Raw genomic sequence first — 288,358 nt, forward strand, 5'->3', positions numbered from 1 at the left:
CAGTTAATCTCTTCTCTTCAATCAAGTTCAGTTGGTCATAACGACTCTGAATCCATTCAGCATCAGTCAACTAGGGACTTGAGGGTATAATTTTCTTTTTTCTGTTATTTGAAATTTTTTTCCCGATTTTTTATCTTTTCATCTTTTTCACCCTTTTTTTTTTTTTGATTGCATTTGCAATGCCCCAGTTTGACTGTTTTGCTGATTCTCATGATACAGCTGAATGAGCTCCTTTGGTGCTCAAGAAGGCGGGTAATCTCATCAGGAATCCCCTTCAACATCATCTTCCTCTGCTCCGAATACAAAGAATTCAAGATTGGGAGATGGCGTTGGATCATTATGTTCAATGGGTTTAGAAGTCCCTGCATAATGATTCTGGATAATGAAAAGCTTTTGTATTTAAACAAGCAAATCATTTATGCAGATGAAAAAGCTGTTTTCTTGTTTTTCATGGGTTTTTTGTGATCACTGATTTCATGCAAAAAGCAAAAAGTGAAAACAAATGGAAAAACAAATGTTTAACAATGCATTAATTGAATGCAATATCATTGTATTAAATGCTGCCAACAATGTCATCACTTCTCCTTTTGGCATGGGAGAAGGGTTTTAAACAAAGTGAACAATTACTCTGATCTATGGATGACTGTAGGAACATCCACAGCGACCCAATTGTGGCAGACACCACCAGGTATAACGAAATTGTTCGCATCCTCTGCATTCTCTTCAATGATAGCAGCAACTTCCTCTTCAGGCTGATCGTCATGGATGAAACCTCCACTCATGAACAGACCTTGCTCATTATATGCCCCAGAACAATAGCCAATGCCAGCCCGGGATCGGTCAACCAGGAATAAATCCATCGACAATACTTAGTCTGGCAAATATCTCTCTGAGTCCACAATTCTCTTACTCTAGATGATCCATCAATCTGGCAGAGATTGGCTCTGGTATAATACCGACGAAGTGTGTCTTCAAAATAAATGAAGATCGCAGGGTCAGACCACAGGACGGGAGACCGGAACGAAACACCCGCTTGTGCAAATGATGCATGAAGTGTTTATGCATATGCTTGTTTTTTTATTTCAAAGGAACTCGAGGGTTCTATTTGCAAACTTTGAAATATTTACATTTTGATCGTATATGAGAATATCTCATCAGATAGATCAGGTGAAAAAAATTTCCCGGTTTTTTCATGTTTGAAAATTTTTGCAAATAAACTCCTTTGAGTTCCTTGAAAATTTTCTTTTTATCTGATGATATGGATGCAGATGAATGTATGAATGCATGAATGCAACAATCACACTGAAGGATCAAGCAAAGCACACCAAACAAAGGTCATGGGAAAGCTCAACGTATCCCTAATATCAATCATCCATTTTGGTGGATTTAGGTTTTCACCTTATCGACACCCAAGTTCCATTGATATTAACGGTACATGAACCGACTCTGACATCCCTAATATCAACCATCCGTTTTGGTGGATTTAGGCTTTATACCTGATCAACACCCAGGTTCCATTGATATTAACGGTGTCTGAACGACTCAACCATGAATCACGGGTTTGCTGAGAGTCACGAGCATGGAGTCTTGGTTAAGAACCACCCAAAGGGAGTGTACTAGGGCTTAAACCTGCCAGACATGTTCTACCAGAGGTTCCCATAATCATCGTTCCATCTTTCGGATATTGTCGGAGGAACGAATACTCGTATTCCAAAAATATTCTCAAGAGAGACTCTTATGAGTGTAGTATCGCGTAACAATCGTATCAGATCTTACATCTGAACGACCTCCGCACTACGTCCTAAAAATAGGCCAAGATGAGTTTGGTAAACTAAGGTCCTTGGCTTCTAAGGCACATGATTGAACGAATAATGCCTAACCACAAATGACTTGTGTGACATTATCAATCCAACATGACCTCCACCAAGTGAATGGACTCGCAAGTCAACTGGCTAAGGAATACTCCACACCAGTCGACAAGACTACGCCATTCTCCTATCCTAGAGTGCACTCGAGTTCGGGTATAGAACTCATCTCACAGGGATCACCAAAGCAAACAACAATTGTATATCAAGCAATTCAAACATTACAATCAATACAGTTATCCCAAATTGTAGAAAAATATGTCAAATAACAAATATTAATATATCACACAACAATGGTGAAAAGTAGGCAATACCGCCAGGGAAGATTTGAATTCATCCCCAGCAGAGTCGCCACTTTTCTGTAGCGGTGTACTCGTTACTATATGATCTATCAATTAAATCATAAGCAAAGTATACAATAAACATAGAGTCGCCACCGCACTTTTATTTATCCTAAGGACTGGCTAAAAAGCGAACAAAAGCCTAAGAAGTTTTACACGTAGAAAACCAATGAAAAGATCAGAGATCGGGGTAAGGGGTAAATTACGCAAAGGGAAGGTGTTAGGCACCCAATGCGTCCTAGGTACTCCTAGGGAGCCCTTTTCACACTTTGTTGTATAAGAAAATATTTATTTGTTTTTGACATATTGTGCAAACATGAGTGGGATGGTGAGAAAAGAATGTACATGTTAATTATTTTTGTGTTCGAACGGATGAACCCGTTGCCTACGAACCTTCCATCAAAGGTAAGGATCAAAACTCCGTAGTTCGGCTAAAAACTTCCAAAAGTTAGTGGATTCAATTTTAAAACACAAGCTCAAAGGTCTTACGTTACCCACGGGAGAAAACTCAACCTTAAGAAACAACAAGTCCACCATGTGAGAAAAGCTTCCACTTGCCAGAGAGGGGTTAACCCTATAATAGGCAAGGAAGACTTACAATTCATCTACTAAGGACAAATAGGTGAGATTAATATCAACCAACTAGGGTAAATCAAACCTATAGCTAATGTATGAAAACTTAACAAACATGGACAAAGCCACAAAATCATTTGAATGGGTGAAGTTATTTGGATTATTTACAAAAAGGTCAAAGTATGATTAAAGTCAATTCAAAATGAAGTATTTACAAAAGATGAAGTTTGGAAAATCATGGACTTAAGGTCCAAGTTTCTAATTTGGAAAGAAGGTGAGAATGTTTGCACAACACTTATTTCAAGTTTTAAAACATGTGTGAAAAGTTTAGGACACAATGGGATGAATGGAATGGTGGAGTGAATGTAAAACTTCTTAGGAGGGTCCACCTCTTGAAATCATATAGAAGATGATTCAAGTGGGTCCTTAGGAATAGGCTACAAATGAGCAATAGTATGAATATGGTAACAGATGAAAGTAAATAAAAGCGGATACTGGATGCCACTCAATGGTCTTATACCTGTCTCCTAAAACAAGTAAGGATATCAGAAGCCACTCTATGGACTTACACTAATCTCCATCAGAATAAAACAAAAAAACAAAACAGGGAAGTCGACTGCCAATCTATCTGGACTTATGTTAACCTCCACAGTATGATCCTAGGAATACAAATGCCACATCACAGGGACTTACAATGGATCCTCACATACAACAACAATGCTCAAACAAAGAGCAAAGAAGATATGAGTGACCAATGAGGTCTTACACTCTATCTCTTCCATGTCATAGGAACAAAAGCCAATCAATATGGACTTACAATTGTCCTCAATGGGAAAACATCAATGTCACAAGGACAAAAGAAATGATCATGCACTAATGGCAAACAAAGATGATAAATGCACAACGGCAATCAATGATAGTAAATGCACAATGGCAATCAAGTAATTATGTATAAATGAGTCAAGTAATCAATCACATAAATTCAAGTAGCACACACTATAACCATTCAATGAGGCTCAATCAAAGGGTTTGACTATGAAAGTCCACTGTAAGAGGTAAGTGTCGCTCTTAACCTTGCCATTGAGGGGCTAAGGTGAAGCAGATGAAAGGGTATGAGGGGTATGCCTCATTGCTTCTATCTCAGGTCCGAGAGAGCATGTAAATATAAGAATGTGGGGGAGTTCAGAAAGATGGAACTCTCTCCCCAATTGAAGACTCTATAGATCTTGGGTTTGGATCTCAATGCTACAACCATGTAATGGGAGCAAGGAGAAGACTCACAAAATAGTGGGAGATAGGCTACTTATCTCTTTGATCCACCAATTGCCTCAAAATGAGGACTTTTCCTGCTTGGGACAAACATAAACACACACAAGCATTGCCTCTTAAGGAGGACTTCAGACAGTTTGCCCGGCCAAATAACAGGCCGGGTCTCCAGACTACATGAAGAAGAAGGTGCTATACCTCAATGCAAATTGCTATTTAAGCAAAGCAATGCAAGTTCTTAAGAGAACTGAGCAACTAAGGGTACCTGAAATCAGTCAAATATAATCAGCATCCCAACATAAACAAAACAACAACAATAAGAATCAATCAACAATCAAACAATGATGTGCAACATGTGCATAGCACAAAGGTCAAGTGAACCAAGCCCTGCAAAACAAACAATTGGTCAAATGATTTCAACTCAATTATGCATCAACCTCCTTAAGGCCTTAGCTTTTTCACCTGAAAAGTCAAAGTCAAGCTCAAACATAAGTAACAAGACCACTAGGCCAAGCCTAGGGTCCAAAGGAGGGAAAAATCTTAAAACAGCAAGTAAAACATGATTAATGTCAAGATAATTCAAATAAGAAGAGATCCCAAGTGGTCTCACATCCAAACTATGCGCTAATTTCAATTTATGCACAAATTAAGACAAAGTAAGCAATGTTGAATCACTTATGGACAACCAGAATGATTACATCCAAAAAAATATCAAAACAGCATAGAAAATTCCACAAAAATCATATCCTAAACAGAGGACATTCAACAAGCTACATGTCAATTTTCATGCCATTTGGACTAGTGGAGCTATGGTAATTAATTCAACATGTCAAGGCATGCAAAAACACAACCAAAATAGGTCACAACATGTACACTAACTTCAATCAAATGGTAAACAGTGACATTAAATGGGAAATGAGTAGGACCAAAGCCAAATGAAAGCTACGCATGTCAGGAACTACTTCACCAAATTTCATACTCATAGGGTTAGGGATGAGGATTTGGCAACATAGGAAAAAATGTTACACAAGCAAAGCCCAAAAAATGCTAAGCAGTAGACAAAAATTCTAATCAAATAAAAAATAGATCAATTAAATCCACAAAAATTCATGTTGAATGTTAACATGTCAAAGGTATCTCATGCAAAAAATCAGAACCATAGGCCTAATGGAAGCATGGAAAAATAATTCATAAACTCAGCATATCAAAGTGTGACACATATTGTCACACTCAAAAAGAATTAATCACATCTAGCAAACCAGAGGTCCAAAAATTACAAATCATATGTCAAAATCTCCAGGAGAGGGTCAAGAATCATCATGTGAATTTTCATCCAATTTGGAGCTAGCATGACTATTTTGTGATTAAAATGGTAAAACACATCAAAATAGCACATATGATGAACATCCCTATACCAATTAAATTTTCTACCAGGCACAACTTAAATTTCTATGCCTAAAAAAAAGTAGATTAAAAATGGAGATCATCAAAAAAAGTCCCAAATTAATTGGATGAATATTGGTTAATCTATGATTTTTTGAAGTTTGTAAGGTTTATTGAAATAATTATTTAAGATGGAATTAGGATTAATTAATTAAATAAAGTCTGAATGGCAAATCCCTAATAATGGAGCCAGGGCCCAAAACGGCACCGTGTTGTTTAATGCGTTGGCGTGTTGTGGTTCGCCCAATCCAGCGGGAAACAGCAATTTTCAAACGGAATCGCGCCCGCACGGATCAAAGCGTGACAATTCCAGAAATCTTTGAATCTTCATCGCTGTTCTTCATGAACTCCATCTGCAGAAAACGTCCAAGAACTTTTGTGCGCCAATTCGCTCGAACCGCACACCGTTGGAAAGGTTTAATCGAGTAGAACTCGAATATCCTAGTGAAATCGTCCAGAACCTCATGTATAGAGCGAATCGATGGAAAGAAGATAACGCGTACAAATTTCAATCGACGATAACTCAATCAATTTACAACGAAATTACAATCCACAAATTTCAGACTACTCTACGATGATTACTCTACCAAATCCCTAACATAATTGAGGCAATCGCGAGTTTTGATTTCCAACCTTAAGAGTGTGCAGTGCGGAATCTGGATGTATTGAGCTCCGATTCAGTGAAACAGATCAAGGATATTGATTCAGAAGGCGTATAGTGGTGTTCTTTTAGCTCAAAGATGCACGGATCATCAAGAATCACCAACTGCCATTGGAGAAGAAGACTTTGCAACAGCTTGAATCTGCCATGGTTTTGCTTCAATCTTGATCAACAGAAGTTCAATACTACCTGCAAGTTGTGAATCAACAGAGAAATTCGCACAAAATTGATGAGATCTTGATGAAATGATCAAAAAAAGTGTTGTGAAAATTGGAGAAAAATGAGAGAAAATGAGAGTTTTTGCTTTGGATTTTTCTGTTGGATTTGTGAATTATGATTAGTCCCCCAGAAAACAGTTATAATTAGGCTTATATATGGTTGCTTAATCCCACTCATAATCAAGATTAGCAAAAAATTAGTGATTAGCAAATGAAGCTTGAAAATGCATTTTGGCCTTTTTGCCCTTGGATGGTTTTGATCAATGGAACAGTGATTTATCACCTCAAGCAAACCATAAATATCATTTGGAAGCTATTGGAATTGGTCCCATGTCCATTGAAAGTGTATTTCTCAATTTCACTATGTGATGGTACTTTGTCCATTTTTCCAATTCATTTCAAAAGCCAATTTTCAAACCATGAAGCCTTGGCATGTTATGAGTATTCCAACAAGTTTCAAATGCCATTTATGAAGTGTTGCAAAAATCCCCACTCAAAAATTCCAATTATTTCACAAGTTGGACAATTTTGCCCCTGGTTCATTTAACTGTACAGTTGAAATTTGACCTTTTGCATTGACCACTTTTGAAGAAATCCAATTATGCACCATGAAAGTACATGTCAAATGGAGTTTGTGCATATAAAGATCATCCAATTCGGACACTCCATGTGGAAGTTATGCCCTCCTGATTATGGGTCATTTTTGAAATTCACTGGACCATAACTTGACAACCATACATGGGATTTTCAAGTTCTTGGACTTTTTGGAATTGTGAGAACAAGATCTTCAACTCTCATGTTGGACAAATTTTGATTTGAAGCTTGTATCATGATGTAAAGTTGAGGAGCAAAACTTTCCATTTTTGGCAGGTGAGAATTACAGGTCATTTCCATTTTGGGAAACTTCTTGCCTGCCTTCAAATCCTTCAACCTTGATCTTTGAAATGTCAAATGAGACTTGTATGGACATGAATGAGGTCTTTCTAACCATCTCACACCTTCCAAATCCTGATTAAATGCACAGTTGACCACAGTTGACTTTTGTTGACTTTTCTTGACTGGGCCATGTTCTGATGAATTCCAAGCCTTTTTCAATTGAGATCTTGATTCCAAATAATATCACAAGTTATATGAACTCTTTATGAATGATCATGGTGTCCAAATTCCTCAAGAATGGTCACCATCCAATGCTCAAAGCCTGATTTGACTGATTGCCTGATGATTGCTTCAGCTGCAAGAAACAAGGTTAGATGACAATATTTTTGTACTTTTTGGTTAGTAAACAAATGAAAAGCAATGATATACAAATGCAATACATGCTTGGTGATCAAGAACCACACTCACAAAGTATCCCACCCACTAAGAGGGAAGCTAGGGTATGCACTGATCCTTGAGGCCATGATATGATATGATATGGGCCATGAGGGATCTTAGGGCCAAAATTGGGGTCTTACAGGTGGAGACTCTTGTTATTTGATCTCTAGCTTATCTATAGCTTGATGATCATGAATTTACCATTACAGAAATTAAGTGGCGACTCTGTTGGGGAGTAGTCTTCAGTGGCTTTAGCCTACTTTTTGTGTGTATATATTTGTATATATGTTGTATATATGTATGTGTGATATAATCTACTTGTTATGCTTAGTGATCTCTGAGTGGTGAGATAAGTTCTAACCTGAACTTGAGTGCAATTAAGATAGGAGGATGGTATAGTCATGTTCGACTTGTGTGGAGTAGTCCTTAACAAGTTGGCTTGAGATCCATCTGCTCAATGGAGACTCTTTTGGATTTGGAAATGTCACACAACTATTTGTGGTTAGGCATTACTATCTCTAATTTGGGTCTGAGAAGCTGAAGACCGTAGAACATTTACCCCTTCTTGGCGTTTTTAGGTCGTAGTGCGGAGACTATTCAAGTGTAGACTTGATAACAATTTTTACGCGATACTACACTCAGACGAGTTTATTTTGAGAATATTATGGGTCGATGAGTCAGTCATCTTAACCTGTAATATCCGATAGATGGAATTAAGACTCTGGGAACTTTTTTAGAACATGATCTACAGGTTTTTATCCTTAGTTCACTCCTTTGGGATGGTTCTTACCCAGACTCCATGCTCGTGCCTTACAACAAACCCTTGATTCTTGGTTGATCCAATCAAGTCTTGTAAATATCAACGGAACTTGGGTGTTGATAAGGTGTAAACCATAATCCACCAAAATGGATGATTGATCTTGACAATAAATTGATTCATCCCTTGACCTTTTATTGTTTGCCTTGTGTGTGATCCCTTATTTGTGATTGTTGCATACATGCATTCATGAGCATCATAACATTCATCGCACGAAAATTTCAAGGAACTACGGTATCATTTGCAAATATTTTCAGACCATGGATTGTGGACGAAGGAACACTAAGAAGTACAATTTCAAATGTCCCGACTTGAAAGAGTTAAGGAAGCTAGCATCTTTTGTATTAGATCCCTTGGACTTCAAACAACGTCATGGGAAGCTTTTGTCCATCTTGTCTGCTGATGTGGTGAAGGACTCTTGAGTGAATTGGTGCAGTTCTATGATCCTCTCTATCGTTGCTTCACTTTCCCATATTTTCAGCTTGTGCCTACATTGGAGTAGTATTCTCATCTCTTGGGGATACCTGTTTTTAGTAGAGTGCCTTTTAGTGGATTGGAGGAGATTCCTAGATCTCATCTTATTTTTGAAGCTCTTCACTTGAAGAAGTCTGAGATAGAGGCTCATTGGGTGAAGAAACGAGGATTGTTTGGGTTGCCATCTGATTTCCTCATCAACGAAGCTACTACTTTTGCTCAGGCTGGTAGTGTGGATGCTTTTGAAGCTATCTTTGTGTTACTCATTTATGGATTAGATTTGTTCCCTAAAATTGATGGTTTGTTGATGTTAACGCCATTAGACTTTTCTTGATTGGGAATTATGTGCCTACGTTGTTAGGTGATATGTATTTCTCTTTGCATCTAAGGAATTCTAAGGGTGGTGGAACTATTGTCTATTATATTCCACTTCTGTACAAGTGGTTTATTTCGCACTTGCCTCAGACACCTACTTTTGTGGAGAACAAACAATGTCTAAGGTGGTCTCAGAGACTTATGTGTCTCATTAATGATGATATAGTTTGGTATGATCCGTCTTTCAGCAGATTGGAGATTATTGATAGTTGTGGTGAATTCTCTAATGTGCCTCTTATTGGTACACAAGGAGGAATTAACTATAACCCTGCTTTGGCTCGTCGTCATCTTGGGTTCCCCTTGAGAGACAAACCTAAGAACACTTTGTTAGAAGGTCTTCTCTATAAAGAGGGTAAAGATCCCGAACATTTGAAGCAGAAGATTGTGCATGATTGGCATAATGTGCATAGGAAAGGAAGATCCGAGCTTGGTCTGCCCAATTCTGTAGCTTTGGAAGCTTACACTCTTTGGGTGAAGAAGAGAGCTTTGGAGTTGAAGATGGGTTATCCATGTGAAAGACCTATGTATATGGTTGTGGTTGAGCCATTAACTCTCCCTAACCAAGATGTAGAGAAGTTGGATAACGCGCTCGCCAAGATGAAGCAAGAGAAGGATATGTGGGAGGAGCATTTTTGTGCTTTGAGCAAGAAGCATGAAGAGTTGCAGTTGGAGTCTAAGGACAAAGATGCACTTATTGAGCTACTTAAAGACCGAGTGACGAAGAGACAAAGAGAGCCAGAGGTTTCATCTTCTAGCATGCCTTAGCCTTCCGTTTCTTGGAAGAAGATTGTTGATCAACTTGTTCTTGAGAAGACTCAGATGAAGGCTTCTTTTGAGACCGAGATTCGACGCATTCGAAGAAAGTACACGCCTTCAGCCAGATCTTCTGAGATTGTTAGGGATCCTTAGGATGACTAGTCTCCTTTTCTCTTGTATTTTTCATTTGGTTTCTGAAGTTGTACTCAGTGTAATCCTTCCAATTATATAAATGAAAAGAGATTTTTGGTCATATAAAAATTATTGCAATTGTTGATATATATGTTTGCAAATGATATAGTAAGTTCCTTGAAAACTAAAAATAAATAAACAAGCATTGCATTTCATGCATCATTTGCATAAGCAGGTTTCTCTTTCGCCAGATATCTCATTGGTGTTTCTTCTGTGCTTTAGCCAAGCTGAATCACCGATACAACACCCGCGCCAAACATCTCAGAATTATAGAGCATCTAGAGCAAGAGAGCAAAGAGTTGAAGGACGAGATCGCCCTCCTGACTGCCATGATGGATCAGTTCTTGATGCTCAGAGTTAATCTTCTCCAATGCCTGCAACTCCTCCTGCTAGGACAATTATTTCAGAGGTGGCTACCTCTACCATGCCTGCTGCCACCGCTCATTTTGTGCCTACTATGCCTGCCCGATTCCTCTGGGAATTCCGTCCAACTTTATGCCTGAAGGATTTGCGCCTACTTTTGCTTCAATGTCGACATCTAGCCCGGTCATCTCCATGCCATCTCCCGTTGTGCACACCTTACCTAGTGTACAGGACACCATTTATTACCCCGAGCCATCTGAGGGTCCGGATGTCTACGAGAAAATGGATGAAATGAAAGATTAGTTTCTTGAGCTGCGCAAGGAATTGAAGACACTAAGAGGTAAGGACTTGTTTGGAAAGAGTGTTGCTGAGTTGTGTTTAGTGCCCAACGTCAAGATCCCGGTGAAGTTCAAAGTACCTGATTTTGAAAAGTATAAGGGGAATACTTATCCGCTCAGTCATCTAGTGATGTATGCTCGCAAGATGTCTACTCAGGCCGATAATGATCAACTGTTGATTCATTATTTCCTTGGACAGTTTGACCGATGATATGCTTCGTTGGTATATGGGGCTGGATAGTGCAAGCATTCACACTTTTAATGACCTGGGAGAGGCTTTTGTCAAGCAGTATAAGTACAACGTGGACATCGCGCCTGATAGACCCCAGCTGAGGTCTATGTCTCAAAAAGATAAAGAGATATTTAAAGAGTACGCGCAAAGATGGAGGGAATTGGCTGCCCATTTCACTCCTCCTTTTAAGGAAAAAGAGATGACAAAGATCTTTCTATTATCCCGGTATTTTCTAATCAACAATCAACACCAGTTCAACAACCACAACGTCAACAACAAGAACAACCGCAACAACGAGCAAACACCCACAACAACAAAAATGCCAACAACAATCATCATCAACAAAACTTTGAGAGGAAGAAGGTCTCTTTCGACCCAATTCCTATGTCTTACGCAGAACTTTACCCGTCTTTGGTTCTCAAGAACCTGATTCAACCAAGAAACCCGCCACATATTCCAGAACCACTTCCATGGTGGTATAAACCTGAGCTCCGTTGTGCTTTTCATCAAGGAGCACCCGGACATGATATCAAGAACTGTTATCCGCTCAAGTATGAGGTTCAAAAGCCGATGAACAGTGGAATGGTGTCCTTCGAGGACCGTGCATCGATTGTGAAAGCGAATCCATTGCCCTCCCATGGGAACTCTTCTGTGAATATGGTGGATGGTTGTTCTAGTGAGTTTAAAGTTTTTGATGTGCGTTTTATCAGGAGGTCCTTGGTGTAGATGCATAAGGATATCTGTTTGGTGAGTGATTGTGAACATGACCATGATGGTTGTGTTATTTGTAGTGTTAACCCGAGGGGTTGTGAAGTTGTGAAAAGGGACATCCAACGACTGATGGATGAAGGCATGGTTCAAGTTGTTCAATCCCGTCATGTAGATGACGATGTCAATGTCATAGTTCCCATTTTCAAGCAGTCAGAGAGATTGGTAATCCAGTACGACAGCAACAACAGTAACAATGTCAGCAATAGATCAGTATCGTCGTTGGTAATATAGTTAGTGGGCCCAGTCTCGTATTCATCTGATAAAGCTATACCGTATCATTATAATGCTACAATGATAGAAAGTGGTCAAGAGATCCCGTTGCCTACGACTAGCTCAGTGGTGAGCATTGTTGATGTTACCAAGGTGACCCGCAGTGGTCGTGCGTTTGGGCCGGTGTTCCTAAAGGATAAGGAAGAATCAGTTGTTGGAAAGAAGGTAGAAGTGCCTATTTTAGATCCAGTTGGTGTTTCAAAGGGTAAGTCTGGTGAATCCAGTAATTTGAAGGCCAACGATGATGATGAGGTACTTCGATTGATCAAAAGAAGCAAGTTCAATATGGTGGGGCAGCTGCTCCAAACCCCCTCAACAATCTCAGTGTTGTCTCTGCTCATGAATTCTGAAGCGCACAGAGAAGCACTTCAAAGAGTTCTAGAACAAGCTTTTGTAGAACATGATGTTACAGTGGATCAATTCGATCATATCGTGGCTAACATCATTTCTTGCAATAATCTTAGTTTCTGTGATGAGGAACTCCCTGAGGAGGGAAGAAATCATAACTTGGCTTTGCAAATTTCTATGAATTGCAAAGAGGATGCTTTGTCAAATGTGCTTGTTGACACCGAGTCGTCATTGAATGTACTTCCGAAGTCAACTCTGTCAAAGTTTTCATACCAAGGAGCGCCTATGAGGTATAGCGGTGTAATCGTCAAAGCTTTTGACGATTCGCGCAAAACAGTTATTGGTGAAGTGGACCTTCCAGTTAAGATAGGTCCGAGTGATTTTCAGATTACTTTTCAAGTAATGGATATCCGCCCGACCTACAGTTGCTTGTTGGGAAGGCCATGGATCCATGAGGCAGGAGCTATTACCTCCACTTTGCACCAGAAACTCAAATTTGTGAAGAATGGAAAGCTAGTGATTGTTGGAGGAGAGAAGGCGCTATTGGTTAGACATTTGTCATCTTTCTCTTACGTTGAAGCTGAGGAAGAGGTTGGAACTCCGTTCCAGGCCTTATCTATTGCTGTTGAAAAGAGAGTGGGGGTACCTATGTCCTCATTGAAAAATGCTAAGAAGATTATGGAAGAAGGTGATGTTGATCAGTGGGGGCGCATGGTAGAGGTCTCCGACAACAAAGGCAGAACCGGTTTGGGGTTCTAGAAAGGTTCACCAATTGCAGGCTTTTAAGAGGTGCAACTTAGCTTCCGTAGAGGAGGGTTCATTCATGGCAATGAACAACACTTAGTTGTTGTGCTAGAAGATGACGAAGAGGAAGACTGCACCAATTTTGTGACGCATGGAAAGGCTTGCAACAATTGGACTGCTGTTGATATTCTTGTTATTTTGCATCGATCTAAGTAATTGCTTTTATATGTTTTAAAATCCTTCTCATATGCCTAAGGGAGAAGTGAACATTGTTTGGGCATCTCCAAATTGATCATTAATAAAATTAATTCTATTCATCCACATCTATGATGTCTTGTTTTTACTTTTTGTTTTATTCTGAAAATTGTAATCACAAAAAACATAAATAAACAATATAATTGTCCATCTGCATAATATTTGGCCACAAATTCACTTCTCTAAAATCAAAATTTCAAATCATTATGCAGGTTGGTTTCTAACCGCATTGAATACAATGATCCTTCTCCTTTTCCAAATTTTGAATTCCCTGTGTTTGAGGTCGGGGAGGAAAGTGATGTAGAAGTGAGTGATGAATTATCTCGTCTTCTTGAGCAAGACGAAAAGACCATTCAGCCGTTCGAAGAGCAGATTGAGCTAGTCAACTTGGGTTCCGAGGATGATGTGAAGGAAGTTAAGATTGGGTCTCTCCTGTGTTCAAATGTCAAGAAGGGGTTGATTGATCTTCTTCGAGAGTATTCAGACGTGTTTGCTTGGTCCTACCAAGACATGTCTGGTTTGGTTTCTGAGATTGTGGAGCATAGATTGTCGTTGAAGCCAGAATACCCGCCAGTCAAGCAGAAGTTGAGAAGAACGCATCCTGATATGACTATCAAGATCAAAAAGGAAGTTCAAAAGCAAATTGATGTTGGTTTCCTTATGACCACTGAGTATCCACATTGGGTGGCCAATATTGTGCCTGTGCCGAAGAAAGATGGAAAAGTCTGCATGTGTGTTGACTATAGAGATTTGAATAAAGCCAGTCCGAAAGATTATTTCTCTCTGCCACACAATGATATGTTGGTAGACAATACTGCTAAATTCAAAGTCTTTTCGTTTATGGATGGATTTTCCGGATATAATCAGATCAAAATGGCACCCGAAGATATGGAGAAGACCATATTCATTACACCCTGGGGAATATTCTGTTATAGAGTGATGCCTTTCGGTTTAAAGAATGCTAGTGTAACTTACCAAAGAGAAATGACTACTCTTTTTCATGATATGATGCATAAAGAGATTGAAATTTACGTCGATGACATGATTGCTAAATCAATTGATGAAGAAGAACATGTTGAGCATTTCTTGAAGTTATTCCAGCGTTTGAGGAAGTATAAACTCTGCTTGAATCCCAATAAGTGTACTTTTGGTGTTCGTTCTGGTAAGTTGTTGGGCTTTATTGTAAGCGAGAAAGGTATTGAAGTTGATCCTGCTAAGGTCGAAGCAATACAAGAGATGCCTGCGCCCAAAACTGAGAAGCAAGTCAAAGGTTTTCTCGGCCGCTTGAATTATATTTCCAGATTCGTTTCCCACATGACTGCCACATGTGCACCTATATTCGAGCTTCTTCGGAAAGATCAGTCTTGTGATTGGACCAAAGACTTCCAGAAAGCTTTCGATAGTATCAAAGAATATCTGCTTGAGCCTCCGATTTTGTCTCCGCCTGTTGAAGTAAGACCATTGATCATTTATTTGACTGTGCTCGAAGATAGTATGGGTTGTGTCCTTGGTCGGCAAGATGAGACTAGAAAGAAAGAATTTGCGATTCACTACCTTAGTAAGAAGTTCACCGACTGTGAGACTTGGTATTCTATGCTTGAGAAAACTTGTTGTGTATTGGCTTGGGCTGCTAAGCGTCTGCGTCAATATATGTTGAATCATACCACTTGGTTGATATCCAAAATGGATCCGATCAAGTATATATCTAAGAAGCCTGCTTTAACTGGGAGGATTGCCCGTTGGCAGATGTTGTGATCAGAGTATGACATTGAATACCGATCTCAGAAAGCGATCAAAGGTAGTATCTTGGGTGACCATTTGGCTCACCAACCAATTGAAGATTACCAGTCAGTGCAGTATGATTTTCCTGATGAAGAGATTTTGTACTTGAAAATGAAAGATTGTGATGAATCATTGCTTGAAGAAGGGCCAGAACCTGGTTCCCGTTGGGGCATGGTATTTGATGGAGCTGTTAATCAATATGGAAATGGCATTGGGGCAGTATTCATTACTCCTCAAGGCACACATCTACCATTTACAACTAGATTGACTTTCAAGTGTACAAACAACATGGCAGAATCTGAAGCTTGCATTATGGGACTTGAAGAGGCCATGAATCTCAAAATCAAGTATTTAGATGTCTTTGGAGATTCGACTTTGGTTATGAATCTGGTCAAAGGTGAATGGGAGACAAATCAACCCAGTTTAATACCATATAGAGATTATGCGAGGAGGATTTCAACTTTCTTTACAAAGGTTTAGTTTCATCATATCCCTCGAGATGAAAATCGGATGGCAGATGCTCTTGCAACGTTGGCATCAATGATTGTAGTGAAGTATTGGAATGAAGTTCCTAATTTGTCTGTAATGCGTCTTGATAGGCTAGCTCATGTGTTTGCTGTTGAAGAGATCAAAGACAAGAAGCTGTGGTATTATGACATCAAATGTTTCCTCCAAAGTCAGATTTATCCATCTGGGGCATCTTTGAAAGATAAGAAGACTTTGAGAAGATTAGCCGGTAATTTCTACTTGAATGGTGATGTACTGTACAAGATAAACTTCGATATGGTTCTGCTCAGATGCATGGATAGACACGAAGCAAACCTATTGATGACTGAAGTCCATGAAGGTTCCTTTGGTACTTATTCCAATGGACATGCAATGGCGAAGAAGTTGTTGCGAGCATGTTACTATTGGTTGACAATGGAATCTGACTATTGCAAATTTGTGAAGAAGTGCCACAAGTGACAAATTTATGCTGATAAGATTCATGTTCCTCCGACACTTTTGAATGTTATCTCTTCCCCATGGCTCTTCTCCATGTGGGGAATTGATATGATTGGGATGATTGAGCCCAAAGCTTCGAATGGACATCGTTTCATTTTGGTGGCAATTGACTACTTCACAAAATGGGTTGAAGCAGCATCGTACACAAATGTAACCAAGCAAGTTGTTGTATGGTTTATCAAGAATCAGATCATATGCCGTTATGTTGTGCCAAGTAAGATCATTACTAACAATGGATCAAACTTGAACAACAATATGGTGGAAGCTCTTTGCAAAGACTTCAAGATTGCACATCATAATTCTTCTCCCTACAGACCTAAGATGAATGGGGTTGTTGAAGCTGCGAATAAAAACATTAAGAAGATTATTCAGAAGATAGTTGTCACATACAAGGATTGGCATGAGATGCTCCCATTTGCTTTGCATGGGTATCATACATCCGTCCGCACTTCAACAGGAGCAACCCCTTTCTCTCTTGTGTATGGTATGGAAGCAGTGCTTCCCGTAGAGGTTGAGATTTCTTCATTGCGTGTGCTCATGGAAGCCAAGTTGACTGAAGCTGAACGGTGTTAGACCAGGTTTGATAAGTTGAGTTTGATTGAAGAGAAGAGATTGAGTGCCATGTGTCATGGTCAGTTATATCAGTAGAGGATGAAGAAAGCTTTTGATAAGAAGGTCAAACTTCGTGTGTTTAGAGAAGGTGACCTTGTGCTCAAGAAGATCCTGTCTTTCAAACCTGATTCAAGGGGAAAATGGACTCCTAATTATGAAGGCCTATATGTTGCTAAGAGAGCCTTTTCAGGTGGTGCTCTGATTCTTACGACCATGGATGGTGAAGAGTTTACTCGTCATGTGAACGCAAATGCAGTCAAGAAATACTTTGCCTAAAAAAAAGAAAAGAACAACTCGCTAAGTTGAAAACCCGAAAGGGCGACTTAGGCAAAAAAGAGCGTCTCGGTGGATTGAAAACCCAAAAGGGCGGTTCAGGCAAAAGTTAGAGACATAAAAAAACAAAACAAAAATCCCGATAAGTTGAGTACCCCACCTTGCGGCAACTAATGCAAAAATTAGGGATTATGGCAAGTAACTGCAGTCTACTTATCGTCTAATTTTGGAAAGACTTTGTTGAGCACAAGGCTTGACGTCGATTCATCATCTAGGTAGCGGTCAAGAGCACAATGGATATCAAGAGTTGGTAGAAGGATTAAGGATCATTTGTATTCAATGTAGCCCTTTTCCATGTAAATTACCATTTTCACCTTTGTAAAAATCTATGGAGTCTTGTCATTTATAGACTACCATCCCATTAATTAAAGTTGAGCTTTTATCCAATTGTTTCTACTCTTATTTAATTCAGCTAATAGTTTAAATTCTATTAAGATCATTTTGAAAATTAAATTTTTTTAATCAAAATCTTTTTCTTAAAACATATATAAATAAGAAATTTTCAAAGCAAATTAAAAAGGAAGTATCAACAACACTTCAAAGAGCAACAAGTCCTTAAGTGCTAAGCATCAGAGGTTCCCTAAGCAGTTGACCCTTCGGGTATCCCTAGTCATTTGTGTTGACCCGGTTCCCCTGCGAAGTGTTTGTTCCCTAGCGGAATTTTGATTCCTTTTTCCCAGCTAAGTTGATTGATTCAGTACCTTGCAGCGTGTTATTTCTCGGTAGTGTTTATGTATTCCCCAACAAGGTTGATCTTAAGCAGAGTAAGATGTTTCCCCAGTAGATCGCATTGGTTTCCCCACCAGTCGCCATCTGACTCGCTCCCAGTCAAAGTTTCCTCCTGGTTTCGGAGCAGCTATTTTGTGTCTATCTTCTGCATGGTTGTCTCCCATTTGATATGGTGTTGACCTAAAATCCCCTGCAGGCTCGATAATTTATCCTCTCCTCAGTTTATCTCCTCCCTCGGCTAGGTTTGAAGCCTTTGGTTTATTGATCTCTCTGTTCTCCAGCAGTTGTCTCCCTCTTTTTATGGATTGACCGAGGATTGTACCGATGATTCAAATTTTTTACGACACCTTTGTATCCTTTGTGATCATTTTGTCAGCGTAATCATCATATATACATATACATATACATATACATTCATATAATTTCATAATTTGCATACTTGCATCGTCATATTTGATTGATCTTGTTGATTTGAAATTCTCATTCTCTGTATGGCGGTACTTTATCCCCATACAAATTTCGGTGTCTGTCCTCCCTCAATTGTAGAGCGTCAGCCCCTTAGGCAGAAAGACTTTAACCTTTCTCCCCCTCCCCACTAAGTTTGTTTCCTCGTGGATGATTATTACTTCAGTTTCCTCCCTAGGTGTTTATCTGGATGGAATCACTCCCCTTGAGTTATATCCTCATTGGGTTGAGTCTTGATTGACTGTTTTTGTCTAGCTCCTACTTAGATAGATGCTTCGAGTCTCCTGAGAGTTTATTGCCTAGTAATTGGTAATATTCTTCTTAGTTTGTTACTTCTCTCCCAATACCCGACAAAGGTACCCTTGTTTTTCTCCTCAGTAGAGTCCCTAGTGGATCTATTCCTTAGAAAGTATATCCTTGATATGTTCATCCTAACCGATGACGGATATCTTTCTTTCCCCTGCCTGAGTTTATCCTTGATATGTTTATCCTAACCGATGACGGATATTCTCACCTTTGGTATTCTACCCAGTAAAAAGGTAGATGTAATCCCTATTCTTGTTTCCCAGTGAGTTAATCCTTGATATGTTCATCCTAACCGATGACGGGTTTCCTTCTCTTTGCGGTCTTCTACCTAGTAAGCGGTAGTTGTAAATCCTACTTTTTGTCCCCTTCGCAGAGTTAATCCTTGATATGTTCATCCTAATCGGTGATGGATTTTCTATTTGATGGTATTCTATCCAGTAATTGATAGATGTAATTCCTATTTTCTCTCCTCTTAGAGTCTATCCTGGATATGTTCATCTTAGCCGGTGACGGATTTTCTCTTTGATGGTCTTCTATCCAGCATTCGATAGATGTAATTCCTACTTTTTGTTCAGTTGGTTTATCCTTGATATGTTCATCTTAATAGATGACGGATATCCTCTTTGACATTCCCAGGAAAGTCTATCCTTGATATGTTCATCTTAACCAATGACAAATTTTCTTCCCTATTGAGTTTATCCTTGATATGTTCATCCTAATCGATGAAGGAAACTCTCATCCTTTGGTCTTCTCCCCAGTAACTGGTAGTTGTAAATCCTATTTTTCTGCAGTCTTCCCGAGCAAGGCTATTCTTACCCAGTAACCGGTAATGAATACTCCCTCCTGTGGGTTCTCAGCGAGTCATCCTTGATATGTTCATCTTAACCGATGAAGCATGTTCTCTCTGTCAGATCTTTATTATCTCCTCACCCAGTAACAGGTAGTAGATAATAGATTTCTGCTCCTCCTATGTTGAAGTTTATTTCTTCCCCAATCGAGTTGAGTGCGCATTTCCTTAGTGGAATCGCTTTTCTTGCATGATTCAAGTACTTCAGTTTTATCCTGACTTACTCGTATCCTTGCAGATGTTGTTATTTCCCCGGCTGAGTCTTTCCATGTTTGTATGGAATTCCTCGAGTCCCCCAGTAGTTTTAGTCATTACATGGCCTACGCATAACTCCTTTTCCCCAGAGTCTCTATCTCCCCAGTGAGTTTTCCTTACGGAATGCATTATACTCCTGTGGACTTTCGGTTTCTATGATTTCTTTTCCTTTGTGGCGATATTTCCCCATAGAGCATTAACTTTTACATTCATATCATATGCATCATGAGGTCTCTTAGGGACCAAAATTTGTTTCTATATGTTTTTATTTAAGCCCATTCTACTGAGTCAATTTTAACCTTCTCCTCCTTAGTTAGAATGTCATTAAATAGGGGCAGTTGTAAGACCCCAATTATGACCCTAAAATCCCCCATGCAACTTCATCATAAGCATTAACATTGGGATCATACCTTGGCATCCTCCTTACCCCCCCCCCCCCCTTCATGGGGTTTGTTTTGGGAGAGATCACCAAGCACTTTTTGATTGTATCATACTTGTATATTATCATTTTTTTACTAACCAAAATACCAAAAATATGTCTTTGCATTTTTCCTAACTCCTTTGCAGGTAGGGCATGATCTCCATTGATTCATCAAGTTCATATCTAGGGTGTGAGACCCTCATGACAAAGAGCACAACCATGAATTGATCCAATAACGGTTATGAGCATCATATATGAGTTCCATGGATTCCTATATGTTATATTGATCAAGTTTTCTTCAAGAGTTTGAGGGTGATTTGCCTTGGAAACCCTAGTTTGACTGGGTATCTTGAGTAACTTCTCCAACAAGCTATCTCATCAATTGATAAAATTTATCAAGGGACAGTTAAAAATTCATCATATTATGCATATATGATCTACAATCAACCAATAAAGTCAAAAGAATTAAAGGTTAGCAAGTAGGTTAATGGTGGTTGGCCAGATAAATTCATCAGATCAAAACCGGGTCTCCCTACACCCTATCTCCTCCAATTTTAACCATATGCAAATGATTCCAAGAGAAATGTCATTCTACATGAGATTCCAAACAACTTTCACGTTGAGACCTAGAGCTAGCTTTGCTTGGAAAATCATTTTCTATGTTGAAACATTATAGGTCATTTTCTCTAAACCCTAATTTGAAAGTCAACTTCCCAAGGCCATAACTTGCTCAATTTTTATGAGATGAAATATTTCAAAGTTGAAAAATCAAATTCAAGATGTCTACTTAAACTTTTATGTTTGGAGTGAGAGCTAATTCAACTTTTTTGAGCATGTGATATGAGGTTACATTATAGGTCACTTTTGACCTATACCATTGACCAAGTGATTTTTCCAAACTTCAAAAATACATAACTCTATCATTCCAAATCCAAATGACATGAAGTTGGTGACCATTTTGAAGACATTTGAAAGAGATACAACTTTGATGAAGACACGTTTCTCATTTGAAGCTCACATAAAAAGTAAGCAAGGTGGAATATTGAGATATATGGCTTGACACTTAGAATATTTTTTGATATGTTGAAATTTCCAAATATCCACCTTAAAATTCACCATTATACAAGCTTCAAATGGAAAAGTGTTGAACATGAAAGTTGTTCCTCTTGACCTAACCTTTCCAAAAAGTCCAATTTCATTCGTTTTGGACATGATTTGCTAGGGTTGCGCATGGCTGGAACATGGCATCATCATTTGGCAAAGATAAGACTTCAAGTCTTCATATACATTTGCCTTGCATCTCAAGTTGATTTCAGACTTACTCACACTCAATCATGGATCAAATGGAATGATTTCATGGGCCTGTACACGCCCATGCACACATGCATCACTCATTTCCAATTTTGGAAAGTCATTTGGAAGGGGCAAATATCATATGATCCAAATATAAATAGAGCTCCATATGCTCAGAATTTGAGACCCCTTCGTGCCAACTTTGATCTCAAACACCTAACCCTTCCATTTGAGAGAATAATCTTGAGAATTTCCTTTGGAAATTGAGTTGAATTCTCACTGTTTTGAGATTAAAAACTCCAGGGATCCAAGACCTTTTGTGCATTCTAATCTACTTATGCAAGCATACTGAGCAAGATCAAGCACGAGCCAAAGCAAGAACAAGTGAATCCAGACCTACATTGAAGGTATTTTCCAGAAAATTTCATCTCTTCGATTCTCTCTCAATTCCATTCAATTCTCTTGGATCTTTGGTTGTCTGAAGTACTACCAATATAGGCAAGAAAATCAAGTTGCTTAGAGGTCAAATCGAAGCAACTCAGTTGACACACCTCAAAATTCAACTTCTCATATCTTTCTACATATGTGGAGTTAGTTGAAATTGAGGTCAGATTCGTGTTCTACGCCATATTTTCTTTCAGATCATGTCCTCCTTTTTTATTTTGGTGATGGTTGAAGGTGGACCAGTCCGGTGAGGTCAACCGGGGAAGAAGACCGGAGCTACAGCTCCGACCGTGTGTTGGCACGTCTCCAACCATAGGATCCATTTAAAATGATCTAATCTCACACATTGGTTCTGATTACCATTCCTGTGGCGCATTGACTCAAGTCCATGATGGAGAGCGCGCTGAGGACCACTTGATATGCCACCTCAATTAATGTGGGAGATCAAGTGGTCCATGTTTTTTTGTGATTTTGTGATTTTCTTTTATCCCTTTTATTTTCATTAACTCATATTAATTTTAATATTGATCCAAAAAATATGAGAGTTTCACTAAAAAATTTCAAAAAATTTCCCCTTTCGTATTCTGAATTAAAATTATTTTTTGGATCATTATTAATATTTTTCATGATTTATTTGATTTTACATTTGTTTTTAATTATTTAAAAATACTTTTAAGTCTTTAAAAATTCTGAAATTTTTTCTCCAAGGTCCTTTAACCTTGTTTGACCTATGATAAATCTCATGGCCATTTATATGGTATTTTGATGACGTTTTAGGAATTTGACAAACCATATTTAATTTAAATGCCTTATTTTAGTATTTTTAATTTGAATAAATTCCAAACGATTTTGTTGATCAATTATGATGACTTGTTTGTGTTTGACTCTTGTTGTTGGGTCTTGGTTAAGGTTGATTTGACTTTGTCAAGTTAATATCATTGGATTTAGGGGATTGATGGAATGTACATTCCATATCCCAAAATGAATGGATGATATTAATTTGGTAAAAATCCTCCTTTGACCAATTTGAGTTTTGATCCATTCCCCCCCCCCCCCCCCCCCATTTCATCTCATTCCCCTTCTTTATGCATTCATCTCATTTGGCCTATGATATCTCAAAGTCCTAAAGCTAGTTGATTGAAAAATTAACATGAGTATGGATGAGATTAGGCCACCTCTTTTGCTTATTCTTTTTGTGTGTGGTATGTTTCATGAGCATAGTCCATTATACTATGTCTTTAACATGCATTAACACCAAAATTCTATTGTCCGACCTCAAATAGTTGTGACTTCTACATAAGTCCAACTATGATTGCTTAACATAGCGCTAAATTTGTGACATAAGAGGCATAACATTCTAGTTAGTGAGATTGTAAGTCTCCCCTCTCTCATGGTATTGTATGGAAAATTGGCCTTTTTTCCTTCCTTTGGCTGATGTCTTAGCTCAAGGATCCATGCTTGTGATAAGTGAGTTGAGTGTTCCCCAAAGAATGTCTTAAAATGAAAAGAAAAATAAAAACAATACTAACTTTTAACTCATTAACAACTAACTTTTAATTTCCAACCATTTGCTTTAATGTCATTTAATTTTAGACTTTATTCATTTTCCATTGTTCATATCATTCTAATTGTTTATGTTAATGCAATTTTCACTTTGTCCACTTGGACCATATTGTGTGATATTTCTTGTTTGTATGTACCTTGCTTGTTTGAGTGGTCTTTGACCATTAATGTACATAATAACAACAACAAAAAACCTAAAAAACTTTTATGTGGATTGTTGGCTTGATCTTGGACAAATGGACTTAGAACTTAGGCAACATTCGTATGCTAAAGGACTTGGCGAATGCCAACTTAATGAGAAAACAAGTTCTTGCAATTTGAAACTTCATCTGATATCATTCAAGATCCCTTTGAGTTCATCTGCAACATGATCATTGTGTAGCTGTTATTCTGAACCTGTGACTTGTGGAATTCATCTGTTACATGGGCTAATTTGAAGAAGATCATGGAGTGGCTAAAGCTTGGATGTGGCTATCTTTATTTGATGCCTTTGCTCTTCAAGATAATATCATTGTGCATTTTGTGTGTTGCTTGATTCTAAGTGTCCAAGAGAATTCTGGATTTCTATTGACATTCTTGTCTATTGGATTGCTACCCATTCGGTCAAATCTTTTCAACTCTTAAATTTTAATTTTGTGCATATGATTAGTCTCTTCATCTTCTCCCCCATTTCTTTAATTTCAAAATCTCTCCCTCCCTTTTCGAAATCTTCTTTGATTGAACTTATTTTGTTCTAAAACTTTGACCACTTTATAAATAGATAGAAACTTTGGCCTTATGCCATTGCATTTTCAAACTTCTTTTCTTAAATTAAACTTGTAAATAAACTTAACTATACCTGACTTAAACTTTCAAAAAAAAGCCAAAAAGAACTAACTCATTCAAACCATTTTTAGGCCTTTGTGCCTTTCAAACTTAATTTTTGTTAAAAGCAATGTATCCACTTTGGAATTTGTATCACGAACTACGAGGTTTTGATCCCTCATTTTTATGTTGGTATGTAGGCACAAGACCAAAGGTCTTGTCAAATACAAAAATATAATTAATGAATTCTTTTCTCATCCCCCCATTCTATTTGTTTGTAAACATCATTTTGTACCAAATACATATGCACACAAAAAGGGCTCCCTAGGAGTACCTATGACACTTTGGGTGCTAACACCTTACCTCTGTGTAACCAACCCCCTTACCTGTCATCTCTGACATTTTATTAGTTTTGATTTAAAAACTTCTTACTTTTGGGTTTTGTTCGTACTTTTTTCCCTTTTCCATTGGATACCATAAAAGTGCGGTGGCGACTCTTGTTATTTGATCTCTAGCTTATCTATAGCATGATGATCATGAATTTACCGCTACAGGAAGGTGGGAGATGCCTTGAAGGGATCTTTTGAGACCATTGAAAACAAGAAAAAGGAATTAGCTGAATCCCAATATCGAGCATGCAAACTGGAGTTTGACTACCAAGACCAGATCAAGACTCTGCAAGACCAATTGAAGAAACGTCAGAAAGAGTTGAAGGACGAGCAAGCATGTGCCAAGAAGCTGGAAGTAACTCTCGCACAACTCCAAAGTGACATTGACAAAAGGTTTGAAGAGATACGAGCTTTGAATAACCAGGCCCATCGGAATTTGGAAGAAAGGAACCTGCTGCAAGAAGAAGCTACTCAGTGGGAGATCCAGAGTCGTGACTTGCAAGTTCTCTCTGACCAGAAAGAGGAATTTGTACATGATATTTTAAGTGGACCTAATCACTCTTTACTGCACAACTTCATCAAGGATGCTTAGTATTGGACTGATAGACATGCCCGCCTAGCCAAATTTGCTAATTAGTCACTCGAAGACCTTCCTGGATTACTGAAGAAGGCTTATGCTAACATGTTCCGTCACAACACTCCATGGGCCGTTTTCCATTTTGTATCTGTATGTAGGGTTGTCATGGAAAGGATCAAGTCTGACCTTCATGCTAGTTCATCAAAATGATCTCGAGTTGTAATAATTCGTACTATTTGACTTTCAAATGAATAAAAGAGATTTTGTTGAAATACATCTGTTGTCTTATTCCTGCTCACTGTGTGACTATATATGCACACTGGCACGCTGGAACCCTAGAAATATTTATCTTATTTGCTAACAATGCTTTTATTACACTCATTCATTGCACATGGCTGACCAGAAAACAAAATGCTTACCGTCGCCATTTTTCCACAGCAAAAACAACGACTCGTCATCATTATTTCACCAGAGCAAACAAATACAGGATAATGGCCGATTTTGAATCTAACAACGCTGCCGTCCGTGAATCTCTCGCCCATGTCCAGGTCAGAATGGACCTTTTTCAAGGGGACATGGAGGCCATCTTGGAACTCCTCCGAACTTAGAGGACTCCTTCCTCTGCTAACCCTACTGATGACAATGTCACCCGTGTTATTGGGGTGACCAATCCTGCTGCTGCTGTTGCTGGTGCTACCGTCGAAACTCCGGTGGAGACTGTAGTACCAACTAATGGGAACCGCCAACTAGTCCCTGCTGATGTGAGTAAGCTACCGCTGCCTACCCTTGGGGAATGCCCCAAAACTTTGCTGCTCATTTTTCCAACGGGGGTGCTTTCTTCCCTGATCCGACTCTCACTGCCCCTGCTGCTGCTGGAAACACTATTTTCCCTTGGGGTGTGGCCATTGTTCAGACTCCTCTGGTTGATGATGCCAACCCTGAGGACAACCTAGGCCAGGTTCCCAATAAAACTCCTGACGCTAAAGGCGAATACCGAGGTTTGCGCCTCCACTTTCAGGTTCCTGCTCAACCTGCGAGCGCAAATCAAGCCGCTCCATTCAGTTACCCTAGGGCAACTTTTGTGCCCATGTTGACTTATGCACCCACCAATCCTACACTCTAGTATGTGCAGACAGGGGAACCTTAGGCCCCTAATGCTCAGGCTAGAGGACAGTATCCTCACGTGGTGCATACTGCTCAGATAGTTCCTCCTGGTTTCTCCTACCCACCGCAAATGTTGTTTTCTCCATAGAATGTTCATGTTCAGGCGATAGCTCCAAAAACCTCTCAACTAGCCACTCAGGTCGCTCTCTCCGTTGTTGATCCGACCAGACCTGCGAATTATCAGTTGTTAGACGACATAATAAGGGCTATTGAGGGTTTATCAGCTATTGGTATTGATGCTCGAGATCTTTGCTTAGTTTCGAATGTGGTGCTTCCACAAAAGTTCAAAGTGTCAGACCTCCCGAAGTACAAGGGTCTAAGCTGTCCTCGTAGTCATATCACAATGTATTGCAGAAAGATGGTTTCGTACATCGACAATGATGACTTACTGATCCATTACTTCCAAGAAAGTTTGTCTGGAGCTTCTCTAGACTGGTATATGGGTTTGGAACACACTAAGATCCATTCCTGGAGAGACCTATCTGAGGCATTTCTAAAATAGTATAAGTATAATCTTGATATGGCTCTGACAAGGCTGCAACTACAAAATCAAGCGCAGAGATCCAATGAAACCTTTACAGAGTATGCTCAACGTTGGCGCGAGATGACGTCCAGGGTCAGACCAGCATTATCAGATAATGAACTTGTGGATATCTTCATGGGTACGCTCCAAGAGCTGTATTATGAGAAGATGATTGGGAGTTCATCTATAAACTTTACAAATATGGTAACTATCGGTGAGCATGTAGAAAATGGGCTAAAATCAGGGAAGAGGTCACATGAGGGCTTCGCAAAGAAAAAAGAGGGGGAGGAAAATGCTGTAACGGCAGATGCTCACCCCCAATATCAGTTTCCAATGGCTCTTATGTCGTACTATCCATATCCGTATGTCGCTGCAACTCAGTATCAACAACCTCCATGTCAGTATCAACCGCAGAAAATTAATCAACAATCAAAACCTTCTTCGAGAAATCAGAACCAACAGTACAATCGTGACAACAAAGCACAAGGTCGAGGTCAGAATAACAAGAACAATTTTGGTAATCGCCCCTAGATTGATAAAATTCCGGTACCGTATGCTGAACTGGTGCCATACTTCATTCACGTAGGGGCTATTATACTAAAGGAAATACATGCAACCTCTCCTCTGTTCCGCCCTAAGCATGATCCTAATGCCTCGTGCGCTTACCACGCCGAATTTATAGGGCACTCCATAGAGGACTGCTAGGCCCTTTAATACAAGGTCCAAGATTTGATTAATCAGGAGGTCTTGTCCTTCTCTAAGGAAAAATCCAATGTGAAGACAAATCCCCTGCCAAATCATGGTTATTCAGCAATCAATGTCGTAGTCGAAGAGGAAACAACTAAATCCGTGTTGAGGGCCGACGATGTAAAGACTCCGTTGTCAGCTGTATTAAAGAGACTTGAACTATTTGGGTTTCTAATAGGTATACATGATGATTTCATAATATATGAGTGTGATCCATACAATTGCGACGAGTTTAGGGGTTGTGTACAAAAGCTAATGGATCAGAGTTTGATACAACTCTCCAAGTCCAAGACAGTAAAAGAAGTTGCAATAATTGAACCAATAACTATTGTGTATATGAAGAAAAAGGTTGAACCTCCTCCCAAGAGGATTCAACCAATTCATTTTCGTGTTCCCAGTCCGTTTCTGATCAGAACACCAAGGCAGTTCCTTGGAATTATGAGACAACAATGTATTTGGGTGGAAAAGGAATTCGTATTCCTGACACAGAAATCGTCAATATCGATGCAGCGGGAGGCATGACTCGCAGTGGCCGTGTACTCACCCTAAAGTACACTCCTAGGGTGTCTCCATCACCCATAATTATCCCACCTAAAGAGAAGGTGATTCCTACTCCGACTCCGCAGGCAAGGGAAACTGTACCCGCCACTCCGAACATGACAACTGTTACAGTGCTGACGAATGTTATTGCCAGAAAAACTACAGAAGCTGAAGTGTATAAAGGTAAAGGTCCAATGGTTGAGAATGAGCAAGTTGAAGATCACAAGAAGAGCATCACTTTTGAGGAAAGTCAGGAATTCCTCAAATTGATCAAGAAGAGTGACTTCAAGATCATCGACCAGTTGAACCAGACTCCGTCCAAAAAATCCATTTTGTCTTTGCTATTGAGTTTTGATGCTCACCATAAAGCATTGCTAAAAGTTCTGAATACCGCTCATGTGATGCAAGATATTACGGTCGATTAATTTGATGATGTGGTTGCGAATATCTCAACCAACAGGTATTTAGGATTTAATGAAGTAGAATTACCTCCTGAGGGAAATGCCCATAATAAAGCACTATTTAGATCAGTATGTAGTGAAGTCTGATTTTAAAAAGCATATCAGACCTGGCCAAAAGAGCAGTGTGAAATTGTCAAACTGGATGTCTTGACAGTTCTTCCAGTAAGCTGATACTGAAGTAGAGACTGGTTGGTCTTTTACAGCACAGCAAATTTAGCAGTCTGTGTTCAGGAACTAAACAGACTGAGCATATGGTTCTGGGCTTGGATGTCAGACGGAATGTAGTGACATTCATTCCTGACAGCATATGCTATATTGTTGGATGGTTAGTTTTTCTGTTTCAGGATTTTTCTCAGGCTATTCTTCAGGAATCCACCAGCTGATCTAAAATCTAGGAAACTAACAACTAAGCTACAATTAATGAACCTAACAAATAATCTATTTGTTAGCTCCTTAAGAAGTGGAGATTAGTTTAACTTGTTACAACCTTTAATCTAGGAAATACAAGTACATGACCAACAAACTGGAACAATGTAACAGATGATGTCCAAAACAGGATCGAGACATCGTGCTGATAACTGTGTAGGAAAACAACAGTAGTGAATGTTATGGTGCACATAACTAAGTGTTCCTCCATTCTAGGATGACATAGAAGGAGAGGATGTGACACTGTGAAAGGGTGCACATTAGTACTAAGTGTAATAACTGTCTTGCTGTATCAGGTACAATGTTAGATCAGATGCCATGACTTGGAGTAGAACATCTGAATACTGACTACACCAGAATTTCAAAAATAATCTCTGTGGGGAAAATATTGCCATAAAGGAAAAGAATCCGGAGAGACTGAAATTCCATGGGAGTATTACACATTCCATAAGGAAAACTCATTGGGGAGACAGAGACTCTAGGGAAAAAGTTGTGTGTAGGCCAGGCTACGAATAAAAAAACTGTTGGGGACACGAGGGTAATTCCATGAAAACAAATCAATGGAAAGACTCAGTCAGGGTTAGAGGGGAAATTCGCAGGGGAAGCGGGGAAATCAGAAATAAGATGAAATACTCGGACTAAATAGGGGATTGGCGACTTCACTGAGGACATGTGCACTCAAACTCAATTGGGGGAAGAATGAACTTCAACATAGGAGTACCAGAAGTATATTATCCATTACCAGTTTCATAATCTGACAGAGAGTCATCAGTTATCGGTTAGGGTAAACATATCAAGGATGACTCGATGAGGAAATAAGGGATGTTGGTCACCGGTTATTGAGTAAGAACAACCTGCTAGGGAAAACATCAAATAGGATTTACAACTATCGGTTACTGGGCAAAAGACTAAAGAAAGAGTATTTGTCACCAGTTAAAGTGAATATATCAAGGATGGACTCAAAGGGAAGAATATTCGTCATCGGTTAGGATGAACATATCAAAGATATACTGCCAGGGAAAAGTAAGAATTATATATATAATTTACTGGATAGAATACCGAAAAGAGAACATTTGTCATCGGTTAAGATGAACATATCAAGGATAGCCTCATAGGGGAAAGCAGGATTTACAGCTACCGGTTACTGGGCAGAAGACTGTAAAGAGGAGGAAACCTGTCATCGGTCAGGATGAACATATCAAGGATTAACTCTCTGGGGAGAGAAATAGGGATTACGACTACCTTTTTGCTGGGTAGAATACCAAAGAAGAGAATATCTGTCACCGGTTAAGATGAACATATCAAGGATAGACTCAAAGGGAAGGATATCCGTCATCGATTAAGATGAACATATCAAGGATAAACTACCTGGCGAAACGTAAAACGAATCCGCTGGGAAAAAAGGGAAAGTAAATTACTTTTAGCGGTTATTAGGTAAGAGTAAGGTACTCGTAAATAGAGAAGAATATTACCAATTACTGGGTAATAGGCTCTCGAGGGACCAAAGCATCTATCTAGGTAAGAGCTAGAATCAAACGGTCAAACAAAGACTTGACCCGGTGAGGATATAACTCAGGGGGAGTGGCTACATCGAGATAATCAACTGGGGAGGAAGCTGAAATAATAATCATCCACGAGGAAATAACTCAGTGGGGAATGAGAAAGGTTAAATTCTTTTTACTTAAGGGGATGTCACTCTATAATTGAGGGAGGACAGACACACCAAATCTGCATGGGGAAAAGATATCACCATAGCAGAGGATCGGAAAAATAATGAATCAAAAAGTGTAATAATAATGCATAATGAAATATGTGATGTATGAATATATATGTATATGTATATATGATGATTATGCTGACAAAGCAATCACAAAGGATACAAATGTCACTGATCTGAATCATCACTACAACACTCGACTGATCTTGACAGGATGGAGGCATTAACTAGAGAGAAAGGTTTGGGATGAATCATACATCATTCCCCTTAAAATAGCTTGACCCTGACTGGGGAAAAAGAAAAGATCTACTGAGGATCTGCATTATCACCTCTGTAGAGAATTTTTAGGTCAACACCATACCAAAATGGGAGACAACCTTGCAGTGGGACAAAAATAATGCTCAAGAAACAGTGGGCGAGGTTCAGGAGTGGACTTCGTTGGCGACTTGAGGGGAATACGAATATGTACTAAATCTATGCAAACCGTTGAGTATACGCGCCTATGACTCGGCCGGGGAGGCGATCACAAAACTCGGTTGGAGAAACTCAATTGTTGTTGGGAATGAAAAAGTGAGTCAACCAACTGCTTGGGGAGGACAAACAATGCTTCCCATCTACTTAATGAAAAAGTGACTCAATTGTCCTTAGGGTGCTGTTGATATTTCTTAATGAAGTCAATTGCTCTTTAAAAGTAATTGATTTTATTATATTTTTAAGAAAAATGATTTTGATTTTTATTGATTTTAAAATTATCATCATAAAAATTTAATTCTATTTTAGCTGAAAGATAAATAAGAGTAGAAACAATTGGATAACAAACTCAACTTTATTTAATAGAATGGTAGTCTATAAATGATAAGACTCCATAGATTACAAAAGTAAAAAAATGGTAATTTACATGGAAAAGGGTTACATTGAATAGAATGATCACTAATCCTTCTACTAACTTCAATGTCCATTGTGCTCTTGGCTTTGGTTGAAAATGGTGAATCCGAGCTGACTAACTTGCACAAGAATGCTTCAACGACTGGAGATCAACCGAATGCAGTTACTTGCCATGATCCCTATTTTTTTTTGCATAAATTTCCCCAAGGTGGGGTACTCAATTTATCGGGATACATTTTCTGTTTTATGTCTCTAAGTTTTTCCTGGATCTCCCTTTCGAGTTTTCAATCCATCGAGACGCTCATTCTTGCCTAAGCCGCCCTTTCGGGTTTTCAACTAAGCAAGTTGTTCTTTTACTTTTAGGCGAAGTATTTCTTGACTGCATCGACATTCACAGGACGAGTGAACTCTTCACCATCCATAGTTGTAAGAATCATAGCACCGCCTGAAAAGGCTCTGTTGACAACATATGGGCCTTCATAATTAGGAGTCCATTTGTCCCCAGCATATGGTTTAAAATATAAAATCTTCTTGACCACAAGGCCACCTTCTCTAAACACACAAGGACTGACCTTCTTATCAAAAGCTATCTTCATTCTCTGCTGATATAACTGGTTTGGCACCATTCAGCTTCAGTCAACTTGGCTTCCATCAAAACACATAATGATAGGATCTCAACCTCTACTGGGAGCACATCTTCCATGCCATAAACAAGTGAGAGAGGGGTTGCCCCGGTTGAAATGCGGATGGATGTATGGTACCTATGCAAAGCAAATGGGAGCATCTCATGCTAGTTTTTATACGTCACAACCATTTTCTGGATGATCTTCTTAATTTTCTTGTTTACAGCTCCAACAACCCCATTCATCCTAGGTCTGTAAGGAGAAGAATTGTGATGTGCAATCTTGAAGTCTTTGAAAAGAGCTTCAACCATATTGTTGTTCAAGTTTGATCCATTATCAGTAATGATCATACTTGGCACACCATACCGACATATAATATGATTCTTAATAAACCTTACAACAACTTGCTTGGTTACATTTGCATATGATGTCGCTTTAACCCACTTTGTGAAGTAGTCAATTGCCACCATAATGAAACAATGTTCGTTCGAAGCTTTAGGCTCGATCATGCCAATCATATCAATTCCCCATATGGAGGAGGGCCATAGAGAGGAAATGACATTTAATAGTGTCAGAGGAACATGAATCTTATTTGCATAAATTTTACACTTACGGCATTTCTTCACAAACTTGCAACAATCACATTCCATTGTCAGCCAATAGTAACCTGCTCTCAACATCTTCTTAGTCATAGCATGTCCATTGGAATGAGTACCAAAGGAACCTTCATGGACTTCAGTCATCAATAAGTCTACTTCGTGTCTATTGATGCATCTGAGTAGAACCATATAGAAATTTCTCTTATAAAGTACATCACCATTCAGGTAGAAGTTGCCAACTAATCTCTTCAAAGTCTTCTTATCTTTCAAAGATGCCCCAGGCGGGTAAATCTGACTTTGGAGGAAACATTTGATATCCAAATACCACGGCTTTTCATCTCTAATTTCTTCAACAGTACACACATGAGTCGGACTATCAAGACGCACCACAGTCAAATTAGGAACCTCATTCAAAAATTTCACCATAATCCTTAAAGCCAACATTGCAAATGCCATCTGGTTTTCATCTCGAGGGATATGATGAAATTCCACCTTTGTAAAGAATGTTGAAATCCTCCTCGCGTAATCTCTATATGGTATTAAACCGGGTTGATTTTTCTCCCATTCACGTTTGATCTTATTCACAACCATAGCTGAATCTCCATAGACGTCCATATACTTGATTCTGAGATCAATGGCCTCTTCAACCCTCATAATGCAAGCTTCATACTCAGCCATGTTGTTCGTACACTTGAAATTTAATCTAGATATAAATGGAAAATGAGTGCCTTGGGGAGTAATAATCATTGCCCCAATGCCGTTACCATAATGAATAACTACTCCGTCAAATACCATGCCCCAACGGGAACCGGGTTCTGACCCTTCTTCAAGCAATGGTTCATCACAATATTTCATTTTCAAGTACAAAATCTCTTCATCAGGAAAATCATAATGTACTGACTGATAATCTTCAATTGGATGGTGAGCCAAATGGTCAACCAAGACACTACCTTTAATTGCTTTTTGAGATCGGTATTCAATATCATACTCGGATAACAACATCTGCCAACGGGAAATCCTCCTATTTAAAGCAGGTTTCTCAAAAATATACTTGATTGGATCCATTTTGGATATCAACCAAGTGGTATGATTCAACATATACTGACGCAGACGCTTAGCAGCCTAAGCTAATGCACAATAAGTCTTTTCTAGCATAGAATACCGAGTCTCACAGTCGGTGAACTTCTTACTGAGGTAGTAAATAGCATACTCTTTCTTTCCAGTTTTGTCTTGCTGACCCAGAACACAACCCATACTCTCTTCAAGCACAGTCAAATACATGATCAAAGGTCTTCCTTCAACAGGCGGAGACAGGATCAGAGGCTCAAGCAAATACTCTTTGACACTGTCGAAAGCTTTTTGGAAATCTTCGGTCCAATCAGAAGACTGATCTTTCCGAAGAAGCTTGAATATAGGCGCACACGTGGTAGTAATATGCGATATAAATCTCTAGATGTAATTCAAGCGGCCGAGAAAACCTCTAACTTGCTTTTCAGTTTTGGGTGCAGACATTTCTTGTATTGCTTTGACCGTTTCAGAATCGACTTCAATACCCTTCTCACTAACAATAAAGCCCAACAACTTACCATAGCGAACACCAAAAGTACACTTATTGGGATTCAAGCGAAGTTTGTACTTCCTCAAACGCTAGAATAACTTCAAGAAATTCTCAACATGCTCTTCTTCATCACTGGATTTAGAAATCATATCATCAATATAAACCTTAATCTCTTTGTGCATCATATCATGAAAAAGAGTGGTCATAGCTCTTTGGTATGTTGCACTAGCATTCTTTAAACCGAAAGGCATCACTCTATAACAGAATGTTCCCCCAAGGTGTAATGAATATGGTTTTCTCCATTTCTTTGGGTGCCATCTTGATCTGATTATAACCGGAAAATCCGTCCATAAACGAAAAGAATTTGAATTTAGATGTATTGTCTACAAACATATCAATGTGTGATAGAGGGAAATCATCTTTCGGACTGGCTTTGTTCAAATCTCTATAATCAACGCACATGTGGATTTTTCCATCCTTTTTTGGAACAGTCACAATATTGGCCACCCATTACGGATATTCAGCGGCAACAAGAAAACTGGCATCAATCTGCTTCTGCACTTCTTCTTTGATCTTCACTGCCATATCAGGATGAGTTCTCCTCAATTTCTGCTTGACTAGCGGACATTCTGGTTTCAACGACAATATATGCTCCACAATCTCAGAATCCAAACTAGGCATGTCTTGATAGGACCAAGCAAACACATTTGAATACTCTCGAAGAAGATCAATCAACCCCTTCTTAGCCTCTGGACACAATTGAGATCCAATCTTGACTACCTTCACCTCATCTTCGGAACCCAAGTTGACTAACTCAATTTGCTCTTCGAACGACTGAATGGCTTTTTCCTCGTGCTAAAGTAGACGAGATAATTCATCAGATACTATTTATTTATTTATTTATGTTTTTGTGAGAACCATATTCAGAAAGGCAAAAAGTAAAAATAAAGCATTATAGATGTGGATGAATAGAATTGCATTTTATTGATGATAATTTAGAAATGCCTAACAATGTTCACTTCTCCCTTAGGCATAGGAGACCGATTTTTCTTAAAACAATGAAAAAACAAATTACTTAGAGCGATGGACAATAACAGGAACATCAATAGCAACCCAATTGTTGCAAGTCTTGCCATGCGTCACAAAATTGGCACAGTCTTCATCTTCATCACCCTCTATCACAACAACTGAGTGTTGTTCATTACCACGGATGAACCCTCCGCTACGGAAACTCGGTTGCACTTCTTTAGCCTTGACTTTAAAAGACCCTTGCTAAAATCCCAATTCGGCCCTATTCTTATTTTTGCAGACTTCTACCATATGGCCCCACTGATTTGTACTGCCTAACTCAATAGCCTTTTGAGCATCTTTAAAAGAAGACATGGGTGCCCCAGTTTTCTTTACTTCAGCAATAGACAGGGCTTAGAACGGAGTTCCAACCTCCTCCTCATCTTCCACATATGTAAAAGATGACAGATGGCTCACCAAAAGCGCTTTCTCTCCACCAATGATGACAAGCTTTCCGTTCTTCACAAATTTCAATTTCTGGTGCAGAGTCGACGTTACAACTCCAGCATCATGAATCCATGGCCTTCCCAACAAGTAGCTATAGGTAAGGTGGATATCCATTACTTGAAAAGTAATTTGAAAATCACTCTGACCTATTTTCACTGGAAGGTCCACTTCTCCAATGACGGTTTTGCGAGAACCATCAAATGCTTTTATAATTACGCCACCATACCTTATCGGGGCGCCTTGGTAGGATAATATAGATAGAGTTGACTTTGGGAGTACATTCAAAGAAGAACCGGTATCAACTAGCACATTTGACAGTGCGTCCCCCTTGCAATTAATTGAAATGTGTAATGCCAGATTGTGATTTCTACCTTCCTCAGGAAGTTCGTCATCACAAAAGCTCAGATTGTTGTAGGAAGTAATGTTAGCCACAATATGGTCAAATTGATCCACAGTCACGTCATGCTCAACATAAGATTGCTCGAACACTCTTTGATATGCTTCTCTGTACGCTTCAGAATTCATCAACAGAGATAACAATCAAATCTTCGAAGGAGTTTGGAGCAGCTGCTCCACCATATTAAATTCACTCTTGATCAAACGTAGCACTTCATCATCATCGTTAGGCTTTAGCTTGCTGGATTCACCAGACTGATACGCAGAAGCACTAACTGGGTTCACTGCAGGCACATCAACCTTCTTACCGACTGAAACATCTTTTACCACCTATTTTGGAAAAACGGGACCAAAAACACGACCGCTACGGGTCACTTTCGCAATATCAGCTATATTTACCAAATAATTTGTCGTAGGTAACAAAACCTCTTGACCATTCTCCATCATTGTAAGGGACATGGCCCGCTAACCTTATCACTAACGGCGATACCAATCTATTGACGTTGTTACTGCTGCTGCTATCAAATTGGATGACTACCCGCTCAGGGGTCTTAAACACTCGTACTATTACATTGACATCATCTATATCCCTTGACTGTTGAATTTGGATTACATTCTCATCCATCAACTTCTGGATATCCCTCTTGACAATCAAACACCCACGGGGGATCATGCTACATATTGCACAACCATCATGGTCGTGCTCACAGTCACTCATTGTACACAAGGTCTTATGTATCTCCACCAAGGACATACGGATACATCATACATCGAAGACTCGTAAATTTCCTGGGCAACCTTCCACCATAATAACTGAAGCATTACCATGAGCGGGAAATGAATTGGCTTTCACATTCGGCGCATGGTCCTCAAAGGACACCATCCCACTCTTCACAAGTTTTTGGACCTCATACTTCAATGGGTATCAATTCTCGATATCATGGCCAAGAGCTCCTTGATGAAAGGCACAGCGGAGTTCAGGCTTATACCACCATGGAAGTGGTTTAGCAATTTGAGGTGGATGAAGTAGGTTCTTGAGAACCAAAGATGGGTAGAGTTCGGCGTATGATATATGAATAGGGTCAAAAGAGACCTTCTTCCTCTCGAAGTTTTGATTTTGATTATTGTTGTTGTTGTTGTAGTTGCTCCTTTGTTGCGGTTGTTGATGACGTTGTTATGGAACTGGCATCGATTGATTGTTTGAATTGTTTGATAAAACTAGAATTACTGATGAAACTTGATGTTGATGCTGACGTTGTTGCAGATTTCTTCTGACATGAGGCCTCCTCTGCCTCCCTACAGATACTAAATTGGTTTCCCCTTCCTTCTTTTTGACAAAACCACTCCCATATTTCTTACTAGTTGACACCTCTTCTTTAGAAAAACTTTCCTCACAGACTCCTTCTTGTAACCTCATCCCCATATTTACCATTTCGGTAAAGTCACTGGGGGCGCTGCCAATCATGTGCTCGTAATAAAACGAACACAGGGTCTTCAGGAAAATCTTCATCATCTCCTTATCTTCCAACGGGGGATTAATTTGAGCGGTAAGCTCTCTCCACCTTTGGGCATACTCTTTAAACGTCTCTTTCTCCTTTTGAGACATAGACCTCAGCTGGTCTCTATCAGGCGCCATATCCGTATTATAATTGTACCGTTTCACAAAAGCTTCTCCCAAATCATTGGACGTGTGAACACTTGCACTGTCTAGCCCCATATACCATCTTAGAGCAACACCAGTCAAAATGTCTTGAAAGTAGTGAATCAGTAACTGATCATTATCAGTTTGAGTTGACATCTTTCTAGCGTACATAACAAGGTGGCTAAGCGGATAAGTATTTCCCTTATACTTTTCAAAGTCAGGGACTTTGAACTTCATCAGGATTTTCACATTTGGCACTAAGCAGAGTTCAACAACAATCTTCCCAAATAGGTCTTTTTCTCTCAGAGTCTTCAATTCCTTTCGCAACTCAAGGAACTGATCCTTCATCTCATCCATCTTCTGTTAAACATTTGGGCCCTCCGACGGCTCAAAATGATAGATGGTATCCTCAACACGAGGAAAGATATGAACAATTAGAGGTGGCACAGACATGACCGAGCTAGATGCCGACATGGAAGCAAATGTAGGCGCAAACCCTTCAGGCATAAAATTTGGTGGCATCCTGTAAGACCCCAATTTTGACCGTAAGATCCCTCATGTTATCTCATCATATGCATTGGCATTGGGATAATACCTTGGCATCCTCCTTACCCCTCATTCCTTGGGTTTGCATTGAGAGAGATCACCAAGCATCATTTGATTGTATCATGCTTTGTATTTTTTCATTTTTACTAACCATAATACCAAAAATGTGCCTTTGTACTTGTGTAACTCTTTGTAGGTAATGCACATGCTCACCTTTGATCTATCAGGCTCATATCTAGGGTTTAAGACCCTCATTGCAAAGAGCTCAACAAATATTGGTCTACTAGGGCTCTAGGCATCATATTTGGATCCCCATGAGCTCCGCATGTTATTTTGATCAAGAAATCATCAAGAGTTTGGAGTTGGTTTGCCTTGGAAACCATAGTTCATCTGGGTATCTTGTGTAACTTCTTCAACAAGCTTCTTCACCAATTGATCAAATAATTCAAGGGATACTTAAAATTTCATCATCTTATGCATATATTATCTCCCATGAGTCTGAAAAGTCAAGAGAATTGCAAGCTATCAAGTTGGTTCATGGTGGTTGACCAGAGGAATTCATCTGATCAAAATCGGGTTCCCTAGACCCTATATCCTACAATGTTTGTCATATGAAAATGATTCCAAGAGCAAAGTTACTCTAAATTACATTCCAAACAACTTTCACGTTGAGGTCTAGAGCTAGTTTTGCTTGGACGGTTAATTTTTATGGTGAAAGATTATAGGTCATTTTGTCTAAACCCTCAAGGCCATAACTTGCTCAATTTTTATGAGATGAAAGATTTCCAAGTTGCACAATCAAATTCAACATGCCTACTTCAACTTTGATGTTTAGAGGAAGAGCCAATGCAAGTTTTATGTGCATGTGATATGAGGATACATTAAAGGTCATTTTGGACCAATGCCATTGAACAAGTGATTTCCCTCAACTTCAAAAATGCATAACTCTTTCTTATTAAATCCAAATGAGGTCAAATTTGTGAACATTTTGAAAGACTTAGAGATATATATAACTTTGATGAAGACACTTTTCTCATTTGAAGCTCACATAAAAAGTTAGCCAAGGTGGAATAAGTGAACATATGGCTTGACACTTCCACCTCAAAGTTCATCATGATCCAAGCTTCAAATGAAAAAGTGTCAAACAAGAAAGTTGTTACTCTTGATCTAACCTTTCCAAAAGGTCCAATTTCATCCATTTTGGACAAGATTTGAATGGGATGCGCATGGCTTGATAATGAAGGATCCTTTGGCACAAATTGAACTTGAAACTTCCATCCACCATTGCCTAGCATTCCAGTATGATCTCAGCATTGCTTGTACTCAATTATGGATCAGAAGAAGTGATTTCATGGGCCTGTACATGCCCATGCACCCATGCAAATACACATTGCTATTTTTGGATTCCATTTCAAGTGTGCAAATATTAATCCATTTGGCTATAAATAAAGCCCTCTATGCTCAGAAATAAGACGCCTGCGCGCCAGCTTTGCTTCCAAACCGTCAAACCCTATCATTTCAGAGCACAATCTTGATAATTTCCATTGGAAATTGAGTTTGAATATCATTATTTTGAGATTCAAATCTCCAAGGATCCTGAACCTTTTGATCAGTCAATTCTGCTCCTCCAAGTGTCCTGAGCAAGATCAAGCACAAGCAAGAGCAAGATCAATCGAATTCAGACCTGCATTGAAGGTATTTTCCAAAAAAAATCATCTCTTCGATTCTCACTAAATTCTCCATAATTCTCTTGGATCTTAGGTTGTCTGAAGTCCTACCAATGTAGGCAACAAGATTGAGTTGCTTTGAGGTCAAATCGAAGCAACTCAGATTGTGCACCTCAAATTTCAACTCCTTGTATCTCTCAATATACTTGGAGTTAGGATAAATTGAGGCCAGATTTGAGCTCAGTGGCATTTTAACTTTAAATACATGTCCTTAATTTTAATTTTGGTGATGATTGTGACTGAACCAGTCCGGTGAAGCTCACCGGAGAAGGAGACCAGAGCTTTGGCTACGATGTTGAGTTGGCAGTCATCAAAGCCACATGAACCATTTGAATTAATCCAATCTTACGCGTTAGTTTGGATTACCACTTGTGTTATGCATTGACTCGTGACAATGGTGGAAAGCGCGTTGGCAGCCACTTGATCTGCCACCTCAATTAATGAGGGAGATCAAGTGGTCCACGTTTTTCTCATTTTCTGATTTTCATTTTATTTGTTTTATTTTCATTAATTCATATTAATTTTAATATTGATCAAAAAAAATATGAGAGTTTCACCAAAAAATTTAACATAAACTCCTCTTCCATTTTCTGAATTAAAATTATTTTTTGGATCATTATTAATATTTTTCATGATTTAATTGATTTTGTGAATATTTTTAATTGTTTAAAAATTGTTTTAAGTTTCCAAAAATGATGAAATGTTTTCTCCAAGGTCCTTTGACCTTGTTTGACCTATGATAAATCTCATGGCTATTTCTTTGGTGTTTTGATGAGGTTTTAGGAATTTGATAAACCATAATTTAATTTAATGCATATTTTAGTTTATTTTAATTATTTAAATGCAAAATAAATTGTGTTGAGCTTCTAATATCGACTTGTTGAGTTTGACTTGTGTTGTTGGGCCTTGGTCAAGGTTGATTTGATTTTGTTGAGTTAAAATCATTGGATTTAGGGGATTGATGAAATGAACATTTCATCTCCCAAAATGAATGAATGATTTTAATTTGGTAAAAGTCCTCCTTTGACCAATTTGTATTGATTCCATTTCCCCCTCCCTCTTCATCTCAATCACATTCTTTTCTCATTCATTTCATGGACCTATGATATCTCTATATCCTAAGGCTAGTTGATTGCAAAATCAACATAAGTATGGATGAGATTAGTTCCACTTTTTTGCATATTCTTTTTGTGTGTGGTATGTTTTAGGAGCATAGTTCATTATACTATGTCTCTAACATGCATTAACACCAAAATCTCTATTGCCCGACCTCAAATAGTTGTGACTTCTACATAAGAACAATTACGATTGCTTAACATAACGCTAAATTTGTGATACAAAAAGGCATAACATTCTAGTAAGTGAGATTGTAAGTCTCCCTTCTTTCATGGTATTGTGTGGCAACTTGGCCTTTTTTCCTTCCTTTGGAAGATGTCTTGGTTCAAGGATCCATGCTAGTGACAAGTGGGTTGAGTGTTCTCCCAAGAATGACTTAAACAAAACAAAATCAAAAGCAATACTAACTTCTAATAAACTAACAACTAACATTTAATTTCAAGCCATTTACTTTTATGCACTTTAATTTGAAGTCTTATTTCATTTTCCATTATTCATACCATTCAATTTGTTTACTTTAATGTCATTTTCACTTTGCTCATTTGAGCCATATCTTGTGATTATTTTTTTATTGTATATACTTGTTTGTTTATGGTGGTCTTTTGACCTTAATGTACATAATAACAACAAAAACCTTAAAAGACATTTGTGTGCACTGTTGGATTTGATCTGAGACATTGGACTTAGAATTAGGCAACACTCCCTATGCAACGGACTTGGCCAATGCCAACTTTCATGAAAACCAAGTGCTTGTGAAGTGAACTTTCATCTGATACAAATATTGAAGATCCATTTGAGTTCATCTGCAACATGATCATATTGAAGCTGTTATTTTGAACCTGTGTCTAATGCCTATCTTTGAAGTCATCTGATACATTGGGAATTATGAAGAAGATCATGGAGTTGCTAAGCTCGGATGTGGCTATCTTTATTTGATGCCTTGCTACTTGTGTATTGATGTTGCTTGATTCTAAAGTCCAAGGGAAATTTGGGTTTTTATATGACATTCTTATCTATTGGATTGCAACCCATTGGTCAGATCTTTTCAACTCTTGTTTTTTTAAGTTTTTGCTTAAGAATAGTCTCTTCATCTCTTCCCCACTTCTTTAATTTCAAAATCTCTCCCTCCTTTTAAAATCTTCTTTGCTTGTATTTTCTAAACATAGGCTTTATTGCAAATTAGAAACTTTGGCCTTATGCCATTGCATTTTCAAACTTATTTTCTTAATCAAACTTGTAAATGAACTTAACTATACTTGACTTAAAATTTCAAAAAGACAAAAAAAACTAACACTCATTCAAACTTTTTTAGGCCTTTGGTGCCTTTGTTAAACTTAAAATTTTGTTAAAAGCAACTCATTCACTTTGAAAGCTATACCACGAACTACGAGGTTTTGATCCCTCATTTTATGATGGTGCGTAGGCACAAGTCCGAAGGTCTTGTCTAACACAAAAATATAATTAATGAATTATTTTCTCATCCCTCCACTCTATTTATTGCAAACATCATTTGGTATAAAAATACATATGCACACAGAAAGGGCTCCCTAGGAGTACCTATGACACTTTGGGTGCTAATACCTTCCCTCTGTGTAACCAACCCCCTTACCTATAATCTCTGGAATTTTATTAGTTTTGATTTGAAAACTTCTTATCTTTGGGTTTTGTTCGTACTTTTCCCTTTTCCCTTGGAAACAATAAAAGCGCGGTGGCGACTCTGGTTTTATTGAAGTCTAGCTTATCCATAGCTTGATGGTCACAAAAATTAAGTGGTGACTCTGCTGGGGAGGAGTCTCTAGTTGGTTTAGCCTACTTTTTGTGTGTACATAATTGTATATTTGATGTATGTATATTTTCTTTTATGATATAATCTACTTGTTGTGCTTGGTGATCTCTGAGTGGTGAAATAAGTTCTAACCCGAACTTGAGTGCAATTAAGATAGGAGGATGGTATAGTCATGTTTGACTTGTATGGAGTAGTCCTTAACAAGTTGGCTTGAGACCCATCTACTTAATGGAGACCCTTTTGGAGCTATTGATGTCACACAAGTTATTTGAGGTTATGCATTACTTTCTCTGATTTCGGGTCCGAGAAGCTAAGGACCGTAGAACATTTAACCCCACTTGGCCTATTTAGGACGTACTGCGGAGACTATTCAAGTGTAGAATGATAACAGTTGTTATGCGATACTACACTCAAACGAGTTTCTCTTGAGAATATTATGGGTTGATGAGTCAGTTATCCTAACCTGTAATATCCGATAGATGAAATTAAGACTCTGGGAACTTTTTAGAACATGATCTACAGGTTTTTATCCTTAGTTCACTCCTTTGGGATGGTTCTTACCCAGACTCCATGCTCGTGACTCACAACAAACCCTTGATTCTTGGTTGATCCAATCAAGTCTTGCCAATATCAATGGAACTTGGGTGTTGATAAGGCATAAACCATAATCCACCAAAATGGATGATTGATCTTGACAACAAGTTAATTCATCCCTTGACCTTTGTTTGTTTTCCTTGTGTGTGATCCCTTATTTGTGATTGCTGTATTCATGCATTCATGCGCGTCATAACATTCATCACACAAAAAATTTCAAGGAACTGAAGTCTTATTTGCAAATATTTTCAGACCATGGATTATGGACGAAGGAACACTAAGAAGTACAGTTTCAGATGTCCCGATTTGAAAAAATAATGGAAGCTATCATATTTTGTATTAGATTCCTTGGATTTCAAGAAACGTCATGGGAAGCTTCTGTCTATCTTGTCTACTGATGTGGTTGAAGGACTCTTGAGTGTGTTAGTTCAGTTTTATGACCCTCTCTACCGTTGCTTCACTTTTCCGGATTATCAGCTTGTGCCTACGTTGGAGGATTATGCCCATCTCTTGGGAATACTTGTTTCTAGCAAAGGTCCCTTTAGTGGATTGGAAGAGATTCCTAAATCTCATATCATAGCTGAAGCTCTTCATTAAAGAAGTCTGAGATAGAGGCTCATTGGGTGAAGAAACGAAGATTGTTTGGATTGACTTCTGAGTCCCTCATCAAGGAGGCTACTTCCTTTGATCAAGCCGGTAATATGGATGCTTTTGAAGCCATCTTTGTGTTTCTCATATATGGATTAGCTTTGTTCCCTAACATTGACGATTTTGTTGATGTTAACGCCATTAGAATTTTCTTGATTTGGAATCTTGTGCCTACTATATTAGGAGATATGTACTTCTCTTTGCATTTAAGGAACCCTAAAGGTGGTGGAACTATTATTTGTTGCATTCCTCTTCTGAACAAGTGGTTTATTTCACACTTGCCTCAGACGTCTGCGTTTTTGGAGAACAAACAATGTCTAAGGTGGTCTCAGAGACTTATGTCTCTCATTAATGATGAGATAGTTTGGTATGATTATTCATTGAGTAGCTTGGAGATTATTGATTGTTATGGTGAATTCTCTAATGTGCCTCTCATTTGTATACAAGGAGGCATCAACTACAACCCTGCTTTGGCTCGTCGTCAACTTGGGTTCCCCTTGAGATGCAAACCTAAAAACAGTCTGTTAGAAGGTATTTTCTATCAAGAGGGTAAATATCCCCAACATTTGAAACAAAAGATTATGCATTATTGTCATAATGTGCATAGGAAGGGAAGATCCGAGCTTGGTGCGTGCAACCGTGTAGCTTTGGAAGCTTACACTCTTTGGGTGAAGAAGAGAGCTTTTGAAGATGCCTTATGCTTGTGAGAGACCTATGTCTATGGTTGTGGTTGAGCCATTAACTCTCCCTAACCAAGATGTAGAGGAGTTAGAAGACGCACTCACCAAGATGAAGCAAGAGAAGGATATGTGGGAAGAGCATTTCCATGCTTTGAGCAGAAAGCATGAGGAGTTGCAGTTTGAGTCTAAGGACAAAGATGCACTTATTGAGCTTCTTGAAGACCGAGTAGTGAAGAGAGAGGGAGAACCAGAGGTTTCATCTTCCTCTAGTACACCTCAACCTTCCGTTGCTTGGAAGAAGTTTGTTGATCAGCATGTCCTCGAGAAGACTCAGCTGAAGACTTCTTTTGAGTCCGAGATTTGACGCATCCGAAGGAAGTACACGCATGCGGCCCGATCATCTGATAGTGTTGTTAGGGATCCTTAGGATGACTAGTCTCCTTTTCTCTTGTATTTTAGTTTCTGAAATTGTACTCAGTGTAATCCTTCTAATTATATAAATAAAAGAGATTTTGTGGTTAATCAAATTGTTGCAATTGTTGTTATAAATATATATATATATATATATATATATATATATATATATATAAATATATATATATAAATATATATATATATATATATATATATATATATATATATATATATGTCATTTCAGAGGTTGCTACCTCTACCATTCCTGCTACTGCTGCTCACTTTGCGCTTGCTATGTCTGCCGGATTCCCGTGGGGAATTCCGCCTAATTTCATGCCTGAAGGTTTCGCGCCTACATTTGCTTCCATGCCGGCATCTAGCCAGGTCATGTCCGTGCCACCGTCGATTGTTCATACTTTACCCCGTGTTGAAGACACCATCTATCATTCTGAGTCGTCTGAGGGGCCGAATGTTTATGAGAAGATGGACGAAATGAAGGACCAGTTCCTTGAGCTGCGAAAGGAGTTGAAGACCTTGAGGGGAAAATATTTATTCAATAAGAGTGTTGCGGAACTTTGCTTGGTTCCTAATGTTAAGATCCCCATGAAGTTCAAAGTCCTTGACTTTGAAAAGTATATCGGGAATACTTGTCTGCTGAGTTTTCTCGTCATGTATGCTAGAAAGTGTCGACGCAAACCGATAATGATCAGTTACTGATTCATTATTTCCAAGACAGCCTGACTGGTGCCGCTCTAATGTGGTACATGGGTTTGGATAGTGCGAGTATCCGCACGTTCAACGATTTGGGTGAAGCATTTGTGAAATAGTACAAATATAATGTGGATATGGCGCCGGATAGGGACCAGTTAAGATCATTGTCTCAGAAGGATAAGGAGACATTTAAAGAGTATGACCAATGATGGAGAGAACTTGCCGCTCAGATTAACCCTCCTTTGGAAGAAAAGGAGATGACCAAGAATTTCCTCAAGACCCTGAGCTCATTTTATTATGAGCGCATGATTGCCAGTGCCCTTAGTGATTTTATTATGGTAGTGGGTGTGCCAGGAAGAAGGAAGCTGAAGCCAACGCAATATCTGTTGGGGGAAGAGGAGGCCTCATGTGAGAAGAATTCAACAATCCCGTCAACACCATCATCAAGTATCATCTGTCATTCTGGTATTTTGAACAATCAATCAACATCAATTCAACAAGAACGTCAACAGCCACCACTGCAATGAACAAACACCTAGAACAACAACAATACCAACAATCATCAACAAAATTTTGAGAGGAAGAATGTCTCTTTTGACCCAATTCCTATGACATATGTTGAGTTGTATCCATCATTGGTTCTCAAAAACCTTTTGCAACCAAGAAATCCGGCTCAGATTCCTGAACCACTTTCCTGGCGGTATAAACCAGAACTTCACTGTGCCTTTCACCAAGGAGCTCCCGGTCATGATATTGAGAACTGTTACCCCCTGAAGTATGAAGTCCAAAAGCTGGTAAAAAGTGGGATGGTGTCCTTTGAGGACTGTGCGCCTAATGTCAAAGCTAATCCATTACCTGCTCATGGTAACCCTTCTGTCAATATGGTGGCTGGTTGTCTTGGGGAGTTCATTGTATTTGATGTCCGCTTCATTAGAAGGTCCTTAGTGACAATTCACAACGATATCTGTATGGTAAGCGATTGTGAGCATGACCATGATGGATGTGTAATTTGCAGTATCAATTCTCGAGGTTGTATGGTTGTGAAGAGAGACATCTAGAGGTTGATGGATGAAGGTATGATCTAGATTTTCCAATCCCGTCACTTAGGTGACGATATGAATGTTATAGTTCCAGCATTTAAGACACCAGAGAGAATGGTGATTCAATTTGACAGTAGTAGCAGTAACAATGTCAGCAATAGATTGGTATCGCTGTTGGTTATACGGTTAGCGGCTCCAGTCCCGTATGCATCCGATAAAGCTGTGTCGTATCAGTATAATGCTACCATGTTAGAGAATGGTCAAGAGGTTCCTTTTCCTATGACTAGTTCTTTTGTAAGCATAACTGATGTTACGAAGGTGACCCGTAACGGTCATGTTTTTGGGCCGGTGTTCCCAAAGAATGTAGAAGATTGTTCAGTCGGTAAGAAGGTGGAAGTGCCTGCAGTAGATCCAACTAGTGCTCTAAAACGTCAGTTTGGTGAATCCAGCGGTTTGAATCCTAGTGATGATGATGAGGTATTCCGGTTAATCAAGAAAAGTGAATTCAATATGGTGGAGCAGTTGCTCCAAACTCCTTCCAAGATTTCAGTGATGTCTCTGCTTATGAACTCTGAGGCGCACAGAGAAGCATTGAAGAAGGTGTTAGAACAAGCATATGTGGAACATGATGTTATGGTGGATCAGTTCGATCATATTGTGGCTAACATCACTTCCTGCAACAATCTTAACTTCTGTGATGAAGAACTCCCCGAGGAGGGTAGAAATCACAACTTGACTCTACACATTTCAATGAACTGTAAGGAGGATGCTTTGTCGAATGTGTTGGTCGGCACTAGATCTTCATTGAATGTACCTCCAAAATCAACTTTGTCAAGGCTGTCGTATCAAGGAGCTCTAATGAGATATATTGATGTGATCATCAAAGCATTTGAAGGTTCTCGCAAGACTGTGATTGGTGAAGTGGACCTTCCTGTGAAGATAGGTCTGAGTGATTTCCAAATTAATTTCTAGGTAATGGATATCCACCTGGCCTATAGCTTCTTGTTAGGAAGGCAATGGATACATGAGGCAGGAGCCGTTATGCCAACTTTGCATCAGAAATTGAAGTTTGTCAAGAATGGTAAGTTGGTTATTATCGGTGGGGAGAAGGCTTTAATGGTAAGCCACTTGTCGTCTTTCTCTTATGTAGAAGCCGAGGATGAGATTGGAACTCCGTTCCAAGCCTTATCTATTGTTGAGGAAAAGAGAGTTGGGGCACCTATGTCCTCATTCAAATATGCGTAAAATATTGTTGAAGACGGTATTTCTGGTCAGTGGGGCCAGATGGTAGAGGTCATTGACAACAAGAGCAGAGATGGTTTAGGATTCCAACAAGGTTCATCTGTATATAGAGCTGAAGATATGCAACCCAGGTAGCGGAAGGTTCATTCATTGTAATGAACAACACTTAGTTGTTGTGATCGAGGGTGATGAAGATGAAGACTGCACCAATTTTGTGACACATGGAAAAGTTTACAACAATTGGACTGCTGTTGATGTTCCTATTATTGTGCATTGATCTAAGTAATTACTTTTATTTGTTTTTGAAAATCCTTCTCCTATGCCTAAGGGAGAAGTGAACATTGTTTGGGCATTTTCAAATTTGATCATCAATAAAATATAATTCTATTCATCCACATCTATGATGTTTTATTTTTACTTTTTGCTTTATTCTAAAAATGGTAATCAGAAAAAACATAAATAAATAATAATTTGCCCATCTGCATAATATTTAGTCACAATTCACTTCTCTAAAATCAAAATATCAAATCATTATGCAGGTTGGTTTCTAAACCCATTGAATACAATGATCCTACTCCTTCGCCAAACATTGAATTCCCTGTGTTTGAGACCGAGGAAGAAAGTGATGAAGAAGTGTCTAATGAATTGTCTCGTCTTCTTGAGCATGGGGAAAAATCCATTCAGCCATTCGAAAAGAAGATTGAGTTAGTCAACTTGGGTTCCGAGGATGATGTGAAGGAAGTCAAGGTTGGGTCTCGACTGTGTCCTGAATTTAAGAAGGGGTTGATTGATCTTCTCCGAGAATATTCAGATGTGTTTGCTTGGTCCTATCAAGACATGCTAGGGTTGGATTCTGAGATTGTGGAGCATAGATTGCCGTTGAAGCCAGAATGCCCGCCAGTCAAGCAGAAGTTGAGGAGGACTCATCCTGATATGGCAGTGAAGATCAAAGAAGAGGTGCAGAAGCAGATTGACATCGGTTTCCTTGTTACTGCTGAGTATCCGTAGTGGGTGGCCAATATCGTGCATGTTCCTAAGAAGGATGGAAAAGTCTGCATGTGTTTTGATTATAGAGATTTTAATAAAGCCAGTCCGAAAGATGATTTCCCTCTGCCACACATTGATATGTTGGTAGACAATATAACTAAGTTCAAAGTCTTTTCGTTTATGGACAGATTTTCTGGATATAATCAAATCAAGATGGCACCCGAAGATATGGAGAAGACCACATTCATTACATCCTGGGGAACATTCTGTTATAGGGTGATGCCTTTCGGTTTAAACAATGCTGGTGCAACTTACCAAAGAGCAATGACTACTCTTTTTCATGATATGATGCATAAAGAGATTGAAGTCTATGTTGATGATATGATTGCTAAATACATTGATGAAGAGGAACACGTTAAGCATTTGTTGAAGCTATTCCAGCGTTTGAGGAAGTATAAACTCCGGTTGAATCCCAATAAGTGTACTTTTGGTGTTCGTTCTGGTAAGTTGTAGGGCTTTATTATCAGCGAGAAGGGTATTGAAGTTGATCCTGCCAAGGTCAAAGTAATACAAGAGATGCCTGCGCCCTAAACTGAGAAGCAAGTCAGAGGTTTTCTCGGCCGCTTGAATTATATATCAAGATTCATTTCACACATGATTGCCCCATGTGCGCCTATATTAAAGCATTTTCAGAAAGATCAGTCTTGTGATTGGATCGAAGATTGCCAGAAAGCTTTTGAGAATATCAAGGAATATCTACTTGAGCCCCCGATTCTGTCTCCGCCTGTTGAAGGAAGACCATTGATCATGTATTTGACTGTGTTTGAAGAGAGTATGGGTTGTGTGCTTGGTCAGCAAGATGAGACCGGAAAGAAAGAATATGTTGTTTACTACCTCAATAAGAAATTCATTGATTGTGAGACTCGGTATTCTATGCTTGAGATTACAAGTAAGGGGGTTGGTTACACAGAGGGAAGGTGTTAGCACACAAAGTGTCCTAGGTACTCTTAGGGAGCCCTTTTTGTGTGCATATGTATTTGGTACAAAGTGATGTTTACTAACAAATAGAATGGCATAAGGCATAAGGCCAAAGTTTCTATCCTTTTTTGCAAAAGTGGTCAAAGTTTAGAACAAAATAAGTTCAATCAAAGAAAGTTTTTTAAAAAAGGGAGGGAGATATTTTGAAATTAAAGAAATGGGAAGAATATGAAGAGACTAATCCTATATACAAAATTAAAAGTTTAGAGTTGAAAAGATCTGACCAAATGGGTAGCAATCAAATAGACAAGAATGTCAATAGAAACCCAGAATTCCCTTGGACTTTTTAGAATCAAGCAACACACAAATGCACAAATTTATTATCTTGAAGAGCAAGGCATCAAATAAAGATGTCCACATTCAAGCTTATCCATTCAATGATCTTCTTCAAGGTAGCCCATATATCAGATGAATTTCATAAGTCACGGGTTCAAAATAACAGCTTCAGAATGATCATGTTACAAATGAACTCAGAGAGATCTTGAATGATGTATCAGATGAAGTTTCAAATTGCAAGCACTTGGTTTCTCAACAAGTTGGCATTGGCCAAGTCCTTTAGCATAAGAATGTTGCCTAAGTTCTAAGTCCATTTGTTCAGGATCAAGCCAACAGTCCACACAAAAGTTTTTTAGTGTTTTTGTAGTTATTATGTACATTAATGGTCAAAGACCACACAAACACACAAAGTATACACAAACAAAATATATCACACAATATGTTCCAAGTGGACAAAGTGAAAATTGCATTAACATAAACAATTAGAATGATATGAACAATGGCAAATGTATAAAAGCTAGAATTAAATGGCATTAAAGTAAAGGGCTTGAAATTAAAAGTTAATAGTTAATAGGTTAGAAGTTAGTATTTTTTTGTTTTTGCTTTTAATTTTTTAGACATTCTTTGGAGAACACTCAACCCACTTATCACAAGCATGGATCCTTGAGCCATGACATCTTCCAAAGGAAGGAAAAAAGGCCAAGTTTCCACACAATACCATGAAAGATGGGAGACTTACAATGTCACTAACTAGAATGCTATTCCTTTTATGTCACAAATTTAGCGCTATGTTAAGCAATCATAATTGGACTTATGTAGAAGTCACAACTATTTGAGGTCGGAAAATAGAATTTTGGTGTTAATGCATGTTAGAGACATAGTATCATGAACTATGCCCATGAAACATACCCCACATAAAAAGAATATGCAAAAGGTGTGGCCTAATCTCATCCATACTCATGTTAATTTTTCAATCAACTAGCTTTAGGACTTTGAGATATCATAGGTCAAATGAGATGAATGCATAAAGAAGGGGAATGAGATGAAATGGGAGGGGAATAGATCATAACTCAAATTTGTCAAAGGAGGACTTTTACCAAATTAATATCATTCATTCATTTTGGGAGATGGAATGTACATTCCATCAATCCCCTAAATCCAATGATATTAATTTGACAAAATCAAATCAACCTTGAACAAGGCCCAACAACAAGAGTCAAACACAAACAAGTCATCACAATTGGTAAAAAAAATTATTTAGCATTTATTCCAATTAAAAATACTAAAATAATGCATTTAAATTAATATATGGGTTGTCAAATTCCTAAAACCTCATTAAAACACCAAATAAATGGCAATGAGATTTATCATAGGTCAAACAAGATCAAAGGACCTTGGAGAATTGTTTTTATATTTTTTTAAAGACTTAAAAGTATTTTTAAACAATTAAAAACAAATTAAAGATCAATTAAATCATGAAAAATATTAATAATGATCCCAAAAATAATTTTAATTCAGAATATGAAAGAGGAAAATATTTGAAATTTTTTGGTGAAACTCTCATATTTCTTGGATCAATATTAAAATTAATATGAATTAATGAAAATAAAGCAATTAAAATGAAATTCAAATAATAAAAAAAAACGCGGACCACTTGATCTCCCTCATTAATTGAGGTGGCAGATCAAGTGGCCACCAGCGCGTGTTCCATTGTGCGCCTGAGCCAAACGTCCACACGCTTGGTAATTAAAACGTACACTCATGATTAAAACAAATTGAACTCATATAATGGCTCAGGACCACGCCACATCATTGCCGGAGCAAAGCGCTGGTCGTCTTTTCAGGCGACCGTAGCCGGACTGGTCCATTCATCACCACATCACAAATGAAAAAGAAGGACATGATATGAAAGGAAAAATGGTGTAGATCACGAATATCACCTCAGTTTTAACTAACTCCTCACATATAGAAAGATATGAGGAGTTGAAATCTGAGGTATGTCAACTGAGTTGCTTCGATTTGACCTCTAAGCAACTCAATCTTCTTGCCTATATTGGTAGGACTTAAGACAACCAAAGAATAAAGAGAATTGAGCAAGATTGAGAGAGAATCGAAGAGATGAAATTTTATGGAAAATACCTTCAATGCAGATCTGGATTCAAATGTTCTTGCCTTGGCTCGTGCTTGATCTCACTCAGAATGCTTGTAGGAGTAAAATGAAATACACAAAAGGTCTTGGATCCCTGGAGTTTTGAATCTCAAAACAGTGAGATTCAAACTCAATTTCAAGATGAAATTCTCAGGTTTATCCTCTCAAATGGAAGGGTTAGGGGTTTAGAATAAAAGCTGGCGTGAATGTCCCTTTAATTCTGATGCTAGAGGGCTCTATTTATAGGTGCAACTCATGATATTTGCACCTTCAAATTCACTTTCCAAAATTGGCAAATGATGATGCATGGGTGCATGGGCGTGTACAGGCCCATGAGATCATTGGTTAAGGTCCACAAATGAGTGTGAGAGAGTCTGAAATCAACTTGGATTGCAAGGCATGTGTATGTGAAGATTTGAAGTTTGATCTTTGCCAAATGTTGATACCACGTTCATGCCATGCGCAACCCTAACAATTCTTGTCCAAAATGGATGAACTTGGACTTTTTCAAAAGGTTAGATCAAGGGAAACAACTTTCATGTTCAACACTTTTCCATTTGAAGCCTGTATCATTATAAATTTTGAGGTGGAAGTTTGAAAATTTCAACATGTTGAAATTTTTTCTAAGTGTCAAGCCATATATCTCAATATTCCACCTTGCTTAATGTTTTATGTGAGCTTCAAATGAGAAAAGTGTCTTCACCAAAGTTGTAGCTATTTCAAACACCTTCAAAATGGTCACCAATTTCATGTCATTTGTATTTGAAGTGATAGAGTTATGCATTTTTGAAGTTTGGAAAAATCACTTGTTCAATGGTATAGGTCAAAAGTGACCTATACTGTAGCCTCATATCACATGCTCATAAAAGTTGAATTAGCTCTCACTCAAAAAATCAAAGTTGAAGTAGACATATTTAATTTGATTTTGTAACTTGGAAATATTTCATCTCATAAAAATTGAGCAAGTTATGGCCTTGGGAAGTTGACTTTCAAATTAGGGTTTAGACAAAATGACTTATAATGTTTCAACATAGGAAATGATTTTCCAAGAAAAACTAGCTCTAGGTATCAACATGAAAGTTGTTTGGAATGTCATTTATAGTAAAGTTTATCTTGGAATCATTTTCATATGTTGAAAATTGTAGGATATAGGGTCTAGGGAGACCCAGTTTTGATCAGATGAATTCATCTAGCCAACCACCATCAACCAACATCCTAACCTTCAATTCTTTGGACTTTCTTGGATCATGGTAGATCATATATGCATAAGATGATGAATTTTGAAGTGTCCCTTGAGAAATTTGATCAATTGATGAGATAGCTTGTTGGAGAAGTTACTCAAGATACCTAGTCAAACTAGGGTTTTCAAGGCCAATCACCCTCAAACTATTGAAGAAAACTTGATCAATATAACATGTAGAAATCCTTGGGACTCATACATGGTGCTCATAACCATTCTTATATCAATTCATGGTTGTGCTCTTTGTCATGAGGGTCTCAAGCCCTGTATATGAACTTGATAGATCAATGGAGATCATGCCCTACCTACAAAAGAGTTAGGCAAATGCAAAGACATATTTTTGGTATTTTGGTTAGTAAAATGATAATATACAAGTATGACACAAACACAAAGTACTTGGTGATCTCTCCCAAAACAAACCCAATAAAGGATGGGTAAGGAGGATGCCAAGGTATGATCCCAATGTTAATGCTTATGATGAAATTGCATGAGGGATCTTAGGGTCAAAATTGGGGTCTTACAGCTGCCCCTATTTAAGGACATTCTAACTGACGAGGCGAAGGTTAAAATCTTCATGTCGACTCAGTAGAATGGGCTTAAATAACAACATATAGAAACAAATTTTGGTCCGTAAGAGACCTCATGATGCCAAAGTTAATTCTTTGTGGGGAAATATTGCCACAAAGGAAAAGAAATCAGAGAGACCGAAAGTCCGCCGGAGTATAATGTATTCCGTAAGGAAAACTCACTGGGGAGACAAATACTCTGAGGGGAAAAAGGGTTATGCGCAGGCCAGGCTACGACTTAAAACTACTGGGGGACTCGAGGGATTCCATACAAACATGGAAAAGACTCAGCCGGGAAACTGATAACATCTGTAGGGGATACAAGTAAGTCAGGATAAAAATGAAATACTTGAATCATGCAGGGAAAAGCGATTTCACTAAGGAAATGCGCACTCAACTCAACTGAGGAGAAATAAACTTCAACACAGGAGGAGCAGAAATCTATTATCTACTACCTGTTACTGGGTAAGGAGACAATAAAAAGTATGACAGAGAGGACATCCGTCACCAATTAAGATGAACATATCAAGGATGACTCGCTGGGAAACAACAGAAGGGAATATTCATTATCGGTTACTGGGTAAGAATAGCCTTGCTGGGGAGCACTGCAGAAAATAGGATCTACAACTACCAGTTACTAGGCAGAAGACCAAGGGTGAGAGTATCTGTCATCGGTTAGGATGAACATATCAAGGATAAACACAACAGGGAAGAAAATCCGTCATCGGTAGGATGAACATATCAAGGATAGAATTGCCTGGGATTGTCAAGGAGGATACCCGTCATCGGCTAAGATGAACATATCAAGGATAAACCAACTGAACAAAAAGTAGGAATTACATCTATCGAATGCTAGATAGAATACCGTCAAAGAGAAAATCTGTCACCGATTAAGATGAACATATCAAGGATAGACTCTGAGGAGATAAAATAGGAATTACATCTATCAGTTACTGGATAGAATACCAAGAGAGAGAATATGTCACTGGTTAAAGTGAACATATCAAGGATCAACTCTGCGGGGGGAACAAAGGCAGGGTTTATAACTACCAATTACTTGGTAGAAGACCGCAAAGAGAAGGAAACCCGTCATCGGTTAGGATGAACATATCAAGGATTAACTCTCTGGGAAACGAGAATATGGATTACAACTACCTTTTTTCTGGGTAGAATACCAAAAAGAGAATATTCGTCATCAGTTACGATGAACATATCAAGGATAGACTCAAGCAGGGGAGAGAAAGATACATGTCACCGGTTAGGGTGAACATATCAAGGATATACTTCCTAGGGAATCAGATCCACTGGGGACTCTACTGCTCGGACACTTTTGTCGGGTATTGGGCAAGAAGTAACAAACTGCAAACTAAGAAGAATATTACCAGTTACTGGGCAATAGACTCTTAGGGGACTCAAAGTATCTATCTAGGTAGGAGCTAGAAAGAAATAGTCAATCAAGACTCAACCCAATGAGGACATAACTCAAGGGGAGTGGTCCCATCCAGATAAACAAATGGGGAGGAAACTGAAGTAATAATCATCCACGAGGAAATAACTCAGTAGGGAAAAGGAGAAAGGTTAAAGTCTTTCTTCTTAAGGGGCTGACAATCTACAATTGAGGGAGGACAAACACCGAAATTTGTATGGGGATGAAGTACCGCCATACAGGGAACGAGAATCTCAAACCAACAATTTAATCAGATATATGAATATGCAAATATGAAATTATATGAATATATATGTATATGATGATTATGCTGACAAGGACAATCACAAAGGATACAAAGGTGTCGCAAAGAAATTGAATCATCGGTACAATCCCTGGTCAGTCCACAAAATATGGAGACAACTACTGGAAAACAGAGAGATCTACACTCCAAAAAGGCTCAAGCCTAACTGGGAAGGATGAGATCTGCTGAGGTAAGAGAAATATCACCGAACATATAGGGAATTTTAGGTCAACACCATAAAAATGGGAGACAACCCTACAAGGAAAACAAACTGCTCAGGAACCAGGAGGAAACTCTGACTGGGGAGCAAGTTGACTGGCAATTGGCGGGGAAACCAATGCGATCTATTAGGGAGATCAACCATTTTGCTGAAGGAAACCAAACTCCACTAGGGAAGGCAGAAACGCTGTCGAGGGAGACAAGTTGCAGGGTACCTGAATCAACCTGTAGCGGGGTATTCATTACCTTTAGATTTATTGACTAAATCAATAGTAAGCATACAATTCGAGTCGCCACCGCACTTCTATTTATCCAAAGGAAAGGTTAGAAAGCAAACAAAAACCAAGTAGTTTTATCAAATCAAAAACTAATAAAAATGTCAAAGATCTGGGTAAGGGGGCTGGTTATGAAATGGGAAGGTTTTAAGCACCCAAAACATCCTTAGTACTCTAAGGGAGCCCTTTTTGCAAATGTGTATTGTAGGTTGGTATTTGTGAAAAAAGATTTGTGCAAACAAGATTGGGGAGATGAGAAAAGAATATACATATTATTTACAATTTTGTTGTTTGAATGGATGAACCCATTGCCTACATACCATCACAAAGGTAGGATCAAAACCTTGTAGTTCGAGGTAAAAATCACAAAGATTAGTGAATTGATTTGATCAGAAGCCTTAAGGTCTTTTGTTATCAAAGGGAGAAAACTCAACCTAAACCAACAATCCACAATGTGAGTAAGGCTTCAACATACTAGTAAGGGGTTAACCCTATAATAAGTATGGAAGACTTATAGTCCAATCACTAAGGATAAGGTGAGGTTTACATCAACCACTATGATAACTCAATCCTATGGCTAATGTTTATGAAACGTTTTAACAAAGGTGGCCATTGGAACCACAAAAATCACTTGAAGTGAGTTATATTTACAAATTAGAAGTATTCACAAAATGAAGTCAAAGTTGACTTATGGTTCATTCAAAATAAGTATTAATGAAAAGATGTTTGAAAAATCAAAGGCATATGGCCTAGGTTTCTAATTTGAAAACAATGTCAATGTTTGCACAAAATGAGTTTGGCTTGGGTTAGAATGGAGAGAAGAAGAGAAGGGATAGTCCTAAACATGCAAAGATGAGAGAAGAGATAAAACCCTTGGTGTTTCTTTCTTGAGATCATAGAGATGATTCAAGATGCTCCTTTCCTTTGGACTTAGCAAGCAACAAGCAATCAATACAATTAAACATTGAAGCTCCTTGGATCTCCATTTGGCTTGTCTTTCTTAACTTGGCTACTCGTGACAATGGTCCTCCTTAATATCTCAAGTTTAGAATCCTTATCACACAAGAACAAACAACCAAAAAGTTCACAATGCAATAAGAGGAATGTACAAAGAGAGAGTTTAGATTAGGGGTCCTTTCAAGTCAACTTTCAAGGTTTAGCATTCTAAAGGCATGAGGCCTAGTTGCTCTTTAACAAATTTAGAATTCGAAAGGCATGAGGCCTAGTTGCTCTTGAACTCCATTAAGCATAGGTAAGGTCCTAATTCTAAGTCTTTTCTCCTTTTTGCATTGGATTTACACAAACAGAGACAAGTCAATCACAAAGCAACAATATATTTATTCACAATAATGAGCTCAAGTGAGCAAAAGAAAAATTGCATAAGCATAAAATATGAGCTCAAGTGAGCAAAGGGAAAAGGAAATATGAATAAATGAGCAAGAAATTAAATTGTATTAAAGTAAATTGCAAGAATTAAATGCTTGAATTAAAAGTTAGTAATTAGTAGTTAGTGTTAATGTACCATAAGGCAATTTAGCGTTATGTTAAACAATCGTAAGTGGACTAATGTAGTAGTCACACCTATCTGAGGCCGGTCAATAAAACTATAGGCAAATAAGCACAAGTTAGAGATCATGACTAGTAAGCCAAGCTCCTACAACTTTCCATGCTAAAAGAAAAGAAGGAATGGCCTTGTATGGATTTTAGGTTTTTTGCTTGACCAAGAAGCAACCTATCTTGGACACAAAGCAATTCACTTGATCTTTGATCAAGTTGAATATGATTTGGATTAAAGAAGGTTAAGCCTCTCATATGTCAAGACTTACCACAAATCATTAACTCATGGGCCAAAATAAAAAGAAGATGAAGATGGAATGAAATGAATAGAAAACGAGAATTCAAATGTCATAACCAAAACACAATGGTCAAATGTGAATGGGATCATCATCAACCAATGGTAAACAGAAGTGAAATGAAGATTAGAAGTCAAGAAAGGTCAAACATATTTTTGGTATTTTTTGGAATTAAAATAATTCATAAAAGAAAATGAACAAAATATGGTCAAACTTAAAATTCAATTCAAATCAACTTGGATAAGTCCAATTGAATCATCATAAGTCTAACATGGCCAAAATAGATTTGACAAATTTTCTCAACATTTTTTGAAAACAGAAACTATTTTAAAACAATTAAAAATCAAGAAAAATAATACAAATGAACTAAAATCTCAAATAAATCTCAAATCCATCAAGAAATTGATGAGAATATTTTTCATAGACTTATCATCATCCATATGTGTTAAGAAAATATTTTTGGAATTTTTGAATATAAAAAAGTATTTAAAATGAATTAAAAACTAACAAAAACAAAATAATTCACAAAAAACATTAAATGGAATCACAAAAATAATTAAAAAACAGATAATGAAACTAGATTTTAAAAGAAATTTTTTGCAATTGGTCCCATATTTTTGTGATTCCAAATAAAAGAGTTATGAATTTTTTAAAATAAATGGAATAAAAGAAAATAAAACAGAAATTAAAAGAAGAGAAAAAATCAGGAGCGCATGATTTGCTTCATTAAATGACGTGGACACATCAAGTGGTCCAGAAGCGCGCGCGCATGGTAGGCATTAGTCAAATGCATCACACGCTGGATTAAAAATAGTAAACACATTGCATGGCCACAATTAGAACGGAGGAGTAGGATCCAAAGGCCTGGAATCATCCACGTGGGGATGGTGGTGGAAACCACCTTCTTCTCCGGTGAGCCAACAAAAATCGGCCACCAGTTGCAGGTTTTGCAACCTCAACCAAATTGCATGATCCTTATACCAAATTAAAGTTGGGGTGATGTACATCACCCATGTACATCAAAGCCACCATTGGCTTGCCTCTCACACGAGGACTTCAGAGAATCAAATGAACACAAGCAAATCACAATATATGATGAGATATGAATCAAAACAGTGGAGCAATGAACCTTTGAAGTGCATCTTTAAACAACACGATCTGCTCCAATTCTTACTTGCAGTTTGATCTTGAGGTATGATGTGAATGTAAGGCTAAGGAATTAGTATTGAAGATCAACTGATTTTGTTGAAATTCAAACTTGAAATGAGAAATTAAAAATGAGAATTCCTTTGGTATGGTTGGGTTTCCAATTCTGCAGAGTTTCAGGTTGATTCAAGGATGCAATTTGAATGAGGCAAGGCTCTTATTTATAGCTGAGATCCAAGCAATGATGTGCCAAACTCGTGTGCATGAAGCTTTGGGTCCTACATGCATGGGCCTGTACAGGTGCACGTGAGGCCCAAAAGCTGATGGAAATGAAAGATGAGTTCATTTGGAGAAGGTTTGGACGTGCAATTTCAACTGTAATAGCTTGTGCATGGAAATTCAATGTGAAATGCATAATTGGGCATAAATTCAATGTGAGTAATGGTTGAAAAGGTCTTGATATAGGTAAAAACAGCTATGTTGGACAAAAATCCATTTGGAGTTTGGAAATTTATGAAAACTGGTCATGAAGTTTGAGGTACAAAACATGCCTTTGAAAAATTTGTCAAAAGTGACCAACTTCAAGCCCTTCTGTTTCAATGATGAAAGCCTCAAATGGGGATACCTCCAACATAAAAGTTGTAGATATTTTCAAGATGATAAATTTGGACTTAAATTTTGCATCATTTGGATTTTTAATGAGAGCGTTATGGGCACTTGAAGTTTTACTTTTTCAAGATTTAATGGCTTTGGTCCAAAGTGACCTATAATGTTTTGTATTATCACATGTGTTTATTTTAGGATTATGAACTTTTGTCCAACATAACATTTTAATTTGACATCTTAATCTTTCCAATGCAGTTGGTCTCACCTCAAAATCATAAAAAATGAAGGAGTTAGGTCCTTGGAAAGTTGACCCAAATTTAGGGTTTCAATCAAAATGACCTATAATGTTTTGAAATGAATGATGGCATTACAAGTTTCAAATGGATTTTTGATGAAAATGAAAGTTTTTGATATGGTTATTAAGAACATGTTTTCTCTTGGGTTCATATTCATTTGACAAACACATCAAAAGTTAGGTCTCAATGGATTTCAATTTGGTTAGATGAATTGACTAGTCAACTTCTCAAGGCCAAACTCCAAATCTTGATGAATGAATGATTGAGGATACTCACACGAGCTCATATATGCATAAAATGATGAATGAAAGAACTTAACTTGATTGAATTTGATCATAAGTTGAGGTTGCTTCATGAGCAATGCACAGTCAATGCACATTTGAATTAGGGTTTCCTTGGGAAACAAGCCTCAAACCCTTTGGTTTATCTTGATAAAAATGACAAATTGAGATAATTGGGAGGCATATATTATGATTAGGAACCTTTTGAAACATTTTCATGCTTGCTTTCATCTTCATCTAGCCACTTCAATGAGCATAGGAGCCTCCTAGGAGCAAGGGATCTTATGATTGCTTGAGCTTCAAAACAAAACAAGTTAGTGACATATTTTTATGCTTTTGGTTAGTAAACAAAATAAGAAAAGCAATAATATATAATACAATCATGCTTGGTGGTCTCAAACCAACTCACACAAGTCCCACCTAAGGGTTAAGGAGCCATTCATGCTATGATCCTTGAGGCAAATGCAATGAGCAATGGTATGATGCCATGAGGGATCTTAGGGTCAAAATTAGGGTCTTACAGATGCCCCTATTTAAGGTCATTCTAGTCGAAGACATGAAGGTTAAAAATCTTTGTCTCGACGTGGTAGAATAGGCTTAAATAATAACAAAGAGACAAATTTTGGTCCCTAAGAGACCTCATGATGCAAAGGTATGCATGCAAAAGTTAATACTCTGTGGGGATATATGGCCACAAAGAAAAAGAAATCAGGAGAAACTGGAAATCCATAGGAGTAATATGCTCACTAGGGAAACAAAGACTTTGGGGAGAAATGAGGGTAAAACACGTGAGCAGGTCATGACTTAAACTTGTTGGGAGACACGAAGGGATTCCATGAAAATAAATCAATGGAAAGACTCGAACTGACGCAAAGATGCATGTATTGGGGAATATACTAATACAGCAAAATTATCCACAAAGGATACCTCGGATAAAAATCTGGACATGGGTGGGGAATATCTGCTAAGGGATTCAGCCGAGGAAGAGAAACGAGATATTACCGGGTACTGGGTAATAAACTCAAAGAGACATGTGATCAAAACACCGGTATAAGGGTGAGAGAACAACATGCTCAGGGAGAAAGAATATCTACGACCGGTATAAGGGTGAGAGATATCAATCATCCGAAACATTTGAGGAAAACCTAAAAAGGCATATCTCAACTCAAGAAAATCTGACTCCATGAAAAGAAGAACATCCAGTTATGTCCATCTAGTTCAAACACACAGTAGAGATCAAACATAGCCCTTATGTTTATTTATCCTGACCAGTTATCAGCATGATGTCTCAACATTGGTTTGAACATCACATATCCCAACATTACAGATGAGAGAGTTGTAACATACCAACCAGTCCATCAATATCAGCAGTCAATGATGAATGTCATAACATTCTGTTTTACATTCAGATTGCAGGCTATGTGTCATATCTGTTATTCCCTTCATAAACAGACTAAAACCAGACTGAGTTATAACAGACAAAATATAGTGTGCAGAAGGTAAAAACACAAGCAATTGTTAACCCAGTTCGGTGCAACTCACCTACGTTTGGGGGCATACCAAGCCAGGAAGAAGATCCACTATCAGCAGTATTAATTCAGAGTTAAACTCCCCCGTTTACAACTCTTCACTTAATCCCTACCCAATGCAATCTATACCTAGGAACTCCTAGATAGAAACCTCCAGTTTCCATTCCTATCACTACAATTACACTGTAATGTTTAAACAACTTGAACTTGCTTCACAGCTTCGTTCAAGAACATAATAACTCTTGCCTACAGGCTTTGAGTCACAAATACTCTCAGTTTTGGAACACTGAGAAACACATGGTAACCTTCCCATAGGTTGGGAGGTTTACCTTACACATACCCCTAATTTTTCATTCTAAGAGGCTTTTTACAATTTTCTATTTATAACCTAATCACCCAACTGGATTTGGGCCTTCAGAAATCGCAGCAAACTTCTTCTTTGCTGTTACAAAGCCAACAGAAAGTTTCTGCTACAATCAAGGTCTTCAATCTTTTAGTTCCTAAAATATCTCCATATTTAGTTCCTAAAATATCTCCATATTTAGTTCCTAAAATATCTCCATATTTAGTTCCTAAAATATCTCCATCTTTAGTTCCTAAAATATCTCCATATTTAGTTCCTAAAATATCTCCATATTTAGAAACTGTTTATTCTGATTGAGTCTTCAAGACCTCCATAAATAGCATATGTTGTCAGGAATGAATGTCACAACATTCAGTTTGACGTCCAGAACATAGACCATATGCTAAGTCTGTTATTTTCCTGAAAACAGACTGTGCTAAATGTTGTACTGTAGCAGACCAATCTGTCTATACTTCAATATCAGCTTACAATAATAAATGTCAAAACATCCAGTTTGACATTTACACAACGGCCTAATGCCAGGTCTATTATTCTCTTGATAAACAGACTGAGATACATACTGAACTGAAGCAGAAAACCAACCTGCCTATAATTCAGTATATGCTGTCGCTGATGAATGTCATAACATCCAGTTTGACATTCAGACAGTAGGCCTTATGCCAGGTCATTTAATTTCTTGATAAACAGACTGAAAATAAATACTGAGTTATAGCAGAACACCAACTGTTCTATTCCTCAGTATCTGCTGAAAGGGATGAATGTCATAACATCCAGTTTGACATTCAATAAATCATGTATTAGCTAAACCTGCAGTATACTACTCAGAATGTCATGACATCAGCCAAGACATCAGAGTACAGTTAGATGATCTAACACATAATGCAGTCAATCAAACATCTCCACAGCATGTCACGACATCAGTCGAGACATTAAGTCCATTGCTTGGCAGTTGTTTCCTATGATATGGTAGGAGATTGGTATAAGTCCATTGATTGGCATCCGGTATCCATTTTTGTTTTGGGAGACTAGTATAAGTCCGTTGATTGGCCTCTGGTATCCATGTTTTGTTTTAGGAGACTAGTATAAGTCCATTGATTGGCATCCGGTATCCATTTTGTTTTAGGAGATTGGAATAAGTCCATTGATTGGCATCCGATATCCATTTTGTTTTAGGAGATTGGAATAAGTCCATTGATTGGCATCCGGTATCCATTTGCTCTGTTCATCTGTTATTTGCATTGTTGCCTATTCCAAAGGAATCACTTGGATCATCAACATATGATCTCAAGAGGTGAACATCTAAGAAGTTTTACTTCCTCACCCTCCCACCTTTTGTTTCTTTAAACCTCCATGTGCATGTTAATCCAAAACCTGAAAACTATTGTGCAAACATTTTCACTTCTTTTCAAATTAGAAACCTAGGCCTTAGGCCTTTGATTTTTCAAACTTCATTTTCATGATACTTCTTTTGAATTGAATTCTAATCATACTTTGACCACTTTTTTGTGAATAATCCTAATTGGCTAATTTCACTCACTCAATTGTTTTGTGGCTTTGTCCACTTTCTTGATAAGTTTTCATACATTAGCCATAGGTTTGATTTATCCTAGTTGGTTGATGTTAATCTCACCTTTTGTCCTTAGTGATTGAATTGTAAGACTTCCTTGCTTATTATAGGGTTAACCCCTCACTAGCAAGTTGAAGCTTTTCTCACATGGTGGACTTGTTGTTTGTATAAGGTTGAGTTTTCTCCCGTGGATAACGAAAGACCTTAGGGCTTTTGTTTTAAAATCAATCCACTCATATTTTGGAAATCTTTTAGCCAAACTACGGCGTTTTGATCCTTACCTTCCATGGAAAGGTACGTAGGCAACGGGTTCATCCGTTCAAACACAAAAAATAATAACTTGTATATTCTTTTTCTCATCCCTCCAATCCATGTTTGCACAATAAATATTTCATAAACAAATAACATTTCGTACAACAAGTTGTGAAAAGGGCTCCCTAGGAGTACCTAGGACGTTTTGGGTTCCTAACACCTTCCCATTGCGTAATTAACCCCTTACCCAGATCTCTGATCTTTTCATTAGTTTTCTATGTGTAAAACTTCTTAGGCTTTTGTTCGCTTTTTAGCCATTCCTTTGGATAAATAAAGGTGCGGTGGCGACTCGATTCTTTGTATGCTTTGCATTTGATTTAATCAATAAATCATAAAATGACGAATACACCGCTACAGAAAAGTGGCGACTCTGCTGGGGAGACTAACTCCGTGGTGGTTTTGCCTACTTTTCACCCTTGTTGTATGATATTGTTTATTTGTTATATGACATATTTTTGTACAATTTAGGATTACTGTATTGATTGTAATGTTTGAATTGCTTGATATACAATTGCTGTTTGCTTGGTGATCTCTGTGAGATGAGTTCTATACCCGAACTCGAGTGCACCTTAGGATAGGAGAATGGCATAGTCTCGTCGACTTGTGTGGAGTATTCCTTAGCAAGTTGACTTGCGAGTCCATTCACTTGGTGGAGGTCATGTTGGATTAATAATGTCACACAAGTTATTTGTGGTTAGGCATTATTCTTTTAACATGTGCCTTAGAAGCCAAGGACCTTAGTTTACCAAGCCCACCTTGGCCTATTTTTAGGACGTAGTGCGGAGGTCGTTCAGATGTAAGATCTGATGCGATTGTTACGCGATACTACACTCATAAGAGTCTCTCTTGAGAATATTCTTGGAATACGAGTATTCGTTCCTCCGATAATATTTGAAAGATGGGATGATGACTATGGGAACCTTTTGTAGAACATGTTCGGCAAGTTTAAACCCTAGTACACTCCCTTTGGGTGGTTCTTAACCGAGACTCCATGCTCGTGACTCTCAACAAACCCGTGATTCATGGTTGAGTCGTTCAGACATCCTTAATATCAATGGAACTTGGGTGTTGATAAGGTGAAAACCATAATCCACCAAAATGGATGATTGATATTAAGGATGATTGAGCCGGTTCATGTATCGTTAATATCAATGGAACTTGGGTGTTGATAAGGTGAAAAACCATAATCCACCAAAATGGATGATTGATATTAAGGATACTACGAGCTTTCCCATGACCTTTGTTTGGTGTGCCTTGCTTGATCCTTGAGTGTGATTGTTGCATTCGTACATTCATGCATTCATCTGCATTCATGTCATCAGAAAATCTGAAAATTTTCAAGGAACTTAAAGGGTTTATTTGCAAAATTTTCAGACTTGGAAAGACCAAAAAGGAATACAAAGAAGTACAGCTTTCGACAGCCTGATCTAAAAGAGTTAAGGAATCTGACATCTTATGTATTAGATCCCTTGGGTTTCAAAGCTCATTATGGGAAGCTTCTGCCTCTGTTGACTACTCAGGTTGACGAAGGGTTGATGAGTACTTTGGCGCAGTTCTATGATCCTCTATATCATTGCTTCTCTTTTCCGGACTTTCAGCTGTTGCCTACGCTTGAGGAGTATGCTCATCTTGTGGGTATTCCTATTCTGGATCACGTGTCGTTCAGTGGCTTGGAGAGTATTCCGACTTCTCGAGAGATCGCAGACTTGTTGCACATAGATGAATCCCTGATTGAAGCGCATATGACCACCAATGGTGGAATTCAGGGTCTTCCTTCTGATCTCCTCATCGCTCAAGCTACCGTTTATGGGAAGGCCATGGGTGAGGATTCCTTTGAGGCCATATTCGTGCTGCTCATCTATGGGTTGGTATTGTTCCCCAACATCGACAAGTTTGTGGATGTGAACGCCATTAGGATCTTTTCTGTTCTTAATCTCGTTCCTACTATGTTGGGTGATACCTATTTCTCTTTGCATCTGAGGAATGCAAAGGGTGGAGGAGTTATTGTGTGTTGTTTTCCTCTGTTGTATAAGTGGTTTATTTCTCACTTACCGCAGACGGTTGCTTTCAGGGAGAACAAGGGATGTCTACGGTGGTCCACGAGACTTATGTCTCTCACTAATGATGATATCTCTTAGTATGATCGCGTGTATGATACAGTTCAGATTATTGATTATTGTGGTGAATTCCCTAATGTGCCTCTTCTTGGTACATGTGGTGGGATCAACTACAACCCTATCTTAGCACGTCGTCAGCTTGGGTTCCCCCTAAAGGATAAACCTCATAACATTCTGTTAGAAGGTGTGTTCTTTCAGGAGGGTAAAGATCCCCAAGGTCTGAAAGCCAGGATGGTCCGCGCTTGGCGCAAGATTCACAAGAAGGGTAGAAGTGAGTTGGGTCTGAAGAACTGCATTGCTTTGGAGCCGTATACTTCGTGGGTCAGACAGAGAGCATCAGAGTATCTTATGCCATATGATTATCCGAGACCTACACCGTTGGTTGTGGCTGGGCCTTCAACCCTCCCTAACTAAGGCGTAGAGGAGTTGAGAGAAGAAGACCTTTCACGTGCCTGGATCCGTGAAAGAGAAGAGTTGCTTCAACAGCTTAAGGAAAAGGACGCTCTGATCGAATTCCTCGAGCATCAGGTGATAGATGATCCGAATGATACCTGGACTTCTCTGCTTCCTCAGTCTTCCAAGTTCTGGAAGAGGAAGTATGATCGACTTGCTAAGGAGAAAGCGGATATGGAAGCAACATATGAGAGAGAGATCAAGAGGCTTTGCGTATCTCGTCTTCCAGCATCTCGAGCTTCTAGGGATCCATAGGATGTTTATTTTCCTTTTCCCTTGTAATATGATCAACAATGCTATACTTCTTTGTCTCGAATATATTTGATGAGATATTTTTTCCATATGCGATTAAATGTTTTAAATTTCAAAATTTGCAAATAGAACCCAAAAGTTCCTTGAAATAAAAAACAAAGCATGTGCACAAGCATTGCATGCATCATTTTGCATAAGCAGGTGTTGTTCTGGTCTTCTTGTCTGTGGCCTAACTCTGTGCTCTTCATTTATTTTGAAGACAAGCTGACTCATCGGTACTACACCCGAGTTAATTCTGCAAGAGTGATGGATCAACTTGAGCAAGAGAACCGTGAGCTGAAAGAAGAGGTCGCTAGACTGAGTGCTCTGATGGAGCAATTCTTGGCTGCCCAGAATCAACCATCTCCACCTCCTGCAACTCCTCCCCAGAGGACTGTGATTTCAGAGATTGTCTCCTCGACTGTGCCAGCTGCTAGTGCCCATTTCATGCCGAATGCCATGCCAGTCGGGTTTCCGTGGGGTATGCCTCCAGGTTTTATGCCTGATATTCCACCTCCTACATTTGCTTCCATGCCGGCATCTAGCCCGGTCCTCGCAATGCCTCCTCCTGTCGTGCATACCATTCCCAGGGTAGACGACACCATCTATCATTCTGAGCCGTCTGAGGGCCCAGATGTTAATGAAAAGATGGATGCGATGAATAACCAATTCCTTGAGCTTCGCAAGGAATTGAAGACCCTCCGAGGGAAAGATTTGTTCGGCAAGTCTGCTGCTGAACTGTGCTTGGTTCTCGGTGTTAAGATACCCGTCAAATTCAAAGTCCCAGACTTTGAGGAATATAAGGGGAACACCTGCCCGCTCAGTCACCTGGTCATGTATGCCAGGAAAATGTCTACTCAAACGGATAATGATCAACTGCTGATTCATTATTTTCAGGATAGTTTGTCTGGTGCAGCTCTTCGTTGGTATATGAGCCTTGATAGTGCAAACATTCGTTCCTTCAACGATCTTGGCGAAGCCTTCGTCAAGCAATACAAATATAATGTGGATATGGCTCCTGACCGTGATCAACTCAGAGCTATGTCCCAGAAGGACAAAGAGACATTTAAGGAGTATGCCCAGAGGTGGCGAGGGCTGGCAGCTCAGATTACTCCTCCGCTGGAAGAGAAGGAGATGACTAAGATCTTTCTGAAAACTCTTAGTTCATTTTATTTTGAGGGGATGGTCGCTAGTGCTCCCTTTGATTTCACCGAGATGGTGAACATGGGGATGTGATTGGAGGAAGGAGTCCGGGAAGGACGGCTGACTAAGGATGAAGGCTCTTCTAAACGATATGGGGCGGGGAGGCACATGCTGTGAAATCCCATGCTAAACCTAGAAGACCCTCTGTCAAGAGGAAGCCTGGGCATCATGCCAGCAATCAGCATCAGGTGGCTCACATAGCACCTGTCTTCAGAGACAACAATCAGCATAATCAACAACAATCTCAGTATCAACAGCAACATCGCCCACAGCAACAGGCTTACCAGCCTCGTGGCAACAGTAATCAGGATAATTTGAGTTATGATAGGAAGAAGATCACTTTCGATCCCATTCCTATGTCATACGCTGAGCTATATCCCTCTTTAATAGAGCAGAAACTGATTACCCCGAGAGATCCTCCGGCTGTGCCTGCCAACCCGTAGTGGTGGTACAAGCCCGACCAGCATTGTGTTTATCATTCTGGTGCTCCCGGTCACAATATAGAAAACTGCTATCCGTTGAAGACTAAGGTGCAAGACCTTATGAGATGCGGCATTCTGAGCTTTGAGGACTCAGGCCCCAATGTTACGAAGAACCCATTGCCCGAGCATGGGAAGTCGGTTAACATGGTCCAGGGTTGCCCTGGCAAATATAAGTTCAAATATGTAAGCCATATTCGACAGTCATTGGTTGAGTTGCATCGTCTGCTGTGTGATTACAGTCATATGGAGCACGACCATGACAAATGTCGTATCTGCTCTGTCAATCGTCTGGGTTGTCGCCAAGTGCACAGAGAGCTTCAAGAGCTGTTGGATGATGATACTATTGAGATTCTGCAGAATAGAAATGTTGATGAGGATGAACCAGAGGTGAATGTGATTTCTCCTGTGTTCAAGATTCCTGAGCCTGTTGTCATCCGTTATGATGGTAGCAAGTCAAAGGTCTGTCCTTCCTTGGTGATCAAACCTGCAGGCCCTGTGCCTTATGCTTCAGATAGAGCGATTCCCTTCCGATATAATCCAGTTGCTGTTGAAGATGGGAAAGAAGTGCCTTTGCCTTCATCTTCCGTTATTAATATTGCTGATGTGAGCGGGTTGACCCGTAGTGGTCGTGTGTTTTCTGCACCCCCGAAGCCTCATGTTGTTTCTGATTCTGCTGAGCGTCCGGTTGGGACTGCAGTGAATGTTCCGAATCCGGCACCTGTTGCCAAACCCTCCTCTGTACAAAAGGCTCCTACTTCTTCTGTTGGCCCGAGTGGCATTGTGAATGAATACCGTGATGAAATGCTGAGGCTCATCAAGAAGAGTGAGTACAACGTTGTAGACCAGCTTCTACAAACACCGTCCAAGATCTTCGTGCTATCTTTGCTTCTGAATTCAGAACCCCATAGGGAGGCTCTGCAGAAAGTATTGGACGTGGCTTATGTCGATCATGATGTCACTATTGAACAGTTTGACAGTATAGTTGCAAACATTACCGCTTGCAACACTTTGAGTTTCTGTGACGCTGATCTCCCTGAGGAGGGAAGAGACCACAACATGGCTTTACATATTTCTATGAATTGCAAGAACGACGCCATGTCCAACGTGCTGGTGGACACTGGGTCATCTTTGAATGTATTGCCGAAGACCACTCTTTCGAGATTGTCATATCAGGGGCCACCCATAAGGCAGAATGGTGTTGTTGTGAAAGCTTTCGATGGGTCGCGTAAGACCGTGATTGGGGAAGTTGATCTCCCAATCAAGATTGGACCAAGTGATTTCCAAGTTACCTTTCAGGTTATGGATATCCACCCATCTTATAGTTGTCTCCTTGGTAGACCATGGATTCACGAGACTGGCGCCGTGACATCCACCCTACACCAGAAACTGAAATTCGTCAAGAATAAGAAATTGGTTGTGGTAGGGGGAGAAAAGGCTCTCCTGGTTAGCCATTTGTCTTCTTTCTCATATATTGATGCTGAAGATGAAGTTGGAACGCCTTTCCAAGCTTTGTCTGTTGCTGAGCCAATTGAGAAGGAGTCTCCTTCATTTGCTTCCTATCGTGATGCGAAATTGGCCATTGAATATGGTGCAGTTGCTGGTTTAGGGAAGATGATTGAACTTGAAGATAATAAATCCCGGGCTGGCATTGGCTATTCTTCTGGGGCCTTCAATGAGAAAGGACTGTTCAAGATTGGAGGTTTCATCCATGCTGATCAAGCTGAGGAAGCTGCTGCTATTCTAGAAGAGGATGAAGAGGATTTGAACAACTTCGTTATCCCTGGTGGTGTCTGCCATAATTGGGTCGCTGTGGATGTTCCTACAGTCATTCATAAGTCAGCGTAATTTGTTCACTTTGTTCAAAACCCTTCTCCCATGCCAAAAGGAGAAGTGATGACATCGTTGGCGTCATATATACAATGATATTTCATTCAATAAATTCATGTTAAACATTTGTTTTTCCATTTGTTTTCACTTTTTTGCTTTTGCATGAAATCGGTGATCACGAAAAACCCTAAAAACAAGAATAAAAGCAATCTTTTCATCTACATAATGGTTTGCTTGTTTAATTTCTAAAGTTTTTATTATCCGAAATCATTATGCAGGTTGATTCTAAAACCCATTGAACATAATGATCCAACGCCATCTCTCAATTTTGAATTCACTGTATTCGAGGCAGAGGAAGATGATGTTGAAGGGATTCCTGACGAGATTACCCGTCTCCTTGAGCACGAGAAGAAGATCATTCAGCCGCACCTTGAAGATCTGGAAACAGTCAACTTGGGGTCTTAAGATTGTGTTCGTATGGTGAAGATTGGGGCACTCCTTGAAGAGTCTGTCAAGAAGGGGTTGGTCAGTCTGCTATGAGAATATTCTGATATCTTTGCTTGGTCGTATGAAGACATGCCAGGTCTAGATACAGATATTGTGCAACATTTCCTGCCTTTGAAGCCTGAGTGCATGCCTGTGAAGCAGAAGCTCAGAAGAACTCATCTAGATATGGCAGTAAAGATCAAAGAGGAAGTTCAGAAGCAAATTGATGCGGGGTTTCTGGTGACTTCTACATATCCTCTATGGGTGGCCAACATCGTGCCTGTGCCTAAGAAAGACGGAAAAGTCCGTATGTGTGTTGATTACAGAGATTTGAATAAAGCTAGTCCGAAAGATGATTTCCCTCTACCACACATTGATATGTTAGTAGACAATACAACTAAATTCAAAGTCTTTTCCTTTATGGACGGATTTTCCGGTTATAACCAAATCAAGATGGCACCCGAGGATATGGAGAAGACAACATTCATCACACCTTGGGGAACATTCTGTTATCGAGTGATGCCCTTCGGTTTGAAGAACGCCGGAGCCACGTATCAACGAGCCATGACTACCTTGTTTCACGATATGATGCACAAGGAAATAGAGGTCTATGTTGATGATATGATTGCTAAGTCCCGAACGGAAGTTTAACATGTTGAGCATTTGTTGAAGCTTCTTCAGCGTTTGAGGAAGTACAAGCTTCGTCTGAATCCGAACAAATGTACATTTGGAGTCCGTTCAGGCAAGTTGTTGGGTTTCGTTGTCAGCGAGAGAGGTATTGAGGTTGATCCTGCAAAGGTCAAAGCAATACAAGAGATGCCTGCGCCCAAAACTGAGAAGCAAGCCCGAGGTTTTCTTGGCCACTTGAACTATATTTCCAGATTTATATCCCACATGACGGCCACATGTGCGCCGATATTCAAGCTCCTCCGGAAAGATCAGTCTCATGATTGGACTGAGGGTTGCCAAAAAGCTTTTGACAATATCAAAAAGTATCTGTCTGAACCTCCGATCTTGTCTCCGCCTGTAGAAGGAAGACCTCTGATCATGTATCTGACTGTGCTTGAAGACTCCATAGGTTGTGTACTCGGTCAGCAAGATGAATCAAGGAAGAAAGAATCTGCTATCTACTACCTCAGTAAGAAGTTTACTGATTGTGAGTCTCGATACTCTATGCTTGAGAAAACGTGTTGTGCTTTGGCTTGGGCTGCTAAACGTCTACGCCAGTACATGATAAATCATACGACCTGGTTGATATCCCGAATGGATCCAATCAAGTATATTTTCGAGAAGCCTGCTTTAACCGGGAGGATTGCCCGTTGGCAGATGTTGTTGTCTGAGTATGATATCGAGTATCGAGCTCAGAAAGCTATCAAAGGTAGTATCTTGGCTGACCATTTAGCACATCTGCCGATTGAAGATCATCAGTCTGTTCAGTACGACTTCCCAGATGAGGAGATTTTGTATTTGAAAATGAAAGATTGTGATGAGCCTACACTTGATGAAGGTCCAGAACCTGGTTCCAGATGGACGATGGTATTTGATGGCGCTGTAAATCAGTATGGAAATGGAATTGGGGCAGTAATCATTACTCCTCATGGCACGCATATTCCGTTTACAGAAAGGCTAACTTTCAAATGCACGAATAATATGGCTGAGTATGAAGCTTGTATTATGGGACTGGAAGAATGTATTGATTTGAGAATCAAACATCTTGATGTGTATGGTGATTCGGCCTTGGTTGTCAATCAGATCAAGGGAGAATGGGAGACGAATCAGCCTGGTCTCATTCCGTATAGGGATTATACGAGAAGGATTTCAACGTTCTTTACAGAAGTTAACTTTCATCATATTCCTCGAGAGGATAATCGGATGGCAGATGCGCTTGCCACGCTTGCTTCAATGATTGTAGTCAAGTATTGGAATGAAGTTCCCAATATCACCGTGATACGCTTGGATAGACCAGCTCACGTGTTTGCAGTTGAAGAAGTGAATGATGACAAGCCTTGGTATTTTGATATCAAGAATTTCCTCCAGAACCAGGTCTACCCGCCTGGGGCAACTGTGAAAGACAGGAAAACTTTAAGAAGGTTGTCAGGCAGTTTCTACCTCAGTGGTGAAGTGTTGTACAAAAGAAATTTTGATATGGTTCTGCTCAGATGCGTGGATAGACACGAAGCAAACCTATTGATGACTGAGGTCCATGAGGGTTTATTTGGTACTCATTCCAATGGACATGCCATGGCTAGAAAGATGCTGAGAGCAGGCTACTATTGGCTGACAATGGAGTCTAACTGTTACAAATATGTGAAGAAATGCCACAAGTGTCAAATTTATGCGGATAAGATTCATATTCCTCCGACACTTCTGAATGTGATTTCATCACCATGGCCTTTCTCTATGTGGGGAATCGACATGATTGGCATGATTGAATCGAAAGCGTCCAACGGACACAGGTTTATTCTCGTAGCAATTGATTACTTCACCAAATGGGTTGAAGCCGCTTCGTATGCGAATGTGACCAGGCAGGTGGTCGTGAAGTTTATCAAAAATCAGCTGATTTGCCGTTATGGTGTGCCAGATAAGATCATTACTGATAATGGATCTAATTTGAATAATAAGATGATGGAAGAGTTGTGCGCTGAGTTCAAGATTGCACACCATAACTCCTCTCCTTACACACCAAAGATGAATGGGGCTGTTGAAGCTGCTAATAAGAATATCAAGAAGATTATCCAGAAGATGACAGTTACGTACAAAGATTGGCATGAGATGCTGCCATTTGCTTTGCACGGTTATCGTAGATCTGTCCGCACTTCGACAGGGGCAACCCCTTTTTCTCTTGTTTACGGCATGGAGGTTGTTCTCTCAGTAGAGGTGGAGATCCCATGAATGAGAGTCTTGATGGAAGCCAATTTGACTGATGCTGAATGGATTCAGAGTCGTTACGACCAGTTGAATTTGATTGAAGAGAAGCGATTGCCTGCCATGTGCCATGGTCAGTTATATCAGCAGAGAATGAAGAAAGCATTCGATAAGAAGGTCAAGCCTCGTGTGTTCCGAGAAGGCGATCTCGTGCTTAAGAAAGTCTTGTCTTTCACGCCCGATTCCAGGGGCAAGTGGACTCCAAACTATGAAGGTCCATATGTTGTTAAGAGAGCCTTTTCAGGCGGAGCTTTGATGCTTACAACAATGGATGGGGAGGAGTTCACTCGTCCTGTGAATTCAGATGCAGTCAAGAAATACTTTGCCTATAAAAAAAAGAGTAAAAGAAAAACAGAATAGCTCGCTAAGTTGAAAACCCGAAAGGGCGACTCAGGAAAAAATGAGGGTCTCGGTGGAAAACCCGAAACCCGAAAGTTAGAGACATAAAAGAGAATATTTGCATCCCACTAGATTGAGTACCTCACTTTGGGGCAATCTAGGCAAAAATTAGGGATTCGGCAAGTAACTGCATCCTGACAAGACTTTCAGCTCCACAGTTGTTTTTTTTTCGTCAGAGATTCTCGATTCGTCGTCAACTGAAGCTTCGAATACATCGGATTCAAATTGGTAGAGAAAGGATCATTATGTTCAATATAGCCCTCTTCCAATATATATCACTGATTTCAAACTTGTACAGATCTATGGAGTCTTGCCATTTGCAGACTACCATTCCATCAAATCAATTTGAGCTTTTATCCAATTATTTGCACTCTTATTTGTTTCAATTCAACAAATGTTTTGCATGTTTTAATTGATAAAATGTCATTGTTTTAAACAAATAATTTTTTTTCAAATTATTGTTTTAAACAAAGTGAATATTCACAATGATAAAAGGATACCTAAGAATTTCTCAGTGCTCTCCCAAGGGTGGCATGATTTCCAACATGGTAAGACATTTGTTCATATTCCTGGCATTTGGTTGTATCCTCTTTCTCCAGATTTGTTGTTAGGGTTGTTCCCTAAGTAGAGTGTTTGTTGAGAACTTCACAATCCTCTCCAACAATATTCTCTCCTCAGCATGGGTGTTTCCCTTTTGGAAGATTCGGTAGTTGGCGGGTTGACATCCCGGTACTTCGGCTGTTTCCTCAGTAAAGTCGCCAGTGGAGTTGTTGGCATGATGTACTTTATCTATGCTGTATCTCCCCATCAGAGTGCTTGTTGAGGTTTTCACCTCTTATCCCTTCAGCAGAGCAGTGATATTTCCTCCTCAGCAGTGGGTGGTTTCCTCTTGGAATGGTTCAGCATTTGGTGGTTGATCCCCAGCTCTCCTTCTCTTCCTCAGATAATTCGCTAGTAGATTTATGGTACGGTGGATTGTGATTGTTTCCCTGCAGAAGTTTCGTGATCTCCCTGCAGTATCCCTAACGGAGTTGGTATCATCAACAGAGTTGCTTTTGTGGCAGTTTCTGCCTGTTGTAAACTTCTGTTCCCCAGCCGGGTTGGTTGGTGATCTATCATTCGTAGATTTGGTTGATTCCTGATGCTTTTGATCCCCAGTAGAGTGGCTTGTGGCAGAATCTACTTGTGTGATTATTTTCCCTCAGTGGGTTTATCCCCAATGGAGTGGCTGACAGTATCCCCAGTAGAGTTGCTTGTGCGGCTATATTCTACTTGTGTGTTCTGTTCTCTTCAGCAGTGAACTCTTGTTTCCCAGTTGATACTGAGGATCCCCTTGCATAAATCTCAGGATTTCTCCATTTCCCCCAACAAATTTGTTTTTGTGGCAGTTTCTGCCTGTTGTAAACTTCTGTTCCCTAGTTGGGTTGATTGATGATCCATCACTCAGAGATTTTGTGATTGCTTTGATATCTTTGATCTGTTGCCTCCCCGCAGATCTTTACTTTTTAGCATTTAGATCTCCGACAGATTGGCTTTCCTTGGATTTTCCTTTGGAAGTGTAGTACCGGGCGTTTGATTCCTGGGCCAGTTTGTGTTAGATATGTCTGTTTTGTCAGCATTCATTAAACACAAATTATGCATATTCATGCATACTTTCAACATTCAGATATTCATGATTGCATTTTTTGCCATATATCTTTCGTTTGTTGTCTCCTGCTAAGGGTGATATAGATCTCTCCAGTAGATCTTCCCAAGCAGATGTCGGGTGTCTAATCTCTCAGTATTGAGTCAGCCCCATAAGCAGAAGTATCTGTCTTTCCTTCTGCTATTCCCCACCGAGATATATCCTTGTGAATGACGGTTGTTTCTGTTTCCTCCCAACACATATATTGGGATGGATCTTCCTATTGAGTTATATCCTCATTAGGACAAGTCTTGATTCAGTTTGCCTTTTTGGTTTGATCCTGAACTGGCATTTTTCAATTGTCTCTTGTGCTTCCCTGTGGAATAAATGAACAAATTGCCTAGTAACCGGCAATAATTCATCTTATCCCCAGCGGAATTCGTTTTGGGCCTCTACCCAGTAACCGATAGTTGTAAGTCCTATGTTCCCTTTCCCTCTTGGCGGAATTTGTGGTTGTATACCTTTTATTCCTCAGGAAAGTTGTTGGTTTTCTACCTAGTACCCGGTAGTCGTAAATCCTGTATACCTTTTTTCCCTTTTGCGGAATAGGTGTTTGTGAACATTTTTGTTCCTCAACAAGAGTCGATGGTTTTCTACCCAGTTTTCGGTAGTCGTAAATCTTTTTTTCTTGCTCTCCAGCAGTTGGTGGTTTGTTATAAACCCTGCTTTGTTTCCCCGTGCAAAGATGTGATTCTTTCATTCCCCACGCAGAGAGTTGTTGGTTTTCTACCATGTATTCGGTAGTTATAAACCCTAATTCTTTTATCCTCATCAGAGTTGTGGCCCTCTACCCGGTAGCTGGTAGTTGTAAGTCCTATCTCTTTTATCCCCTAGCAGAGGTAACCTTTGTGGTTCATTCTGGTTGATGGTGGATTTTCTGATCTTCTACCCAGTATTCGGTAGTTGTAAATCCTATGTTGTTGTTGTCTCCCTAGCGGAGTCTGTGCTTTCTTGTGGATAATTGTTGTATACTAGCAATTTTATCCTCAGCCAGAGTTTTTGGTCTTCTACCCCGTATTCGGTAGTTGTAAATCCTAATTTCTCCCTTTTGCAGAGTTAACCTTGTTGTTCATCCTAACCGATGATGGTTACTCTTTGTGGTTATCTTCATCCAGTATTCGATGTTGATATTCCCTCTTTCTTCTGGGTAATTGCCGTATGCTAGCAATTGTATCCCCAGCAGATCTTTCCTTGTGGATAATTGCCGAATGCTAGCAATTTTATCCTCAGCAGGTCCTTTCACCGTATGCCAGTGATTCGTTCCCTGGATCATTGATGTTTATCAATGCATCCCCAGTGAGTTTCTCTTTCATTTACCCTTTTTGTCGGTAATGATTGTTGCTTCCTTTGATCGGTCATCTTTATATACCTAGTTTTGGTATCCCGATGCCTTTCTTTTCGGTTGATTTATCCTTTATTAACCCAGTAACCGGTTGTGGATAATTTTCCATGCGAGTATGTTATCCACGTTCTGACGGTAATGGATAATATATCTCATGCACTCTTCAGTCGAAGCCTGTTGTGTTTCCCCAGTCGAGTAAGATTCGTATTCCTTTGTGGAATCGAATATTTGTTGTTCTCTTGGATAATTGCCGGATGCTTGCAATTTATCCCTTGTGAGTTATCTTTCGCTTACTCTGTTGGTGTTGGTATCGATTGTCTCTCTTTTTGGTCGGTCACCTATTATATACCCAGTAGTCGGTATCCCTGGTGTTCCTTCCGTGCGAGTATATTATCTACGTTCTGACGGTAATAGATAATATATCTCATGCGAGTATACTATCCACGTTCTGACGGTAATGGATATTATATCTCATGCGCTCTTTGGGTTTTTTTCCCAGCTGAGTAAGATTCGTTTTCCCGTTGCGGAGTCGAATGTCCATCCTGTAAGTCGATTTGCTTTTTCAAGCCCTCCTTTTGGATGATGAGTGTTTTGGCATATATACCAATTCACGCTTTGGTTGGTCACCTATTATATACCCAGTAACCGGTATCCCTGGTGTTCCTTCCTTTCTGCTCCCTATCATGACTTTGGTCCCCTGTGGAGTCAGATTTTCCTGAGTTGATGTACCTTTTTCAGGTCTTTCTCAGATGTTTGGTTGATTGATATCTCTCACCCTTATACCGGTCTTAGATATTCATTCTTCCTGAGCTTGTTGTTCTTTCACCCAGTAACCGGTGTTTAGATCACATGTCTCTTTGAGCTTGTTACCCAGCAACCGGTAACACCTCATCTTGCAGATTTTCTCCAGGAGAGTCTCTTTGTTAGAAATTCCCCAGTGCAGTTTCCGTTGTGATTTTACCCTTTTGCTGTATTGGCGTTTTCCCCAATATATGCAGTTTTCCCCGGCAGGGAGATTCTGTGTGGATTTTTCCCCGGTCCGAGTCCGGATTTTCATCCGAAGTATCCTTCGTGGATAGATTGAGTCACCTTGAGTCTTTCCAATGGGTTTATTCCCTTTGGAATTTTTTTTTCTTTCCCCCAGTTTGAGTCCTTTACTCCCCAGTGAGGTCTCCAGTCCAGTCGTGTCCTGCTCACGTAGCGTCAGTTTCCCCTAATTCAGAATCGTGTCCTGCTCACGCATTTCTTTTTTTTTCTTATCCCCATGAGAGTCCTGTTAGAGTCTCTGGTTCCTGGTGAGTGTATTACTCTGATGGATCGTCTTTTCTTTGTGGACCGGTATTCTCCATAGAGGTTGTTTCTTTTGCATGCATACATTTGCATCATGAGGTCTCTTAGGGACCAAAATTTGTCTCATTACTGTTATTTAAGCCCATTCTACCGCGCCGAGATGAAGACTTTAACCTTCACTTCTCCGGCTAGAATGACCTTAAATAGGGGCATCTGTAAGACCCCAATTTTGTCCCTAAGATCCCTCATGTCATCATATCATAACATTGCATTGCCTCAAGGATCATTGGACACCTTGCTTCCTTCCCTGTGGGTGGGTCATCCTTTTGAAAGTGGTTCTTGATCACCAAGCATTGTTTGCATTTGTATATCATAGTTTTTTCTTTTTTATCACTAACCAAAAGTACAAAAATATGTCATCTAACCTTTGTCCTGCGGATGAAGCATTAACAGGTCAAGGCATCAAAGGCATTCATTGAGCAATAGATGCTGGTCATTCTTGAGATTTGGACCCCACAATCATTATTAAGAGTTCATATGAGCTATGATGTTATTTTGAAGAAAAATCCCAAGTGGTAGAGGCTTGAATTTCATCAGAACACTTCCCAGTCATCTGAAGACCTAGAAAGTCAACTAAAAAGTCAACTGTGGATTTGGAGGTGGGAAGTGATTAGAAATACTTCATTCATGTTCAAACAAGTCTCATTTGACATTTCAAACACTCGCATTGAAGAATTTGAAGTCAGGTCAAGACTTTCCAAAAATAGCAAGTGACCTATAATTTGAACTTTCCAAAAATGGAAAGATTTTAGACCAACTTCAACCCAATATTACATCATCAAGAAATATTCAAATGAAATATTGTTGAACATTAAAGTTGAATATCTTTCTCTCCCATTTCCAAAATGTCCAAGATCATGAATTTCTAATGTGTGGTTGAAGAGATATGATCAAATCATGGTAAAGTGTGCTTGAAGATTCAAATGGGCATAACTTTTCAACCAAAGCTCCAAAATGAGTGGTTCTTTTTGCAATATTCTCCTCATAACATGTACTTTCCAAGCATACCATTACATGACATGACTTTCATTTGCATGGTCTTTGGCTTATTCATGAAGATTTGTGAAGAAAGTTGCATAACATCATTTTGGATGATCATGGGCATAAAAAACCATTTCAAAAGTGTGCATGGATTGATTTTAAGAGGACTTGGGCCAGAATTTGGCATTGTTCACGTACTTCTCATGCATGGGAGGTGAAAATGTCATTTTTGCACTTACACCTTAGAAGTTGCTAATCACATTTGCATTAGGCTTAAACATGATTTAAACATCATTAGCATAGCATATATATAGATAATCATAATTGCATTTGCCATTAACTACCATTTTTTTCAGATCTAGATCCAAATTCTCCAAAACTTTTCTCTCAAATTTTTTCCAATTTCTTCACACAAGAACACTTTCTCTTGGTTGATTCATGATCATGAAGCATTGTTGAGCAAGATTGGACGTGGAATTGAAGCAAACCGTGCCATATTGAAGCATACTCGAAGCTTGAAGCATCCATGGTGACTTCAAAATCTGCTGGATTCGTGCGCAATTGAACTTCATTCTCTCCATTAATCATCTCACTAAGCATCATAGAGGAACATTGGAGCTATCACAAGTCTTGAAACAAGCCAAATCCGAATCTACACTTCAAGAGGTCATAATTCTTATCTCTTAATTTTGAAATCCATGGCCATATTATTGTAGATCTAAGCATGCTGATGAATTTGAGCTTTGAATCGTGTGATTTGGTGCTGTTTTGAGTTAGTTATGATGATTGAAAGTTTGATGATGAATTTTATTCTCTTCGATCCGTGCTTGTTTTGATGTTTTTGCATGAATGGTTTATGGATCTTGCATGTACATGACATGATGATTCGAATGTTGTGCTTGATTGTGATTTCTGGACATATTTTGAAAAATCTGGAAAATCCAGATGAAGATCATCATGATCTTCATCTTTAACCTATGAACTTCTTCATTTCCAGAATCTGCTAGGACTTTGCTTCAAATTAGCTACGAAACTTTGAATTAGCTACAAATTTTTTGGCGCGCTAGGGTTTAGTCCAATACGGTACCGTTTCATGTTGAGCGCGCACTTTTGAATATCCACATGGATCGATTCTTGGCTGAGGCGTTTTTTCAAATGCTTCATCATTTTCTCCTTTTCCCTCCTATTTTCACATATCATGTCCATTTTGATTTTTAATATTTTTCTCAACTTAGAAAAATCATAACAATTTGAAATTTGATCCAAAAAATACCTGGTTTTTTGCATAGTGATCCTTGAGATGTCTATTTTCTAATGATCATAATTTCCAAAGTTGTGCTTGGCTGGATATTATTTTTTGCTAGAGTGATTGATCATATGTCTTATGGTTTGTTGCTTATGTTTGAGCTTTGATTTCAGGTTAAGCAATCAAGTTCCATAATTGGTGATGCTTCATGATGTGAATATTGATATTGATACTTGCCTTTTGGCTTACACATTTTTGTACATTGGGATCATCTGTTGCTTATTGACTTTTGTTTGATTGTCTGAGTATTGTACTGATTTGTTTAGTTGTTTCCATAGGTACCTAAGTTGCTTTAAGTTCATTTGAACTTTGCTTTTGCTTGGTTGCTTAACCACTTAGGTATAATCTCTAATCTTCATGTAGTCTGGAAGACCTACTGTTATTGGTAGGCACCTGTCTGAAGTCCTCCTTAAGAGGCAATGCTTGTGATTGTTTAATTTTTGTGCCAAGCAGGAAAAGCCCTCCTATGAGGCAATTGGCAGATAAAAGAGATGTGTAATCCATCTCCTGCTACTCAGTGTGTCATTCACCTTGCTCACACCATGTGTTGATGCATGGTGAATAATAACCCAAGATCTTATAGAGTCCATTTGTGGAGAAGAGTTCCAACTTTCTGAACTCCCACCCTTTCCATTGATCAAAGCTCTCCCTGACCAGGGATAAGAGCTATGAGGCACACCCCTCATCTCCATTTCATCTGCTTCACCCTAACTCTCAATGTTAGGGTTAAGAGCTCAAAACACCCCATTCGAGTTGGCTGTAAAGCCTAACCTTGCTTGAGCCTAATTGATTGTATATAGTGTGTGCTAATTGACTTGTTTGTTGCTTACTTGATTCATCTGTGCATATTTGCTTGAGTATGCCTTTGTGCATTTATCATCATCACTTGTATATCATTTCATAAACTTTGATTTGTAGCATTTTGTTTTGTCCATGGAGGAAGCAAGCATAAGTCCATTGCTTGGCCGTTGTTTCCTATGATATGGTAGGAGATTGGTATAAGTCCATTGATTGGCATCCGGTATCCACTTTTGTTTTGGGAGACTAGTATAAGTCCATTGATTGGCCTCTGGTATCCATGTTTTGTTTTAGGAGACTAGTATAAGTCCATTGATTGGCATCCGGTATCCATTTTGTTTTAGGAGATTGGAATAAGTCCATTGATTGGCATCCGGTATCCATTTTGTTTTAGGAGATTGGAATAAGTCCATTGATTGGCATCCGATATCCATTTGCTCTGTTCATCTGTTATTTGCATTGTTGCCTATTCCAAAGGAATCACTTGGATCATCTACATATGATCTCAAGAGGTGAACATCTAAGAAGTTTTACTTCCTCACCCTCCCACCTTTTGTTTCTTTAAACCTCCATGTGCATGTTAATCCAAAACCTGAAAAACTATTGTGCAAACATTTTCACTTCTTTTCAAATTAGAAACCTAGGCCTTAGGCCTTTGATTTTTCAAACTTCATTTTCATGATACTTCTTTTGAATTGAATTCTAATCATACTTTGACCACTTTTTTGTGAATAATCCTAATTGGCTAATTTCACTCACTCAATTGTTTTGTGGCTTTGTCCACTTTCTTGATAAGTTTTCATACATTAGCGATAGGTTTGATTTATCCTAGTTGGTTGATGTTAATCTCACCTTTTGTCCTTAGTGATTGAATTGTAAGACTTCCTTGCTTATTATAGGGTTAACCCCTCACTAGCAAGTCGAAGCTTTTCTCACATGGTGGACTTGTTGTTTGTATAAGGTTGAGTTTTCTCCCGTGGATAACGAAAGACCTTAGGGCTTTTGTTTTAAAATCAATCCACTCATATTTTGGAAATCTTTTAGCCGAACTACGGCGTTTTGATCCTTACCTTCCATGGAAAGGTACGTAGGCAACGGGTTCATCCGTTCAAACACAAAAAATAATAACTTGTATATTCTTTTTCTCATCCCTCCAATCCATGTTTGCACAATAAATATTTCATAAACAAATAACATTTCGTACAACAAGTTGTGAAAAGGGCTCCCTAGGAGTACCTAGGACGTTTTGGGTGCCTAACACCTTCCCATTGCGTAATTAACCCCTTACCCAGATCTCTGATCTTTTCATTAGTTTTCTATGTGTAAAACTTCTTAGGCTTTTGTTCGCTTTTTAGCCATTCCTTTGGATAAATAAAAGTGCGGTGGCGACTCGATTCTTTGTATGCTTTGCTTTTGATTTAATCAATAAATCATAAAGTGACGAATACACCGCTACACTCACCATCCATAGTTGTAAGTATCAAAGCACCGCCTGAAAAGGCTCTCTTAATAACATATGGACCTTCATAGTTTGGAGTCCACTTGCCCCTGGAATCGGGTGCGACAGACGAAAATTTCTTGAGCACGAGGTCACCTTCTCGAAACACACGAGGCTTGAGCTTCTTATCAAAGGCTTTCTTCATCCTCTACTGATACAACTCACCATGGCACATGGCAGTTAATCTCTTCTCTTCAATCAAATTCAGTTGGTCATAACGACTCTAAACCCATTCAGCCTCAGTGAACTTGGCTTCCATCAAGACTCTCATTGATGAGATATCAACCTCCACGGGGAGCACATCCTCCATGCCATATACAAGGGAGAAAGGGGTTGCCCCTGTTGAAGTGCGGACAGATGTACGATAGCCATGTAAGGCAAATGGCAGCATCTCGTGCCAATCTTTATACATACAACCATCTTTTAAATAATCTTCTTGATGTTCTTATTGGCAGCTTCAACAGCCCCATTCATCTTGGGTCTATAAGGAGAAGAATTATGATGTGCAATCTTGAACTCGCTACACAGCTCTTCCATCATCTTATTGTTCAAGTTAGATCCATTATCAGTAATGATCTTGTCTGGCACACCATATCGGCATATGAGTCAATTCTTGATAAACTTCACGACAACCTGCCTGGTCATATTCGCATATGATGCCGCTTCAACCCAATTGGTGAAGTAATCAATTGCTACGAGAATAAAACGGTGATCGTTCGATGCTTTTGGCTCTACCATGCCAATCATGTCAATTCCCCACATGGAGAAAGGCCATGGTGAGGAAATAACATTCAGAAGTGTTGGGGGAATATGAATCTTATCTGCATAGATCTGACACTTATGGCATTTCTTCACATTGCAGCAGTCAGACTCCATTGTCAGCTAATAGTAGCTTGCTCTCAACATCTTCTTTGCCATGGCATGTCCATTGGAATGAGTACCAAATGAACCCTCATGGACTTCAGTCATTAACAGGTCTGCTTCGTGTCTATCCACGCATATGAGCAAAACCATGTCAAAATTCCTCTTGTAAAGCACATCGCCATTGAGGTAGAAACTGCCAAATAGTCTCCTCAGAGTCTTCTTATCTTTAACAGATGCCCCAGGAGGGTAAATCTGACTTTGTAGAAAGCATTTGATATCATAATACCATGGCTTATCATCCTTCACTTCTTCAACTACAAATACATGAGCTGGTCTATCCAAGCGCATCACGATAATATTGGGAACTTCATTCCAATATTTCACCACAATCATTGAAGCAAGCGTAGCAAGAGCATCTACCATCCGATTCTCATCTCGAGGAATATGATGGAAGTCAATCTCAGTAAAGAAAGTTGAAATCCTCCTCGCATAATCTCTGTATGGGATGAGGCCTGGCTGATTCGTCTCCCATTCACCCTTATTCTGATTAACAATAAGGCCCGAATCACCATAAACATCAAAATGCTTGATCCTAAGATCAATACACTCTTCCAAACCCATAATACAGGCCTCATACTCCGCCATATTATTCGTGCATTTGAAAGTTAGCCTTGCTGTAAAAGGAAAATGTATGCCCTGAGGAGTAATAATCACTGCCCCAATACCATTTACATACTGATTAACAGCGCCATTGAACACCATACCCTATCGGGAACCAGGCTCTTGCCCTTCATCGAGCGTAGGCTCATCGCAATCTTTCATCTTCAAATACAGAATCTCCTCATCGGGGAAGTCATACTGAACAGACTGATAATCCTCAATTGGTTGATGTGCCAAGTGGTTAGCCAAGATACTACCTTTAATAGCTTTCTGAGCTAGATACTCAATATCATACTCAGACAACAACATCTGCCAACGGGCAATCCTCCTAGTTAAAGTAGGCTTCTCAATGATATACTTGATTAGATCCATTTTGGATATCAACCAAGTCATATGATTAACATATACTGGCGTGAGGGCTTAGCAGCCCAAGCCAAAGCATAACATGTCTTCTCAAGCATTGAGTACTGAGACTCACAATCAGTGAACTTCTAACTCAGATAGTATATAGAATACTCTTTCTTCCCTGATTCATCTTGCTGACCCAATACACAACCCATGGAATCATCAAGCACAATCAAATACATAATCAAGGGTCTCCCTTCAACAGGCGGATATAGAATCGGAGGCTTAGACAGATACTCTTTGATACTGTCAAAGGCCTTCTGGCAATCCTCGGTCCAATCATGACGCTGATCTTTCCGGAGGAGCTTAAATATAGGTGCACATGTGGCAGTCATGTGGGATATAAATCTCGAAATGTAATTAAAGCAGCCAAGAAAACCTCGGACTTGCTTCTCAGTTTTGGGTGCAGGCATCTCTTGTATTGCTTTGACCTTGGCAGGATCAACTTCAATACCTCTTTCGCTGACAATAAAGCCCAATAACTTGCCGGAACGGACTCCAAATGTACACTTATTCGGATTCAGGTGGAGTTTGTACTTACTCAAGCGCTGGAAAATCTTCAACAAGTGTTCTACATGTTCAACTTCCGTTTTCGACTTCGCAATCATATCATCAACATACACCTCAATCTCCTTGTGCATCATATCATGAAACAAGGTAGTCATAGCACGTTGATACGTGGCTCCGGCGTTCTTCAGACCGAAGGGCATCACTCGATGACAGAATGTTCCCCAAGGTGTGATGAATGTTGTCTTCTCCATATCCTCGGGTTCCATTTTAATCTGGTTATAACCGGAAAATCCTTCCATAAATGAGAAGACATTCAATTTAGTTGTATTGTCTACCAACATATCAATGTGTGGTAGAGGAAAATCATCTTTCGAACTAGCCTTATTCAAGTCTCTATAGTCCACACATATTCGGACTTTTCCATCTTTCTTAGGCACAGGCACAATATTGGCCACCCATTGAGGATATGTAGAAGTCACCAGAAACCCCACATCAATTTGCTTCTGAACTTCTTTTTTAATCTTCACTGCCATATCAGGATGAGTTCTTATGAGCTTCTGCTTCACAGGCACACACTCAGGCTTCAAAGGCAGGAAATGTTGCACGATATCAGTATCTAGACCAGGCATGTCTTCATACGACCAGGAAAAGACGTCGACATATTCTCGTAGCAACTCAGTCAACCCCTTTTTACAGACTCTTCAAGGAGTGCCCCAATCTTCACTTCACGAACACAATCTTCAGACCCAAGTTGATTATTTCCTGATTCTCAAGATGCAGCTGAATGATCTTCTCCTCATGCTCAAGCAGGCGGGTAATCTCATCAGGAATCTCTTCAACATCATCTTCTTCGGCCTTAAATACAGGGAACTCAAAGTTGGGAGATGGTGTTGGATCATTATGTTCAATGGGTTTGATCAACCTGCATAATGATTTTGGATATAAAAGAGATTTCAGATTTCAAACAAGGCAAATCATTATGCATATGAAAAGATTGATTTTATTCTATTTATTTATTTTTGGGTTTTATGGTGATCACCAATTTCATGCAAAAAGCAAAAAGGAAAAATAATTTGGAAAAACAAACATTTAACATGTAATTTTTGAATGAATATCATTGTATTAATGTGCCAACAATGTCATCACTTCTCCTATTGGCATGGGAGAAGGGTTTTTAAACAAAAGTGAACACATTACGTGGACTTGTGGACAACTGTTGGAACATCAACAGCGACCCAATTATTGCAGACTCCTCCAGGGATGACAAAGTTTCCAGAATCTTCCTCTTCATCATCTTCCACTATAACAGCAGCCTCTTGGTCTTCGACAATGTGGATGAAACCTCTACTCTGGAACAACCCACGCTCGTTGGAAATGCCTGAAGAATACCTTATGCCAGCCTGGGATTTATTATCTTCCAGCGTAGTCATTTGTCCTAAACCAGTAGTTGCACCATGCTCAATGGCCAGCTTAACATCATTGTAGGAAGCAAATGAAGAAAGTCCTTTCCTTAAAGGCTCAGCAATAGATAAGGCTTGGAACAGAGTCCCAATCAAATCCTCATCATCTATATAGGAAAAGGAAGACAAATGGCTAACCAAGAGAGCCTTCTCTCCCCCTATCACCACCAACTTCTTATTCTTGACGAATTTTAACTTCTGTTGTAGGGTGGATGTCACGGCGGCTGCCTCGTGAATCCACGGTCTACCAAGCAAGCAGCTATATGATGGGTGGATATCCATGACCTGGAAAGTGATCTGGAAATCACTAGGTCCAATCTTGATCGGGAGTTCAACTTCATCGATCACAATTTTCCTCGATCCATCAAAAGCCTTTACAACCACTCCACTCTGCCTCATGGGAGGCCCCTGGTAAGAAAGTTTCTCCAGAGTGGATTTTGGCAACACATTGAGTGATGATCATATGTCTACCAACACATTAGACAAGGCATCATCCTTGCAGTTCATGGAAATGTGTAGAGCCAAATTGTGGTCTTTTCCCTCCTCGGGAAGATCAGCATCGCAAAAGCTTAAATTGTTACAAGCAGTTATGTTTGCAACAATGCTATCAAACTGTTCAATTGTGACATCTTGATCCACGTATGCAACATCCAACACCCTCTGCAAAGCTTCGCGGTGTGGCTCGAAATTCATTAACAAAGATAGGACAAATATCTTTGATGGAGTTTGAAGCAGCTGATCAACAACATTATACTCGCTCCTCTTGATGAGCCTAAGTATCTCATCACAATCCTCTTTCAATATGCCATGCTGGCCAATAGGGACAGGAGCTTTAACAACAACATTAGGGTCGACGCCATTCACAGCAAGTGCCGGATTCAAAGAAAAAGAAGTCCCCACAGGACCGGCAAGATTGATAACAGCAGTTCTCTTCAATACGTCTTCATGGGGTTTCGGCGGCGCCGAGAAAACATGACCACTACGGGTCATACCACTGACGTCTGATATACTCACAACAGAGGTGGAGAGAAACGGCACCTCCTTCCTATCTTCGAGCATAACCATATTGTACCTGTATGGAACAGCTTTATCTGAAGAGTACGGGACAGGACCCGCTGGCTTGATCATAAAAGATGGAGAAACCTTCTTCTTTCTGCCATCATATTTGACGTCAACAGGCTCTAGTATTCTAAACACAGGAGATATAACATCAACTTCATCCTTATTTCGATTCTGATGTATTTCGATCATACCCTGATCCAACATCTCTTGGATGTCTTTCCTGACTTGGCGGCATCCTCTCTCATTGACAGTGCACACCTGGCACCTGTCATGGTCATGCTCATAATGACTGTATCCGTATAATAGTTTGTGCATCTCGACCAAAGATTGCCTAATATGACCGACATACAGGACTTTATATTTGCCAGGACAACCCTGGACATTGTTCACAGCAGCTTTCCCATGCTCGGGCAATGGGTTCTTTTTGACATTAGGACCTACGTCCTCGAAAAACAAAATCTCACTTCTAACAAGGTCTTAAACCTTGGTCTTCAGGGGATAGCAGTTCTCCATATCATATCCGGGAGCACCAGAATGATACACACAATGTAGCTCAGGCTTGTACTACCAGTGAGGGTTGGTTGGTACAACAGGTGGGTCACGCGGAGTAATTAGCTTTCTATCTATCAGAGACGGATAGAGTTCAGCATAGGTCATTGGAATTGGATCAAAAGTGACCCTCTTCCTATCGTAGCTGGTGCTGGTATTGCTGTTGTTTCGAGGCTGGTAGGCCTGCTGTTATGGACGATGACGTTGTTGATATTGTTGATATTGTTCGCGCTGTCCAGACCCATGTACCATCTGCGAGCGGCACCGGACAGGTTATCCTGGAAGTAGTGGATAAGGAGTTGATCGTTGTCTGTTTGCGTCGACATCTTGCGAGCATACATCACAAGATTGTTGAGAGGGCAAGTGTTTCCCTTATATTTTTCAAAGTCGGGCACTTTCAACTTGATAGGGATTTTGACGTTGGGCACAAGGCACAACTCAGCAGCTGATTTACCGAAGAGGTCTTTCCCTCTTAGAGTCTTCAGTTCCTTGCACAGCTCAAGGAATTGGTCATTCATGACGTCCATATTCTCATAAACATCTGGGCCCTCAGATGGCTCAGAGTGATAAATGGTGTCTTCGACTCTCGGTAACGTGTGCACAACGGCAGATGGCACAGCAAGGACCGGGCTAGATGCCGGCAGAGAGGCGAAGGTCGGAGCAATACCCTCAGGCACAAAGTTTGCGGGCATCCCCCAGGGAAACCCGGCTAGCATAGTAGGCACAAAGTGAGCAGTGGCGGCAGGCAAAGTTGAGGAAGAAAGCTCTAAGATGACTGTCTTTTGGGGAGGAGTTGCAGGTGTTGGAGAAGACTGGCTCTAAGCAGCCAGTACTGACTCCATCATGGCAGTCTGCGTAGCTACTTCCTCCTTTAATTCGCGGTTCTCTTGTTCAAGATGATCTATCAGCTTTGGAAGATTTGCCCTGGTGTTATACCGGTGCGTCAGCTTGTGTTTTCAAAATAAATGAAGGACAAAGAGTTAGACCATTGATCAAGAAGCTCTGAACAAAACCTGCTTATGCATATGATGCATGCAATGTTTGTGCATATGATTTATTTTTAATCAGAGGAACTTTATAGATATCTATTTGAAAATATTTGAAAATATTAATCTTTTAGACATATAATGGAATATTCATATCAATAATATTTGGAAAAATAATTTTACACCAAAGAAGAAGTACAATCTTGGTAACCAAATACAATACAAGAGAGAAGGAAAATGAACATCCTATGGAACCCTAGAAACAATCGTCCAAAGCTCTCGAGACCGGAAGATAAGCTGCACGAAGCCTCTTGACCTCTCTCTCATAGGCTGCCTCCATATCTGCCTTCTCCTTGGCGAGTCGGTCATACTTCCTCTTCCAAAACCTGGATGACTGAGGAAGAAGAGAAGTCACCACATCATCAGGCTCATCGATAACCTGATGCTCTAGAAACTCTATCACTGCATCTTTATCTCTAAGCTGCTGAAGTAGTTCCTCTCGCTCACGGAACCAAGCACGCGAACCGTCTTCATCTCTCAACTCTTCTACTCCTTGGTGAGGGAGGGTTGAAGGCCCAACCATAACCATAGGGGTAGGTCTTGGATAGTCGTAGGGCATGCGGTACTCAGAAGCTCTCTTCCTCACCCAAGAGGTGTAGGATTCCAAAGCAATACAATTCTTCGGACCGAGCTCTTTCCTTCCCTTCCTATGAATCTTGCGCCAAGCACGGACCATTCTGCCCTTCAAGTTCTGGGGATTTTTACCCTCTTGAAAGAACACACCTTCCAACAGAATGTTGATAGGTTTATCCTTTAAGGGGAACCCAAGCTGACGGCGAGCCAAAATAGGGTTGTAGTTAATTCCACCACATGTACCAAGAAGAGGCACATTGGAGAATTCACCACAAGAATCAATAATCTGGACACCATCATACACACGGTTATACCAAAAGATATCATCATTAGTGATAGACATAAGTCTCGTAGACCACCGTAGACATCCTTTGTTCTCCTTGAAGGCGAGCGTCTGAGGCATATGCAAAATAAACCACTTGTACAGCAGAGGCAAACAACACACAATGGTACCACCACCCTTTGCATTCCTCATATGCAAAGAGAAATAAGTGTCACCCAACAGAGTCGGAACGAGATTAAGAGTAGAGAAAATCCTAATGGCGTTCACATCCACAAAATTGTCGATGTTGGGGAATAACACTAGCCCATAGATGAGAAGTACAAATATAGCCTCAAAGGCGTCCTCACTCATGGCCTTACCAATCAAAGTATCTTGGGAAATGAGAAAATCATATGGGAAACCTTGAATTCCACCTTTGGTAGTCATATGAGCACGAATATCAGATACATCTATGTGAAGCAGATCAGCAATCTCTTGGGAAGAAGGAACTCTCTCCAAGCCACTGAACGACAACTGATCTAGGATAGGTATACCCACAAGATAGGCATACTCCTCAAGCGTAGGCAAAAGCTGGAAATCCGGAAAAGTGAAGCAACGGTACAGAGGATCATAGAACTGCACCAACACACTCATCAGACCTTCATCCACCTGAGTAGCAAGAATAGACAGAAGCTTCCCATGGCGAGCTTTGAACTCTAAGGGATCTAATACATAGGATGTCAAACTCCTTAACTCTTTCAAGTCGGGTTGTCTGAAACTGTACTTCTTCGTATTCCTTATTTGCTTATCCATGTCTGAAAATTTGCAAATAAACCTCTTAAGTTCCTTGAAAATTTTCTTGTTGATGATATGGATGCAAATGGATGCAAGAATGCATGGATGCATGGATGCAACAATCACACTCAAGTATCAAGCAAGTCACGCCACACAAAGGTCACGGGATGGATCAAGTCATCCTCAATATCAATCATCCATTTTGGTGGATTATGGTTTACACCTTATCAACACCCAAGTTCCATTGATATTGAGGATATACGAGAACGGATCAACCGTGAATCAAGGGTTTGTTGTAAGTCACGAGCATGGGGTCTCGGTTAAGAACCACCCAATGGGAGTGTACTATGGTTAAACCTTCCTGTAAGACCCAAATTTTGACCCTAAGATCCCTCATGGCATCATATCATTGCTCATTGCATTTGCCTCAAGGATCATAGCATGAGTGGCCCATTAACCCTTGGGTGGGACTTCTGTGAGTTGGTTTGAGATCACCAAGCATGCTTGTATTATATATTATTGCTTTTCTTATTTTTTTTACTAACCAAAAGCACAAAAATATGTCACTAACTTGTTTTGTTTTGAAGCTCAAGCAATCATAAGATCCCTTGCTCCTAGGAGGCTCCTATGCTCATTGAACTGGCTAGATGAAGATGAAAGCAAGCATGACAATGTTTCACAAGGTTCCTAATCATCATATATGCCTCCCAAGTATCTCAATTTGTCTTTTTGATCAAGATAAACCAAAGGGTTTGAGGCTTGTTTCCCAAGGAAACCCTAATTCAACTATGCATTAAGTGTGCCTTGCTCATGAAGCAAACTCAACCTATGATCAAATTCAATCAAGATAAGTTCTTTAATTCATAATTTTATGCATATATGAGCTCATGTGAGTATCCTTAATCATTCATTCATCAAGATTTGGAGTTTGGCCTTGAGAAGTTGACCAGTCAATTCATTTGACCAAATTGAAATCCACTAAGACCTAACTTTTGATGTGTTTCTCAAATGAATGTGACCCCAATAGAAACTATGTTCTTAAGAACCATATGAACAACTTTCATGTTCATCATAAATCCATTTGAAACATGGAAGATCATCATTCATTTCAAAACATTATAGGTCATTTTGACTGAAACCCTAATTTTGGGTCAACTTCCCAAGGACCTAACTCCTTCATTTTTTATTATTTTGAGGTGAGACCAATTTCATTGGAAAGCTTATAATGTCAAATTAAAATTTTATGTTGGACAAAATTTCATAGTCCTAAAATAAACACAGGTGATAATACAAAACATTATAGGTCACTTTGGACCAAAGCCATTGAATCTTGAAAAAGTCTAACTTCAAGTGCCCATAACTCTCTCATTAAAAATCCAAATGATGCAAAACTTAAGTCCATATTGATCACTTTGAAAATATCTACAACTTTGATGTTGGTGGTTTTCCTATTTGAGGCTTGCATCATTGAAACAGAAGGGCTTGAAGTTGGTCACTTTTGACAAAATTTTCAAAGGCATGTTTTGTACCTCAAACTTCATGACCAGTTTTCATAAATTTCCAAACTCCAAATGGATTTTTGTCCAACATAGCTTTTGTTCCCTATGTCAAGACCTTTCCAACCATTACTCACATGCCTATGTTTGGATTTTCCATGAGTGACTCTCGAAGAGGGGAACATTTATGCCGAATTATGCATTTCACATTGAATTTCCATGCACAAGCTATTACAGTTGAAATTGCACGTCTAAACCTTGTCCAAATGAACTCAGTTTTCATTTCCATCAGCTTTTGGGCCTCACATCCGCCTGTACAAGCCCATGTATGGAGGACCCAAAGCTTCATGCACACGAGTTAGGCACATCATTGCTTGGTTCTCGACTATAAATAAGAGCCTTGCTTCATTCAAATTGCATCCTTGAATCAACCTGAAACTCTGCAGAATTGGAAACCTAACCATACCAAAGGAATTCTCATTTTTAATTTCTCATTTCAAGTTTGAATTTCAACAAAATCAGTTGATCTTCAATACTAATTCCTTAGCCTTGCATTCACATCATACCTCAAGATCAAACTGCAAGCAAGAATTGGAGCAGATCGTGTTGTTTAAAGCTGCACTTCAAAGGTTCACTGCTCAACTGTTTTGATCCATATCTCATCATATATTGTGATTTTTTTTGTGTTCATTTGGTTCTCTGAAGTCCTCGTGTGAGAGGCAAGCCAATGGTGGCTTTGATTTTGTGAATTGATGCATTTCAGATTGAACACTTGGATTTTCCATCTCAGATTTCTCATTCCATAGAGATCTTGAGATAAATCCAAGGTTACAAGGGTGATGTACATCACCCCAGCTTTAATTTGGTATAAGGATCATGCAATTTGGTTGAGGTTGCAAAACCGGCAACTGGTGCCCGGTTTCTGTTGGTTCACCAGAGAAGACGATGGTTTCCACCACTGTCCCCACGTGGATGATTCCAGCCCTTTGGATCCCCACTCCTCCGTTCTAATCGTGGCCATGCATTGTGTTTACTATTTTTAATCCAGCATGTGATGCGTTTGACCGATGCCTACCATCCGCGCGCGCTTCTGGACTACTTGATGTGTCCACGTCATTTAATGAAGCAAATCATGAGCTCCTGATTTTTTCTCTTTTTTTAATTTCTGTTTTATTTTCTTTTATTCCATTTATTTTCAAAAATTCATAACTCTTTTATTTGGAATCACAAAAATATGGGACCAATTGCAAAAAAATTCTTTTAAAATCTAGTTATATAATCTGATTTTTAATTATTTTTGTGATTCCATTTAATATATTTTGTGAATTATTTTGTTTTTGATAGTTTTTAATTCATTTTAAATACTTTTTTATATTCAAAAATTCCAAAAATATTTTCTTAACACATATGGATGATGATAAGTCTATGAAAAATATTCTCATCAATTTCTTAATGGATTTGAAATTTATTTGAGATTTAAGTTCATTTGTGTTATTTTTCTTGATTTTGAATTGTTTTAAAATAGTTTCTATTTTCAAAAAATGTTGAGAAAATTTGTCAAACCTAGTTTGAGCATGTTAGACTTATGATGATTCAATTAGACTTATCCAAGTTGATTTGAATTGAATTTGAAGTTTGACCATATTTTGTTCATTTTATTTTATGTATCATTTGAATTCCAAAAAATACAAAAAAAATGTTTGACCTTTCTTGACTTCTAATCTTCATTTCACTTCTGTTTACCATTGGTTGATGATGATCCCATTCACATTCGACCATTGTCTTTTGGTTATGACATTTGAATTCTCATTTTCTATTCATTTCATTTCATCTTCATCTTCTTTTTATTTTGGTCCGTGAGTTAATGATTTATGGTTAGTCTTGACATATGAGAGGCTTAACCTTCTTTGATCCAAATCAAATTCAACTTGATCAAAGATCAAGTGAATTGCTTTGTGTCCAAGATAGGTTGCTTCTTGGTCAAGCAAAAAACCTAAAATCCATACAAGGCCTTTCCTTCTTTTCTTTTGGCATGGCAAGTTGTAGGAGCTTGGCTTATTGGTCATGATCTCTAACTTGTGTTTATTTGCCTATAGTTTTATTGACCGGCCTCAGATAGGTGTGACTACTACATTAGTCCACTTACGATTGCTTAACATAGCGCTAAATTGCCTTATGGCACATTAACACTAACTACTAATTACTAACTTTTAATTCAAGCATTTAATTCTTGCAATTTACTTTAATACAATTTAATGTCTTGCTCATTTATTCATATTTCCTTTTCCCTTTGCTTACTTGAACTCATATTTTATGCTTATGCAATTTTTCTTTTGCTCACTTGAGCTCATTATTGTGAATAAATATATTGTTGCTTTGTGATTGTTTTGTCTTTGTTTGTTTAAATCCAATGCAAAAAGGAGAAAGGACTTAGAATTAGGACCTTGCCTATGCTTAATGGAGTTCAAGAGCAACTAGGCCTCATGCCTTTAGAATGCTAAATTTGTTGAAAAGCAACTAGGCCTCATGCCTTTAGAATGCTAAACCTTGAAAGTTAACTTGAAAGGACCCCTAATCTAAACTCTCTCTTTGTCCATTCCTCTTATTGCACTGTGAACTTTTTTATTGATTGTTCTTGTGTGATAGGGATTCTAAACTTGAGATAGTAAGGAGGACCATTGTCATGAGTAGCCAAGTTAAGAAAGACAAGCCAAATGGAGATCCTAGGAGATGGAATGTTCAATTGTTTTGATTGCTTGTTGCTTGCTAAGTCCAAAGGAAAGGAGTATCTTGAATCATCTTTATGATCTCAAGAAAGAAACTTCAAGGGTTTTATCTCTTCTCTCATCTTTGCATGTTTAGGACTAGCCCTTCTCTTCTTCTCTCCACTCTAACCCAGGCCAAACTCATTTTGTGCAAACATTGACATTGTTTTCAAATTAGAAACCTAGGCCATATGCCTTTGATTTTTCAAACATCTTTTCATTAATACTTATTTTGAATGAACCATAAGTCAACTTTGACTTAATTTTATGAATACTTCTAATTTCTAAATATAACTCACTTCAAGTGATTTTTGTGGTTCCAATGGCCACCTTTGTTAAAACTTTTCATAAACATTAGCCATAGGTTTGAGTTATCATAGTGGTTGATGTAAACCTCACCTTATCCTTAGTGATTGGACTATAAGTCTTCCCTACTTATTATAGGGTTAACCCCTCACTAGTATGTTGAAGCCTTCCTCACATGGTGGATTGTTGGTTTAGGTTGAGTTTTCTCCCTTTGATAACAAAAGACCTTAAGGCTTCTGATCAAATCAATTCACTAATCTTTGTGATTTTTACCCCGAACTACGAGGTTTTGATCCTACCTTTGTGATGGTACGTAGGCAATGGGTTCATCCATTCAAACAAAAAAATTATAAATAATATGTATATTCTTTTCTCATCTCCCCAATCTTGTTTGCACAAATCGTTTTTCACAAATACCAACCTACAATACACATTTGCAAAAAGAGCTCCCTTAGAGTACTAAGGATGTTTTGGGTGCTTAAAACCTTCCCATTTCATAACCAACCCCCTTACCCAGATCTTTGACATTTTTATTAGTTTTTGATTTGATAAAACTACTTGGTTTTTGTTTGCTTTCTAACCTTTCCTTTGGATAAATAGAAGTGCGGTGGCGACTCGAATTGTATGCTTACTTTTGATTTAGTCAATAAATCTAAAGGTAACGAATACCCCGCTACAGGTTGATTCAGGTACCCTGCAACTTGTCTCCCTCGACAGAGTTTCTGCCTTCCCTAGTGGAGTTTGGTTTCCTTCAGCAGAATGGTTGATCTCCCTAATAGATCGCATTGGTTTCCCCGCCAATCGCCAGTCAACTTGCTCCCCAGTCAGAATTTCCTCCTGGTTCCTGAGCAGTTTGTTTTCCCTGTAGGGTTGTCTCCCATTTTTATGGTGTTGACCTAAAATTCCCCATATGTTCGGTGATATTTCTCTTTCCTCAGCAGATCTCCTCCTTCCCCAGTTAGGGTTAAGCCTTTTTGGATTGTATATCTCTCTGTTCTCCAGCAGTTGTCTCCATATTTTGTGGATTGACCAGGGATTGTACCGATGATTCAATTTCTTTGTGACACTTTTGTATCCTTTGTGATTGTCCTTGTCAGCATAATCATCATATGCATATACATTCATATAATTTCATATTTGCATATTCGTATATCTGATTAAATTGTTGGTTTGAGATTCTCGTTCCCTGTATGGCGGTACTTGATCCCCATACAAATTTCGGTGTCTGTCCTCCCTCAATTGTAGATTGTCAGCCCCTTAAGAAGAAAGACTTTAACCTTTCTCCTTTTCCCTACTGAGTTATTTCCTCGTGGATGATTATTACTTCAGTTTCCTCCCCAGTTGTTTATCTGGATGGAACCATTCCCCTTGAGTTATGTCCTCATTGGGTTGAGTCTTCATTGACTGTTTCTTTCTAGCTCCTACCTAGATAGATACTTTGAGTCCCCTAAGAGTCTATTTCCTAGTAATTGGTAATATTCTTCTTAGTTTACAGTTTGTTACTTCTTGCCCAATACCCGACAAAAGGGTCCCAGGAGTAGAGTCCCCAGTGGAACTGATTCAATAGGAAGTATATCCTTGATATGTTCACCCTAACTGGTGACATGTATCTTTCTCTCCTCTGCTTGTTGCTTGTTAAGTCCAAAGGAAAGGAGCATCTTGAATCATCTCTATGATCTCAAGAAAGGAACTCCAAGGGTTTTATCTCTTCTCTCATCTTTGCATGTTTAGGACTAGCCCTTCTCTTCCTCTCTCCACTCTAACCCATGCAAAACTCATTTTGTGCAAACATTGACATTGTTTTCAAATTAGAAACCTAGGCCATATGCCTTTGATTTTTCAAACATCTTTTCATTAATACTTATTTTGAATGAACCATAAGTCAGCTTTGACTTCATTTTGTGAATACTTCTAATTTGTAAATATAACTCACTTCAAGTGATTTTTGTGGTTCCAATAGCCATCTTTGTTAAACCTTTTCATAAACATTAGCCATAGGTTTGAGTTATCATAGTGGTTGATGTAAACCTCACCTTATCCTTAAAGATTGAAGTATAAGTCTTCCATACTTATTATAGGGTTAACCCCTCACTAGTATGTTGAAGCTTTCCTCACATGGTGGATTGTTGGTTTAGGTTGAGTTTTCTCCCTTTGATAATAAAAGACCTTAAGGCTTCTGATAAAAGGGAGAAAACTCAACCTAAGCCAATAATCCACCATGTGAGGAAGGCTTCAACAAACTAGTGAGGGGTTAACCCTATAATAAGTATGGAAGACTTATAGTTCAATCACTAAGGATAAGGTGAGGTTTACATCAACCACTATGATAACTCAAACCTATGGCTAATGTTTATAAATTTTTTTAACAAAGGTGGCCATTGGAACCACAAAAATCACTTGAAGTTAGTTATATTTACAAGTTAGAAGTATTCACAAAATGAAGTCAAAGTTGACTTATGGTTCATTCAAAATAAGTATTAATGAAAAGATGTTTGAAAAATCAAAGGCATATGGCCTAGGTTTCTAATTTGAAAACAATGTCAATGTTTGCACAAAATGAGTTTGGCTTGGGTTAGAGTGGAGAGAAGAAGAGAAGGGCTAGTCCTAAACATGCAAAGATGAGAGAAGAGATAAAACCCTTGGAGTTCCTTTCTTGAGATCATAAAGATGATTCAAGATGCTCCTTTCCTTTGGACTTAGCAAGCAACAAGCAATCAAAACAATTAAACATGCAAGCTCCTAGGATCTGCATTTGGCTTGTCTTTCTTAACTTGGCTACTCATGACAATGGTCCTCCTTACTATCTCAAGTTTAGAATCCCTATCACACAAGAACAAACAATCAAAAAGTTCACAATGCAATAAGAGGAATGGACAAAGAGAGAGTTTAGATTAGGGGTCCTTTCAAGTCAACTTTCAAGGTTTAGCATTCTAAAGGCATGAGGCCTAGTTGCTCTTCAACAAATTTAGCATTCTAAAGGCATGAGGCCTAGTTGCACTTGAACTCCATTAAGCATAGGTAAGGTCCTAATTCTAAGTCCTTTCTCCTTTTTGCATTGGATTTACACAAACAAAGACAAGACAATTACAAAGCAACAATATATTGATTCACAATAATGAGCTCAAGTGAGCAAAAGAAAAATTGCATAAGCATAAAATATGAGCTCAAGTGAGCAAAGGGAAAAGACAATATGAATAAATGAGCAAGAAATTAAACTGTATTAAAGTAAATTGCAAGAATTAAATGCTTGAATTAAAAGTTAGTAATTAGTAGTTAGTGTTTGTAAGACCCCAATTTTGTCCCTAAGATCCCTCATGGCTTCATAACATGGCATTTGCATTGCCTCAAGGATCATAAGCACCTTGGTTGCCTTTGCCTTTGGGTGGGATCCCTTATGAATGGTTTGAGATCACCAAGCATGCTTGAATTATATATTATTGCTTTTCTCATTTTGTTTATTAACTAAAAGCACAAAAATATGTCACTAACATTTTTTGTTTGTAGCTTGAGCAATCACAAGGTCTTAAGCATCTAGGAGATCTTTTGTGCAATGATAAGGTCAAGAGAAGATGATAGCAAGCATGGTAATGGTTCCCAAAGCTATCCTCCATCAAATATGCCTCTCTAGTATCTCAATTCATCATTTTGAAATGCACTGAGACCTAACTTTTTATGTGTTGGTCAATTGGAGATTATTCCAAAATAAAAAATGTTCTTAAGGACAATATGAACAACTTTCATGTTCATCAAAAATTTATTTGAAGCTTGGAAGGTCATCTCCCATTCCAATACATTATAGGTCATTTTGACTGAAACCCTAATTTTGGGTCAACTTCCCAAGGACATAACTCATTCATTTGTTATGATTTTGAGGTGGGATCAAATGCATTGGAAAGATTAAGATGTCTACTTCAAATGATATGTTGAACAAAATTTCAAAATCTCAAAGGAAATACATGTGATAATGCAAGACATTATAGGACCTTTTGGGCCAAATGCATTAAAAGGCAAAAAAGTCCAACTTCAAGTGCCCATAACTCTTTAACCAAAAATCCAAATGATGAAAACTGTAAGTCCTTTTTTATTGTCTGGAGAAGATCTATAACTTTGATGTTGAAGTTTTTTTCATTTGAGGCTTGCATCATCAAAACAGAAGGGCTTGAACATTGGCCAAATTTAGAAACTTTGCCTTTACATGTTTTGCACCTTGCACTTTAAACTCAAATTTCACCAATTTCCACACTTCAAATGGATTTTTGCCCAACATAACAATTGTTCCTTACATCAAAACCTTTCCAACCATTACTCACATGATCATGTTTGGATTTGGTAAATGGTATTTTCGAAGAGGAGAAGCTTTTGGTTCAATTATGCATAACATGGTGAAACTTCATATGCAAGCAATTGGAGTGCAAACCACACGTCCAAACATTCTCCAAATCATTTCAGCATCCATTTGCATTGGCTTTTGGGCCCTCCATGCGCCTGTACAGGCCCATGCATGGAGGCCTTCAACTTTCATGTACACGAAATTCACCTTGCTTGCATCAGGTTTTGCTATAAATAGAGGTGCATACCTCCATCATAAACCAACCTAAAGGCGCCTGAAACCCTGCTGAAGTGATTCCCCAACCTCACCAAAGAAGCCATTTCACTTTTCTTCATTTATTTTCAGATCCAAAATACAACTACATCTGGTTGAATCCTTGGATCTAAAGCTTCTAGACCTTCATCCTTTACTCCATTGATCTTCTGTTTTGATAAAGAAAGCAAGGAATCAAGCTCAAATCTCCAGAATTCAAGTTTATTCTTCAACTGGTATTTTCTTCGAAACTCATCATATGTTGACCTATTTGCTTGGATCTTGTGTTGGCTGAAGTCCGTTCAATAGAGGCATCATGATTGTGCATTTAATTTTTGAAATCCATTAAGTTCATGATGAACACCACATAACTTCCATCTCTGATTTCTCTCAATATAGGGATCTAGAGTGGAATTGAGTGGCACAGGGATGATGTACATCATCCCAGCTTTCCAAAGATGTATGGATCGTGCGTTTTGGTTTCCATTTGAAGCTCTGCAAATTTTGGACATGGCCGGAGGTTGGCCGGAGAAGACGGTGGCGCTGGCCACCGTCTGGTCTCCAGATTCAATCAGGAGCGTCCATTCCTGTTTCCAGATTGAATCTCATGCATCCAATGTTATGACTTTTTTAAAGGCTATGTGTGATGTTGTTGACTCAAGCACACCATGCGCGCGCGTCTCCCTGCCTTCAGATATGCCACGTCAATTAATGAATCCAGATCTGACGCCTCTGGATTTTTGGCATTTTTTATTTTCTGATTTAATTTCTTTTATTTCCATTATTTTCAAAAATTCGTATCTTCTTCATTTTTAATCCAAAAAATATGGGACCAATTGCATTCTTCTCCAAATAATTTCTAGTTTCTAATTTTGATTTTTAATATTTTTTATTTCATCATTTGATATTTTTTGTGAATTTCCTCTTTTCTGGTTGTTTTTAATTCATTTTAAATAGTTTTTCATATTCAAAAAATACAAAAATATTTTCCTAACCTATTTGAATGATGATGGATCTATGAAAAATATTCTCATTAATTTTTTAATTGATTTGAGATTTATTTGAGATTTTAGTTCAATTAGGTTATTTTTATTCATTTTTAATTGATTAAAAATAGTTTCTGAATTTTAAAAATGCTGAAATTTTTTGTCAAACTTAGTTTGACCTTGTTGAACTTGGGATAAATCACTTGGACCTTTAAAGGTTGATTTGAAGTGATTTTGAGGTTTGACCTTTTTTTTATTTTTAATTCAAGTTTATTTTAATATTGAAAATGCCAAAAATATTTTGCTTATTGTTTAATCTCCAATCTTTATCTCATTTATGATTTTCTATTGTTTGACTTTGACTTTCAATGTCATTTGGTCAATACATATGGATTGGTACATCTTATTCCATCTTATGCATTTTTTATCTTTCCATTTTTCCTTATCCATTCTTCATCTCCTTCTTCTTCTTCTTCTTTCTCTTTGATCAATGAGTTGAAGGTTGATAAGTTAGCATTGATTAGGGAGACTTAATCTTCCTTGATTCAAATCTAATTCATCTTGATCAATTGATCAAGTGAATGGCTTTGCATTAAGGATAGGTTGTTTTCTAAATCATGCAAGAGGCTTAAACCAATACAAGATCAATTCTCTTTTTCTTTTTGGCATGGCAAGTTGTTGGAACTTGGTTCACTAATCAAGACCTATAACTTGTGTTGTTGCCTACATTGTTATTGACCGGCCTCAGATAGTTGTGACTTCTACATAAGTCCAATTACGATTACTTAACATAGCGCTAAATTTGCCTTATGGCACACTAACTACTAACACTAACCATTAACAATTAACATTTACTTTTTGCTCTTTACTATTCTTGTACATATTATCCATTTGCTTTTCCCTTTTGCTCACTTGAGCACATGTTTATTTTAATTCCATTTGCCTTTTGCTCACTTGAGCACATATTTGTATATATATTATTGTGCTTGTGTTATGTTTTGATTGATGTGGACCAGATGCAAAAATGGACAAAATAGACTTAGACTTTAGGACTTTCCCTATGCAAACTTGGAGTCAAAGAGCAACTAGGCATTGGGCCTTTAGAGTGCTATAAAAAGTCAAAGAGCAACTAGGCATTGAGCCTTTAGAATGCTTAAGCTTGAAGATGAACATTGAAAGGACCATATTCTAAACTCACTCTTGTCCATTCTTTGATTGTATTATAGAACCTTTTGATGTGTGTTTTCTTGTGCTAGGAGTTCTAACTTGAACTTATTTGGGGAACCATTACCATGAGCTTCTAAGAGAGAGAGATCCAAGATGCATTGAGGAGTCTTTCCAAGAATACACTTTGGTTGATGATTGCTTGAATTTATGCTTTGTGTGATTGCTTATTCCAAAGGATGGGAGCTACTTGGATCATCAATATGATCTCAAGAGAGGAACTCCATTGTGGTTTTGTTTCTTTATCCCTCACCTCTTGCATGCTTAGGACTTTAGCCCTTCTTCTTCTTCTCTCCACTCTAACCCAAGCAAAAACTTTTTGTGCAAACATTAAACACTTCCTTTTAAACATTAGAAACCTAAGCCTTATGCTTTTGATTTTCAAACTTGTTTTTCATAATACTTATTTTGAATTAAATCCTTAAATCAACTTTGACCATATTTTGTACATACTTTTCATTGGTAAATATAACCCATTCAAATGTCTTTTGTGGTTTCAATGGCCATTTTCTTAATCAAAATTTTGTCATAACCTTTAGCTGTTAGGTTTGAATTATCCTTGAGGTAGATATAATGCTCACCTATATCCTTAGTGATGGACAATGAGTCTTCCATGCTTATTATAGGGTTAACCCCTCACTAGCATGTTGAAGCTATCCTCACATGGTGGATTTTTGGCTTTAGGTTGAGTTTTCTCCCTTTGATAACAAAAGACCTTAAGGCTTTTGGATCAATCAATTCACCAACTCATTTTGAGATTTTTACCCCGAACTACGAGGTTTTGATCCTAATCTTTTTTAAGATGGTACGTAGGCAATGGGTTTATCCATCCAAACACAAAATGTAAATAAACTTGTATATTCTTTTCTCATCTCTTCAATCATGTTTGCACAAACAAATTTTTCACAAAAACAACAACCTTTACAACAAATATGAAAAGGGCTCCCTAGGAGTACCTAGGATGTTTTGGGTGCCTAACACCTTCTCATTACATAACCAACCCCCTTACCCAGATCTCTGTTTCTCTTTTACTAGTTTTTGTTAAAACTTTTAGGTTTTTGTTCGCTTTCTAACCATTTCTTTGGATAAATAGAAGTGCGGTGGCGACTCGACTTGTATGATTTACTTTTGATTTAGTCAATATCTCTAATGGTAACGAATACCCCGCTACAATGTTAATGTGCCATAAGGCAACTTAGTCCTATGTTTAGCAATGGTAAGTGGACTAATGTAGTAGTCACACCTATCTGAGGCCAGTCAATAAAACTATAGGCAAATAAACACAAGTTAGAGATCATGACTAGTAATCCAAGCTCCTACAACTTGCCATGCCAAAAGAAAAGAAGGAAAGGCCTTGTATGGATTTTTGGGTTTTTTGCTTGACCAAGAAGCAACCTATCTTGGACACAAAGCAATTCACTTGATCTTTGATCAAGTTGAATTTGAGTTGGATCAAAGAAGGTTAAGCCTTTCATATGTCAAGACTAACCACAAATCATTAACTCATGGGCCAAAATAAAAAGAAGATGAAATGAAATGAAATGAATAGAAAATGAGAATTCAAATGTCATAACCAAAACACAATGGTCAAATGTGAATGGGATCATCATCAACCAATGGTAAACAGAAGTGAAATAAAGATTAGAAGTCAAGAAAGGTCAAACATATTTTTGGTATTTTTGTGAATTAAAATAATACATAAAATAAAATGAACAAAATAAGGTCAAACTTCAAATTCAATTCAAATCAACTTAGATAAGTCCAATTGAATTATCATAAGTCTAACATGGTCAAACTAGGTTTGACAAATTTTCTCAACATTTTTTGAAAACAAAAACTATTTTAAAATAATTAAAAATCAAGAAAAATAACACAAATGAACTAAAATCTTAAATAAATATCAAATCCATGAAGAAATTGATGAGAATGTTTTTCATAGACTTATCATCATCCATATGTGTTAAGAAAATATTTTTGGAATTTTTAAATATCAAAAAGTATTTAAAATGAATTAAAAACTATCAAAAACAAAATAATTCACAAAAACTATTAAATGGAATCACAAAAATAATTAAAAATCAGATTATGAAACTAGATTTTAAAAGAAATTTTTTGCAATTGGTACCATATTTTTGTGATTCCAAATAAAAGAGTTATGAATTTTTGAAAATAAATGGAATAAAAGAAAATAAAATAGAAATTAAAAGAAGAGAAAAAATCAGGAGCGCATGATCTGCTTCATTAAATGATATGGACACATCAAGTGGTCCAGAAGCGCGCGCGCATGGTAGGCATCAGTCAAACGCATCACACGCTGGATTAAAAATAGTAAACACATTGCATGGCCACGATTTGAACGGTGGAGTGGGATCCAAAGGCCTGGAATCATCTACGTGGGGACCGTGGTGGTAATCACCGTCTTCTCCGGTGAGCCAATAGAAACCGGCCACTAGTTACAGGTTTTGCAACCTTAACCAAATTGCATGATCCTTATACCAAATTAAAGCTGGGGTGATGTACATCACCCCTGTAACCTTTGATTTCTCTCAAGATCTCTATGGAATGAGAAATCTGAGATGGAAAATTCAGGTGTTCAATCTGAAATGCATCAATTCAAAAAATCAAAGCCACCATTGGTTTGCCTCTCACACGAGGACTCCAGAGAACCAAATGAACACAAGCAAATCACAATATATGATGAGATATGGATCAACACAGTTGAGCAATGAACCTTTGAAGTGCATTTTTAAACAACACGATCTACTCCAATTCTTGCTTGCAGTTTGATCTTGAGGTATGATGTGAATGCAAGGCTAAGGAATTAGTACTGAAGATCAACTCATTTTGTTGAAATTCAAACTTGAAATGAGAAATTAAAAATGAGAATTCCTTTGGTATGGTTGGGTTTCCAATTCTGCAGAGTTTCAGGTTGATTCAAGGATGCAATATGAATGAGGCAAGACTCTTATTTATAGCTGAGATCCAAGCAATGATGTGCCAAACTCGTGTGCATGAAGCTTTGGGTCCTCCATGCATGGGCCTGTACAGGCGCATGTGACGCCCAAAAGCTGATGGAAATGAAAGTTGAGTTCATTTGGAGAAGGTTTGGACATGCAATTTCAACTGTAATAGCTTGTGCATGGAAATTCAATGTGAAATGCATAATTGGGCATAAATGTTCCCCTCTTCGAAAGTCACTCATGGAAAATCCAAACATAGGCATGTGAGTAATGGTTGGAAAGGACTTGACATAGGGAGAAAAATCTATGTTGGACAAAAATCCATTTGGAGTTTGGAAATTTATGAAAACTGGTCATGAAGTTTGAGGTACAAAACATGCCTTTGAAAAAATTTCAAAAGTGACCAACTTCAAGCCCTTTTGTTTCAATGATGCAAGCCTCAAATGGGAAAACCTCCAACATAAAAGTTGTATATATTTTCAAGATGATCAATTTGGACTTACATTTTGTATCATTTGGATTTTTAATGAGAGAGTTATGGGCACTTGAAGTTAGACTTTTTCAAGATTCAATGGCTTTAGTCCAAAGTGACCTATAATGTTTTGTATTATCAGATGTGTTTCTTTTAGTATTATAAAATTTTGTACAACATAACATTTGAAGTTGACATCTTAATATTTCCAATGAAATTTGTCTCACCTCAAAATCATAAAAAATGAAGGAGTTAGGTTCTTGGGAAGTTGACCCAAAATTAGGGTTTCAGTCAAAATGACCTATAATGTTTTGAAATGAATGATGACCTTCCATGTTTCAAATGGATTTTTGATGAACATTAAAGTTGTTCATATGGTTCTTAAGAACATTGTTTATCTTGGGGTCATATTCATTTGACAAACACATCAAAAGTTAGGTCTCAGTGGATTTCAATTTGGTCAGATGAATTGACATGTCAACTTCTCAAGGACAAACTCCAAATCTTGATGAATGAATGATTTAGGATACTCACATGAGCTCATATATGCATAAAATGATGAATTAAATAACTTCCCTTGATTGAATCTGATCATAGGTTGAGGTTGCTTCATGAGCAAGGCACAGTCAATGCACAATTGAATTAGGGTTTCCTTGGGAAACAAGCCTCAAACCCTTTGGTTTATCTTGATCAAAATGACAAATTGAGATAATTGGGAGGCATATATGATGATTAGGAACCTTTTGAAACATTGTCATGCTTGCTTTCATCTTCATCTAGCCACTTCAATGAGCATAGGAGCCTCCTAGGAGCAAGGGATCTTATGATTGCTTGAGCTTCATAACAAAACAAGTTAGTGACATATTTTTGTGCTTTTGGTTAGTAAACAAAATAAGAAAAGCAATAATATATAATACAAGCATGCTTGGTGGTCTCAAACCAACTCACACAAGTCCCACCCAAGGGTTAAGGAGCCATTCATGCTATGATCCTTAAGGCAAATGCAATGAGCAATGATATGATGCCATGAGGGATCTTAGGGTCAAAATTAGGGTCTTAAACAACCAACTCAGCTAAGAAAAAGGAACAAAGCTCTACTGGGGAATCAAAAATTCCACTGAGGAACTGAATCAACACAATCGTCTAGGGATATCTGAAGGGTTAACTGCTTGGGGAACCTCTGATGTCTCGCACTCAGGGACTTGTTATCCATCGGAATGTTGTTGATATTTCTTTCAATTGCTTTGGAAAATTCTTGCTTTATATATTTTTTAAGAAAAATAGATTTTAATTTTAAAAAATTTAAATTTTCAAAAAACGATCATAATAAATTTTAAACTATTGGCTGAAATAAATAAGAGTAGAAACAATTGGATAAAAGCTCAACTTTATTTGATAGAATGATAGTCTATAAATGAAAAGACTCCATAGATTTTACAAAGTTGAAAATGGTAATTTACATGGAAAAGGGTTACATTGAATACAAATGATCCTTAATCCTTCTACCAACTCTTGATATCGACTGTGCTCTCGACCGTTGTCGGGGTGATGAATTGACGTCAACCCTTGTGCTCAAACAACTTTTCAAAACACTGAAGATCAACAGAAAGCAGTTACTTTCCATAATCCCTAATTTTTGCATAAGTTCCACCATATTATTATTCAAGTTCGATCCGTTGTCAATAATAATCTTACTTGGCACACCATAACGGCATATAATTCGATTCTTGATAAACCTTACAATAACTTGCTTGGTTACATTTGCATACGATGCCACTTCAACCCATTTTATGAAGTAGTCAATTGCCACCAAAATGAAACGATGTCCATTCGAAGCTTTGGGCTCAATCATCCCAATCATATCAATTCCCCACATGGAGAAAGGCCACAGGGAAGAGATAACATTCAATAGTGTCGGAGGAACATGAATCTTATCAGAACAAATTTGACACTTGTGGAACTTCTTCACAAATTTGCAACAGTTAGATTCCATTGTCAGCCAATAGTAACCTGCTCACAACATCTTCTTCGCCATTGCATGTCCATTGGAATGAGTACCAAAGGAACCTTCATGCATTTCAGCCATCAACAAGTCTACTTCGTGTCTATCCACGCATCTGAGCAAAATCATGTTGAAGTTTCTCTTGTATAGTATATCACTATTCAAGTAGAAATTACCAGCTAATCTTCTCAAAGTTTTCTTATCTTTCAAAGATGCCTCAGGCGGGTAAATCAGACTTTGGAAGAAATATTTGATGTCATAATACCACGGTTTCTCGTCTTTAATCTCTTCAACAGCAAACACATGAGCTGACCTATCAAGACGCATCATAGACAAATTAGGAACTTCATTCCAATATTTCACTACAATCATTGGTGCCAACGTTGCAAGAGCATCTACCATCTGGTTTTCATCTTGAGGGATATGATGAAACTCAACCTTTGTAAAGAAAGTTGAAATCCTCCTCGCATAATCTCTATATGGTATTAAACCGGGTTGATTTGTCTCCCATTCTCCTTTGATTTGATTCACAACCAAAGCCGAATCACCAAAGACATCCAAATACTTGATTCTGAGATTCATGGCCTCTTCAAGCCCCGTGATGCAAGCTTCATATTCTTCCATGTTGTTTGTACACTTGAAAGTCAATCTAGCTGTAAATGGTAGATGTGTGCCTTGAGGAGTAATGATCACTTCCCCAATGCCATTTCCATATTGATTAACAGCTCCATCAAATACCATGCCCCAACGGGAACCAGGTTCTGGCCCTTCTTCAACCAATGGTTCATCACAATCTTTCATTTTCAAGTACAAAACCTCTTCATCAGGAAAATCATACCGCACTGACTGATAATCTTCAATTGGTTGGTGAGCCAAATGGTAAGCTAAGATGCTACCCTTGATTGCTTTCTGAGATCGGTATTTGATATCATACTTTGATAACAACATCTGCCAACGGGCAATCCTCCAGTTAAAGCAGGCTTCTCAAATATATACTTGATTGGATCCATTTTGGATATCAACCAAGTGGTATGATTCAACATATACTTGCGCAGACGCTTAGCAACCCAAGCCAATGCGCAACAAGTTTTCTCAAGTATAGAATACCGAGTCTCACAGTTGGTGAACTTCTTACTGAGGTAGTAAATTGCAAATTCTTTCTTTCCAGTCTCATCTTGCTGACCAAGAACACAACCCATACTATCTTCGAGCACAGCCAAATACACGATCAACGGTCTTTCTTCAATAGGTGGAGACAAAATCGGAGGCTCAAGCAAATATTCCTTGATACTATCAAAAGCTTTCTGGCAGTCTTCGGTCCAATCACAAGACTGATCTTTCCAAAGAAGCTTGAATATAGGCGCACATGTGACAGTCATGTGGGAAATGAATCTAGAAATATAATTCAAGCAGCCGAGAAAATCTCTGACTTGCTTCTCAGTTTTGGGTGCAGGCATCTCTTGTATTGCTTTGACCTTGGCAGGACCAACCTCAATACCCTTATCGCTGACAATAAAGCCCAACAACTTACCAGACCAAACACCAAAAGTACATTTATTGGGATTCAAGCCGAGTTTATACTTCCTCAAACGTTGGAATAGCTTCAACAAATGCTCAACATGTTCCTCTTTATTAATTGACTTAGCAATCATATCATCGACATAAACTTCAATCCCCTTATGCATCATATCATGAAAAAGAGTAGTCATTGCTCTTTGGTAAGTTGCACCAACATTCTTTAAACCGAAAGGCATCACTCTATAACAGAATGTTCCCCAAGGTGTAATGAATATGGTCTTCTCCATATCTTCGGGTGCCATCTTTATCTGATTATATCCGGAAAATCCATCCATAAACGAAAAGACTTTGAATTTAGCAGTATTGTCTACCAACATATCAATGTGTGGCAGAGGGAAATCATCTTTTGGACTGGCTTTATTCAAATCTCTATAGTCAACACACATGCGTACTTTTCCATCTTTCTTCGGCAATGGCACAATATTGGCCACCCATTATGGATACTCAGCAGTTACAAGGAAACCGGCATCAATCTGCTTCTGCACTTCCTCTTTGATCTTCACAGCCATATCAGGATGTGTTCTTCTCAACTTCTGCTTGACTAGCGGGCATTCTGGCTTCAACGGCAATCTATGCTCCACAATCTCAGAATCGAACCCAGGAATGTCTTGATAGGACCAAGCAAACACATCTAAATACTCTCGAAGAAGATCAATCAACCCCTTCTTGACATCTGGACACAGTCGAGACCCAATCTTGACTTCCTTCACATCATCCTCGGAGCCCAAATTGACTAAGTCGACCTGCTCTTTGAACGGATGAATGGTTTTTTCATATTGCTCAAGAAGACGAGATAATTCATCAGTCACTTCTACATCACTCTCCTTCTCGGCCTCAAACACAGGGAAGTCAAAATTTGGAGAAGGAGAAGGATCATTGTATTGAATGGGGTTAGGAACCAACCTGCATAATGATTTGATATTTCGATTTTAGAGAAGTGAATTTGGGACCAAATATTATGCAGATGGATAACTATATTGTTTATTTATGTTTTTTCAGAATAAAGCAAAAAGCAAAAACAAACATCATAGATGTGGATGAATAGAATTAATTTTATTGATGATCAATTTGAAAATGCCCAAACAATGTTCACTTCTCCCTTAGGGATAGGAGAAGGATTTTAAAACATATAAAAGCAATTCCTTAGATCGATGCAAAATAACAGGAATATCAACAGCAGTCCAATTGTTGCAAGCCTTTCTATGCGTCACAAAATTGGTGCAGTCTTCCTCTTCGTCATTCTCTAGCACAACAACTAAGTGTTGTTCATTGCCATGAATGAACCCTCCGATACGGAAGCTAAGTTGCATATCTTTAGACCTTGCAGTTGATGAACCTTTCTGGAATCCCAAACCGGTTCTGCCTCTGTTGTTGGAGACCTCTACCATGCGCCCCCACTGATCAACATTGCCTTCTTCCACAATCTTTTGAGCATCTTTCAATAAGGACATAGGTGCCCCAACTCTCTTTTCAGCAGTAATAGATAAGGCTTGGAATGGAGTTCCAACCTCATCCTCAGCTTCCACATAAGAGAAAGATGACAAATGGCTAACCAACATCGCTTTCTCTCCACCAACAATCACTAGCTTTCCATTCTTCACAAATTTGAGCTTCTGGTGTAAAGTTGAAGTAACAACTCCTTCCTCATGGATCCATGGTCTTCCCAACAAGTAACTGTAGGCTGAGTGGATATCCATTACTTGAAAAGTAATTTGAAAATCACTCGGACCTATCTTAACTGAAAGGTTCACTTCACCAATAACCGTTTTGCACGAACCATCAAAAGCTTTGACAATTACGCTGCTATACCTCATGGGCGCTCCTTGGTAAGATAGCTTTGACAAAGTTGACTTTGGAAGCACATTCAATGACGAACCGGTGTCAACAAGCACATTTGAAAAAGAATCCTCTTTGTAATTCATCGAGATATGCAAAGCCAAATTATGATTTCTTCCCTCCTCAGGGAGTTCTTCATCACAGAAGCTAAGATTATTGCAAGAAGTGATGTTAGCCACAATATGATTGAATTGATCCACTGTAACATCATGTTCTACAAAAGCTTGCTCTAGAACTCTCTGCAGTGCCTCTCTCTGTGCTTCGGAATTCATGAGCAGAGACAACACTGAGATCTTTGAGGGGGTTTGGAGCAGCTACTCCTCCATATTAAACTCGCTTCTTTTAATTAACCGGAGTACCTTATCATCATCATTGGGTTTCAAGTTGCTGGATTCACCAGACTTATCTTTTGAACAGCCAGCTGGGTTTTCAATAGGAACCTTCACTTTCTTACTCAACTGCTTCTTCTTTATCCTTTGGGAACACCTACGCAAAGAATCGACCACTACGGGTCACCTTAGTAACATCAGCAATGCTCACTACTGAACTAGTCGTAGTTAACGGGACTTCTTGACCATCCTTCATCATTGTAGCATTATACTAATATGGCACACCTTTATCAGATGAATATGGGACTAGGCCCGCTAACCGTATTACCAACGGCAATACTGAACTTTGACTGTTGTTGTTTCTGGAGTCATACTGGATCACCAACTTCTCAGGCTGCTTGAAAATAGGCACTATGACATTAACATCGTCATCTACATGAAGAGATTGAACAATTTGAATCATGCCTTCATCCATTAGTCGCTGGATGTCCTTTTTCACAACTTCGCAACCCCTCAGGTTAACACTACATACAACACAACCGTCATGGTCGTGCTCACACTCACTTACCAAACAAACATCCTTATGCATCTGCACTAAGGAGCTCCTGATAAAACTCACATCAAAAACTTTAAATTCCCCAGGACAACCATCCACCATATTCACAGAAGAGTTCCCATGAGCGGGCAATGAGTTTGCTTTCACATTCGACGCACGGTCCTCAAAGGACACCATACCACTCTTCATCAATTTTTGAACCTCGTACTTGAGCGGATAACAATTTTCAATATCATGTCCGGGTGCTCCTTGATGAAAAGCACAACGGAGCTCAAATTTATATCACCAAGGAAGTGGTTTTGGAATCTGTGGCGGGTTTCTTGGTTGGATCAGGTTCTTGAGAACCAAGGATAGATAAAGCTCTGCGTAGGACATGGGAATCGGGTCAAAAGAGACCTTCTTTCTTTCAAAGTTTTGTTGCTGATGATTGTTGTTGGTATTGTTGTTGTTGTAGGTGTTCATTCGTTGTTGCGGTTGTTGTTGTTGACGTTGTTGTTGTTGTTGAACTGGTGTTATTTGTTGATTAGAAAATACCAGGATAACGGAAGATACTTGATGATGATGATGTTGACGGGATGTTGGATTCCTTCTGATCTGAGGCCTCCTCTGCCTCCCACTTCTTATTGCATTCATTTCATTGTATTTCTTCTTACTGAAATTACTGGCATACCTCTTGCTTGTTGATGCCTCATCTCTTGACAAACGTCCCTCTCGGACTCCTTCCTCAAGCCTCATCCCCATGTTTACCATTTCGGTAAAGTCACTGAGGGCACTAGCAATCATTCGTTCATAGTAAAATGAACTTAGAGTTTTCAAGAAGATCTTTGTCATTTCTTTTTCTTCCAAAGGAGGAGTGATCTGGGCAGCCAACTCCCTCCATCGTTGCACATACTCTTTGAATGTCTCTTTATCCTTCTGAGACATAGACCTCATTTGGTCTCTATCTGGCACCATGTCCACATCATATTTATATTGCTTGACAAAAGCCTCCCCCAAATCATTTAAAGTGCGAATGTTGGCACTGTCCAATCCCATGTACCAACGAAGCGCAGCGCCGGTCAGACTATCTTGGAAGTAGTGAATAAGCAATTGATCATTGTTGGTCTGAGTAGACATCTTACGAGCATACATCATGAGATGACTGAGCCGAAAAGAATTCCCCTTATACTTTTCAAAGTCAGGCACTTTGAACTTCACTGGGATCTTGACGTTGGGCACCAAACACAACTCGGCAACACTCTTCCCAAACAAATCCTTGTCTCTCAGTGTCTTCAATTCCTTGCGCAACTCAAGAAACTGATCCTTCATTTCATCCATTTTCTCATAGACATCCGGACCCTCAGACGGCTCGGAGTGATAGATGGTGTCCTCTATGCGAGGTAAGATGTGCACAACGGGAGGTGGCACGGACATGACCGAGCTAGATGCCAGCATGGAAGCAAAGGTAGGCGCAAATCCTTCGGGCACAAAGTTGGACGACATTCCTCATGAGAATCTGGCATGCATAGTTGGCGCGAAATGGGCGGCAGCAGCAGGCACGATAGAGGTAACCACCTCTGAAATAACAGTCCTCGCAGGAGGAGTTGCAGGCGTGGGAGAAGATTGACTTTGAGCAGCAAGAACTGACTCCATCATGGCAGTCAGGCGGGCGATCTCGTCCTTCAGCTCTCTGTTCTCTTGCTCTAGGTGCTCCATAATTCTCAGATGATTGGCTTGGGTATTGTACCGGTGAGTCAGCTTGGTTACAGAAGAAACACCAATCAGACATCTGGCGAAAACCTGCTTATGCAAATGATGCATGAAATGCAATTCTTGATTATTTTTATTTTTCAAGGAACTTACTATATCATTTGAAAAAATATATATTTAAATGGCAATTGCAACAATTTGATATGACCAAAAATCTCTTTTTATTTATATAAATTGGAAGGATTACACTAAGTACAATTTTAGAAACCAAATGAAAAATACAAGAGAAAAGGAGACTAGTCATCCTAAGGATCCCTAACAACAATATCAGAAGGCACGTACTTCCTTCGAATGCGACGAATCTCGGTCTCAAAAGAAGCCTTCATCTGAGTCTTCTCGAGGACAAGCTGATCAACAATCTTCTTCCAAGCAATGGAAGGCCGAGGCATGCTCGAAGATGAAACCTCTGGCTCGCTCTGTCTCTTCGTGACTCGGTCTTCAAGTAGCTCAATAAGTGCATCTTTGTCCTTAGACTCCAACTTCAACTCTTCATGCTTCTTGCTTAAAGCACGGAAACGCTCTTCCTAAATATCCTTCTCTTGCTTCATCTCGATGAGCGCGTCTTCCAACTCCTCTACATCTTGGTTAGGGAGTGTTAATGGCTCAACCACAACCATAGACATAGGTCTTTCACAAGGATAAGGCATCTTCAACTCCAAAGTTCTCTTCTTCACCCAAAGAGTGTAAGCTTCCAAAGCTACACAATTGTACGGACCAAGCTCGGATCTTCCTTTCCTATGCATATTATGCCAAGCATGCACAATCTTCTGCTTCAAATGTTGGGAATCTTTACCCTCTTGATAGAAAAGACCTTCTAACAAAGTGTTATTAAGCTTGTCTCTCAAGGGGAACCCAAGTTGACGACGAGCAAAAGCAGGGTTGTAGTTAATTCCTCCTTGTGTACCAATGAGAGGCGCATTAGTGAATTCACCATAACTATCAATAATCTCGAAACTGCTCAAAGACGGATCATACCAAACTATATCATCATTAGTGAGAGACATAAGTCTTCTAACCACCTTAGACATTGTTTGTTCTCCACAAAAGTAGGTGTTTGAGGCATGTGCGAAATAAACAACTTGTACATAAGAGGAATGCAACAGACAATCGTTCCACCACCTTTAGAATTCCTTAGATGCAAAGAGAAATACATATCACCCAACAAAGTAGGCACAGGATTCCCAATCAAGAAAAGTCTAATGGCATTGACATTAACAAAAGCATCATCGTTAGGGAACAAAGGTAATACATAAATGAGCAACACAAAGATAGCTTCAAAAACATCCATACTACCGGCTTGAGCAAAAGCAGTAGCTTCCTTGATGAGGAAATCAGATGGCAACCCAAATAACCCTCCTTTCTTCACCCAATGAGCCTCTATCTCAGACTTCTTCAAGTGAAGAGCTTCAGCAATAAGATTAGATTGGGGAATCTCCTCCAATCCACTAAAAGGCACTCTACTAGAAACAGGTATCCCCAAAAGATGAGAATACTCCTCCAAGGTAGGCACAAGCTGAAAATCAAGGATAGTGAAACAGCGGTAGAGAGGATCATAGAACTGCACTAGCACACTCAAAAGTCCTTCAACCACATCAGCAAACAAGATAGACAAAAGCTTCCCATGATATTGATTGAAGTCCAAGGGATCTAATACAAAAGATGCTAGCTTCCTTAACTCTTTCAAGTCGGGACATCTGAAAGTGTACTTCTTAGTGTTCCTTCGTCCACAGTCCATGGTCTGAAAATATTTGCAAATAATACCTCAGTTCCTTGAAATTTTTGTGTGATGAATGTTATGATACGCATGAATGCATGAATGCAACAATCACAAATAAAGGTCAAGGGATGAATCAAGTCATTGTCAAGATCAATCATCCATTTTGGTGGATTATGGTTTACACCTTATCGACACCCAAGTTCCATTGATATTGACAAGACTTGATTGGATCAACCAAGAATCAAGGGTTTGTTGCAAGTCACGAGCATGGATTATGGGTAAGAACCATCCCAAAGGAGTGAACTAAGGATAAAAACCTTTAGATCATGTTCTAAAAAGTTCCCAGAGTATTAATTCCATCTATCAGATATTACAGGTTAAGATGACTAACTCATCGACCCATAATATTCTCAAGAGAAACTCGTCTGAGTGTAGTATCGTGTAACAACTGTTATCAAGTCTACACTTGAACAGTCTCCGCACTACGTCCTAAATAGGCCAAGAGGGGGTAAATGTTCTTCGATCCTCAGCTTCTCTGACCCAAATTAGAGATAGTAATGCCTAACCACAAATACTTGTGTGACATTTCTTAACCCAAAAGAGTCTCCACTGAGCAGATGTGTCTCAAGTCAACTTGTTAAGGACTACTCCATACAAGTCGAACATGACTATACATCCTCCTATCTTAATTTCACTCAAGTTCGGGTTAGAACTTATCTCACCACTCAGAGATCACCAAGCACAACAAGCAGATTATATCACACATACATATATACAAACATCACATATATACAAACATATACATACAAAAAGTAGGCTAAACCCACTGGAGACTACTCCCCAGCAGATTCGCCACTTAATTTCTGTAGCGGTAAATTCGAGATCATCAAGCTATGGATAAGCTAGAGATCAAATAATAAGAGTCGCCACCGCGCTTTTATTGTTTCCAAGGGAAAAGGGAAAAAGTACGAACAAAACCCAAAAGTAAGAAGTTTTCAAATCAAAACTAATAAAATGTCAGAGATTACAGGTAAGGGGGTTGGTTACACAGAGGGAAGGTGTTAGCACCCAAAGTGTCCTAGGTACTCCTAGGGAGCCCTTTTTGTGTGCATATGTATTTGGTACAAAGTGATGTTTACAAACAAATAGAATGGGGGGATGAGAAAAGAATTAATTAATTATATTTTTGTGTTTGGCAAGACCTTCGGTCTTGTGCCTACGTACCAACATAAAAATGAGGGATCAAAACCTCGTAGTTCGTGATACAGATTTCAAAGTGGATGCATTGCTTTTAACAAAAATTAAGTTTGAAAGGCACAAAGGCCTCAAAATGGTTTGAATGAGTTAGTTCTTTTTGGCTTTTTTGAAAGTTTAAGTCTAGTATAGTTAAGTTTATTCACAAGTTTGATTTGAGAAAAGAAGTTTGAAAATGCAATGGCATAAGACCAAAGTTTCTATCCTTTTTTGCAAAAATGGTCAAAGTTTAGAACAAAATAAGTTCAATCAAATAAAGTTTTTTAAAAAAGGAAGGGAGATATTTTGAAATTAAAGAAATGAGGAGAAGATGAAGAGACTAATCCTATGTACAAAATTAAAAGTTTAGAGTTGAAAAGATCTAACCAAATGGGTAGCAATCCAATAGACAAGAATGTCAATAGAAACCCAGAAGTCCCTTGGACTTTTTAGAATCAAGCAACACACAAATGCATAATTATATTATCTTAAAGATCAAGGCATCAAATAAATATAGCCACATCCAAGCCTATCCATTCCATGATCTTCTTCAAGGTAGCCCATGTATCAGATGAATTTTACAAGCCACATGTTCAAAATAATAGCTTCACAATGATCATGTTGTAGATGAACTCAGAGAGATCTTGAATGATGTATCAGATGAAGTTTCAAATTGCAAGCACTTGGTTTCTCAACAAGTTGGCATTGGATAAGTCCTTTAGCATAGGAGTGTTGCCTAAGTTCTAGGTCCATTTGTTTAGGATCAAGCCAACAGTCCACACAAAAGTTTTGTAGGGCTTTTGTTGTTATTATGTACATTAATGGTCAAATACCACACAAACACACAAAGTATACACAAACAAAATATATCAAACAATATGGTCCAAGTGGACAAAGTGAAAATTGCATTAACATAAACAATTAGAATGATATGAACAATGGCAAATGTATAAAAGCTAGAATTAAATGACATTAAAGTAAAGGGCTTGAAATTAAAAGTTAGTAGTTAATAGGTTAGAAGTTAGTATTGTTTTGTTTTTGCTTTTCATCTTTTAGAAATTCTTTAGAGAACACTCAACCCACTTATCACAAGCATGGATCCTTGAGCCAGGACATCTTCCAAAGGTAGGAAAAAAGGCCAAGTTTCCACACAATACCATGAAAGAGGGGAGACTTACAATCTCACTAACTAGAATGTTATATCTTTTATGTTACAAATTTAGCGTTATGTTAAGCAATCGTAATTGAACTTATGTAGAAGTCATAACTATTTGAGGCCGAGCAATAGAATTTTGGTATTAATGCATGTTAGAGACATAGTATTATGAACTATGCCCATGAAACATACCCCACACAAAAAGAATATGCAAAAGGTGTGGCCTAATCTCATCCATACTATAACACCCCAAAATTTGCCTTCCTCATTCATGCATTCATTTTTAGGTCATTTAACATTACATACATTGCATTTTATCATGTCAATCGGGATTAGCTCCAAGAAGCTTGAACATCATCCAAGACACTTTGTGGGTTCTATTTAGATGATCAGTCAACACAAGGGAAAGACTTGAGTTACTTCCAACAGGGGTCTATTCATCAATCAAAACGTTAATCTTGAAGGAGAAAAGGTTTGTTCATGAGCTGTCATGCTCGCTAGGCGAAGCCCACGTGTTATGCAAAAAAAAACGAAAAAAAAACCGAAAATCCAGCCGTGCCATTTGATTTCAACCGATCTCTCCAATCAGGTTTGCCCTATATCCATCATCTTTATGCCTTTAATTTGAATGCTCTAAATGTATGAGGTATTATGGGTGAATTTGAGACCCTTTTGATGCATGTGTTTGACAAGAGGTTTAGGCCTCCTACCCTTGGTTGCTTTTTGTGAGCTTTTTGTGAATTTTAATGGCATGATTCATGTGGTTACATTTTGATTTGGGGGCAACTCTTGGTTACCCTATTTTGTTTCTCTAACCTGTTAGTTGAGTTTTGTTTTGTGATGGCTCATATGACTCTTGCAGAGATGGTTTGCCTGGTGTTCCACTTTATTTGTGGGATACCACCTGGAGGTTTCATTCCGATTACCTGTACTGACTCACTTTCTTTGATGGTGTTAGCTTGGAAGGATCTCAGGGTTTCCTTGTTCCGTTAATTACTGTTACTTCGGATCTTTATCTGTGTGGTACTTTTACATTTTCCCGTATTTTTACCGCTTTCTTAGCTGGAAGACCTCGATAAGAGGCAATGTTTTGTGTGTTTACTTTATGCAGGTTCCTTCGTCTAGGATTTCCCTTTTTCCTGAGCGTTCCTAAAACGCAAACAAATTCATTGTTTTTTCTTCTCCTAAGAACACGTTAACTCCTTCTACTACAGGCGAGTAAGTCTCCAAAGGTCGAGCATCCGGTAGATTGCGTAGTAACGTCGTTCGTCCAAAACCCAATCCATAACCCCGTAGTTAGCCGAACTACGGTTTGCTCTGATTCTTATTCCATATGAGATACGTAGGCATAAGACGCGATGTCTTACCGAGCACACTTCCCTTTAACCCCTAGGTAGCCGAGCTACAAAGACTCTGATTCTCATATTCAGATGAGATACGTATGCAGTGGATGCGACATCCGTGCAAGTCATTTTCTTTTGACCCCCTTTTTTTCAGTAAATAACACATTAGATAAACCCACACCCTTTAGACAAGAACTACAAAAGTGGATCCCGTAGAGTACTACGGATGCGTGGTGTAACACCCCGATAAAATATGATAATTATTTAATTTAAGTTTAATAGTATATTTATTAATTTAATTAAATAATTGGAATATTATTGGATTATTATTATTGGAATAATAAAGTTGGAAATTTTATGAATAATCGAGGGTAGAAGAGAGAAATCCAATTTAAGAATTTTGTTATTATAAGAAGGAAGTGGAAAGGTTAGAGAGAGTTTTTCTATCGGTACGTGAAAACAGAGAACACGTAAGAATTGGGAGAAAAGAGAAGAAACTGAGAAAGGGGGGAGAAGAGGCCAGGGCTCAAGAGGAGAATTCACGTTTGTGAAGGTCAAAGAAAGATTTGCCGGATTAACTCAGGTAAGGGGGGTTTATCGTCGTTTAATGGGTATATGGATTAACATGTGATGGGTAGTAATAAGCCATTGATTGAATCTAATTAGGTTTTGAGAAATACCTTTGAATTGGGATGAATAAGTTAAGTTAAAACTGTGAATGAACCTATATTTGGATGAGTTGTGATTTTCTGGACGTGTAGCTTTTTACGGAATCGAAATTGGAGGTCCGGAAGGCCTCCAATGGCGAAAAATGCGGGTAATCCTGCATTCTGTTCGTGTTAGCGCAGGAACAACTTCTGTCTTGCGTTAACCGGTTAACCCAGGGTGTTAACCGGTTAACACTGTTATGATAAATAAAATAATTAATTTCTGTCTTGCGTTAACCGGTTAACCCAGGGTGTTAACCGGTTAACACTGTTAAAAATTGCCAGGAGCGCATTCTGTTTTGCGTTAACCGATTAACCCAGGGCGTTAACCGGTTAACACTGTTTGAAAAGTGAAAAATTGATATTTAAATATTGTGTACGTTCTGGGATGGAATTATGTGTACACATTTGATGATTGGCCTATATTGGTGAATGATATACTGATGTATGGTATAGTAGGGGTCTTTTCCCGTTGTTTTGAACAGTATAGGTATTAGTAGAGTGTGCTAATACGGTGATTTATTATTTGACATGACATGATATGATTCTGTGATAAATATGCTGATGATGTATGATGGTATGCATAATGTTGTGAATATATCCATTGTGGATTGGAGTGTGATGTATGTATGATGTATGATGGACTGTTTATGGCTTAGAGTGTGAGCATATGTCCATTTTGGATTGTCATTGATGGTTGCATGCTAGGTGATTTAGCGTGCATAGCGTAGCCTTTATGGTGGTAGCTAATTCCCATGGTGAGGAATTAGTGAGTGAGTTATTGTGGATTGTTGTTGATGTTTGCATGCTAGGTGATTTAGCGTGCATAGCATGGCCTTTATGGTGGTAGCTAATTCCCATGGTGAGGAATTAGTGAGTGAGTCACTAGGTCTCAAATGAGTGGGACTAGTGAGCTTGGTAGCCGTATCTGGGTTTGATCGGTGAGGTTGAACTATGTGTTCACGAATAGTCGGTACCGCATGCATGGAGTCTCATTGCATAATGTATGTATGGCGTATAAAATGAATGGGTGTATTCCAATATTATACGTGTGCTTTGTGTTTGTGTTGAGTATGATTTTGAGTTGATGTTGCCGTTGCTGAATGTGTGATCTGATTAGGGTGATGAATGTGTTAATTTACTTAGCATTACATGATATTTTATAATGCTTATTATATCGATTGAGGAACTCACCCTTACAACTATGTTTCAGGTAACGAGCAGTGATTGAGTAGAAGCTAGTGCTTGGAGTCTAGTGTAGTTCCTTAGTGGGTCATGCTCTGGTCTATGTAACATCGGGACGGGATGTTTTACTTTGTTTTCATTTTGGTTGTTGAACAGTTTTACATGTAATGTGATTACATGGTTTGCATGTTGTTAGATTTCTATCCGCTGCGGATTGTGCAATGCCTTGTTTTGATTAATAAATGAGCATGACCAGTTATTTTGGTGAATGGTGTGAAGTGTCAAGTGTGACACCCTGAAATTGCATATCTACTCTGATTTATATTTTGTTGTTTTAATTAATTATTGGGGTATTTTAGAAGGGTGTTACATTAGTGGTATCAGAGCATAGTCGGTCGAGTCGAGTCGTAATTATTCTGTTTCCCTGTATGTGATAGGTGTTGTGTAACCCTATCAATACTTATTGTTTTAGCTTGTTGGGTTCTCAGAATAGAGATGGCTGGAAGAGGTAGAGACGATGCTGCGATTGTTGAGGCTCTGGGTATGCTAGCTGGAGTACTTGGAGGGAATCCGAATGTTGTGGGATTGGGAACTCCTCGTCAACTGAGTGAGTTCCAGAAGAACAATCCTCCAATGTTCAAGGGAGCATACGATCCAGATGGTGCTCAGAAGTGGTTGAAGGAGATCGAGAGGATCTTCCGAGTGACTGAGTGTGCCGAGAACCAGAAGGTCAGGTTCAGTACGCATATGCTGTCAGAGGAAGCAGATGATTGGTGGGTTGCTGCCCGCACTGAGTTGGAAGCTGCTGGGAGTGCTGAGATCACTTGGGCGGTGTTCAGAGAGAGATTCCTGAGGAAGTACCTTCCAGAGGATGTCAGAGGAAAGAAAGAGATAGAGTTCTTAGAATTGAAGCAGGGCAACCGGTCTGTTACTGAGTATGCTGCTAAGTTCATAGAGCTGTCGAAGTATTACACTCCCTATGATGAGGCAGTAGCAGATGGGGCAGAGTTGTTTATGCTGTTAGCGACTTTGGAGGCTAAAGATAAACTGGTGATTTGCGATCTAGCCGTGGTGTGTGATTTTCCTGATGTGTTTCCTGAAGAAGTGAATGAATTACCGCCAGAGCGTGAAGTTGAGTTCTCGATTGATTTGGTACCTGGTACTAGGCCGATATCAATGGCTCCGTACCGTATGTCTGCTGTTGAGTTAACTGAATTTAAGAGTCAGTTGGAAGATCTGTTGGATAAGAAATTTATTCGTCCGAGTGTGTCACCGTGGGGCGCACCAGTGTTATTGGTTAAGAAGAAAGAAGGTACTATGAGGTTGTGTGTGGACTACAGGCAACTGAATAAAGTGACGATCAAGAATCGGTATCCTTTGCCGAGGATTGATGATTTGATGGATCAGTTGGTTGGTGCGAGTGTGTTCAGCAAAATAGATTTGAGATCGGGGTATCATCAGATACGTGTGAAAACTGAGGATATTCAGAAGACTGCTTTCAGAACAAGGTATGGACATTATGAGCATTCTGTAATGCCTTTTGGTGTGACTAATGCGCCTGGGGTATTTATGGAGTATATGAATAGGATTTTCCATCCGTACCTAGACAAGTTTGTTGTGGTGTTTATTGACGATATTTTGGTGTATTCGAAATTTGAAGAAGAGCATGTTGAACATTTGAGAGTGGTTTTAGGAGTTCTACGAGAAAAGAAGTTATTTGCTAAACTGTCCAAGTGTGAATTTTGGTTAGAAGAGGTTAGTTTTCTTGGTCATGTGGTTTCAAGAGGTGGTGTTGCTGTTGATCCTTCTAAGATAGAAGCGGTATCTAAGTGGGAAGCTCCGAAGTCAGTTTCTGAGATAAGGAGTTTTCTTGGACTTGTAGGTTATTATAGGAAATTCATTGAGGGATTTTCTAAGTTGGCGTTACCGTTGACGATGTTGACTAGAAAAGGGCAAGCGTTTGTTTGGGACTCAAAGTGTGAAGAAGGTTTCCAAGAGTTAAAGAGAAGGTTAACTACTGCTCCTATTCTGATATTACCAAGTCCGTCGGAACTATTTGAGGTTTACTGTGATGCTTCATTGTTGGGTTTGGGTGGTGTTTTGATGCAAAATAAGCAGTTTGTAGCTTATGCTTCGAGACAACTGAAGGTTCATGAGAGGAACTATCCGACACACGATTTAGAGTTGGCAGCTGTGGTATTTGTTCTGAAGTTATGGAGGCATTACTTGTACGGGTCAAGATATGAGGTTTTCAGTGACCATAAAAGTTTAAAGTATTTGTTTGATCAGAAAGAGCTGAATATGAGACAGAGGAGATGGTTAGAGTTTCTGAAGGATTATGACTTTGGTTTGAATTACCATCCGGGTAAAGCAAACGTAGTGGCTGATGCATTGAGTCGGAAATCATTGCATATGTCTATGTTAATGGTTAAGGAATTGGATTTAATTGAGCAGTTTAGAGACTTGAGTTTGGTGTGTGAGAGTACTCACAATAGTGTTAAATTGGGAATGTTGAAGTTAACGAGTGGTATTCTGGATGAGATTAGAGAGGGTCAGAAATCCGATGTGCTTTTGGTTGATAAGTTGACTCTAGTGAATCAAGGTCAAGGTGGTGAATTCAGAGTTGATGAGAATGGTGTTTTGAAATTTGGTAATCGGGTGTGTATTCCGGATGTTACCGAACTTAAGAAGAGTATTCTTGAGGAAGGACATCGTAGTGGCCTGAGTATTCATCCTGGGGCTACGAAGATGTATCATGATTTGAAAAAGTTATTTTGGTGGCCGGGAATGAAAAGAGAAATTGCGAGTTTTGTTTATTCTTGTTTGACTTGTCAGAAGTCAAAGATTGAGCATCAGAAGCCGTCTGGGCTAATGCAACCGTTGGCTATTCCAGAGTGGAAGTGGGATAGTATCAGTATGGATTTTGTTTCTGGTTTACCGAGGACAATTAAGAATTTTGAAGCTATTTGGGTGATTGTTGACAGATTGACAAAATCGGCTCATTTCATTCCGATCAGAATGGATTATCCGTTAGAGAGATTAGCTGAGTTGTATATTGAGAAAATTGTAAGTTTGCATGGTATTCCGTCGAGTATTGTTTCGGACAGAGATCCTAGATTTACATCGAAGTTCTGGGAAGGTTTGCAGAGGGCTTTGGGAACTAAGCTGAGATTGAGTTCTGCATATCACCCGCAGACTGATGGTCAGACTGAGAGGACGATTCAGTCACTGGAGGATCTTTTGAGGGCTTGTGTTTTGGAAAAGGGAGGTGCTTGGGATTGTTATTTACCTTTGATTGAGTTTACCTACAACAATAGTTTTCATTCGAGCATTGGTATGGCACCGTTTGAAGCTTTGTATGGTAGGAGATGTCGGACACCTTTATGTTGGTATGAGTCCGGTGAGAGTGTTGTGGTTGGACCGGAGATTGTTCAACAAACTACGGAAAAGATTAAGATGATTCAGGAGAAGATGAGGAGTGCTCAGAGTCGTCAGAAGAGTTATCACGACAAGAGGAGGAAGTCACTTGAGTTTCAAGAGGGAGATCATGTGTTTCTTCGTGTTACTCCGATAACTGGGGTTGGTCGAGCTTTGAAGTCGAAGAAATTGACACCTCGATTTATTGGTCCTTATCAGATTTTGGAGAGGATAGGGGAGGTAGCCTATCGTATCGCTTTACCGCCGTCACTTGCGAATTTGCATGAGGTTTTTCATGTGTCTCAGTTGAGGAGGTACATTCCTGATCCGTCGCATGTGGTCCAAGTAGATGATGTACAGGTGAGAGATAACTTGACTGTTGAAACATCACCTATGAGGATCGAGGATCGAGAGTTGAAGCAGTTGCGGGGTAAAGAGATTGTTTTGGTAAAGGTAGCTTGGGGAGGACCAGCAGGTGGCAATGTGACTTGGGAACTTGAGAGTCAGATGAAGGAGTCTTATCCCGAGTTATTCGCTTGAGGTATGTTTTCGAGGACGAAAACTCTTTTAGTGGGGGAGAGTTGTAACACCCCGATAAAATATGATAATTATTTAATTTAAGTTTAATAGTATATTTATTAATTTAATTAAATAATTGGAATATTATTGGATTATTATTATTGGAATAATAAAGTTGGAAATTTTATGAATAATCGAGGGTAGAAGAGAGAAATCCAATTTAAGAATTTTGTTATTATAAGAAGGAAGTGGAAAGGTTAGAGAGAGTTTTTCTATCGGTACGTGAAAACAGAGAACACGTAAGAATTGGGAGAAAAGAGAAGAAACTGAGAAAGGGGGGAGAAGAGGCCAGGGCTCAAGAGGAGAATTCACGTTTGTGAAGGTCAAAGAAAGATTTTCCGGATTAACTCAGGTAAGGGGGGTTTATCGTCGTTTAATGGGTATTATGGATTAACATGTGATGGGTAGTAATAATTCATTGATTGACTCTAATTAGGTTTTGAGAAATACCTTTGAATTGGGATGAATAAGTTAAGTTAAAACTGTGAATGAACCTATATTTGGATGAGTTGTGATTTTCTGGACGTGTAGCTTTTTACGGAATCGAAATCGGAGGTCCGGAAGGCCTCCAATGGCGAAAAATGCGGGTAATCCTGCATTCTGTTCGTGTTAGCGCAGGAACAGCTTCTGTCTTGCGTTAACCGGTTAACCCAGGGTGTTAACCGGTTAACACTGTTATGATAAATAAAATAATTAATTTCTGTCTTGCGTTAACCGGTTAACCCAGGGTGTTAACCGGTTAACACTGTTAAAAATTGCCAGGAGCGCATTCTGTTTTGCGTTAACCGATTAACCCAGGGCGTTAACCGGTTAACACTGTTTGAAAAGTGAAAAATTGATATTTAAATATTGTGTACGTTCTGGGATGGAATTATGTGTACACATTTGATGATTGGCCTATATTGGTGAATGATATACTGATGTATGGTATAGTAGGGGTCTTTTCCCGTTGTTTTGAACAGTATAGGTATTAGTAGAGTGTGCTAATACGGTGATTTATTATTTGACATGACATGATATGATTCTGTGATAAATATGCTGATGATGTATGATGGTATGCATAATGCTGTGAATATATCCATTGTGGATTGGAGTGTGATGTATGTATGATGTATGATGGACTGTTTATGGCTTAGAGTGTGAGCATATGTCCATTTTGGATTGTTGTTGATGGTTGCATGCTAGGTGATTTAGCGTGCATAGTGTAGCCTTGATGGTGGTAGCTAACTCCCATGGTGAGGAATTAGTGAGTGAGTTATTGTGGATTGTTGTTGATGTTTGCATGCTAGGTGATTTAGCGTGCATAGCATGGCCTTTATGGTGGTAGCTAATTCCCATGGTGAGGAATTAGTGAGTGAGTCACTAGGTCTCAAATGAGTGGGACTAGTGAGCTTGGTAGCCGTATCTGGGTTTGATCGGTGAGGTTGAACTATGTGTTCACGAATAGTCGGTACCGCATGCATGGAGTCTCATTGCATAATGTATGTATGGCGTATAAAATGAATGGATGTATTCCAATATTATACGTGTGCTTTGTGTTTGTGTTGAGTATGATTTTGAGTTGATGTTGCCGTTGCTGAATGTGTGATCTGATTAGGGTGATGAATGTGTTAATTTACTTAGCATTACATGATATTTTATAATGCTTATTATATCGATTGAGGAACTCACCCTTACAACTATGTTTCAGGTAACGAGCAGTGATTGAGTAGAAGCTAGTGCTTGGAGTCTAGTGTAGTTCCTTAGTGGGTCATGCTCTGGTCTATGTAACATCGGGACGGGATGTTTTACTTTGTTTTCATTTTGGTTGTTGAACAGTTTTACATGTAATGTGATTACATGGTTTGCATGTTGTTAGATTTCTATCCGCTGCGGATTGTGCAATGCCTTGTTTTGATTAATAAATGAGCATGACCAGTTATTTTGGTGAATGGTGTGAAGTGTCAAGTGTGACACCCTGAAATTGCATATCTACTCTGATTTATATTTTGTTGTTTTAATTAATTATTGGGGTATTTTAGAAGGGTGTTACACGTGGGGTGCTAATACCTTCCCTTCGCATAATCGACTCCCGAACCCAAGATTTGGTTGCGAGACCCTGTCTTATCCTTTCCTTTTTGCAGGTTTACTTCGAGCGTTTCCTTTCCCTCCTTTGGGATAAATAACGCACGGTGGCGACTCTCCTGTCTTTCTTTGCCGGTTGTTTTTTTCGTATTCCATTTTTCAGGTTGCGATAGCTGGCGACTCTGCTGGGGACCCGGTTTCCCTAAGCGAGTCCCTCCTAGCTTTTGTAGGTTGTTTGTTTATTGGGTGTTTATTCTTTTGTACAGTTATTTATCTTTCAGCATTTACCTGCTTTATTGCATTGTGTACATATGATTGCCGTATCTGCTGGTTCTGTTTGTGAGATGAGTTCTATACCCGAACTCGAGTGCATTTAGGATAGGAGAATGGCATAGTCTTGTCGACTTGTGTGGAGTTATTCCTTAGCAAGTTGACTTGCAAGCCCATTCACTTGGTGGAGGTCATGTTGAGATCAATAATGTCACACAAGTAAGTTGTGGTTAGACATTACTTTTTCCAATATAGACCTTAGAAGCCAAGGACCTTAGTTTACCAAACCCATCTTGGCCTATTCGTAGGATGTAGTGCGAAAGTCGTTCTAGTGTAAGATTTGATACGATTGTTACGCGATACTACACTCATAAGAGTCTCTCTTGAGAATATTTTTGGAATACGAGTAGTCGTTCCTCCGATAATATCCGAAAGATGGGATTATGACTATGGGAACCTTTTTGTAGAACATGTTTGGCAGGTTTAAACCTTAGTACACTCCCTTTGGGTGGTTCTTAACCTAAACTTCATGCTCGTGACTTGCAATAAACCCTTGATTCATGGTTGATCCGTTCAGGTATCCTTAATATCAATGAAACTTGGGTGTTGATAAGGTGTAAACCATAATCCACCAAAAATGGATGGTTGATATTAAGGATAACATGATCCATCCCATGACCTTTGTTTGGTGTGCTTTGCTTGATCCTCTTAATTTCTCTCCAGGCAGTGCAACCTGACAGATGTTCAAGCGGATCCAGCCATCCTGATTGACATGCCATTGCATTGCATAACATCATTCACATATTTGCATCCAACATCTCATGCTTATTCATTTGTCGGGTATTCCCTTTTTAAGGGGGGGCCTTAAAATTGAATAAGCAATTCATCGCATACCATGCATACTAACCCTTGTTTGTTTTGCAGGTGTCACCGCAGTGTTTAATGTTTGTTCCCTGTATCAGGCAGTTATTGGTCCCAAGCGAGTTCACAGGTACCCAACAAAGGAAAACCGTCCACGACTAGCAATGGACCAGATACAGAAAGAACTGGCTGATATGCGTGAAAGGATGGATCAGTTTATGACATTGATGACTGGTATGGCAGAAAGCCAAGAAAAGCTGAGGGAATTGGTTCAGCAACCGAGGCCCGATCCAGAGGTGGAAATACCAAGTGCTGAGGGGAACCCTGGTAACCCTGGGAACGCTGATAACCCTGTGAACACTAGAAACGCGGGTAACGCAAATGTTGATGGAAACCCGGCTAATGTTGGCAACACGGAAAATATTGGGAATGGTATTAGCGAAAGGTACAATGTGAATCAAGGGATTCGGATTAACGGGCGCCCCGTTACTGAAGATTGTCAGTATGATCAATTCTCTGTGCACGACGAAGCCCACGAGACCACTCGCCGTATGGATGAGCTTGTTGAAAAGCTCAAATATTTGGAGTCTCAAAATTCCTTAGGTTTTGATGTCATAAATCTTGGTCTGGTTCAGGGAGTAAGGATTCCTCACAAGTTCAAACCCCCTACTTTTGAGAAATACAATGGTACTTCTTGCCCACGCACTCATCTCCAATCTTATCTGGGAAGGTTAGGAGCTCACACGGAAGATGAAAAGCTGTGGATGTACTATTTTGAAGACAGTCTAACTGGAGCTTCTCGTGAATGGTATTCTCATTTGTCTCGCACTACCATCAAGAGCTGGAAAGACTTGGTAGAGGCTTTTGTCAAGCAATATCAATACAATTTGGACATGGCTCCAAATCGGACCTTGTTGCAAGGAATGTCTCAGACTGCCAAGGAAACCTTTAGAGAATATGCTCAGCATTGGAGACAGATTGTTGCATCCGTCCAACCCCCTATGTCTGAAAGGGAGATGGCGGACATGTTCATGAACACTCTTCAAGGCAATTATATCGAGAGATTGGCTGCTTGCCCTTCAATCAGCTTTGTAGATATAGTGATTGCTGGAGAAAGGATCGAGAGTCTGTTGAAGATGGGCCGAATTCAAGACAACAATGCTTCCAACTCATCAGTTCCCAAGAAACCGTTTGCTGGTAACGGTCAGCGAAGAAGAGAAGGTGAGACGAGCGTTGTATATACCGGCAGAGGCAGGAGCAGAGAACACCCTAATTATTATCAAGATCAAGTGGCCGCAGTCACTATTCCAACACTTGTTCCTCAACCGCAGTATCATCCGCAACAGCAACCCAGGTACAACAATCAATAACAAGGAGGTAATCCGGGGCAGCAGAGACCCTATCAACAACGTCCAAGGCAGGCGGACGAGGTCATTGAGCCAATCCCAATGCCTTATTCTGTATTACTTCCCAAGCTGATTGACATGAATCTAGTTACGTTGAGAACTCTGGCCCCACCGGTCGATCCCAACAATCTGCCTAGAGGTTATGATGTCAACGCCAGATGTGCTTTTCACTCCAACTCACCTGGCCATACTATAGATAATTACAAGGCTCTCCAGCTAAAGGTACAAGATTTGAGAGATGCCCAGGCCATCAATTTTTCTCCGGTGCCTAATGTTATCCAAAACCCGATGTCAGCTCACGGCGGGCAGAGGATTAATGCTGTTGATAGTGGGGAAACTTTGAATTTGGTTTCTGATGTGACTAAAGTGAAGAATTCGCTATCGGTGGTCAAAGACCGACTCTTGAAAGGACAGATTTTACCGGGTTGTGGGGAAGAGTGCAGAAATTGTCAAGACGCCGAGAACGGATGTGATAGTTTGAGAAGGGGTATTTAGCAACTGATAGATGAAGGTTGTCTTCAGTTCGATCAGACTCTTCCAATGAAGAATGATCTGTCAACAGTAACGTTTTATTTCACTCCTGAAGAAATATATGTTCCCGAGAGACCTGCTCCGACAACAATATATTTCCCAGAAAGTACAGCACCAATTTACTCTAACAACCCTCAACCGAATTTGATTGGTCCGGTCACCATCACGGTACCAGGACCTGTTCTGTATGAGAAAGACAGTGCTATCCTGTGGCACTATGGGGCTGATATCTACTACCAGGGGCAGAAAGTTAACGAAGAAGACATTGACATTGGTAGCTCCGCTGTAGACAATGTTGGAGGAATTGGTGGCTTCACTCGCTGTGGACGCCTATTTGCACCATCAATATTGCGCACGAATGTTGAAGCTGAGGCAGCTGCCAAGGCTAAAGGAAAACAGGTATCCACCGAAGAGGTTACTACCGAGGAAGCTCCTCCTAAGACCGCATTCGAGAAGGAAGTGGATGAGTTTATGAGGATTATCAAGAAAAGTGACTACAAGGTAGTCGACCAGCTAAATCAGACACCCTTAAAGTTCTCCATTCTCTCACTATTGATGTGCTCTGAGGCACACAGAGCAGCCTTGTTGAAAGTACTGAATATGGCTTATGTTCCCCCAGAGATAACTGTTGACTAGCTGGAGTCGGTAGTTTCGAATGTACACACTAGCCATGCGCTAGGCTTCACCGATTATGACCTGACGTCTGAGGGAAGGAATCACAACAAAGCCTTGCATATCACAATGGAATGCAAAGGGACGGTGCTTTCCCATGTTTTGGTTGATACAGGTTCTTCTCTGAATGTTCTACCAAAGAAAGCCTTAACAAAGTTGGATTGCGATGACGCCACCCTGAGGCCGAGTAATTTAGTTGTAAGGGCTTTTGATGGCTCTGAGCGAGTTGTTTGTGGCGAAGTTGAGTTGCCAGTTAAGATTGGACTGCAGGTATTCAAGAGTACCTTTTATGTGATGGATATCCAACCTGCCTATAGTTGTTTGCTAGGTCGTCCCTGGATTCATGTTGCCGGTGTTGTTACTTCTACTCTCCACCAGAAGCTCAAATATGGACTAGAAGGTCAGATCGTCACCGTCTGTGGTGAAGAGGATATTTTTGTTAGCCACCTGTCTACATTTAAGTATGTGGAGATGGATGGCGAGATGCATGAGATGCTGTGTCAGGGCTTCGAAGCCATAAACCTCAGTGAGGTCGCGCCCGAAACTGTCTTTTCACCTGAGTCTGAGAAGGTCGGGACTTCTATCTCTTCATACAAGCAAGTTGTTGAAGTGGTTAAGGCTGGTAATGCCCAAGACTGGGGCAAATTTGTGGAGCCAATCATAAAAGAAGACAAGTTTGGATTGGGGTATACTCTGGGGTCTCAGAAGAATGAAGTCGGTACTTTCTCCAGCGGGGGTTTGGTTTCTCCCCACACCGTCAATGCTCCAGATGAAGACAAGGCTGACAGCGACTGTGACTTAGATAGCTGGATTCGCCCGTGTGTCCCAGGAGAAAAGCTCGACAATTGGTCGTCTGAAAAAGTCGTCCGGTTTACTCTACTGAAGGATATTGTTTTCCTTTTATCACATGCATAACAAAGTCTTACACTTTGACCAAGGTGTAATGACTCATCTGTAGGGCCATCCATTTAGTTACATTTCGCAATTATTTTCATCATCGATAAAGGACAGCTTTTGCAAACAATTTTGTGTTCTCTTTCTTTCAATTATTTTTACTTTTACAAAAACGGAAATGTTTATTTTTCATGTTTCTTTTTCGTTTTTCTTTCCAAAAAACACCTCGTAAAACTGATCACCCGGATCTCACTGCTAACGACACTGCTATGGCCAAGTATGACTTCTACAATCGTATCTATCAAGCCGAAGAAGGGGTTGAGGAAGATTGTGAATTGCCTAAGGAGTTAGCCAGGTTGTTGAAACAGGAGGATCGAGTTATCACACCTTATCAGGAGGTGGTTGAGACCATCAACATTGGTACCGAAGACAACAAGAAAGAGATCAAGATCGGGGCCAGTCTACAGGCCGAGAGGAAAAGACTGTTGATCATGTACTTGACTGTGTTAGAAAGGTCAATGGGTTGTGTACTCAGTCAGCATGACGAGTCAGGTCGAAAAGAGCATGCAATATACTACCTTAGCAAAAAGTTTACCAACTGTGAACAAAGATACTCACTGCTCGAGAAAACTTATCGTGCTTTGGCATGGGCTGCTCGCCGACTAAGACAGTATATGTTGACTCACACGACTCTATTGATATCAAAGATGGATCAAGTCAAGTATATTTTTGAAAAGCCAGCAGGGTTGCTAGGTGGCAAATGATGCTGACAGAGTATGACATCCAATACACTTCACAAAAAGCCATCAAAGGAAGTGTCTTGTCAGACCAGCTTGCCACGCAACCGATTGAGGATTACCAACCTATGAGGTTCGACTTTCCTGATGAGGACATCATGTTTCACAAATCGAAAGATTGCGAGGAACCACTCCTGGAGGAGGGGCCTGACCCTGAATCCAACTGGATTATGATGTTTGATGGGGCGATCAACGTCAATGGTCGCGGAGTTGGTGCAGTGTTGATCACATCGGAGGGGGTTCATATGCCATTTTGTGCCAGAATAACTTTTCCCTGCACCAACAATGAAGCCGGACGAAGCAGAATGGGTCCGTTCTCGATACAATCAGCTAAGCCTAGTTGAGGAAAACAGACTAGCAGCTATATGCCATGGCCAGCTATATCAGAGACGGACGAAGAGAGCGTTTGATCAGAAAGTGCGCCCTCGGGAGTATCGAGTCGGTGAATTGGTACTCAAAAGAATTCTTCCTCCCAACACAGATCACAGGGGCAAATGGACACCGAACAACGAGGGTCCATACGTGGTTAAAAGAGTTTTCTCTGGCGGAGCTCTGATGCTAACAACCGTGAATGGCAAAGACTTCCCGTCCCCTATCAACTCAGACGCAGTTAAAAAATACTTCGCATAAAATAGACCCGCTGGACAGTAAAAAGAATAGTCCAGGCAAAAAAGGGGCATCCCGACGAACCAAAAAAAGAATGAAGAGGTTCGGGAAAAAATTAGGGATATAAAAATTAAAAAAAATGTACACCCGGTGAGTCGAAAACCCGAAAGGGCGGCTCAGACAAAAAAGGGTATCCTGGTGGATTGAAAACCCAAAAGGGCGGTCCACGCAAAAGTTAGGGAATAAGCGAATAACTGCGATCTGAGTTCATCCGTGTTATATCACCGTTTCATTCAATCCGGCAATCTTCGAAGGTAAAAGATCGACTAATCATCCACTTCAGAAAGAAAGATGAGTAGAGCGTCTTGAGGACATACGAGCCATAGCAGAGTCGAAACTCGGTGGGACCCCGTTTCCACATTGCCATTAGGATAGTTTCTCTTGTTCAATTTATAGCGATCGCCTCTTTCCAAGGATCAGCTTCCTGATGTACTCGCCTATTCCTGGCACAAATTTTTCAACCAACAAAAGTCGAATAATTCAGTTAAAAAGCCTCTTTACTTTTCATTTATCAGTTTGTTTGCAAAAGATGTCTGAATTCTTGAGGAAACATATTGCATCTGAATGTAATGGTGGCTTTTGCAGATGACTTGCGTAGGAAAACAGTCAAAATTTCTTTGAATGTGCTTAATCCCGGACGATGAATTCAAACCGAGTAATTCCCCGGGGCATACGTGTATTTTTTGGTTACAGGTCACAGGAACCAGATGCCAAGTCATGAATCCTCACCCCCAAGCGGTTGACAAAGCCTCTCCTCTGCAGAGCAGGTTCCCCAGTAGAGTTGACAATATCCAGACTGTATATCCCCAGTAGAGTTGACAGTATCCAGACTGTATATCCCCAGCGGAGTCGACAGTGCCAGACTGTATCTTCCCAGCAACAGCGGAGTAGTCGCATACCCAACAGACAAGATGGTGGTGTTCCCAGTGTTCATCTCGTCCCCAGCAGATTATTTTTTAGCAGATTTGTTTTAATCCCTAGCCTGAGGACGATTAGCAAGTTCATATCCCAAGCAAAGGTCGATTCCTACGACATTTCCCCAGGAAGTGCTTTCCTCACAGACTCTCCTCGCAGAGCCTCGCCAAGCAAAGTTTCCATAGTTGATACTTCCCCAGCAAGGTCAATTTTTCAAAAAAGGCCGATTTATTTTCGGTGGCTCCCCGGTCCCGGCAGACGGATCGTTCCCCACAGAGCATTCAAGGATTGATACAGCGATCCGCTCCCTACCAGAGTTGCTTCCCCAAGCAGATTTATTTTTTTCTTTTGCACCATGCATAACATTTGCATTTGCATTTGCATGCATATCAAACATACACATAAGCTGATAAACAGGTTCTTCAAAGCAGACTGAAAAATTACTTTACAACCAAAGTCATGAGATTCGGCCAAAGGATCAAGTGTGTGTGTGACCCAGCATGAGAGTCATTTCGAAGATTCAACCTGAGAATCGTTTTCCAGAGATCCAGCCTGAGGGTCATTTCGAAGATTCAGCCAGAGAGTCGACTACGAGCGTTATTTCCCCAACAATCCAGCTGGAGGAATAGATTGACAGCTCAACAGAAAATCAACCTACAAGAGGATCCAGCCCGCGGGTCACATTAAAAAAATAAAGTCTAATCGAAGAGTCATTATAACATGTTCTAGCCTGAAGAATATGTACGAAGCCCAAAAGTGGGATATTCTCGAAGCTGCATATCTAACATGAAGACTGTAGATTTCGAAAGAGGGTCAATCAGCGCATGCCCCAGATGCGAGATCCTGATGATGGGAATTTATCATCAAAACAATCCAGATCTAGCCAGAAGATCGAAGTCAGGTCTAGCCCGAAGACCGAAAATAGATTCAGCCAGAGAATCAAAGAAAATAGATTCAGCCAGAGAATCGAAACAAAAGAGATCTAGCCAGAAGATCGAAGAAGATCTAGCCAGAAGATCGAAGTCAGGTCTAGCCCGAAGACCGGAAATAGATTCAGCCAGAGAATCGAAACAATTCAGATCTAGCCAGAAGATCGAAGTAGATTCAGCTAGAGAATCAAAGGAAATAGATTCAGCCAGAGAATCGAAACAAAGGAGATCTAGCCAGAAGATCGAAGAAGATCTAGCCAGAAGATCGAAGTCAGGTCTAGCCCGAAGACCGGAAATAGATTCAGCCAGAGAATCGAAACAATTCAGATCTAGCTAGACGATCGAAGTAGATTCAGCTAGAGAATCAAAGAAAATAGATTCAGCCAGAGAATCGAAACGAAGAAGATCTAGCCAGAAGATCGAAGAAGATCTAGGCAGAAGATTGAAACCGTATCCAGCCCGAGGATCAAAATTAACATCCAATCAGAGGACTAAATTGAGTATAGATTCAGCCAGAGGATCGAAACTCCAGATTAAGTCAGAAGACTGATTCAGATTCAGCCAGAGGATCGGAAGAGAAATAAACAGCGCGGTGTATTTCAGCATTTTTGTGGTGTTCTCGGAGCGCAAATTTTCGGTCTATCTTTGGTATTCAATCACAGCTCACCCTGTTTGTCTGATAAGCTGTTCGCTTTCATCCTGCTCGGGTTAGCTGATGACTGGATAGGGGCAGCTGTAACACCCCAAAATTTGCCCTCCTCATTCATGCATTCATTTTTAGGTCATTTAACATTAGATACATTGCATTTCATCATGTCAATCGGGATTAGCTCCAAGAAGCTTGAACATCATCCAAGACACTTTGTGGGTTCTATTTAGATGATCAGTCAACACAAGGGAAAGACTTGAGTTACTTCCAACAGGGGTCTATTCGTCAGTCAAAATGTTAATCTTGAAGGAGCAAAGGTTTGTTCATGAGCTGTCATACTCGCTACGCGAAGCCCACGTGTTATGCAAAAAAAAAAAAGAAAAAAAAAGAAAAAAAAAACGAAAACAAAAAACGAAAAAAAAAACGAAAGACGAAAAAAAAATTAAATAAATAAAAAATATCTCAAACTTGGACCTCTCTCATTTGAGCCCACAAAGCCATGAAAATCAGGTTATAAAAGAGGGAGAATAGACAGAAAAAGGAAGAGAAGCAAAAACACTCTGAGGTTTCCCTGGACAAAACCTGAAGAGAAACCTAGACAGAGAGAGTGAGAATTAATCTGCAGCAACCTCCAGGCAACTCTGAAAGGTTCATTCTGACTCACACACTCTCAGCTCAAGCAAACCCTAACATTGGTTTGCAAATCCAGTCGTGCCATTTGATTTCAACCGATCTCTCCAATCAGGTTTGCCTTATATCCATCATCTTTATGCCTTTAATTTGAATGCTCTAAATGTATGAGGTATTATGGGTGAATTTGATACCCTTTTGATGCATGTGTTTGACAAGAGGTTTAGGCCTCCTACCCTTGGTTGCTTTTTGTGAGCTTTTGTGAATTTTAATGGCATGATTCATGTGGTTACATTTTAATATGGGGGCAACTCTTGGTTACCCTATTTTGTTTCTCTAACCTGTTTGTTGAGTTTTGTTTTGTGAGGGCTCATATGACTCTTGCAGAGATGGTTTGCCTGGTGTTCCACTTTATTTGTGGGATACCACCTGGAGGTTTCATTCCGATTACCTGTACTGACTCACTTTCTTTGATGGTGTTAGCTTGGAAGGATCTCAGGGTTTCCTTGTTCCGTTAATTACTGTTACTTCGGATCTTTATCCGTGTGGTACTTTTACATTTTCCCGTATTTTTACCGCTTTCTTAGCTGGAAGACCTCGATAGGAGGCAATGTTTTGTGTGTTTACTTTATGCAGGTTCCTTCGTCTAGGATTTCCCTTTTGCCTGAGCGTTCCTAAAACGCAACAAATTCATTGATTTTTCTTCTCCTAAGAACACGTTAACTCCTTCTACTACAGGCGAGTAAGTCTCCAAAGGTCGAGCATCCGGTAGATTGCGTAGTAACGTCGTTCGTCCAAAACCTAATCCATAACCCCGTAGTTAGCCGAACTACGGTTTGCTCTGATTCTCATTCCAGATGAGATACGTAGGCATAACACGTGATGTCTTACCGAGCACACTTCCCTTTAACCCCTAGGTAGCCGAGCTACGAAGACTCTGATTCTCATATTCAGATGAGATACGTATGCAGTGGATGCGACATCCGTGCGAGTCATTTTCTTTTGACCCCCTTTTTTTCAGTAAATAACACATTAGGTAAACCCACACACTTTAGACAAGAACTACAAAAGTGGATCCCGTAGAGTACTACGGATGCGTGGGGTGCTAATACCTTCCCTTCGCATAATCGACTCCCGAACCCAAGATTTGGTTGCGAGACCCTGTCTTGTCCTTTCCTTTTTCCAAGTTTACTTCGAGCGTTTCCTTTCCCTCCTTTAGGATAAATAACGCACGGTGGCGACTCTCATGTCTTTCTTCGTCGGTTGTTTTTTTCGCATTCCATTTTTCAGGTTGCGACACATACACATGTTAATTTTTCAATCAACTAGCTTTATGACTTTGAGATATCATAGGTCAAATGAGATGAATGCATAAAGAAGGGGAACGATATGAAGTGGGAGGGGAACGATATGAAGTGGGAGGGGAATAAATCATAACTCAAATTGTTCAAAGGAGGACGTTTACCAAATTAATATCATTCATTCATTTTGGGAGATAGAATGTACATTACATCAATCCCCTAAATCCAATGATATTAATTTGACAAAGTCAAATCAACCTTGACCAAGGCCCAACAACAAGAGTCAAACACAAACAAGTCATCACAATTGGTCAACAAAATTATTTGGAATTTATTCCAATTAAAAATACTAAAATAATGCATTTAAATTAAATATGGTTTCTCAAATTCCTAAAACCTCATCAAAACACCAAATAAATGGCCATGAGATTTATCATAGGTCAAACAAGATCAAAGGACCTTGGAGAATTTTTTTTAGATTTTTTTAAAGACTTAACAGTATTTTTAAACAATTAAAAACAAATGAAAAATCAATTAAATCATGAAAAATATTAATAATGATCCAAAAAATAATTTTAATTCAGAATATGAAAGAGGAAAATATTTGAATTTTTTGGTGAAACTCTCATATTTTTTGGATCAATATTAAAATTAATATGAATTAATGAAAATAAAGCAATTAAAATGAAATTCAAATAATCAGAAAAAACGTGGACCACTTGATCTCCCTCATTAATTGAGGTGGCAGATCAAGTGGCCACCAGCGCGCGTTCCATGGTGCGCCTGAGTCAAACGTCCACACGCTTGGTAATTAAAATGTACGCTCATGATTAAAACAAATTGAACTCATCTAATGGCTCAGGACCACGCCACATCATTGCCGGAGCAAAGCGACAGTCGTCTTCTCAGGCGACCTTGGCCGGACTGGTCCATTCATCACCACATCATAAATGAAAAAGGAGGACATGATTTGAAAGGAAAAATGGTGTAGATCACGAATATCACCTCAATTTTAACTAACTCCTCACATATAGAAAGATATGAGGAGTTGAAATCTAAGGTATGTCAACTGAGTTGCTTCGATTTGACCTCTAAGCAACTCAATCTTCTTGCCTACATTGGTAGGACTTCAGACAACCAAAGAATCAAGAGAGTTGAGCAAGATTGAGAGAGAATCGAAGAGATGGATTTTTTTGGAAAATACCTTCAATGCAGATCTGGATTCAACTGTTCTTGCCTTGGCTTGTGCTTGATCTCACTTAGAATGCTTGTAGGAGTAGAATGAAATGCACAAAAGGTATTGGATCCCTGGAGTTTTGAATCTCAAAACAGTGAGATTCAAACTCAATTTCAAGATGAAATTCTCAGGTTTATCCTCTCAAATGAAAGGGTTAGGGGTTTAGGATCAAAGCTAGCGCGAATGTCCCTTTAATTCTGATGCTAGAGGGCTCTATTTATAGTTGCAGCTCATGATATTTGCACCTTCAAATTCACTTTCCAAAATTGGAAAATGATGATGCATGGGTGCATGGGCGTGTACAGGCCCATGAGATCATTGCTTAAGGTCCACAAATGAGTGTGAGAGAGTCTGAAATCAACTTGGAAAGCAAGGCAAGTGTGTGTGAAGATTTGAAGTTTGATCTTTGCCAAATGATGATACCATGTTCATGCCATGTGCAGCCCTAGCAATTCTTGTCCAAAATGGATGAACTTGGACTTTTTGGAAAGGTCAGATCAAGAGGAAGAACTTTCATGTTCAACACTTTTCCATTTGAAGCTTGTATAATGATGAATTTTGAGGTGGAAGTTTGAAATTTTCAACATGTTGAAATTTTTTCTAAGTGTCAAGCCATATATCTCAATAGTCCACCTTGCTTAATTTTTTATGTGAGCTTCAAATGAGAAAGGTGTCTTCATAAAAGTTATAGCTCTTTCAAATACCTTCAAAATGGTCACCAATTTCATGTCATTTGGATTTGAAGTGATAGAGTTATGCATTTTTTAAGTTTCGAAAAATCACTTGTTCAATGGTATAGGTCAAAAGTGACCTATAATGTAGCCTCATATCACATGCTCATAAAAGTTGAATTAGCTATCACTCCAAAGATAAAGGTTGAAGTAGACATCTTGAATTTGATTGTTCAACTTGTAAATCTTTCATCTCATAAAAATTGAGCAAGTTACGGCCTTGGGAAGTTGACTTTCAAATTAGGGTTTAGACAAAATGACCTATAATGTTTCAACATAGAAAATGATTTTACAAGAAAAACTAGCTCTAGGTCTCAACATGAAAGTTGTTTTTAATGTCATTTAGAGTAACGTGTCTCTTGGAATCATTTTCATATGGTGAAAATTGTAGGAGATAGGGTCTAGGGAGACCTAGTTTTGATCAGATGAATTCACCTGGCCAACCACCATCAAGCAACTTGCTAACCTTCAATTATTTGGACTTTCTTGGCTCATGGTAGATAATATATGCATAAGATGATGAATTTTGAAGTTTCCCTTGAGAAATTTGATCAATTTGTGAGATAGCTTATTGGAGAAGTTACTCAAGATACCCAGTCAAACTAGGGTTTTCAAGGCAAATCACTCTCAAACTCTTGAAGAAAACTTGATCAATATAACATGTAGAAATCCTTAGGACTCATATATGATGCTCATAACCATTCTTATATCAGTTCATGGTTGTGCTCTTTGTCATGAGGGTCTCAATCCCTAGATATGAACTTGATAGATCAATGGAGATCATGCCCTACCTACAAAAGAGTTAGGCAAATGCAAAGACATATTTTTGGTATTTTGGTTAGTAAAATGATAATATACAAGTATGATACAATCACAAAGTACTTGGTAATCTCTCCCAAAACAAACCCAATAAATGAGGGGTAAGGAGGATGCCAAGGTATGATCCTAATGCAAATGTTTATGATGAAATTGCATGAGGGATCTTAGGGTCAAAATTGGGGTCTTACAACTACCAAGCACAACAAGCAGATTATATCACACAAACAAGTATACAAATGTCAAATATTCAATTATATACATATAAAAAAGTAGCCTAAACCCATTGAGGACTACTCCCTAGCAGAGTCGCCACTTAATTTCTATAGCGGTAAATTCATGACCATTAAGCTATGCACAAACTTAACGTCAATAAAACCATAGTCGCCACCGCGCTTTTATTGTTTCCAAAGGAAAAGGGAAAAGTACGAACAAAATCCAAAGATAAGAAGTTTTCAAATCAAAACTAAAAAAATGCCAGAGATTACAGGTAAGGGGGTTGGTTACACAAAGGGATGGTGTTAGCATCCAAAGTGTCCTATGTACTCCTAGGGAGCCCTTTTTTATGTGTGTATGTGTTTTGGTATAGGAGATGTTTGCAATAAATAGAGTATGGGGATGAGAAAAGAATTCATTAACTATTTTTTGTGTTTGACAAGACCTTCGGACTTGTGCCTACGTTCCAACATAAAAATGAGGGATCAAAACCTCGTAGTTTGTGGTATCAATTTCAAAATGAGTGGATTTCTTTTAATAAAAAAATTAAATTTAAAAGAGGCCCAAAGGCCCAAAAGATAATGAGTGTTAGTTCTTTTGTCTTTTGAAATTTTAGGTCAAATATGGTTAAGTTCATTTACAAGTTTGATTTAAGAAAAGAGTTTAAAAATTCAATGGCATAAGGCCAAAGTTTTTAATTTGCAAAATAGTCTAAGTTTGAAATCAAAAGTAAAGAAAGTTTTTTTGAAAAGGGGGAGAGATTTTGAAATTTAAGAAATGGGAGGAGATGAAAAGACCAATCCTAAGCATAAAATTAAAAGTTTAAGAGTTGGAAAGATCTGACAAATGGGATGCAATCCAACAGATAATAATGTCATATAGAAAACCCATTTTCCCTTTGGACTTTGAATCAAGCAATATCAATAAGAAATTAGCAATATGAAGAGCAAGGCATCAAATAAAGATAGCCACATCCAAGCAAGAAACTTCACACCTAACAGTCTTTGTATTCTCATGTATCAGATGACATACTCCTTGATTAGCTCAGAATAAGGCACTAGACACAGGTTTAAAGTAACAGTTACATCAAGACCATGTAGCATATGAATTCATGTAGATCCAGTTATTGCATCAGATGAAAGCTCAAATCACAATAACTTGGTCTCAGAAAAATTGGCACTGGCCAAGTCCTTTTGCATAGGGAATCTTGCCTAATTCTAAATCCAAAAGTTCAGATCAAATCCAACAGTCCACACAAACATTTTTAGGGTTTTTCTTGTTGTTAAGTATTTTAGGTCTTAAGACCACAAACACAAACAAAATACACGAACAAATATATACAATCACAATATATGGCTCAAATGAGCAAAGTGAAAATGACATAAACATAAACAAGTTAAACGATATGTAAATGACAAATGAAATGGTAAATGACTTGAATTTAAATTGCATAAAGTAAATGACTTGGAAATAAAAGCAAGATTAATAGAAGTTAGTCAAATGTTAGTTGATTAGATGTTAGTGGTGTTTTGCTTTTCAATTGATTAAGTCATTCTTTGGAGAACACTCAACCCTCTATTCACAAGCATGGATCCTTGAACCAATACATCTTCCAAAGAAAGGAAAAAAGGTCAAGTTTCTATACAATACCATGAAAGGGGGGAGCCTTACAATCTCACTTACTAGAATGATATGCCTTTAGGGTCAAGATTTAGCTCCATGTTAAGCAATCGTAATTGGACTTATGTAGAAGTCACAACTATCTGAGACCGGGCAATAGAAATTTTGGTGTTAATGCATGTTAGAGATATGGTATGATGAACCATACTCCTAAAACATACCACACATAAAAAGAAAAAGATCAAAGGATGGACCTATCTCATCCATACTTGTATTAGTTCATCTAACACAAAGTTATTGATGAACCAATTAGCCTTAGGATATTGAGACTTCATTAGTCAATTGGAAATGATGGGAGAGAATGGGATTGAAGATGAAGAGGTATGGGGTATAATAGAAACATAAATTGGTCATGGGAGGAATTTTATCAAATTAAAATCATTCGTTCATTTTGGGAGATGAATTGTACATTTCACCAATCCCCTAAATCCAATTATTTTAATCCAACAAAATTCAAATCAACCTTGACCAAGGCCCAAATACATAGTCAAACTTCACAAGTCAATAAAAATGCCTCAACATAATTTCTACACAATTAATCAATTAAAAATCAAATTAAAAATGCATTTAAATTAAATTTGGTTTGGTCAAAACCTAAAACCTCTTCAAAACTCCAAATAAATGGCCAAGAGATTTATCCTAAGTCCAACAAGGTCAAAGGACCTTAGACAAAAAATTTCATAATTTTTGAAAAGTCAGAGGTATTTTTAAACAATTAAAAATATGCACAAAAACAATTAATTCATGAAAAATATCAAAATTAATCCAATAAATAATTTTAATTCAGAAAATGAAAGAGGAAAATATTTAAATATTTTTGGTGAAAGTCCCATATTTTTTGGATAAAAAATAAAATTAATATGAATTAATCAAAATAAATGGATTAAACACAAAAATCAAAAAAACAAGGGCCATCAGATCTCCCTCAATAATTGAGGTGGCAGATCTGATGGCCAAGCGCGCGCGTTCCATAAACACCTTAGTCAACTGTGCCACACGCTTGGTAATCAAATTGGACGCGTGAAATTAGAACATGAGAACCAGATCAGATGGTCTAGATTGATCCAGCGCACCACCGGAGCCCTAGCTCCGGTCATCTTCTCCGGTGAGGACCACCGGACTGGTCCAACCAAAACCTTATGAAAAATGAAAAGTGAATACACTAATTTGAAGGAAAAATGCTCAGGAGCACGAATCTAGCCTCAATTTTCTCCAATTCCAAGTATATAAAAAGATACAGGGATTTGAATTTTGAGGATCATGAATTGAGTTGCTTCGATTTAACCTCAAAGCAACTCAATCTTCTTGCCTACATTGATAGGACTTCAGACAACCAAAAACCACAAAGAATGGTGAAGAATAGAGGGAGATCGAAGAGAAGAAAATTCTAAAAATTCACCTTCAATGGAGCTTCAGAATGGCGAGATCTTGATTCCAATTATGCTTAGCCTTGCTTCAGATGCTTGTTGGAAGTGATTAAGATCAAGGAAATGTCTGGACTCTTGGAGTTTCAATCTCAAAATAGATGGAGATTTGAAACTCAGTTTTCAAAGAAAACTATCAAGATTATCCTTCAACGGTGAGGGTTTGGGATTGCAGGTTCAAAGCTTGAGCATGAGGTCCTTAATTCTGAGCAATGAGGGTCTTATTTATAGCCAAGGAGATTCATTTCCACACACTTCCAAAATTGGCAAATTTTGAGAAATTCCCTCGAATGCTTTCATGGGCGTGTGATAGGCCCATCAAGTTATGCAATCAGGTCCAAAAAATGAGTGAGGATCATGCTGAAATCATGTTACAAAGCCATGCAATCGTGTATGAAAAATGGAAGTGGAAATCATCCAAATGGTTCATCATATTGCACCCATGCACAAGTCCTTCATCTTTTGACCAAATGATATCATCTTTGACTTTTTGGAAATGTGAGATCAAGGGGAACAACTTTCATGTTGAACACGTTTTCATTTGAAGCTTGGATCATGATGAATTTTGAGGTGGAAGTTTGGGAAATCAAACATATTTGAAAATTTTCAAAGTCCCAAGTCAAATGTTCACTTATTCCACCTTGAATAACTTTTGCCATGGACTTCAAATGGAAAACGTTCCTTCACCAAAGTTGTATCTCTTTCAAACCTCTTAAATTTGGTCACCAGTTTGACCTCATTTGTATTTGGCATGAAGGATTTATGCATTTTAGAAGTTGAGGAAAATCACTTGTTCAATAGTATTAGCCCAAAATGACCTATACTGTTTCCTCTTGGCACATGAATTTGAAAGTTAAATTTCAACTTCCTCCTAACATAAAATTTTAAGTATAAATCTTGAATGTGATCATGGAATTTGAATGGATTTCATCTCCTAAATATTGAGCAAGTTATGGTCTTGGGAAGTAGACCTCCAAATTAGGGTTCAGACAAAATGACCTATAATATTTCACCATAAAAATGACTTTCCAAGCAAAACTATCTCTTGACTTCAACATGAAAGTTGTTTGGAATGTAATATTGAGTAGATTTTATGTTGGAATTATTTTCATATGACAAAAATTGTAGGAGATAGGGTCTAGGGAACCCCAGTTTTGAACCGTTGACTTTCTCAAGTCAACCACCATGAACCATCTTGCTAGCTTGACATTCTCTTGACTTTTGGGACTCATGGAGGATCATATATGTGTAGGATGGTGAAATATGAAGTATCCCTTGAAATATTTTATCAATTGTTGAAGAAGTCACACAAGATACCCAGATGAATTAGGGTTTCCAAGTCAAACAATCTCCAAACTCTTGATGATTTCTTGATCAAAATAACATGTGAAGATAATGGGGATCAATATATGATGCTTAGAGTAAATGTGAACCAATTCTTGATTGTTCTCCTTGCATTGAGGGTCTTAAACCCTAGGTATGAGCTTGATGGAGCATAGGTGAGCATGCACACTACCTACAAAAGCAACAAACTATACATTGACATATTTTTGGTATTTTGGTTAGTAAATAATAAAATAAAATCATGACACAATCAAATATGCTTGGTGATCTCTCCCAATGCAAACCTAATAAATGAGGGGTAAGGAGGATGTCAAGGTGTGATCCCAATGCTAATGCATGTGATGAGATAGCATGAGGGATCTTAGGGTCAAAATTGGGGTCTTACACTTATAAAGAGCATATCAGAAAACTGGTACCCTACTTTGATGAAATCTCCTTTCATCATATTCCTAGGGAAGAAAATCAGTTGGCAGATGCTCTAGCAATGTTAGCATTTATGTTCAAAGTCAAATGGAAGAATGACGCACCAACTATCCACATTGACCACTTAGATGAACCAGCGCATTATCTAGAAATCGAGGCCGATCCCGATGATAAGCGCTGGTTCTATGACATAAGTACATTTCTGGAGAAACAACAATATCCTGAACGTATATCCATTGCCGATAAGAAGGCTCTAAGAAGACGCTATTCCAAGTTCTTCCTAAACGGTGATGTGTGATACAAGCGAAAATATGATCCCGTACTGCTCATATGCGTGGATAGACACTAAGCTAGGACGATCATCAAATCCATACATGAAGGTTGCGAGGGTGTACATGCAAAAGGTCCTGCTATGGCCAAGAAGATTCTTCGGGCTGGGTATTACTGGACAATAATGGAGGTTGATTGTTACAACTTCGTTAGGAGATGTCACAAATTCCAGATCTATGGTGATAAGATCTTTGTGCCATCGACTCTGTTGAATGTTTTGACTTCTCCATGGCCTTTTTTTATGTTGAGTATTGATATGATTGGGATGATAGAGCCTAAAGCTTCTAATGGTCATCGATTCATCCTGGTCTCCATTGATTACTTCACGAAATGGGTCGAAGTTGCTTCATATGCCAATGTCACTCGACAGGTGGTTATACGGTTTATCAAGAAAGAGATAATCTGCCGCTATGAGATACCTAAAAAAATCATCACTGACAATGCCAGTAATCTCAACAAAAACATGATGAAGGATTTGTGTGAAGAATTTAAGATCGAGCACCACAACTCTTCACCATACTGACCCAATATGAACGGCGCCGTAGAAGCAGCTAATAAGAACATCAAGAGAATAGTCCAGAAAATGGTCAAGATATACAAGGATTGGCATGAGATGTTTCCCTTTGCTCTACACGGTTATAGAACCTTGGTTCACACATCCACTAGGGCAACTCCATACTCGTTGGTGTATGGGATTGAAGTTGTCCTACCGATTGAAGTCGAGATCCCTTCACTCAGAGTCATTATGGAGGCTAACCTTGATGAAGCTGAATGGGTTCAATCACAGTATGACCAGCTGAACCTGATCAAAGAAAAGCGTTTGACGCCTGTTTATCATGGTCAGTTATACCAAAGGCGCCTCAAACGAGCTTTCGATAAGAAAGTTCTTCCTCGTGAGTACCGCGTAGGAGAACTCGTGCTTAAAAGGTATTCTTCTATTCACTCAAGTCCTCGAGGCAAATGGACTCCCAATCATGAGGGACCTTTCATCATCAAGAAGGCCTTCTCAGGTGGGGCTCTAATCCTCACAACAATGGATGGGGAAGACTTGCCATCGCCGGTGAATGCAGACATAGTCAAAAATATTATGCCTAGAAAAAATGACAAAAGCCCGCTAGTTTAACCTTCACAAAATTAATCTAGGAAAAAATGGCTATCCCGATGGACCCAAAAATGAATTGTCCATGCAAAAGTTAGGGAACAAATATAAAGCTCGCTAAGCCGAAAACTCGAAAGGGCGACTTAGGAAAAAAGGAGCATCCCGGTGGACGAAAAGAATGAAAAATGTCCAGCCAAAAGTTAGGGATAAAGGAATTGACTATGATCTTTGAGCCCATTATGCTACAAGCTAGATATCAGATGGTCAAAGAACAATCCAATCACCGTCAGTCAAAGAAAGGCCTCAAAACTCAAATTCTACAGTAGATGATGGCCAATATTGTGATCAATGGAAAAATATAAAAATGTTTCCCATTGCCATTTCATTTATCTTTTTCAATTTTGGCAACACTCTCATCAAGGGTGTTTGCATCTTTGTACACACCATATGTATAGTCTCATATCAATAAAATTCAATTCATTTCTTCAAGTACTTTTCTTCTTCTGTATTTTGTATGCAAAATAACTTATTTATCTTATTCATATAATGCCCTTAAATTTCGGAGAATAATAAAAGCTACACTAAAGGAAAACATTATGCATTACTGTAAAATCTCGACGAACTTAAAAGATGATCGGTAGTCCTAAGGTTTTGCTTAAACGCTGATAACATCCAAAATGACCGCCTTGTTTTGTACTGTAGCCCGGCATTCTCCAGCAGGAAAATGAATCCTTGACAGCAGTGTTAACACCTGGACTGCGCAATATCATTAACCTTTTGACAATCAACGACGAGTCAGAGTTCCCTCCATAATAAAGAACCATATCCCCCACAAATGACGTACGTCTGTAGCACCTCAAATTTGCACCTATCATTGTACATACATTTTCATGTTAGGTCATAGCATATCATGGTCCATTGCATAGCATTGCATTGCCTCTTTTGCCTCAAGTGCAAGTCAATCAAGGAATTAGGTCAAACTGATCAGGAGATCAGTCAATCAAGCAAGCAAGCACAATTTTCATTGAGCCAAGGCCTTGGGGTTGGTCCAACAAGTTCACATGACTTGGAGGTCCATTTGAAGTATTTTGGTCAAGGGTTGAAGGCTCAGAGGTCATCAGTTCATACACAGACAGTCAAAAACCCTAGAAAGTCAACAGTCAGTCAAAGTAGTGGATGGTGGTCATTCTTGTGGAATTTGGGCATCATGATCAATAATCAAGAGTCCATACAAATTGGGACATCATTTGAAGTCAAGGTCTCAAGGAATTAGGGTTTGGAAGTCATCAGTCAATGCACAGTCAGGCAGAAACCCTAAAAGTCAACTGTTGGTCAACTGTCCGTTTAATCAGTGATTTGATGAATGGAAATGGTTTGTGAGAGTTCATTCATGTCCAAATAGCCATCATATATCATGCCAAACACCATCATGGAGGAATTTGAAGCCAGATCAAAAATTTCCCAAAATGGAAACTGGGCCTGTAACTAAAACCTGCCATAAATGGAAAGTCTTGATCCTCAAACTTACCTTTTGATACAAGCCTCAAATGAATTTTTGCCCAACATGAAAGTTGAAGATATTGTTCTCCCATTTCCAAAAAGTCCTAGAACTCTTAATTCCCATGTGTGGTTGGCAAGTTATGATCGAATCGATTTCAGAAAATCTTGAACTTCAAAGGGCCATATCTCTCAAACCGTTTGGCCAATTTTGGTGGGGTTTTTTCCTACAAGTCACATTTGATCCCCTCTTTCCAAAAATATAAATTTCATGAGCCAAAACTTCACCAATCAAAATGGCATATTTTGACCTTTTTCATTTAAATGTAAGTTTGACCAAGAGTTGACTTTTTGATTTAAACATTTTTTCAACATTTGGCCAATTGGAACAGCTCAGAAATGTCATTTAGAAGGTGTTTGCAAAGTCAAAATATGCAGCACATGTGAATCATACTTGGTTGCTTGAATTGTAAGAAAAGTACAAATTTCACTATGCTACTACCATACTCCCATGGACCTTGCCATGCTTGGTACTTCTAGCAGCATTCTTGATCATTCTTCTGTCACTTTTGAAGCCTTATTGTGCAGCCATACTCCAATAGTACATATGGCCATATTTACTTGCTTGGAATTAGGGGAGAAAGGACATGTTTGCAACAAATTCAATTCATGAACCATACCTTGTACTTACACATAGCAGACCTAGCAGCATTGTGCAACATGTTTTTCTGTCATTTTGGGATGCACAAGGCTACACAATACCACAAAATTGGATGCTGCAAAAAATCACACCTTGGCACTGTTGGAGGGAACTGTCAAACTGCCACAGTTGAAGGACATTACCTTGCCACCAGAAGCAGCACTCCACAGCAGGTTTTAGGATGGATTTTCTGTCAACATAGGACAGTGGCAGCTACTAGCAGCCAACCTCCAAACCAGCAAGAAAACTACCCTCACTCAATTTTGATTTTGGCTTTGGCATTTTTAAAAAGCTGTCACAACTCAAAAGGACAAGAAACCATGCCTAGGGCCATCAAACATGAGATAACCTAACCAACAAACCTCATTCATGAAAAAGGACCTCACTTGCATTTTCCAAAAAAAAAGCCTTGCCATTTGGATTTTTCCTGTCAAAAAACAAAGAGTACCAAAACCATGCCACAAGACAGGTCACAAACCACCTTGCTGCTTTGGCATTTCTATTTTTTCTGTCAACAAACATAACAAGCCACACTGCAGCAGAAAATCATGGAACCAACCTTGCCCTCACCTTGCCATTTCCTGTCCAAACAAAAGAACAAAATCTTCTAACCACACTGCATACAGCATTATCTCAAAACTCACCTGCTATTGGCATTTCATCTTGGCTGTCAAAAGCACAAGAGTATCAAACTTTGCAACACTGATTTAACTCACTCACCAAAAAACCTCCTTCAAACTGGGCCTTGTCTTGTGTTTTAAAACCTTGCCTTGCCAACAAACAGCAGTCCACCATCCTTTTTTTTCTGTCATGAAACAGCAATGGATCCATCCTGCCCTGCTCAACCCAACATTTCCTCACCATTTTCCTGTCCAACTCCAAACATTGCCTTGCCAACCATGGCAGTTTTGCTCATCTCTATTTTTCATCACTTCCAAACTTTGCCAACATAACCTACAAACCACAAACCATTTGGCCAAACAGTAAAAAGGAGCCACACACAAATCCTGCCACACCATGAAGCCACCACCTAGCAACCTTCATTTTCCACACTGTCAAATCCTGCAGCATCACAAAACCAACAAAAACATCCTGAAGGCCATACCTTGCACTGTCACATGAAGCAGCCATACAAGCCAAGCCATGGAAACCAATAGAAAATTGATTCATGCTCACTCATCCAAAAGAACTGCAGTGACCTTGCTTGCTTGGTATTCATCAATTTGCTGTCAAACACCAAAACCTAGCCTGGCCCTGCGTTGACACAACTTCCACCCTCATTTTCCTGTCATAAACAGCAGACTAAACATTTGTCCTATCCTTTCTCTCAAGCCTCATTCCTTGCCTTTTTCAAGAAACAGTCAGCACACCTTTAAAAAGGATGAAACCTGGCCTGGCTTGACAACATTCACATCATCTTGAATGAACATTACATAGGCCACTTGACAGCAAGAAAACAACCTCCTTCATTCATTTGTCCAAAACTCACCTTTGGCCATTTCCAACAAACAGTCAAACTTCCAAAACTTACAATGAACCACACTTGAGCTTGGCATTGTATTGTCACCCTCCATTTACCACTTTGGAACCACATTTCTCCACCTGCAAGCACATTTCCAGCACTGTCTTCCACCTTGCATCATCCATGGCAAGATTATGTAAACTCACTCCAAGCCATTGCAAGCAAAGCTAACTACACCATTCATCATCAGGAGGGCTCTAGGGCAAAAGTTTCACTTCAAAACATCAAACAACATCAAGAACACAACTGCCCTTCAAAAATAGGTATGAATTCGACCTCTCTCTTTTGGCAAATTGACATATACTTTGGAAAGGTCTTTCAAGGCTGAGTATCATGATGCTTTCCTTTTTGAAAATGATTGCTTATCCATGAAGATATATGGTTTTGAAGTTTGATGTTAGAATATGTTTTTGCTCGATTCTTGACTTTTGTGTGGTTTTAATGAAAATCAATGGTAGATTCTTGTTTGCCATGGCTTGCTGATCATTTCCACGTATTCAATTCTGATTTTTGGGCAAGATTGTGAAATCATGATTTTTGAACAGTAAACCCTAATCCCAATTTGCCCAGATTTTCCCCATTTTCGTGTGCATGGCCTCTTTCAGTATTAGCCAATGAAAACATTTCCTCACAATGGCCAAAACGACCGTGTTTTGATTAGTGGGTCAAAATATTACTAAAATGCCATTTTCTCAAATATTAATTCAATTAATTTCACATTCAAATCACCAATCTTGCAAAAATCATAAAAGCTTCAATTTTCATCCAATTTGAATGGGATTTTTTGTGTTGTGTTCATCATGATCTCTACTTTTTTATCATTATTTTTCCAGAATTTTTGGATGAATGGTTTTTAAATGGCCTTAGGGTTTGTGACATGTGACCAAATTTTGTGCACTTTGCCAAATCAATTGTGAAATGATGAGAATGTATCCAATGGCTCTCAAATTTTTTGTGCTTAAACTAGACACATTCATGGTGATTTTGGTATAAAGTTTGTGAATTTATCATTTGTGGTTTGAGAGTTATGATTTTTTGAATTAGGGTGTGACAATTTGTGTTACACCATTGATGACCAACTTCATGATTTTTATTGCCATGCTTCTTGACCTCCAAATGACTTGATTTTTTGCATGAGCTTACTCTTGTATGTCTAGTTGACTTGTGAATTTTCTTGGATTTAATTGAACTATTTTCCATTTGTTTGAGATTTTTTCTTCCCTGCCTAGTCAAATGTTGACTTTGTGTGACACATGCTCCCATTTCATTTGTGAAATTCTCATACTTTATTAGATGGACATGAAATTTTGCATGAGATAACTAGACATCCTCATCTTTGCCATGGTTTTAGTCCCATTCATTTATCATACACCATTCTTGACTTATGATTTTTCTAAGTTGATGCATGTTTGGTTGACTTCATTGAGCATGTTCAAATTGGCTTTGACTTTCTGATTTTCATTGACTGCCTTCTACTTGTCCAAATGGGATGAAATTTTACATGCTTACCATGCTATGTGTTAGGTTTGATCATGATTTATTTGGTGATTTTTGGAAAATGTTTGGATTGCTTTTGAGTTAAGTCTTGCTGTTGACTTCTATGAGCCTCTGTTTGCCATGTTTTGACCTAAATGGTTCATGAAATGATGATGATGATTGATATGAGTGTGAATCCAATTGGTTGTGTTTCTTGAATGTTTAAACTTGATTTTGATTGGATATCCTTTGCTGTTTTGGCTTTCTCATTCACTTTTGACCATAGGCTTGCCCTAGTGGTCCTGCTACTCACCTTTGAGTTTGTGATTTCAGGTTGACCATCAAATGGCCATTAAGACCAATTCTTTTGATTGAGCTTACTCGAGTATCATTGTCTAACCTATTTGTTTTGTAGGTGGCTTGGCTCACATGCCCTAAGCCTTGTGCCTTGCACATCCATGTGCCTCTAATGGACTGTGGTTGTCTGTTTCTGTTTGTTTTGTTTGAAGTTGCATACTAACATCTGCTTGACTGTTTCAGGTGCTTTAGTTGCTTAGTTCTTTGTGAACTTTTTGCTTTGCTTTGCTTGTATAAGCAATTTGCATTGAGGTATGTCTCTTTTACTTCATGTAGTCTGGAAGACCTGGCCTGTTACTTGGCCAGGCAACTGTCTGAAGTCCTCCTTAAGAGGCAATGTTTGTGACTGTTTATTTTTGTCCTTGCATAGAGTCAAAGACCTCCTAAGTGAAGAGGCAATTGGTGGAAGGTAGGGATATGCAATCTATCCCCCACTATTCAGTGTGTCATCTGCTTTGCTCACACTACTGTGTTGATGCATTGCAGATACAAACCCAAGATCTTGTGCAATTGCACAGTTGAGTCAGTATCAAATGTGTAGAAGGGTTCCCACTTTCTGAACCCACACATTCTTGTCTTGAGCTCTCCCAGGCCAGGGATAAGAGCTGTGAGGTCTCATCCTCACTTCATCCTTTCATCTGCTTCACCTTAGCCCCTCAATGGCAAGGTTAAGAGCACATTCACCCCATTCCAGAGGTTTGTTTGTTGAGGTTGATATGACCCCTTGACTAAAACCTATCCCTTGTTTGAGCCACTTGTTTGTGTATAGCGTGTGCTATCTGTGCTTGTAGGATTGTTTGACTCGCTTCCTGTGCAAGATAGGATTGTTTGACTTGCTTCCTGTGCAAGATAGGATGGTTTGACTTGCTTCCTGTGCAAGTTAGGATTAGTTTAGACTTGCTTCCTGTGCAAGTTAGGTTTTGCTTGGCTTGCTTCCTGTGCAAGTTAAGTGTGTGTGGCTTACTTCCTGTGTGAGCCATGCTTAGGATAGGTTGGCCCTTGTGCCATTTAGCTAGAAACCATAACTTAGGGTTGATTTTGCATGACAACATCTAGGCTCGAGTCGTAGTCTCTCTAGAGTTGTGTCTCCCTCTGTTATCTGGTTAGGCTAGGTCCTTTGTCCCTCCGTAGGGGAACTACATCGCCCTGATCTTCATACCAGATGAAGTATGTAGGCAGGAGATTGAGCTGATCTCTCCGGGCGCCTTTTCTTTCTTTTGTGTGTGTTGTCTGACCTTTGCTAGGCTCGAGTCTGTGACTCCTTAGCGTTTGTTGTGTGTTTGTTTGAGTGTGTGCTTGACAGTTATAGGCTCGAGTCCCCGACTCCCTATTAATCTGTTGTGTTGTTGTGTGCTTGGAAGCCGATGTAAGTCCATCGAGTGGTATTTGGGTTCCAGTGTGGGTTTGTAGGTTCGGATGCTGACATAAGTCCAGTGATTGGCAGTCGGGCTCCACGTTTGCCTATTTGTGTTTGTTTGTGCGCGTGTCAGCCGAGCTACGAGTGCTCTGATTCTTCTCTCGTCCGAGAAGATACGTATGCATAGGATGCGATATCCTAGCGAGCATGTGTCGTTTCCCCAGTCCGAACTACTTCGACTCTGATGTCTATGCCTGATAGACTAAGTAGGCCCAGGATGCGATATCCTGCCGAGTCAGTCTCAGTCAGTCTCTCTTGTCTCTTTCAGCCAGTGTGTGTGTGTGTTTGAGCAGTGTTTAGCAACCAATATTCCTTCCTTTTGTGCGTGGATCCCGTCGAGTACGACGGATGCGTAGGGGTGCTAATACCTTCCCTTCGCATAACCGACTCCCGAACCCATTCTCTTTGGTCGCGAGACCATGTTCTTTCCAGGTTTACTCTGAGCGTTTCCTTTCCCTCTTTTGGGATAAATAACGCACGGTGGCGGCTCTGTTGTATCTTTCTTTTCCCGCCGGTTTTTCGCGTGATGCGACAGCTGGCGACTCTGCTGGGGACTATAGAGAAGTTGACCTGTGCTGGTCCATCTTCCCTAAGCGAGTCTCTCCTAGCGCTCTCTAGGTTAGGGTTTGGTTGCTTTGTGCTGTGTTTATTTATTGCATTCATTATTTACTGTTTGCATTCATTGTCTATTGTTTGCATTTATGTTTGTAATTATGTTTGCATTCACATTCATTGTTCACCTGGCTGGTTGTCTGTTTCTCTGTTTGGGGGTGGGAGTTACTCGAGGTAAAAGGCCCAATACCCAGGCTATGAGTGAAATCTAGGAAACCTAGGAATAGAGTGATTCATGGGAAGCGGGTGGTGTACGCCACTTAGCGGAACATTGATATCACGAGCAGTTCAGACCCTGGTGGGATATTATCGGTGCATACATCGGGTGTGCACAGGATGATATTCTGCGAAAGGTTATTTATGCTGCGTTTCTTTTCGACCTTACCCTGGCCTAGACTACGCCCGTGAGTGGGAAGGGTTATTCATTACAGGTACCGGTGGTGACTTTGGTTCTGTTGGTGACTCTAGTTCAGACAACAGTGTGATCAGTTTGACCATAAGTTGGATTTATGTTCTGATCTTGACTGAAGCTTCGACCTAGTCAGAGTTTGCACAACCAGCCAGTCCAGTCTGCATCATGTGCATCATAGCATATTTATTTTTCAAAAGAAACGCAATGAAAAAAATCAGAAAAAAAAACCAAAAAAAGAAAATTTTCAAGGAACTCAAAGGAGTTTATTTGCAAAAAATTTCAAAACATGAAAAAACCGGGAAATTTTTTTCACCTGATATATCTGAGGAGATATTCTCATATATGATCAAAATGCTAAATATTTCAAAGTTTGCAAATAAAACCCTCGAATTCCTTTGAAATAAAAACAAGCATATGCATAAACACTTCATGCATCATTTGCATCAGCAGGTTCTGTTCCGGTCTCCTGTCCTGTGGTCTGACCCTGCGATCTTCATTTATTTTGAAGACGCACTTTGCCGGTATTATACCAGAGCCATCTCTGCCAGATTGATGGATCATCCTGAGCAAGAGAATTGTGAACTCAGAGAGATATTTGCCAGACTTTGTACTGTTGATGAATTTATTCCTGGTTAACCGATCCCGGGCTGGCATTGGCTACTATTCTGGGGCATGCAATGAGCAAGGTCTGTTCAAGAGTGGAGGATTCATCCATGACGATCAACTTGAAGAAAAGGATGCTGCTATCTTGGAAGAGGACGCAGGGGATTTGAACAATTTCATCATTCCTGGAGGTGTCTGCCACAATTGGGTCACTGTGGGCTTTTCTACAGTTGTTCATAAGTCAGAGTAATAATCACTTTGTTTAAAAACCCTTCTCCCATGCCAAAAGGAGAAGTGATGACATTGTTGACAACATTTTGTGCAATGATATTTTCATTCAAATAATTCATGTTAAACATTTGTTTTTCCATTTGTTTTCCCTTTTTGCTTTTTGCATGAAATTGGTGATCACAAAAAACCTTAAAAACAAGAATAAAAGCAATCTTTTCATCTGCATAACGATTGTCTTGTTTGATTTTCAAAGAGCTTTTCATATCAAAATCTTTATGCAGGTTGTTTCTCAAACCCATTGAACATAATGATCGGACGTCATCTCCCAATTTTGAATTCCCTGTATTCGAAGCGGAAGAAGACGATGCTTGAAGAGATTCCTGACAAGATTTCCCGACTTCTTGAGCAAGAAAAGAAGATCACTCAGCTGCATCTCGAGAATCAGCAGAACAGCCGACTGGGGCATCGAAAAAAAAGAGAGAAAAAGAAAAAAGAAAAAGAAAGAGGAGGGTGCAAATCAAAAAAAAGAAATCAATCAAAATCAAAAAAAATCAAAAGAAAGAAAAAAAAAACAAAAGAGAAATAGCACCCTCAAAGTCCCAAGTTGGCTGATGCTGAATTCGATCGAAAAGAAGAGATCAACTGCCATGTGTCATGGTCAGTCATATCAGCAGAGAGTGAGAAAACATTCGACAAGAAGATCAAGCCTCGTGTGATCCGAGGGACCTTATGCTCAAGAAAGTCTTATCTTTCACACCCGATTCCAGGGGCAAATGAACCCCAAATTATGGATGTCCATATGTTGTCAAGAGAGCCTTTTCAGGCAGTGCTTTAACACTTACTACAATGGATGAAGAAGTTCACTCGTCCTGTGAATTCCAGATGCAGTCAAGAAATACTTCGCCTAAAACAAAACAAAAAAAGCAAAAGCTCGCTAAGTCGAACACCCCAAAGGGCGACTTAGGCAAAAAGGAGCGTCTCGGTGGATTGAAAACCCGAAAGGGCGATCCAGGCAAAAGTTAGAGACATTGAAAAAAAGAGAGAGAATTTGCATCCCGCTAGATTGAACACCTCACACTGGGGCAATCTAGGCAAAAATTAGGGATTTGGCAAGTAACTGCATCTTGACAAAACTGTGCTCTATATCTGTCATCCGTCAGGGATTCTCAATTCGTCGTCGACCGAAGCTTTGAATACATCGAAAATTCAGAATGGTAGAGGAAAGGTCATTATGTTCGATGTAGCCCTCTCCAATATATATCACCGATTTCAAACTTGTACAGATCTATGGAGTCTCGCCCTTTGCAGACTACCATCCCATCACATCAATTTGAGCTTTTATCCAATTATTTGCACTCTTATTTGTTTCAACTCAACAAATGTTTTGCATGTTTTAATTGATAAAGTATCATTGTTTTCAAAATAAACAGATTTTTCAAAAAAAATTGTTCTTAAACGAAGTGAACATTCACAATGATGGAAGGATACTTAGGAGACCCACGGTGCTCTCCCGGGGGTGGTATGATTACCAGCAGGCAAGACAATTGTTCGTATCTCGAGCATGACTGTATCTTTGTCCTGCAGAACCTCGTATGGTCTCTCCTCAGTGAATTTGCTCAGTGCAGTGTTGGTTGAAGTTGTTTATCTTCATGTTCCCGGCAGTACAACATTCTTCCTCCAGGTCCCTGTTAGCCCTATTGTGGGGCATCTCCAATATAGGTTTGTTTGAGCCCTACCGTGGGGCATTCCCAGCAAGGTTGCTGTTGAAATATTTTTGTGGGGCAGTTCCCCAAGCAGAGTGTTTGCTGAAGACGTTAGCGTTCCTCTCTCCAGCAGAGCAGTCTTCTCCTCTCCCCGGCAGGCCTATGCTTGTAGATTTCCCCAGTTGAGAATCCCCGCTGAGCGCCTGGCAGTTATTTTCCCCGGGAGTCCCCTAGTGGAGTTTATCAGTAGACTGTTGGTGTGTTCCCCAACAATTGGTTTCGTGATGCTATTATCTCCAGTATGGCCGTGAGTGCCTATCCCAAGCAGGTTTGGGGAATTCATCTCCAGTATGATACGACGTGCTATCATCCTCGACAGAGTTGTTACTCTCACTGCTACGGTTGTTGTTCTCTCCACTAGGATCGTTCTCCTCAGCAGAATGGTGTGGTTTTTCCTCAGCAAGTTCCCCGAGTGGAGCGGGTCTCATGAAATACATCTCCAGCAGTGATTCTCCTACATATGGATTGGTTGGGTCGTCCCTAATGGAGTAGCATTTATTCCTCCAGCAGGGTTCATCCTACCAGTGGATTGGACGGGTTTCTGTAGTAGACTGATATCTGCATCCCCAGCTGAGTTGATTCTACCCATGGATCGCGTGGGTTATCCCTAGCAGAGTAACAGACATTCTCCAAAGCAGGGTTTATCCTATCTGAAGATTGGTTGAGTCTTCCTCCCAGTGAAGTCGCTTTACCATTCCCCAGCACAGTTCCTGGAATTCCCCGGTGTTGTCTCAGAAGGAGACGTGTGTTTAAGCATTCATCATTTAGATAAGCATAGCATATTGCATCATTAGTGCATAGCATTTCCCTGATCATGGGGCATTGTGTAAAACAAGAAAAAACTCATGCATCAACATAGCAAGCATATTCATTAGCCCTAGGCCGTGGCGACCAGCCGAGGTTGGGTTGTTGGAAAGAGTTTAGCATTGCGCCATTGGATCGGCTTCAGGATTGGGTTCATCAGCATGGTTGAGAGGTTGGTGTTTTCCCAACAAGTGATTCCTCAGTCAAGTGGGTATCCCCAGCAGTGTTACTCCCCAATTATTAGTGTCTTGCCAGCTTGGGTCTTTCTCCTTAAGCAAATATGGGTGTGTCTGATCTCTCCATGTAGAGTCTACCCCTTAAGCAGAAAGTGTCAATCTTTTCCTGCCATTTCCCCACTGAGATACATCCTCGTGGATGACGGTTGCTTCCGTTCCCTCCCTAATGGGATGGGTTTTCCCTATTGAGTTCTTTCCTCATTAGGATGAGTCTTGATTCAGTCTGCCTTTTTGGATCGATCCTAAATTGGCTTCTTGTTGACTATCTCTTGTGCTGCCCTGGGGCATAAATGAATAGTCGCTCACTAACCGGCGCTCATTCATTTCATCCTCAGCGGAATTTGTTGGCTTCTACCCACTACCCGGTAGCTGTAAGTCCTATCTTTGTGGTTTTCTACCCACTAGCTGGTAGTTGTAAAATCCCACTTTCCTCCCCTTGTTGGAATTAACCCTTTGTGCTCATCCCGATGATGACTGGTTACTTTTCCGTGGTTTTCTGCCTACAAACCGGTAGATGTAATCCCCTCTTTGTGGTATTAATGGTCTTGTCCCCTTTGGATACTTGCTTTGATCAAGCAGTACTGTCCCCATTGGGTCTTCACTTTCTTTTTGGATACTTGCTCCAAGTTAGCAACTTTATCCTCTTCTGATTGGTCATCTTTTGCATACCTAGTCTGGTACCCAGATGCCTTTCTTTTCGGTCGATTATTCATTTAGCAACCTACAACCCGGTTATGGATAATCTTCCATGCGAGTGTATTATCTACGTTTTGACGGCTATAGATAATATGTACTTATAATTTTCCGGTATTCAGACCGAAGGAGTTTCCGACGATCAGGTCGATGTACTCATGGCACAAGGCCAATTTTCCGGTATTCAGACCGAAGGAGTTTCCGACGATCAGGTCGATGTACTCATGGCACAAGGCCAATTTTCCGGTATTCAGACCGAAGGAGTTTCCGACGATCAGGTCGATGTACTCATGGCACAAGGCCAATTTTCCGGTATTCAGACCGAAGGAGTTTCCGACGATCAGGTCGATGTACTCATGGCACAAGGCCAATTTTCCGGTATTCAGACCGAAGGAGTTTCCGACGATCAGGTCGATGTACTCATGGCACAAGGCCAATTTTCCGGTATTCAGACCGAAGGAGTTTCCGACGATCAGGTCGATGTACTCATGGCACAAGGCCAATTTTCCGGTATTCAGACCGAAGGAGTTTCCGACGATCAGGTCGATGTACTCATGGCACAAGGCCAATTTTCCGGTATTCAGACCGAAGGAGTTTCCGACGATCAGGTCGATGTACTCATGGCACAAGGCCAATTTTCCGGTATTTAGGCCGAAGAAGTATTCTCCTCTCCGTTGGTGTCGATAAACGTCGAGTTTTTCCCGATCATCCGTTGATGATTTGGTTGTGTCCTCCTTCCCAAGTGAAGTATTCTCCTCTCCGTTGGTGTCGATAAACGTCGAGTTTTTCCCGATCATCCGTTGATGATTTGGTTGTGTCCTCCTTCCCAAGTGAAGTATTCTCCTCTCCGTTGGTGTCGATAAACGTCGAGTTTTTCCCGATCATCCGTTGATGATTTGGTTGTGTCCTCCTTCCCAAGTGAAGTATTCTCCTCTCCGTTGGTGTCGATAAACGTCGAGTTTTTCCCGATCATCCGTTGATGATTTGGTTGTGTCCTCCTTCCCAAGTGAAGTATTCTCCTCTCCGTTGGTGTCGATAAACGTGAGTCTCCCTTTCGTCCTATGACGTCTGGCTGAGTTTTTCCTCCTCTCCGTTGGTGTCGATAAACGTGAGTCTCCCTTTCGTCCTATGACGTCTGGATAAGTTTTCCTCCTCTCCGTTGGTGTCGATAAACGTCGAGTTTTTCCCTAGTCATCCGATGATGTCTAGGTGTACCCCTCTCCATGCAGAGTTACCTCTCCGTTGGTGTCGATAAACGTCGAGTTTTTCCTATTCGTCCTATGACGTCTAGTTGTACCTGTCCCCATGTGGATTTACCTCTCCGTTGGTCTTGGTAAACGTTGAGTTTTTCCTATTCGTCCTATGACGTCTAGTTGTACCTGTCCCCACGTGGATTTACCTCTCCGTTGGTCTTGGTAAACGTTGAGTTTTTCCCATTTCGTCCGCTGACGTATGGTTGTATCCCTTCCGGTCATTCATTAATGTTTGGCTACCTCTCCGTTGGTCTTGGTAAACGTTGAGTTTTTCCCATTTCGTCCGTTGACGTATGGTTGTATCCCTTCCGGTCATTCATTAATGTCTGGTTACCTCTCCGTTGGTCTTGGTAAACGTCGAGTTTTTCCTAGTTGTCCGTTGGCATCTAGTTGTGATTTCTTTCCCCCATTCATCGTCGTTGCGATGTCTGGATGTGGCTGTACCCTTTGAAAACCAAAACAAATATACCCAGCAATAAATATCAAATCCCAGTGGACGTTTCCATTGGTGGATCAATGTATTGTGCAAATTCTACGGTTCTTGGTATTCAATCCCTGTTTACCCTGAAAGTCTGACAGTCGTTGCTCTCATCCATTCGGGTTCCCAGCTGATTGAATAGGGGCAGCTGTAGCACCTCAAATTTGCACCTATCATTGTACATACATTTTCATGTTAGGTCATAGCATATCATGGTCCATTGCATAGCATTGCATTGCCTCTTTTGCCTCAAGTGCAAGTCAATCAAGGAATTAGGTCAAACTGATCAGGAGATCAGTCAATCAAGCAAGCAAGCACAATTTTCATTGAGCCAAGGCCTTGGGGTTGGTCCAACAAGTTCACATGACTTGGAGGTCCATTTGAAGTATTTTGGTCAAGGGTTGAAGGCTCAGAGGTCATCAGTTCATACACAGACAGTCAAAAACCCTAGAAAGTCAACAGTCAGTCAAAGCAGTGGATGGTGGTCATTCTTGTGGAATTTGGGCATCATGATCAATAATCAAGAGTCCATACAACTTGGGACATCATTTGAAGTCAAGGTCTCAAGGAATTAGGGTTTGGAAGTCATCAGTCAATGCACAGTCAGGCAGAAACCCTAAAAGTCAACTGTTGGTCAACTGTCCGTTTAATCAGTGATTTGATGAATGGAAATGGTTTGTGAGAGTTCATTCATGTCCAAATAGCCATCATATATCATGCCAAACACCATCATGGAGGAATTTGAAGCCAGATCAAAAATTTCCCAAAATGGAAACTGGGCCTGTAACTAAAACCTGCCATAAATGGAAAGTCTTGATCCTCAAACTTACCTTTTGATACAAGCCTCAAATGAATTTTTGCCCAACATGAAAGTTGAAGATCTTGTTCTCCCATTTCCAAAAAGTCCTAGAACTCTTAATTCCCATGTGTGGTTGGCAAGTTATGATCGAATCGATTTCAGAAAATCTTGAACTTCAAAGGGCCATATCTCTCAAACCGTTTGGCCAATTTTGGTGGGGTTTTTTCCTACAAGTCACATTTGATCCCCTCTTTCCAAAAATATAAATTTCATGAGCCAAAACTTCACCAATCAAAATGGCATATTTTGACCTTTTTCATTTAAATGTAAGTTTGACCAAGAGTTGACTTTTTGATTTAAACATTTTTTTAACATTTGGCCAATTGGAACAGCTCAGAAATGTCATTTAGAAGGTGTTTGCAAAGTCAAAATATGCAGCACATGTGAATCATACTTGGTTGCTTGAATTGTAAGAAAAGTACAAATTTCACTATGCTACTACCATACTCCCATGGACCTTGCCATGCTTGGTACTTCTAGCAGCATTCTTGATCATTCTTCTGTCACTTTTGAAGCCTTATTGTGCAGCCATACTCCAATAGTACATATGGCCATATTTACTTGCTTGGAATTAGGGGAGAAAGGACATGTTTGCAACAAATTCAATTCATGAACCATACCTTGTACTTACACATAGCAGACCTAGCAGCATTGTGCAACATGTTTTTCTGTCATTTTGGGATGCACAAGGCTACACAATACCACAAAATTGGATGCTGCAAAAAATCACACCTTGGCACTGTTGGAGGGAACTGTCAAACTGCCACAGTTGAAGGACATTACCTTGCCACCAGAAGCAGCACTCCACAGCAGGTTTTAGGATGGATTTTCTGTCAACATAGGACAGTGGCAGCTACTAGCAGCCAACCTCCAAACCAGCAAGAAAACTACCCTCACTCAATTTTGATTTTGGCTTTGGCATTTTTAAAAAGCTGTCACAACTCAAAAGGACAAGAAACCATGCCTAGGGCCATCAAACATGAGATAACCTAACCAACAAACCTCATTCATGAAAAAGGACCTCACTTGCATTTTCCAAAAAAAAAGCCTTGCCATTTGGATTTTTCCTGTCAAAAAACAAAGAGTACCAAAACCATGCCACAAGACAGGTCACAAACCACCTTGCTGCTTTGGCATTTCTATTTTTTCTGTCAACAAACATAACAAGCCACACTGCAGCAGAAAATCATGGAACCAACCTTGCCCTCACCTTGCCATTTCCTGTCCAAACAAAAGAACAAAATCTTCTAACCACACTGCATACAGCATTATCTCAAAACTCACCTGCTATTGGCATTTCATCTTGGCTGTCAAAAGCACAAGAGTATCAAACTTTGCAACACTGATTTAACTCACTCACCAAAAAACCTCCTTCAAACTGGGCCTTGTCTTGTGTTTTAAAACCTTGCCTTGCCAACAAACAGCAGTCCACCATCCTTTTTTTTCTGTCATGAAACAGCAATGGATCCATCCTGCCCTGCTCAACCCAACATTTCCTCACCATTTTCCTGTCCAACTCCAAACATTGCCTTGCCAACCATGGCAGTTTTGCTCATCTCTATTTTTCATCACTTCCAAACTTTGCCAACATAACCTACAAACCACAAACCATTTGGCCAAACAGTAAAAAGGAGCCACACACAAATCCTGCCACACCATGAAGCCACCACCTAGCAACCTTCATTTTCCACACTGTCAAATCCTGCAGCATCACAAAACCAACAAAAACATCCTGAAGGCCATACCTTGCACTGTCACATGAAGCAGTCATACAAGCCAAGCCATGGAAACCAATAGAAAATTGATTCATGCTCACTCATCCAAAAGAACTGCAGTGACCTTGCTTGCTTGGTATTCATCAATTTGCTGTCAAACACCAAAACCTAGCCTGGCCCTGCGTTGACACAACTTCCACCCTCATTTTCCTGTCATAAACAGCAGACTAAACATTTGTCCTATCCTTTCTCTCAAGCCTCATTCCTTGCCTTTTTCAAGAAACAGTCAGCACACCTTTAAAAAGGATGAAACCTAGCCTGGCTTGACAACATTCACATCATCTTGAATGAACATTACATAGGCCACTTGACAGCAAGAAAACAACCTCCTTCATTCATTTGTCCAAAACTCACCTTTGGCCATTTCCAACAAACAGTCAAACTTCCAAAACTTACAATGAACCACACTTGAGCTTGGCATTGTATTGTCACCCTCCATTTACCACTTTGGAACCACATTTCTCCACCTGCAAGCACATTTCCAGCACTGTCTTCCACCTTGCATCATCCATGGCAAGATTATGTAAACTCACTCCAAGCCATTGCAAGCAAAGCTAACTACACCATTCATCATCAGGAGGGCTCTAGGGCAAAAGTTTCACTTCAAAACATCAAACAACATCAAGAACACAACTGCCCTTCAAAAATAGGTATGAATTCGACCTCTCTCTTTTGGCAAATTGACATATACTTTGGAAAGGTCTTTCAAGGCTGAGTATCATGATGCTTTCCTTTTTGAAAATGATTGCTTATCCATGAAGATATATGGTTTTGAAGTTTGATGTTAGAATATGTTTTTGCTCGATTCTTGACTTTTGTGTGGTTTTAATGAAAATCAATGGTAGATTCTTGTTTGCCATGGCTTGCTGATCATTTCCACGTATTCAATTCTGATTTTTGGGCAAGATTGTGAAATCATGATTTTTGAACAGTAAACCCTAATCCCAATTTGCCCAGATTTTCCCCATTTTCGTGTGCATGGCCTCTTTCAGTATTAGCCAATGAAAACATTTCCTCACAATGGCCAAAACGACCGTGTTTTGATTAGTGGGTCAAAATATTACTAAAATGCCATTTTCTCAAATATTAATTCAATTAATTTCACATTCAAATCACCAATCTTGCAAAAATCATAAAAGCTTCAATTTTCATCCAATTTGAATGGGATTTTTTGTGTTGTGTTCATCATGATCTCTACTTTTTTATCATTATTTTTCCAGAATTTTTGGATGAATGGTTTTTAAATGGCCTTAGGGTTTGTGACATGTGACCAAATTTTGTGCACTTTGCCAAATCAATTGTGAAATGATGAGAATGTATCCAATGGCTCTCAAATTTTTTGTGCTTAAACTAGACACATTCATGGTGATTTTGGTATAAAGTTTGTGAATTTATCATTTGTGGTTTGAGAGTTATGATTTTTTGAATTAGGGTGTGACAATTTGTGTTACACCATTGATGACCAACTTCATGATTTTTATTGCCATGCTTCTTGACCTCCAAATGACTTGATTTTTTGCATGAGCTTACTCTTGTATGTCTAGTTGACTTGTGAATTTTCTTGGATTTAATTGAACTATTTTCCATTTGTTTGAGATTTTTTCTTCCCTGCCTAGTCAAATGTTGACTTTGTGTGACACATGCTCCCATTTCATTTGTGAAATTCTCATACTTTATTAGATGGACATGAAATTTTGCATGAGATAACTAGACATCCTCATCTTTGCCATGGTTTTAGTCCCATTCATTATCATACACCATTCTTGACTTATGATTTTTCTAAGTTGATGCATGTTTGGTTGACTTCATTGAGCATGTTCAAATTGGCTTTGACTTTCTGATTTTCATTGACTGCCTTCTACTTGTCCAAATGGGATGAAATTTTACATGCTTACCATGCTATGTGTTAGGTTTGATCATGATTTATTTGGTGATTTTTGGAAAATGTTTGGATTGCTTTTGAGTTAAGTCTTGCTGTTGACTTCTATGAGCCTCTGTTTGCCATGTTTTGACCTAAATGGTTCATGAAATGATGATGATGATTGATATGAGTGTGAATCCAATTGGTTGTGTTTCTTGAATGTTTAAACTTGATTTTGATTGGATATCCTTTGCTGTTTTGGCTTTCTCATTCACTTTTGACCATAGGCTTGCCCTAGTGGTCCTGCTACTCACCTTTGAGTTTGTGATTTCAGGTTGACCATCAAATGGCCATTAAGACCAATTCTTTTGATTGAGCTTACTCGAGTATCATTGTCTAACCTATTTGTTTTGTAGGTGGCTTGGCTCACATGCCCTAAGCCTTGTGCCTTGCACATCCATGTGCCTCTAATGGACTGTGGTTGTCTGTTTCTGTTTGTTTTGTTTGAAGTTGCATACTAACATCTGCTTGACTGTTTCAGGTGCTTTAGTTGCTTAGTTCTTTGTGAACTTTTTGCTTTGCTTTGCTTGTATAAGCAATTTGCATTGAGGTATGTCTCTTTTACTTCATGTAGTCTGGAAGACCTGGCCTGTTACTTGGCCAGGCAACTGTCTGAAGTCCTCCTTAAGAGGCAATGTTTGTGACTGTTTATTTTTGTCCTTGCATAGAGTCAAAGACCTCCTAAGTGAAGAGGCAATTGGTGGAAGGTAGGGATATGCAATCTATCCCCCACTATTCAGTGTGTCATCTGCTTTGCTCACACTACTGTGTTGATGCATTGCAGATACAAACCCAAGATCTTGTGCAATTGCACAGTTGAGTCAGTATCAAATGTGTAGAAGGGTTCCCACTTTCTGAACCCACACATTCTTGTCTTGAGCTCTCCCAGGCCAGGGATAAGAGCTGTGAGGTCTCATCCTCACTTCATCCTTTCATCTGCTTCACCTTAGCCCCTCAATGGCAAGGTTAAGAGCACATTCACCCCATTCCAGAGGTTTGTTTGTTGAGGTTGATATGACCCCTTGACTAAAACCTATCCCTTGTTTGAGCCACTTGTTTGTGTATAGCGTGTGCTATCTGTGCTTGTAGGATTGTTTGACTCGCTTCCTGTGCAAGATAGGATTGTTTGACTTGCTTCCTGTGCAAGATAGGATGGTTTGACTTGCTTTCTGTGCAAGTTAGGATTAGTTTAGACTTGCTTCCTGTGCAAGTTAGGTTTTGCTTGGCTTGCTTCCTGTGCAAGTTAAGTGTGTGTGGCTTACTTCCTGTGTGAGCCATGCTTAGGATAGGTTGGCCCTTGTGCCATTTAGCTAGAAACCATAACTTAGGGTTGATTTTGCATGACAACATCTAGGCTCGAGTCGTAGTCTCCCTAGAGTTGTGTCTCCCTCTGTTATCTGGTTAGGCTAGGTCCTTTGTCCCTCCGTAGGGGAACTACATCGCCCTGATCTTCATACCAGATGAAGTATGTAGGCAGGAGATTGAGCTGATCTCTCCGGGCGCCTTTTCTTTCTTTTGTGTGTGTTGTCTGACCTTTGCTAGGCTCGAGTCTGTGACTCCTTAGCGTTTGTTGTCTGTTTGTTTGAGTGTGTGCTTGACAGTTATAGGCTCGAGTCCCCGACTCCCTATTAATCTGTTGTGTTGTTGTGTGCTTGGAAGCCGATGTAAGTCCATCGAGTGGTATTTGGGTTCCAGTGTGGGTTTGTAGGTTCGGATGCTGACATAAGTCCAGTGATTGGCAGTCGGGCTCCACGTTTGCCTATTTGTGTTTGTTTGTGCGCGTGTCAGCCGAGCTACGAGTGCTCTGATTCTTCTCTCGTCCGAGAAGATACGTATGCATAGGATGCGATATCCTAGCGAGCATGTGTCGTTTCCCCAGTCCGAACTACTTCGACTCTGATGTCTATGCCTGATAGACTAAGTAGGCCCAGGATGCGATATCCTGCCGAGTCAGTCTCAGTCAGTCTCTCTTGTCTCTTTCAGCCAGTGTGTGTGTGTGTTTGAGCAGTGTTTAGCAACCAATATTCCTTCCTTTTGTGCGTGGATCCCGTCGAGTACGACGGATGCGTAGGGGTGCTAATACCTTCCCTTCGCATAACCGACTCCCGAACCCATTCTCTTTGGTCGCGAGACCATGTTCTTTCCAGGTTTACTCTGAGCGTTTCCTTTCCCTCTTTTGGGATAAATAACGCACGGTGGCGGCTCTGTTGTATCTTTCTTTTCCCGCCGGTTTTTCGCGTGATGCGACAACGTCTAACCAACAAATATGCACGTATCATGAAAATAAAGCATACATCACGCACCACACATATCATACTCTCTGCCATGATGCCCCACATAAGTATCAAAGACTTCTGTCAACAGTGTGACCACCCGTTTAAGCAAATTTTTTGGATATGTCGGTATTTAATCCTCTTCCACCTCGAATACTAGAAAAGCTTCCGTAATTCCTGTATTCGGGTTCAAGAAGATTAAAAAGGGGAAACTATTGTACCCCAAAATTTGCCCTCCATTTTTCATATCTGCATCCAACCACTTGACTTGGGTTCAGTTGCATACATTAATAACTCATGCATAAGCATCATTCTTTCCCTTAAGGGATCACCATAAATTCCAAATTCATGGCTTGTGGAGCTAAAGTTTACATTTTTGATAACATGAAAGGTGTGGCTTGGGCTTTCATCAAAGCTAAGGGCCCTCCAAAACCCTAATTTCTTAATGATGGAGGTACGGATTCAACAAGGGGTTATCCAAGCAATCATCAAGGCTTTCTAACCCTAATGCTTGATGATATGGTCATGAAACTTTGTAAAGCTCCTTTGGGATTTATCTTGGCTATTAAAACCCTAATTGGGAAGGTTTATACTTTGAGGATTTATTTGTGAAGCATCTTGGTTGATTCAAAGACCTTGGTTGAAGGGTATGCCTCAGGTAACCCTAATAAAGGAGTATTTGGTCTAAAGGTATCTTATAACTTGACTCTTCATCTAGATGATATTCAAACCCTAGTTTCACCCAATTCATCACCCATTGTTTGTTTGACATTCTTGCTTGGTTATTTCCCCTCATAACCCCTTGTATTTGGGTCATTGATGTTGATTTTGGTTTGGTTCTATCCATCTGTGCTTAAGGCCATTGGTCCTACCGAAGTCTTTAGTCCTATGAACTTTCATGCTCTGCTTATATCCCATGGTATTTCATTTGTACATTTCAAGTGCCTTGCCTTTGATTTGTTTAGTTTCATCTGGTTGAGTCCATCCAAGTCAAATTTCATGACATTTTCAATACTTAGTGTTTGGTTTATGTATCTTTGGTTCATGTTTATCATTGTCTATGCAAGTCAAGGTGATTCATGGTATTGGTTTATTGAAGTCATTCATGTGCATCTAAAGTCATATTCATGGTTCATTTCAATCATATTCATTCAAGATTAAATCACATTCATTCAAAACCATTTCCTAACCATTTTCAATCCATTTAAACCATTACAATCCACTACATTAATCATTACATGGAAAAATACAAATTTTGATAACTTTGACCAAGTGTTGACTTTGGTCAACAATTGACTTTTTGGTCAACTTTGACCAAAGTCAACTCATCCATTTTTAGCCACCTAAGACCTAATCTAACCCACTTGGCCTTGATTCATCATCAAAAAGTCATGTTTGACATGCTTTTTCCTTGTTTCTTCATTTTCAAGTAACTTGGCTTATTTACAACTTCATGCTCACCATGCCATTACTTGAACCTTTTGCCTTGCCAACCATTTCTCACCTTGCCAAATAGGTCCTGCATCCACCACAACCAAGCATCATAGTCACATGATCAAATACTACACTTACATTGTCCATTTGGATAAGAGAATACACATGGGTTTGGTCTTGGACTCGCTATGACAGATATCCTGCCATCATGATCCTGCAGTAGCCATGATCCTATCATGGAATATGCCTACAAACTGTCAAGCATACCAATCATTAGCCATGTAAAAGAACCAAAAAGAAATTTTGCAAACCAACATCATCATGACAATCATACATCCAAACATGGTTTATACAAACCTTCATGACTACTAGCAACCAAGAAAACCTAGAAGAACTAGTGCAATAAGTACCTCATGACATTCATGCAATCCATCATGATCCATAAGTTGGCAGAACAAGGGTATTGATCCTGCATCAAGAAAGCACCAAGAACACCAAGGCAATTTCATTTCAGCAACTTGAAACATCAGGACATGCTGCAATAAACCAAACCAGAATTTGCAACACACAACAAGCATTTGCAGCAAGCAGTTGTTCAGTGGACAGTAATACAGAGATGCAAGATAGAAGCTCACCACTTGCAACATACAAACCAGGTCAGGATCAACTTATGTATTATATATCCAAGCTGCACTCAAAATGCAACAATGCTCATCCATCCTGGCACCTAGTTCCAAGCCCAATTGGATTAGCAAAGTCACCATCATCCAACACAAGCAAACATGACCAACATTGCCAAATTGAAGGACTATCCTGTAATGCAGACCATGTTAGCCATGCTACAACAAACCAAATCTTGCCATACATCAATGCAACATGCACCAATCCTGTAATGCAAGACTACAAGCAGTAACATGAAACCACAGGTTATAAGCAAGGCAATCAATTCTGCAAACCATCACTCATTTATCAACAAACATCAATTCAAAGCAAACAAAAATCTACAGTCATTCTACGAACAATTCTGCAATGTATATTATGGTTTAAAACAGGGCCAACATGAATGCAATAATCACATAAACCAATTGCAAGAACCCTTCTGCAGCATTGGGAAAGTCACATAAAGGCATCACAATGGACCTACAATGGTTGGGACTTACATGGTAATGGTTGCATTGCATTTTATTGCATTTGTGGGTCATGTTATGGTTGGTGTTTTTTCATTAAATAATATCAAAACTATAACCTACAATAGCCAGTAAAATTGGAAATTAGAACTAGATGCACTAATATTGAGAAACAACTAACTAACCAACTTGACCTGCACTAACTAACTCCTAACTCAGTGAGTTAATAGAATACGCACTGAGTTCATCCTAAATAACTCCCACGCAATCTCCAAGCCTAACCATAACTAATTCCAAACCATATCTCCTCCAAACCTATCATCTATAAATGGACATCTCCATCAACATTTCATTGGCTAGGAAATCATTACACTCTCATTCTAATCATTTGTGAATCCTCTCCCTCACCCTCACTACACTCACTCTCTAGAAATAGTTGAAGCTCACCATTAGAGCTTCAAATCTGTTGTGCTTAAACCCCCTCAAGATCTCACTCAATCCAGAAGAAGAAGAAGAATAAGAAGTATCAAGAGAAGAAGAATAAGTGATAGGTGAACCCGAGGCAAGGACATAAAAGCATTTACCTGACTCCGGAGAAATCTCTGTCACAGTGAGTTCTTGATCCCTTGCTTTCTTCCATTTCTCGTGCGTAGACGATAGAATATGAGGAGAAGAACCAAAGCACGAATCCCATGGGCTTTGAATCATTATGTCCAGGGTGAAATTTAAGATTAAACGGCAAGGGTTCATGGTTTGTTTTGCTTCGGTTAGGATCTTAGGAGGATCTTTGTGCAAATTTAATGATGGATTAGGTTAGAGCGCGAGAGGAGGAGCATTTTGACAGCTCCATTTTTTATTTCGATGGCCACCGCTGCCGGGAGCGACGGCCGGCACGGTGGCCCACGGTGGAGCGGCGTGAGATTGGCCATGAATGTGAATGCGCGCTTTAGCAGTTCAAATCTGTTGACTTTGGACAAGTTAATGGACTCCATTGGAGTGACTTGCTTTTGGGCTTGGATCACTCAAGCCCATTGGTTTTGCTCCCTCACTCTGCAAATTTCATACACACCCCTTGGCCATAACAGCTTGAGACTTGGGCTTGGCTTAAGGCCCAAGTGTCTGGATCTGTCTCCATACCCCAAACCTGTATTCTGCACCCCTATCCTGAAGCCTTTTCTAGTTGGGCTTTTCAGCCAAAGCCCACTGCGCCAGAATTCCATTTCTCACACCCTTTTCAGGGCCTGCACCCCCTTGGCCCATTTTGTTCTAATTGCATTTTAATTTCTAATTTTTAATATTGTTTTGTCCTTTTATTATTTTCTTTTTATCATTTATAATTAGCTATTAACAAGGGATTAAATAGATTAGGTTTTATTAGATTTTAGAATTTAATTAGATTTTTTAGATTAATGTAGTTTAGTTAACAATTAGGAAATAATTGGATTTTGAACAATAGTGTAATTTTTAAATATAGATTAGTTTTAGAATTTTTGGAATTGATCCACCTTGTGGTTTTATAATTAGGGATTAACTAAAGATTTAATTTGTATTCATAATTGAACATTTTTGTGAAAAGACCATTTTACCCTTTAGGAGTAATTTTGGGCATTTTATCCATATAATCACATGCTCCCTTTTGGACTAGAATTTGACATTGGAAGTTTAATCAACTCTTAACAATAGCATGCTCCCTTAGGACTTTTAGCACATAATTTTTGATCAACTTGGATTAACCAACGCATGATCCCATAGACTTTTAGCAAACTTACTCAAATCAAGATCAAGATGCAACATGATGCATGATATGCAAATGCAAATGCAAAGTTTTCAAAGAACTTCAAGATATAAAGCAAATTGCAAACACCATAAAGGAAATAATGCATTTTAAAATACTAAAAATCGCATTTTATTAATAATGTGAAGGATTACAATTTGAAATACAATCTCAACAATCCTGAAACACAAAAGGAAAGAAAGTTAGTTCTATGGAATCATATCTGATGATGACTTAACTCCAAGCTGGTACTTCTTGCGAAGTCTTTTGATATATCCTTCATAGTTGCTCTTCATGGCATCCTTCTCCATCACGAGCTAATCTACAATGCTTTTCCAAACACCAGAAGTAGGAAGGTGAGTAGATGATGAAATGTTAGAGGAAAATCAATCCTTTTGGTTCCTTAACCTTTTCATAGCATGTTGCTCAAGCAACTCTATCAAGTCATCCTTTTCCTTCAATTTCTTCTGCAATTCTATCTTCTCGAGGTTTGAAGCGTGAAATTTGTCTTCCCAAGAATCCTTCTCTTGCTTCATCCTATCCAAAGCTTCTTTCAACTCCTCTATGCAGTTAATATGAATAATGGGTGATTTGACCACTACTAAAGACATAAGCCTCTCATAAGCGTAAGGATCTTGAAGTCTTTTACTCTCCTCTTCACCCAACTATTGTAAGGCTCCAAAGTTACATAGTTCTTCAACCCAAGCTCACTTTTTCCTTTCCTATGAATATTGTGTCAAGCATGCACCATCCTAGCCTTCAATCCTTGAATGTCTCCCCCTTCTTGGAAACATAAACCTTCTAACAGAGTATTATTAGATTTGTCCTTTATGGCGAACCCAAGTTGACGTATTGCCAAAGTCGGATTGTAGTTGATTCCTCCTTGTGTACCAAGAAGAGGCACATGAGAGAACTCCCTACAACTATCAATAATCTTGATGTCGTCATAAATAAAATAATACCAAGTGATTCCATCATTGGTGAGAGACATAAGTCTTTGAGACCACCTTAAACAACCCTTGTTTTCTTTGAACGTAGGAGATGATAGTTTCGTTTCCCTTAGAAGTCCTATGATGAATGGATAAATAGGTGTCACCAAGCAAAGTTGAAAGACGATTCCCAACCAAAAAGATACTAATAGCATTAACATCAACAAAATTTTCAATGTTGGGAAACAAGACCAAACCATAGATGAGTAAGGAAAGAATAGCTTCAAAGGCCATCATGTTGCCTGCATTAACAAAAGAAAAGGCTTTCTCAATCAGAAATTTTGAAGTCAACCCTCTTATACCTCCTTTGACAATGATATTAGCATCAACATCAGATTTCCTTAGGTGAATAACTTCAGCAATAACTTGAAACTCCAGAATCCCTTCCAGACAACAAAAAGGAACCCAATCAGAAACTGATATACCCAAAAGATAAGCATACTCCTCCATGGTAGGCAATAACTGATAATCAGGAAAAGTGAGGCACCATTAGACGGGATCGTAGAACTGAACTAGAGTACAAAGAAGACCAACTTCAACATCAGTGGATAGAACATACAAAAGTTTCCCAAAACGGTCTATGAAATACTTAGGATCATTCACAAAAGATATTAACTTTCTCAATTCCTTAAGATCAGGACATCTGAAACAGTATTTCTGAGTATTCCTTCTTCCAATATCCATGGTCAAAATATGTGTGATGTTTGCAAAGAGAATCTCTAAGTTCCTTGAAAACTGAGAAAAATTCTCTTCAATGCAATGAGTGCATGATGCATCAACCATAAACAAGATCACACAAGGCACACAAGAAAGGTCCAAAGGTTCGGAGTCACGAGCATGGAGCCAAGGGTAAGAACCAAACCACGCGGTATGTACTAAGGGTATAATCCCCTGTATAACAAGGTTCTAAAAATTTCCCAGAGTCATAATTCCATCTTTTGGATATTACCGGCTTAAACGACTACTCATAAACCAATAATATTCTCAAGAGAAACTCGTTCGAGTGTAGTATCGTGTAACAACTAATTCAAGTCTACATCTGAATAGCCACTGCACTACATCCTAAAAGGCCAAGATGGGTTAAGGGTTCTAAGGTCGTCAACTTCTCGGGCTCCCAGGTCGAAAAAAGTAATGCCAATCACTACTACTCATAAGACATCAGTAATCCCCAAAGGTGTACAATAGACGATAGTTTCGTTTCCCTTAGAAGTCCTATGATGAATGGATAAATAGGTGTCACCAAGCAAAGTTGAAAGGCGATTCCCAACCAAAAAGATACTAATAGCATTAACATCAACAAAATTTTCAAAGTTGGGAAACTAAACTATCGTCTATTGTACACCTTTTTTGTACAAGTGGTTACTGGGCAGAAGACCACAAAGGGAGAGAATATTCGTCACTGATTAAAGTGAACATATCAAGGATAGACTCAAAGGAACGAAAATTTGTTATCGGTTAATATGAACATATCAAGGATAGACTTGCCTGGGGATGCTAAGGAGGATATCCGTCATCGGTTGGGATGAACATATCAAGGATAAACCACCCGAACAAAATAATAGGAATTACATATAACGAATGCTAGATAGAATACCACCAAAGAGAATATCCTTCATCGGTTAGGATGAACATATCAAGGATAGACTCCGAGGAGAGAAATAATAGGGATTACATCTATCAGTTACTGGATAGAATACCCCAAAGAGGATATTTGTCACCGATTAAAGTGAACATATCAAGGATAAGCTCTGTAAAGGGGAGAAAAGAAGGATTTACAACTACCAGTTACTGGGCAGGAGACCACGAAGAGAAGAAAATCCGTCATCGGTTAAGATGAACATATCAAGGATTAACTCTCTGGGGAATAAATGTAGGGATTACAACTACCTTTTTACTGGGTAGAATACCAACGAGAGAATATCTGTCACCGGTTAAGATGAACATATCAAGGATAAACTCAAAACACAGGAAGAAAATATCTGTCACCAGTTAGGATGAACATATCAAGGATATACTTCATGGGGAAACATGAAAAATGAAACCGCTGGGGAGAAAGAGAGGTTACTTTTGCCGGGTATTGGGCAAGAAGTAAAAAACTGCAAACTAAGAAGAATATTACCAGTTATTGGGTAATAAACTCTTAGGGGACCCAAAGCATCTATCTAGGCAAGATCTAGAAAGAAACAGTTAATCAAGACTCAACCCAATGAGGATATAACTCAAGGGGAGTGGTTTCATCCAGATAATCAACTAGGGAGGAAACTGAAATGATAATCATCCATGAGGAAATAACTCAGTGGAGAAAGGAGAAAGGTTAAAGTCTTTCTTCTTATGAGGCTGACACTCTACAATTGAAGGAGGACAGACAACAAACTTGTATGGGGATGAAGTACCACCATAACAGAGAATCAAAATCACAAGAATGAATCAACAAGTGTGGTGATGCAAATGATGAAATTATATGTATATGTATATGTATATGTATATGTATATGCATATATGATGATTATGCTGACAAAACGATCGCAAAGGATACAAAGGTGTAGCAGATTTGAATCATCAATACAATTCTCGGTTAATCCACAAAAGAGGGAGACAATTGCTGGAGAGAAGAGAGATCAACATCCCAAAAACTCAATCATAGATGGGGAAGGAGGAGATCTGCTGAGGAAAACCGTTATCAAGTATGCGGGGAATTCTAGGTGAACACCATATCAAATGGGAGACAACCATGCAGAGGATAAACACAAATAATTGCTCAGAAACTAGGAGGAAACTCTGACTGGGAGCGAATCTGATGGCGATTGGCAAGGAAAACCAAAAATTTTGTTGCAACCACGCGAATTGCTGAGGAAACCTGCTCTTAATCCACTGGAGACCAAAATCGGCTGGGGAATAAACACTTCGCAGGGGACAAATCAACCAGCTCAGCTGGCTACTTCACCAGGGAATGGCGAACAAAAGTCGTCTGGAGAAATAAACAAACACTGAGTGCTGAATAATGCTGTCGGGGATGAAAGAGAAATGTGCCTACTGCTTTGGGGAGAACCAAATAATGCTCCACAATTAGAGCTTACTGCTTTCGAACCACTGTTGATTTTCCTTTAAAATGAAACCGATTGCTTATAATTCATGCTTTTATATGTTTAATAAAAAATGATTTTAAATTTTTTTAAAATTTTAATTTCAAAAATGATCATAATAAAATTTAAATTTATTTGGCTGAAATAAATAAGAGTAGAAACAATTGGATAAAAGTTCAACTTTATTTAATAGAATGGTAGTCTGTAAATGACAAGACTCCATAGATCTTTACAAAGTTGAAAATGGTAATTTACATGGAAGAGGGGTACATCGAGTACAATGATCACTAATCCTTCCACCAACTCTTGATATCCACAGGGCTCTTGATGGCTGTTGGGGACAATGAATCAACATCGACCGTTATGCTCAAGAACGTCTTCGAAACTGAAGATCGGCAGGATGCAGTTACTTGCCATAATCCCTAATTTTTGCATAAATTTCCCCAAGGTGGGGTACTCGAGTTATCGGGATAATTATTTTATGTTTTATGTCTCTAACTTCTGTCTGGATCGCCCTTTCGGGTTTTTAATCCACCAACACGCTCTTTTTTGCCTAAGCCGCCCTTTTAGGTTTTCAACTTAGCGAGTTGTTCTTTTCTTTTTAGGAAAAGTATTTATTGACTGCATCCGCGTTCACAGGACGAGTGAAATCTTCACCATCCGTAGTTGTAAGAATCAAAATACCTCCTGAAAAGGCTATCTTAACAACGTATGGGCCTTCATAATTAGGAGTCCATTTGCCCATAGAATTTGGTTTGAAAGATAGAATCTTCTTGAGCACAAGGTCACCTTCTCTAAACACGCGAGGTTTGACCTTCTTATCAAAAGCTTTCTTCATTCTCTGTTGATACAACTGACCATGACACATGGCAGTCAACCTCTTCTCTTCAATCAAATTCAGCTGATACAACTGGAGCTTTAGGGACATACGAATGGGTGGTGATGTCGTTGATTTGAAAAACGCAAGAGCGACCTATCAAAGGGCTATGAATGTCATATTTCATGACTTCATTGAAAATTTTATGCAGGTATATATTGACGATATCATGATAAAATCGTCATCACAAGGAGATCACCTGGATCACCTTCGAAGCTCGTTTGATAGAATGAGGAAATATGGATTGAAAATGAATCACTTAAAATGTGCTTTCAGTGTACACGGAGGAGACTTCCTGGGGTTTATGGTACACAAAACGAGGCATCAAGATCAATCAAAATAAGACAAAAGCGATCTTAGACCTCAAAAGTTCGTCGACAAAGAAGCAACTCCAATCTTTGTTGGGGAAGATAAATTTCTTGAGACGGTTCATATCGAATCTAAGTGGTAAGACGAAGGTGTTTTCTCCACTGCTCAAAATTAAGAAGGAAAGTGATTTTCATTGGGGACCAGAGCAACAAGAGGCTTTCGACGCCATTAAGGGTTACCTTATAAAGCCTCCCATTTTGTTACCTCCTAGTAGGAGGAAAAATATGAGTTTATATATTGTTGCTTCAGATACAACTATAGAGAGTATGTTGGTCCAAGAGGATATTAATGGTGTCAAGAGACCCATATATTACCTTAGTAGAATGTTAATAGATGTTGAAACTAGGTACAGTCTCATCGAGAAACTGTGCCTATGCTTCTACTTTGCCTATATGAAATTAAAGCAATATATAAAATCAGTTGATGTTTATGTTTCGTCTCATTACGATATTATTAAATATATGTTATCTAAACCTATTCTGCATAGTCGAATTGAAAAATGGGCATTAGCATTAACAGAGGTTTCTCTGACATATAAACCTTTAAAGACCATGAAGGGCCGAATTGCGGCCGTATTATTCAATTTTTTAAACAATATTTATTAATACTATTTGCATCTATTTCAATTTAATATATTTTTCTCATATAAAAAGTGAGTAAATCAAATCATGATGAAAGTAAATTAATAAAAATACTTTGTGCAATTAATAAATTATTTTGAAAGGAAGGAAAAAAATAATTTACTACATTTCTAAAGGATGTAAAGTATGAAACCGGAAGGAGTATAGAACTAACCTTGTAGTCCAAAAATATTGTCAGAAAGGTAAACTAAAAAGTTATAACATTAAATACTTTCACAAAGAGCAGGCCATTACTTACACCATAAGACAAGTGAAGTTACGAAGATACCCTTGACAAACTTCGAGGAAACAGGGAAGCAGGTGTGGTTTCTTGTCCACAATCAAAGCTGATGAACGAATATTTCTCTGTTTCTTGGCTGTCATCCTCACAGGGATCATTAATTACTTTCTCTCTTTCCTTCCTTCAACCCCCATCCAGTTTCCACGATCCTTTCCATTTTCTTTTTCTTATTCTTCTTTTTTCCACATATAAATACAACTAGTATTCACCAAACATCACATATTCACATTCTCTTTCAACAATGGCTACCAACAACAACAACAACAACAGATCAAATGTCTTCGAAGACTTGTTACCAATGATGGCCACCAAGCTAGGTGGTGAAGGTCTAATAAAAGAGCTATGCAACGGGTTCGACTTGTTGATGGACAAAGAAAAAGGCGTGATCACGTTAGATAGCTTGAGGAAAAACGCTGCTGTTTTGGGTCTTCAGGATTTGAAAGAAGATGAGCTTGTTAGCATGATGAAGGAAGGTGATTTGGATAGAGATGGAGCACTGACACAGATGGAGTTTTGTGTTTTGATGTTTAGGTTGAGCCCTGAATTGATGGAAGAGTCTTGGTTTTGGCTTGAGGAAGCACTGCGACATGAACTTGACAACAATAATAGTTCTTTTTTCTAGTTTTTAGTAACAAACAATAATTGATGATGTTTTTTCTTCTTACTTTGTGTTGTTGCAATTCATCGTGTTGAATATATTGGAATTGATTGCAATTTTTTGGAAATACTTTGTTTTTTTAATATTGCTTTACTGGATCAGATGCATATCATAAAAGCGATTAATTAAGCACTTTCAAATGTTCGTTAGTATGTTGTTAATCCCTTAATCTGTCATAAATAGTGAAATTAAGTGCTCAAGCTTCGATTATATGATTCTTTAGGATGCAATCTAGGGACAGAGCAGAGAGAACTGTGCCCCTTCCCATTTCACTATCATCTTATAAGCATTTCATATTAGTTTAAAGAAAAATAATAGCATTTCTTGTATCACCACTGTATTCAACATTTTCTCTTTTAACAATTGAAATTTAATTTATGCACATCTCAGTATCCCACCATTTTTTGTTTGAATGAGTTCCATATTAAAGGGTGCGACTAAATTTTTCTCAATCTAAAAAAACACCATTGCTATTCTTACCCTCAAATTTACGCCCATACCGCATATGCTCTTTATGAATAATAAATTTCGTATATGAACAATGATGTAAAGAGTGCCGGAATAAGTGTCTATGCGCACAATATATCAACATTGAATTTTAATAAAACAAATTGAATTTTTATAATAAAACAAAGTTGATTAATAAAAGATAAATAATTGATTAATAAAATGATAAATTAATTAATAAACGTTTGGATATTAAAAATAGTTTTTAATGATAAAATAAAATTGATTAAAAAAATATAAAAAATGTTTAACAAAATTATGAAATTGGTTAATAAACATTCAAATATAAAAATAATTTTTAATAATAAAATAAAATTAGTTAATAAATGTTAAATATTGATTAATAAAATTATAAAGTCTTAATCATAAAAAAATTAAATATTGATTAATACTTAATTTTTAATAATGATTTTTTTTCTCTAGAAATTAGATATTGGAAGCAAACCGTATAATTTTAAACTTCTTTAAAGAGTAGTAAGTAGGTAAAAAAAAACACAAAATAAAGATAAATAGAGTGATAAATGAACAAAAATATGTGAAAAAACTTGTTTGATTGATTTTCTTTAAAAAACATTATTTATGATTGAATTTAAAATGTATCATATTAGATGGAAGATAAAATGATAAATTCTTAGGAATTTGAATTGGAATATCTTTCTTGTTTATCTAAAGGTTTAGAAACACTTTAAACATTTTGACTTTAAACATTTTGAGATATCAATTCATGTATTGAGAGGAGGAGATATTAAATTATAAATGGATAAAAATTATAAAAAGTTCTTATAAATTTGTTGACTTAATTTTTTGTAATTGATTTGTTGAGAATCTTGATAGACAGTGGACTAGAGAGTTGATCTCTCTCTCTCTTGAGAATCTTGATAGATAGGGGATTAGAGAGTTGATATCTCTTTCTCCCCCTCTCTCTGAATAGATCAATTTGGATCTAACTAGAAAATCATTTTTTTTTGTGTTAACTTTATTTTCTTTTCTTTATTTTTGTTAGCGGTGGATTGTATTGTTTCAGCCTGTAAGTTAATATTGCTTAAAAGTGTTTAGTGTGGTTGACTTTGTTCTTTGTCACATACATCTTTGTTCTTGGTTAATGTGAACCTTTTATTTCATAACATTGTGAATCTTTGTAATTGAACTGTTATGTTTTAGCTTTATTATATAGTTTTCCTATGCCTCACATTTGAGAAACTGTGAACTGGAAAAACCTTGTTTGAGCCTTGAAGAGGCTGACCCGTAGCATACTCATCCCATAAATAACACGAGAAGAAGTTGAGTGTGAAAGGAGGCATAATACAGGGAACAAATGAGGTCGTCTGGTCCAACCCAATTCGCCTATGACATTCACCTAGTTTATCCTAGTGTGTTTTAGCCCCAAGCACAAGAAGACATGTCAAGACACATACAAGATAAATAAATGCAATACTCATTTGTCCAATATGGTAAAAGTATTTCATATTAAGGGGGATGATTGATTCCTTTTACCCTCACGATTTAGCTAAGTGGTTAGGTTTGGGGATCAGTTCTTTAGGAACAATTTGGCTTAAGGGTCAAGTATATAAATGTTTTAACCCAATGTTTCAGAAGAAGAATTATGTTTTTTTTACATAATTTGAACTTGTTTTGGGCTAGCCAAAGGTCCAACAAAAAACTCCAAAGAAAATGTCCAACTAGGTGCAAGCCCAATCAAAAGTATCCAATATATAACGTCGGGACATGTGATATTCAATGTACATTTTTTCTGGTCACCATTTTCACTATACTCATCTTGAATTATGAACTAACTTGGGCGTTGGACTGCTAATCTTGCAGGTCCACCCTATACCACCGCACCAGAGACCAGCATCACCAATTCAAAAGTCCTACATCATCAATCAACACTAATTATGGTTCCATAATGGAACATTGGCGCTGTCTGTGAGAATTGACTCATAATTTATGCGAAATTCCACGGGTAGATCACCCTTGATCCAAATTCAGATCTCTATAAGAACCACCAAGAAATGGATACAAATACCTCCCTCATCATACCGAAGAGCTTTGCTAAATCTTCTGATCCTGTTCCACCTCAACTATCGGTCATCGATGAGGTCCGCACCTTGGAAACCTCTAGAGTAGATCCGTCACCAGAGCACCTCTTATAAAAAATGACCTATACCAGGCCGTGGAGCAAAGATCGATTGGAACTAAGATTTTGAGATCACGAGAAGATAAATAGAACCCCGAATGAAGTTTCCATAAGTTATAACAATCGTTGTTGTAACAACCCAATTTTAGTATTTATTTATTATACTATTATTATTATATTTTATTTTAATTATGTGGAGTGTTAATTAATTAATTGGTTGGTAGGTAGTATATTAATTGATGATATTAATTAATTTGGTGTGTTAATTAATTATTTAGTTGATATGAGATATAATTAAATAATTGTATTAATCAATTTAGTGTGTATGTGGTGTTAGTTTAATTTAATTGAACTAATTAGAGATATTTAAATATTAGGTTTTATTGGGCCTATTAATTAAATTAGAAGTATCATGATTTAAGCCCAAATAGAATACTAGTATATAAAAGGGAGGAGAGTGAGAATTAGGATTCACTTGATCATTTGACAACAATAGAGAAAGAGAAGAGGAAAAGTGAGGAGAAGAGGGGAAGAACAAGAGAGGAGCTAGGGTTTCCAGAAAATTGAAGAGGTAAGGGGGGAATCCTTATTGTTATGGGTTAGTATGATCGGGTCAACGGGTAGATGTATGTTAGGTTAAAATCCCTAATTTTGTATGGTTGTTTGGAATTGTTAGGTTTTGATGAGTATGCTTGATTGTGGTGATTTGATTGTTTTAAAACTGAAAATTAACGTTATATGATTAGAGTATTGTATGAGTTATAATTTTTTGAACGTGTAGCTTTTTACGGAATCGAAATCGGAGGTCCGAAAGTCCTCCAACGATGAAAAACACATAAAATTCTGCATTCTATTTTGTGTTAACGCAGGAATAGCATTCTGTTTTGCGTTAACCGGTTAACCCAAGGCGTTAACCGGTTAACACTGTTGAAAATGGTTAGAAAGTGTATTCTGTTATGCGTTAACCGGTTAACCAAATGCGTTAACTGGTTAACACTGTTGAAAATTGCCAGGAAGTGCATTCTGTTACGTGTTAACCGATTAACCATATGCGTTAACCGGTTAACACTGTTTGAGAAGTGAAAAATTGAGATTTAAATGCTGTATTCGTTTTGGAATGAAATCTAAGTGTGCGTATTTGATAATTGGCCTATATTTGTGAATGATATATTGTTATGAATGTGTATATTTACCATTGGTGGATTGTGAATGATATATTGTTATGAATGTGTATATGTACCATTGGTGGATTGTGAATGATATATTGTTATGAATGTGTATATGTGTCATTGGTGGATTTATGAATGGTGTCTTTGTTATGAATGTGTATATGTACCATTGGTGGATAATTCATAGAATTGAATTATGGTGATATATGAATGTTAAGATGGTATAGATGATCTTAATTGCATATGTATTGGTATTTGTACATTCATTCATGGCATTGTCGACTTCATAGTGGAAGCGGTGAAACTGTGGGTTCACATGGTATTAGACGTTGACCCTTGAATGGAAATAGGCGTAGCAGACATTGATCCTTAATTGGAAATAGACGTGGTGGCTTGGATTCTAGATATGGAATCGGAAAGCGGTGGAACGTTGGGTCCATATAGACGTTGATCCTTAATTGGAAATAGGCGTAGCAGACGTTGATCCTTAATTGGAAATAGACGTGGTGGCTTGGATTCTAGATATTGAATCGGAAAGTGGTGGAACGTTGGGTCCATATAGACGTTGATCCTTAATTGGAAATAGGCGTAGCAGACGTTGATCCTTAATTGGAAATAGGCGTGGTAGCTTTGATCTTCTCTAGATCGGAAGCGTGGCTTGGATTCTAGATATTGAATCGGAAAGCGGTGAAACGTTGGGTTCACATTGAGGTACCACATGCATCGAGTCACATGTCTTGCATTGAGTCACATTAGAGTTATGTGCTAATTGAGTGTATGCACTATTGTGATTGTGATGTGTGTATGAGATATGGTAATTGAATTTGGTGATGTTTAGATACATAACTTGACAACATATGTGATTATGTGATAATTGTAGTTATGTGTATATTTGAGAATATAATATTGGATTTTAATATTGTACTCCTTGAGTTTGATGGATGTTTGAAACATGTGAAATAGATGTTGATGGATATTATTTACATGGTTATATGAAGTGTGATGAATTCCTTTAATTGTTGATTTAATCATTGTGCTTGATTGTACTTCTTCATAAAGATTTGAATTCTCACCCTTTCTGTTTGAATGTTACCTTTACATGGGTATCGCGCAGATACTCAGGAGTAGTAGCGCTGAAGTAGGTGGACGGTAGCTCGCTCAAGAGTAGCTGAAGTGTTCCCGTATTTTAGTTTGAAGACTAGGTAATGAGTCAATGCTCTGGTCATGTAACACTGGGTAGATTAGATGTATTGAACTCGTATCCTATTTGGATAAGTATTATATTATTACTTGCGAACATGCTTATTTGCAATTGCTGTTGAGAGACCATAGTGCCAAATATTCTGATTATGGTTTCAGTTTATTTTGAAGAGATTATTGAGAGATGATCATGGTATGGGACATGGATCATTTGATGAAATGCCTGAGTATTCATTATTTTCCGCTGCGAACGCATATTCTCGAATATTCATGATAAGTGAAATGTGTTATTTGAAATGACCAGGTGTATTGTATAATGATGATGAATGAGGTTTGGTTTTTGAAAGCTTTTAGTTTTTTAAAATGTCGATGTGACGCCCTTTTGTTATATGCGTGCTTATTTACTCTGATTATATGTTAAGTATTTTGGGGTAGAAAAAGGGGTGTTACATTAGTGGTATCAGAGCATGGTCGAGCAGTTGGTCAATAGTCATTAGGGGGTTCCATCCCGTTGTATTTGATTCGTGTATCTAACACGATCGATACTGTTTTTCTGATACATTTGTAGTATCAGAGCAGGTCGGTCCGTCCGGCCAGGTTGTTTAATTATGTTTGTTCCCTAGTATGCGACATGTGTGTGAGAAAACTGTCGATGCTTGTTTTATTCTACATTGCAGGTTGGGAATGAAATAAGTGGGGGAGAAGCGTCTGATTATCTTGGATGTTCCAATTGTATCGAGCTTGGACATTATGTTGTTGCATGCGAGAGTGCAGTGTTGGCTAGTTAACCTGGTTTGAGAAGACGGTTATTTTTCCTGAGGTTGGTGCGAAGGAAGATTGGTTTGTGTCTGCTAAGCAAGTGGAGGAATCGGTGCAAGGTGGTGCCGAGTTGTTTATGTTGTTGGCAACTTTGGATATTCGTGAGAAGAGGACGATTGAAGAATTGCCAATAGTTTGTGAGTTTGCGGAGGTATTTCCAGAAGATATAAGTGATTTACCGCCGGAACGTGAGGTTGAGTTTTCGATTGATTTGGTTCCTGGAACTAGTCCTGTATCGATGGCCTATAGGATGCCTGCTTGTGAGTTGAAGGAGTTGAAGAGTCAACTTGATGAGTTGCTTGAGAAGAAGTTTATTCGTCCTAGTGTGTCGCTGTGGGGTGCACATAGTGTATTTATGGAGTATATGAATAGAATTTTTCATGATTATATGGATAAGTTTGTTGTTGTGTTCATCGACGATATATTGATTTATTCTAAGAGCGAAGAGGATCATGCCGAGCATTTGAAGGTTGTGTTATCGGTGTTGAAAGAGAGGAAGTTGTTTGGTAAACTCTCTAAATGTGGGTTTTGGTTGAGTGAAGTAAGTTTTCTTGGACATGTGATTTCGAGTGGTGGTATTTTTGTGGATCCTACGAAGATTGAAGCTGTATCTCAGTGGGAAGCTTCTAAGTCTGTTGTTGAGATTAGAAGTTTTCTTGGTTTGGCTGGTTATTATAGGAAGTTCATTGAAGGATTTTCTAAGTTGTCGTTACCATTGACGCAGTTGACTAGGAAAGGTCAAGCTTTCATTTGGACTTCGCAGTGTGAAGCGAATTTTCAAGAGCTCAAGAGAAGATTGACTACAACTCCTATTTTGATTTTACCGGATCCGTTAGAAACTTTCGTTGTGTATTGTGATGCTTCTTTGTTGGGTTTATGATGTGTTTTGATGCAAAAAGGGCAAGTGGTAACTTATGCTTCAAGTCAACTTAAATTTCATGAGAGGAATTATCCGACGCATGATTTAGAGTTGGCCGCCGTTGTGTCTGTGTTGAAGCTTTGGAGACATTATTTGTTTGGATCGAGGTTTGATGTGTTTAGCGATCACAAGAGTTTGAAGTACTTGTTTTCGATCAGAAAGAATTGAATATGAGGCGAAGGAGATGGTTGGAATTCTTGAAGGATTATGGTTTTGATTTGAATTATCATCCTGGAAAGGCAAATGGTGTAGCTGATGCATTGAGTAGGAAGTCATTGCACATGTCTATGTTGATGATTCGAGAGTTTGGATTGTTGGAGCAATTTAGAGATTTGAGTTTGGTTTGGGAAGCGATGTCTTCGTGTGTTAAGCTTGGTATGTTGAAGCTTACGTGTGGCTTCTCGACGAGATTAGAGAAGGTCAGAAGTCAGATTTGAAATTAGTCGATGTTATAGCATTGATTAATTAAGGCAAAGGTGGTGACTTTCGGATTGATGAGAATGGTATCATGAGGTGTCGTGATCGAGTTTGTGTTCCGGATGTTGCGGATTTGAGAAAGAGGATTCTTGAGGAAGGGCATAGAAGTGGTCTGAGTATTCATCCTGGTGCTACTAAAATGTATCAAGACTTGAGAAAGATGTTTTGGTGGCAAGGTATGAAGAAGGATGTAGCGAAATTTGTGTATTCATGTTTGACTTGTCAAAAGTCAAAGATTGAACATCAAAAGCCGCCTGGTTTGATGCAACCGTTATCTATTCCCGAGTGGAAGTGGGATAGTATCTCTATGGATTTTGTTTCGGGGTTGCCGAGAACATTGAGTAATTGTGAGGCGATTTGGGTCGTTGTGGATAGGTTGACGAAATGTACTCATTTTATTCCGATGAGGATGGATTATTCGATGGAGAGACTTGCTAAGTTGTACATCGAAAGGATTATGTGTTTGCATGGTATTCCGTCGAGCATTGTTTCGGATAGAGATCCGAGGTTCACTTCGAGATTTGGGGAAGGTTTGTAAAGTGCTTTGGATACGAAGTTGCGTTTGAGTTCGGCATATCATCCGCAAACTGATGGTCAAACGGAGATGAATATTCAGTCACTTGAAGATCTTTTGAGGTCTTGTGTTTTGGAACAAGGAGGAAATTGGGATAGTTTCTTGCCTTTGATCGAGTTTACGTATAACAACAGTTTCCATTCGAGTATTGGAATGGCACCTTTTGAGGCTCTTTATGGTAGAAGGTGTAGAACTCCTTTGTGTTGGTACGAATCGGGAGAGAGTGCTGTGATTGGACCCGAGTCTCAATTGAGGAGGTACATTGCGGATCCATCGCATGTTGTTCCATTAGATGATGTTCAAGTGCGGGATAATTTGACGGTTGACACATCACCTATGCGAATTGAAGATCGAGAAGTGAAGAAGCTTCGTGGTAAGTAGATTGCTTTGGTGAAAGAGATATGGGGCGGAGTCGCCAATGGCAATATTACTTGGGAACTCGATGATAAGATGAAGGAATCGTATCCGGATATGTTCGTTTGAGGTAAATTTTCGAGGACGAAAATCTTTTAAGTGGGGGAGAGTTGTAACAACCCAATTTTAGTATTTATTTATTATACTATTATTATTATATTTTATTTTAATTATGTGGAGTGTTAATTAATTAATTGGTTGTTAGGTAGTATAATAATTGATGATATTAATTAATTTGGTGTGTTAACTAATTATTTAGTTGATATGAGATATAATTAAATAATTGTATTAATCAATTTAGTGTGTATGTGGTGTTAGTTTAATTTAATTGAACTAATTAGAGATATTTAAATATTAGGTCTTATTGAGCCTATTAATTAAATTAGAAGTATCATGATTTAAGTCCAAATAGAATACTAGTATATAAAAGGGAGGAGAGTGAGAATTAGGATTCACTTGATCATTTGACAACAATAGAGAAAGAGAAGAGGAAAAGTGAGGAGAAGAGGGGAAGAACAAGAGACGAGCTAGGGTTTCCAGAAAATTGAAGAGGTAAGGGGGGAATCCTTATTGTTATGGGTTAGTATGATCGGGTTAATGGGTAGATGTATGTTAGGTTAAAATCCCTAATTTTGTATGGTTGTTTGGAATTGTTAGATTTTGATGAGTATGCTTGATTGTGGTGATTTGATTGTGTTAAAACTGAAAATTAACGTTATATGATTAGAGTATTGTATGAGTTATAATTTTTTGAACGTGTTGCTTTTTACGGAATCGAAATCGGAGGTCCAAAAGTCCTCCAACGATGAAAAATGCTCAAAATTCTGCATTCTGTTTTGTGTTAACGCAGGAATAGCATTCTGTTTTGCGTTAACCAGTTAACCCAAGGCATTAACCGGTTAACACTATTGAAAATCTTTAGAAAGTGTATTTTGTTCTACGTTAACCGGTTAACCAAATGCGTTAACCGGTTAACACTGTTGAAAATCGTCAAGAAGTGCATTCTGTTACGTGTTAACCGATTAACCATATGCGTTAACCGGTTAACACTGTTTGAGAAGTGAAAAATTGAGATTTAAATGATGTATTCGTTTTGGAATGAAATCTAAGTGTGCGTATTTGATAATTAGCCTATATTTGTGAATGATATATTGTTATGAATGTGTATATGTACCATTGGTGGATTGTGAATGATATATTGTTATGAATGTGTATATATACCATTGGTGGATTGTGAATGATATATTGTTATGAATGTGTATATGTGCCATTGGTGGATTTGTGAATGGTGTCTTTGTTATGAATGTGTATATGTACCATTGGTGGATAATTCATAGAGTTGAATTATGGTGATATGTGGAATGTTAAGATGGTAGAGATGATCTTAATTGCATATGTATTGGTATTTGTACATTCATTCATGGCATGGTCGGCTTCATAGTGGAAGCGGTGAAACTGTGGGTCCACATGGTATTAGACGTTGATCCTTGAATGGAAATAGGCGTAGCAGACGCTGATCCTTAATTGGAAATAGACGTGGTGGCTTGGATTCTAGATATTGAATCGGAAAGCGGTGGAACGTTGGGTCCATATAGACGTTGATCCTTAATTGGAAATAGGCGTAGCAGACGTTGATCCTTAATTGGAAATAGACGTGGTGGCTTGGATTCTAGATATTGAATCGGAAAGCGGTGGAACATTGGGTCCATATAGACGTTGATCCTTAATTGGAAATAGGCGTAGCAGACGTTGATCCTTAATTGGAAATAGGCGTGGTAGCGTTGAAATTGTCCGGATCGGAAGCGTGGCTTGGATTCTAGATATTGAATCGGAAAGCGGTGAAACGTTGGGTTCACATTGAGGTACCACATGCATAGAGTCACATGTCTTGCATTGAGTCACATTAGAGTTATGTGATAATTGTGTGTATGCAGTATTGTGATTGTGATGTGTGTATGAGATATGGTAATTGAATTTGATGATGTTTGGATACATAACTTGACAAGATATGTGATTATTTGATAATTGTAGTTATGTGTATATTTGAGAATATAATATTGGATTTTAATATTGTACTCCTTGAGTTTGATGGATGTTTGAAACATGTGAAATAGATGTTGATGGATATTATTTATATGGTTATATGAAGTGTGATGAATTCCTTTAATTGTTGATTTAATCATTGTGCTTGATTATACTTCTTCATAATGATTTGAATTCTCACCCTTTCTGTTTGAATGTTACCTTTACATGGGTATCGCGCAGATACTCAGGAGTAGTAGCGTTGAAGTAGGTGGACGGTAGCTCGCTCGAGAGTAGCTAGAGAGTTCCCGTATTTTAGTTTGAAGACTAGGTAATAAGTCAATGCTCTGGTCATGTAACACTGGGTAGATTAGATGTATTGAACTCGTATCCTATTTGGATAAGTATTATGTTATTACTTGCGAACATGCTTATTTGCAATTGCTGTTGAGAGGCCATAATGCCAAATATTCTGATTATGGTTTTAGTTTATTTTGAAGAGTTTATTGAGAGATGATCATGGTATGGGACATGGATCATTTGATGAAATGCCTGAGTATTCATTATTTTCCACTGCGAACGCATATTCTCGAATATTCATGATAAGTGAAATGTGTTATTTGAAATGACCAGGTGTATTGTATATTGATGATGAATGAGGTTTGGGTTTTGAAAGCTTTTAGTTTTTGAAAACGTCAATGTGACGCCCTTTTGTTACATGCGTGCTTATTTACTCTGATTATATGTTAAGTATTTTAGGGTAGAAAAAGGGGTGTTACAATTGCCGCAGATCGAACGCTCACAAGATTCCTTATAGACAACAAAAATTAATGTATTATCCTTTAAGGCGCCACGCTCGAGAAATTAAATCTTCATCCATTAGATCTCCATCCAAACAATGGAAGAGATCCATTGGTATTAAATGATTCAATGACTCGCCCTTGTGGAATGACAAATCGGAAACTATTGATCGCGACTTTATTAGTCTATCGGATTATCTAACTATAAGTATATATTATATCGTGTAGTTTTAAAAGATATTGAACCCACAAGGACTAATAATGAATCTAGTGTTATCAATTTACGCAATGTAAAGCTAAAGCTATTGATTACTTAATTCAGACGTAATTAAAAACTAGAATTGGAATAGGATTTAGGAAAATATAAAGAAAGGGAGGCCAAAGTGTGGATTCCGTACACCTCAGAGACTCTATAATTCATTGGCGTTTGTTTTATGTTAAGCTGCTTTCAGTAGGAAATACTAGTTTAAAAACTCTATCTCACACTCTCGTGCTATTGATTAAAGCTACACCCCTAACCGTGAGATTTTGCTCTCGCTCGCCCATTTAATTTAAGAAGCATTTTTTGAAAACTAAATAAGTCTTAATTGATGCCTAAAGCGCTCTCACTGTATTTAGGATCAATTCCCAGTTTCCACTATCTGGTTCAACTCCCACACTCTCGCGCTATCGACTTGAACCTTAATTGTTTTTCACTCTCGTGCAAAAACGTTTAAATTAGACTTCAAAACTAAAGCTAGAAAAATAGTTTAAGAAAAGTTTACGCCAAATTCATTATCGAGTCCCGTCGGAACAAAGGTCCTCACATACCGTACTCAAAGACGTTTAGCTAGACATGGAATTAAACTTAAACAAACTAAATATGGTAATTGAATTTAAATACATCATGGTAATCAAATTAAAGTGCGGTACACGGAAATATAAAGCAATAACGTAAAAACCTAAAAACTTGAATTAAATTGCGAGAAACTTTTTAAATAACACAAATGGATATAAATGACTTCAATTATACTGGCATGCTTGTGATCCAAGAGTACAAAAATTTAAACTAAAGCTGCGATAACCTCTCGATGTGAGTGGTTATCACTTTGAATGTAAGATCCGCCTAAAACTAAAAACAACAGAGCTTTCACGTAACACTTGGATGTCTAAAACTCCTGAAAACAATGTCTTATATAGAATCCTAATGTTGCAGAACCCTTTCCAAACATGTAGAATTCTATTGAGAGAATGTAGGAAGGTGGGAAAGAATGAGTCAAGTTGGTTTTTCCACTTTCTGTTATTGTGCACGTATGGCGACCGCCATTAGGCTCATGGCAAACACCATGAGCTTAAGTTGGATGATGACGTGGTTGGGTGCATGGCGAACGCCATGCACCAGAAACTTTCTTTTTTTTGTTGCATTTTTCTCCCTTTTCTTACTCCTTTTCCGATTTCTATGCATGGACATTCTATAGTCGACAAATACCTGTAATGAAAAAAAACTCAACATAAAGGTAATAAAACATGATAAAACGACACTAAATAGCATGTGAATTGGGTCAAAATATACGATACATTTTCGCATTATCAAATTCCCCCACACTTAGACCATTGCTTGTCCTCAAGCAATCAACCAACATAGTAAAACAAAATAAGCTCGGCTCAAAACAAAGGCACAACAAAACTTTAATCATACGTGGTTGCTAGGCTATGGTTAGATCGATAGATACTAGATATATATACAAAGGATACCATAATGACACATATATGCATCTCACGACTGTTGGTGATCAATGATCTCATTGTTATTTCATTTTTATCTTTTCTCTTTTGTTTTTCATTGTTTGACAAAGAGTTTGCACCATTGGGCTAAATGATCGGGTGAGGATCACCTAACTTATAGGTTATTCGAGACCAGAGGTCATACACTTATTTGCATCGGTTTCTTACTTAGTGTGTGTTTTATGATGGTGATGACTATTAAAATAAACTACTAAGGAGTTACTTAAAAATTGAGCTTAAGGTCTCGGCATAGTGGGTACTCAAATTGATTATGCAAAATTAGGGAGTTCAGGGTGTCGGGACAATATCGATGTTAACAAAACCTTCCCATGTCGGGATAATATCGACAGCACATGCAATGACTCAACAAAATTCCAAAAACATACAAGATTCTAAAAACAAGAAATAAACTAGATAGCAGTAATGTAGAAAGCGATAAAATTCCTCCCCCACACTTAAACCAAACATTGTCCCCAATGTTTTGATAAAAGGTGGAAAAGGAATGAAAAACCTGTATGATGGCTACTGGAAGCCTCAACCTCGTACTCGTCCCTGTCCACCTCTACCAAACTGTGGAGGCGACACTCCCACATGGTGCATATACTCAAACCAACCCTCCACACCTATTCGCAATCCTGCCATCTCATCAGTCAGGCCCAACATGTTGTGCTAAGTCCTTCCTACATAGTCATGTTGGTGCTCTTATAGATGTTGGATGTGTGCCATCATATCAACCTTCTGACTATGCATATCTCTTATTAGCTGATCATGTTCGTCATCTAAGGTGTTACAGTGCCGCATCTCACTAAGGACATCATCTAGCACGTGCTTGATGGAGGCATATGCATTCCCATAGCGAGATTGGTGTTCGGAGGACGTACCTGCAAAAGTATCAATGTTTCCTTGTATGGTGTGTGGGAGGCTCTAGAGCATCATGCTCCATATCATCAATGTCATCATCAGTGGAATTACCATCATTACCTTGGATGTTAATGTTATGTCCAGGCTCTAGGGAATTCAAATTATAGGACCAATTATCCCTATCTTACACGTTAGTGCATGCAAAATTGGGTAAAATAATACTATTAACAATGTGATTCCTAACCATCAAATGGTACCTACCATATTGTTTTAATCTTAATCAAGCGTACGCTACGGCTGGCGTCCATGTCTAGGAAAGGTGTATCAAGGGGTGCTAGTGTAGCTAATTCATCATTCAGGTTCAGTGCATGGGATATGGATGTAATCGTACCTCCAATGCAAATGGGACCAGATCCCCTAACGCTAATAGGTTTTAAGTGCGTAAGCATCAATGAAGTCGGATTGACTCGTGTCTGCTTGAGTGCACAATGCAAAAAATATAGCTCCTTTGAATTTACCTTTTCGTTGTTCACCCATCCGGAGAGGGTGTAAGCTAGAATATGGTGCATGTAATAAATGGTCGGGTTATGGATGGAGGTGGATTTTAGGCCTTTCCAATCAGCGGTGGCCTCACTAGTGAGACTTCGCGAAAAGAGGAAAGCATCTACCGCCTAGTCCCCTTATAAGGGTTCTTCACATCCCAAACCATCCCCATGCAGGAATTATAGCAAGTCCGCAAGATGGTTCTGGCTAAACTCATAATTTTTATTGAACATCGTAAACTTAACAGTCCCTGTGGTGCATTGACAACCTACTAGCGTTTGGTAACTGAATGAACTCAAAAAATCATAAGTGAGCCTAACGTAGGTAGGACTAGTTAAAGTGCAGAAATGTGATATTCGTAGGTTCCCTAGCATTCAGTTAACACTACCTGTCAAGCCTAAGTTACACATAATGGATTCATCGACGTACCTTGTCGGTGTAACTTCACGGATGAACAACTTGACATATTTTGTTCTTTGTGTCTCACCTTCAATACATTCTCCAAAAACAATTCCCATGTAGTCTATTGCTCTTGGTTTCACTGCTCTTGGAGGCATGATAGAGAGAAAATGGAAGGAAATCAGATACATTGATGAGAGGGATGGAAAAGGAGTGAGAGAGAAATTTAGTTGAGAATGAGGGTTTTTTAAGAGGAATAATGTAGTAGATGGAGGGATTTGAAAGTTATGGGGTAGTGGAAAGAATAAGTTAAGAGAGTAATGGGGAATAATAGATTTTGGAAGGTGAAAGGATTGAAAAATCATGCCAAAGGTTGTTAAATCATGCTACTGCCAATTACTGTAGATGGAGAACGCCATTAGGCAATGGCGAACGCCATTAGGTAATGGAAAACGCCATTAGCTTTAAATGCGCTTTTTTTCAAGTATTGATTCTCATAGAGAACGCCATGGGCCTTTTGGCGAACGCCATTGGCCTTGGACATGCAAAAATTAAGTTTAAGGCATTTAAAAATGATGTTGTAAGTAAAATGAATAGAGGAATTCGGTCGAGCTATAAATCAAAAGCAAAAAGCAAAACAAAAAAAAACAAAAAAAAATGAATAGAAAAAATGAGAAGTTTGTATTACAAGGAAAATGTATAAAAATAACTGTAAAAATAACAAGAAATCAAGGAAAAATACTTCCTCCACCATACTTTAAACGGTGCAATGACCTCAATGTCTAAGCGTAAGGTAGGAAATGCGGTAATATCAAATAGAATCAATCATTACGGTGTTGGATAAGCTAGAAATGTGATTGATTTCTTCATTAGTTACCATAAAGCCGTGGAAATCCACGAGTAAGGTGGTGAACTCTCCTCTAAGAGAAACAACTTATTTCCTTAGGGTGTCAATTACACCAGTGTAATTTGCGTGAGGTACGACGTGAATAACATAGGCGAGTGGAGCAACATTAGAGAGGAGAGCAGGGAGGTTCTCATAGGCCTAAGGTGTATCAGGTGGAGTTGGTGACTCATTTTTCCCTTCCAAGTCATAAAGCCAACTATTTCTATTGTGAATATTGGTTTGTTCATTGTTAGGTAATGTAAAATGATGTACCACCTCATTATCAATCAGTAAATCAAACTCGTGTGGTCCTAGGTTCCTTATAAGGCCTCGGTTAAAACATAAAGTAAGGTTCATGGGTCGGATACCTCCTAAAGGGGTTAAACAGTTAAGTGGGTATCTATGTCCAATTTCCAAAGCATTCATGGTAACTAGGCCTCCTATCAGGATAGGTCAATTGATATCTCATGCAATTCGATCTAGATTAGCTAGCATGAAGGTGGGATAATTAATAGGTCTAGACTGGAAAGCACATAATATAATAAATAGTTCATCTCTGGACAAAAAGGTGATGTTATCCTCTTTTCCAAAAAGGGTAGGGGCTAGGATTTTATAGAAATAACAAATGGCAGGGTTATGGATGCTGGTGGAGTACATGGAATTTGGTTCAGGATGATGGTTTCCAGTAATACTACCCCAAAAGAAATCTAATTCAAGCTCCATAAACACATCTCTTGGGCTTCAATGAATACATTCGGGCAACTGGGGAATCGTAAAAGGTTAGCCATCTCAAGGTGGGTAAAATGATAGTTAGTCTCAAACAATCTAAAGGTAGATAGGCATCTATTAAACCCCAACCCCCTATTAGTCTCATAGAAGAAAGAACTTAGAAATTTGAGGGTTAGCCTACGATAAGTGTTATATATTCTCCTCACAGCAAAATTTTCCCAACCGATCAGATTAAGCATATACATCGCACTATCTCTAATTCCTAAAGTGGCCATGCTAGGTTCATCAGGGTATATGGATAATGCCATCTCTCTCTGAGAAATAACCTCAAAACGCCGCCTTTGGGCTTCATTTTTGAAAGTATTCTCCATGTTATCTTTTGGTTGCATCTCTAAAGTTAGTATGAAATGTTAATCTATGTGAAGTATCATGAATGAAGTTAGTAGTGATCAAAATAATTGAATATACCGTAAATAATATTTGGTGGGAAAAAAATAAAAACTAAAACCTAAAAAACCGTGGGTTGCCTCCCACACAACGTTTCGTTTAATGTCGGTAGCTCGACACTTTGCAATGAAACTATGCCTGTGAAAGAGAAGAAAGCTCTTCTAATTTGTAATTGGTTTATTAATATCTATTTTCTACACAATGATAATGCTTAAGTCTCTGCCTGTTCACAATGAATGTCTCCTTCGATTTACTTTTTATTTCAACATCTCCGCTTTGGAATACTTTTGTAATTGCAAAAGGTCCAGACCATCTAGAACGAAGTTTTCCTGGAAATATTTTTAGTCGAGAGTTGAAGAGAAGTACTACATCACCTACATTAAACTCTCTTCTTGCTATGCGTTTATCGTTCCACGGTTTAGTCCTTTCCTTATAAATATGGGCATTTTCATAGGCATATAACCTAAGTTCTTCTAATTTATGGATGTCAAAAATTCGTTTTTCTCCTGTGGCCGTATAATTCATATTTAGGGTCTTAATGGACCAATATACTTTATATTCTAATTCAGCAGGCAGGTGACAAGATTTACCACAAAGCCTCATGAAGTTTTGAAGACCAATCCTTCCTAAAGATTGCAACAATTTTCTCTAATATTTTCTTAATTTCCCTATTGGAAATTTCAACCTGTCCACTCGTTTGAGGGTGGTGTAAGACCCCAATTTTGGCCCTAAGATCCCTCATGGCATCATAATATTGCATTTGCAAAGCCTCAAGGATCATGAGCATCTTGGTTCCCTTCCCTTTGGGTGGGATCTCTTGTGAGTGGTTTGAGATCACCAAGCATACTTGAATTGTATATCATTTCTTTTCTCATTTTATTTACTAACCAAAAGCACAAAAATATGTCACTAACATTTCTTGCTTGTAGCTTGAGCAGTCACAAGGTCAAGAGCTTCTAGAAGATCCTTTGTACAATGATATGGTCATGAAAAGATGAAAGCAAGCATGGTAATGGTTCCCAAAGCTCTCATCCATCAAATATTCCTCCCAAATATCTCAATTCATCATTTTTGATCAAAACAAGTCAAGGGATTTGAGGTTTGTTCCCAAGGAAACCCTAATTCATCTGATCATCAACAATGCCTTGCTCATGAAGCAACCTCAGCCCATGGTCAAATACAATCAAGGGAAGTTCTTTAATTCATCATTCCATGCATATTTTAACTTATTTGAGTGTCCTCAATCATCAATTCATCAAGATATAAGTTGTGGACTTGAGAAGTTGATCAGTCAATTCATCTGACTATTTTGAAATACATTGAGACCTAACTTTTTATGTGTTGGTCAAATGGAGATGACCCCAAGCACAAAAATGTTCTTAAGGACAATATGAACAACTTTCATGTTCATCAAATTTTGATTTGAAGCTTGGAAGGTCATCATCCATTCCAAGACATTATAGGTCATTTTGACTGAAACCCTAATTTTGGGTCAACTTCCCAAGAACATAACTCATTCATTTTTTATGATTTTGAGGTGGGACCAAATTAATTGGAAAGATTAAGATGTCTAATCCAAATGTTATGTTGGAAAAAATTTCAAAATCTCAAAAGAAATACATGTGATAATGCAAAACATTATAGGTTACTTTGGGCCAAATGCATTGAAATGTGAAAAAGTCCAACTTCAAGTGCTCATACATTCTTCATCAAAAATACAAATGATGCAAAATTTAAGTCCAAATTGATTGTCTTGAAAATATCTAAAACTTTCATGTTGAAGATTTTATCATTTGGAGCTTGCATCATTGACACAGAAGGGCTTGAACATTGGCCAAATTTGGAAACTTCACATATGCATGTTTTGCACCCTACACTTCAAGCTCAAATTTCAATAATTTCCAAGGCCCAATTGGAATTTTATTCAACATATCATTGGTTCCTTATGCAACAAACTTTCTAACCATTACTCATAAGGTAGAATTTGGAGTTTGGAAGCACCATTTTCGAAGACATGAAGAATTAAGTGCATTTTGTGAAAGCTACCTCAATTGCCATGCATGAGCTGATTACACTTAATGTACACGTCCATTCGCCTTTCACATGAACTCAGCAAGTTATTTCAGCCTTCATTGGGCCTTCCACATGCTCACACAGGCCCATGCAATGCAAAATCCATTTGCCATGCACACGAGTTAGCTCATGCATTCAGCTCTCTCCATCTATAAATACCATGCCTTACCTTCACAATTCTCCAACCTGAAGGCGCCTGAAATGCTGCAAGATTGAATCCCAAGCCATACCTAAAGGAACAACTCCATTTTTCTCCAAAAATTCAGATCTGAAATTCAATTACATTTGGTTGAATTTTAAGATCTAAAGTTCCTAGACCTTCATCATTTGATCCATTGAAGCTTCTGTTTGCAAAAGGAACCAAAGAGAGTGACTCAATTCTTCACAATCCAAAGGTTTTGCTCCACTGAAACTTGCTTCGAATCTCATCATACATTGCTCCATTTGCCTTGATCTTGTGTTGTCTGAAGTCCTCTCTATAGAGGCATCATTATTGTGTGTTTAATTGTTGGAATCGAGCAAGTTCAGTTGAACACCACCAAACTTCCATCTCTGATTTCTCTCTTAATAGGAATCTAGAGTGGAATTGAGTGGCATAGGAGTGATGTACATCACTTCACCTTTAGAATGGTGCTTGGATCGTTCATTTTAGTTAACATTTGAAACTCTGCATTTTTTGGTCTCCACCGGAGCTCACCGGAGAAGACGGTGGCGCTGGCCACCGTCTATTTGCCAGATCCAATCTGAGCCACACAATGCATTTTCCAGATTTAATGTCCACGCTCCATTGTTATGACTTTTGATAATGCGCCATGTGATTCATTTGACTAAGGACCTTGGTGGAAGCACGCTCAGAGGCCGTGTGATGTGCCAACTCAATTAATGAGCCATCATCCTACGCCTCTCCTTTTTTCATATTTTTTTATTTCTGATTTTATTTTCTTTTATTTCTTTTAATTCCATTTTATTTCTAAAATCCATATCTCTTTTATTATTGGTCCAAAAAATATGGGACCAATTGCATTATTTCTCTTTTAATTTCTAGTTTCTAAAAATGATTTTTAATATTTTTTATTTTATAATTTGCTATTTTTTAATAATTTTCTCTTTTATGGTTATTTTAAATTCATTTTAAATAGTTTTTGATATTCAAAAAATACAAAAATATTTTCTCAACCTCTTTGAATGATGATAAATCTATGAAAAATATTCTCATCAATTTATTAATTGATTTGAGATTTATTTAAGTTTTTAGTTCAATTAAGTTATTTTTATCCATTTTTAATTGATTAAAAATAGTTTCTGACTTTTAAAAATGCTGAACTTTTTTATCAAACTTTGTTTGACCTTGTTGAACTTGGGATAATTCATTTGGACTTTTTAAAGTTGATTTGAAGTGAATTTGAAGTTTGACCTCTCTTTAATATTTTAATTCAAGTTTATTTTCAAATATTAAAAATGCCAAAAATATTTTGTTTATTTCTTGACTTCCAATCTTCATCTCACTTCTGTTTTTTATGGTTTGACCTTGATCTTCCTTACCTTTGGTCAACATTTGTGGATTGATACATTCCATATCACTTAATGCACTTTATTTTCTTCATTTCCATTATCCATTTTCTTCTTCTTCTTCTTCTTTTTTGATCAATGAGTTAAAGGTTGATAAGTTAGCATTGATTAGGGAGGTTTAATCTTCCTTGATTCAAATCTAATTTATATTGATCAAATGATCAAGTGAATGGATTTGCATTAAGGATAGATTGCTTCTTAAATCACGCAAAGGACTTAAACCAATACAAGATCATTTCTCATCTTCTTTTTGGCATGGCAAGTTGTTGGAACTTGGTTCACTAATCAAGACTTCTAACTTATGTTATTGCCTACATTATTATTGACCGGCCTCAGATAGTTGTAACTTCTACATAAGTCCAATTACGATTGCTTCACATAGCGCTAAATTTCCCTTATGGCACACTAACCACTAACACTAATCGTTAACTATTAACATTTACTTTTTGCTCTTTACATTTATGCAATTTATTATTCTTGTACATATTATTCATTTGCTTTTTCCTTTGCTCACTTGAGCACATGTTTATGTTAATGCAATTTGTCTTTTGCTCACTTGAGCACATAATTGTGTATATATTATTGTGCTTGTGTTCTGTTTTGATTGTTGTGGACTAAATGCAAAGAAATGAACAATTGGACTTAGACTTTAGGACTTTCCCTATGCAAATTTGGAGTCAAAGAGCAACTAGGCATTGAGCCTTTAGAGTGCTATAAAATTCAAAGAGCAACTAGGCATTGGACCTTTAGAATGCTATAAATGTTAAAGAGGACTTTAAAAGGACCAATTTCTAAACTCCTTTTGTTCATTCTTTTGTTTGTTGATAGAACTTTTTGATGTGTGTGTTCTTATGCTAGGGATTCCAACATTGAGCCTAAGTGAGGAACCATTTCCATGAGCTTCTAAGAGAGAGAGATCTAAGAGTCATTGAGGAACTTTCCAAGAGCTTAATTGATGGTTGATTGCTTGAGCTTACTGTTATCTTGCTTGCATATTCCAAAGGATGGGAGCTACTTGGATCATCAATATGATCTCAAGAGAGGAACTCCCTTTGTGGTCTTGTTTCTTACCCCTTATCTCTTGTATCATTAGGACTTTAGCCATTCTTCTTCTCCCTTCCACTCTAACCCAAGCCAAAACTTTTGTGCAAACATTTAACATTCTTTTCAAACATTAGAAACCTAAGCCTTATGCTTTTGATTTTCAAACTTTCTTTTCATAACACTTATTTTGAATTGAACTTCTAAGTCAACTTTGACCATATTTTGTAAATACTTTTCATTGGTAAATATCACTCATTCAAATACATTTTTGTGGTTTCAATGGCCATTTTCTTAATCAAATTTTTCATAACCTTTAGCTATTAGGTTTGAGTTATCCTTGCGGTAGATGTAATACTCACCTATATCCTTAGTGATGGACAATGAGTCTTCCATGCTTATTATAGGGTTAACCCCTCACTAGCATGTTGAACTTATCCTCACATGGTGGATTTGTGGTTTTAGGTTGAGTTTTCTCCCTTGGATAATAAAAGACCTTAAGGCTTTTGGACCAATCAATTCACCAACTCATTTTTGAGATTTTTACCCCGAACTACGAGGTTTTGATCCTAATCTTTTTTAAGATGGTACGTAGGTGATGGGTTTATCCATTCAAACACAAAATGTAAATAAACTGGTATATTCTCTTCTCATCTCTTCAATCATGTGTGCACAAACTAAACTTTCACAAAATACCAACCTTACAACAAGTATGAAAAGGGCTCCCTAGGAGTACCTAGGATGTTTTGGGTGCTTAAAACCTTCCCATTGCATAACCAACCCCCTTACCCAGATCTCTGACATTTTTACTAGTTTTTGATTTGATAAAACTTTTAGGTTTTTGTTCGGTTTCTAACCACTCCTTTGGATAAATAGAAGTGCGGTGGCGACTCGACTTGTATGGTTTACCTTAGATTTAGTCAATATCTCTAATGGTAACGAATACCCCGCTACAGAAAAGTGACGACTCTGCTGGGGAGATTTGCCTAGTGGGTTTTGCCTACTTTTCATATTTGTTGTATTGTTGTGTATTTTTTTTGTGACATATTTTTGTGCAATTTGGGATTACTGTATTGTATGTAATGATTGAATTGCTTGAATATCAATGCTTTGTTTGCTTGGTGATCTTTGTGAGATGAGTTCTATACCCGAACTCGAGTGCACTTAAGATAGGAGAATGGCATAGTCTTGTTGACTTGTGTGGAGTTATTCCTTAGCAAGTTGACTTGCAAGTCCATTCACTTGGTGGAGGTCATGTTAGGATCAATAATGTCACACAAGTAGTTGTGGTTAGACATTACTCTTTCCAATATAGACCTTAGAAGCCAAGGGCCTTAGTTTACCAAGCCCATCTTGGCCTATTCTTAGGAAGTAGTGCGAAAGTCGTTCAAGTGTAAGATTTGATACGATTGTTACGCGATGCTACACTCAGAAGAGTCTCTCTTGAGAATATTTTTGGAATACGAGTAGTCGTTTATCCGATAATATCTGAAAGATGGAATGATGACTATGGGAACCTCTTGTAGAACATGTTTGGCAGGTTTAAACCCTAGTACACTCCCTTTGGGTGGTTCTTAACCGAGACTCCATGCTCGTGACTTGCAACAAACCCTTGATTCATGGTTGATCTATTCTTGTATATCCTTAATATCAATGGAACTTGGGTGTTGATAAGGTGTAAACCTTAATCCACCAAAATGGATGATTGATATTAAGGATGACATGATCCATCCTATGACCTTTGTTTGGTGTGCTTTGCTTGATCCTTGAGTGTGATTGTTGCATTCATGCACCCATTTGCATCCATATCATCAATAATGAGAAATTTTTCTAGGAACTTAAGAGGTCTATTTGCAAATTTTCAGACATGGAAAGACAAAGAAGGAATACGAAGAAGTACAGTTTTAGACAACCAGACCTGAAAGAGCTAAGGAATTTGACATCCTATGTATTAGATCCTTTGGGTTTTAAAGCTCGTTTTGGGAAGCTTCTTTCTCTTCTGACTACTCAGGTGGACGAAGGATTGATGAGTGTATTGGTGTAGTTTTATGATCCCTTGTACCGTTGCTTCACATTTCCGGATTTTCAGCTTTTGCCCACGCTTGAGGAGTATGCCTACCTTGTGGGTATACCTATTCTAGACCAGATGCCGTTCAGTGTCTTAGAGAGTATTCCTACTTCTCAAGAGATAACTGACATGTTGCACATAGATGAATCTCTGGTTGGTGCTCATATGACTACCAAAGGTGGATTTCAAGGTCTCCCTTCTGAGTTCCTCATTGCTCAAGCTACTATGTATGGGAAGGCCATGAGTGAGGACGCCTTTGAGGCCATATTTGTACTTCTCATCTATGGGCTAGTGTTATTCCCCAACATCGACAAGTTTGTGGATATGAACACTATTAGGATGTTCTCTACTCTTAATCTCGTTCTGACTCTGTTGGGTGACACTTACTTTTCTTTGCATATGAGGAATGCAAAGGGTGGTGGTACCATTGTGTGTTGTTTGCCTCTGTTGTACAAGTGGTTTATTTCGCACTTGCCGCAGACGGTCGCCTTCAAGGAGAATAAAGGATGTCTATGGTGGTCCACGAGACTCATGTCTCTCACCAATGATGATATCTTTTGGTACAACCGTGTGTATGATGGTGTGCAAATTATCGACTCTTGTGGTGAATTCTCCAATGTGCCTCTTCTTGGTACATGTGGTGGGATTAACTACAACCCTATTTTAGCACGTCGTCAGTTTGGGTTCCCCCTAAAGGATAAACCCAATAACATTCTGTTAGAGGGTCTATTCTTTCAGGAAGGTAAAGATCCCCAAGGCTTGAAGGGCAAGATGGTCCGCTCTTGGCGCAAGATCCATAGGAAAGGAAGGAAGGAGCTGGGACCGAAGAACTGTATAACTTTGGAGCCTTATACTTCTTGGGTTAGGAGGAGAGCTTCCGAGTACCTCATGCCTTATGAGTACCCAAGACCTACACCTTTGGTTGTGGCTGGGCCTTCAACCCTCCCTAACCAAGGAGTAGAGGAGTTGAGAGACGAAGACCGTTCACGTGCTTAAATCCGTGAACGAGATGAGTTGCTTCAGCAGATCAAGGAAAAGGATGCTTTGATAGAGTTCCTTGAGCATCAGGTTATTGATGATCCTGATGATGCATGGACTTCTCTACTTCCCCAGTCTTCCAAATTTTGGAAGAGGAAGTACGATCGGCTCGCCAAGGAGAAGGCAGATCTGGAGGCAGCCAATGAGGAGGAGGTGAAGAGGCTTCGTGCATCTTATTTTCCAGTCTCCCGAGCTTTAGATGATTGCTTCTAGGGATCCATAGGATGATCATTTTCCTTCTCTCTTGTATTGTATTCGGTTACCAAGACTGTACTTCTTTAGTGTAAAAATATTTCCAGATATTATTGATGAGATATTTCCATATGTGATAAATGTTTAATATTTCCAATGTTTGCAAATAGAACTCTAAAAGTTCCTTTGATAAATAAAAACAAATCATACGCACAAGAATTGCATGCATCATGTGCATAAGCAGGTTTTGCTCCAGGCTTCTTGTTCTATGGTCTAACTCTGTGTTCTTCATTTATTTTAAAGACAAGCTGACTCACCGGTACTACACCAGAGCCAACTCATCGAAACTAATGGATCATTTGGAATAAGAGAACCGCGAGCTGAAGGAGGAAGTAGCCAGATTGACTGCCCTGATGGAGTCATTCATGGCTGCCTAGAGCCAGTCTTCTCCGACACCCTCAACTCCTCCCCAGAGGACGGTCATTTCTGAGATCGTGACTTCTACTATGCCTGCTGCAACAGCCCACTTTGCACCGTCTGTTCCGGCCGGGTTCCCATGGGGAATGCCCTCCAATTTTGTGCCAGAGGGCTTTGCTCCTACTCTTGCTTCTTTGCCGGCATCTAGCCCGGTCCTTTCAGTGCCACCTCCCGTTGTGCACACGTTACCAAGAGTTGAAGATACCATATACCATTCTGAACCATCTAAAGGTCCAGATGTTTATGAGAAGATGGATGACATGAAAGACCAATTCCTTGAGCTTCGCAAGGAACTGAAGACTCTGAGGGGGAAGGACCTTTTTGGTAAAAGTGCCGCTGAGTTGTGCCTTGTGCCCAATGTCAAGATCCCTATTAAATTCAAAGTACCTGACTTTGAAAAGTATAAGGGAAACACATGCCCTCTCATCCATCTTGTGATGTATGCTCGCAAGATGTCGACACAAACTGATAATGACCAATTGCTCATCCACTATTTCCAGGACAGTCTGTCCGGTGCCGCTCTCCGGTGGTACATGGGCCTGGAAAGTTCGAACATCCTCTCTTTCAACGATCTTGGCGAGGCCTTCGTCAAGCAATATAAATATAATGTGGATATGGCTCCTGATAGGGACCAGTTGAGGGCAATGTCCCAGAAGGAGAAAGAGACCTTCAAAGAATACGCCCAGAGATGGCGCGAGTTAGCAGCTCAGATAGTGCTACCCCTTGAAGAGAAGGAGATGACCAAGATCTTTTTGAAGACCTTGAGTTCATTCTACTATGAGAAAATGATAGCCAGTTCTCCCTCAGACTTCACCGAGATGGTGAATATGGGAATGAGACTGGAAGAGGGAGTCCGTGAAGGACGTTTGACTCGAGATGAAGGCTCTTCAGCAAAGAGATATGGAAGCTTTGCAAAGAAGAAGGAGGAGGCACATGTTGTGTCTTCCCATGTCAAGAGAAGACCCTCTGTGAAGAGGAAGATTGCCCGCCCCATTAACAACCAGCATCAGGTGGCTCATATAGCACCTGTTTTCAGAGAAGCCCAACATTATCAACAACAACAATCTCAACAATATCAGCAACAACAGCATCGTCCACAACAACAGGCCTACCAGCCTCGAAACAACAACAACAATACCAGCACTAGCTACGAAAGGAAGAGGGTCACCTTTGATCCAATTCCGATGACTTATGCTGAACTCTATCCATCTTTGATTGATAGAAAGTTAATTACTCCATGAGACCCTCCCGCTGTACCTACCAACCCCCCAGTGGTGGTACAAACCTGAACTTCATTGCGTATATCATTCCGGTGCTCCCGGACATGACGTGGAGAATTGTTATCCCTTGAAGACCAAGGTGCAAGACGTAGGTCCGAATGTGAAGAAGAACCCATTGCCCAAGCATGGGAAATCTGTCAATATGGTCCAGGGATGTCCTGGCAAGTACAAGGTCAAATACGTCAGTCATATTTGACAATCGCTGGTCGAGATGCATCGTTTGCTGTGTGATTATAGCCATTATGAACATGACCACGATAGATGTCGAGTCTGTTCTGTTAATCAGAGAGGTTGTCGCCAGGTGCGCAAGGATGTTCAGGAAATGCTGGATGAGGGAGTCATTGAGATCCTTCAAAACAGAAAAGTTAACGAAGATGCTGTTGAAGTCAACGAAATTTCTCCGGTATTCCGGATACTAGAGCCTATTGTCATCAAGTATGATGGTAGCAAGCAGAAGGTCTCTCCTGCTCTGACTATTAAGCCAGCCGGACCTATACCGTACTCTTCTGAGAAGGCGGTCCCCTATCGTTACAATGCTGTAGCATTAGAGAATGGGAAAGAAGTGCCCCTGCCCTCTTCTTTTGTCGTTAATATTACCGACGTCAGCGGCCTAACCCACAACGGTCGTGTTTTCTTGGCTCCACCAAAGCCGCAAGCTGACGCTCGAAGGAACGACAATGCTGATTTTGCTGAAAGCCCGATTGGGAACACTGCGAATGCTTCGAATCCGGCACCTGTTGCTAAACCCGCCTCTATGTTGAGAACTCCTGCTTCTGCTGGCCCGAGTGGCAATGCGAAAGAAGATTGTGATGAGATGCTGAGGCTCATCAAGAGAAGTGAGTACAAAGTTGTAGATCAGCTTCTACAAACGCCATCCAAAATCTCTGTATTATCCTTGCTGATGAATTCAGAACCACACCGAGAAGCTCTGCAGAAGGTGTTGGACGTGGCGTATGTGGATCACGACGTCACGATAGAGCAATTTGACAGTCTTGTTGCCAACATTACCGCTTGTAACAATTAGAGTTTTTGTGACGCTGATCTCCCCGAGGAGGGAAGAGACCACAACCGTTCATTACACATATCTATGAGCTACAAAGATGACGCCATGTCCAATGTGCTGGTGGACACTGGTTCGTCATTGAATGTATTGCCAAAGACCACTCTTGCGAAGTTATCATATCAGGGGCCTCCCATGAGGCAGTGTGGAGTGGTTGTGAAGGCTTTCGATGGGTCTCGCAAAACTGTAATTGGTGAGGTTGATCTCCCAGTCAAAATCGGATTAAGTGATTTCCAGATTACGTTCCAAGTTATGGATATTCACCCATTGTATAGCTGTCTCTTAGGAAGACCATGGATTCACGAGGCAGGCGCTGTGACATCCACCCTACACCAGAAATTGAAGTTTGTAAAGAATAAGAAGCTGGTGGTGGTAGGGGGAGAGAAGGCTCTCCTGGTTAGCCATTTATCTTCCTTCTCATATATAGATGCTGAGGATGAAGTTGGAACTCCATTCCAAGCTTTATCTATTACTGAACCTATTAAGAAGGGAACTCCTTCATTTTCTTCCTATAAAGATGCAAAGTTGGCCATTGAGCATGGTGCATCTGCTGGATTGGGGAAAATGATTGAGTTAGAAGACAATAAATCCCGGGCTGGCATATGCTATTCTTCTGGTGTCTTCAACAAGCAAGGGCTGTTCAAGAGTGGAGGTTTCATCCACACCGGTCAAGATGAAGAGGCTGCTGCCATTCTGGAAAAGGATGAAGAGGATTCTGGAAATTTCGTCATCCCTGGAGGGATCTGCAATAATTGGGTCGCTGTTGATATTCCGACAGTTATCCATAAGTCAAAGTAATGTTCATTGTGTTCGAAAACCCTTCTCCCATGCCAAAAGGAGAAGTGATGACATTGTTGGCGCATAAATACAATGATGTTTTCATTCAATAAACTCATGTTAATTGTTTGTTTTTCCAATTATTTTCCCTTTTCGCTTTTGCATGAAATTGGTGATGACATAAAACCCTAAAAATAAGAATAAAATCAATCTTTTCATCTGCATAATGATTTGCCTTGCTTGAATTCTAAAATCTTTTATATCCAAAATCATTATGCAGGTTAATCAAACCCATTGAACATAATGATCCAACACCATCTCCTAACTTTGAATTTCCTGTATTTGAGGCGGAAGAAGATGATGTTGAAGAGATTCCTGACGAGATTACCCGTCTACTTGAGCATGAAGAGAAGATCATACAGCCGCATCTTGAGAATCTGGAAACAGTCAACTTGGGGTCTGGGGATTGTGTGCGAGAAGTGAAGATTGGGGCACTCCTGGAAGAATCTGTTAAGAAGGGGTTGATCGAGTTGCTACGAGAATACGTCGACGTCTTTTCCTGGTCGTATGAAGACATGCCTGGTATGGATCCAAATCTCGTGCAACATTTCCTGCCTTTGAAGCCTGAGTGCGTGCCTGTAAAACAGAAGCTCAGAAGAACTCATCCTGATATGGCGGTAAAGATCAAAGAGGAAGTTCAGAAGCAAATTGATGCGGGGTTTCTGGTGACTTCTACATATCCTCAATGGGTGGCCAATATTATGCCCGTGCCTAAGAAAGATAGAAAAGTCCGAATCTGTGTGGACTATAGAGACTTGAATAAAGCCAATCCGAAAGATGATTTCCCTCTACCACATATTGATATGTTGGTAGATAATACAGCTAATTTCAATGTCTTCTCATTTATGGACGAATTTTCCGGATATAATCAGATCAAGATGGCACCCGAGGATATGGAGAAGACAACATTCATCACACCTTGGGGAACATTCTGTTATCGAGTGATGCCCTTCGGTTTGAAGAATGCCGAAGCCACGTATCAACGAGCTATGACTACCTTGTTTCATGATATGATGCACAAGGAGATCGAGGTATATGTTGATGATATGTTTGCAAAGTCAAGAACGAAAGTTGAACATGTAGATCACTTGTTGAAACTTTTTCAGCGTCTAAGGAAGTATAAGCTTCGTCTGAATCCCAACAAGTGTACATTTGGAGTCCGTTCCGGCAAGTTATTGGGCTTTATCGTTAGTGAAAGAGGTATTGAGGTTGATCCTGCAAAGGTCAAGGCAATACAAGAGATGCCTGCGCCCAAAACTGAGAAGCAAGTCCGAGGGTTTCTTGGCCGCTTGAATTATATTTCCAGATTCATATCCCACATGACTGCCACGTGTGCGCCCATATTCAAGCTCCTCTGGAAAGATCAATCTCATGATTGGACCGAGCATTGCCAAAAAGCCTTTGATAGCATTAAAGAGTATTTGTTTGAGCCTCGGATTCTGTCTCCGCCTGTGGAAGGGAGACCATTGATTATGTATCTGACAGTTCTTGAAGACTCAATGGGTTGTGTCCTTGGTCAGCAAGATGAATCAGGAAAGAAAGAATATGCTATATACTACCTGAGTAAGAAGTTCACTGATTGTGAGTCTCGATACTCAATGCTTGAGAAAACATGCTGTGTTTTGGCTTGGGCTACTAAGCGCTTACGCCAGTATATGTTGAATCATACGACTTGGTTGATATCCAAAATGGATCCAATCAAGTATATCTTTGAGAAGCCTGCTTTAACTGGGAGGATTGCCCATTGGCAGATGTTGTTATCTGAGTATGATATTGAGTATCGAGCTCAGAAGGCCATAAAAGGTAGTATTTTGGCTGACCACTTGGCACATCAACCGATCGAGGATTATCAGTCAGTTCAGTATGACTTCCCAGATGAGGAGATTCTGTATTTGAAAATGAAAGATTGCGATGAGCCTACGCTCGATGAAGGGCCAGAGTCTGTTTCCAAGGGGTGTATGGTGTTTGATGGCGCTGTAAATCAATATGGAAATGGTATTGGGGCAGTGATTATTACTTCTCAGGGCACATATTTTCTTTTTACAGCAAGGCTAACTTTCAAATGCACGAATAATATGGCTGAGTATGAGGCTTGTATTATGGGACTGGAAGAATTTATTGATCTTAGGATCAAGCATCTTGATGTTTATGGCGATTCGGCCCTTGTTGTTAATCAGATTAAGGGTGAATGGGAGACGAATCAGCCTGGCCTCATCTCATATAGAGATTATGCGAGGAGGATTTCAACATTCTTTACTGAGGTTGACTTCCATCATATTCCTCGAGATGAGAATCGGATGGCAGATGCTCTTGCTACACTTGCTTCGATGATTGTGGTTAGACTTTGGAATGAAGTTCCCAATATCACCGTGATACGCTTGGACAGACCAGCTCATGTATTTGCTGTAGAGGAGGTACAAGATGATAAGCCATGGTATTATGATATCAAGTGCTTTCTTCAGAGCTAGATTTACCCACCTGGGGCATCTGTGAAGGATAGGAAGACTTTGAGAAGATTATCTGGAAGTTTCTACCTCAATGGTAATGTGCTTTATAAAAGAAATTTTGACATGGTTCTGCTCAGATGCGTGGATAGACACGAAGCAAACCTGTTAATAACTGAAGTCCATGAGGGTTCATTTGGTATTCATTCCAATGGACATGCCATGGCTAGAAAGATGTTGAGAGAAGGCTACTATTGGTTGACAATGGAGTATGATTGCTGCAAATATGTTAAGAATTGCCATAAGTGTCAAATTTATGCGGATAAGATTCATATTCCCCCGACACTTCTGAATGTGATTTCATCACCATGGCCTTTCTCCATGTAGGGAATCGACATGATTGGCATGATAGAGCCAAAAGCGTCCAACGGTCACAGATTTATTCTCGTAGAAATTGATTACTTCACCAAATGGGTCGAAGCGGCATCATATGCAAATGTGACCAGGCAGGTGGTTGTGAAGTTTATCAAAAATCAGCTCATATGCCGTTATGGCGTGCCAGATAAGATCATTACTGATAATGGATCTAACTTGAACAACAAGATGATGAAGGAGCTGTGTAGCGAGTTCAAGATTGCACATCATAATTCTTCTCCCTACAGACCCAAGATGAACGGAGTTGTTGAAGCTGCTAATAAGAATATCAAGAAGATCATTCAGAAGATGGTTGTCACGTACAAAGATTGGCATGAGATGCTGCCATTTGCTCTGCATGGATATCGTACGTCTGTCCGCACTTCAACAGGGGCAACCCCTTTCTCCCTTGTTTATGGCATGGAGGTTGTACTCATAGTAGAGGTGGAGATCCCATCAATGAGAGTCTTGATCGAAGCCAAGTTGACTGATGCTGAATGGGTTCAGAGTTGTTATGACCAACTGAGTTTGATTGAAGAGAAGAGATGGACTGGCATGTGCCATGGTCAATTATATCAACAAAGGATGAAGAAAGCCTTTGATAAGGTCAAGCCTCGTATGTTTCGAGAGGGTGACCTTGTGCTCAAGAAAGTCTTGTCTTTCACGCCCGATTCCAGGGGCAAGTGGACTCCAAACTATGAAGGTCCATACGTTGTTAAGAGAGCCTTTTCAGGCGGTGCTTTGATACTTACAACCATGGATGGGGAGGATTTCACTCGTCCTGTGAATTCAGATACAGTCAAGAAGTACTTCACCTAAAGATAAAAACAGAATAGCTCGCTAAGTTGAAAACCCGAAAGGGTGACTTAGGCAAAAATGAGCGTCTCGGTGGATTGAAAACCCGAAAGGGAGATCCAGGAAAAAGTTAGAGACATAAAAAATGAATATGTATCCCGCTAGATTGAGTACCTCATCCTGAGGCAATCTAGGCAAAAATTAGGGATTTGGCAAGTAACTGCATCCTGACAAAACTTTGTTCTACAAACTGTCATCCGTCAGGGATTCTCGCTCAGTCATTGTCAACCAAAGCTTCAAATACATCGGATTCAGAATTGGTGGAGAAATGGTCATTATGTTCAATGTAGCCCCTTTTCCAATATATGTCACCAATTTCAAATTTGTAAAGATCTATGGAGTCTTGCCATTTGCAGACTACCATTCCATCAAATAAATTTGAGCCGTTATCCAATTATTTACACTCTTATTTGTTTCTATTCAACAAATGTTTTGCATGTTTTAATTGAGGAATATCATTGTTTTTAAATAATTAAACTTTTCATAACTTGTTTTTAAACAAAGTGAACATTCACAATGATAAAAGGATACTGGGGATGTCTTTAGTGCTCTCCCAAAGATGGTAGGATTCTCGACAGGGTAAGACATTTGTTCATATTCCTGGCATGTTTGTATCCTCTTCCTCCGGAGCCTTTTGTGATTTTGCCTCCCGAGCAGAGTGTGTGGTAAAGGTATTCATCCCTCCCTCCTCCTCAGCAGATGTGAGCTCTTGGTTAGGTGACCTTGGAAGTTTCTGACTGGTGGTTGTTCCCCACGAAGATCCATCATCTCCTTTGATAATTTCCCCGGTGGAGTGGCTTCTATAGCGGAGTTTATCTATGACGTAATCCTGTTCCCAGTTGGAATGACTGATATGCATTCCCCTGCAGAGATCTTTGTTTCCTGGTACCCTTGATCCCCAGCAGATGGGATGTTCTCCCCTGAGCCTGGCTTTCTCTCTTGAGATGTAGTACCAGATGTTTATTCGATCAATCAGTGGACCTGTTTGTGTTAGAAATGTCTGTTTGTCAGCATTCATCATACATAAACCATGCATATATGCATAGTTTTAACATTCAGATATTCGTGTTGCATCCTTTGCCATATATCTTTGTTGGTTATCTCCTGCTGGTTGGAAATATGCTTCCCCAAGCAGATGTTTGTGTTTGATCTCTCCATGAAAAGTCAGCCCCATAAGCAGAATGTTTATCCTTTCTTCCATATTCCCCACCGAGTTATGTCCTCGTGGATGATGGTTGTTTCTGTTTCCTCCCAACACATATATTGGGATGGAACCCCCCATTCAGCTATATCCTCATAGGAATGAGTCTTGTTTCATTGCGCATCTCTAGTTTGTTCCTAGATTTGGCTTCTGGAGATTATCCTTGCATTTCCCCGTAGTTCGAATGAATGATTGCTCAGTAACCAGTAATTATCCATCTTTTCCACGGCGGCTTCTGTGGTTTTCTACCTTTATACCGGTAGTTGTAAACCCTATTTTTATCCCCTTGCAGAGTTAACCGATGACGGTTACTTTTCCGTGGTTTTCTATCCATTTATCTGGTAGATGTAATCCCCTCCTTGACGGTTATCAATATCCAATATTCGGTATTGATAATCCTTCACCCTTTTGAGTATATCTCCCGGATCATTGCCTTTGTCAATGTATCCTCAGCGAGTCATCTTTCATTTGCAGTTTGTCGGTAATGATCACTTCTCCCTTTGATTTGGTCATCTTTATATACCTGGTTTTCGGTATCCCGATGTCCTTTCCTTTTGGTCGATTTATCCTTTATTAACCCAGTAACCGGTTGTGGATAATCTTCCATGCGAGTATGTTATCTATGTTCTGACGGTAATAGATAATATATCTCATGCACTCTTTGGTCGAAGTCTTTATCCTTCCCCAGTCGAGTAAGATTCGTATTCCCTTTGTGGAAACGAATGTCCATCCTGTGATCGAGTTTGCTTTTAGCCCTCTTTTGGATGATGAGTGTCTTGGGAATATTCCCCAATTCACGCCTTGGTCGGTCACCTATTATATGCCCAGTAACCGGTATCCCTGGTGTTCCTTCCTCTCTGCTCCCTATTATGACCTTTGTCCCCTGTGGAGTCAGATTTTCCTGAGTTGAAATATACCTTTTTAGGTTTTCCTTAGATGATTTCGGATGTTTGATATCTCTCACCCGTATACCGGTCTTAGATATTCATTCTCCCCGAGCATGTTGTTCCCTAACCCTTATGCCGGTGTTCGGATCACATGTCTCATTGAGCTTATTACCCAGTAACTGGTAATACCTCGCCCTGGTGTTTCCCCAGAGGAGTCCTGTTTGGATGTTCCCCAGCGAGGTCTCTTAGTGGATTCTCCCCATCTGAGTCCGGATTTTCATCCAAAGTATCCTTGGTGGGTAATTCCGCTGTATTGGCATATTCCCTAATACATGCGCCTTTGAGTCAGCTCGGGTCCTTCCATCAAATTATTCTTTTGGAATTTTACTCCCCAAGCTTTGAGTCGTGCCCTGCTCATGCAATTTATCCCCTTTTCTATCCCCATAAGAGTCCCAGAGTCTCTGTCCCATTGAGTGTGTTACTCATATGGATTGTCAGTTTCTCCTTATTTCTTTTCTCTTTGTGGATACATATCCCCACGAAGTATTTCCCTTTTTGCGTACATACATCTGCATCATGAGGTCTCTTAGGGACCAAAATTCGTCTATTTGTTATTATTTAATCCCATTCTACCTCGTCGAGACGAAGATTTTAACCTTCATATCTCCAGCTAGAATGACCTTAAATAGGGGCATCTGTAAGACCCCAATTTTGGCCCTAAGATCCCTCATGACATCATAATATTGCATTTGCAAAGCCTCAAGGATCATGAGCATCTTGGTTCCCTTCCCTTTGGATGGGATCTCTTGTGAGTGGTTTGAGATCACCAAGCATGCTTGAATTGTATATCATTGCTTTTCTCATTTTATTTACCAACCAAAAGCACAAAAATATGTCAGTAACATTTCTTGCTTGTAGCTTGAGCAGTCACAAGGTCAAGAGCTTCTAGGAGATCCTTTGTACAATGATATGGTCAAGAAAAGATGAAAGCAAGCATGGTAATGGTTCCCAAAGCTCTCATCCATCAAAATGCCTCCCAAGTATCTCAATTCATCATTTTTGATCAAAACAAGTCAAGGGATTTGAGGTTTGTTTCCCAAGGAAACCCTAATTCATCTGATCATCAATAATGCCTTGCTCATGAAGCAACCTCAGCCCATGGTAAAATACAATCAAGGGAAGTTCTTTAATTCATCATTCCATGCATATTTTAACTTATTTGAGTGTCCTCAATCATCAATTCATCAAGATATGAGTTGTGGACTTGAGAAGTTGATCAGTCAATTCATCTGACTATGTTGAAATACATTGAGACCTAACTTTTCATGTGTTGGTCAAATGGAGATGACCCTAAGATAAAAATTTGCTTAAGGACAATATGAACAACTTTCATGTTCATCCAAATTTGATTTGAAGCTTGGAAGGTCATCATCCATTCCAAGACATTATAGGTCATTTTGACTGAAACCCTAATTTTGGGTCAACTTCCCAAGAACATAACTCATTCATTTTTTATGATTTTGAGGTGGGACAAAATTTATTGGAAAAATTAAGATGTCTACTACAAATGTTATGTTGGACAAAGTTTCAAAATCTCAAAATAAATACATGTAATAATGCAAAACAGTATAGGTCACTTTGGGCCAAATGCATTGAAATGTGAAAAAGTCCAACTTCAAGTGCTCATAACGTCTTCATCCAAATTCCAAATGATGCAAAATTTAAGTCCAAATTGATTGTCTTGAAAATATCTACAATTTTCGTGTTGAAGATTTTATCATTTGGAGCTTGCATCATTGACACAGAAGGGCTTGAACATTGGCCAAATTTGGAAACTTCACATATGCATGTTTTGCACCCTACACTTCAAGCTCAAATTTCAATAATTTCCAAGGCCCAATTGGAATTTTGATCAACATATCATTTGTTCCTTATGCAATAAACTTTCTAACCATTACTCATAAGGTAGCATTTGGAGTTTGGAAGCACCATTTTCGAAGACATGAAGAATTAAGTGCATTTTGTGAAAGCTACCTCAAGTGCCATGCATAAGCTGATTACACTTAATGTACACGTTCATTCGCCTTTCACATGAACTCAACAAGTTATTTCAGCCTTCATTGGGCCTTCCGCATGCTCACACAGGCCCATGCAATGCAAAATTCATTTGCCATGCACACGAGTTAGCTCATGTATTCAACTCTCTCCATCTATAAATACCATGCCTTACCTTCACAATTCTCCAACCTGAAGGCGCCTGAAATGCTGCAAGATTGAATCCCTAGCCATACCTAAAGGAACAACTCCATTTTTCTCCAAAAATTCAGATCTGAAATTCAATTTCATTTGGTTGAATTTTAAGATCTAAAGTTCCTAGACCTTCATCATTTGATCCATTGAAGCTTCTGTTTGCAAAAGGAACCAAAGAGTGTGACTCAATTCTTCACAACCCAAAGGTTTTGCTCCACTGTAAGTTGCTTCGAATCTTATCATACATTGCTCCATTTGCCTTGATCTTGTATTGTCTGAAGTCCTCTCTATAGAGGCATCATTATTGTGTGTTTAATTGTTGGAATCGAGCAAGTTCAGTTGAACACCACCAAACTCCCATCTCTGATTTCCCTCTTAATAGGAATCTAGAGTGGAATTGAGTGGCATAGGAGTGATGTATATCACTTCACCTTTCGAATGATGCCTGGATCGTTCATTTTAGTTAACATTTGAAACTCTGCATTTTTTGGTCTCCACCGGAGCTCACCGGAGAAGACGGTGACGCTGGCCACCGTCTGTTTGCCAGATCCAATCTGAGCCACACGATGCATTTTCCAGATTTAATCTCCACGCTTCATTGTTATGACTTTTGATAATGCGTCATGTGATTCATTTGACTAAGGACCTTGGTGGAAGTGCGCTCAGAGGCCGTGTGATGTGCCAACTTAATTAATGAGCCATCATCCAACGCCTCTCCTTTTTTCATATTTTCTTATTTCTGATTTTATTTTCTTTTATTTCTTTTAATTCCATTTTGATTCTAAAATCCATATCTCTTTTATTATTGGTCCAAAAAATATGGGACCAATTGCATTATTTCTCTTTTAATTTCTAGTTTCTAAAAACGATTTTTAATAGTTTTTTATTTTATCATTTGCTATTTTTTAATAATTTTCTCTTTTCTGGTTATTTTTAATTCATTTTAAATAGTTTTTGATATTCAAAAAATACAAAAATATTTTCTCAACCTCTTTGAATGATGATAAATCTATGAAAAATATTTTCACCAATTTATTAATTGATTTGAGATTTATTTGCAATTTTAGTTCAATTAGGTTATTTTTATTCATTTTTAATTGATTAAAAATAGTTTCTGACTTTTAAAAATGCTGAAATTTTTTGTCAAACTTTGTTTGACCTTGTTGAACTTGGGATAATTCATTTGGACTTTTAAAAGTTGATTTGAAATGAATTTGAAGTTTGACCTCTCTTTAATATTTTAATTCAAGTTTATTTTTAAATATTAAAAATGCCAAAAATATTTTGTTTATTTCTTGACTTCCAATCTTCATCTCACTTTTGTTTTTTATGGTTTGACCTTGATCTTCCTTATCTTTGGTCAACATTTTTGGATTGGTACATTCCATTTCACTTAATGCACTTTATTTTCTTCATTTCCATTATCCATCTTCTTCTTCTTCTTCTTTTCTTTTTTGATCAATGAGTTAAAGATTGATAAGTTAGCATTGATTAGAGAGATTTAATCTTCCTTGATTCAAATCTAATTCATCTTGATCAAATGATCAAGTGAATGGCTTTGCATTAAGGATAAATTGCTTCTTATATCATGCAAAGGACTTAAACCAATACAAGATCATTTCTCATCTTCTTTTTGGCATGGCAAGTTGTTGGAACTTGGTTCACTAATCAAGACTTCTAACTTGTGTTATTGCCTACATTGTTATTGACCGGCCTCAGATAGTTGTGACTTCTACATAAGTCCAATTACGATTGCTTAACATAACGCTAAATTTGCCTTATGGCACACTAACCACTAACACTAATTGTTAACTATTCACATTTACTTTTTGCTCTTTACATTTATGCAATTTATTATTCTTGTACATATTATTCATTTGCTTTTTCCTTTGCTCACTTGAGCACATGTTTATGTTAATGCAATTTGCCTTTTGCTCACTTGAGCACATAATTGTGTATATATTATTGTGCTTGTGTTCTGTTTTGATTGTTGTGGACTAAATGCAAAGAAATGAATAATTGGACTTAAACTTTAGGACTTTACCTATGCAAATTTGGAGTCAAAGAGCAACTAGGCATTGAGCCTTTAGAGTGCTATAAAAGTCAAAGAGCGACTAGGCATTGGGCCTTTAGAATGCTATAAATGTTGAAGAGGACTTTAAAAGGACCAATTTCTAAACTCCTTCTTGTTCATTCTTTTGTTTGTTGATAGAACTTTTTGATGTGTGTGTTCTTGTGCTAGGGATTCCAACATTGAGCATAAGTGAGGAACCATTGCCATGAGCTTCTAAGAGAGAGAGATCTAAGAGCCATTGAGGAACTTTCCAAGAGCTTAATTGATGGTTGATTGCTTGAGCTTACTATTTTATTGCTTGCATATTCCAAAGGATGGGAGCTACTTGGATCATCAATATGATCTCAAGAGAGGAACTCCCTTTGTGGTCTTGTTTCTTATCCCTTATCTCTTGTATGATTAGGACTTTAGTCATTCTTCTTCTTCCCTCCACTCTAACCCAAGCCAAAACTTTTGTGCAAACATTTAACATTCTTTTCAAACATTAGAAACCTAAGCCTTATGCTTTTGATTTTCAAACTTTCTTTTCATAACACTTATTTTGAATTGAACTTCTAAGTCAAATTTGACCATATTTTGTAAATACTTTTCATTGGTAAATATCACTCATTCAAATACATTTTTGTGGTTTCAATGGCCACTTTCTTAATCAAAATTTTCATAACCTTTAGCTATTAGGTTTGAGTTATCCTTGCGGTAGATGTAATACTCACCTATATCCTTAGTGATGGACAATGAGTCTTCCATGCTTATTATAGGGTTAACCCATCACTAGCATTTTGAAGCTATCCTCACATGGTGGATTTGTGGTTTTAGGTTGAGTTTTCTCCCTTGGATAACAAAAGACCTTAAGGATTTTGGATTAATCAATTCACCAACTCATTTTTGAGATTTTTACCCCGAACTACGAGGTTTTGATCCTAATCTTTTTTAAGATGGTACGTAGGCAATGGGTTTATCCATTCAAACACAAAATGTAAATAAACTGGTATATTCTCTTCTCATCTCTTCAATCATGTTTGCATAAAACAAACTTTCACAAAATACCAACCTTACAACAAGTATGAAAAGGGCTCCCTAGGAGTACCTAGGATGTTTTGGGTGCTTAAAACCTTCCCATTGCATAACCAACCCCCTTACCCAGATCTCTGAAATTTTTACTAGTTTTTTATTTGATAAAACATTTAGGTTTTTGTTCGCTTTCTAACCATTCCTTTGAATAAATAGAAGTGCGGTGGCACTCGACTTGTATGGTTTACCTTAGATTTAGTTAATATCTCTAATGGTAACGAATACCCCGCTACAGGTGGTAGGGTGTTTCTACTCGGCGTCGGACTCCGTACTTGAGCAACAGTCTTTCAAAGATATTTGAAATAAAGTGAGATCCACCGTCACTAATGATGAGTCTCGGCACGCCGAATCTAGGAAAAACGTATTCTTAAAGAGTTTAACCACGACTTGGGCATCGTTTGTAGGAGAGGCTACAAACTCATTCCATTTTGATACATAATCAACCATAACGAGTATGTATTAGTTACCAGATGAAGATGGAAAAGGGCCCATAAAGTCAATACCCTATACGTCAAAAACTTCTACTTCTAAGATGCCTTTCAATGGCATCTCGTCGCGTCTAGAGAAATTTCCAGTGCGTTGGCACCGGTCGCAATTTATAACTGCGGTGTGAACATCTTTCCATAAGTTAGGCTAAAAGAGGTTGTATTGTAAGATCTTTGTGCAAGTTCTTGACATGCCTGCATGCCCTCCATAGGGTGCAGCATGGTAATGAGATATGATATTGCTTACCTCCTCTTTAGGGACACAACAACGAAAAATACCATCGACACCTCTCTTGAAAAGAAGGGCTCATCCCGGTAGTAATGTTTCAAATCATGGAAAAACTTCTTTTTCTGTTGGTAAGTTAACTCTATTGGAAGCACTATGGCAACTAGGTAGTTAACAATGTCAGCATACCATGGCACAGTGGGTTTAGCAAAGACTGCCTCCATGACTTCTTTATTTTTAATTTTGGGATTATTTTTAGAGCATTCGATTGTTTCATTTGGGTTACTTCCTAACTGGGCCACAAGTCGGTCATATGGGAAATCATCGTTGGTGGGCACTTGTTTGTTTTTTATATTCTCAAGTCTAGAGAGATGATCAACTACGACATTTTCAGTGCCCTTTTTATCTTTTATCTCTAGATCTAATTCTTGTAATAGTAATATCCATATCAAAAGTCTTGGCTTGGCGTCCTTTTTACTTAAAAGGTATCTAATAGCAGTGTGGTCAGTGTAGACAATTATCTTAGCTCCTACCAAGTAAGAACGAAATTTATATAGCGTGAACACGACAACTAGGAGTTCATTTTCTGTCATGGCGTAGTTAATTTATGCTTCATCTAAGGTTCTACTTGCATAGTAAATCACATGAACCTTCTTATCTTTTCGTTGATCTAAAACTTCTCCCACGACATAGTTGCTAGTGTCGCACATTATTTCAAAGGATCTAGTCCAATCAGGAGATTGCATAATAGGTGCGTAATTAGGGATTCTTTTAGTAACTGGAACGCCTCTAAGCATTTTTTGTCAAAGATGAATTCAATGTCTTTCATCAGTAGGCTAGTTAGTGGTTTGGTTATCTTAGATAAATCTTTAATGAATCGTCGGTAAAAATCGGCGTGTCCTAAGAAACTACGTATTTTTCTAACGGTCTTCGGAGGTTGAAGGTTTTCTATAACTTTTATCTTAGCTTTATCGACTTCAATCCCTTTATCATACACTATGTGTCCAAGCACGATTCCTTGTCGAATCATGAAATGACATTTTTTCCAATTTAGTACAGGATTGACCTTTACACATCTCTCAAGTACCATTTCTAGGTCCGATAGACATCCTTCAAAACTCTTCCCACAGACGAAAACATAGTCCATAAATACTTCCATGATGTTGTCTAGAATGTCTATAAAGATTTCCATCATGCATCTTTTAAATCTTGCGGGAGCATTACATAATCCAAATGATATTCGTCGATATGCGTATGTACCATAAGGACATATGAAGGTGGTATTTTCTTGGTCATCAGGATGAATTGGAATTTGGAAAAATATTGAATATTCATCTAAGTAACAAAAATAAGAGTGTTTGACCAATCGTTTGAGCATCTGATCGATAAAAGGTAGAGGAAAGTGATCTTTACGAGTGACTTTATTTAATTTTCTATAGTCAATTCACATTCTCCATCCATTTTCAACATGTTTTGTTACAACTTACCCTTTCTCATTTTCGACAACTGTAACCCCTCCTTTCTTGGGTACGACATGTACTGGGCTGACCCATTTACTGTCGGATATCGAGTATTTGACTACATCACTCATAATTGGGTTAACTCTCCTCTCGTGTTCTCTAGAGGTTCGACAATCCTCCTCTAGCATAATATGATGCATGCATACAGATCGACTAATTACTTTTAGGTCTAAGATGTTATAGCCTAAAGTGGCAGGATATTTTCTTAAGACATGTAATAATTTCTCAGTTTTTATCTGTCCTAAGTCTACATTGACTATTATTGGGCGTCCGAGTTATGTGTCTAGGAATTTATACCTCATATTTTTGGGTAATATCTTAAGTTCTATATAAGGTTTCTTTGGGCAAGGCATGTGATTTGGAGTAAGTGCAAGACATTCAGTTAGACTCCCATCTACATACGACTTTCACCATTCATCATCTTCAAATATAGGAGGCGTTGGAATCTTTAGTATTTCAATATACTTAGGTGGTTTCATCTCCATTTCTCTTACACATTCGTCGATGATGTCTACGAAACAACAAGAGTCATATATAGCTGGTGCCTTCTGGAATTGTGAAAGGATAAATTCAACTTTCTCTTCACCAACCTCAAAGGTTAGTTTTCCTTTCTTCACGTCTATAATGGCGACAACTATAGCCAAAATGGGTCTTCCTAAAATGATTGGAATGTTGCAATCCTCCTTTATGTCCATAATTATAAAGTCGGTAGGGATGTAAAATTGACCTATTCGAATAGGAACATTCTCTAACATGCCAACGAGGACTTAACAGTTTGGTCAGCTAGTTGGAGAGACATTCTCATGGGTCTTACTTCTCCTAATTTGAGTTTTTCACAGATGGAAAGGGGAATTAAACTAACATTGGCTCCTAAATTGCAAAGTGCTCTGTCTATGAATTTTTTTCTATTATGCAAGGTATGTAAAAACTTCCTATATCTTTTAACTTTGGAGGCATGTTGTTTTGAATTATAGCGCTACACTCAGCGGTGAGTGTCACAGTTTCATTATCCTCGAGCTTTTTCTTGTTGGAAAGAATTTCTTTAAGTAACTTAGCATACAAAGGCATTTGTGTGATGACTTATGTGGAAGGGATTATGATATTCAATTGTTTTAGAAGATCTACAAATTTCTTAAATTGCCCTTCGTTTTTAGACTTAGCAAGTCTTTGAGGATAAGGGATAGGTGGTTTAGATGGTGGTGGAGGAACATATGGTTTATCTTCATCTAAGACCTCTTTGTTTTTGTCTTTCTTCCAATTGTTAATTGACTCATTTTATTGATCATTTTTTGTTACTTTTTCCACTTATTTTTTAGAATCATGATACATGGGTGGATTTTGAAGTCTCAGATCCACTGGCCCATCTAATTATGTCCTACTTCGTAGTGTGATAGCATTAGCATGATCTTTCGGGTTACGTTGTGGTTGGCCAAGAAATACTCCAGTTGGGGCTACTGTTGCTGCTTGTTATTGGGCTACCTGTGAATTTTGGGTTTCTAACATTTTGTTATGGGTAGCCATAGCATTAAGCTTACTCGATATTTGTTTCATCAACTCATTCGTGTGAACATGTTGGTTAGCAAACTCTTTATTTTATTGGGTTTGGGTTGCGATAAAGTTCTCCAACAGTAGTTCAACATTTGACTTTCTAGGTTCTTGGGGAGAAGCAGGGGGTTCCTTTTTGATAACTTGGAGGAACTACAGGTGTTGGATTTGGAGAAAACAAAGCATTGTCGCTCTTGTAGGAAAAACTAGGATGGTTTCTCCAGGCAGGGTTATAGGTGTTTGAGTATGGGTTCCCTTGGGCGTAATTTACTTGGTCGGTTGGAATACCAGCCAATAAATGACATTCAACGGTGTTTTACCCAGGTGTTCCACATAATTCGCATTTGGGTGTCACAACAGCTACGATAACTGCTGGATTTACGGTCAAACTTTCAATCTTTCGGGTAAGTGTGTCCACTTTAGCATTGATACGGTCTATGCCATTAACTTCATACATTCTGCTCTTTAGTGGTGGTTTATTTGTAGGTGTTTGCTCACCTGCCCATTGGAAATGATTTTGTGCCATGTTTTCAATGAGTTGATAGGCTTTTTTATAAGGTTTATCCATTAGAGTACCGCCAGCGGCAACGTTTAAATTCAGCTTAGTGTTGTACAGGATACCATTGTAGAAATTATGGATAATCAGCCAATGCTCAAGTCCACGATGGGAAAAAAGTCTCAACATATCCTTGTATCTCTCCCATGCTTTGAAAAGAGATGTATTGTCTTTCTACCTAAATCCATTGATTTAGGCTCTTAGCATAACCGTTTTGCTAGGTGGAAAATATCGTGCTAAGAAGACTTTCTTCAACTCGTATCACGTAGTAATAGAGTTGGATGGTAGAGACTGGAGCTAAGCTCTCGCTCTATCTCCTATAGAAAAAGGAAAGATATCTAGTCTTATGGCTTTGGGATTAACACCATTTGCTTTCATTGTGTCTGTATATTGTACAAACACTGATAAATGAAGGTTCACATCGTTCGTAGGGCTACTAGAAAATTGGTTTCACTGTACGACTTATAACATCAAAGGTTTCAACTTGAAGTCATTTCGTTCGATGGAAGGGGAAGCAATATTGTTGTGTGGCTCTTCTTGCGATTGAGCAGCATAGTCCTGAAGTGGACGGTTCGGATTTTCGGCCATAACCGATTCTGGAATATCCGGGTCAGGGATGTTGTATTTCAAATGAAACTCTTTGATTTGGCGTCTTAGTATTATATAATGCTCTACTTCATCAATCGGTTATTCCAAATATTCGCCTAGTGAGTGAGTCTTTGACATACAACCAAAAAATAAACGATTGCCTTAGTCTATACGGTGCAACTAAGGAATCACACTATTGACTAAATTAGTCCCCGACAATGACACCAAAAACTTGATCGTGACTTTATGAGTCTGTCAGATTATCTAACTGCAAGTATACAGTCTATCGCGTAGTTTTAAAAGATATCAAAACCACAAGGACTAATAATCAATCTAGTGTTATTAATTGATGCAATGTAAAGCTAAAGCTATTGATTAGTTAATTCAGACGTAATTAAAAACTAGAATTGGAATAGGATTTAGGAAAATATCAAGAAAGGGAGGCCGAAATATAGATTTCGTGTACCTCAGAGACTGTGTAATTCATTGGCGTTTGTTTTATGTTAAGATGCTTTCAGTAGGAAATACTATTTTAAAAACTCTATCTCACACTCTCGCGCTATTGATTAAAGCTACACCCCTAACCATGAGATTTTTCTCTCGCTCGCCCATTTCAATTGAGAAGCATTTTTTGAAAACTAAATAAGTCCTAATTGATGCCTAAAACGCTCTCGTTGTATTTAGGATCAATGTCCAGTTTCCACTTTCCGGTTCAACTCTCACACATCCACGCTATCCACTCGAACCTTAATTATTTTTGACTCGTGCAAAAATGTTTGAATTAGACTTGAAAAATAAATTCAGAAAAATAGTTTAAGAAAACTTTACGCTAAATTCATTACCGAGTCCCATCAGAATGACGGTCCTCACATACCAGACTCAAAGATGTTTAGCTAGACATGGAATTAAACTTAAACAAACTAAACATGGTAATTGAAATTAAAGACAACATGGTAATCGAATTAAAGTGCGATAAACGGAAATATAAAACAATAACGTAAAAACCTGAAAACGTGAATTCAATTACGAGAAACTTCAAATAACACGAATGTGAATAAATGACTTCAATTATGCTGGCAAGTTGTGATCCAAGAGTACAGAGAATTAAACTAAAGTTTCGATAACCTCTTGATGTAAGTGGTTATCACTTTGAATGTAATATCTGCCTAAAAATAAAAATAACAGAGCTTTCGCGCAATACTTTGATGTCTAACACTCCTAAAAACAATGTCTTATATAGAGTCATAATGTTGCAGAGCCATTTCCAAACGTGTAGAATTTAGTTGAGAGAATGTAGGAAGGTGGGAAAGAATGAGTCAAGTTGGTTTTTCCGCTTTCTGTTACTGCGCACGTATGACGGCCGCCATTAGACTCATGGAGAATGCCATGAGCTTAAGTTGGATGATGACGTGGCTGGGTGCATGGCGAACACCATAAGGTGATGGCGAACTCCATGAACCAGAAACTTTTTTTTTGTTGCACTTTTCTCCCTTTTCTGGCTCCTTTTCTTGTTTCTACGCGTGGACACTCTATAATTGACAAGTACCTGAAATGCAAACAAAACACAACATAAAGGTAATAAAACATGATAAAACGACAATAAATAGCATGTGAATTAGGTCAAAATATACGATACGTTTTTGCGTTATCAACTATCGATGGAAAAAGAGTGGACGAGAGAAAGTTGACCCTCATCTCATCTTCCGTGTAAACTAGTGTCAGAGCATCTTTAGTGGTATCCTTGGTATATCCTTATTGCCAAAGCTAGATGCTCCTTCGTCGGTCCATTTAAAGGTATCGTATCATAGCGAGGAAGATAAACCATTTGTGACCAATGTCGACCGAAAAGAGGCAGGGCGCACTACAAAAGTCGCATTCAAAAAATTCATCACTTCTTCAGTGGAGATTTCCATTTAAAGCAATTTGCGGCTAATTCATCCAGATCCATGAAGGTAGATTTCAACCTCCCCTCCGAACACAACGTCAGGGGGTTTCTAAATACCAACGTCAAATCTGAGGTAAAGACATGAAAGGGTACTTCCACGTCAACTACACACATACACACACTATGTTAACCTCAAAATAATATATTGGAAAAAAGTCTAACTCATAGCCAGACGCGTGTAAAGTGATAAACCAATCAGTTGATCGCACATAAGTTCTAACCAATAGGTCTCACAAAAGTGAACTAGCGTCTATGTTTATGAGGAAGTAATCCAACCATAAAGACATTGGTCGTCCAACAGCACCACTCAAGAAAAGGTATGCAGAAGAGGCATCCTAAAGACAAGCAAATATGTCGGTCATCCAAAGAGGAGGACCACACATGCATCCTACCAAGATGCATATCCATACAAAGGGAAATTGACTGATAGGTGCTTCCATATCAATGATCCTCAATTATATAGTCACTCAAGGAGAGGATTAGGGAGGAGCTGCATATGCTTCCTTCATAGTTCTCTCGACAAGATAAGTATTATACAAGGTTTTGTAAAACTTTAATAAATAATTTGCTCACTATGAGTAATATTGTAGATGCAAAGGTTATTATAACCCTCAGCAGGACGGTGTAAAACACCCTTTTGATGCAGATTCCTCACTCGGTGAACACTCTTAAAGTTTAACTGGAGAACACCTTCCTAGGAACTAGCCACTCCAAGAGTGTGGGCAGTGGAGCCCTGAAGATGTTCACCCCTATCCAAGACAAACCTTAGGGCAAGAACATGAACCATACCTTTGACCGAGGACGGTTCCTAGTGAAGAAGAATGACACCAACCCTTCATTATCAAAGCTAGTAACGACAAGTTTCGTTGCAGGTATATGTCGCCCCGATCGGGACTACAGAGTTTGGAGGACACCCTAAGCACTATCAACAAAAAAGCGACAAAATTATTCAAAGATCTAGATATGATAATCAAAACCGAGTATGGTAAAGGCATAAGTCATCAATTGGTTTGAAGCCTAAAATCCAACGACTCATATGATGAATTAGAAGACCATTAAAAAGTTAAGTAGAGCACATCATAATTAAAAATAAAAATAAAAGCACAAGCATAAATGTAAATATATAAATAATACTATTTTTGCAAAGGCATAACACCATGTTAACATTACAGATAAGAAAACAAAAAAGAAGAAAGTTAATCCTATTTGCTCTAAGACGTTGTACCATAATTATCCATCAAAGCCCCGTCCAATAAATGTTTGTCCACTTGGTTAACATCCCGGTCGAAAGTGTTATACACTCTCGTCAGAGTTGGAGAGACTAATTGACTTGCTTCCTTAGCTCAGCCACTCAGTCATCGTAAGAATTATAATATCTAGACTAGAATTCCTTCTCCTCTTGAAGAGATTTCAAAGCCTCATCAGCATGGGACTTTTCCTTCATGGAAGAGGCGATTGTTTATGTACAATGCTTCTTCTCAAACTCTAAGGAAGACTCAAGCTCAGAAATTCTGATAGCTAAAGATGAAGGAGAGCCATTAATCTTCTCCCTCTTTTAAAGAAATTTTGTGTGACTGGCCTTTTCCCAAAGAGAATACATCTCCTCCTGAAGGTTGGACCATCTCTACATCATAGCCTCAAACTTTCCCTTCTAGGTACCCCTCTCCTTATAAGGATTACCCATGGCCAGGACATCCCCTCGACTAGTAGCAACGAGGGAGAATAAAGGAGTCTTCTAGTATTTGTATAAGGTATCTTTAGAAAAAAGTTTCATTCTCTTTGTCTCAGGAATATTCTTAATGTAGGCCAGACCCTCTTCAGTCCAATAGCATCATCATCTTGGGGAGTATGAGGAATCTGGGTAGTTAAGATAGTGGGCAACTTCAGAAGGATGAAGAGTAACGACCTGAGTTGGGGAAGAAATTTAAACCCCTGGAGCAGCTTGTGCTACAAAAGTATTGTATACTTTATGGAAAGATTCCATTCCATTTGCAAGTACAAACATGCACATAAAAAAAACAAAGAGGAATCCATCCTCACAAAAAATCTCTTTCCTTACCAAATGATCAACCGTACACATTATAACAGGTATCAATGGACCTCTTCCTCTGATAGGAATAAGACAGTTTATTGGGGATAAACCCTACCTCATAGCCAAGTCCTCAGTAGTGAGTCTCTAAATCCTTCTTCATTAAACTACTAAACATATAGAAATTTGGAACAATTTTCTTAGGGATCATGTTGTAAAAGATAATATTATTTTTTAATATGTGGATACGAAAAAATCAGTTAGCTGACATTTTTTCAAAATTGTTATCCTCAAAACCTTTTCACAAGATATGTAGGGGATTGGGAATCTTGAATTCTTCATTTCTTAGATAGATTTGGATTCCTATTTTATTTTGTTTTCTATTTGTATTATGTTGTACACTAACATTTTCTTCTAGCAAGTTATACTTTAACCAATCCTATTGGTATGTTTTTATAACTCTTATATTTTGTAATATCATTATCTGTGTGTGTGTGTGTGTGTGTGTATATATATATATATATATATATATATATATATATATATATATATATATATATATATATATATATATATATATATATATATATATATATATATATTTGTTTGTTTGTTTGTTTGCTTCTTACATTCTTCATTTCATTCGTTCATTCATTTCTAAAGTTGTTGTATGATTATTAAATATTACATTTAAAACCCTTTTTATTGCATCATGGTAATTATGTGCATTTGAGCATTATTGTGTTTGTTCATACATTATTTAATCTTCCATGTATAGAAGTTTTGATCACGTAGTTGTGTTACTGTGTAGTTATATATTTATTTATGTTTTTTTGTTGCATTTAGCATATCTATCTTCGTGTTCGATATTCGGTCTTTGATGTTATATATTATGATTATCTATGTATAACTCATTTGTTTCTCTAGAATACCATTTGTGTTGCTGGTTATTTTTCGTTTAGGCTCATTGGCATCTATCTCTTTTTGATATTGTCAAAGGGGGAGAAGTTGCAATATGAGTCTAGATTTGATTTATGCGTTTTATGTTGTTCGTGAGTGCAATGTTTTAGAAAGGGGACATAAGAAAATGGGGGAAAGCATTGATCACGCTTTTCTTCTGCTTATAGTCGACATAATTCCATTTGCAAGTTTACCAAGCATAAAAAAAAGGGAGACTGAAGTTGCATGTCTTCGTTACCTAAATGGTTATGGTTTTGTTGCTTGTCTCTTAAGCTTTTGGTTTTTAGTTTTATGTCATTGAATCTCCTAATCAATTGTGCATTTATGGATTGAGTTTAAATCCATGTTTTAGCATGCATAAATGAAAGTTTTTCATTATAGTGTAAGCAATATGCTTTAAGTTAATTTGTTGAGTTTTTTAATCCATAACCATATTTGAGAGTAGTTAATGTCATGACATTGGTAGAATCTCAAAACATCTTTAAAATTTCAAAAAAACTATGAGAATTTAGGTATGTGATTTGAATCACATCACATGACTTGAATAAAATGAAACAAAGACTGCATGAAGTGTTTTGAATCTTTAGTGAACACTGGAAAACAATTTCTTTCATCTTCTGCCTCATTCTTTCTCCATTGTCGTATGGATTTGAATCTAATTTTTGGAGAATAGTGATTGTTGAGCATATTTGTTTTTGAATGTAACATTTCTTTGAAGATTTGGTTAAGATTTCAGAGATTCACAAGGTATGTGGTGTTGTGTCTGGTTTTAAAAAATCCAGTGGAAAAGAAGGAGGTATTTCTCTCTGGGTTGACCTTGGTAGTTCTGTTTAGAAGCCTACAGACAAAGTATGAGCTTTTCTCAATCTTCATATAAATCAACGCTCATGATACCAATGAGATCTAGTAAAGATTATTGCAGAATAGAGACTTAGGAGTATGTTGTTTAGGATGGAAGACTCAAGAAGAGATTTTGCATGAGGATTTCACAAAGAGTTCAAATCATAGACTATGTACAATTCAAATATCCAGAAAGAAGATTTTTATATTTTCAATGTTTAATTTGGATTTGTATGAAACTCTTGTAATTTTTTCACCAATATTATTGGAAGGCTGGAAAATTTTCAATGTGCAACCATTGGACACTAGAGTAGGTGCAAACAAAGGACAAACACACCGAACTAGTATAAATATGTTGTACTCTTCTCTCTCTCTCTCTCTCTCTCCCTATCTCTCTCTCTCTCCCTCTCCTTTTTTTTGTAGTTAATTGTATGATTAGGTTGTTGTTTGTTGATTTATATAAATTCCATGCCATTAGGATTTGTTTTGGTAGTGATATATTGTAAAGGTATATGTTTTGTTCGAATCGGAAATTCAATTTCGTCTTGTTGTAGATTAATCTGAAAATCGTGGTTGTAGAATTTGTATAGTATGGGTGTTATAAAATCACAGTTCTCGTGTAATTTTGATAATAATTCAATATAATCATTTGTTTGTATATTTAGTTGAATTTGAGATTTCAATCTCGATTGTGCTGTGAACTGCTTAAATCATTACATGCCAATTCCAATCTATAATTATAATCTATTTTAGCTAAAGTTTGCTTGCGCCACCCAAAATCAATTTTGTTTTGAAACTCTGACAAAACATTTTTCAAACTATTTTTGAATGAAAGAATTTTTTCGAGGAGGTTTATTCACTCCCTTATAGAATATTTCTTATCCATATTCTCACCCAACCGTTGGCCTCTGATGAAAACCATCAGTGCATGAATTCGGTCGAAGAAACAAATCAAAACAAGTTAAAAAGGAGCAAAAATGAAGGAGAAAGACCAAAGAATGAGGAAAAATAACTAAGTGTGAAGAAATAGGACTTGGTGAAAAATTAGGTGAAAAAGGAAGCAAAAACATGCAACTACTAGAATAATCACGTGTAACATCATGCACATGATATGGATGTATCAACTGCATCACGCGTGCGATGCAGGTCATCATGCACGCGATGACCCTTTTTATGGGATTTTCTGACGTGTTCAAGTCAATTTTTAAGGCTTTTTAAAGGGGATTTTGTCACTTTTTCAAGGGTTAAAAAATTTGGCATAACAAGTACGAGTTTTACAACATCAAAGGTTATTTTGAGAGCATTTGAAGCCATTAGGGGTCAATCCTTCAAGGAATATCATATGAAATTCTTCTTAATTATTTCTTGTATTGTATTTTAAATTATGAGTATATAAACCTCTCTAGGTTAGGTTATGTTTGATGAACCAATTTCAATATTGTTGGTATACATGTTAATTTGAATTTGCATGAATACTTTGATCTATAATTCTATTCAATTTCTTCTTGTTCGTAATGCTTTTCATGTGAGATACTCTTTTAATCTGATTATGGGAACATAAGGAATAATGACCATTAGTCTATGTGTTGGTCCTAGGGCATTTGTCATGCTTATACTAGTTGACTAGGGATATAAAACCCTGAGTAGTGGCTAGTGTAATACCCCAAAATTTACCCTTCATTTTTTCCAAAAAAAAATAAAAATAAAAATAAAAAAAAATTAAAATAAATGATTAAAATATAACAAATTATTTTGGACTTGGGTCTCCCTCATTCCAAGCCCACAAGTCCACGAAAATCAGCTATAAATATAAGAGTTTCAGTAGGGTTTCAGACACTTGGAAATTCCCTGAGAAATAGACTTGGAGTTCACGTGGAGTTTCAAACCTAGGAACTACTCTGCAGCAACCTTCAGGCAGCCCTGAGAAGTTCATTCCGCCTCACGCAAACCCTAAACGTTGCTTCGCCAATCCGGCCTTGTCTTCCAATTTTAACAGGTCTCTCATCAGGTATGCCTCTAATCCTATTACTCTATGCCTCGGATTGAATACTGAATATATGAGGTAACCTCAGGTTTGGCCCACAGGGTTATATTTGTGTATGAATATGTGATTTATGCCTTGACTGTTTAACAATTTCGTTTATGAGGTGAATGCCATAGGATCTGGAATCTTTAACATCGTGCAGGTACCAATGGGAAATCCAAATCCCGCAGGTGCTCGCTAGCCGCTTCGCTAGGCGAGCACGCAGCGAAGCTTCGCTAGGCTTTCGCTAGGCGAAGTAGTCGCGAATGTGACAGTATCTGCTCTTATTCCGTTTTGTTCTAACCTGTTCTTTGTGTTGCCATGGCCTTGTTATCTTTTGATTTCATCCTGTTTGCCTAACCCCTTTTGTTGAGTTTTTGTGAGGGCTCACATATTCTCGCAGGGATACCCTCCGGAGGTTTATTCCGATTTCCCGTACTGATTGGTTTTCTTTGATGACATCAGCTTGGGAGAATCTCAGGGTCGCTTATCCTTTAATTGCTGTAACTTCGGATCTTGATCCGTGTGGTATTTTACTTCTTCCCTTTTATTTCTACTGTTTCTTAGCTGGAAGACCTCGATAGGAGGCAATGTTTGAGCCCCTTGGTGGCATTTTTTTTATTTCAAGATATATGTTTTGTGTGATGTGATTGTTTCCCCATAGGATGCGAGGCTTCGCATAGCCTCCCGTTTGCATGCCAATTTAGGTAGCACTGTTCCTCCGCCTAGGACTTCCTCTTTGCATGCGCGTTCCTACAACGCAAACAAAACCTAAAACCCAAAGCAACACGTTTACTCCTTCTACTACAGGCGAGTAAGTCTCCAAAGGTCGAGCATCCGGTAGATTGCGTAGTAACGTTGTTCACCCCGTAACATAATCCATAACCCCGTAGTTAGTCGAACTACGGTTTGCTCTGATTCTCATTCCAGATGAGATACGTAGGCATAAGACGCGATGTCTTAGCGAGCACAATTACCCCCAACCCGTAGGTCAGCCGAGCTACGAAGACTCTGATTCTCATATTCAGATGAGATACGTATGCAGTGGATGCGACATCCGCGCGAGTCATTTCTCTTAACCTTTTTAGTAAATAGCACATTAGGCAAAACCACACCCTTTAAACAGAAAACCGCATAAGTGGATCCCGTAGAGTACTACGGATGCGTAGGGGTGCTAATACCTTCCCTTCGCATAACCGACTCCCGAACCCAAGATTTGGTTGCGAGACCTTGTCTTTTTCTTTCCTATTTTCAGGTTTACTTCGAGCGTTTCCTTTCCCTCCTTTGGGATAAATAACGCACGGTGGCGACTCTCCTGTCTTTTTTCTTCGCCGGTTGTTTTTTTTTTCGCACTGTATTTTTTCAGGTTGCGACAGCTGGCGACTCTGCTGGGGACTTTAGAAGTTGACCTCTTGCTGGTCCATCTTCCCTAAGCGAGTCCCTCCTAGCTTGTGTGTTTTCTTGTTTATTGAGTGTTCATTCTTTTGTGCAGTTACTTATTTGCCTAATTGCATTCATGTACATATGTTTGCTGTATCTGCTGCTGTTTGTTTGTTTGTTGGGATGGGGTGTTCTACGAGAGATAAGCCCATTACCCAGGCTTGAGTGTACACACAGGTTTTAGAGTGGATGTTCATGAGGCTTGCGTGGCATGTTGCTGCGTTAAGTCGTTCGTGAAGAACCACACCCAGACGAGGTTTCTCTTGGATATACTATGTCCTACGGATGTTCCGTAACGACATAATATTCCCCTAGAAATTGTCGACTCTGGTGACCATTTCCCGAGAACTCAGTCGAGGCCTCTCCTCCGAGACGTGATTATGTTAGCTCTGGTGGGCGCATTCTCGCTGATCAATCCGAGGACCCCGAGACTGGGAACTTGCTTTAGGATGTCCTGTTGAGGGGAGTCAGTGGAGGTCTTTTATTCCGTAATAATGCCAAACCTTCAATGGTAAACGTATTATTCGCGACTGAAGGGCTGAAGTTGACGAACTTCTGTTCTTAGAACCTACCAGTGAGGGGCGGGCTAAATTCAGGAAACCTTAACCTCCAACCAACCCGGTTTTCTGGAGCAGTGCTTTGATCTCGTATTATATTCCTCAGTGGTTTTCTCTTCAGACAGTGCAACCTGACAAATGCTCAAGCAGATACAGCAATCCTGATTGACACGCCGCTGCATTGCATTCACATCATCACATCATTTGCACTCATATCATTTAACACATGTTTATCCATTTCTAGGGGGTTTACATCTTCTTCTTGATTCCGGTCGGGGTTTTTCCTGGTTCTCTTAAGATGGATATTGGCAGAAAGAGACTCGTCGCCTACAAGTTTCCGGTGGTCTGTTTGGAGCCCATCCAACAACTGATGAAGTTAATGGATCCTGGTTCTCTAGAAGGATTCCGAGAGGATTACGGTTTAATTCTAAGTTTCGTCGCGGTTCTTTCCAAAGATCAACATGATGCTCTCTTCACACTACTGCAGTTCTATGACCCTCCATTGAGGTGCTTCACATTCCCGGATTATGTTTTGGTCCCTACTTTGGAGGAGATTGCCAGTTTTCTCAGAATTCCCATCAAGTCACAGTTGCTATTCTACAGCTCGGAGTGTCTGCCCGATCTCAGCATGGTTGCTTCAACCACATATTTGAGGGAATCAGTTTTGAAGGCTAATATGTGTCAGAAGGGAGAAGTTAACGGTTTCCATCTGAGTTTCTTATTGGGAGAAGCAAAGAAGAAGCTTGAAGATGGTGACCAGAGGGGTTTCAATGCTGTGTTGGCTCTTTGTGTGTATGGGATTGTCTTGTTCCCTAATGTCGCCAAATTTATAGACGTAGATGCCATACGCCTCTTCGTGTTGGGAAATCCAGTGCCGACCTTGCTGGGAGATTTCTTTCATTCAGTGCACCACAGGAATAAGAATAGAAAAGGAGGATTGTTGAATTGTTGTGCGCCTTTGTTCTATAAGTGGTTCAGTTCTCACCTACCCAAGTCAGGAGCATTCATTGATGTCAAGGACTCGTTGAGTTGGTCAAAGAGATTGATGGGGTTGAGAGCTGAAGATATTTCTTGGTGGTCTGACCGGAATTTGCTTCGGGCAGATATCATTCACAGTTGTGGGAACTTCCCGAATGTTCCGTTGGTAGGAAGAAAAGGAGGAATCAACTATAATCCTTCTCTTGCAGTTAGACAGTTTGGATATGCCTTAAGAACTCCGCCGGTGGAAAAGGATGTGGAAGAGTCTCTGTTTTTCCATTCTTCGCCTGATTTGACGGTATCCCGTAAGGCAGCTGAGGCCTGGCTCAAGGTGATCAAGAAAGGAAGAATTGTTCTTGGGAAAGGAGATTGTAGAGCTTACCCTCAGTATGGAGAATGGCTTCAAGGAAGAATCGAAGAGTTTGGTCTACCGTTTCCTATTGAAGAACCCTTGTATTCACCTACTCTCGAGCAGTCAGCAACGGTGAGCCGAGAGGAGTATGACAAGTTGAAGAACACCACAGAAGGACTTCAAATTGAGAACTCGGAGTTAAGGGAGAAATTGCAAGACTGTATGCATCGATTCCATGAGTCAGAATATCAGAAGGAGGAAGCCGTCAAATTGCAAGAGGAAGCCGAAAGGAAATTTGCTGTGGAGGTGAATTTCTTCAGGAAGACAGACGAAGCCTTGAGATCATCCAGTTCTGAGTTGAGGCGAGTCAAGCAGCAGTTAATGGATGCTCATGGTAAATTAGCTGGGTGGCAAGAGCGATGGGATGCATTTTCAACTTCTCGGAAGACAAAGGAGGAAGAGACGGTGGCTGAACTGACTGGTCAGATAGAGAAATTGAAGACTTTGCTGAAGGGGAAGAACCATGAGCTGCTGTGTACCCGATCAACTAATGGTTATATCACAGATCAACTCAATGAGGCTCAAGGATATATCGAAGAACTCAAGACGCTGGCAAGTTTGAAGAAATCCAGACTTGAAGAGGTATTTGGAGAAGATGATGGGAATTACTACAGAGAACACATCAACGAACTGGATAGGATCATTCGCAAGAGGAATCTGCTTATCCGGCATTTGACAGAATCTCCAGAGCATCCTGACACGGTGGCGCTACTGGATGAAGTGAGGAACGGTCCTTATGGGTTGCATACAGGAGGCTGATTTCTGATTTGCTTGTTCCTCTCTTTACTTACTGCTTTGGTGTTATGTAGTGATGATCCACAGGCTTGTTGTGGAGATCCTCCTTTGATGTATTTTTGGCTAAAGCCCTTTCCTTGAACTCATTTGTATGATGGTTTCCCTTTATTACATCTTGATCTCAGAAGTTTATCCATGACTCGGCCTTCTTGCACTACCCACCTGATGTGAGACTGGAATCAAGGAGGTAGAATACCTTTTGGAATTGATAAACATGTCATTACATTTACATATTCATTGTCATATCTTGCATAACAGGTACCGCTGCGGTGTTCTCATATTGTTTGGTGTTCCACTAGCAGGATAGCTGACTCAGGCATTCACCGATACGGTACCCGGAGGAATCAACAGAGAGCAATGGAAGGTGTACGAGCAGAGCTCGCTGAGATGAGGGCCCGCATGACCCAATTCATGGATGTGGTTCAAGGGGTGGCTCAGGGACAACAAGAGCTCAGGCAGATAATACAAGGGAATCCCCCTGCTCAACCAGAGACAGTGACTGATCCTCCAGCTGGAGAGGTTAACGGACCCAGTGGACCAGGGCCTATCCCGATCCCGCACGCCAACCCCGGTCAACAGCCCGTTCATGATGATCAGGACGATCAGTTTCCCCCACTTCAGGAAGACTTTGGCATGGGTCATGGCGTAGACCCCATGTTCAGGAGATTGGAAGAGAGGTTGAAGGCAGTGGAAGGACAGAATCCTTTGGGAGTAGACGTTGCTGACTTAGGGCTGGTCCCAGGTGTGAGAGTGCCACCGAAATTCAAAGTCCCGGTCTTTGACAAGTACAAGGGCAACTCTTGCCCCAAGACTCACGTGCAAGCCTATTTCCGTAAAATGGTTGCATACTCTGATGACGAGAAGCTACTTATGTACTTCTTCCAGGACAGCCTAGCTGGGGCATCCTTGGAATGGTATATGAGGCTGGACAGAGCCCACATCCGTTGCTGGAGGGATTTGGCGGAGGCCTTCGTGAAGCAGTATCAGTATAATGCAGACATGGCTCCGGACAGAACTCAACTTCAGAATCTGTCTCTTAAAAGCAACGAGTGCTTCAGGGAATACGCTCAACGCTGGAGGGAGACAGCTTCCCGTGTTCAGCCCCCTATGCTGGAGAAAGAAATGGCCAACATGTTCATGAATACGTTGCCTGGACCTTATCTGGAGCGTCTGGTGGGGTGTAATGCTTCCAACTTTGCTGATGTGGTCTCTACCGGAGAGAGGGTGGAGAATTACCTGAAGACCTGCAAGATCCAAAGTGGAGGAGGATCTTCGTCAGGGGTAAAAAAGTCGTTCGTTGAAGGGCATAAGCAAAGAGAGGGGGGAGTGAATTCCTTGGCTTCCTATCAGAACAGAGGTGTTAGAAGGAATAATTTTCAGAATTATCATCAACAACCGTATGTTGCGGCGGTGACCATTCCAGCTGCAGCGCCACTACAACAACAACCACCGCAGCGTCAACCAGCTCAGTATCAACAGCAGCAACAACCGGGTAACAGACCCGCTTATCAATAGAGACAAAGGATGATGGACCGGCGTTTCGACACTATTCCAATGTCGTACGCCCAGTTGCTTTCTAGTCTTCAACAACTACAGCTTGTGCAATTACGCACTCTGGCTCCTCCTGTTGGTAGACTTCCGGTGGGTTACGACACCAACGCTAGGTGTAGCTTCCACTCTGGGGCACCTGGCCATGATATTGAGAACTGCAAAGCTTTTAAGCACGTAGTTCAAGACCTCATAGATTCAAAGGCCATCGACCTTGCACCGGCTCCGAATGTCGTCAACAATCCCATGCCCCAGCATGGTGGTGCGAACGTTAATTTGGTAGAGGGAAAAGCCAAGCCCATTAAGGATGTGTTGAAGTTGAAGACTCCATTGTTGGATATCAAAGGATGCTTGCTGAAGGCCGATGTCTTCCCCGGTTGTGGGAAGGGTTGTTTGGATTGTGCTACTCAGGGCGGAGGTTGTTTGAAGCTACAGCAGGGTATCCAGGCCTTGCTCGACAAAGGTATCCTCCAGGTTGAAGATTTGTCTGTCCAAGAGTCTGTGGAAGAGGTTAAAGCGGGTGCCTCTATCTCATCCTTTAAGCAGGCACAGGCCGTGGTGGATTCAGGTGTTGCTCCCGGTTGGGGACGTCTGTTGGAATTACCAGTTAAGGAAAATAAGTTCGGGATTGGGTACCAGCCAGCTCTGACTTCTACAACTTCAACACTTCAGGGGCCGATCACTTTCTCCAGTGCTGGCATCATTCAGTATGGTCAAGTCTCTGCTGTCAACGAAGAAGATGGGGATAGTGACTGCGACATCGACAACTGGGTGCGTCCGAGGATCCCGGGGTGAAGTCATCAACAATTGGTCTTCTGAAGAGATTATTCAAGTCACTCTTCTTGAAGAGTAATTTTCTTTGTTTATTCATGCATATCCAAGTCTTACGTTCCACCCAGGGCGTAACGACTCATTGTAGGGCCCGTCTATGTGACACTTGCATTTTTTTTTATCATAAATAAAGGACGTCTTGTCGCATTCAAATATTTCGTTCCTTGTCTTTCTATTTTTTGCAGTTTTTCAAAAAAAAAAAAAATAAATAAAAAAAAAATGGCAATGTTTTGTTTAGTTTCCACATTTTTTTTTCACGCTCATAAGCACATACCATCACTCATGCAGATGCACACCACCAGATCCTATTGATAACGGTTCTGCTATGGCTCGCTTCGACTTTGAAAATCCAATCTTTCAAGCTGAAGAAGAGGATGATGAAGATTGTGAACTCCCTGAAGAACTTGCCAGGTTGTTGAAACAAGAGGAAAGGGTTATTCAACCGCATCAAGAGTTTGTTGAATTGATTAATCTCGGCACCGAAGACGCCAAGAGAGAAATCAAAATAGGGGCTGCTTTGGAAGATAATGTGAAGAAAGGGCTGATTAAATTACTGCAAGAATACATTGACATCTTCGCCTGGTCTTATCAGGACATGCCTGGGCTGGACACAGACATCGTGGTACACCGCTTGCCTCTCAAAGAAGGTTGTCCTCCGGTCAAGCAGAAGCTCAGAAGAACAAGACCAGAGATGGCTGTCAAGATAAAGGAAGAAGTGCAAAAGCAGTTGGATGCAGGGTTTCTAGCAGTCACCAATTATCCGCCATGGGTTGCAAACATCGTCCCAGTACCTAAGAAGGATGGAAAGGTACGGATGTGTGTCGACTATCGGGATCTGAACAGAGCTAGCCCTAAAGATGATTTCCCATTACCTCACATCGACGTTTTGGTGGATAATACAGCTCAGTTCTCGGTATTCTCCTTCATGGATGGCTTTTCTGGCTATAACCAAATCAAGATGGCACCAGAAGACATGGAAAAGACAACTTTCATAACCCCGTGGGGCACCTTCTGCTACAAGGTGATGCCGTTTGGTCTGAAAAATGCCGGAGCAACATATCAACGAGCTATGGTAACTCTGTTCCATGATATGATTCATCATGAAATCGAGGTTTATGTGGATGATATGATTGCCAAATCTCAGACAGAAGAAGAACATTTGGTGAATTTGCAGAAACTGTTTGAGCGTTTGAGGAAATTCAAACTGAGACTTAATCCGAACAAGTGCACTTTCGGGGTGAGATCGGGAAAATTGCTGGGTTTTATTGAGCGGAAAAGGGATTGAGGTGGATCCCGACAAAGTAAAAGCGATACAGGAAATGCCTGAGCCAAGAACAGAGAAGCAAGTCCGTAGTTTCTTAGGGAGGTTGAACTACATTGCAAGGTTCATCTCTCACCTAACAACCACGTGTGAGCCAATTTTCAAATTGCTGAGGAAGGATCAGGCTATCAGGTGGAATGAAGATTGTCAAAGGGCTTTCGAGAAGATAAAAGAGTATCTACAGAAACCTCCGATCCTTATACCTCCAGTTCCTGGGAGACCTCTGATAATGTACCTATCAGTGACTGAGAACTCGATGGGGTGTGTATTGGGACAACATGACGAGTCTGGTCGAAAAGAGCATGCCATATACTACCTTAGCAAAAAGTTTACCGACTGTGAAGTCAAATATTCGCAGCTTGAGAAAACTTGTTGTGCTTTGGCCTGGGCTGCTCGCCGACTAAGGCAGTATATGCTGAACCATACTACCTTGTTGATTTCTAAGATGGATCCAGTGAAATACATATTCGAGAAGCCAGCTCTCACCGGAAGGGTCGCTCGTTGGCAAATGATTTTAACAGAGTATGATATTCAATACACGTCGCAAAAGGCCATCAAAGGTAGTATTCTGTCAGACTACCTTGCCGAGCAACCGATTGATGATTATGAGCCGATGAAGTTTGAATTCCCTGATGAAGACATCATGTTCCTCAAGATGAAAGACTATGAAGAGCCAGTTGTTGGGGAGGGACCTGATCCGAACGAAAAGTGGACTTTGTTGTTTGATGGGGCTGTCAATGCTAGAGGAAGTGGAGTTGGTGCTGTCATTACAACTCCGAAAGGTGCCCACATACCTTTCACCGCTCGTTTGACTTTCGAGTGCACCAATAATGAAGTTGAGTACGAGGCCTGTATCTTGGGCATTGAGCAAGCCATTGATCTGAGAATCAAGACTCTGGACATCTTCGGAGATTCAGCTCTGGTGATTAATCAAGTGAATGGTGATTGGAATACTCTCCAGCCCACTCTGGTCCCCTACAGAGATTACACGAGAAGACTTTTGACTTTCTTCACAACGGTAAAATTGTATCATATACCTCGTGATGAAAACCAGATGGCAGACGCACTTGCTACTCTATCCTCCATGATCAAGGTAATTCGTTGGAACCATGCTCCCAGGATCGATGTGATGCGCCTTGACAGGGCCGCGTATGTGTTTGCTGCTGAACTGGTAGTCGATGACAAGCCCTGGTATCATGATATCAAGTGCTTTCTAAAGAATCAAGAGTACCCTGCAGGGGCATCCAACAATGACAGAAAGACTTTGAGAAGATTGGCAGGCAGTTTCTTCTTGAACAAAGACGATGTGTTGTATAAGAGGAACTTCGACATGGTTTTGCTTAGATGTGTGGACAGACACGAGGCGGACATGTTAATGCAGGAAGTTCATGAAGGTTCCTTCGGTACTCATGCCGGCGGACATGCAATGGCTAAGAAATTGTTGAGAGCGGGTTATTATTGGATGACCATGGAATCAGATTGTTTCAAGTATGCTCGGAAGTGTCATAAATGCCAGATTTATGCTGATAAGGTGCATGTACCGCCGAATCCTCTGAATGTGATGTCTTCGCCGTGGCCGTTTGCCATGTGGGGTATTGACATGATTGGAAAGATTGAGCCGACTGCTTCCAATGGGCATCGCTTCATCCTTGTTGCCATCGACTATTTCACCAAATGGGTCGAAGCAGCGTCATTTGCGAATGTCACCAGACATGTGGTTGCCCGTTTCATCAAGAAAGAAATTATTTGTCGCTATGGGATTCCCGAAAGAATCATTACTGATAATGGTTCTAATCTCAACAACAAAATGATGAAGGAGTTGTGTCAGAACTTCAACATTCAGCATCACAATTCTTCCCCTTACCGCCCTAAGATGAACGGCGCTGTTGAGGCGGCAAATAAGAACATAAAGAAGATTGTGCAGAAGATGGTCGTTACGTACAGAGATTGGCATGAGATGCTACCCTTCGCCTTGCATGGGTACCGCACTTCAGTACGTACATCGACAGGGGCAACCCCTTACTCCCTTGTGTATGGTATGGAAGCGGTCCTACCTGTTGAAGTGGAGATTCCTTCTCTAAGAGTCCTGTTGGATGTCAAGTTAGATGAAGCTGAATGGATTCGGACAAGGTTCAATGAGTTGAGTCTTATCGAAGAGAAGCGAATGGCAGCCATTTGTCATGGGCAGTTGTATCAGAGTCGGATGAAGAGAGCTTTTGATCAGAAGGTGCGTCCTCGTTGTTTCCAAGTCGGAGATTTAGTGTTGAAAAGGATCCTTCCTCCTCAGACAGATCACAGGGGCAAGTGGACTCCTAACTATGATGGACCGTATATTGTCACCAAGGTTTTTGGTGGTGGGGCCTTAATGCTTGCAACTATGGAGGGTGAAGACTTCGCTTCCCCTGTGAACTCAGACGCAGTTAAAAAATGCTTCGCATAAAATAGACCCGCTGGACAGTAAAAAGAATAGTCCAGGCAAAAATGGGCATCCCGGCGAACCAAGAAAATGGAAAGGTTCGGGCAAAAATTAGGGATCAAAAAAATAAAAAAAAGATTGTACACCCGGTAAGTTGAAAACCTGAAAAGGCAACTTAGGCAAAAATGGGTATCCCGGTGGATCGAAAATCCGAAAAGGGCGATCCAGGCAAAAGTTAGGGATTAAGCGAATGATTGCGTTCTGAGTAGCTCTGAATCTCATCTCGTGCCAATGACTGGAAATTTTTGAAGGATAGGAAACAGTCCAATCACTCTTTCAGAAAGCTGATCATCTGGAGGATCTTGAACACGGGCAAGTCATAGCAGAATTGGAGCCCAATAGAAATCCACTTCACATTGCCATTAGATTAATTTTTGTTTTATCTATTGTGCGATTACCTCTTTCCAAGGATTGCTTCTTAATGTAAATGCCTATTCAGAGGCCATTCAATCAATAAAATCATGTTATTCAGTATATCTCTGTTTTCGTTTTCATTTTACTGTTTTGTTTGCGAAAATGACGTCCGAATTTTTGATAAACATTGCATCATGACACATAAGGGCTTTACAGGTACATGCTCAGTAAACATTTAAAATTGCTGTAAATTTTGAGTGCCTTGGATCGTCTATTTAGAACAGATACCCTCGGGGCATTTCTTTAAAATCCCTTTGCAGATGATCGTGAATATCTTCCCCAGAAGTCACCAACAGACTTCGGTGTCTTATCCCTGTAGAGCTAATTAGAGCGTTGGATTCTTCAATCCCCAGCAGGTTTTCACCACTGTACTTCCCCAAGCGTTTGTTTCAGGACATACACTCCCCAGTAGAGTTGACAGTGCCAGACTATATATCCCCAGCGGAGTTGACAGCGCCAAACTGTATCTTTCCAGCAGAATTGGCTGCTCCTTAGAGTTCGATGCCAGATCGATAGTCCCAATGCCAGATCCATGGGTTCTTTCCTTGAAGCAGAACCTCGGTACCGTATCAGTGTTTGCTCCCCCTGCTGAGTCATCTCTCGCAAATCGTGGTTGCCAGAACCATTGTAGCTTTCCTCAGCAGCAGGCTTCCAATGCCATTCCTTCCCCGATCAGAGTCTCGGTATGGCCAGAACACCGCATGGCTAGTCGTCTCCCCACAGAATTCTTTGCGCTGTGTATCTCCAGCAGCCTGGCCAGAGCCCAGAGGATGGTAATCATTTCCCCAGCAGATCCCCTTGCCTCGACTTGGCATTCTACCCAGCATTTCGCATCCCTGCATGTAGAATCATATTGCATTGCATCATTCCAAATCGCGTAGCATTTCCATTTTCATGGAGCATTACGCCATTGAAAAATTCAAACATACGCATGTAAGCATAAAACATTCTCGGTATCCCAAGTGATAAGCTAGAAGTTGTTTCCAGTACTCAGACTGAAGATTGTTCATGACTTACCTTTGTTATCCCCAGCAAGTGTCATTGGCCCATGCGCCGCCTCTATTATCATTCCCTATTTCTGCCAATACTGACAGGCATGAAGTTTTCCGGTATCCAGACCGAAGTGGCATTCAGGCCAGTTTTCCGGTATTCAGACCAAAGTGGCATTCAGGCCAGTTTGTCCGGTATTCAGACCGAAGTGGCATTCAGGCCAGTTTTCCGGTATCCAGACCGGAGTGGCATTCAGGCCAGTTTTTCCGGTATTCAGACCGAAGTGGCATTCAGGCCAGTTTGTCCGGTATTCAAACCGAAGTGGCATTCAGGCCAGTTTTCCGGTATCCAGACCGGAGTGGCATTCAGGCCAGTTTCCCGGTATTCAGATCGAAGTGGCATTCAGGCCAAGTCTTTCCGATGTTCAGATCGAAGAAGTTTCCGACGTTCAGGTCGATGCAACTTGTGGCATTCAGGCCAGTTTTCCGGTATTCAGATCGAAGTGGCATTCAGGCCAATTTTCCGATATTCAGATCGAAGTGGCATTCAGGCCAATTTTCCGATGTTCAGATCGAAGAAGGTTCCGACGTTCAGGTCGATGCAACTTGTGGCATTCAGGCCAGTTTTCCGGTATTCAGACCGAAGTGGCATTCAGGCCAGTTCTCCGATATTCAGATCGAAGTGGCGTCCAGGCCAGTGTTCCGATGTTCAGATCGAAGTCCTTTCCAGTATTCAGACTGATGAGCGGCATTCCGGCCATGGTTATTTCTGTGTTACCATTTATTTTGGTATGCAAGTTAACATTCTTTATTCAGACTGACTCTCACCGTACCAGACGGATTCTTCTTTCAAGACCACCTCTTTGCCGATTCTGACAGACATTGTTACTTCATTTCACTTCAGTGCAAATTTTTGGGCTTTTATTGTATTCAATCCCTTGATACCTCGAAAGCACGAAAGCAGCTGTCATCTTCCTTCCGGGTCTCCAGTTGATTGAATAGGGGCAGCTGTAATACCCCAAAATTTACCCTTCATTTTTTCCAAAAAAAAAAAAAAAAAAAAAAAAAAAAAATTAAAATAAATGATTAAAATATAACAAATTATTTTGGACTTGGGTCTCCCTCATTCCAAGCCCACAAGTCCACGAAAATCAGCTATAAATATAAGAGTTTCAGTAGGGTTTCAGACACTTGGAAATTCCCTGAGAAATAGACTTGGAGTTCACGTGGAGTTTCAAACCTAGGAACTACTCTGCAGCAACCTTCAGGCAGCCCTGAGAAGTTCATTCCGCCTCACGCAAACCCTAAACGTTGCTTCGCCAATCCGGCCTTGTCTTCCAATTTTAACAGGTCTCTCATCAGGTATGCCTCTGTTCCTATTACTCTATGCCTCGGATTGAATACTGAATATATGAGGTAACCTCAGGTTTGGCCCACAGGGTTATATTTGTGTATGAATATGTGATTTATGCCTTGACTGTTTAACAATTTCGTTTATGAGGTGAATGCCATAGGATCTGGAATCTTTAACATCGTGCAGGTACCAATGGGAAATCCAAATCCCGCAGGTGCTCGCTAGCCGCTTCGCTAGGCGAGCACGCAGCGAAGCTTCGCTAGGCTTTCGCTAGGCGAAGTAGTCGCGAATGTGACAATATCTGCTCTTATTCCGTTTTGTTCTAACCTGTTCTTTGTGTTGCCATGGCCTTGTTATCTTTTGATTTCATCCTGTTTGCCTAACCCCTTTTGTTGAGTTTTTGTGAGGGCTCACATATTCTCGCAGGGATACCCTCCGGAGGTTTATTCCGATTTCCCGTACTGATTGGTTTTCTTTGATGACATCAGCTCGGGAGAATCTCAGGGTCGCTTATCCTTTAATTGCTGTAACTTCGGATCTTGATCCGTGTGGTATTTTACTTCTTCCCTTTTATTTCTACTGTTTCTTAGCTGGAAGACCTCGATAGGAGGCAATGTTTGAGCCCCTTGGTGGCATTTTTTTTATTTCAAGATATATGTTTTGTGTGATGTGATTGTTTCCCCATAGGATGCGAGGCTTCGCATAGCCTCCCGTTTGCATGCCAATTTAGGTAGCACTGTTCCTCCGCCTAGGACTTCCTCTTTGCATGCGCGTTCCTACAACGCAAACAAAACCTAAAACCCAAAGCAACACGTTTACTCCTTCTACTACAGGCGAGTAAGTCTCCAAAGGTCGAGCATCCGGTAGATTGCGTAGTAACGTTGTTCACCCCGTAACATAATCCATAACCCCGTAGTTAGTCGAACTACGGTTTGCTCTGATTCTCATTCCAGATGAGATACGTAGGCATAAGACGCGATGTCTTAGCGAGCACAATTACCCCCAACCCGTAGGTCAGCCGAGCTACGAAGACTCTGATTCTCATATTCAGATGAGATACGTATGCAGTGGATGCGACATCCGCGCGAGTCATTTCTCTTAACCTTTTTAGTAAATAGCACATTAGGCAAAACCACACCCTTTAAACAGAAACCGCATAAGTGGATCCCGTAGAGTACTACGGATGCGTAGGGGTGCTAATACCTTCCCTTCGCATAACCGACTCCTGAACCCAAGATTTGGTTGTGAGACCTTGTCTTTTTCTTTCCTATTTTCAGGTTTACTTCGAGCGTTTCCTTTCCCTCCTTTGGGATAAATAACGCACGGTGGCGACTCTCCTGTCTTTTTTCTTCGCCGGTTGTTTTTTTTTTCGCACTGTATTTTTTCAGGTTGCGACAGCTAGTGAGCTAACATTATGTTGCATTGTCCAATCCTGCTTACGCTATTGGACTAGGGATAGTAAAATCCGAGTAGTGATTAGTGATCTATATCTCAAGGGATTGGTTATGGCGGTTTTGTTAATTTGTTGTGAGATTATAGTGATAAGATTATTCATGTAAGGCATCGAACCTCAACAATAGAGAAATAGAGGATTATATACACAACCTGGCCATTTCCGTAATTTTGTCTGAACACTTTATCTTATTTTCGCTTTCAAACATGAAAACCCCCTATTTACTATTTTCTATGCATTGCATATTTTTTGGCTTGTTAAAAAGCATTCCATATGGATTCAATATTTTATTACTACGACACTATCAGTACACTCGCCGAGAAGTCTCAAGTTTTTGGTGCCGTTGTCGGGGACTGTTGATATTTCAATAAGCCAACACTTGCACAACATTTTGTTTTTAGTTTTTGATTTTTGTTTTAATTTATTGTTAATCATAGTGCTAGTGAGGAATTTCCTATTTGTGTATGCGCATGAAAGCAGTTAGAAAGGGAACTCTAGCTCAAATGATCTTAGTAGAAGATCAACCATTGATTTATTCCGAAACTGAAGAAGAGATCAAAATGGCAGTCATACCACCACCCACTATGTGAGACTATTGCAAAAGGACCTAAGAAGGACAAGTTTCTATGGGGTTTTGTCACACCCCAACTTTGCATTTTTAGCCATATGCATTCTTATCATAAAAAAAAGTCACTATAATCATACATATATTTATATATAGTAAAAAAGTCAACATAAACTTAATATTTTACATGTTGATGAAATTGACTAAAATTGTATTTTTAATTATGCATTTTGAAAAATAAATTTATGATCATTTGATTTATAATCAAAATATCGATTTGAATTTTATTAGTCATTTTCATACACCATAAAACAAAAACCAATATTTGTAGAAAGTCCAAAATATCTCTCATTTATTACATCATTATTCCATACATATATTACATCATTGTTACATGCATATATTGCCTCATTATTCACTATTTAATTAAGGGATTAATTACTATGCACTGTCAGTGTAAAAAGATTTACATTGTCGATTCATCACCATAACCCGTTTACATTACTTTATAGATTTTTAAAATAAAAGTCCAACTTATTTTAATATCCAACGTCTAGGATTAACTGACAGTGTAAAATTCCTTTACACTGTCAGTGTATTTTAATTAAATCCTTTAATTAAATAAGTTTCTAGAAGACACTCACACTATTTTCAAAATTCCTAAACCACCCCTTAACTTCTAGAGCCTATAAATCAACCTCATTTCATTCACAAATGACACTATCAATCATTCACAAAAACTAAGCTAAAACTCTCTTCATATTTCTTCAAGTAATTTTTTTCTTTCTTTATTGAATTTTATTTTAGACAGACTCTTATACTTGTCATTTATTTAATTTTCTTTGCATTATTATTCTTTCTGCACTTAATTAGTATCTCAATAATTACAATTTTTCATGGAAACTCCATTGATTCAAAATTAAGAGTTTAAAATGTTCTTGAACATTTGTGAGCAAAAGTGATTAAATGAGATTCAATTTGTGTGGCTTACTTTTTAATTATGAGCACTCCATGTTGTTTGTGAGATCGAGTAGATGAATTTTCATTATTAATTTTCTTAATTTCATGAAACATAGAGCAAGTTATGGCCAAAATATGGATGAATGTTGTTGTTGTTCTTGAAGAAACCCATAATTAATCACAACCATTTTTGAGTATTTAACTTGCCACCCCCATATTATACTTGACCCCCCCCCCCCTTAATTTCAATATTCCTAAAATACCCTTACTAATATTTGCCCTTCAAATTTTACTTTTCTTCCATAATTTTCACTTTTTTAAACATACAAAAATGAAATTTCCGGTAGTTATGTTGAAATTTTTGGTACGCAATTTCTCGCATTTTCTAAAATTCACGCATTTATACTGGAAATCTAGGAAAATCCAGGAAAAAATATCGGAAATTTCAAAAAATCTGATATCCAATATCTGAAATTCTCAAAATATCGGGGAAAAAACAAAAACTACGTGAAATTTTTAAATTTTCTGGTATACCGGAAATTTTAAATATATTTAAAATTTCCGACAACATAACAAAAAATTTAAAAAATGCTTTATTTGTACAGATTCTTGTAGCGATTATACGCAATTCTTCACCACAGAGAAAATATGTTTTCTATGTAACAAGTTTAAATTAAATACTTTCTTGCCATTATATGATATTGATAATATATTTTTTGTGTGATGTAAATGACATATATTTGAATCCCGATCTAAACTATTAGTCTGAGCATAAAATATTGGCAAACAACATAGTATTATAGTTGTGATTGTTCGTTCTAATACTGTAAATGTCCAGCGATGTAGGAAATATAAATTGATTATGAATTGTGAGAGAGGAGGAAATTATAAATGGAAGAATACATCTGAAAGCAGTAAATCCTCAAAGGGTACTTATAGTATGAAAGTGAATGCCCTTTTAGACTAAGATCTACGTCGAATGGTAGTGGTTGGAAGGTGATGGTTAGGTGCGGGTTTCACAATCATAAACTATCTGAAGATTTAGATGGTCATGACATATTGGTTAGTCTAAAATTTCATGAGAGACAATTTGTGAATAACAGGACGAAGTACACATGACTCCATGGTACATAGTTTCTGCCTTGAAAGACAAAGATCCAGAAAACCTCACAAGTGTTACTTAAGTGTATAAAGCTAGAGCTACATACAATGCGAGCAAGAGAGGTTCATTGACAGAAATAAATTTTTTATTGAATCTCATTCATAGAGAAAAATATATGTGTTGGACAAGAAATAAGGAGGACTCAAATGTTGTTACTGATATCTTCTGGACACATACTGATTCAGTGAAGTTGTTGAATATGTTTCACTTGGTGTTGATTTTTGATTATACATACAATAAAAATAGGTAATGTAAATCGTGATCATACCTTGATATCATTTCGACATACTTTGATTTATCAGATTTTTTATTATTTGCATCGTGATCATACAGGTATCGGTTACCACTACTTGAGATTGTTGGTGTTACGTCAACAAAATTGACGTTTTCTGAAATTCTGGTATCAGATATGACATGTCGAAGGTAATGTCATGACACTAATATCTGAGTAATGCAAATAGGATAAAGATAAAGAATGGTAATGCAAAAGACACAAGCAATTGTTAACCCAGTTCGGTGCAACTCACCTACGTCTAGGGGCTACCAAGCCAGGAAGGAAATCCATTAAATAGAATAAGTTCAAAGACTCTCCGTACACTTCAACAAGTTACAGTCTTTCTCACCTAATCTCTACCCGTGCAATTTCTACCTAAGCACTCTTAGATATGAGAACCCACTCACTTCCCTACAATCACACCTGTGATTTTAAACAACAATCCCTTGAGAAAAGAAAACACTTTTCAATAACACACACTTGATTTTACTTCACAGTTTCAATCAAGTAGACACACACTTGATCTTGCATAACAACTTTGATCAAGTAGACACACACTTGATCTTGCTTCACAGCTTTGATCAAGTAGACACACACTCTAGCTTACAAGCTTTGAGTGACAAATTACAACCACAAAATCAGACCAATTCAATCATCAAAGGATGACCTGAATGCCTTACAAGTCTCACGACTAAACAAGACACAAACCCTAGCTCTGTCTCTATATTTCGCTCAGTATTGGTTGTGTTGTTAAAATAGGTTTTCCAAGTCCCTTTTTATAGAAGCTTTCAGCTGGGCTTGGACATCTTGAAAACCCTAAAACTATTTTCCAATTAAATCTTTTCATAATAGCTGGTTAGATCTCCTTGGAAAATAAGTAAATCAGGTTGTAATCAATGATTGAATGCGCCTACAAATCCGATATTCAATCAAACATAGATTGCCATTAAATGCGCATTCACATAACACCAGACATTCATACCTAATGTTATGTGTACAGGATGTCATGACATCGGGTCTGACATCCTGGAACAATCCTGTATAATTCCATAATTCCTTTTATAATTTCCAGCAGGTACATAACATATCAGATGTCATGACATCATGTATGACATTCTGAAACAATCCTGCATGATTATATTTTCCATTTAAACTCCAGCATGTACACAATATCAGATGCCATGACATTGTGTATGACATTCTGAAACAATCCTGCATGATTATGTTCTTGAACTCCAGCAGGTACACAGGATATCTTATGTTGAGATATCACACACAACATCTTGTGAACACTCTTTGTTTTACCAAAATTGCTGCCAACACTTAGAACCAACAAACTCCCCCTTTGGCAAATTTTGGCTAAAACATATATCTGTCCTTTTTGTTCACAAGAAAACTATCAACAGTTAAAAAACAGTTTAAACAGCAGCAGGAGCTAACACAATTACTAGCTATAGCTACTAGTAATACACACATGCACAAGGGTACTTCTTCTCCCCCTAAATTTGTGCAACACAAACAGAATTACTAGTTATAGAGGCAACTAGTAAGATACACAAATGTACAAGGGTACTTCTTCTCCCCCTAAATCTGTGCACCACATACATCTCCCATGATAATAACAACACCTGTAACCACATCGCCTGTAACAGTCAGAATCACCCTCTGACATCTGCTTCAACATCACCTGTGCTCCACACCAGACATCCCCTTTTCATCTGTAAACAGAACAGCATCCTGTCTTACAACAAATACACACCTTCAATAATAGTTGTAGTTCATCTGTTCAGCTACACCAACACATACATCTCCTCACAGCACATACATCTCCTCACAACTCCACATCTCCAACACCATTTCTCCCCCTTTTTAGTCAAAATTTTGACCAAAGGTGACCAATTAGACAAAATAAATGTCAATTAGCCTAGCAGATGATGTCGCCACAGATGTCATAACATATAACATGTTAAAACATAATTGTTAGGAGATACAAACCACCATTATACACAACTGTGACAGCTGAGATAATGGCAAATCCATGGAACTCATTAAGAGCCCAAAATATTACATAAAGGCATCAGTAAGGACTACCACAAATTACACATTTAAACAAAAAGAAACAAATTCTTCAGCATCAAAACATTAGGGGGAACAACTTCCAAAACAACACACACACCAGCCAAACCAACCACATCAGCCAAACACAACAGTCTTCATTACTGCACACAGTCTTCAACATCAGGGGGAACCATTAATCAGAGGAAGAAGTATCATCTTCACCTTTAGAATTAGAGTTGCCACTAGATTGAGCATTAGACCTCTCACTTGAGGTATTGGCATCTGAATCCTTGGTCTCACCAGCCTTCTCTATCTCTTCCTTCTCTAGGATACTTATAAGAACCTCCAAAGCCTCTTTTCTTGCCTTCGTAACCCTTATACCATTATCCAGTTCCTTGCAGGTTTCCTTTAATTGATCAATCAAGCTCCCCTGAGATGCAGGCTCCTTTCTGGCAGATATCATGACAACATCATTGACATGACTTCCCTCAAACAACTTGTAGTGAATGGATAGTGGGGGATTTCTTCTGCTAGGAATGTCACTTGTATTAAGAATGCCTGGTTGTTGGCTCAAGATAATACCATAAAAGATGGATGGGAAGGCAATGGGCAGCTTCACTGCATTTGTGGAGGCATGTCTGACAATTTGATCAAACATAAACCTTCCAAAGTCAAAGTTTATCATGGTTCCAATTGCATGAATGATTCTTCCAAGACCAATGGAGATGGTTGAGATATGATTAGTAGGCACCCAGTTGGCTGAACCAATCTTGTGCAAGATGGCATATTTGACAGTTAGCTTGCCAGCTGATAGGTGATGCCTACTAGGCCATTCCTTAACTTGGCCAGCTGTAATAGTCCTACAAACCTCATTGTCTATAGTCTCTAATTCCACTCCTCCACCAGTTCCTCTCCCTAGGAACTTGTTGATTATGGTTGGTGAGAATCTCACACATCTACCCCTTACAAAAACCTTGTAGAATTCCCTGCTGCTCTTTTCATAAATATCCTCAGGGATATTCACAATAAACTCTTTTACTAACCCTTCATAACATTGGGGGCAGAGAAACCACAATCTTCATCAGTCCAACATTTCTGCTCAAATCCATTACCTCTTTTTAACTCTACAGCCTCTTTTCCCAATTCTCTTTCAACAGCTACCCTCCTCTGAATGACAAACTTCCATTTGGCAGCACCATCTTCTAAATGAAAGGAGATATGGTCTAAGTGCACAGCTGCCACTTTTCCTGGAGACTTCTTAACAACCTGCTTTTTAGCAGGGGAGATATCTGGGACATTGTCTTCGACATCCTCTTCAGAGTCAGAACTCTCTCTTTCTTTTCTCTTCCTAACCTCAACTTTACTCCAAGATTTGGAGGGTCCTACACCAGCAACCTTTTTCTCTCTTCTTGTTGTCCTCATTTCAGCCACAGTCTTCCCTTTTCTAGTCCTCAAATTCTTAGCTACACTTGGTTTCACAAGATGGACCAAGGTGTCATCTCATTCCTCAGAACTTTCCTTCTCCAGATCAATAACATTTTCAGCAGTTTCATGAGACACATCAGCTGGTTTCTTACTAGGCAAGGTTTTACCTAGAGAACCCAATCCCTCAGCAGCCACTTCCTTCTCTGATCTAGATGAATCATCATCTTTCTCTGCTTGGGGTTCCACCTCAGGTGAGGGGTCCCTTCTGGACAGAGGGGTAGAAACACCCTTGACTGCATGCCCTTCACTTAGGATTCTAGTTACTAGGTTCCTAATGGCACGATCAGCATAGTGCATGTCATTTTGATTAGGAGATTTTTCAGGAATATTACCTTGCTTGCTTCCAGCCATGGAAGAAGGACCTGGGGCGTCACCTGGTATCACACAAAGAGGAGTAACATCCAACACGTCTTCATCTAGAAACTCCATGGAGGGAGCCCTTGCATGATGAGTGGGTTTTGATCCTGAGGAGGATGGATGTTGAGACATGTTGTTGAACTTTTGAAAAAAATATCTTTGCCCTAGCAGAGGTTTTATGAGAAGTTGGAAGATGGAAATGGCTGTGTTTAGGTAGCGTGTGGAAATGGCATAGATACTAGTTTCAATACTAGGTAATGATTCATCATTAATGTAGCTTTTTCTTTTAAGTGGACAGACACAATTTTTATTTCCTTTTTCACTCCACTTTAATTGCCATAATCTCACAAGAATCCAAATCCCCAATTTCCCTCTTACATATTCAAACTGATTATCATCCAAATCTCTTGCAAATTTGTCAACTAATTATATTTCATGCTTTAGAGCTATGAATTTGTCTTCCACAAATTTTCTAATGGAGTGATGATAACAAATAAGGTGCTTGGTCTAACTGTGCTGAATAGAATTTTTGGACATGGTTGTAGCATTCAGGTTGTCATAGTACAATGTCATGACATCGTGTGTGACATTGTAAGCAATCATCAGTAGTTTCAACCAACCCTGTTGAGAAAAGCTACTTACATCTGCTATATTTTCAGCATAAACACCATTTTCATCTTTCAAATGTGTAGGAGAAGGCGTCCTTTCACTCTCTATCCCAATCTTCTCAACATTGTTCCTGACACTTTTGCTTTGAGGTAGACACAAAGTTCCTTCTATCTGCTTGACTTGTAGCCCAAGTCCAACAAAGCTATTTCCAACTTCAGACTGTATAAGACTAGTAACATGTCCACCTATCTGATCCAACCTCCTATCTATTTGAGCCATCATGAGCTTTTCTCCTTTGGAAGTGATGTTAAGTCTGAGCTTCTGGTGTTACATCCTTGTCTGACATTTCCCAAAGACTTATCTTTCATCACTCTTGAGAGTTCCTCTAGGAGATATATTCATCTTCATCCCTTTTTCATTGACATAGGTATACTTTAAGGAATAATCAATTTGAGAGCTCCACATGTAACAGTTGCCTTTGGTCCTGATTCCTTTCATAATTACTTCATTGTCTTTGTTAGTAATTAGAAATTCAGTTTTCGTGAAGTTAACATTCAAACCTTGATCACATAATTGACTGATGCTTATTAGATTTGCAGTCAAGCCCTTAACCAGTAGGACCTTGTCAAGTTCAGGAACTCCAAGACAATCAAGCTTACCTGTTCCCTTGATTTCACCCTTTGCTCCATCACCAAAGGTTACATAGTTTATGGCATGATGATGAAGGTCAGTTAGCAGGTCTTTGTTTCCAGTTATGTGTCTGGAACATCCATTATCAAAATACCACTCTTCTTTGGCTGAAATTCTGAGGGGAGTGTGTGCTACTATACTTGTAACATTAGTCTTAGGAACCCATTGCTTCTTGTTGACAGGCCTGAGCTGTTTGGGTCTGGGTTGATAGTGAGTCTGATGATGAACATGGCTAGGGTAACCATACAGCTTATAGCAGAAGGGCTTCAGGTGACCAAATTTCCCACAGTAATGGCATCTCCATCTTCGGTGTTTCCCTTTCTGTTGTCTTCTCTTCTGATGTTGTGACATATGATGTGAAATCACAGGTTTGCTCCACTTAGGTTTGGCTTGAGGTTTGCAACCAGTGTAACTGCACTCATTATATCCAATGCCAGATTTGTCTCCTGTTATTTATCCATTTTGGAGAATCTTGTCTAAGGAGTCAGATCCATTTTTTAACATTCTTACATACTTGGTCATCTCTTCTAGTTTAGAATTCAAGAACATAGCTTTAGTTCTTAACTTGGAGATGGTTTCCACATGGTCTGCCTTCTCATTCTCCACCTGTACTATCTTCTGGATTTCAACTTGTTGACTTTCATCTAGCTTGGCATTCAGAACCACTGCTTCTGTTTTTAATTTGGAGATGGTTTCCAAGTGTTCTACCTTCTCATTCTCAAGTTGAGTTATTTCCTTCTTCTGGCTTTCAACCTGTTTACACAACTCTACACTTTTGTGACACAACTTTCTGTAGGTAGAGGCCAAATCTTCAAAGGTTACTTCATCATCACTTGAGTCTTCATCAGAACCCCATCTTCCAGTCAAGGAAGTTGCCAGATTTGCAGATTCTTCTGTTTCACTTTCATCAGACCAAGTGGCAGCAAGACTCATCTTCTGCTTCTTAAGGTAGGTTCCACATTCAGTCCTAATGTGTCCATACCCATCACATTCATAGCATTGTACATCTTTTCCTTCTTTGGGCTTATCATCTGACCTTGCTCTTCTTCTAGCATTGTTGGATTTACTGATGTCAGATGAGATGTTCTTGACATTAGCCTTAGATCTTACATCCATCTTTTTCAACAGTCTGTTGAACTGTCTTTCCAGCATTGCTACTTCATTGGCCAAATCTTCATCACCATCCTGACTATTTTCCTCTTATGTGTTTGAATGAAGGCCATGCTTTTGGTTTTCTTTTCAGAACCATCATTTAATCCCATCTCAAATGTTTGGAGGGAACCAATTAGCTCATCAACCCTCATGTTGGAGATGTCTTGAGACTCTTCTATGGCAGTCACCTTCATAGCAAATCTCTTAGGGAGTGACCTGAGTATTTTTCTTACCAGTTTTTCATCTGACATCTTCTCTCCCAGGGCTCTTGAGGCATTAGCAATTTCAAGGATACTCATATGAAATTCATGAATATTTTCATCTTCTTTCATCCTTAAATTTTCAAACTTGGAGGTGAGCAGCTGTAGTCTAGACATCTTTACTCTAGAGGTGCCTTCATGAGTTGTCTTGAGAATGTCCCAAGCATCTTTAGCCACTTCACAGTTGTTTACCAACCTAAAAATATTCTTGTCTACTCCATTGAAAATTGCATTCAATGCTTTAGAATTTCCAAGGGCTAGATCATCCTCCTCCTTGGACCATTGTTCTTCAGGTTTCTTATTAGCTGTGGCTTCTCTTTCTTTAGTTATTACAGGATGTACCCAACCTGTTGACACAACCTTCCAAGCATTATTGTCAAGATATTTTAGGAAATCTACCATTCAAGGTTTCCAATAGTCATAGTTAGATCCATCCAAATTTGGTGGCCTGTGAACATATCCTCCATCTCTCTCCATTGTACCAGAAAGTATTGTCCCTAGATCTCACCCAGAACCAGAGCAAGATGCCTGCTCTGATACCAATTGAAATTCTGGTATCAGATATGAGATGTCGAAGGTAATGTCATGACACTAATATCTGAGTAATGCAAACAGGATAAAGATAAAGAATGGTAATGCAAAAGACACAAGCAATTGTTAACCCAGTTCGGTGCAACTCCCCTACGTCTAGGGGCTACCAAGCCAGGAAGGAAATCCACTAAATAGAATCAGTTCAAAGACTCTCCGTACACTTCAACAAGTTACAGTCTTTCTCACCTAATCTTTACCCGTGCAATTTCTACCTAAGCACTCTTAGATATGAGAACCCACTCACTTCCCTACAATCACACCTGTGATTTTAAACAACAATCCCTTGAGAAAAGAAAACACTTTTCAATAACACACACTTGATTTTACTTCACAGTTTCAATCAAGTAGACACACACTTGATCTTGCTTAACAACTTTGATCAAGTAGACACACACTTGATCTTGCTTCACATCTTTGATCAAGTAGACACACACTCTAGCTTACAAGCTTTGAGTGACAAATTACAACCACAAAATCAGACCAATTCAATCCTCAAAGGATGACCTGAATGCCTTACAAGTCTCACGACTAAACAAGACACAAACCCTAGCTCTCTCTCTCTCTATATATTTCGCTCAGTATTGGTTGTGTTGTTAAAACAGGTTTTCCAAGTCCCTTTTTATAGAAGCTTTCAGCTGGGCTTGGACATCTTGAAAACCCTAAAACTATTTTCCAATTAAATCTTTTCATAACAGCTGGTTAGACGTCCTTGCAAAATAAGTAAATCAGGTAGTAATCAATGATTGAATGCGCCTGCAAATCAGATCTTCAATCATACATAGATTGCCCTTAAATGCACAATCACATAACACCAGACATTCATACTGAATGTTCTGTGTACAGGATGTCATGACATCGGGTCTGACATCCTGGAACAATCCTGCATAATTCCATAATTCCTTTTATAATTTCTAGCAGGTACATAACATATCAGATGTCATGACATCGTGTATGACATTCTGAAACAATCCTACATGATTATGTTTTCCATTTAAACTCCAGCATGTACACAATATCAGATGCCATGACATTGTGTATGACATTCTGAAACAATCCTGCATGATTATGTTCTTGAACTCCAGCAGGTACACAGGATATCTTATGTTAAGACATCACACACAACATCTTGTGAACACTATTTGTTTTACCAAAATTGCTGCCAACACTTAGAACCAACATTTCCAATAGTCTTTTCCTTTTTGGATCATGAAAGGGAGGAAAACTTCAAATGGGCATTGGAGAAGCTCAAAGAGTTGTTCTCTTATAAGAAATTGCTACCAAATGTTTTGGTGACAGTCCGTGAACTTGCATTGATGAATGCAATTGAAGTAGTGTTTCCAAATTCAACTCATATGTTATGTTCGTTCCATATTTCAAAAAACTTTAGCATGAAATGTAACGAGAATGTTAAATAATAAATACATGAGAATGTCATGGATCTATGGAACAACATCATGTATGCTAATAAAGAAATTGAGTTTGTCGCACACTTAGAGTACTTTGAGATTGTTTGTGCTGATATTCCTTTGTTTGTTAAGTATGTAATTGAAACATGGTTAACACCTTATAAAGAAATGTTTGTTGCTGATTGAACTAATAGAGTCGCTCGTTTAGGAAACACAATAATAAACAAGGTGGAGTATGTTCATTGGAGACTAAAAAACATGTTGACTACAAGCCAAGGAGATTTATGCTGATGTTGGGATGTTGTGAACACCATGTTGAAATTGTTGCTTGGTTCAATAAGGGTGTCATTCCAAAAATGTATTGTCAATAATGAGCATCAGTATAACACTTTAGTTTATACCAACTTGCACAATTTGTTTCAAGGCAGTGCCTATAACCTATAGGGAAAGAGCTAGGAAGGGTAATATTTATTGGTACAAGCAAAAATGATTGTGGTTGCTTCATTAGAAACACACATAGGTTACCTTGTGTGTGTCAACTTGCCAGTTTCCAAATACAAGGAATTTTTTTTCCTTTAGATCCAATTCACATTTTATGAAAGAAATTACACATTGAAGAGCATGATGTCAATCATGAGGATAGTGGTACAACATAGGATTTAGAAGCAGAGTGTGAAGAGTTGAAGACATATTTCAATTCTTTGGATATTGTAGGCCATAAGGTGTTGAAGAAAAAGTTTTGGGAACTAACACATCCATCCACAACTTTGAAGTGTCCATTGATCAGTCATCATTTATATTGGTCTTGATGTCATTTGAATGCCAAAAGTAGGTGAATTACTATGAGTTTGGGCAGTAGTTCAAGTTTATTTTGAAGATTATACAAAAGCTTGATCTGCTAGTGTTTCGATAATTCTGAGCTATTTATACGCTTGAGGTAGTGTTTGATATGTTTACAGGGCCAAAAAATCAAGAGGAGTTGGATTAGAGAAGAAACCGGACGATAACACATAAGCCAGAGAAAAAAATGAAGAATTAACAAGTTTCCCGCACATACGCGTATGGCCACTTAGCCTCACTCCCAGCATACGTGTAACATCAGGAGGAGGGTGAAAAAAAAGTCTATGCTCACACACGTATGGGAAGGCCCATACGCATATAAGACCAGTGAAGCCAGGCCCCACATGCGTAGCAGAACCCTTACGCGTATGGCTCCTGTTGGGCCATACACCCTACCTTGGGCCATACACGTATAAGCTAGTGAAAAAAGAAGCCATATGCGTATGGGAGGAGTCCATACACGTATGAGCGACTCAGATCTGAAAAAACCCACAATTACCTATTTAGCCGAAAAACACGAACTTACAAGGGTTAAACAATTTTTGAGTATAGAGAAAGCGTCTTGAGGGCTAAAACACTGAAGAATACGTGGTAGATCAAGATTTCCATGAACTTTTGTGATTGAAGACCTCTTTTCTTCAATTGATTTGTAATTTCTACACCATTTTTCATATTTTTCTCTATGACTATGAGTAGCTAAACTTCTCAATGCTATAGGGTGTCCCTGATTCGGATTTATGATGCAATTTTGGATTTTTACCTTGTAATAACTTTGATTTTATGATATACGACTTCTATACAATTTGTGCTTAATGATTTCTCTTTCAGAATAATTGAGTCTGACTTGTGGTTAATATTTAGGCTTGACCGCCATTGTTAATGCTTAATTGGGAATAATTCATAGTAGATATCACCTAGGCTTAGGGATACACTATGGAAACTGGAATATTCTTGATTAAAGTAATGTTTAATTTCATTTGTAATTCACTTTGGACATAAGAATTAATTTGAACGATTAAAGGTTTTGTCACTAAGGACTTAGGAGTAAACACCCTTAAGAACCGGTAGTCAATGTTATTGAGTTAAGTTGTTGAAAGGTTAATTTACCGTTGTTGATGAATCTAGCATGTTCACTCATAATATCTTTTAATCTGTTCAATTGTTTTATTTACTTTCGTTTGCATTATATTTTTTACTTTTCAAACTAACAATCCCAAAACCCCCAAAGTCTTTTGTTTAACTAAATTGAAACAAGAACTGTGTACCGTCAAGCAGTCCTTGAGATCGATACTTGGGAAATTTGCCTTATTAGTACATTGTAATATTAGTACACTTGCTAATTTAGCAATCAAGTTTTTGGCACTGTTGTCGGAGACTGCCAAAGATTATAGAGTTTAGAGTTTAATTTTTGTTAAAACATTGTTGCTTTACAACTATAATTTTACTTCAGTTTTTTATTATTGTTGTATTTTAATTTTATTATTATTGGGTTATTACTAATATTTGTATAATATTTATATGTGATGAAATCCCTCAACTGATTTTCCTTTTGACACAAAAACAAAGAGATCGTTGCATGCCCGACTTAGACAAGCAAGGCTGGATGATAAAGAGGTAGACGACTTGGATGAATCAAATACAAATTCCGATAGAGAAGCTGAAGAAGAGGTTATGGCCGAAGCTGCTAAAGAAATACTTCTATACAAATTCTCCAGATGGTCGTCTGAACCAACCGGTAAATGTGGTGAATTTTCAATTACACCCAACAATCATCCGACAGCTTGGGAAGAGACCTTTCATAGGAAAGATAAATGAAGATGAAAATGAACAGTTGCAAAGTTTTTTTACTATGAGTGCTTCTTGAAGATAGATGGGCATTCTGAAGAAGAATAAAATTTGATAATGTTTCCGTTCACTTTAGCCGAAGATGCAGAAGAATGGTTTTATTCGCTTCCTACTAGAAGTATCACTAGTTGGGAAGAGATGGAAACGACTTTTCTTAATGAGTATTTTCCTACTTCTGTTTTTCTGAGGAAAATATATGATATTATGACTTTTAAACAAAAGGAGGGAGAATCATTGGATGATGCATACAAGAGATTCAAGAGATTATTGGTTGTTTGTTTGACTCATAACTAGGATCAGACTGAACAGATGAAAATGTTTTTTAATGGCCTCAGGTTGATGACTAAACAACTGATTAATACAGCTGTCAGTGGCTCATCTAATCTTACAACAACCACTGGTATCAAGAAGATTATAGAAGCCATTGCTGCAAATAAAAACTTAGATTTGTATGATAGGAGTGTGAGATAACCAGAGGGGAGGAATGATTTGAAACCAGCTGCTCAGAGTATAAAGATAGAAGAATAGGTTGCATCAGAAGTTGAAAAAAGACTCAAGGCAAGGGATATAGGTACTCAACAGGTAGCTCAAGTTCAACCAGTTCAATTTGTGAGTTTTGGAATTTATGGTGGACCTCATTATGCCATGCATTATGTTGCAAATGTGCAACAAATTGAAGAGGTTAATTTTTTCAAGCAGAACAACCCCTACTCTAATACTTATGATCCAGGTTGGAAGAATCATCCAAACTTCTCTAGGAAAGACTAGCAGGGGAATGTTCAAAAGCAGGGTCATATTCAGTATCAGAACCAACAATAGTTTCAACCTCCACAAAACTATCAGAGTCAGTTCCAACAAGAATATCAGCAACAAGCTTCTAAGAAGGCATATTGGGAATTAGCCATTGAAAAGATGGTAGCTCAAAAATCCCAATTTTAAGAAGAGAAAAGAAATAATCAAAGGAACACTAAAACATCTATTAACAATATGGAAGTTTAGATGGGTTAAATAACACAACAAATAGTAGGTACTCAGGCACAAGGGTCTCTTCCTAGTGTAACAATGACTAATCCAAGAGAACATAATAATGTGAGTGATGTGACGCTTAGGAGTGGTAAGTCAACTAAAATCCCTGAAGAAAAATCAGAGGAAGAAGACCATCTTCTGGAAGTAAATCAAGAAATGAAAGAAAACCAGAAAGTTCCTGATGAAGAAGTTACACGACAGGTGGTAGAGAAAGAAAAACCAAAAGAGCCAAAGGCGACTATCAAATTCCCTTATTCTAATAGAAATAAGAAGAAGGATTAACATGAAAAGAATTTTGAGAAGTTCTTTGAGATGTTTAAGAAGCTTGAAATCAATATCCCATTCTCGGAGGCACATGAGAAGAGGCTTATATCTCATATCCAAGAAATGCACCATTGACACTGAACCTATACTTTTGACTGAAACTTGCAGTGCTATTTTACAGGGTATGAAGATTCCGATATAAAAGAAAGATAGGGGTTCGGTCACTATTCCATGCACAATTGGGGATAGAAAATTCAACAAGGCATTAATTGATTCGGGAGCTAGTGTGAGCCTTATGCTTTTTTACATCTATAGGAAGTTGGGAGTAGGTACAGTTCCGGATACCAAAATTACACTTCAATTTGCTGGTCACTCGGTAAAAAAGCCTTATGGTATAGTAGAAGATGTTATGGTGAAAATAGATAAGTTTGTGTTTCCTGTTGACTTTTTTATTCTTGAGATGCCTGAAGATGAAAAGTTACCTCTGATTCTAGGAAGACCTTTCTTAGAAATAGAGAGATGCAAGATAAACATTAAGGAGGGAATCATGACCCTCAAAGTTTATGATGAAGAGCTAAAAATTAATGTTAGGAGTGTTATGAAGTACAAAGATAATGAGGGGACAATTAGGTCAGTTGAGGTGATAGACATAGTGGTTGCCCAATCTACTAAGAGCTAAATCCCCAAATTACCTTTGGAAAGAGTTCTCAATTTTTCTGCCCAAGAATAGAGGAAAATGAGGATGAAAATGAGAAGGAAGTGTTAACCATGTTGGAAGCATAACCTCAGTGGGTGAGATTAAAACCACACCAATAGGAGGATTTAAGAGTTCCATTGCAAGCTGAGAATAAAAAGGAATCTGAGACAGGTACAAAATTGAAGTAGTTACCTGAGAATATGAAGTATGTATTTCTAGACTATGAGAAAAATTGTCCAACAATAATAAGCTCCAGGATAAAGGAACCAGAAGAAAAGAAATTGGTACAAGTATTGAAGAAATACAAAAGTGTTATGGGATAGACCATTGGAGACTTGAAAGGGATTAACCCTATAATATGCATGATTAAGATGTTGACGGAGGATGATCACAAACTAGTGGTACAACCCCAAAGAATACTAAATCCAACAATGAAAGAGGTAGTAAGAAAGGAAGTGGTGAAATTGTTGGACATAGGTTTGATTTATCTGATTTCTTACAGTTCATGGGCAAGTCCCATACATGTGGTTCCAAAAAAAGTAGGAACAACGATGATTCTAAATGAGAAAAATGAATTGACCCCCACTCACACTATAACTAGATAGAGGATGTGTATTGACTTCAGGAGGCTCAACACCGCAACAAGGAAAGATCATTTCCTCTCCCTTTTATTGATAAGAAATTAGAGAGACTCATCGGTCATGAATACTATTGTTTCTTGGATGGTACTCGGGGTACAATAAGATTGATGTTGCCCCCAAGGATCAAGATAAGACGTCATTCACTTGTCCTTATGGTGTTTTTGCATATAAAAGGATGCCATTTTGTTTGTGTAATGCACTTGCTACTTCTCAGAGGTCTATGACATCCATATTCGCTGACATGCTTGAAAAGCATATGGAAGTGTTTATGAATGATTTTTCTGTTTTTTGTTCTTCTTTTGATAACTGTTTAACTAACTTGTCTCTTGTTTTAGAAAGGTGTCATCAAGTTAACTTAATTCTGAATTGGGAAATGCCATTTTATTGTACAAGAAGGTATAATGCTAGGTCATAAAAGTTCCCACCAGGGAATAGAAGTTGACAAGGCAAAAGTGGAGGTCATTGCAAACCTCCCTGCCCATATGAATGAAAAGGGGATAAGGAGTTTCTTGGGATATGCAGGTTTTTATCACAAGTTTATAAGAGATTTTTCAAAAATTGCCAAGCCACTAACTAGTTTGCTTGTAAAAGACAAGCCTTTTACTTTTGATAAAGAGTGTAAGGTGGCATTTGAAACTTTGAAGAGTAAGTTAGTTTCTGCACCAATTGTAGTAGCCTCAGATTGATATATACCTTTTGAGACCATGTGTGATTCTAGTAATACTGCAATGGGGGCTATGTTAGGACAAAGAAGAGAAAAATTGTTACATGTGATATATTATGCTAGTCATGTTCTTAACCCTGCATAGATGAATTATGCAACTATCAAAAATGAGTTGTTAGCAGTTGTTTATGCTTTTGACAAATTCATGTCTTATTTATTAGTGTCAAAAGTTATCGTTTATACTGACCATGTTGCTTTAAAGTATTTGTTTGCTAAGCAGGAATCGAAGCCAAGACTTTTAAGATGGATACCACTTCTTCAAGAATTTGATCTTAAAATCCTAGATAAAAAGGGTTGTGAGAACACCGTGGTGGATCACCTGTCCCGCATGTCCCCGGTTGAGGAAACAAAAGAGACACATCCTATTAAAGATACCTTTGTTGATGAGCGCATCTTGACCATTACTAGTGTTCCATGGTTTTTCGACTTTGTGAACTATTTGGTAGGGGGAGTTATATTTGATAAATTTGATTCTAACAAAAAGAAAAAAGTTTTTACATGATTGCAGGTTGTATCTATGGGACGATCCATTCCTTTAGAAAAAGGGGATAGACAGGTTGGTCCAAAGATGTGTTCCCGAAGGAGAGCAGAGGGAAATTCTCAAGGCTTGTCATAATTCAAAATATGGAGGACACTTTGTGGAGATAGGATAACAACAAAAGTCCTCCAATTTGTGTTATATTGATCTAATTTGATCAAAGATGCTCATTTATTGTACAAGAACGTGATAGATGCCAACAGACAGGTAACATTTCAAAGAGAAATTAGATGTTATGTTGGAGGTGGAATTATTTGATGTATATGGAATTGATTTTATGGGACTGTTTCCACCTTCCATTGGTAAGAATTATATTTTGGTGGCGGTTAATTATGTGTCTAAGTGGGTAGAAGTTGTGGCATTACCCACAAATGATGCTAAAGTGGTAGTGAAATTCCTGCAAATGAATATTTTTGCAAGATTTAGGGTTCCAAGAGCACTAATAAGTGATGAAGGTACACATTTTCTGAATGACCTCATGGAAAACCTACTGAGAAAGTAAGATGTGAAACACAAAATTGCCACCCCCTACCATCCTCAAATAAGTAGGTAGGTGGAGGTTTCGAATAGGCAAATTAAGAAAATTCTAGAAAATAATGTGAGTGCTTCTAGGAAAGATTTGGCAACAAAATTGGATGATACATTATGGGCATATAGAACGGTGTTCAAAACACCCATAAGTATGTCTCCTTATCAATTAGTTTGTGAAAAAGCTTGTCATTTACCTCTAGAGTTAGAATACAAGGTGTTGTAGGCCACTAAATTCCTGAATTATGATATATCCAAAGCGGGAGATTCTAGAATTCTTTAGCTCCATGAGTTGGAAGAGTTTAGGAATCGTGCTTACGAGAATGCCAAAATGTATAAAGAACCAAAAAAGGCATGATCGGAGGATTCAAAAAAGGGAATTTTGGGAATCCAGATGGTTCTCTTTTTCAATTTCAGGTTGAAGTTGTTCCCTAAAAAATTAAAGTCTAGATGGTATGGTTTGTTCACTATACACAAAGTATTCCTGCATTGGGTAGTTGAGTTGAAGAATAACACCAGTGGGGACACCTTCAAGGTCAATGGTCAAAGGCTGAAAAATTACTACCAAGGACAAGAAACTGGCCTGGTGGAGAAGGCCTAGCTTAGAGAACCATAGACTAGTCATACGTCGAGCTATGGACGTAAAAAAAGCGCTACTTAGGAAGCAACGCAAGGGAGGTAACAATAGTTAAATTTCAATTGTGTGTTTTACATTCCAGTATGTTAACTTTATCTGTCAAGAGTCGTATGTTGCAGAGCCAAACAGAAAGAAAAAATTGCACAACAAAGGCATGAAAAAAAGAAAAAAAATGAACAATTACAGCCTTCTGCCCATACGTGTATGGCCTAGCTCATACGCGTATGAGAGTGGCCTATTTTTTTTCACCAGTTTGCATGCTTCCTGCCCATACGTGTATGGGGTGCGCACATTTTCAAAAAATTCAGGGCCTCTGCCCATACACGTATGAAAGCCCCCATACGTGTATGAGGAACATCAAGAGTCAGACCAATTTTCAAAAAACTGGGCCATACGCGTATGGCCAGGTGATACGTGTATGCAACAGTCACCTGGAAGCATATGCGTATGATACACGATCCAAGAGTTCAACTGATTATGCCCTTTGCCCATATGGGTATGAGATGTGTCATACGTGTATGGCCTTAGTAGCACGCGTATGATACTTGTATGACTCGTACAAGGAAATATAAATATTTTTTCTTTGTTATGTAATATTTTCTCTAAGTTTTTCTTATTTTTCCATAGAATTCCTCTATAACAGGCCATATCTCTCCTAATATAAAACCAATGGCTACTTCTTCTTCTTCATCTCATGACTCTAATAGGTTCTTCTATACTAAACATGAAAAATGATACTTTTCCTTGATTGACAGAAAAATTATTGCGAAAAGAGCTTTTAACCTTCACCCTGAACAACACCATGACATTCATATTATGCTGAAGCACCATAAACTGACTTGTCTAAATAGGAAGATCCAGCCAGTGGATAAGGAGCTGGTATTGGAATCCTATGTAAATGCCTACCGACCCCCTTCTGAAGATGTTATTCCAGAACCTGGCTTGATTTCTTGGGTCAGAGGAAAACAAATCCAGTACAACTAGAAAATGGTGAATAGGTTACTAAAGATGAAGTTTAGGGAGCCAAACTGCGAGTATTAACTAATGAAGACGTCTTCTAGGACTGGTTGGCCTTACCGAGTGATGCTATATCGCTTAGCACTTGAGGAAAGAGATTGGCAGATTGCTTCTACCGTGATTCCTAGGAAGTTAACTGTAGAGGATCTAGATGTTGTTCCGAATGTGTGGACTTACTTATTGCACCACACTCTGGACACTAATCGGAGTGGGTAAGAGTTCATCACTATGCAATATCTATCTTTATATTATTTATTGAATTGACGTGCTGCGAACGTCGATCGTATTATTGTTGCTGACATTGATGAGATGGCCCAAAGTCAAACTAAGAAGTCTCTAGGACATGCTTTTGTAATCCTTCTTTTATGTAGGAAAACAAGGGTACCCAAGTTCATTGATGGTCACATTGTGAACCCGACATGACCATTGGATGATGGGTGGATAGTAGAGCATCCTAGGAGGAAAGCGCCGACTGAAAAGGAGCCAGAGACACATGAGCGTCCATCAGAGCCTACTGGGTCCAGCAAACACCAACCCTAATATGTACCTGAGGGAGTTCCTCTTATTGACAAGGACTCTCAGGGACACATAAATCATATGTCCATATTTAGTTTTATGTAGAATTTTTATACGCCTACTGGACTGTCAGGTTGATATCTCACCCATCAGGTGGACATGTGGGGAGTTGCTCAGCGCTTCAAAGACCGATTTTTAGGTGACCCTCAAACACCTTTCTACGGTCACTACCATTATCTTGGGATGAGTACTCCGATCCAGCTGGGAGGGCCAGTCCACCACCACCACCACCAATCTCTTTTCTCTCAGCCTACCCTGCAACAGCACCAGAGTCCCTTCAAGAGTCTAAAGTAGAGAGGTCATCCAGGACATATGTCTCATATTTAAGCTTTTGTGCATCATGGTGACCTGAATTCCATGATCTTCTATGACACTCAGATGATGGACAGAGACAAGGACGCAGACGAGGATTGGTTTATTTTTCTTTTTCTTTTTAGCTTTCTTTTCTTTTTATTTTTGATGAGTTGATGTACTTTAGTTTTTAGTTTTTTTATTTATTGCCCAAAACTCTGAGATTATATTACTAGTATTTTCAGATAATTCATTTTTATGTTTATGATTATTTAAGTGATGATGACTCACGTGAGTGGTTGACTATGAATACCCAGATAAAGTTTGTATGCCCAAATCATGCCAATATCAAGTAGCCATAATATTTCTGAAATAATTTGATGTGGTTTTCTGGAAATATTACTAAAAAGCGTGTCAGGTCATGTTGAATGTGTGTAAAGTTGCATCACCTGAGAGGCACTATGGACATTGTTAGCCCTTACCAACATGGTGAGAACAAAAAAAGTGAAACACAATTTTCATTCTATGAGAGCATTCAAGTATGTTTTCATCATCTAGAACTTGCGTTTTCTCTTTTCTAATTGCATGTGCATGTTACACACATTGAGGCACAATGTTTGTTTAAATCCCTGAGCCTTTCTAGCAATCCCTTATATTGATATATCATTTGTTAACCCATGTTGAGCCTATATCCCCTTTGTTTGTTATTCTTGCACCATATCATGAACCAATGGGCTAAAACACTTCCCTATTATGTTCAGAGTGTTATCTTTTATTTTTGAATCTGTGTTTCATTCTAAGTTTGGGGTAGCTGTACAGCAGTACAAAAAGGTGAGTACAGCTGAAGAAAAAAAAGAAAGGCGCTTATATATATATATATATATATATATATATATATATATATATATATATATATATATATATATATATATATATATATATATATATATATATATATATATATATATATATATATATATATATATATATATATATATATATATATATATATATATATATAAGAAAATAGTGTTTAAGAAATTCCAGCAGTGATACTTTGGAGTGATCATAGTGAAAAGAATGATGGAAATGCTCTGAACCATTAACCTACTTATCCATATATTATCGCACCTTAGCCCTTGCACCATTACAAACTTAAAAGACCTCCAAAAGTATGTGTAGTGTGTATCGAGTAATTGAAAAAGTGATTATGCAAGCTTATGATATGGTAATGCGTTCTATGAATTTTGAGTGTATTGCATTAACACCAGAGAGATATGGTGAAAGTGTGAATATGACTGATAGGAGAAAGAATGTTCTCAATTGTTGGTGTGATGGACCATTCGATCTTGATGATGAGGCCGAACAAAAGGTATGAACGAAAGAGAACCAAGGAAGATCAAATAGATATGTGTTTACATCCTTACTTTATTAATGATTGGGGACGTGATGTTTTTGATGCTAAAAGTTGCTTGAGGGAAATCAACAAGCTATGTTTAGGCTTGTCATCAGGCACTATTAGTTTTTATGTCATTTCAATGCCAAAAGCAGGTGAATTATTGAGAGTTTGGGCATTAGTTCAAGTTCATTTTGTAGATTTTTACAAAAGCTTGATCTGCTAGTGTTTCGATAATTCTGAGCTATTTTATACGCTTGAGGTAGTGTTTGATACTTTTACAGGGAAAACATATTAAGAGGAGCTAGATCAGAGAAGAAACTAGACGATAATGTATGAGCAGGAGAAAAAAATGAAGATATATAAAGTTTCCTGCCCATACACGTATAAGGGGTCTCATACATGTATCGCCACTCAGCCTCACTCCTAGCATACGCGTAACAACAAGAGGGGGTGAAAAACAAGGAATCTCCTAAGAGACAATACATGCTCTTGTATTTGTTTTATGTTTTGGTGTTATAGCACTTGGAGAAGACTCATGAGTCGATACTTTTAATTTTGTTATGAAAAATATTATAAGATTTTAAATTGGTATGCTTTTTTTTGTATGATTCCGCTGCGAAGATATTTAGATGAGTTGGATGTCGTGTAAACATCCTAAGTGCAAACGTATGCAGTAAAATGTTTTGTTGTAACTCGTGTCACAGAGCAGACTATGATTATTGTAAGTGGAACCCTAAGTGATTGTATTTTGTTAATTAAATCCTTCAATAATTACGTACGGGTTTTTAGGGTGTTACATAGTGGTATCAGAGCAGGTCGGTCTATCCGGCCAGGTTGTTTAATTATGTTTGTTCCCTAGTATAAGATATGTGTGTAAAAACACTGTCGATGCTTGTTTTGTTTTTTATTTTCAGGTTGGGAATGATAAAATTGGGGAGAAGCTTTTGCTTCTCTTAGATGTTCCAACTCTAGAAAGCTTGAACATCATGTTGCTGCATGCAAGAGTGCAGTGTTGGCTAGTTCAATTGTTTTGAAAATATTATGTTTTTCCTTAAATCGAAGAGAGGTCAGATTCGAGGATGGCATCGGTTAGAAAAATGGGGTGATCCTTGAGGGAAGACGGCCAAGTGTTCTTGTTGTTGGCTTCCTTGTGAGGGGGAGGAAATATTTTGGCTAGATTTGAGTCAGTGGTGTATTGAATATTCTGACGTGTTTCTTAAGGATGTGTATGATTTGTCTTTCATTGGAACAAGTTGATGTTATTCTTGGAATTAATTGGTTGGAGTTAAACCAAATGTTTACCAATTGTTTTGATACGTCGATGTTGTTTCTTGAATCCAAAGAGGATGTTGATGCCACCAATTCTAGGCAGACCACTAATAGTGTATCTTACAGTATTGGATGAATCAATGGGTTGTGTACTTGGTCAACATGACGACACGAGCAGAAAGAACATACCATGTATTATTTGAGTAAGAAACTCATTGATTGTGAGACTAGATACTCACACTTTGAGAAGACTTATTGTGCTCAAGCTTGGGTTACTCGATGCCTAAGGCAATACATGGCTTGTCAGACTACTTTATCCATATCAAAAATGGATCCAATTAAGTCCAAAAGATTCAAATTGCCTACCTGTTGATACATCTCTAGTTTTCTCTTCATCAGTATCTTCAAACAACTTCAATAATGTCCAAGGCGAACCTCATCCTTGTAAATTGGATCCTCTTCTTTTTACTTCTTTTTGCTTCAAAGTTGTTACCAGCATGTACAAGAGGTTGAGGGGAATAAAAACCCCAAGGTTGCTTATTTTGTTTTCCTCTCATTATCGTTTAATTTGTGTTTAGAAAATTAGGGTTCTTGAAGTAATGTGTGTGGTTTGGCTGATGCGTTGAGTTTCAAATGAAATCAAGCCGAAAAATGGATAGAGAAGGGCAGAGGTACTTTAGTGGTGGTGGTTTTAGGCTCAGCTGGGTTGCTTCTCTGCCTCAGGCAGGACAGAGCGATTTCTAGTGGGGAGATTGTATCAAGATAGGGATAAGGGTCTTAGAGTGAAAAAGCTAAATTAAAATGAATCTGATTCACTATCCCTTACCCCCTATGCACATGGGCCTCAAAATCAAAGCCCAAAGGTATTTTTCTCTTAACACGACCTCCTTGTTAGTTCACCCCCACCATTTTGAATTTCAAAAACAAACATAAATTGGGTCTCTGTATGCTAGGCCTAGTGCCCTTGACAGCCATACTCCCCTTTCACCATACACCCCCTACAGAGTGCTTGTTTTAATTATAGAATTTTGTTCTTGTTTTATTTTAATTTTTCTTGCATTACACATTAAAAATAAAATAAAAATACACCTTAAAACATGAATTTCTTTAGGTTATTTTTAGCTAGAATAGGTTCCTAATGGAATTTCATATTGTTAGAATTTTGTTTATTTTCAATTTGTGAAAAATACATTAGAAATTAGGGTTTAGAACATGATTAAATTTCAACTTTTAATGTTTTTTGTTTTTAAATAATTCCATGTGCTTAATCAATGATTCTTGGCATGTTCATCCTTTTTTTATTAGTTGATCAAATTTATCTTTGATCAATTAATTGCATGTTTTGAATCAGACTTGTCTTAGCTTTTCATGAAAAATTTGTATGCTCACCTTAGGATCCCTATTCAATTAAATGATCATATGTCCTTGATTAATGATTTAATTAGACCTTCACACTATCACACAATTGATTCATTAATCCAAACTCAAGTCAAGTTTCACATTCAAGAGCATGGAGGATATCAAGACTTGGTCATGCTGAGCTTCATCCATTCAAGAACACCTTACATCATCCTTTTTAAAACAAAAGACTCTTCTTCTAAAATACCTCTCTAATTATGATACAAATTGTACGCCACGAGTCTTAAACAATGGATAAGAATGAGAGGGATGATTCATACCATTGTTCTGAATATCTTTGAATACAGAACATAGGCCCTAGTTACTCAAAGTATTCGCCTTCGTTCATAGATTTTAGTGACATTCAAATCAAATAACTTTCAACCTTCAAATCCACAGACAACACTTCAACAATCAACAGCAAAAACACCTTTCTCTTTGGACCAAACACAATTCTCTTTGAATACCCATACACTTTTGAGGTTAATCACCTTCTCTTGGTTAATCACCTCCTTTATGGGTTAATCACCTTCTCATGGTTAAACACCCTAATCTGAACCATACCCATCTCTTTGGGTTAATCACCTTCTCATGGTTAAAATCCTTCTTCATGCATGCTTTCCTTGTTAGTCTCATGCTCAGACAAGCCCCTTCCATTCATGTTTGCCTTATTAGTCTCATGCTTAGGCAGACCCCTTTTTCTTTTGTGTTTGTCTTGTCAAACCCAATGCTTAGACAAACCTTTTTCATGCATGTTTGTCTTGTTAGTCCCATGCTTAGGCAAACCCCCTTTCTTGTAGGTCTTGATCCCCGAATGTAGGAAAAACCCTACAATTATGCATTGGGTAATCACTATTTATTGGTTAAAAGCCACACTCATTGGTTCAAATACACCACTATATGGGTTCAAACAACACAATCCTTGTCCAAAAAACACTTTCACCAGTCTTCATCCAATTTATTCATAAACATTTTCAATTCAACTCAAGCAACAAACTTTTTAAACTCAACAATTTTATTTTCAAAAAATAACTATTATAATTCATTCCTTAGCAGTCAAACTAAAAGCTTAGATCATCCGAACAAGTATCAAAATCAACTAACATCAAAGCACTTCTAGGATACGATTATAACACCGTTCCCTAAAATCAACCAACAAATACATAGTTTTCTACCATGAACTATATAGCTTTGATTTTTTTTCAAAATAGGGGGGTGAATAGATCACAAGTTAAAATTTGAACCAAAATTGGTGTTGAAAATGTTTATAGCGCGAAAGGAAGTTTCAAAATTTTCCTTTATCTAGAATCGCCTAACCGAACCTGCTATCAAAAAGGTTGGATATGCGTAGAGGTTTCAATACAATGATAATAGTCCACAATTCAATCAACAACAACTAAGCACAACTAGTTGAATACAATAGGAAAAGTCTATCTCCAATGATCAAAACACACAAAAACTTAAATAAAGCAGTTTGTTGAACACTTAGTGTGCGACCAACAAAGTTTGGAACTTTAAGTAGTGTTTATTGTTTTTAGAAATCCATTCATACCCAAATGGTTTATGATCTACACAACAACACAAAATTCAAAATTGTGATTCACACAATGTTGATCAAATGATTTATGCTATCGAAAATTTTCAAACCGCAAAATAAAAGATATATATATATATATATATATATATATATATATATATATATATATATATATATATATATATATAGAGAGAGAGAGAGAGAGAGAGAGAGAGAGTACACAAGGATTTGTTTAGGCAGTTCCCCAACGACCTCGCATTGGGTACGTCTGTCCTCAATTTGAATTCGAATTGAGATATTATAATAAATCTTACTTTGCAAAATGTGTGTATACAAGAGATGAATAAATCGAACTCTACAAAGCCTAAGTTTTTTATTGACTCTACCATATCCAAAAACCTTGATCAAAGATTGATTAAGTAACCAACAATGACGATTCAATCACCTGTTCTTGATACTTCCTTGCAAGGCACTCCTTATTCCAAGGACTTCACCTGGTTAAATTAATGCCAAGCGCACACTTGTTGAAACCCAATATTTACCAACACGATCCATTGTCTCATGCTAATCCTTTGCATGGCATCCCTTGTCCTAAGGCTTTCACTCGATCGGATCCGAATTGCACAATATTGTCCAAAACATTCAAACCCTAAACGATCTTGAAGGAAAACCCTAACTCAATTTTCTGATTTAAATCCCTCAAAGGTCTCAACCCAATATTCTCGATACAACAAAACTAATTGGACATTATCAACCCTAATATATACATCAAACCTAATTGGACATTATCAACCCTAATTTATATGTGTCGTTTGATTGTTTGTATGCATAAATGAAGTTGAAGATGATGAGAATGCTTTGAAATCATGGATTCATCTAGGTTTTACTCTGTATAGAAACCTTAATAGAAAATGATGCATGTATGAAGTATTTATATGCATGGGTGATTTATGGAAAAAAGGAATGCAAAGGACTTGAGAAAAATATGAGTTTTTGAAAAAAATTACATTGGATAGGTCGATCTATAAAAGTGACGTGTCAACATTTTCGATGCATAGGTTGATGTGACTAAAGTCATGTTGTAGCGGAAATTTTTGAGGTTAAGCTATTGATTAACTTAACTCATAAAGCAAGAGTCGCCACCGCGCTTTTATTGTTTCCAAAGGAAAAGGGAAAAATACAAAAAAAAACACGAAGAAGTTTTAAAACAAAACTAATAAAAAGCGATAAGGGTCTGGGGTTAGTTATGCAAAGGGAAGGTATTAGCACCCTAAAACATCCATGGTACTCCATGGGAACCTCTTTGAAAATATTTACATTTTAGTTTGAAAAGGGTGTTATTTGTAATAGTTTGAGGAGATGAGAAAAGAAATGTTTTTTATGATTTTTGGTGTTTGCCAAGACCTTTTGATGTCTCATGCTTACATACCAACAAAGTGCAATGGAGGATCAAAATCTCGTAGTTCGTGGTAAAAATAACAAAGGTGTTTGTTTTGATTTATTTTTATTGAAAATACCTTTTACCATTTTAAGGAGAATACTCCACTAGTAACCTACAAGTATGAGATCTTTGCATCATCATGAGAAGGGCTCCAACTTGGATAAGGATCAACAAGTATGCCACTAGCTCTCTTAGATAGAAGAGGATTAATATTATGGGGATAAGAGAATTATATCTCAAATATTGAAATGACTCATGTCTAAACTTTAAGGAAAGTTTTAAAAGGAAAAGTGCACCAAAGGCATAATTTTTTTTAATGAGTTATGCACTTTTTAAGTCTTTTGAAATTGGTCTAAATATGCTTAAGATGAATTAGCATTTATTAGGAAAAGTTTTTGAAAATCACTTGACAAGGTCAAGGTTTATTAAGAAAATGATTCAAGTTGGGAAAACAATAAGATTTTTAAAACGAGGGATAAGTTTTTGAAAATTAAAGAAAGGGAGATGAAGAAGAGACTATACTATAACATGATGTAAAATCTAGAGAAGAAAGATCTAACCAAAAAATAGCAATCTTTATGACATAAGTCAAGCAAGAATTCTCTTCTTTGGATTAAGCCTCAAACAAGCCAAATAAGAAAATAATAAGCCATGCATCAGATGAAACCAAAGTAACTCAACCAAGTCTCCACAGGAATTCCAAAGTCAAAGGTATCAGATGAATCCCAAAGTTTCAAATCACAAGTCCAAAGCAAAGGTCAAGGTCCTAATTCTAAGTACATAACTCCACAATGATGCCAAGGATAATAACCACAAGTCCATGAGTAAGGAGAACCAAGTTTTCTTTTTTAGGTTTTTTTCTTTATTAATGTTTTCTTTACAAGGATATGAAAGAAAAGTCCAAATGGACAAAGAATAAATGACATAATCACAAATAATATGATATGGGATGCTAAACATAATGTATAACATAAATGGCATAAATAAAAGAGCATAAAGTAAATGACTTCGAAGTAAAAGTTGATACAAGTAAAATGTTAGTAAATGATTGTAATAAAAAATTAAAGATGGTTTGGTCATTTTTTGGAGAACACTCAACTATTCACCCACAAGCATGAAAAAATGAACCTATACATCATTATAAGAAAGGCTCCAACTTGGATAAAAATCAACAAGTATGCCACTAGCTCTCACAAATGAAAACGAAGCAATATTTTCACACAATACCATGAGGAGTAGGAGACTTACAAACTCACTTATAAAAATGCCTTTGTTTTTTGGGACAAATTTAACGCTATGTTAAGCAATCATAATTGGACTTATGTAGAAGTCGCAACTATCTGAGGCCGGTCAATAATAATGTTTGTGTTAATACATGCTAGAGAAATGATATGTAAATAATTCTCCTAAAGTCATGCCACACAAAAAAAGGGATAGATCAAGCATAAAGGCTAGTAGGATGGTCCATTACTTCAATCCATACTTCATAGTACTTAGGACAAACTTATGCATCAATCTAAAATACCTTAAATGATCCATGATCAATTAGGAGGTAGATTTGAAATGATGAAAGTTCATCAAGTACCAATCCACACATCACGAACAAGATGGACACACACCATTCAATTGATAAAAGGAAAAAGAAGGAGATGAAGAAGAAGATGACCAGAGAGGTCACACCAAAATTGGATCAAAATTTTGACCAAGTCATCATCAAACTTAATCACCCATTTTGGTGGATTATGGTTTTCACCTCATAAACACCAAAGATACATTAAGTTTGATGAGACTTATGATCCAAACTGTCATGATCCAAGGCCAACCGAAGTTCTCAAAGGCCAGACAAATATAAAATGCAATCAAATGAAATAAAAATGAAACAAAAGTATTTTTAAATGAATTTTGAAATAGAAATAAAATAAAAAATTCATAAGGTCCTTCAAAACACCAAATAAATGGTCAAGAAAATTATGGAAGGTTGAATAAAATAAGAAGCATATAATAATTTTTTCAGAATTTAAAAATGCAGAAAAGTATTTTTAAACCAATTAAAATAAAGGAGAAAATATAAAATTCATGAAAAATAGAAAATTAGTGAAATGAAATGTGGAAAAATAAAAATCAGAAGAAGAAAAACAAAAGAGAATTTTAGAAATTATTTTGGGATTTTTTGGATAAAAAATGAAATTACTATGAATTTTAAAAGAAAAAGTAATTAAAAAAATAAAATAAAAATAATTAAAAATCAGAAAAACACAGAGCATTGGATCATGCCTCATTAATTGACGTGGTAGATCCAACACTCCTCAAATTAGGATGCACGGTGGAACGCGCTACAAACAACATACGAGATCCAATTCAAAACCATATAATCAAAACATTTCGTTTGTCCAACGTGTCTGGCCAAACTCAAACGACCTGAAATATTCCGGTGATCTCTCATTGGAGTTTCATCATTTGATAAATTTAGAACACGAGACCACCACCAGTGTGATTCTCTTCTCATCCCGAATTCAACCTGATGCTCCAAATTCATTTATCTAAATTGAGCAAAGGGAATTTCAGAGAAGTTTCAGAAACAAGCAAGCCACAAAAAATAAAATTAAACGATGAACACGATCAATTAACACCAGCTAAATTAGGGGAAAGCATCAAAGAGTGAAGGACTACATTGTGGTAACTTGTTTGAGTTCAAATGATACTCAAAACTACCTTGTCCAGATGGTGATCAAAAGTTGATAAAGCTCGATCTGGTTAGAATGCTTCAGAAGGTATCAGAGCTGAGGAGTTCTTGCAAAATTTTCAGAGGAAACCGAACATGCTAATGGAATCAAGAAATTAGATAGAAACAAGCTCAAAACTCGAAACACGATAGTTGATTTTTTTTGGAAAATTTCAAGTTGCAATAGGGATTTCTTGGCTCTCCAAAGCTTGGAAATGAATGCAATAGCTTCCTTTATTTATAGGTAATGTGTTTGGATCCAAATACGTGTGGAATGATGTTGAATTCGTGCAAAACGAATTTGATCCGAATGTGAGAAAAGTGTGACTTGCAACTCAGCTAAATGATGCATTTCAAATGTCAATTAACTTTTGGAGACTAGTTTAAACATGTTTAGGTCCAAAACACATGCTAATTTGGCTTGGAGTTGAGATCAGTGAAGTTCAAATTTCGGGCAATGGCAATTTCTTCAATTCCAAGTTACCATGTTCAACCCAATGGGGCATCCCACTCAGGAGGCTTTTTCATCCCATTCTTTTTGCAATGTGTTGAAATCATATCAAAGATTGCAATTTGACAAGAAACTCTAACTGAGGGACCATGTTTGATGCTCTTGGTGAAAAGCCATAGCTTGCAAAATAAATTTAAGGAAAAAAACATAATTTTGCTATTTTGATTAGTGGTTAGATAAGAAATTAATCATATAAACACAAAGGTAAAACATCAACAAAGAGGTGCTTGGTGATCCTTGCATGAAGTAAACCCAAAGATGAGAGGGGGAAAGGATCAAGATGTGACCTTGTTTGTGTGCAAATGATGTCAATAGTGAAGGTAGAGAAAAAGAAGAAAGGGGGTCTTGTATTGCAACACCATACGCACAAAATAAATGCTAACAACATAAAGAATTTATCCTAGTTCACTTGAAATTCAAAGCTACTCCAGTCCACCTGGCCAAGGTAATTTCGCCTTCAATAAGGACTTAATCCAATAATCTCAACAGATTACAAAAACGTCTAAGAGTTTAACAACCTCTTGGACCTCTCAAGTCTACAGACCTAAACAAGTCACTTGAGGAATTGCAAAGAGTTTCAGGAATACAAGTGTTTGAATAAATGCATCTAGATAAGCAGTATAAACACACGTAAGAGAGATAAAACACAACCATACAATATTGAGCAATAACTCTTATATGAAAGTATTTCTTACAACAATGATAGTGAGTATTTGGAGTATGAGAATATTATTGTCAAAGTAGTTTCGTTGTGTATAAGTTGTTGTTTCAGCAAGTGTGAGGAGGCCTTTATATAACACTTTGAGATGATATCGTTGGAGGGAAATCAATGGAGATTTCATGCCAGCTATGGGAGTTAAAGGTATTAAATTTCTTGTCCTTTCCATAGCAGTCTTGGAACATAATCAATTGTTTCCTTAAAGAGAATTGCATTTCAAGTTGAATACTTCCAGCGTAAGTTTCTGATCAGGTGATGTGTTGAGCATGTATCATAGTGAGCATGATTAGAGTCTTCAGAGTTAGAGTTCAAATATCTTTTGCAGTCTTCAGATATCACTGCTTGTAGTCTTCATATATCAGAGCTTGCAGTCTTCAGATATTAGAGCTTGTAGTCTTCAGGTATCAGAGCTTGTAGTCTTCAGATATCAGAGCTTGCAGTCTTCAAATATCAGAGCTTGTAGTCTTTAAATATCACTATTTGAGCTTCAACGATAGATTCTTCAGGCGATTGCTCCTCATATGTGTTCTTATTCAGAGTCAGACCTGATTTCTTTATGCTGAGTCAACTTTTTTGGACTATGTCAGGGTACCAAATTGTTTCATTCTTTGTTATCATAAAAACTTAGAGATATATTGCAGAATCAAAATTTTGTTCTAACAATCTCCCCCTTTTTGATGATGACAAAAACTTAAAATTTTGATGAAACATTTAGTAATTTTCAGAGTTAAAAATAAAAAAAATGATTAGAGTCATATAGTGAGTGACTCCCCCTGAGATTTCCAATCTCTCGCTAAGTCTGATACTTACAAATGTTTTAAGGAAATTAGTATCAGATAAGCGTTTTTGGGGTAGAGAATTTCTTACCAGATCTTCTTAGGTTTATTGCCTTGATTTATTAGTTTCTCAGATAAAGATCCATTTTCCCTTTGTTCAGATAGATCCTGTAAAAAGGCTTTAGACTATGTAATGATTATGTCAGAATGTAAGCATTGTATTTATGAGAGTTAGATAATTTATTTCATCAAAAGAGACTTTTATTTCTCCCCCTTTTTTATCAGACTCAAAAAGTAATGAACAAAAAGATTTTTATTGATAGGTAAAATATTACATAATCAGAAGGAAGATAAGGCCTTAGAGGCAAAAACACTTAGAAAGAAAATAAAGTGTCCTAGAGTGCCTAAGGGTTTGGAGGGAGGAGGCATCCTCTGAAGAAGCTCAGCTAGCAGATTCTAGTTGCTGAAGTTGACTTGGACTTGCTTGTCGAGTCTGGCTCTGACTAGTTGTTGTTCTTTCTATAACTCTTTCATAGTCTTGATGACTAGAGGAGCTAGGTCAGTTGTTGATGACTCACCTCGAGTCAGAGCAACCTCGATTGTCTTCTAAGCGTCTTCAACAACGTTTTGAGCAGCTTCAACAGCTAATGCTGCTTCAGTTTCAGCTTTTTCTCTGGCTTTAGCTTCTGCATTAGCTTTCTCAGTTGCCTCCCTGGAAGTAGCTTTAGTAGCTACTTTCTCTACAGCTTCTCTCTCTGCCTTCTCAACAGCTTCCTTATCCAGACGAGCCTTCATCTTCTCTTCAGCACCTCTAATATAGTCATTTATGACTAGTTCAGATAATCCATCTTGCTTGAAGACTTCAGAGGCTACCCATCGGATGAACCCGGTCCAGTGAGTCCTTACTTCAAAAGGATTGTCACTGACACTGGATTTATAAGAGAGATTCTTGAATCTTGAAGAGGAACTCCTTGAGAGCTTAGAAAATCCCTCATCAAAGGTAGGTATGGTGAGGCCAGGTTCAGAGGGTTGAGGAGTGGGTTCTAAAGGTGCATGTATAGGTTCAGATGGTTCTGGGATGGTTTTAGAGGGTTCAAGTATGATTTCAGAAGGTTCTGGTACTAATTGAGTCTTTTCAAAGTCAGTTATGGCCCGAAGGTCATCATGGTTTGGGGAGGTTGGGTCAGGGATATCTGAACCAGAATGTTCAGAGTTGGATGTTAGGTCGTAGTAGGGAGGGGAATTGGGGTTAGAGGAAGGGGTGATATAGGTTCGTTGAGCATTAGGGCTTCAGATATGGGAATGAATTTTGTGTGGAGGTTGAATTGAGGAAATGGAGGTGAAGATGGGTTATGGTTAGATGTTCGGGCTTCAGAAAGGATGTGGATTGAAGGTGTTGGTTCAGATTCAGAAGGGATTAAGATTGTCTGTTATTGAGATTTGGATTTTGCTCTGGGAGATTGAGTTTGTGTGGAGGTTGAGGTGGAGGAATTAGTTATAGTGGTTGAGAGTGTGGGGGTGGTTTAGGTGATTATGAGATGATTTTCTTAGAACCATGAGAGATAGGAGCTTCTGAGATAGGGGACTTACTTGGTGTTGTAGAGCTCAGAGGCACAGGCTGCTTCTGAGTCGTTGAAGATTCCCCTAGCTTGAGACTCTTCCTCTTCTTCTTCTTCTCTGAGGGCTCTCTCTTTCTCTTAAAGAAGTTAGGGGTTAATCTGGGAGCCAGAAATGTCAATCCATTGGGCTTTCAGATCCTGCAGGTAGCAAGCGATGACTTCTGAAGGATCTATCTTTGAGAAGATATACATCTCATTTGCTCTCTCTCTCTCTCTCTCTCTCTCTCTCTCTCTCTCTCTCTCTCTCTCTCTCTCTCTCTCTCTCTCTCTATGATCCTTCAGAGCTTCCCAAGATGTGATTCTGGAGGGTTTGACTCTGACTCTGTCAATTAAGCCCATGCTCTTCAGATTCTTCGTGTTCAGGGGCTTCCCTACGTCCATAGTGACGTCTTCTATCAAATTTAAGGAGATAAGATGGTCCACCAGACCACTCTCTATCAAAATGTCTGAAATAAGTCTTCTAAGAGGAATGTAGTTCCTAGGCTTCATGTTGTTCCTTGTGTCTCTAATAGAATCCCTTAGATACTTGAAGAGGAGAGACGAAAGATTCAACTTTAGACCTTTGAGCAGACAATAGAGAATGCACTTCTGGTCCGTGTTGATGTAGTCAGAGGAGCTGGAAGAAGGATGATGATGGATGGTTCCCAGAATGATCCTGAGCCACAACCTCAGATTCTGGTGAAGCTCTTTGTTCTTGGATGATTTTCCTTCTGGGTTCTGAGAGAAGATGACGGGGAAACTTCCTGGGACATATACTTCACCCTAAGGTTTATGTTATAGATTCTTCTTCCCCCAACTTTTTCCATGTTCATAAGCTTTGTTATGGACTTCTCTGTGATCATTGTTTTGATGCCCAGAACATAAGACACAATGCAGTGATCATTACAATCAGCGAACCTCCAGAATTCCTTCACCAAGAATGTGTAAATGGGGTCATAGAGACGATTGAATTAGTTATCCCACCCTTGATTTTACAACTCTTGTGTTAAATCTATTCCATTTTCCTTGAGGTTGTTGAAATCTACAAACAACTCACAAAGGACTTCAAGCTTCTCAAAAGGAGTTGCAAGGTTAATGTGTGGAGGAAGTTCAAGAACATAGGGTTCTTGATAGGAGGTTGTTGAAGGCACAATAGTAGGGGCTGGAACTTGTTGTGAAGCTTCAACTTGTTGCTCAGTAGCATTCATTTGTTGAGAGTATTCAAACACTTGTTGTTATTAAGGATTCATGTTGTTATTGTGAAGAAGATAAAGATAGGCTGCAGAGAAGTTACAGAGAGGTTGAAGGTAAGGGTTTGTGTAAGTTGTGAGTAGTGTAAAGTGTGAATGTGGGAATCGTGGGAATATATATACATAGGTTCAAAAACATGCAAAACGACAACGTTAACATGAAAATTAATGATTTGCTAAAAATTGAGTCTTGACAAGCGTGGGAAGAATTAAATGTAGCTAATGATGGATGTCTAATCTCAAGATATGCATACTGCTCGAGGGGATCTCAACAGTTTGGCTCTTGAGTTCTGAGCTAGAGAGGTGTCTAGAATATCCAGAGCCATGCGTTTGAGGTACCACATGTTGATGTTTCTAGAGTCAAGAATACCAAAAGGTTTATGATTGGAGAGATTTTTGATAAAGATATCTTCTACCTTGTAGAAGTATCAGAACCAAAATCAGATAAACGCATTTGTTTGAGTCAGAGTCTAATTTAACATCAGAGTTGAGAAGCACAAGTTCAGAGTCATTCTGGGCAATCTGCCATATTTAAAATTTTCAGAATGAAAAGAAATCTATCTTCAGCTAAGGGTTTTGTAAAGATATTAACCCATTGATGGTTTGTCTCTATGAATTTCAAAATAATTGTCCCTTTCTGAACATGATCTCTAATAAAGTGGTGTTTAATTTCTATGTGCTTCGCTCTGGAATGTAAAATTGGATTCTTACTTAAGCAGATATCAACATTATTATCACAAAAGATATGGATGTTACTCTCATATATCTGAAAGTCCTCAAGCTGATTCTTCATCCAGAGCATTTGAGTGCTGCAAAGTGAGGTTGAGATGTACTTTGCTTCTGCAGTTGATAGTATAATGGTTGATTATCTTTTTCTTGCTCATGAGATGAGGTTTCCTCCTAGAAACTGGAAATTCCCATATGTACTTTTGTATTCTAACATATCTCCAGCATAATCTACATCACAATACCCAGAAATCTTGTACTCTGATGTTTTCTTATACATCAAGCCAAGGTTAGGTGTTCCTTTCAGATACCTAAGGATTCTTTTAACAACATTTAAGTGAGATTCCCTTGAATCTGACTGAAATCTAGCACATAGACATACACTAAATAATATATCTGGACAAGAAGGAGTCAGATAAAAGAGAGACCCTATCATACCACGATAGAGTTTCTGACAAACCTTTTGACTTACCTCTTATTTCTCTAGACTGCAAGTGGGGTGCATGGGAGTCTTGGCTGGCATGCTTTCTGACATGTCAAATTTCTTCAAAATATCTTTTATGTATTTACTTTGATAGACATACATGGCTTATGATGTTTGATTGATTTGAATGCCTAGAAAGAACTTTAGTTCTTGCGTTAAGCTCATTTCAAATTCTTCCTGCATTAACTCAGAAAATTCTTGGCAAATAGAGGGATTAGCATAACCAAATATTATATCATCAACATAAATCTGACAAATCATAGGATCATTTCCGATGTTTTTACAAAAGAGAGCGGAGTCCACTTTACCTTTGATAAAATCATTTTCCAGAAGAAATGAACTTTATCTTTCATACCAAGCTCTGAGAGCTTATTTCAGACTGTAAAGAGATTTCTTAAGTTTAAAAACATGTTATGGAAGTTTTGAATTTTCAAATCCAGGAGGTTGATGGACATACACTTCTTCAGAAGTGTAACCATTCAGAAACACGTTTTTGACGTCCATTAGATTTAACTTAATAGAATAATTAACAACAAAAGATACAAGGAGACGAATAGATTCTAACCTCGCAACTGAAGCAAAGGTTTCATTATAGTCAATTCCTTATTGTTAACTGTAACCTTATGCTACTGTCGTGTTTTGTTTCTGATAACTTCACCTTTTTCATTTAGCTTGTTTCTATAGACCCATTTAGTTCCAATCACATGGGTTCCCTTGGGTCTTGGTACAAGATCCCAAACATCATTTTTAGAAAATTGATCAAGTAATTCGTTCATTGCCAGAATCCATTCTTTATCTTGAAGAGTTTATTTACATGATGTTGACACTATCAGAGATACTAGTCCTATAAGTGTTTCTTCAAAAACTTTAAGTATTGATCTTGTTCTGACAGGTTCATCCTTGTTTCCCAGAATCAGTTCTTTAGAAACATTCTACCTAATTCTTTATCTTTTCTGATTGATTGTTCTTTCAAGTGCTTCTGAAGTTCCTATTTCAGCTTCTTCATAATCATTTGTCTTTTCATCAGAATTTGCAAGTGTGGTCTCCAGATCTGCAAAATTCTCAACTACCTTTGACTTTTCAGAGTCAAGCTTATCATCAAATCTGACATGAATTGATTCTTCCATAATTTGTGTTTTTGTATTGTATACTCTCTATCCTTTAGAATGTTCTGAGTATCCCAACATAATAAAATTTTGTGCCTTAGAGTCAAATTTGTTCAGATTTTCTTTAGTGTTCAGAATAAAACAAGAGCATCCAAAAGGATGAAAGTAAGTAATGTTGGGTTTTCTTCCCTTGCATAGTTCATAAGGAGTCTTCTCCAGAATAGGTCTGATAGAGATTCTATTATGAATGTAACATGATGTATTCACAGCTTCTGCTCAGAAGTGCTTAGCCACATTAGTCTCATTGATCATGGTTCTAGCCATTTCTTGGAGAGTCCTATTCTTCCTTTCTACAACTCCATTTTATTGTGGAGTTCTAGGACAGGAGAAATCATGGGATATTCCATTAGAGTTAAAAAGTTCTTCAAAAAGTGTGTTTTCAAATTATCCACCATGATCACTTCTGACTTTGATAATCTTAGAGTCAAATTCATTTTGCACTTTTGAACAGAAACTTGTGAACACATAATGTGAGTCATTCTTGTGCCTTAAGAATTTCACCCATGTCCAACGACTGTAGTCATCAATAATGACAAGTCCATACTTCTTACCATTGACTGACGCTGTCTTAACATGTCCAAAAAGATCAATGTGTAGAAGTTCCAGAGGTTTAGAGGTGGAAACAGTATTTTTGGTTTTGAAAGTGGTTTTAGAAAATTTTCCTTTCTGACATGCTTCACAAAGAGCATCTGAATAAAACTTCAGCTTAGGCAGGCCTCTGACTAACTCAAGTTTATTTAGCTGAGAAATCCTCCTCAAGCTAATATGACCCAAGCGTTTATGCCACACCCATTGCTCTTCATTAACAAACATCAAGCATTTACCAGTTTCAGACATGGGTGGTTCATAACCATTTGTAACCATATTCCAGAGATTAGCGTCGTAGTCTAGGAAGAAACTTTCAATTCTGTCCTTCCAGTAGTCAAATTTTTCTCCATAAAAAACTGGAGGTTTTGCTTTGTAGCAATCTCTTTCATTTGTGTTAGCCATGAAGTATTTCTCACCCTAGGTCTCTCTACATGGCTAAGTGTTTGATTTAAAAATCAATAAGAGAGCCTAAGCTCTGATACTAATTGAAGGTAGATAAAAACAAGAAAGGGGGGTTTGAATTGTTTTCACAGGAATTAAAAACTTTTTGCAACACCACACACATAAAATAAATGCTAACAACACAAAGAGTTTATCCTGGTTTGCTTGAAATTCAAAGCTACTCCAGTCCACCCGGCCAAGGTGATTTCTCCTTCAATAAGGACTTATCCAATAATCTCAACAGATTACAAAAATGTTTAAGATTTTAACAAACTTTTAGCCCTCTCAAGTCTACAGACCTAAACAAGTCACTTAAGGAATTACAAAGAGTTTTAGAAATACAAGTGTTTGACTAAAGGCTTCTAGATAAGCAGTATAAACACACGTTAAGAGCGATAAAACACAACAACACAATATTGAGCAACAACTCTTGTGTGGAAGTATTTCCTACAATAATGAAAATGAGTATTAAGAGTATGGAAATATAGTTGTCAAAGTAGTTTCGTTGTGTATAAGTTGTTGTTTCAGCAAGTGTGAGAAAGCCTTTATATAGCACTTTGAGATGATACCGTTGGAGGGAAATCAATGCAGATTTCGTGCCAGCTGATGCGTGCTTTTCGTAAGTATACGAATGCGTTAGAGTAATATAAAATATTGTCGAATCCACAGAGACCAAGTGTCAATCTATCGTTATCTATTGTTATGGTGTTTATCTAAGGCAATCAAAATAGGGTTTTTAGAGTGTGCAATGAAAAGTAAAGTGTCGAATAAAGTTCAATTAATAAAGACAGGCTCGAATGTAATTCACATAATCAATTAATAATCCAAGTACTTGCTAATAGAACTACTTATGGGCAGTGTTTCCTACATTGAAAATAACCAATTTAACAGGAACTGACGCTTTCGCGTATTCAGAATCGAGTTGTACTCCCTAATCAAACCCTCTTATTGTCACTTATAAAAAGGCGCGCATTGCGTTAGAGTAGTAAACCTATTTTTAAGACATATAGTATCTTGACTAAGTTGAAAAGTATTTTAACCTGGATTTCTTAACCAAAAGAGGTTCTCACGAACCAGACTCTAAACATATAAACGCGTCCGAAAATAGTTCTAAAATCTCTTTTCTTCTTAAGTTAAAAACTCCTAATGAACTAAACAAAAATTAAATGCGGGAAAACTTAAGTTGAAAGTCAAACTAACAATTGTACGGATTATCGGTTCAATTACGATCCTTACATTCTAACCTTATAGGTTTAGTTAGAAATGGTAAAGTAAAGGTGCATTTTAATTTAAATAAAAGTAGTGCGAGTGCGGAAAGTAAATAAAAGTAGTGCGAGTGCGAAAAATAAATAAAAGTAGTGCGAGTGCGGGAAATAAATAAAAGTACTGCGAGTGTGGAAATAAATAAAGGTAAAGCGAGTGCGAGAAATAAATAAAGTAAAGATAGTGCGGGAAATAAATAAAGTAAAGCGAGTGCGAGAAATAAATAAAGTAAAGCGAGTGCGAGAAATAAATAGATAAAGGTAAGGCAATAAAAACCTGCTCCAATCGGAGGGTCGAATAAAATGCAAAGCGGAAATGAAAATGGCGGCAGGATTAACTTCCTTCCAAAGTGCTCTAAACTCGATTACAGACTCGATCGTAGATTTGATTACACAATTGTGGTAACACCCCAATG

At 38.7% G+C, this 288,358-nt stretch overlaps 2 protein-coding genes across 2 annotated transcripts; both read left to right on the plus strand.

Annotated features, from left to right (window-relative positions):
- The first annotated feature begins 25,932 nt into the window (after window positions 1-25,932).
- On the plus strand, window positions 25,933-27,659 carry LOC127104136 (uncharacterized). Its single transcript, XM_051041341.1, has 4 exons — window positions 25,933-25,989; window positions 26,050-26,202; window positions 26,709-27,040; window positions 27,140-27,659. Exons 1-4 carry the CDS (start codon window positions 25,933-25,935, stop codon window positions 27,657-27,659), a joined length of 1,062 nt encoding a protein of 353 aa, XP_050897298.1.
- Window positions 27,660-180,041: 152,382 nt separating this feature from the next.
- Window positions 180,042-180,747, plus strand: LOC127106438 (calcium-binding protein PBP1). Its single transcript, XM_051043731.1, has one exon. It carries the CDS (start codon window positions 180,264-180,266, stop codon window positions 180,642-180,644), a length of 381 nt encoding a protein of 126 aa, XP_050899688.1. The 5' UTR covers window positions 180,042-180,263; the 3' UTR covers window positions 180,645-180,747.
- Window positions 180,748-288,358: the final 107,611 nt, after the last annotated feature.

Source organism: Lathyrus oleraceus, chromosome 7 (genome assembly GCF_024323335.1).
Source record: "Lathyrus oleraceus cultivar Zhongwan6 chromosome 7, CAAS_Psat_ZW6_1.0, whole genome shotgun sequence".
Classification (NCBI taxonomy): Eukaryota; Viridiplantae; Streptophyta; class Magnoliopsida; order Fabales; family Fabaceae; genus Lathyrus; species Lathyrus oleraceus.

What these genes read in the sequence shown, in the direction of transcription:
- LOC127104136 (XM_051041341.1), top strand. Translation starts at nt 25,933, where the DNA reads ATGGCCGATTTTGAATCTAACAACGCTGCCGTCCGTGAATCTCTCGCC. An exon ending in AATCTCTCGCCCATGTCCAG is followed by an intron (nt 25,990 to 26,049) that starts GTCAGAATGGAC and finishes CTCCGAACTTAG; the next exon opens with AGGACTCCTTCCTCTGCTAA. An exon ending in GCCAACTAGTCCCTGCTGAT is followed by an intron (nt 26,203 to 26,708) that starts GTGAGTAAGCTA and finishes GTTCATGTTCAG; the next exon opens with GCGATAGCTCCAAAAACCTC.
- LOC127106438 (XM_051043731.1), top strand. Translation starts at nt 180,264, where the DNA reads ATGGCTACCAACAACAACAACAACAACAGATCAAATGTCTTCGAAGAC.